General features: G+C 42.1%; 8 protein-coding genes and 2 long non-coding RNA genes across 20 annotated transcripts; 7 read left to right on the forward strand and 3 right to left on the reverse strand.

The window, feature by feature from the left end:
* The first annotated feature begins 3,991 nt into the window (after positions 1-3,991).
* hirip3 (HIRA interacting protein 3) lies at positions 3,992-27,478 on the forward strand. Of its 4 annotated transcripts, none has more exons than XM_021624319.2 (8): positions 3,992-4,637; positions 5,608-5,728; positions 8,742-8,895; positions 9,359-9,958; positions 10,125-10,309; positions 11,612-11,756; positions 12,489-12,587; positions 26,197-27,478. In XM_021624319.2, exons 1-8 carry the CDS (start codon positions 4,567-4,569, stop codon positions 26,382-26,384), a joined length of 1,563 nt encoding a protein of 520 aa, XP_021479994.2. In that variant the 5' UTR covers positions 3,992-4,566; the 3' UTR covers positions 26,385-27,478. The 4 variants fall into 4 exon arrangements, with proteins under 4 accessions (XP_021479994.2, XP_021479995.2, XP_021479992.2 ...); XM_021624320.2 differs by having other exon boundaries at positions 4,376-4,637; positions 9,368-9,958; XM_021624317.2 differs by having other exon boundaries at positions 4,399-4,637; positions 5,608-5,740.
* Positions 27,479-28,116: 638 nt separating this feature from the next.
* antkmt (adenine nucleotide translocase lysine methyltransferase) lies at positions 28,117-44,685 on the forward strand. Of its 2 annotated transcripts, XM_021624325.3 has the most exons (6): positions 28,117-28,210; positions 31,580-31,742; positions 34,547-34,651; positions 39,646-39,786; positions 40,349-40,399; positions 40,658-44,685. In XM_021624325.3, the coding sequence occupies exons 2-6, from the start codon at positions 31,581-31,583 to the stop codon at positions 40,862-40,864; spliced, it is 666 nt and encodes a 221-aa protein (XP_021480000.3). In that variant the 5' UTR covers positions 28,117-28,210; position 31,580; the 3' UTR covers positions 40,865-44,685. The 2 variants fall into 2 exon arrangements, with proteins under 2 accessions (XP_021480000.3, XP_036793804.2); XM_036937909.2 differs by lacking the exon at positions 34,547-34,651.
* Positions 44,686-45,347: 662 nt separating this feature from the next.
* On the forward strand, positions 45,348-108,281 carry xpo6 (exportin 6). Its single transcript, XM_021624327.3, has 24 exons — positions 45,348-46,038; positions 48,963-49,053; positions 49,915-50,027; positions 54,119-54,316; positions 60,728-60,887; positions 68,828-68,905; positions 69,194-69,707; positions 75,574-75,700; positions 75,969-76,078; positions 76,507-76,615; positions 76,813-76,905; positions 77,193-77,262; positions 87,344-87,503; positions 87,929-88,021; positions 91,115-91,259; positions 91,507-91,653; positions 91,945-92,134; positions 97,731-97,886; positions 99,191-99,305; positions 99,573-99,744; positions 99,903-100,064; positions 102,728-102,826; positions 106,796-107,026; positions 107,582-108,281. The coding sequence occupies exons 1-24, from the start codon at positions 46,036-46,038 to the stop codon at positions 107,681-107,683; spliced, it is 3,438 nt and encodes a 1,145-aa protein (XP_021480002.1). The 5' UTR covers positions 45,348-46,035; the 3' UTR covers positions 107,684-108,281.
* A 5,772-nt stretch (positions 108,282-114,053) lies between these two features.
* Positions 114,054-140,736, forward strand: nme4 (NME/NM23 nucleoside diphosphate kinase 4). 4 transcript variants are annotated; one of them, XM_021622421.3, is made up of 7 exons: positions 114,054-114,321; positions 117,019-117,108; positions 126,857-126,987; positions 128,242-128,343; positions 139,418-139,530; positions 139,754-139,916; positions 140,521-140,736. In XM_021622421.3, the coding sequence occupies exons 1-6, from the start codon at positions 114,165-114,167 to the stop codon at positions 139,872-139,874; spliced, it is 714 nt and encodes a 237-aa protein (XP_021478096.1). In that variant the 5' UTR covers positions 114,054-114,164; the 3' UTR covers positions 139,875-139,916; positions 140,521-140,736. The 4 variants fall into 4 exon arrangements, with proteins under 4 accessions (XP_021478096.1, XP_036792588.1, XP_021478097.1 ...); XM_036936693.2 differs by having other exon boundaries at positions 140,553-140,736; XM_021622422.3 differs by lacking the exon at positions 117,019-117,108 and having other exon boundaries at positions 114,063-114,321; positions 140,553-140,736.
* Positions 140,737-147,864: 7,128 nt separating this feature from the next.
* ccdc137 (coiled-coil domain containing 137) lies at positions 147,865-161,735 on the forward strand. 2 transcript variants are annotated; one of them, XM_036937913.2, is made up of 7 exons: positions 147,875-148,040; positions 151,787-151,920; positions 152,124-152,367; positions 153,253-153,335; positions 155,012-155,091; positions 158,758-159,000; positions 159,880-161,735. In XM_036937913.2, the coding sequence occupies exons 1-6, from the start codon at positions 147,970-147,972 to the stop codon at positions 158,956-158,958; spliced, it is 813 nt and encodes a 270-aa protein (XP_036793808.1). In that variant the 5' UTR covers positions 147,875-147,969; the 3' UTR covers positions 158,959-159,000; positions 159,880-161,735. The 2 variants fall into 2 exon arrangements, with proteins under 2 accessions (XP_090049034.1, XP_036793808.1); XM_090192908.1 differs by having other exon boundaries at positions 147,865-148,040; positions 158,758-161,735.
* An 8,427-nt stretch (positions 161,736-170,162) lies between these two features.
* Positions 170,163-176,403, reverse strand: LOC110537880 (G protein-coupled receptor family C group 5 member C). Its single transcript, XM_090191387.1, has 5 exons — positions 175,377-176,403; positions 171,033-171,133; positions 170,781-170,903; positions 170,358-170,415; positions 170,163-170,251 (listed from the first exon to the last, which is right to left on the reverse strand). The coding sequence occupies exons 1-5, from the start codon at positions 176,401-176,403 to the stop codon at positions 170,163-170,165; spliced, it is 1,398 nt and encodes a 465-aa protein (XP_090047513.1).
* Positions 176,404-188,279: 11,876 nt separating this feature from the next.
* On the reverse strand, positions 188,280-198,360 carry amdhd2 (amidohydrolase domain containing 2). 3 transcript variants are annotated; one of them, XM_090192910.1, is made up of 12 exons: positions 198,207-198,360; positions 195,733-195,884; positions 195,435-195,571; positions 195,093-195,232; positions 193,983-194,037; positions 193,522-193,734; positions 192,996-193,084; positions 190,855-190,999; positions 190,520-190,627; positions 190,380-190,448; positions 189,792-189,893; positions 188,280-189,379 (listed from the first exon to the last, which is right to left on the reverse strand). In XM_090192910.1, exons 2-12 carry the CDS (start codon positions 195,813-195,815, stop codon positions 189,306-189,308), a joined length of 1,215 nt encoding a protein of 404 aa, XP_090049036.1. In that variant the 5' UTR covers positions 195,816-195,884; positions 198,207-198,360; the 3' UTR covers positions 188,280-189,305. The 3 variants fall into 3 exon arrangements, with proteins under 3 accessions (XP_090049036.1, XP_021480005.1, XP_090049035.1); XM_021624330.3 differs by lacking the exon at positions 198,207-198,360 and adding an exon at positions 197,842-198,156; XM_090192909.1 differs by lacking the exon at positions 198,207-198,360 and adding an exon at positions 195,977-197,935.
* A 1,193-nt stretch (positions 198,361-199,553) lies between these two features.
* On the forward strand, positions 199,554-204,165 carry LOC110537890 (uncharacterized). The gene is made up of 3 exons (XR_016485170.1): positions 199,554-202,041; positions 202,295-202,372; positions 204,055-204,165. It is a non-coding gene; the product is annotated as an uncharacterized LOC110537890 (long non-coding RNA).
* Positions 204,166-238,093: 33,928 nt separating this feature from the next.
* LOC149979238 (uncharacterized) lies at positions 238,094-248,811 on the reverse strand. The gene is made up of 2 exons (XR_016485171.1): positions 248,496-248,811; positions 238,094-242,563 (listed from the first exon to the last, which is right to left on the reverse strand). It is a non-coding gene; the product is annotated as an uncharacterized LOC149979238 (long non-coding RNA).
* Positions 248,812-269,250: 20,439 nt separating this feature from the next.
* On the forward strand, positions 269,251-271,008 carry LOC110537886 (noggin-2-like). Its single transcript, XM_021624340.3, has one exon. It carries the CDS (start codon positions 269,968-269,970, stop codon positions 270,586-270,588), a length of 621 nt encoding a protein of 206 aa, XP_021480015.2. The 5' UTR covers positions 269,251-269,967; the 3' UTR covers positions 270,589-271,008.
* Positions 271,009-277,080: the final 6,072 nt, after the last annotated feature.

The raw sequence follows: 277,080 nt of genomic DNA on the forward strand, positions 1-277,080 counted from the left end.
GAATAATTTTGCACGCCCAATTTTTCAGTTTTTGATTTGTTAAAAAAGTTTGAAATATCCAATAAATGTCGTTCCACTTCATGATTGTGTCCCACTTGTTGTTGATTCTTCACAAAAAAATTAAATTGTATATCTTTATGTTTAAAGCCTGAAATGTGGCAAAAGGTCGCAAAGTTCAAGGGGGCCGTATACTTTCGCAAGGCACTGTATATCCTTCCTGCCCTGCCTATCTCAGGTCTTCGAAAGCCAAGTCAACAAACAGATCACTGACCATCTCAAATCCCACCGTACCTTCTCCGCTGTGCAAACTGGTTTCCGAGTCGGTCACGGGTGCACCTCAGCCACGCTCAAGGTACTAAACGATATCATAACTGCCATCGATAAAAGACAGTACTGTGCAGCCGTCTTCATCGACCTGGCCAAGGCTTTCGACTCTTGTCAATCACCATATTCTTATCGGCAGACTCAGTAGCCTCGGTTTTTCTAATGACCGCCTTGCCTGGTTCACCAACTACTTTGCAGACAGAGTTCAGTGTGTCAAATCGAAGGGCATGTTGTCCGGTCCTCTGGCTCCATGGGGGTGCCACAGGGTTCAATTCTCGGGTCGACTCTATTCTCTGTATATATCAATGATGTTGCTCTTGTTGCGGGCAATTCCCTGATCCACCTCTACGCAGACGACACCATTCTGTATACTTCTGGCCCTTCCTTGGACACTGTGCTATCTAACCTCCAAACGAGCTTCAATGCCATACAACACTCGTTCCGTGGCCTCCAACTGCTCTTAAACGCTAGTAAAACAAAATGCATGCTTTCAACCGTTCGCTGCCTGCACCCGCACGCCCGACTAGCATCACCACCCTGGATGGTTCCGACCTAGAATATGTGGACATCTATAAGTACCTAGGTGTCTGGCTAGACTGTAAACTCTCCTTCCAGACTCATATCAAACATCTCCAATCTAAAATCAAATCTAGAGTCGGCTTTCTATTCCGCAACAAAGCCTCCTTCACTCACGCCGCCAAACTTACCCTAGTAAAACTGACTATCCTACTGATCCTCGACTTTGGCGATGTCATCTACAAAATAGCTTCCAATATTCTACTCAGCAAACTGGATGCAGTTTATCACAGTGCCATCCGTTTTGTTACTAAAGCACCTTATACCACCCACCACTGCGACCTGCATGCTCTAGTCGGCTGGCCCTCGCTACATATTCGCCGCCAGACCCACTGGCTCCAGGTCATCGACAAGTCCATGCTAGGTAAAGCTCCGACATATCTCAGTTCACTGGTCACGATGGCAACACCCACCCGTAGCACGCTCTCCAGCAGGTGTATCTCATTGATCATCCCTAAAGTCAACACCCCATTGGTCGCCTTTCCTTCCAGTTCTCTGCTGCCTGTGACTGGAACGAATTGCAAAAATCGCTGAAGTTGGAGACTTATCTCCCTCACCAACTTTAAACATCTGCTATCTGAGCAGCTAACCGATCGCTGCAGCTGTACATAGTCCATCGGTAAATAGCCCACCCAATTTACCTACCTCATCCCCATACTGTTTTTATTTATTTACTTTTCTGCTCTTTTGCACACCAGTATCTCTACCTGCACATGACAATCTGATCATTTATCACTCCAGTGTTAATCTGCTAAATTGTCATTATTCGCCTACCTCCTCATGCCTTTTGCACACAATGTATATAGATTTTTTTTTTCCTACTGTGTTATTGACTTGTTTATTGTTTACTCCATGTGTAACTCTGTTGTCTGTTCACACTGCTATGCTTTATCTTGGCCAGGTCGCAGTTGTAAATGAGAACTTGTTCTCAGCTAGCCTACCTAGTTAAATAAAGGTGAAATCAAATAAATAAAAAAAGCATTGGAAACGGTGTTTAAACCGAAGATCTGTGAAGTTATCTTTGAAAGACAGGGTCCTGAAAAAGGGACATTTCTTTTTTTGCTGAGTTTATTATCACACTAGTGACACCTCACACTAGTAAGGTGGCTAGCAATTAGCCAACACCCCTGTCCCTTACCAACCATGGCACTGTTTTACTCAAGGAGCTTGCAAGAGCTGCCAAAGATAACAGTAACGGATGTATATCGTCTGGCTAAGACCAGTAGCAAAGCACCGACCTCCAAGTTGGAAAAAGGATTCAAACTTTGTCTCCAGTTACCTTTTCAACTATGGTAAGGTAAGTTTTGCCAATTTGCCTATCAGACCAGACAAGGACGTTTACTAAAAGCTGTAACGTAGTTTAAGACATGCATTTTATAGTAGCTAGCTAACATTTCTCATTATTTTTATTCCAAACTGTTTTGGAACAGGGACAAAGTGACGAGAGGTCAGCATAGGGGCTTGCTGCTACAGGTCCATGAGGAAAAATTAGAAACCACAGTTTGAGTGTAGGGTGAAAAGTCAGCTGTTTGTGACAGACTACATGCCAGTTACACAGTCAGAGATGAAGCCTAGTCTTAGACTAAGAAGTAACGGTCAATGGAGATCTGCATTAAGAGGCATTGCTTAGTCTAGGACTAGGCTTAACCCATATCTATGAAACCGTTCTTGGTGTAGTAATTGTTCAGTTGTCTTCCTTGCTGTTTATGTAAGCTCTTATGTTGGACGCATTAGATTCAATTTAAACAAGGGCATATACCCTTAATAGAAAAGTTTAAACCCGTATTGCTGTCATGAATTTAGTGGCTGTTGCATCTTTCGCCAGTCACTTCTTCTGTCTGCTGGTCGTGACACATGAGTGATTTTTATAGTCGAATAATTACATTTTTACATCATAGGTTGTACTTAAGCCCTAAGAACCCGTAACAATGCCACATCACTGTTCATGTGTTGCTGGCACTGCATTATGCAACCACTCAGTTGCATTACTATTCCAGTCGGCACACAATTCCCAGATGGGAACACCAGTCGTCCCACCTGTGCACAGCTGCACAGAGGCCTAGCAGCAGTGGCATAAGCCAAGAACTATGGCATGTTTTAATAGCTATACCACATAACATCATATGGTTATAATAATGTCATAATGCTAATAAATTATTTAATGAAAACATAAATTGTCTCATGATTAGATTTAGAATAGTGCCCCTATACTGTCTTTTTACAGGGTCTGCAACCTGGGCCCATAGGAAAAATGACCATCACCAAGCCCACCAAAAAGCACATGGCAGGAGGAGGGATTAGGTGAGTATTATCTAGTCATATTCTATTACACTTTGACTATATAAAATTATTTAATTTCAGGTGGTTTCAAGTACATTGTTTAGATTTGCTAACCACAGCGGCTGCTGTACACTACAGCACCCTTCTTGGAACACTCCCCGACCTCTCAGTTTCCCAGATAGAAGAGACATACAAGAGCTTTGACCCTCTATCCAAGCCATTGATCTGCAGCATAGGGATATCTGCTGAAAAGCAGATATCCCACTTTGGAAAGGTACAGGTGGGGAGCCTCCTGTCTTACCGGGAGCCTCCTGTCTTACCAGCAGCCTCCAATCACAACGTGACACAGTTCACCATAAGGAGACACCAGCATTCCCGTCACTACCCCTAGATGGCAACTTTCAAGGCTGCACATTTGTGCTCAGTGAAGACCAGCTTCACATAGTCTCTTCAGGTGAGAGAATACAGAGATCCAGTGGTGTTCACTAATTAGAAGGGTGACTGGTACTAATGTGTACATGCAAAAGTTCTTAGGCAGGAAAAACTAAATAAACAAGGGAGAAGCTCCTTTATCTTTCAATTAATGAAAGAGAAACAAAACCAATCTCTGAAATTAATTAATTAAAAAGAATTCAGTTAATAATGTTTCTGTCCTCTTGTCTGTGTAAAAAACTCTTTATAACATTTTGTTCAGAGTATAAGCAGAGGTGTTAATTAACAAATGGACGGTCACAGCAAAAAAAAAGTTAAGATGCATTGCAGTAATAGCTCATTGCTCCTTGGCCCATGCCTTCACAAGAGGCCCAAAACTGGGAGTTTTGTGAAAAGCCAAGCCACAGCCCAGATGCAGTTAATGCTTCCCATCGGTGACATGAGGATCTTTTGGACATCGTAGTTATTCCACATCGAATGTACTGCTCCCTTCAGACGGCGAAGCCCACCATAAGGTTCAATGAAATCTTCATTTCCTAAATTTCAATAAAGATGCCGGAACAAATAACGTTAACGTCATTAGCACTAACGTTAGCTAGGTACTGGTAGCTAACATTGCTAGCTAAAGAGACAATCGAATTACAAAAAACACTAACTGAACGGATAAACAGAATTTAAAACACGAATGATTTAAAAAAGCTATAGAAATATGATTATAATATACTGTGGAAATGATAAAACGAGCGATTTCGGGGCGACAGGAAGCTATGTATAGGGTAGGAAGTTGGACGGAAGTGGGCGTTGCTACGTTGTGCAAAAGTTATATTGTCTTGAAATCCACATGACCACACAAACAGCAAGTAAAACGTAGCTAGTTGCGTCATTACGGTTACGCAATGTTGTGGCAAATCTGGAGGGAAAAAATCAAGCAGCAAAGTTTTATCTGGCTAATAAATGGTGTCAGCGGAGGAAACACAGATTCGGAGGTTCGTTTCAGGACAACTCCGTGATTGTCCTGACCTAAGGTAAACTCCCTTTTGCAGTTCCTTTAGACGAAGTCAAATCATGCATTGAAATTCCTGCTAGCTTGTGGCAAAGGTTTAACATACCATAACCGCTCTTGCGTGGTTGGCTTGCATGTTCCCCTGTTTGCCGTGTCTGTTCTCTAACGCCCAGGGCCCGGTTTAGTTATTAGAACCATAGTTAAATCTCGAGCTGATTCCCTAAACCATCTAAAGTTGCACTTAAACGCTCATTAATTACCGATTGCCTCAGACCACTCGAATGCCTCGTTCACAATACCCATAAGCACTATTCGTTATTTTTGAACGACTCTTTTTACTCACTGGAAAGTTGTTATTTTTTTCTGAATGACTCGTTCATAAAAGGCGAGTCTATATATACGTCTGTATTGAGGCCCCCGAAGGGCGCAGTGGTCTAAGCACCTCATCTCAGTGCCAGATGTGGCACTACAGTCCCTGGTTCGAATCCAAGCTGTATCACATCCGGCCGGGATTGGGAGTCCCATAGGGCTGCGCACAATTGGCCCAGCGTTGTCTTGGTTTGGCGGGGGTAGGCCCTCATTGTAAATAAGAATGTGTTCTTAACTGACTTGCCTAGTTACATTTTTTTAATTCACTCTGCAGAAGTCAGAGCATTTATACTTTGTGGAGCAGAGCTCTTGTGAAGAAAGTTGTCTTTCTGTGGATTTTATATGGTGGTTGGCAACCAACTTTAAGGTTAAGGTGCCTTATTTATTTTTTATTTAACTAGGTAAGTCAGTTTAGAACAAATTCTTATTTACAATGACGGCCTACCCCGGTCTAAACCCTACCCAATAATCTTGTCTCTCTAAGGAAATGAAATATATAATGAAATACTACATCCCCTGAAGATTTCCCCAGCACTACGTCATATTCGTCATAATGTCAGTTTCCATTCTCTGTTTCATTGAAAATGTATCTATTTCATTCTCTTTTTTTCCCCCCCTCCTAGCACATTGACTCTTGGCATCTTAAGAGGGCGGTATTTGGCATGTGTTGGCCGGGACTCACTAAACCAGGAGGACAGACAGTTGATGAAGAGAGTGGTAGAGGAGGAACTGCTGAGGATGCAGGTAAAGATGTTTGTGAGTAGATACGATTTTGTCAATCAATATATCTCCCTCAGACCTGGATCAAATAGGTAAGTACTTGAATTAAACTCAATTTAGTTTGCCCAGTACCATGGAACAGTCTCAAAAGTGCAAACCTTCAGCCTAAATCAAGCAGATTGCAGGTACTTTCACATATAGCCTATGTCTGTAAGTATTTGTAAGTAAAGTTTGACATGTATTTGACCCAGAGCTGCTGTCCTGTCTTTCAGTTTGATGCCCCATAACTTTTGATAAAATATTTTCTTTCTCCATCGAGTACACACAGATCTGAAGTGATTGGGTGACCGCTACAGGTCTTGGGTGGTCAGAAGTGTGGAAGGAATCATTTTGAAGTACATTTTGTTCTTAAATACACTGAACAAAAATATAAACGCAACATGTCAAGTGTTGGTCCCATGTTTCATGAGCTGATTTTCCAGATGCACAAAAAGCGTGTACAACAGCTTTCCCGCCAATATCCAGCAACAGCCAATGACAGCCAATGAAGATGAGTGGGACGACATTCCACAGGCCACAATCGACAGCCTGATTAACTCTGTCGCACTGCATGAGGCAAATGGTGATCACATCAGATACTGACTGGTTTTCTGATCCATGCACCTGACTATTTGTATTTTTTAAATTTGTATTAGTAATTTGTAAAAAAAAATGTAGGGTGTCTGTGATCAACAGATCTGTATTCCCAGCCATGTGAAATCCATAGATTAGGGCCTAATGAATTTACAGTGCATTCTGAAAGTATTCCCCTTGACTTGTTCCACAATTTGTTACGTTACAGCCTTATTCTAAAATTGATTGCATTTCCCCCCTCAATCTACACACAGTACCCCATATTGACAAAGCAAAAACAGGTTTTTAGAAATATTTGCACATTTTATCAAATAAAAAAAACTCACATTTACTTTAGCATTCAAACCCTTTACTCAGTACTTTGAATCGCCTTTAGCAGCAATTACAGCGTCAAGTATTCTTGGGTATGACAGTACAAGCTTGACACATTTGTATATGTGGAGTTTCTTCCCTTCTCTGCAGATCCTCTCAAGCCCTGTCAGGTTGGATGGGGAGCATCGCTGCACAGCTATTTTCAGGTCTCTCCCAATATGTTCAAGTCCGGGCTCTGGCTGGGCCACTCATGGCCATTCAGAGACTTGTCTCGGCTGTGTGCTTAGGGTCATTGTCCTGTTGGAAGGTGAACCTTCGCCCCAGTCTTGTCCTGAGCGTTTCATCAAGGATCTCTGTACTTTGCGCCATTCATCTTTCCCTTGATCCTGACTAGTCTCGCTGCCACTGATAAAAAATCCCCACAGCATGATACTGCCACCACATGGTTCACCGTAGGCATGGTGCCAGGTTTCCTCCAGATGTGACACTTGGCATTCAGGCCTAAGCGTTCCATCTTGGTTTCATCAGACCAGAGAACCTTGTTTCTCATGGTCTGAGAGTCTTTGGTGCCTTTTAGCAAACTCCAAGCGGGCTGTCATGGGCGTTTTACTGAGGAGTGGCTTCCGTCTGGCCACTCTACCATAAAGGCCTGACTGGTGGAGTTTTTCAGAGATGGTTGTCCTTCTGGAAGGTACTCCCATCTCCACAGAGGAACTCTGGAGCTCTGTCAGTGACCATCGGGTTCTTGGTCACTTCCCTGCCCAAGGCCCTTCTCCACCGATTGCTCAGTTTGGCTGGGTGGCCAGCTCTAGGAAGAGTCTTGCCGGTTCCAAACTTCTTCAATTTAAGAATGATGGAGGCCACTGTGTTCTTGGAGACCTTAAATGCAGCAGACATTTTTTTTGTACCCTTCCCCAGATCTGTTCCTCAACACAATGCTGTCTCGGAGCTCTACGGACAATTCCTTCGACCTCAAAGCTTGGTTTATGCACTGTCAACTATGGGACCTTTATATAGATGGGTGTGTGCCTTTCCAAATCATGTCCAATGAATTTACCACAGGTGGACTCAATCAAGTTGTAGAAACATCAAGGATAATCAATGAAAACATCAATGAAAACCGCATCTGAGCTCAATTTCTAGTCTCATAGCAAAGGGTCTGAATACTTATAAGCTATTTCTGTTTTTTTAATTTTTTTATAAATGTGCAAAAATAATGTCTTAACCTGTTTTTGCCTTTTCATTATGGGGTATTGTGTGTAGATTGAGGGAACATTTTTTTGGCTTTTTTTGTGTGAATTTTACCCCGTTTTCTCCCCAATTTCGTGGTATCCAATTGTTTAGTAGCTACTATCTTGTCTCATCGCTACAACTCCCGTACGGGCTCGGGAGAGACTAAGGTTGAAAATCATGTGTCCTCCGATACCCAACCAAGCCGCACTGCTTCTTAACACAGCGCGCATCCAACCCGGAAGCCAGCCGCACCAATGTGACGGAGGAAACACCGTGCACCTGGCAACCTTGGTTAGCGCACACTGCGCCCGGCCCGCCACAGGAGTCGCTGGTGCGCGATGAGACTGAGGATCTGAGAAGGATATCCCTACCGGCCAACCCCTCCCTATCCCGGGCGACGCTAGGCCAATTGTGCGTTGCCCCACGGACCTCCCGGTCGTGGCCTGGCCGCGAACCCAGAGTCTCTGGTGGTACAGCTGGCACTGCAGTACAGCGCCCTTAACCACTGCGTCACCCGGGAGGCCGAGGGAACATTTTTTAAAATCCATTTTTGAATAAGGCTGTAACGTAACAATGTGAAAAGTCAAGCGGTCTGACTTTCCGAATGCTCTGCATTTCAATTGACTGATTTCCTTATGAATTGTAACCCAGTTAAATCTTTGATTGTTGCGTTTTTATATTTTTGTTTAGTTTATTTCGGATGAGAAGTCACTACAGTTTTCCAGTCCCAATTACATTACATTCATGTTATTGCTCCTGGTAGGTGCATGCTGTCATGACAGTCCCGAGCTGTTGCATTTATCTCGGTTCGAGCTGGTTTCGATTATAATCTGACCTGGGACCTCTGCCCCTCTCTCAGGACAGTGACAGCAGTGACAATGAAGCCATTATCAACGTTACCCCGATGCCTCTCCACAACAAACGGAAGAGGGGTGAGGAGGAGGAGAAAGGAGGCAGGACCAAAGCAGATGGATCCAAGGCAAAGAGATCTCGGCTTCAGTCGGCCCAATCAGGTCATTTCCAATAGTAGTGGCCCTTGGGTGAAATTCTCCTCACTTAAAACGGCACAGAACTGTTAAAAAAAATGTCTCCGTACTATTTATTTATATTAAGCTTTTTTTATAAATGTCTGAAAATGTATATTATCCAATAACTTGAGTTAGTGTGTTGCAACTTGTCCACAGCTCAACTGTGGTGCAGTCCCATCTATTTCAGTTTTTAATTATAGCGGTGCAATGAAAATGCTGCCCTTTGTCATAGTGAAAGCCCACAGTGTGTGCTGCGGTTCATATTGCTGGTCAAATATTAACTTGAGACACATTTATTCAGATTTGTGTGAACCATGCCTATTATGAAGTTGAGACTCATCCCATGATTTGTTTTAAAGAATTAAGACTTATCTGTGATAGCCACGGTATTTTAAGCAATATTTTCTTAATCTAATTTGGACATTTTATTTCCTTTAACTATTTTAAGATTCCCCAGATTCTGGACTCGAGAGAGTGGGAAATGGAGAAAGGCAGATGGCGGAAGAAGAGGAGGGGAAGGACATGGGAAGTGTTGAGCAAGTTTCCCAAATCGGCACCAAGAAAAACAAAGGGGGACACACAGGAGTACACAATAGTGGGAAGACTGAAACTAGCTCAGAAAGTGATGTTGAGATCAAAACGGTGAATCTGAGGAAGAGAGAACATGACTCTGAAGTCGAGGAAGAAGATTTTGAGGAGAACAAAAAGAGGAAACGAGATGAAACCCACAAACAGGAAAAGGACCAAGTCAATTCAGAAAGTGACTCTGAAGAGGATAAAAAAAGAACGGGAGGAAAAGAAAATGTGGATGTGAAAGTGCAGAGCAAGTGTTTGAAAAGGAGGGAGAGTGGAAATGGGTTAAAGGAAAAACCATTGCAGAGAAGAGAAAGAGTGCAGGTTGTTGGGAGTGACTCGGAGCACATTGGAGAGGCTGAAGTAATGGCGCAGAAAGGGGTAAAAATACAAAAAAATGACAACGACTCCAGGTCAGAGAGTGAGGGAGAAAAGAATGACGGTGCATCTTCAGAGGAAGCCAGCGGGGGAGAGGGTGAGTTATCAAGTGGTTGTGTTCATGAGCATGCATAATGTGTCCTAGTAAAGGCCCAAACATAGTGAAAAATCCAGGGATAGGATACCATTATGTAGCCCCAATGACAAGCGTTCAAGTAATGTACTATTTCCCCCTCCCTAAAGTAATTTTTCTTCTTTCTCAGATGAAACCGAAGAAGTGATGGCTAAGACGAAGGATGAGCCAGCCCAAGACTCTGGCTCATCCCTCCCATCATTGGAGGACGAACAGGAAAGTGAGGTCAGGCCAGAACAGGTGAAAAAGAGGAAGTCTGTGGCGAAGCGGCCAATAAAGGGTGAGAGCAGTGAGAGTGGATCCAAAGGTGGAAAGGTGAGGCCAGCGGCTTCTATGCCAACTCAAGCACACAGTAGGCACAGGTAGTTGCCAACACACTTTCACATTCGCAATGTACTTGGTTCAGACATGGTTCAAATACTGAAGTAGTTCTGAAGGTATTGGATCAATATAATATGCTGTATGATGAAATTACAAGGCAAGGTATATAGTTACTGCTATATTGCCCATGCGTCCCCAAATCCCTTCTGATCTATACAAAGTGTTGCCTGGAAACCCAACGTTGAATTGCATAGAATTCTTGGTTTTGGCCGAAGTTAGCGTTTTGAATCAGGAAAGTTTCCCATCTTGACCTCTACAAGCTAGAATGTTTAATAAATACAATTTTAACATTGATGTAATTATACTTTCCTGTGGATATATTGTCTCGCATTCCCTACCACCGAAAGGACCAACTGAATGAACAACCGGTAAAGTGTGTTAAAATATAATTTTATTCAACATTCTGGTTTGTAGGGGTTGTAAGAGGAAACTTGCCTGACTCAAACGCTAATTTCTGCCTGACGAAGAATTCTATACAATTTTATGTCTGGTTTCAAGGCAATATAAAGTGTAGAGGCAAGGGGCTCTTTCTGGAGTCGGCCTTAGATGGAACCCAAACTGGCTGCGCGCGTGTGCCATCGTGCATAAATGTATTTTGTCCCCATACACCAAACGCGGTCATGACACGCAGGTTAAAATATCAAAACAATTACTTTAATTTGGGGACAGGTCAAAAAGCATTAAACATGTATGGCAATTTAGCTTGCACTTGCTAGCTAATTTGTCCTATTTAGCTAGCTTGCTGTTGCTAGTTAATTTGTCCTGGGATATAAACATTGAGTTATTTTTCCTGAAATGCACAAGGTCCTCTACTCTGACAGTTAATCCACACACAAAACGGTCAACCGAATCGTTTCTTGTCATCTCTCCTCCTAGGCTTTTTAAATTTTTGAACTTATATGGTGATTGGCATCTACACTTTCATAGTATTACCACGACAACTGGCAAAACTGTGTCTTTCAATCACCCACGTGGGTAAAACCAATGAGGAGATGGCACGTGGGTACCTGCTTCTATAAACCAGTGAGGAGTTGGGAGAGTGATCTGCATCAGAAATAGAAATTACTTCTATTTTAGCCCTTGGCAACGCAGATGCTCGTTGGCGCGCCCGAGCACTGTGGGTGCACAAATTTAGTAACATATTTTCCTACATTTATTTTGCAACGCGAGTGGTGTAGTCAGGGTATTAGCCTAGGCTAATCCTGGAAAAATGTGCTCCATCCATGTAACATGAAGGACAACACGGCGGTAGCCAGGCTGAAGCGTTACATCGCCCTCTGTGGTGTGAGACGGAATTACAAGAAGCTCCTGGATGGCTGCTGCTCCATCAAGTCAAAGGTGGCTGTGCTGAAGAGGGAGCTTGAAGAACTGGGTGTCAAAGGTAATTGGGGGGCTTTGGCAATGAATTTGAATTCTCTTATTTGGTCCGTATGCCCTCGCTCACTCCACCAAATTGAAAATGTAAATTGACTGAATAGGTTGTACGCAATAGCTCCATGTAGCCTTTCAATTGGTTAAAGGGCTAATCCACTGTATTGTTCACACCTATGTGATGCTTTTAAAGTCCTGTTTATACCTAGCGCTAATATGTGTCCTTTGTCCTGATCTTGTCAACATTCTGATTGTGCACACATTTTGACATACACATGGTATAAAAATGTCTCTGTCCACTGTGCCGCATTGTTACCAGATTTCCAGGACCCTGCCTGTATGCATAATTGTTTTAATAATATATGTATTTAAAGACTCTTATTGATGTTTTAAGTCAATGGTGCCACCTGTCAATGATTTGAGGGTGAGATGACGATGATTTAAATGGCTTCACTGTCCAGATGCGTCTACACTTGTAAGTATATCCAGACACGATGCGTGCCTGACTACTTCTGAATGTGATCAGATCTTCCTAATCACCATCGAATCACAATGCGTCTTTTAATCTACACCTATATAAAAAAATTGGGGACAATCAGAATGTGGACAAGATTAGTACGAAGGACACATTAGCACCAGGTATAAACGGGGCTGATATCCGTGAGGTGGAGTGAGCCATGGTGGCATTGCTGGACAGTGGAAACTTGCTGGGGACTAATGGCTTCTGTCTCTCCCCCCTCAGGCCAGCCTTCTATAGAGAAGTGTAAGAAAGCCAGACTTAAGAGAGAGGAGGCTCAGGAGTTGGCAGACCTAGATGTCTGCAACATCATAACTACACAAGGTGACATTTTCGCCCACTCCTTAATCAACTGCTTGCTTCTAGATCTTAGCTGATTGCATACCCTGACATTGCACTCTGATTGGCTAGGTGGATATTTTTCTGTTCTATTGCTTTAATAGTCTTATCCAATCTTCTCCATCTTTGTTTCAACTTTAGGTACAGGGAATACTTGTTGAAGCACAAACTGTAGATCTGAAATCAAAATGTAGATCAAATGAACAATAAAGTAAATAAAGTTAGACTGGTTGTAAAAAATTAAACAAAGTAGCAATAAACAGGGTGTCTGAGGGTCCTTAGTCTTAAATTCATTTCAGATTTTTAAAGGCTTTAAGTCTTAATGTCATCAATTTAGTTTTCAAAGGTCTTAACATGTGATGGAGATGACTACATTGTTTCTTACATTGTGCTGCTGCTTAATTGTTGCCACCATGCCCATTTTATTTGTTTAATTCAAATAATACTCGAGGTGCACTTTCAAGATGGAGAGCCCTCCACATGTGCACTTCTGTGTGTGCGAGTCTGGCCATTGCCAGAGGGGGGAAAGAGAAGAGATCAAGGTAGCCTATACAATTTGATAGACCACAACATTAACTAGAGTTGTCCTCTTACCAAATACATTTTGCTTACGTCGGTGATAAGGCTACACAATGTTCCTGCAGATTTTTTGGTGTTCTTAAACCATTATTTTTTCAAACAGTAAGGTGCATTAACCTGCTTCCTGTAATGAAAGCATATGCCCCTATTTCGCTTCTCTCGCACTCCTTCTCCCCCTTTGCACACAGAGTAAAAGGAGAGTTGCAACTCTAGTTAATGTTGTAAATACTACCACCATTACTGTTAACGTACCAGCATTTACACCCGGTGCACATGACCGTAAGAGAGACTGACTAATGGGCCCCAATTGTGTGTTGTCTTTGTGACCGGTATAGTGTTTCATCAGTGATCATTTTTGTTTGCATGATTTTGAGTTGGGTTATGGCCTATTTAGTGTCACCATGTAAGTCTGTGAGTGTTCAGACTTATTCTTTGACAGGTGTTGCTCGCATTTTGTGAAAGGAGAACAATACATTGAACTAAGTCCTGCGCGTAAGCTATACATGAATATAGTGACACGATAGGAAAGATGGTTCAGAAACTTGGGAACCAAGCTCGAGTTATCAGTGTGGCCCTGTCACCGGGACATGTTGAAATAATGTATCGTCACACGTAGAATAGAAACCTTCAGGCTTCTGTCATAACTGTCCATTTATTGGAAAGAAATTGACAATTTACAAGGAGCAGTTTGGAAAACTAATCCCGTCCGATTTGTCCTCTGGAATAACTAATCCTGTGCAAATAAGTCTTTGGTCACGTGTATGCGATGCATACATGTGTGACGTAAAGAGAACAGGTTGAGGGAATAAGGAATGTTTTTCCTAAACAAATTAGGGATTTTGTTCACAGGACTTTTAAGTCAAATGGCTTTATGTTGCAGCTTCAGCAACACGGACAGAGCGATTAACACTTTGTTCTGTTGTGGTGAGACTGTTGTCTTTAAAAAATAATGTATATTTTTTTTAACAAAGCGCAGCAAGTCAGCCCGGCACAATCAAATCGATTGCTGGTTGGACTCACTCGTCATTTGTATGACTTAATTATTTAATCAAACCATGTGCTGAATGCATCAGACAAGCTCAGTGAATATAGTTGATTAGAACGCATAGGATGTGTCAGTATATGAGGAAAATACACATGGAAAAATGTAGACCAATCGATTGGTTGAAATATTGTTTGCGGTGGGGGAAAGCCCTAATTTGAGAAGATGCGGAGCGCGACATTTGCTGTGTATACAGCAAGTAGCCTATATAGGCATACCAATGGAAAGTTTTTGTAGGACATTACATTTACTGTTCGATCAATTGCATGGCTATCTTGCAACAATATCATATTTTAAAGTAAATACACACCTGTATTTGGGGAGTTTCTCCCATTCTTCTCTGCAGGTCCTCTCAAGCTATGTCCGGTTGGATGGGGAGCGTCGCTGCACAGCTATTTTCAGGTGTCTCCAGAGATCGGGTCCAAGCTCTGGCTGGGCCACTCAGAGGCTTGTCCCAAAGCCACTCCTGCATTGTCTTGGCTGTGTGCTTAGGGTCGTTGTCCTGTTGGAAGGTGAACCTTTGCCCCAGTCTGAGGTCCTGAGTGCTCTGGAGCAGGTTTTCATCAAGGATCTCTCTGTACTTTGCTCCGTTCATCTTTGCCTCGATACTGACTAGTCTCCCTGCCGTTGAAAAACATCTCCACGGCATGATGCTGCCACCATGCTGCACCGTAGAGATGGTGCCATGTTTCCTTCAGACGTGACGCTTGGCATTCAGGCCAAAGTGTTCCATCTTGGTTTCATCAGACCAGAGAATCTTGTTTCTCATGGTCTGAGATTATTTTGGTGCCTTTTGTTAAACTCCAAGCGGGCTGTCATGTGCATTTTACTGAGGAGTGGCTTCTGTCTGGCCACTCTACCATAAAGGTTTGATTGGTGGAGTGCTGCAGAGAGAGCTCTCCCATCTCCACAGAGGAACTCTGCAGCTCTGTCAGAGTGACCATCGGGTTCTTGGTCAACTCCCTGACCAAGGCCCTTCTCCCCAGATTGCTCAATTTGGCCAGGCGGCCAGCTCTAGGAAGAGTCTTGGCGGTTCCAAACTTCTTCCATTTAAGAATGGAGGACACTGTTCTTGGGGACCTTCAATGCTGCATAAAATTTTTTAGTACCCTTCCCCAGATCTGTGCCTCGACACAATCCTGTCTCGGAGCTCTACGGACAATTCCTTCGACCTCATGGATTTGTTTTTCCTCTGACATGCACTGTCAAGTATGGGACCTTTTATATAGACAGGTGTGCCTTTCCAAATCATGTCCAATTATTTGAATTTACCACAGGTAATGTACTGTACTTAGTTACATATGTGAAAATCAGTCAATTGAAGTAAATAAACGAGGCCCTAATCTATGGATTTCACATGACAGGGAATGCAGATATGCATCTGTTGGTCAAACACCTTATACAAAATTGGGCCTCATAACGGGCTTCAGGTTCTGGTCACGGTATTTTTGTGCATTCAAATTGCCATTGATAAAATGCAATAATGTTCGTTTGTAGCTTATCCGTCACCATGGGGAACTCTGTTCACAACATTGACATACACAAACTTCTCGCTCACATGATGCTATACACATGGTCTGCGGTTTTGTGTCCGGTTGGACATACTGCCGAATTCTCTAAAATGACATTGGAGGCGGATTATGGTAGAAAAATGTACATTCAATTTTCTGACAACTTTGGTGGACATCTCTGCTGTCAGCATGCCAATTGCGTTCTCCCTAAATTTGAGACATCTGTGGCATTGTGTCTCAGCTGCATATTTTAGTGGCCTTAGTGTCCCCAGCACGAGGTGCACCTGTGTAATTATCATGTCAATTTTGTCACATGCGCTAAATACAACTGTGAAATGCTTACTTACAAGTCCTTAACCAACAATGCAGTTCATGAAATAGAGTTCAGAAAATATTTACTAAATTAACTGAAATAAAAAGTAACACCGTAACAAGGCTATATACATGGGTACAGGTTAGTTGAGGCAATTTGTACATGTAGGTAGGTGTAAAGTGACTATGCATAGATAATAAACGGCGAGTAGCAGCAGTGTAAAAACAAAGGGGTGGGGGGTGTCGTCAATGTAAATAGTCTGGTTGGCCATTTGATTAATTGTTCAGCAGTCTCATGGCTTAGGAGTAGGAGCTTTTTGGAACTGGACTTGGCGCCCCGGTACCGCTTGCTGTGTGGAAGCAGAGAGAACCGTGTATGACTGGGTGGCTGAAGTCTTCAACAATTTTTTGGGGCCTCTCTCATACTCAGCCTAGTATATAGGTACTGGATGGCAGGAAGCTTGGCCCCAGTGATGTACTGGGCCATATGCACTACCCTCTTTATTGCCTTGCAGTCAGATGCTGAGCAGTTGCCATACCAGGCGGTGATGCAACCGGTCAGGGCTCCCGAGTGACACAGCAGTCTAAAGGCAATGCATCTCAGTGTAGGTGGTGTCACTACAGTCCCTTGTTTGATTCCTGTATCACATACGGCTGTGATTGGGACACGAGGTCCCATAGGGTGGCGTACAATTGGCCCAGCGTCGTCTGGGTTTCATAGGCTGTCATTGTAAATAAGAATTTGTTCTTAACTGACTTGCCTAGTTAAAGGTTGAATTTTTTAAATTTTAAATGCTCTCAATGGTGCAGCTGTACAACTTTTTGAGCATCTGGGGACCCATGCCCCATCTTCTGTTTCCTGAGGGGGAAAGGTGTTGTCATGCCCTCTTCATGACTGTCTTGGTGTGTTTGGACCATAGTTTGTTGATGTAGACGCCAAGGAATTTAAATCTCTCGACCCGTTCCATTACAGACCCTCTGTGAATGGGGGTGTGTTCATCCCTCCTTTTCCTGTAGTTCACGATCAGCTTCTTTGTCTTGCTCACGTTGAGGGAGAGGTTGTTGTCCTGGCATCACACCCATCAGGGCTACCACCGTTGTGTCGTCAGTAAACTTAATGATGATGGTGTTGTAGTAATGCTTGGCCACGCAGTTGTGAGTGAACAGGGAGTACAGGAGGGGACTAAGCACACAGCCCTGAGGGGCCCCTGTGTTGAGGATCGGCGTGGCAGATGATGTTGCCTACCCTTAACACCTGGAGGCGTCCTTTCAGGAAGTCAAGGATCCAGTTGCAGAGGCAGTTGTTTAGTCCCAGGGTCCGTAGCTTAGTGATGAGCTTTGTGGGCACTATGGTGTTGAATGCTGAGCTGTACAGCATTCTCAGCATTCTCACGTACGTGTTCCTTTTGTCCAGGTGGGAAAGGGCAGTGTGGAGTGCGATTGAGATTGCGTCATCTGTGGATCTGTTGGGAATTGGAGTTGGTCTAGGCTGTCCGGAAGGATGGTGTTGATGTGAGCCATGACCAGCCTTTCAAAACACTTCATAGCTACTGGCTGGAGTCATTTAGGCAGGTTATTCGCTGCCTTGGGCACTGGGACTATGGGGGTCTGCTTAAAATATTTACCTTAGGTATTACAGACTTGGTCAGGGAGAGGTTGAAAATGTCAGTGAAGACACTTGCCAATTGGTCCACGCATGCTTGGAGTTCACGTCCTGGTTATCCGTATGGCCCCGCGGCCTTGTGAATGTTGACCTGTTTAAAGGTCTTGCTCACATTGGCTACGAAAGGCGTGATCACAGGGATGTAAACAAATTTGTGCACAAATTGAGAGAAGTGTTTTGTGCGTAATGAAACACGGGACCAACACCTTTACATGTTGCGTTTTTATATTTTTGTTCAGTGTAGATGACCAGCAGGGTCAAATAATAATCACATTGGTTGTAGAGGGTGCAAATTATTTTTTTTTTAACTAGCCAAGTCAGTTTAAGAACAAATTCTTATTTACAATGACGGCCTACCCGGATGACACTGGGACACACCCAATCATGGCTGGGTGTGATATAGCCTGGATTCGAACCAGGGTCTGTAGTGACGCCTCTAGCAATGAGGTGCAGCGCCTTAGACCGTTGCGCCACTCGGGAGCCCCTACATGTCAGCACCTCAGGAGTACATATCAGTTGGCTTTTCATAGCCGAGCATTCAGAGGTGGAGACAGCAGGTGCGGAAGGGAGAGGTCCTGTGAACAGGTCGAGGTCAGGGAGCAGTTTGTTTTATTGACAATCCTCCGCTAGTCCTCACAGATTGGGCAACAGATATATTGCTAAGCTTTTATTGTTGATCTCTGGTAATGTGCGACCAAACTCTGGGCCGTGAGATACCATGAAATCTCTACCGAGTCACCTTTGATTTTTAATACAGAGCAGTTTTTTTTGACAACTTGTTACTATATAAATGCAGTCAAAGAGAACCTAAACAACCCTGCCAAGTTCTGGAAGATTATCAAAATCAGTGTAGGGTTCTAATGTAATCAATTCCATACCCAGCATTTGGAAATCAGCTTATGTCCTCCCACTGCTATTAGGGTGGAGATCCCTCAGATGATAATAATAATCGTCCTATCTCTAAACACCCTATCCTGGCCAAAGTCTATGAATCCCTAGTGAACTTGGTTAAACTTCTTAATTGAAAAGAACATACTGAGCGGGGTTCAGTCTGGCTTTAGATCGGGGCACAGCACCACAACTGCAGCTATGGCAGTGGCAAAAGACATAATTAATGCACTTGATAAAAAGCAACATTGTGCTGCGCTGTTTGGATTTATCAAAGGCCTTTGATTCAGTTGACCATGAATTGTTGCTAGCTAGACTCGGAAACGTTGGTCTCAGTGAAGGGGCAGTAAGTTCCTAAACCAATTATCTTTCTGATGTGTGTGTATATACTGACAATCACAAGTCTAGCTTTCTTGATTAATAGAGGTGTGCCCCAGGGTTCCATTTTAGCTCCTGTGTTATCGATTTTTATTTTTGTATTAATGATTTGGGAAATGGGATGCAACCAGCAAAGTTACATCTACAGTGCCTTGCGAAAGTATTCGGCCCCCTTGAACTTTGCGACCTTTTGCCACATTTCAGGCTTCAAACATAAAAAAATAATAAATGTTATATCTTTGTGAAGAATCAACAACAAGTGGGACACAATCATGAAGTGGAACGACATTTATTGGATATTTCAAACTTTTTTAACAAATCAAAAACTGAAAAATTGTCCGTGCAAAATTATTCAGCCCCTTTACTTTCAGTGCAGCAAACTCTCTCCAGAAGTTCAGTGAGGATCTCTGAATGATCCAATGTTGACCTAAATGACTAATGATGATAAATACAATCCACCTGTATGTAATCAAGTCTCCGTATAAATGCACCTGCACTGTGATAGTCTCAGAGGTCCGTTAAAAGCGCAGAGAGCATCATGAAGAACAAGGAACACACCAGGCAGGTCCGAGATACTGTTGTGAAGAAGTTTAAAGCCGAATTTGGATACAAAAAGATTTCCCAAGCTTTAAACATCCCAAGGAGCACTGTGCAAGCGATAATATTGAAATGGAAGGAGTATCAGACCACTGCAAATCTACCCAGACCTGGCCGTCCCTCTAAACTTTCAGCTCATACAAGGAGAAGACTGATCAGAGATGCAGCCAAGAGGCCCATGATCACTCTGGATGAACTGCAGAGATCTACAGCTGAGGTGGGAGACTCTGTCCATAGGACAACAATCAGTCGTATATTGCACAAATCTGGCCTTTATGGAAGAGTGGCAAGAAGAAAGCCATTTCTTAAAGATATCCATAAAAAGTGTTGTTTAAAGTTTTCCACAAGCCACCTGGGAGACACACCAAACATGTGGAAGAAGGTGCTCTGGTCAGATGAAACCAAAATTGAACTTTTTGGCAACAATGCAAAACGTTATGTTTGGCGTAAAAGCAACACACCATCCCCACTGTCAAACATGGTGGTGGCAGCATCATGGTTTGGGCCTGCTTTTCTTCAGCAGGGACAGGGAAGATGGTTAAAATTGATGGGAAGATGGATGGAGCCAAATACAGGACCATTCTGGAAGAAAACCTGATGGAGTCTGCAAAAGACCTGAGACTGGGACGGAGATTTGTCTTCCAACAAGACAATGATCCAAAACATAAAGCAAAATCTACAATGGAATGGTTCAAAAATAAACATATCCAGGTGTTAGAATGGCCAAGTCAAAGTCCAGACCTGAATCCAATCGAGAATCTGTGGAAAGAACTGAAAACTGCTGTTCACAAATGCTCTCCATCCAACCTCACTGAGCTCGAGCTGTTTTGCAAGGAGGAATGGGAAAAAATGTCAGTCTCTCGATGTGCAAAACTGATAGAGACATACCCCAAGCGACTTACAGCTGTAATCGCAGCAAAAGGTGGCGCTACAAAGTATTAACTTAAGGGGGCTGAATAATTTCGCAAGGCACTGTATATACAGTCATACACTGCTCAAAAAAATAAAGGGAACACTTAAACAACACAATGTAACTCCAAGTCAATCACACTTCTGTGAAATCAAACTGTCCACTTAGGAAGCAACACTGATTGACAATACATTTCACATGCTGTTGTGCAAATGGAATAGACAACAGGTGGAAATTATAGGTAATTATCAAGACACCCCCAATAAAGGAGCGGTTCTGCAGGTGGTGACCACAGAACACTTCTCAGTTCCTATGCTTCCTGGCTGATGTTTTGGTCACTTTTGAATGCTGGCGGTGCTTTCACTCTAGTGGTAGCATGAGACGGAGTCTACAACCCACACAAGTGGCTCAGGTAGTGCAGCTCATCCAGGATGGAACATCAATGCGAGCTGTGGCAAGAAGGTTTGCTGTGTCTGTCAGCGTAATGTCCAGAGCATGGAGGCGCTACCAGGAGACAGGCCAGTACATCAGGAGACGTGGAGGAGGCCGTAGGAGGGCAACAACCCAGCAGCAGGACCGCTACCTCCGCCTTTGTGCAAGGAGGAGCACTGCCAGAGCCCTGCAAAATGACCTCCAGCAGGCCACAAATGTGCATGTGTCTGCTCAAACGGTCAGAAACAGACTCCATGAGGGCCCGACGTCCACAGGTGGGGGTTGTGCTTACAGCCCAACACCGTGCAGGACGTTTGGCATTTGCCAGAGAACACCAAGATTGGCAAATTCGCCACTGGCGCCCTGTGCTCTTCACAGATGAAAGCAGGTTCACACTGAGCACATGTGACAGAGTCTCTGGAGACGCCGTGGAGAACTTTCTGCTGCCTGCAACATCCTCCAGCATGACCGGTTTGGTGGTGGGTCAGTCATGGTGTGGGGTGGCATTTCTTTGGGGGGGCCGCACAGCCCTCCATGTGCTCGCCAGAGGTAGCCTGACTGCCATTAGGTACCGAGATGAGATCCTCAGACCCCTTGTGAGACCATATGCTGGTGCGGTTGGCCCTGGGTTCCTCCTAATGCAAGACGATGCTAGACCTCATGTGGCTGGAGTGTGTCAGCAGTTCCTGCAAGAGGAAGGCATTGATGCTATGGACTGGCCCGCCCGTTCCCCAGACCTGAATCCAATTGAGCACATCTGCGACATGTCTCGCTCCATCCACAAACTTGCACCACAGACTGTCCAGGAGTTGGCGGATGCTTTAGTCCAGGTCTGGGAGGAGATCCCTCAGGAGACCATCCGCCACCTCATCAGGAGCATGCCCAGGCGTTGTAGGGAGGTCATACAGGCACGGGGAGGCCACACACACTACTGAGCCTCATTTTGACTCGTTTTAAGGACATTGCATCAAAGTTGGATCAGTGTGGTTTTCCACTTTTAATTTTGAGTGTGACTCCAAATCCAGACCTCCATGGGTTGATAAATTTGATCTCCAGTGATAATTTTTGTGATTTTGTTGTCAGCACATTCAACTATGTAAAGAAAAAAGTATTTAATAAGAATATTTCATTCATTCAGATCTAGGATGTGTTATTTTAGTGTTCCCTGTATTTTTTTGAGCAGTGTATATTCATGTGCTCCTTCTCTGGTTCAGGCTGTTGACAAGCTCCAGACTGCTTTTCAGTCACTGCAGGCCTCCCTTTATGTACTTTTACCAGAGCTAGAACTCTGCCAGAGAACGTTAGCATTGTCACATCTGGTGATTTGAAAAAGTGGCATCCTACAAATACCTAGGCATTTGGTTGGATGACAAGTTGTCCGTCAAAGTTCATGTGGATAGTCTTGTGACAGAGCTTGAATGGAAATTGGGTTTCTATTTTCGTTATGAGGCTTGCTTCCTACTTATGGCTAGAAAGAGGCTTGTCCAGGACACTTTTCTTTCTGTAATTGATTATGGTGGCACAGCGGAGAAGTTACGGTGGGATTCGAGATGGTCAGTGATCTGTTTGTTGACTAGGCTTTCGAAGACCTTAGATAGGCAGGGCAGGATGGATATAGGTCTGTAGCAGTTTGGGTCCAGGGTGTCTCCCCCTTTGAAGAGGGGGATGACTGCGGCAGCTTTCCAATCCTTGAGGATCTCAGACGATATGAAAGAGCGGTTGAACACGCTGGTAATAGGGGTTACGACAATGGCGGCGGATAGTTTCAGAAATAGAGGGTCCAGATTGTCAAGACCAGCTGATTTGTACGGGTCCAGGTTTTGCAGCTCTTTCAGAACATCTGCTATCTGGATTTGGGTAAAGGAGAAGCTGGGATGCTTGGGCGAATAGCTGCGCGGGGGGGGGGGGGCTGTTGGCCGAGGTAGGAGTAGCCAGGAGGAAGGCATGGCCAGCCGTTGAGAAATGCTTGTTGAAGTTATCGATTATCATGGCTTTTTCAGTGGTGACCGTGTTACCTAGCCTCAGTGCAGTGGGCAGCTGGGAGGAGGTGCTCTTGTTCTCCATGGACTTTAGTGTCCCAGAACTTTTTGGAGTTAGAGCTACAGGATGCAAATTTCTGCTTGAAAAAGCTGGCCTTTGCTTTCCTGACTGACTGCGTGTATTGGTTCCTGATTTCCCTGAACAGTTGCATATCGCGGGAACTATTTGATGCTAATTGCAGTCCGCCACAGGATGCTTTTATGGTGGTCGAGGGCAGTCAGGTCTGGAGTGAACCAAGGGCTATATCTGTTCTTAGTTCTGCATTTTTTGAACGGAGCATGCTTATCTAAGATGGTGAGGAAGTTACTTTTAAAGAATGACCAGGCATCCTCAACTGACGGGATGAGGTCAATATCCTTCCAGCATACCCGGGTCAGGTCGATTAGAAAGGCCTGCTCGCAGAAGTGTTTTAGGGAGCGTTTGACAGTGATGAGGGGTGGTCGTTTGACTGCGGATCTGTAGCGGATGCAGGCAATGAGGCAGTAATCGCTGAGATCCTGATTGAAGACAGCGGAGGTGTATTTGGAGGGCCAGTTGGTCAGGATAACGTCTATGAGGGTGTCATTGTTTACAGATTTAGGGTTGTACCTGGTGGGTTCCTTGATGATTTGTGTGAGATTGAGGGCATCTAGCTTAGATTGTAGGACTGCCGGGGTGTTAAGCAAATCCCAGTTTACCTAACAGAACAAACTCTGAAGCTAGGAGGGGGGGCGATCAATTCACAAATGGTGTCCAGGGCACAGCTGGGAGCTGAGGGGGGTCGGTAAGCAGGCGGCAACAGTGAGAGACTTATTTCTGGAGAGAGTCATTTTTAAAATTAGTAGTTCGAACTGTTTGGGTATGGACCTGGAAAGTATGATATTACTTTGCAGGCTATCTCTGCAGTAGACTGCAACTCCGCCCCCTTCGGCAGTTCTATCTTGACAGAAAATGTTATAGTTGGGTATGGAAATCTCAGAATTTTTGGTGGCCCTCCTAAGCCAGGATTCAGACACGGCAAGGACATCAGGGTTGGCAGAGTGTGCTAAAGCAGTGAGTAAAACAAACTTAGGGAGGAGGCTTCTGATGTTGAGATGCATGAAACCAAGGCTTTTTCGATCACAGAAGTCAACAAATGAGGGTGCCTGGGGACATGCGGGGCCTGGGTTTACCTCCACATCACCCGCGGAACAAAGGAGGAGTAGTATGAGGGTGCGGCTAAAGGCTATTAAAACTGGTCGCCTAGAGCGTTGGGGACAAAGAATAAAAGGAGCAGATTCCTGGGCATGGTAGAATATATTTAGGGCAGACGGGTATGGTGGGGTGCGGGTACAGCGGAGGTAAGCCCAGGCACTGGGTGATGATAAGAGAGGTTGTATCTCTGGACATGCTGGTTGTAATGGGTGAGGTCACCACATGTGTGGGAGGTGGGACAAAGGAGGTATCAGAGGTATGAAGAGTGGATCTAGGGGGTCCATTGTAAACTAAAACAATGATAACTAACCTGAACAACAGTATACAAGGCATATTGACATTTGAGAGAGACATACAACGAAGCATAAAGTAATCGCAGGTGTTGATTGGGAGAGCTAGCTAAAACAACATCTAACACAACAGCAGGTAAAATGGCGATGACTAGGCAGAGAGGGTCAGATTAACTACACACAGAGCCTGAGTTCGCGGCTGGGGCCGACAGATAAAAAAAATAAAAAGAATGGAGTACCGTGATTAATACAGTCCAGCAGGCATCAGCTATGTGGCCAAGTGATCATAGTGTCCAGAGGGCAGCAGTAGATGGAACAGGGGAGCCGCCACTACGCTAGCACTCGGGCGACACGGCGTTTAAAGTTAGTAGTGTCTGCTCCGACGGCGGTCGGGTGAAGGCACAGCGGATGGAGTATTCGTCGGCAGACCAGTCGTGGTGGTGCGGCGGGGCGCCGTGTCGACAGAGAAGCCAGATGGCAAAAGAGGTATTGTAGAATTTAGTTTGCTAGCCGGGAGATGCGCCTGGCTAACTGGTGCTAGCTTCGTGGCAGTGGCGTTAGCCACTATAGCCAATCGGTAGCAGCGGTGAACCGGTGCCAAGGTCCAGAGTTTACAGCAAGGATCCGGTGGAGTATTGGGCCCTAGCCGTGTATGAGTGGGGTTCGGGTGAACAGCTGAGTAGGCCGGGAGGTGGGATAGCTTCGATGCCACGGTGAGTGCAAACTAGCTGTGAGCTAGCTAGCTGCAAGCTGTGCGCTAGCTAGCTGCAAGCTAGCCGTGAAGATCAGACACGGAAGGAATCCGGCGTTGTTGTGGAGAGGCAGTCCGATACTGGTAGACTGCCGAGTATCTGTGCAGAAGGTAAAAGCTAACAATGACTAATAAATAGCTTGCAGCTAATTAGCTGGTTAGCTTCTGGAGGTTCTAGAATGTGTTCTAAAGTTATTTTTTTTTTTTAAATAATAGCGATACCGTATCACATTGGGTGAGGCAGGTTACCGGAAGGTATAATAAAAGTAAAAATCGAAAGGAGATTGAAAATAAAGTTTAAATATAAATACGAAAAATACACGAGACACGAACAAAACACGTCTTCACTGCTACGCCATCAAGTGCTGTATATTTTACTTTAAGTTCTTGTTTTCAGTGGTATCGTTATGGTATTGAGTATCATTATAGCTGGTATTGGTATCGAAGCCAAAATTCTTATTTTATGATCTAGCTAATGATTTAGCCAATTGGAGTAGCCTAAGCAAAATGCAGATGGGCAACCTCATACTTCAGCCATCTATAGCCTAGCCACTATGCTATTACATCCGTTAGGCTACAGGAGAATGCTCATTGCTAAAATAGCACACCTGCCTGAGGCTATAGCCTTTGACGCAAGAGCCATCCCTAAACATATGGGAATATTAGCAGGTGTGTGGCACGCAGACCTCAATTTTTATTAAATTGTATTCAAAATGGCATTCAAGATCTTAAGTCCCTTAAATTCTACTTCATGGAACCTGCAGATACCCTGAATAAAATCAGATGCTATAGGCCATGCAAAAATGGGTCTCTAAACAGGATTTAAAAACCTCAGTGGTATCTGCCTCTCTTACCGGACAGGGTAAATTACCTCTGATATAATGACACTGCTGCTAACTACTAACTCAACAAATCAATGTGTCACTTTGTCTATTAATGAAGACAAAGTAGTAGGGTAAAACCAAAAATGGTCACATTGATGGACGTACTAATTGATAAATTAACTACTAATGTTCTCCCTCTCTCAGGTCGTCCAAAGCGGAGAGGGGTGTCCATATGGCAGCAACAGTCCTCCCCTCCATCCTCTGCTTATAAGCGTGTAGTCAACTCAAGCTCAGACAGTGAAGAGGACAGTCACGCAGGCAGGGGGCGCAAGAGAGCCACAGACTGGAGTAATCTGCAGGGGATCATCAGTGATGATGCAGACAGCAACTGACAGGCTTTGCTCTTCTGGTCAGGAGGATCAAGTTGCCTCCAGAAGAAGTCTAGAAGTCTTCACAGGTCCAAAAAGTTGGACCGGTACCGAAATGGACCTTGGGCTTTCCCACCCGGACCCGATATGCATAAAACATTCTAGACCCGTTCCTGGTCGGCTCCACACCCGATCCGAATGAGAAAAGCAACAGAAAAGTATTATTTTTTTAAGCTACTTTATTCTGGAAACGAACCCGACCGAGTATTTGGGTACAGATGGGTCCGTGAAGACCTTCACTTTTGCATTTTCCTCTACACTATGGAAGCTTAGTTGCTGGTTGTTTTACTGCCCATTTTAGCTTAATGTTGTCTGTATGGTTCTCAGATACACATGATTAAGGCCTAGATTCAATCAGACCAGCAATGGCAAACACTTGCATAGCAGATGTTTTGGTGGTGTCAGAGATGGAACTGTGTTTGTGCTGTCAAATCTGTGAGCAGCTGCTGTTGCAGTCATTGTCACAAAGCCACTGGTATTAAAGTTCACAATGAGGCTATATAGAAATAATTACACTCAAATTGAAAATCATTAACGAAATAATGAGGATTTCTATCATCCTAATCGAGGTGTAGATTACATCTCACATTCCAGTGTTCGAACTTGTAAACAAGGCTGAATGGGATTTCTGTTATGAGCGACTCCGTGCAGCCAATGGCAATGTCCACATTAGGTGTAAATGCTTGGAGCCACTTGTGGATTTGACAACTTTAAAACAGTTCGACCTCTGACACCACTTGCTTTCTAAAGCGGATCTGATTGAATAGAGCCCTAAATCAGTTTCTTCCCTCATTAAAACACTTAGTTGTAGGCTAAACAAACCTTTGCAATATAAGCTTTTGTCTTAATTACTTCAGTGTTGCCATGTACAAAGAAAAAAGGTATATTCTTGTATATAGGTACGCAAATATGACTTTTCCTTCTATTGCCGTACAGTTTGAGACAGTTTGAGACACGTTAGGTTAGCTGTTGAGTCAAGTGTGTGATTTAAATTACTATTAGTGCTGTGTTCTGTTCCATTTAAGTCATGATTCAATAAAGCTTTAGATTTGTATAAATGGTAAGTGTGTTGTCCTTTTCATTGATCAAATAAGGTTGACACTGGTTGCATTTCAATTTGAACATTCTCAGATTTTAGGACACTAGCACCACCCTGCCCTTAAATTCCCATATTCAAATCCCCTAATCAAATCAGTGACTTCGCTTCACAATCCATTTGAGATACTTTTGGATTATTATTTGGACATGATGTGCGAATAATGCTAATATCGTTATGACTTGAATGGGATTCTTGCCACAAATGCTAAAACATTAGCATTTGGAAACGGTGCCAGGGAAATGAAACCAAAGCATCGATTGCTGTCCAACCTTGCCCATAGCCAGGGGTGTTTACAGTCCACTGATTCTGTTTGGATTTATTTATGTCCCACCACATTCCGTTTGCTTTTGTCCAAGAAACGTTTTGCAACAGACTTGGCGGAATGACAATACCCGTGTTTACAGGGTAAAGAAATCAAAATGTATTTTTATTTGGGTGGCCTAACCCTTTAATCTAAGCCTAAAAGTTGAGTGTGTCAGACTAAGAGATCCAAATAACTCATTTTTAAGAGGCTTAACATCGAGGCTAACTGTATATGTTTAGTTAATATTTAAACAAAATACACAAACCACCTTGAGTACAGTGGAACGCAGATCAACAATAGATTATGTACTGGTACAACGCATTAGCATACGGACTCATTCGTCCGGTCCGTCAAGGGTAAGATCCGTCCAAGGTTGCAGCTTGCCAGGTCTGTAATTGCTTCTCGGTTATTTTATTTTCTCTTAACTACATGTTATCACGTATTAGGATAAATTAATACATAACTTATGTCCTCGTAAATCCTCAAGCGATTTGTCACATTGCTTGTTCGTTATAACAAGTAACAAAAGGTTAGCTCAGAAATGCATCATCTCATCAAAACAATGGATCAGCCCAGTCGGTCATCTCGTGGAGATGAAACCGCGAGAATATTATGGGTCATGGTTAGAAGGGATCCCGATTTAGTCAAATTAACGCGCATTTTAGCTAAACCTTTAATTAACCTGAACACAATTCTCCTTATCTGCTACAAGAAGTCAAATCTGACGTTAATTTGACAAAAACTGGATCCCTTCTAGCGGTGACCAGAATGTGATTATGAGCAGCAGTAGTTCCTGGTTTAAGGTTTTTGTTATTGATTATTTGGAAAAAGATTGGGCGAAGGCTTGATTTTGATCTGCCCGTATGCAGATGATAAACGGTTTCAACTAGATTCCATAACCACAAAGTCACAATTGACTATATCATAACAAACATTTTTGTTATGATATAGTAACGCGTCGAACACACCGACAGTGTGTTTCGCAAAATAGGACGCAGCATCATCTAGATATGTATGCAACAAAAGTTCAACATTCACCTTCTGCTACCATTTCTGTCAAGCCGTCCACGCATACAGTGGATTTACCAAACGTATGCGTCAATACGTTTGGTAAATCCAACATATGCACTACACCGAACGCTCTGCAACAATGCTGCAAGGCAAACGCAGTGTTTCATTGGACATTAATGTAATTCTGGTGTACAAAAATGCAATAATGCTGTCGGTGTGTTCGAAGCGTTTCAGATTCTAGTTTTGGAAACCGAAAACTGTATGGAGATGGGGGCTTCCGATAACGCAATTTAGGAAATGTCTGCCTGAGTTTTCTTATTGCATATAGGTAGTGTATTTCCCCCCTAAATTCAATGATTTACTCTGAGCATTATGGCTGCATTTCAAACTCATAATAGACACACCCTTGTCCACTTACCATCATCGAATTATGCACTTGGGGGGAATCCTTGCAGCCATATTTGTCTTCGGTCCAAATGATTAGCCAAGCATGGGAAGTTTGCAACGTAAGCCCCTCAGCCCTCATGATTTGGAAAGGCACACACCTGTCTATATAAGTTCAGACAGTTGACGGTGCATCTCAGAGCAAAAACCATGAGGTCAACAGAATTGCCGTAGAGCTCTGAGACAGGATTGTTTCAAGACACAGATCTGAGGAAGGGTACCAAAACATTTCTGCAGCATTGAAGGTCCCAAAAAACACAGTGGTCTCCATAATTCTTAATTGAAAGAAGTTTGAAACCACCAAGACTCTTCTTAGAGCTGGCCGCCCGGCCGAACTGAGCAATCGGGAGAAGGGCCTTGGTCGGGGAGGTGACCAAAGCTTGGTCACTCTGACAGAGCTCCGGAGTTTTTCTATGGAGACAGGAGAACCTTCCAGAAGGACAACCCCTGCAGCACTCCACCAATCAGGCTTTTATGGTAGAGTGGCCAGATGGGAGCCACTCCTTGGTAAACGACACATGACAACCCGCATCTAAAGGACGCTGACCATTTGAAACAAGATTCTCTTTTCTAATGAAACCAAGAATTAACTCTTTGGCCTGAATGCCAAGTGTCACGTCTGGAGGAAACCAGGCACCGCTCATCACCTGGCCAATTCCATCCCTACGGTGAAGCATGATGGTGGCAGCATCATGCTGTGGGGATGTGTTTCAGTAAGGGACTGGGAGACTAGTCAGGATCAATGGGAAAGATGAACGGAGCAAAGTACAGAGAGATTCTTGATGAAAACCTGCTCCAGAGTGCTCAGGTTCACCTTCCAACAGGACAATGACCCTAAGCACACAGCCAAGTGTCACACCCTGGTCGAAGTATTTTGTGTTTATCTTCATGTATTGGGTCAGGCCAGGGTGTGGCATGGGGTTTTTGTATTGTGGTGTGTTTTGTCTTGGGGTTTTGGTGTGTATGTATTGGGATTGTAGCTAGTGGGGTGATCTAGCAAAGTCTATGGCTGTCTGGAGTGGTTCTCAATCAGAGGCAGGTGTTTATCGTTGTCTCTGATTGGGAACCATATTTAGGCAGCCATATTCTTTGAGTTTGTCGTGGGTGATTGTCCTTTGTGTCCTCTGTGTCAGTTTGCACCAGTTTAGGCTGTTTCGGTTTTCACATTACGTTTATTGTTTTTGTATTGATTCGTGTTTACGTTGTTAAATAAACATGGATCGCAATAGCCACGCTGCATTTTGGTCCGATCGTTGTTCCACCTCTTCGTCAGAGGAGGAGATAGAAGAAAGCCGTTACACCAAGACACCGCAGGAGTGGCTTCGGGACATCACTCTGAATGTCCAAGAGTGGCCCAGCCAGGGTCCGGACTTGAACCCGATCAAATATTTCTGGAGACCTGAAAATAGCTGTGAAGCAACGCTCCCCAACCAACCTGACAGAGGTTGAGAAGAATGGGAGAAACATCCCAAATACAGGTGTGCCAAGATTGTAGCGTCAAGGCTGTAATCACTGCCAAAGGTGCTTGAACAAAGTATTGAGTAAAGAGTCTGAATACTAATGTAAATGTCATATTTCTTCTTTTTTATATATAAGTTAGCTAAAATTTCTAAACCTGTTTTTGCTTTGTCATTATGGGGTATTGTGTGTAGATTGATGAGGGAATATATATTTTTTAATCCATTTCAGAATAAGGCGGTAACGTAACAAAATGTGGAAAAAGTCAAGGGTCTGAATACTTTCCGAATGCACTGTATGTTGAAAGTTTATGAATGTAATTTGTAATAAACTAGCCTATAAAAAACTGCCTGTAAAAGTCATACAAAGATATAACACCATTCAATTATATGTTTTTCCAGAACAAAAATGTGTTGTTAGCTAGCATCTTTCAATATTCCAGGTTTATTGATAGCCCTGATAAAAGACTCATTAGATTATGTGCTGCAACAGGACTAGACACTACTAGGCTATACTAACTGCATATTATAAACTGGGTAGTTTGGCTCCGGGATGCTGAAAGCCGTGGCATATCAGACTCTATACCACGGGTATGACAAACCAATGTGTTTTTCTGTTCAAAACCAGTAACCAGTTTATAATAGCATTAAGTTACCTCGGGGGTTTGTGGTATATGGCCAATATACTACGGCTAAGGGCTGTGTCCAGGCACAACGCGCTGCTTCGTGCTTATGAACAGCCCTTAGCCGTTGTATTTTGTTCATATACCACACCCCCCGGTTCTTATTGCTTAAATATAACACATTTCTTTATTGCTAAAATATATATTTTTTGTATTTCAAGTATGGAAGAGGACAGTCCGGAAGAGTTTCTTGCAGAGTTCAAGGAGAAACATCTAGGTGCTTGGGGAATTGTCCAGATAACTGCTGGCACAGGGCTAGCTGTCTATGCCATGTGGGCAGGGGTTCTCATGCCGGGATTTCGAAAAGTCCCTCTGAGGTTACAGGTAAGACCTGGGTCGTTTTCACTGGGGTGCAATTCAATTACAGAATCATCAGATATAAATATACTGAACAAAAATATAAATGTAACATAAAACAATTTCAAAGATTTTACCGAGTTACTATTCATATAAGGAAATCGGTCACGTTAAATAAATTCATTAGGCCCTAATCTATGGATTTAACATGACTGGTGACAGATACCTTAAAAAGAAATGCAGGGGCATGGATCAGAAAACCAGTCCGTATCTGGTATGACCACCATTTGCCTCATACTTCATCTCTTTTGCGTAGAGTTGATCAGGCGGTTGATTGTGGAATGTTGTCCCACTAATCTTCAATAGCTGTGCGAAGTTGCTGGATATCCAGAGCATCCCAAACTTGCCCAATCAATCAAATGTATTTATAAAGCCCTTCTTACATCAGCTGATGTCACAAAGTGATGTACAGAAACCCAGCCTAAAACCCCAAAACAGCATGCAATGCAGGTGTAGAAGCACGGTGGCTAGGGAAAACTCCCTAGAAAGGCTGGAAACTAGGAAGAAACCTAGAGAGAAACCAGGCTATGATGGGTGGCCAGGTCTCTTCTGGTTGTGCTGGGTGGAGATTATAACAGAACATGGCCAAGATGTTCAAATGTTCATAGATGCAATAATCATAATCACAGTGGTTGTAGAGGGTGCAACAGGTCAGCACCTCAGGAGTAAATGTCAGTTGGCTTTACATAGCAGATCATTCAGAGTATCTCTCCGCTCCTGCTGTCTCTAGAGAGTTAAAGACAGCAGGTCTGGGACAAGGTAGCACGTCCGGTGAACAGGTCAGTGTTCCATAGCCGCAGGCAGAACAGTTGAAACTTGAGCAACAGCACGACCAGGTGGACTGCTCAATGGGTGACATGTCTCGTGAGTATGAAGGTCATGGAAGAACTGGGACATTTTAGCTTCCAGGAATTGTGTACAGATCCTTGCGACATGAGACCGCGCATTATCATGTCTACATGTGATGGCAGCAGATGAATGGCACGACAATGGGCCTCAGGATCTCATCACGGTATCTCTGTGTATTCAAATTGTCATTTGATAAAAGCAATTGTGTTCGTTGTCTGTAGCTTATGCCTGCCCATACCATAACCCCACAGCCACCATGTGGCACTGTTCACAACATTGATCAGCAAACCGCTCGCACACACAATGGCACACATGTGGTCAGCGGTTGAGGCTGGTTGGACATACTGCCAAATTCTCTAAAATGATGCTATGGGTGGCTTATGATAGATAAATTAATTTTAATGTTATCTGGCAACAGCTCTGGTGGATATTCCTGCAGTCAGCATGCTAATTGCATGCTCTCTCAACTTGAGACATCTGTGGCATTGTGTTGTGTGACAAAACTGCACATTTTCGTGGCCTTTTATTGTCCCCAGCACAAGGTGTGCCTCTGTAAGGATCATGCTGTTTTAATCAGCTTCTTGATATGCCACACCTGTCAAGTGGATGGATTATCTTCTCAAAGGAGAGCTGCTCACTAGCAGGGATGTAAACAAATTTGTGCACAATTTGAGAGAAATTAGCTTTTTGTGCATATGGAACATTTCTGCTATCTTTTATTTCAGCTCATGAAACATGGGACCAACACATTACATGTTGCGTTTTATACGTTTGTTCAGTGTATATTATGTAGATCCGACTTGTCTTTCTGTCATGAGGATTGGGGAATTGTGTCAGCTCTATAGTTTACGCTTCACTTTAAAGCATCCAGGTATAATGCTTTATAATATGAGCCTTTATAATGTCTTATAATAGGGCTTATAATATGCTATTCCTGTCTTTATATCACATTTTTAAATGGGCAAGCTCCGTTCAATAACAAAGAGGGCTACCCGCCACTGTTTTGGTTAACAGCTGTGGGATGGGGCTGGAGAAATTAGTAACCACTCTCAAATTCATAGGCAGAGCTATGGATGCAAGGACTAACCATCCATGATAACAAAATTATAGTTTTAACCATGACGCTATACAGTGTTTGTTTACAATAACATTGTTTACAAACAATGAAGTAAAATAAGCTTATATTTTGGATTCTGCTGGGGTACGCACGACAGTTGAACTGAGCTCATGAGGCTTTAAGTCATTCTTTGAGAATCTGTGGGTTTATCATTAAATGTAAAAGTCACAAAATGGATGTACTCTTCACAATTGCTATTTTTTTTAATTAAATCAGAATCATTATGAGATGATTATAAGACGGGGATGAGCAACTCCAGTCCTTGGGGGGCCGGAGTGGTGTCAAACTGATTGCATTCTAAACTGTAGATCATCATTAGTTGATTATTGGAGTCAGGTGTGTTCGCTGGGGAAAAGATGTGAGACCAATTAGGCCCCAAGGACTGGAGTAATTTAGCAGACACTCTTATCCAGAGGAATTCACAGTAATGAGGGCATACATTTTCGTGCTTGTCTCCCGTGGGAATCAAACCCACAACTCTGGTGTTGGAAACGCCATGCTCTACCAACTGAGCCACACAGTACCATTGCTGCTTTTTTCTTGTTTTTCAAGTGAAGGTATTTTAAGGGAGTATGCGAGCACCTTCGTTCGGTTCGACTAGCTGAGGTCAGCTAGGCGCCAGCCGAACTGAAGCATGCTGACGCCTTTATAAGACATAAGGGCGTTATACATGCTCATGACAACTCTTACAATTCATTATAACCTCATCGTAGTACATTGCATCTGTAGGCTTTTAAGTAAAGTATTACAGACATTTCTGTCTCCTAGTTCTGATAACCGATGTGGGTTGCGATATTTTCTGCAGGTGCCCTATCTCCCCGCCAGCAAGAAACAAGTGCGGAATGTGATGGCACTGCTGAGTGGTCGACATGGTAACCTTGTGGACTTGGGCTCCGGTGATGGCAGGATTGTAAGTAGGGCTGAGCGATGTGGCTTAAAAATCATATACAGTGCCTTGCGAAAGTATTCGGCCCCCTTGAACTTTGCGACCTTTTGCCACATTTCAGGCTTCAAACATAAAGATATAAAACTGTATTTTTTTTGTGACGAATCAACAACAAGTGGGACACAATCATGAAGTGGAACGACATTTATTGGATATTTCAAACTTTTTTTAACAAATCAAAAACTGAAAAATTGGGCGTGCAAAATTATTCAGCCCCTTTACTTTCAGTGCAGCAAACTCTCTCCAGAAGTTCAGTGAGGATCTCTGAATGATCCAATGTTGACCTAAATGACTAATGAGGATAAATACAATCCACCTGTGTGTAATCTAGTCTCCGTATAAATGCACCTGCACTGTGATAGTCTCAGAGGTCCGTTAAAAGCGCAGAGAGCATCATGAAGAACAAGGAACACACCAGGCAGGTCCGAGATACTGTTGTGAATAAGTTTAAAGCCGGATTTGGATACAAAACATTTCCCAAGCTTTAAACATCCCAAGGAGCACTGTGCAAGCGATAATATTGAAATTGAAGGAGTATCAGACCACTGCAAATCTACCAAGACCTGGCCGTCCCTCTAAACTTTCAGCTCATACAAGGAGAAGACTGATCAGAGAGGCCCATGATCACTCTGGATGAACTGCAGAGATCTACAGCTGAGGTGGGAGACTCTGTCCATAGGACAACAATCAGTCGTATATTGCACAAATCTGGCCTTTATGGAAGAGTGGCAAGAAGAAAGCCATTTCTTAAAGATATCCATAAAAAGTTTAAAGTTTGCCACAAGCCACCTGGGAGACACACCAAACAAGTGGAAGAAGGTGCTCTGGTCAGATGAAACCAAAATTGAACTTTTTGGCAACAATGCAAAACGTTATGTTTGGCGTAAAAGCAACACAGCTGAACACACCATCCCCACTGTCAAACATGGTGGTGGCAGCATCATGGTTTGGGCCTGCTTTTCTTCAGCAGGGACAGGGAAGATGGTTAAAATTGATGGGAAGATGGATGGAGCCAAATACAGGACCATTCTGGAAGAGAACCTGATGGAGTCTGCAAAAGACCTGAGACTGGGACGGAGATTTGTCTTCCAACAAGACAATGATCCAAAACATAAAGCAAAATCTACAATGGAATGGTTCAAAAATAAACATATCCAGGTGTTAGAATGGCCAAGTCAAAGTCCAGACCTGAATCCAATCGAGAATCTGTGGAAAGAACTGAAAACTGCTGTTCACAAATGCTCTCCATCCAACCTCACTGAGCTCGAGCTGTTTTGCAAGGAGGAATGGGAAAAAATGTCAGTCTCTCGATGTGCAAAACTGATAGAGACATACCCCAAGCGACTTACAGCTGTAATCGCAGCAAAAGGTGGCGCTACAAAGTATTAACTTAAGGGGGCTGAATAATTTTGCACGCCCAATTTTTCAGTTTTTGATTTGTTAAAAAAGTTTGAAATATCCAATAAATGTCGTTCCACTTCATGCTTGTGTCCCACTTGTTGTTGATTCTCCCCCAAAAAACAGTTTTATATCTTTATGTTTGAAGCCTGAAATGTGGCAAAAGGTCGCAAAGTTCAAGGGGGCCGAATACTTTCGCAAGGCACTGTATATATTTTTTTTCAAACTTATGGCCAATTCACAATATATCAACTCTAAATAAGATTTGTTGTATAATTAAAGGGAAGTTAGAAACCAATATACACAAGCAGTTAGAAAAGCCAAGGCTGGCTTTTTCAACCAGAAATTTGCTTCCTGCAACACAAACTCAAAAAAGTTCTGGGATATTGTAAAGTCCATGGAGAAGAAGAGCACCTCCTCCCAGCTGCCCACTGCACTGAGGATAGGAAACTCTGTCACCACGATAAATCCACTATAATTGAGAATTTCAATAAGCATTTTCTACGGCTGGCCATGCTTTCCACTTGGCCACCCCTACCCGGTCAACAGCACTGCACCTCCCACAGCAACTCGCCCAAGCCTTCCCCATTTCTCCTTCTCCCAAATCCAGTCAACTGATGTTCTGAAAGAGCTGCAAAATCTGGACCCCCACAAATCAGCCGGGCTAGACAATCTGGACCCTTTCTTTCTAAAAAATATCTGCCGAAATTGTTGCAACCCCTATTACTAGCCTGTTCAACCTCTCTTTCGTGTCGTCTGAGATTCCCAAAGATTGGAAAGCAGCTGCAGTCATCCCCCTCTTCAAATGGGGGACACTCTTGACCCAAACTGATAAAGACCTATATCTATCCTACCCTGCCTTTCTAAGGTCTTCAAAAGCCAAGTTAACAAACAGATCACCGACCATTTCGAATCCCACTGTACCTTCTCCACTATGCAATCTGGTTTCAGAGCTGGTCATGGGTGCACCTCAACCACGCTCAAGGTTCTAAACAATATCTTAACCGCCATCGCTAAGAAATAACACTGTACAGCTGTATTCATTGACCTGGCCAAGGCTTTCGACTCTGTCAATCACCACATCCTCATCGGCAGACTCAACAGCCTTGGTTTCTCAAATGATTGCCTCGCCTGGTTCACCAACTACTTCTCCGACAGAGTTCAGTGTGTCAAATCTGAGGGCCTGTTGTCCGGGCCTCTGGCAGTCTCTATGGGGGTGCCACAGGGTTCAATTCTTGGGCTGACTCTCTTCTCTGTATATATCAATGATGTCGCTTTTGCTGCTGGTGAGTCTCTGATCCACCTCTACGCAGATGACACCATTCTGTATACTTCAGGCCCTTCTTTGGACACTGTGTTAACAACCCTCCAGATGAGCGTCAATGCCATACAACTCTCCTTCCGTGGCCTCCAACTGCTCTTAAATACAAGTAAAACTAAATGTATGCTCTTCAACCGATCGCTGCCTGCACCTGACTGCCCGTCCAGTATCACTACTCTGGACGGTTCTGACTTAGAATATGGGGACAACTACAAATACCTAGGTGTCTGGTTAGACTAAAATCTCCTTCCAGACTCACATAAAACATCTCCAATCCAAAGTTAAATCTAGAATTGGCTTCCTATTTCACAACAAAGCATCCTTCACTCATGCTGCCTAACATACCCTCATAAAACTGACCATCTTACGGATCCTCGACTTTGGCGATGTAATTTACAAAATAGCCTCCAACACCCTACTCAACAAATTGGATGCAGTCTATCACAGTGCCATCCGTTTTGTCACCAAAGCCCCATATACTACCCACCACAGCGACCTGTACGTTCTCGTTGGCTGGCCCTCGCTTCATACTCGTCGCCAAACCCACTGGCTCCAGGTCCTGCTAGGTAAGACCCTGCTAGGTAAAGACCTGCCTTATCTCTGATCACTGGTCACCATAGATGCACCCACCCGTAGCATGCGTTCCAGCAGGTATATCTCACTTGTCACCCCCAAAGCCAATTCCTCCTTTGGTCGCCTCTCCTTCCAGTTCTCTGCTGCCAATGACGGGAACGAACTACAAAAATCTCTGAAACTGGAAACACTTATCTCCCTCAATTGCTTTAAGCACCAGCTGTCAGAGCAGCTCACAGATCACTGCAACTGTAAATAGACCATCTATATATAGCCCAAACAACTACCTCTTCCCCTACTGTATTTATTTATTTATTTTGCTCCTTTGCACCCTCATCTACTGTCAAATCTACCATTCCAGTGTTTTAATTGCTATATTGTATTTACTTCGCCACCATGGCCTATTTATTGCCTTTACCTCCCTTATCTCACCTCATTGGCTCACATTGTATATATACTTATTTTTCTACTGTATTATTGACTGTATGTTTGTTTTACTCCATGTGTAACTCTGTGTTGTTATATGTGTCAAACTGCTTTGCTTTACCTTGGCCAGGTCGCAATTGTAAATGAGAACTTGTTCTCAACTTGCCTACCTGTCACTCCCGGGCCATAGAGAGGCTTTTAATCTCTATTTTGGTTAGGCCAGGGTGTGACTAGGGTGGGCATTCTAGTTTCTTTATTTCTATGTTTTCTATTTCTTTGTTTTTGGCCGAGTGTGGTTCTCAATCAGAGACAGCTGTCTCTGATTGGGAATCATACTTAGGCAGCCCTTTCCCACCTGTGTTTTGTGGGTAGTTATTTTCTGTAAAGTTTATTTGCCTTACAGAACTGTTTGTTTTTCACTTTGTTATTTTGTTCGGGTGTTTTGATCATTAAATATCATGAACACTTCCCAAGCTGCGCTTTGGTCCATGCCTTCCGACGAGACACGTAACACTACCTGGTTAAATAAAGGTTAAATAAATCAAATAAAAAGGTAAAATACACTTAATTTCAAACAGTAAAATTATAAGTACGCTAAATATAAGCCTTCCACAACCGTAAGACCCGCTAATAATTTAATTATTTCATTAAAATAGTTTAATAAAAAACATGAGCTGGCACACACCCAGAAAAATATGTTTGTGTGAAGGTGCTGACTATAAACTATCAAAATAAAGCGAGTCGCACACTCCACATATAAACTCCCAGTAATTTGGGTATTTACAATTTAAAGGCAATGCTACCAAATACTAATTGAGTGTATGTCAACTTCTGACCTACTGGGAATGTGATGAAATAAATAAAAGCTGAAATAAATCATTCTCTCTACTATTATTCTGACATTTCACATTCTTAAAATAAAGTGGTGGTCCTAACTGAATTTTTACTTGGATTAAATGTCAGGAATTGTGAAAAACGGAGTTTAAATGTATTTGGCTGAGGTGTATGTAAACTTCCGACTTCAACTGTACATTCAAATTTATCTAATTAATTTAACATATCGCCCAGCTCTAATTTTAAGTTTGGGTGTGCCCCTGCAGATATGGAATGGGTATCTGTGTATGCTGAATCTGTAAGCTGCAACAGGGCTTTGGTGTCCACAAGGTGTGTGTGTGCATGTGTGAAAGAGAGAGAAACGGTACCTTTGTTGAGAACCAAGTTCATGTTTTTATCTTTTCAGGTGCTGGAAGCACACAAACACGGCTTTGGTCCCACAGTAGGATACGAACTCAACCCCTGGTTAGTTCGTCTAGCTAACTTCCACGCATGGAGAGCAGGCCATTATGGGAAGGTGTCGTATCGGCAGGAAGACCTCTGGAAGGTGTGAAACAGGCAGATGTTATGTGTCTTTTTCCCAACCCCAAACCAACTGCTAGCTTCTTCAATTCAGATCTAAGAGGATTAGATAGGTAAACTATATGGCCAATAGCTTAATCTTGCACTCTGATAGGCTTGTTGGAATTTTCAGCATATTGCTTACACCAATCCAATTATTTAAAAACTACATACATGTCCAGGGGGCAGGGGCTAGGGGTTGATTAAGTTTTGAGTTCACATGTTTGGTTGTTGGTAAAACTCATCCACATATTTTATACCTTTTTCACTATTACTAGTTCCACAAAGAGTTACTACTAGTTGTTTTACCAAGCTTTATTGTTAGGGCCCAGAGTTTTTCCAGATTAGGTCAGGAAAAACACAGGACCCTACTTACTGTAGTTTCTTGGTTACTCTTATTTGTTTTTGGTCACTGTTTGTGTTGCTTTGTTCAGTTACATTCAAAGAGGACATGTTTACACTGTAAAAAATAAAATGGTGATAAAAATAAATAAAATGTGGCTAATAGGTTGATTTTTGGATGATGATATTTGCATTTCTCATTCCAGGTGGACCTTACTGAGTGTAAGAATGTTACTGTGTTTTTGGCCCCCAGTGTGGTAAGTCTTTTTGCATTGACACACATTATTAATTAATGTGTGCAGACGATACAGATACTCAGCCATAGCGGTCAAACCATTTGCTCAGTAAATTGGAGCATGGCGCCACTGGTGACGAGGTTGAGGGGTCAATTCCTATATCATCTGGCTGCCGGAACAAAAACACCTGTTAGCTAGCTATAAATGAATAGACAGCTGCTAGCCAACTGATTTGAAAAACAGACAGCTGGATGAATATGTGTGTATGTGTTTGCCTAGCTCTCTTTATTGCAGGAGAAGATGGAGGCTGAGCTTCCAGATGACGCCCTGGTCGTAGCCGGTAGGTTTCCCTTCACTGAGTGGACTCCATGCAGGATTGAAGGAGATGGTGTCGACAGAGCTTGGGCCTATACCATGCAGGCCCAAAGACTGCCAGCAGGGAGTGCTGTGCTACCTGTACCTAAAGAGTTGAAATCACCAGTTTGAACTGAAAGTGAGAGAACCAAGTAACTGTCTGGACCAGGAAGACATGAGACATAAGCATGAGCGTTTGTATGATGGAAGAAACAATTGGTTGTCTGAGGAGGAGGGACAAAACATTTTCATCTACATGGGTTGACACAAGTTGCTGACTGAGACCCACTCCTCACAGTGTTGAATTGGTAGTTAGGGACCTTTTCTCAATTGGATTTCCTCAATTCCTTGCCTCCGTCCTCTCCTTGCCTTTTGAAAACAACAGCTGTTTCAAAGGGGGTGTGGTTGATTTCAAAACTCTTCGTGATAGGAATTGAGAAAAGACCAGGGAGTGAGATGCCGTCTGAGTATATGAACCTGTCAACAGATAAACTACCAAGCACATGGTACAATCCAGACATCTTTAAAAACCATACCTCTTCCACATTTTGTTACGTTACAGCCTTATTCTAAAATGGATTAAATAAAAACATGTCCTCTTCAATCTACACACAATACCCCATAAAGACAAAGCAAAAACAGGTTTTAGAAATTTTAGCAAATTTATTCAAAATAAAAACCAGATACCTTATAAACATAAGTATTCAGTCCCTTTGCTAGGAAACATGAAATTGAGCAAAGGTGCATCTTGTGTCCATTGATCATCCCTGAGATGTTTCTACATCTTGATTGGAGTCGACCTGTGGTAAATTCAATTGATTGGACATGATTTGGAAAGGTACACACCCGTCAAAGAAACATCCTCTCACGGTCAACTGCATTTATTTTTAGCAAATTTAACATGTGTATGTGTAAACATTTGTATGAACATAACAATATTCAACAACTGAGACAAACTGAACAAGTTCCAAAGACATGTGACTAACATAAATGGAATAATGTGTCCCTGAACAAAAGGAGGGTCAAAATCAAAAGTAACAGTCAGTATCTGGTGTGGCCACCAGCTGCATTAAGTACTGCAATGCATCTCCTCAAGGACTGTACCAGATTTGCTGTGAGATGTTACCCCACTCTTCCACTAAGGCACCTGCAAGTTCCCGGACATTTCTGGGGGGGAATGGCCCAAGCCCTCACTCTCCGTTCCAACAGAGCCCAAACGTGCTCAATGGGATTGAGATCCGGGCTCTTCGCTGGCCATGGCAGAACACTGACATTCCTGTCTTGCAGGAAATCACACACAAAATGAGCAGTATGGCTGGTGGCATTGTCATGCTGGAGGGTCATGTCAGGATGAGCCTGCAGGAAGGGTACCACATGAGGGAGGAGGATGTCTTCCCTGTAACACACAGCGTGAAGTTTTCCTGCACTGACAACAAGCTCAATCCGACGATGCTGTGACACACCGCCCCAGACCATGACGGACCCTCCACCACCAAATCGATCCCGCTCCAGAGTATAGGCCTCGGTGTAACGCTCATTCCTTCGACGTTAAACCCGAATCCGACCATCACCCCCGGTGAGACAAAACCATGACTCGTCAGTGAAGAGGGCAGCAGGTAGCCTAGTGGTTAGATCATTGGACTAGTAACCGAAAGGTTGCAAGATCGAATCCCTGGGCTGACAAGGTAAAAACCTGTTGTTCTGCCCCTGAACAAGGCAGTTAACCCACTGTTCTTAGGTCGTCATTGAAAATAAGAATTTGTTCTTAACTGACTTGCATAGTAAACATTTTCAAAATAACACTTTTTGCCAGTCCTGTCTGGTCCAGCGGCAGTGGGTTTGTGCCCATAGGCGACGTTGTTGCCAGTGATGTTTGGTGAGGACCTGCCTTACAACACGCCTTCAAGTCCTCAGTCCAGTCTCTCTCAGCATATTGCAGACAGTCTGAGCACTGATGGAGGGATTGTGCGTTCCTGGTGTAACTCGGGCAGTTTTTGTTGCCATTCCTGTACCAGCCCACAGGTGTGATGTTCGGGTGTACCAATCCTGTGCAGGTGTTGTTACACGTGGTCTGCAATTTATTGCCCTGGCCACATCTGCAGTCCTCATGCCTCTTTGCAGCATGCCTAAGGCACAATCACGCAGATGAGAAGGGACCCTGGGTATCTTTCTTTTGGTGTTTTTCAGATCAGGAGAAAGGCTTCTTTAGTGTCCTAAGTTTTTGTAACTGTGACCTTAATTGCCTACCGTCTGTAAGCTGTTAATGTCTTAGTGACCGTTCCACAGGTGCATGTTCATTAATTGATTATGGTTCATTGAACAAGCATGGGAAACAGTGATTAAACCTTTTACAATGGAGATCTGTGAGGTTATTTGGATTTTTACTAATTATCTTTGAAAGACAGGGTCCTGAGAAAGGGACATTTCTTTTTTTGCTGAGTTTATAAGGTCCCACAGTTGACAGTGCATGTTAAAGAAAAAAACCAAGCCATGAGGTCAAAATAATTATCCGTAGTGCTCTGAGACAGGATTGTGTCGAGGTACAGATCTCGGGAAGGGTACCAAAACATTTCTACAGCATTGAAGGTCCCAAAGAACACAGTGGCCGCCATCATTCTTAAATAGAATAAGTTTGGAACCCCCAAGACTCTTCCTAGAACTGAGCCATCGGGGAGAAGGGCCTTGGTCAGGGAGGTGACCAAAAACCCAATGGTCACTCTGACAGAACTCCAGAGTTCGTCTGTGGAGATGGGAGAACCTTCCAGAAGGACAACCCCTGCAGCACTCCACCAATCAGGCCTTTATGGTAGAGTGGTCAGATAGGAGCCACTCCTCATTAAAAGGCACATGACAGCCTGCTTGGAGTTTACTAAAAGGCATCTAAAGACTCTCAGACCATGAGAAACAAGATTATCTGGTCTGATGAAACCAAGATTTAACTCTTTGACCTGAATGCCAAGCGTCACATCTGGAGGAAACCTGGCACCATCCCTACGGTGAAACATGATGATGGCAGAATCATGCTGTGGGGATGTTTTTCAGCGACTGTGAAACTAGTCTGGACCAAGGGGAAAGATGAACGGAGCAAAGTACAGAAATCCTTGATGAAAATCTGCTCCAGAGCGCTCAGGACCTCAGACTGGGGCGAAGATTCACCTTCCAAAAGGACAACAACCAGCCAAGACAATGCAGGAGTAGCTTTGGGAGAAGTCTCTGAATGTCCATGAGTGGCCCATCCGGAGCCCGGACTTGAACCTGATCGAACATTTCTGGGGAGACCTGAAAATAGCTGTGCAGCGATGCTCCCCATCCAACCTGACAGAGCTTGAGAGGATCTGCAGAGAAGAATGGGATAAACTCCCCAAATACAGGTGTGCCAAGCTTGTAGCGTGATATCCAAGACGACTCAAGGCTGTAATCTCTGCCAAAGGTGCTTCAACAAAGTACTGAGTAAAGGGTCTGAATACTTATGTAAATGTCATATTTCAATTTTTATTTTTAATACATTTACAAAACATTCTAAACCTGTTTTTGCTTTGTAGGGTATTGTGTGTAGGGTATTGTTTGTAGATTGAGGAGAAAAAATACATTTTATACATTTTATAATAAGGCTGTAATGTAACAAAAAATGTAAAACGTCTAGGGGTCTGAATACTTTCCGAATGCACTGTATATCATGGTCATAAAGGCGTATGAAGTAACAAGTTATGGAGCAAACACATAGGTTGTAATATGTATGCACACAGGCGCTATCACAAACGCTCTACACACATGCACATTGTAATATTGTTGTATGGTGGTATTATACATATGTACTGGTGTACTAATGTTATGATGGACTGTTTTATATTTTGTTTCATGTGTATTGAAATTTCCTGTTTGGACCTCAGAAAGAGTAGCTGCTGCCTTGGCAATAGCTAATGGGATCGCTAATAAATACAAATACTAATGTGTTTTTTTATGGCTTCCACTGTGATTTAACCCACGCATCGCTACCAATCAAACCAAGCCCTCAGTTAAGAGCTAGATTGTAGCTTCAATGGTTTTAAGACTAATAAGATTGAGTTTTCACCATATCATCAAAAGTCAACCTTTTTTTGGCGTTGTATGTGACATACAAAAATATATAGATCTGGAGTGAGTTTGTTTAGCACTAGGCAAAGGACATAGGATGATTTGGGGGGAAACACACCTGATCAGGCATAAATGATTATGGTGAGGCCATCATTCCCCAGGGGCTCCTTGTGTGCCTGATTCTGATTTAAGATTGGTGTGTGTTTATTTAGCCCTCTGCAGACAGAAACAGCGTCTAACTGAAAAGATTAATGTGGGTTTATAAAGCCCACTCGGGCCACTCCAGACAAGGGCAGTCAGAGCCAGATGGTGGCTGAGATTCAGACTAGTGTCTCAGATCTCATTTTTGGTACACCGGTGTCACTGCTCTGATGCATCACTCAGACATTTCTGGGGGTAATGGGCATTTAACAAACCTTAAATTGCTGAGTATCTTCAAAGAAAGAAAAAAGTGCATGGGGCCAAGGTTCTGATGGGGTGGAGGGAAGCATGTGGGGTTGATCCTGATGTGTGTGTGCTGTAAATTGATAACAGAATTCCTATTCTAAATGTGCCACCCTTAGTGGGACGTTTGCAAATAGAGATAGTCTTGTGAAAATATTTAATGTAATACACTATATTTTGTTTGTGGCCGGCGGACTCATCCGGCTCAAGATTAAAATGTTACTTCCGGTGGGGAGGGGCTGATTCACCGGGAGGAAGTTGCGACTTCAAGGCCTCAGGCTCAGTACAGCAGCTCAAAAGCAACCAGTTAGCTTAGCCAAAGCTAACACTGGGTCTGGGCAGAGCCGCGTCAGGAGAATAACACAGAAAACAGGAACAAGCACGATGCTGTAAATTCAGTTTGTATTAGATTTTCCGGAGCACTTACGACGTAAACCCCTCAAATAGACAATCTTTAATGCGTGCTTTATTTTTAACCGGGATTCCCACTGCAACAGCTAGGCAGACTTAGCTACATGTCTGGTTCACCTCCACTAAACCCCGTGTAGCAACATTATCAACAATAGCAAGGGTCGTCTCTTAAAAAGCCATACATTGTATCGACATCTAGATTAATAAATGACTTTTCCTGCATTTTTTATGATGCAATGTCGCGGTGTCTTGTAGTCGCGAGTGGGCCCATTGCCACAACATGAGCCTCTGCCGGTGTAGCCAACACCTCAAGTAGCCTGCTTGCTACAAATATTTATTGGACGTCTGGAGAGCCATCAAAATTAACTCCGAACATGGTGAGTATGGGTTTTAGTTTGCCACATTATTACAGTTAACTAGCTAATTCACTAACATATCAGGAAATGGATACTATTAAAAATCCAATACATAGCGGACAATGTAGAATAGATGTTGTAGACTTCAGCAAAGCGATAACTAAACAGAAATTGTCTCCTTTACTGAGTAACGTTTATAATATTTTTATGAAAATGTGAAACCATTAGTATTGAGTCATATCCATATCATATTATTTGCATGTGTTAGTTACCGGTATAGTCAAATGTGGCGTATCATATCTTTAAAGCTTTCTAATTTATCTATTCAACGATATTTTCCCAGTATATAATTCCATAATTCTGGAAGGAGATATATTTTAAAGAACCCTGTCGCACAAGATAACGGTTCTTGTTTGTGCTCCACACATGAGTAGGCTACCTGGTTTCCGGGATGTGTGTCGAATTCGTCTGTCTGCGACACAAGACGCCCATCTTGCAAGACCAAATATTTGCATTGAGTAATCCTTGCATGTTGCGGCCCATTTGAAGAATTCGGGCCTTTTGATCTGCAAGATGCTTCAGATATGCAGAGGAATCACTATATTCCTTTTTTGCTATACTGTCCTTCCTTACTCAAATGCTAATAATTGAACAATTCTCTCTTAAATAGTGAATTGACATTTTAGTTGTCATCACAGACCCCCTTTGCTGCTAGTTTAGTGCATACCATTATACTATGATTATGAATGGCAATTGAGTGGAAATTACCAATGCGATGAGGAAGTTAGTGAGTATAACGATCGTCATTCCTGTCGTCGTCGTCCCGTCCCCCAACGTAGTGGTGCGCAGACTAAACAATGTCACACAAGATTTTTCACTTGGTCGTGAGGATTCTCGGCTGTCTTGCGGAAATAATTATGTGATTTCATTTTAACGTAGTTAGAATGAGCTGTGGCTCAAATGCAGCCTTGTAAATGTTTTCAGCCAGACATTCACACCTGCCATACAGAGATGAAATACACTATATATACAGAAGTATGTGGACAGCCCTTCAAATTAGTGGATTCTACTATTTCAGCCACACCTGTTGCTGACAGGTGTATAAAATCGAGCACACAGCCATGCAATCTCCTTCAACCAACATTGGGAGTAGAATGGTCTTACTGAAGAGTTCAGTGACTTTCAACATGGCACTGTCATAGGATGCCACCTTTCCAACAAGTCAGTTCATCCCGCCTAGTTAAATTAAGGTTAAATAGAGCTGCCCTGGTCAACTGTAAGTGCAGTTATTGTGAAGTGGAAACGTCTAGGAGCACCAACGGCTCAGCCGCGAAGTGGTAGGCCACACAAGCTCACAGAATGGGACCACCGAGTTCTGAAGTGAGTAAAAACCGTCCGTCCTCGGTTGCAACACTCACTACTGAGTTTCAAACTGCCTCTGGAAGCAGCTTCATGAAATGGGTTTCCATGGCCGAGCAGCCCAAGATCACCATGTTCAATGCCAAGCTGCGCCTGGAGTGGTGTAACGCTTGCTGCTATTGGACTCCGGAGAGATGGAAACACCTTCTCTGGAGTGTTGAATCACGCTTCACAATCTGGCATTCCGACAGACAAATCTGGGATTGGAGGGTGCCAGGAGAACGCTACCTGCCCCAATGCATAGTGCCAGCTGTAAAGTTTAATGGAGGAAGGATAATGGTCTGAGGTTGTTTATCATGGTTCGAGCTAGGCCCCTTGGTTCCAGTGAAGGGAAATCTTAATGCTACAGCATACAATGACATTCTACAATTTTGTGCTTCCAACTAGGAAAGGGGAAGGCCCTTTCCTATTTCAGCATGACAATGCCCACGTGCACAAAGCAAGGTCCATACAGAAATGGTTTGTCGAGATCAGTGTGGAAGAACTTGAATGGCCTGCACAGAGCTCTGACCTCAACCCTATCAAACACCTTTGGGATGACTGCGAGCCAGGCCTTAATCACCCAACATCCGTGCCCAACCTCACTAATGCTCGTGTGGCTGAATGGAAACAAGTCCCTACAGCAATGTTTGATCATCTACTGGAAAGTCTTCCCAGAAGAGTGGAGCAGCTAAGGGGTGACCAACTCCATATTAATGACCCTGATTTTGGAATGAGATGTTTGATGAGCAGGTGTCCACATACTTTTGGTCATGTAGTGTGTGTAGCCTATACATTTTGAATTCAATAACATTGCTTGTGAACTTCAGAGCTGTAACAATTTGATGCTTTGGTTAAAGGCTACAAACGCATACTAGTAGTAGTCGTCATCACCCATGCTCGAGAGTCTACACATTCTGGGTGATGTGATACAACATTATCATCACATTGGCGAGCTCTCATTGGCTCTTCCTGATCGCTGTTCAAAATCTTTCATTGCATATCTCACACTACAACAGCATTGCAGATTTTGTGCCGATAAAATCAAACATGTTTGAAAATATCCGTACTGCTCAAAGACTGGATCGGTAGCCCCTAGATTGTCTCTCTGACCCACTCACATTCAATGAGCGTCGGTGAGAGCCGCACGCCCCGAGTAGGCAACAACATCGGGATTTATTCTCTGATCTCAAACTAAATCGTGGCCAAAATCGTGTAGTGCATTCCCGGCTTAATGAAACTGTCGTCAGTGTGCAGCTAACAGGGTAGTTTCCTCCACTGTCCCTGTCCCCATACCAACTAGTGATCCTCTGATCGCAAACACTCGAACCCCCTTGACAACGTACCAACCAATTGAGCTTAAGAAAACGATCCAATTCGCTAGCTCCATTGGCACAATTGTAAGCTAGCTGTGGAGTGAGTTTAGGTCACATTCTTAACTCTGATAAACTAACAATTTTTTCTTAAAGCTCTCTACCTATCGCTCATATTTTCCTATTCCCCGCCTTTCTATCACTCCTCGCTCCCTTCCTCCTTTGATCCGGCAGGCATCAGAGGAGAGCTCACTGCGCGCTCTGGAGAGTCTCATGACAGAGTTCTTCCACAGCTGTACAACCAACGAGCGCAAGAGAGAGATTGGTGAGTGTGGCACTGGTGGTAGTACCGTGCCAAATTTGATATGGGTGCAGAAACTTGAATATTCAAAAGTATTGTTGTGCAACCATCAGAGCAAGTCTGGCCACCCTTTAAATTTAGCATTATAGTAGGATGGACCAGAGCCATGTACTGTGGTGCACTTGATATGTGATTTTAAAATTGTAATGGGTGCTGCTATGTTGGTTCAAAGTTCCATGATAATTGCATTCATTCAACTCTATTGTCATGGAACATTTGGTGGCGAAATAGTGGCCAGTTTGCAGAACTTTTTATATTTATTTGCTATGGATTTGCTATAGAGTGCGGATGCATTTTTAATTACAGATATATCCTCATATTTGTAAAGTAAAATAATTCAGTGCTGAGGCAAAAGGCTTGTAGTGAGGACGAAGGGCTACTACTCTGAACTGTGTTTGGTGAGCTTTCTGGCGCCCAGAGCTGCTGAGGCATCATCCAAGTGGGTGCTGCACATTGTGAAGGAGGAGAGGTCCAGTAGCTACACAACAGACTGGTTCCCAGAGTAGTCCTGCACTAGACTCATCAACTGTCGCCTTGACCATCTTCCTCTGATCATGTCATGAACTGTTTCTCTCCATCATTAGAGCATGCATGCACTCAGGTCAACCAATAGAGGCCAAGTCTAACTAGCTAAGCTTCTCATGATGATGTATTGCTTGTTTGTTTTTTGCATTTTAAGCTCTTTGACATTCTTATGAAAAGCACTATAGAAATGTTATTATATTTGTGAAAAGTTGTCATAATTACCTTTTTTATGTAAGCAATGACTTGAAATGACTCAAAATGTTTTATCATGTGCTTCCTTTATTTCTGCCCTTTCTGCAGAAGAGTTGCTGAATAACTTTGCTCAGCAGATGGGAGCTTGGCGCCACTGCTTGTACTTCCTCTCCAACACTCGCAACGAGTATGTGATGATGTACAGTCTCACAGTATTTGAGGTAAGTTAATTTGGTGAATGTTATGAATAGTCGAAATCAAATCAAATGTTATTGGTCACATACACATGGTTAGTAGATGTTAATGCAGGTGTAGCGAATTGCTTATGCTTCTAGTTCCGACAGTGCAGTAATATCTACCAAGTAATATCGAGCAATTTCACAACTAGCTAATACACTGAAATGTAAAGGGTTGTAATAAGAATATGTACATATAAATATATGGATGAGTGAAGGCCGAGCGCCATAGGCAAGATGCAATAGATGGTATAAAATACAGTATAAACATATGAGATGAGTAATGTAAGGTATGTAGACATTATTAAAGGGGATTTTTTTTTAAATGACTAGTGATCCATTTATTAAAGTGGCCAATGATTTCGAGTCTGTATGTAGGCAGCAGCCTCTCTGTTAGTGATGGCAGTTTAATAGTCTGATGGCCTTGAGATAGAAGCTGTTTTTTCAATCGGTCCCAGCTTTGATGCACCTGTACTGACCTCGCCTTTTGGATGCTAATGGGGTGAACAGGCAGTGGCTCGGGTGGTTGTTGTCCTTGATGATCTTTTTGGCCTTCCTGTGACATCAGGTGCTGTAGGTGTCCTGTAGTTTTCCCCCGTGATGCGTTGTGCAGACCTCACAACGCATCACCGTGTCCAAGAGGAATAAGAGCACAACATTACATAGCAATGGTGATTTTAATGGGGCTGCTTTCTGTTGATAAATAAACTCAAGAAATGTTCAGTACTTAATGCAGATGTCACACATTGACATTTTCAGAACATGAGATCTCGTGTTAAAGAAATCTCTTTGCTCGGAGATACAGGACTTTAAACTATAGTGTATTTGATACTAAACTAACATTGGCTAACCTGTTGATAGTTCAATTGGTAAAGCTGTATTTAAGGCTAAGCTTGTTGTGACATGGTAGTGGTGTGAAGCTTGATTAGATCAGTGGAAGGGTGACATGCTTTGTTTCTATGGGTTTTTGCAGCTATGGGCTACACTTTTTCAGAGTAGTAGTTTCCTGGGTGATGATTGTAGCGTCATAATTGGAATTTTGTATGTTGGTTTTGAATTTGTATTCTGTTTATTGGAACTTGTACTGTGTATGTTTTCAACATCACTTTGCTTGATGATCATAAGGGTCTCATGTTTCCATGGAAATGGGTCTCTCCAAGAGGTTCTTGGATTCATGTCCTTTGTGTAGGCTCATTGGTGTTTGATGACTGTTGTTGAATACATTAACGTTGTAGTCATTATGCAGATATATTTTTGGAACCTCCAAACAAGAAGTTCCCTCGTGGAAAATAAACTTACTCTAGTCTGTATTTTTATATGTGCATCAGTGCATGGCTGATTTCCTAACGTCGTTGAGTCAACTTACCTGGTAAAACAAGGCATGTCACAAATGAAACAATTTTCTTAGTTTAAACAATTTACATATCTATATTTTTCCGTTTAAACGATAAGAAAATTCATAAATGTGAATTCACAATGCAGCTGCCAGCAACGGTTTGGGTCTTCTTCAACATCACTTTGCTTGATGATCATAAGGGTCTCATGTTTCCATGGAAATGGGTCTCTCCAAAAGGTTATTGGATTCATGTCCTTTGTGTAGGCTCATTGGTGTTTGTTCCTTTCAGATGGTTAAGCATTGCACCTGCACTAACATTACCTCAATTCCACCTCGCAAAGTTTGCATTTCCTTCTCGTTTAACTTCTTATAGTATTGCCTTACAGGACTTTGCTGCTGTCGCCTTTTTTCCAACTTAACAACAATGACTTAGTGGTGGTGAGTCGACTTCAAAATAATTGATTTCTCCCAGTGTCGACTCCCATTTCTAAGTGTCAAGATTCAATTCCACTATGAATAGACTCCCAAGATTCTGTATTTTTGGACAGAGGAGACTGATTAGTTGCCGTGCTTTCGAGAACACAAACATTCACATCTTTCCTAGCGAGCTAGCAAGGGATGGAGAGAGATGGGCACAGTATAGGCAGGTTGTCTGCATAGTGGCCGGTCTGAATCGTGCACTAGTTCTATCGACAATCAAAAGCTGTATCTCGCAATTCACGCAATGTTTTTAACTTCAGTAAAGCAGAGCCCATTAATGAATAGGCTAGGATATTGAGATGAGCGAGATGCAACGCTGCTCTCACAGTCACACAAAGTATCTGCACATGTGCATGGGTTCACTTCAAGCTCACTTCACGCTCTTCACAGTATCATTAAATTGATCACTAACAGTTTGAAGCTGAGCCATTTGCTCGTTCTCTGCTGCGCAGTACAGTCATATCGGACTAAGATAATAACATGGTGTCAGAAGTGCTTCAACCTTGTCAAATGTAAGACTGAAGAGATTATTTCAAGGAGTATTTCAAGGAATAATGTTCCTTGAGTTTAGACTGACGAAAAGTAGCCAACCTCTCTCTCGTCATTGAGTTGAGCACCCCAATCGGAGCCATTGTAGGGCTTAAAATGCGTGCCTGTGCAGGGCTCTACGTGGTATCCAAGGCACAAAAACAGCGGCGAAGTGCAGCCTCTTACTTTCTGCATGTACGTGATATCGCAGAGTATAACTTTAGATGACACAGCTTTCCCCAGGCCTTTTATATCCTATCGTCTAGTTAGGCTGTAACACAGAAAATAATGTTTAGTGTTAACTGCACTGTGATTTTAAATGTTGTTAATGTTAAGGATCCCAATTTAGTTTTAACATTCAAACATTCACACCTCTTGTAAAAATGGTATATTTAAAAAAAATAATAATATTATAGGGTCTAGGCTCGAGAAACAGACTGCCGGATCATTTTCTTATTAGATGAAACAAAAATTGAAGACAATTTGAAGACAATTTCCATCACTAATGCTTCATGAACTTTGGTGATAGCTTTTTAATGAAGAACTCTTTTGGGGATTAGGATGAGTCTGCATCTTGTGGTCAGCCCTGGGGCCTGTGGCAATATATCTTGATAAAAAGCTGTTGCTTTTGTTCATGATTTTCGAAAGTGTGCCGCCGTCGATATTAAACATGCCATAACACAGGATTTTCTCTTAACATTATTATGACCTGTTCAGTGTTTTCTGAAACTGTGTTATGGGTACCTCTTTGGGTTCTAGGAGAGAGTGTCTGCAATGTAAGGTTATGTAGGCCTTTGCAATTGTTTCTGTAGCCTACAGTATATTATTAAAGGGATACTTTTGGATTTTGGCCATGAGGCCCTTTATCTACTTCCCCAGAGTCTGATGAACTCATTGATACCATTTTTTTTTAAAGAAAGTTAGATGTAGTTTCATGAGCCAATGCTGACTCTGGGGAAGTAGATAAAGGGCCTCATTGCCAAAATCCAAAAGTATCCCTTTAATATTTTTTCTCTCACTGTGATTTATAATTATGAACGTCACTAAAAGCCCAAAGATATAAGCTGTCCTCTATAACGGTTCATAAGTGTTATTAAGCGTCATAGCATGTGTCATAACTTGCCAAATATATATTATGACAATATAATTTCTTGTGTATGTGACTTTGGGTGTCTTGAAAAGCACTTAAAATGAAATGTATTATTATAATGCAATAAGTGCATATATTCATGCATTGTGACATATTGCGGTATTCTGATTTATAACGGCTGCATAATAATGTCAAGAGTACTTCCATGGCACATGTAAAAACTGTCAGAAAACATGTTGGACAGATCATAATGTTGCAACATTTTAGGATTTTATGATCGTGTTACGATGCAGAACAGTAATTAATGGCTAACCCCACCCCAGGCTTCTCACAATGTACACCTTTTCCAAAAAGTTTTAAAATTATCTGTTAAAATGAGAATTTCCCTCATCCCATAGTCATTTTATAACCCTGGTTATTGTTAACACATTGATATTAGACATGTACCCAACCTAGTGGTGTGTTGCTGATGACTGGAATTAATATGCAATGGCAAGAGAAGACACCCTACACTTTGAGTCTCAGCTATCACATTATAGGCCTAATTATGGTTATAAGTTATAAGTGTTTGGCTAGTTCAAATAAAGTTATGCAAAGTGGTTGTCATAACACCTGAAAATCTACCCATTGTTGCCTTTTCAGAACCTGGTCAATAAGATGTGGCTGGGAGTAGCCTCGCAGGACAAAATGGAGATCCGTAGCTGCCTGCCCAAGCTGTTGCTGGCCCAGCACAAAGCTCTGCCCTTCTTCATACGCAACAAACTCTGTAAAGTCATAGTGGATATTGGTCGCCAGGACTGGCCCATGTTCTACCATGATTTCTTCACCAACACCCTTCAGGTGAGCCCTAAACCTAACTCAAGTTGTTGCATATCAGGAAGGAATAGGCGGCCCCACAGGTTTTCTGAGCCAAAAAATACATTCATAGTTGAGTGGATAAACATTAAGAACAACTCCCTAATATTGAGCTGCAAACCCCCCCTCCTTTCACAAACCGCCTCAATTTCAGGGGATGCACTCTACAAGGTGTCAAGCGTTACATTGGGATGCTGGCTCATGTTGACTCCAATGCTTTCCACAAGTTGGCTGGATGTTCTTTGGGTGGTGGACTATTCTTGATAAACTGTTGAGTGTGAAAAACCCAGCAGCATCGCAGTTCTTCACACAAACTGGTGCGCCTTGCACCTACCTACTACCATACCCTGTTTAAAGGCACTTAACCTTTGTCTTGACCATTCACCCTCTGAATGGCACACAACCTGTCAACCTGTCTCCTCCCCTTCACCTACACTGATTTGAAGTAGATTTAACAAGTGACATCAATAAGGGATCATAGCTTTCACCTGGATTCACCTGGTCAGTCTATGTCAAGGAAAGAGCAGGTGTTCTTAAAGTTTTGTACTCTGTGTATCCGTTTGGGCCTCATGCGGTCAATTTGCAGTGTACAAATGTTTTATGTTCCGACCATCCGCTCAAGGAAAGAAACGCCCCAATGGCTGAATGTAATTGTGACCACTGGAATAGGGGGAACTCTTGGTCACAATTAACAACTTCATACTTTATTTATCTAAATATTAAAATCACGATGTTTAGGCTGTCAATGGCCTTCATCAGAATGTTGCATATCAACACGTATACTCAGGCTGACTGGCTCTTGTTCAGGTAAATGAGAAATAAGTGCACTCAGGCTATCCGGAAGGCCAAAGTTAGTTACTTTAAGGAGCGGTTCTCTTTCTGTGGGTCTAACCCCAAGAAGTTCTGGAAAACGGTTAAAGACCTGGAGAATAAACCCTCCTCCTCACAGCTGCCCATGTCCCTTAACGTTGATGATGTGGTTGTTACTGACAAGAAGCACATGGCTGAGCTCTTTAATCATCACTTCATTAAGTCAGGATTCCTATTTGACTCAGCCATGCCTCCTTGCCTGTCCAACATTTCCTCATCTCCCACCCCTTCTAATGCGACAAGCCCCGATGCTCCTCCCTCTTTTTCCCCCGCTACAAAGTTTCTCCTTGCAGGCGGTCACTGAATCTGAGGTGCTAAAGGAGTTCCTTAAACTTGACCCAAATAAAACATCTGGGTCAGATGGTTTAGTCCCTTTAAGTTTGCTGCCTTGATCATCGCCAAGCCTATCCCTGACCTTTTTTAACCTGCCGCTCAATTCTGGGGTTCCCATTGCTTGGAAGGCAGCCACGGTTCATCCTTTATTTAAAGGGGGAGATCAAGCTGATCCTAACTGTTATAGGCCTATTTCTATTTTGCTCTGTTTATCAAAAGTGTTGAATAACTTGTCAATAATCAACTAACTGGCTTTCTGGATGTCTATAGTTTTCACTTATTTCGCTGCAGCTAGCGACTGGAACGAGCTGCAACAAACACTTACACTGGACAGTTTTATCTCAACGTGATGTATTGTGATCTACCTTCTTGTCCTTTGTGCTGCTGTCTGTACCCAACAATGTTTGTACCTTGTTTTGTACTGCTTCCATGTTGGTCTGCTGCCATGTGTTGCTACCATGCTGTGTTGTTGTCTTTAGGTCTCTCTTTATGTAGTGTTGTCTCGTCGTGATGTGTGCTTTGCCTTTTGGTAGACCGTCATTATAAATAAGAATTTGACATCTCTCAACTGTTTTAGCATCTGCAAATTGTGCATGGAGAGCACTTGGCTGCAATCCACGATTTCATTCATTTGCTTGACAGGCTAAAAATTAATTTCTGGTAAACAATTAATTACCTTATTGCAATAGTTTTTGAATAAAATGGTCTAAAAATAAATCAATTTCTCAAGCAAGAATTTTGCTAGGACTGTCTGGGCGTGGTCTGAGTGAGCAGGGGAAAACTGAAAACTAGCTCTTATTGGCAGAGAAGTTCAGAATAGGGCTGTTGCAGTGACCGTATTACCGCCACACCAGCAATCACAAGTTATAAAGGCAGTCAAATTCCACATGAACACTTAGTCACGGTAATTAGGCTTCTCCAAGCTCTGATGCTGATGGTCATTAGCAGCCTACCAAACTTGCTAACTGCCTGATACTCAGCACTCTATTGTCCATTTAATCACTGCAAATGCAATTGAAAATCTAATCAAACACTTCATGAGAGCTCATGTTGCACAACATTTCTATAAGCTATGCAATTGTGGGATGGAGTGATGGCCTCTATTAAAAATAGGAGGACCCCATCAGCTTTCTATAGAGGCTAGGCCTACTATATTTATTTATTCATCAACTTTCCTAATATTAAACACTCTGCTTGTCTTTACTACAGGAGTATAGCCCACCTGCCTGGCATGAAAATGAACCACGGGAAAAGTGTTCTCCATTCGCTATTTAAGTGCATACACAACATGTATTTTTTCCCTGCTGCCCCTGTTTCGAGACAGGTGCATGATAATGGTCCATTCTAAATCCCCAAAATATTCTCACAAATGTTATTTTGTATATTTAAAGACCAGATTAAATCAAGAATAGTCTAATGGGTGACAATATTAGCACTTGTGAATGATGCCCAGTATAAGGTAAGAAACAATGTTTTTTTTTTTTTGGTGCTTTTTTGAATCATAGTCACACACCTCATTTAGCCTAGCCCATAGGCCTATATGTTTTGATAAGGTTTGTATCACAACTAAAGTGGACAAATTAAGCACATGAATCTGCTTTACAAGTTGTGTAGAGCCTAACTGACATACATAAGCAGTGCATGAGTTTTAAGTTTGGGGAAGATAAGTTTCACCATAAAAATGCACCTTTTATAAAAATGTTCCTTTATAATAAAAGCATTACATGCATAGTCACATTTGCAGTCACTTTTGATAATGGTGTTTTCCCGCTAATGGAACATTTGCGCTTATAGCCTACTGCCATGTGTGCATTGCTGTTCTTATAATGTGAAGAAATAGCCTAATCGTTTAGCAATGTTTTAAGCTAAAAGCTACATTTTTCTTAATATCATGCTTCTTTAGACCTGTCTAAAATAATGGATTTATTGTGAAAGTGTTGGCTATATTACATGGATTTATTAGACTTTTAAAAATGTTGACGTTCCAAAAGTCTGCATCGGGGGCTTGTAGGCTGTGTGGAAGCCAGGCGATGCAAAATGTTCATGAACGGTCAATTAACTTGAGACCAACAGTTATTTGCTTGACAATCACCGGCTGACGGAATTCCATGACCACCACAGCCCTAGTTCAGAACGCTTTTTGTTATTGGTCTATTAACTAATTCAGGTGACGTCACCAGGCAAGCCGACACTCCACCCATGCAAAGCCTGCTGATTTAGAAGGTCCTGTGAAGATTGTATTTTCAACCAGCAACTGTCAGGAAATAATAATTCTATTTTTCACACTTTTACAGTGTTAGTTTCATCAACTGTTGTACAATATCTAAAACACAGGGAAAAACTGAATTTTGACTGCTCCGGGCCTTAAACATTTGCATTGGCCATTGGAAGCCTTTATTACGGGTTATCATCCCCATGTCATCATCCAGTCCTATACAAACACTATGTACAGTTGCAGTACAGTGCTGAGAAAGTTTGTGAACCCTTTAGCATTTTCTGTATTTCTGCAGACTGGAATATGTTCCGGGATTCTTCCTATGCCATTGAGGAGTACTCCACATCAGTCATTGGCTATATCAATAAGTGCATTGATGACGTCGTGTCCACAGTGACCAAACGTACATACCCCAACCAGAAACCATGAATTACAGGCAACATCCGCACTGAGCTAAATGCTAGAGCTGCCGCTTTCAAGGAGCGGGACTCTAACCCGGAAGCTTATAAGAAATCCCGCTATGCCCTCCTGCAAACCATTAAACAGGCAAAGTGCCATTACCGGACTACAATCGAATTGTACTGCACCGGCGCTCGTCGGATGTGGCAGGGCTTGCAAACCGTTAGACTACAAAGGGAAGCACAGCCGAGAGCTGCCCAGTGACACGAGCCTACCAAACAAGCTAAACTACTTCTATGCTCGCTTCAAGGCAAATAACACTGAAACATGCATGAGCACACTAGCTGTTCTGGAAGACTCTGTGGTTACGCTCCACAGCCAATGTAAGACCTTAAACAGGTCAACATTCACAAGGCCGCTGGGCCAGACTGATTACCAGGACGTGTATTGCGAGCATGCGCTGACCAATTGGCAAGTGTCTTCAATGACATTTTCAATCTCTCCCTGTCCGATTCTGTAATACCAACATGTTTTAAGCAGATCACCATAGTCCCTGTGTCCAAAAACACTAAAGTAACCTGCATCACCCGTAGCACTCACATCTGTAGCCATGAAGTGCTTTGAAAGGCTGGTCATGGCTCACATCAACACCATTATCCCAGAAACCCTAGACCCACTCCAATTTGCATACCGCTCTAACAGATCCACAGATGATGCAATCTCTATTGCACTCCACACTGCCCTTTCCCACCTGGACAAAAGGAACATCTTTGTGAGAATGCTATTCATTGACTACAGCTCAGCGTTCAACACCATAGTGCCCTCAAAGCTCATCACTAAGATAAGTACCTGGGGACTAAACACCTCCCTCTGTAACTGGATCTTGGACTTCCTGGCTGCCTTCAGGTGGTAAGGGTAGTTATCTACACATCCGCCACGTGGATTCTCAACACGGGGTCCCTCAGGGGTGCGTGCTCAGTCCCCTCCTGTACTCCCTGTTCACTCATGACTGCACGGCTCCAATACCATCATTAGGTTTGCAGATGACACAACAGAAGTAGGCCTGTTCACCGACAACAACGAGACAGCCTATAGGGAGGTCAGAGACCTGGCCGTGTGGTGCCAGGACAACAACCTCTCACTCAACATGATCGAGACAAAGGAGATGATTGTGGACTACAGGAAAAAGAGGACAGAGCACAACCCATTCTCATTGATAGAGCTGCAGTGGAACAGGTTGAGAGCTTCAAGTTCCTTGGTGTCCACATCACCAACAAACTGACATGGTCTAAGCACACCAAGAAAGTTGTGAAGAGGGCACGACAAAACCTATTCCCCTCAAGAGACTGAAAAGATTTGTCATGGGTCCTCAGATCCTCAAACACTTCTACAGCAGCACCGTCGAGAGCATCTGGTTGCATCACTGCCTGGTGAGGCAACTGCTCAGCCTCCAACCACAAGGCACTACAGAGGGTAGTGTGTACGGGCCAGTACATCACCAGGGCCAAGCTTCCTGCCATCCAGGACCTCTATACCAGGCGGTGTCAGAGGAAGGCCCTACAAATTGTCAGACTCCAGCCACCCTAGTCATAGATTGTTCTCTCGGCAAGCGGTACCGGAGCGCCAAGTCTAGCTCCAAGAGGTTTCTAAACAGCTTATACCCACAAGCCATAAGACTCCTGAACATCTATTCATCCACAGGTACATCTCCTATTGACTCAAATAATGTCAATTAGCCTATCAGGAGCTTCTAAAGCCATGACATCGTTTTCTGGAATTTTTAAAGCTGTTTAAAGGCGCAGTCAACTAAGTGTATGCAAACTTCTGACCCACTGGAATTGTGATACAGTGAAAATTATAAGTGAAATAATCTGTCCGTAAACAATTGTTGGAAAAATTACTTGTCATGCCTAAAGTAGATGTCTAAACTGACTTGTGTATAGTATATTGCTTTTCAATAAGTATATTTATTGGGTGTTTTAGCAAATGCATGCTGACATAAGTACAATTTAGACATACTAACAGTAACAATAAATGAACATACACAAGGTACAGTATTGAGGTATGCCATTTAAAGAATTTAAGATTTTCCAAGTGACAGTCACAATCAGATTGATGTACATTTAATGTACATTTAGTTGCTTATATTTTTTGTTCATAAGTGAGGCCACCCATTCCTTGTCTCTGGACAGGTGCACTGATTGGTTTGATTCAAATAATGTTGGTGTGTGTGTGCGCGTTTTGTTTTTGCTGTGATCGTGTGTATAATTCGTAGTTCTACTACTTTAGGATTATTTTTAATTTTTTAACCTTTTTATTAACTGACTTGCCTAGTTAAATATTCTTATTTACAATGACGGCCTACCCCGGCCAAACCCTAATGACGCTGGGCCAATTGTGCTCAGGCCTATGGGACTCCAAATCACAAACGATTGTGGTACAGCCTGGAAGCAAATCACGGTCTGTAGTGACCCCTCTAGCACTGAGACGCTGTGCCACTCGGGAGCCCAAATAAAAAGGCTACAGAATGCACTTTTGCTGTGATGTTATCACAAATTGATGTGTGTGTGTTACTGCAGCTGATCCAGTCTCCTACCATGGCCTCTCTGGGACTAGTTTTGCTCAAGACCACATCCGAGGAGATGGCGTGCCCACGGGAGGATTTGAGCGTGGCACGGAAAGACGAACTGCGCAAACTGTTACTGGAGCAGGTCCCCACAGTGCTGGGATTACTGACAGGTGAGCAACTTCGCCCATTCATTACATTGGGAAGTTGGGAGGTGAAACGCTGGCCCGTTACCCAAGCGGAGCGGTTCGCAGTGTTCATGCACGTTGGCACTGCTTAGATGGCAAAAGTTGAGAAATTAAACTAAGCTGCACTTAAGTTATTCAGCCAAAATTGAGTAGGAGGTGCCATGGCTAAAGCAGTCTGGCTTGCTCTGTAAAACTTGCGCAGCACATAGATTTTTTTGGGGGGGTGCATTATGGCCACAAAGGGGATCCCGCCATGAAATAATGAAGTGCTTGTCAAATTGTGAATGAGAGACTTTTGGAGTGTGTATTGCCTGCGCAAAAAACAGCGGAGCTCGTGCCTTTCAAGCGACTTAAAAAAAAAGTCTCGTCATGCAGCCTTACAATGTATTAAAAATCTAAACATATAGCCCAACATTTGTACAACTAAAGTTACATTAATAACTCAAAATTAAGCATATAGGAATACCTATTTCTTTGTTAACTGCTCTACACAGAATAGCCGCATGTGGGCACTCCCTCAAATCGTTGGGAGAAAAGATTTATATTTTATTCAGCTTTGTTCAGTTGTATTTTTCATACTATAAAATAATTTAACATAATGCCATGGAATTATAAGGAAATGTTGTCTGCTAAATAAACAAATGTAGCCCACAGCCATTTGGCATAGCCACATCAGCACCTAACATAAGGACAACTGAGTATGCTATTAATTTATTCTGAAAAAGATTACATTTTCTTCATATCATGCTTCTTTTGACCGGTCTAAAATAAATAATGGATTTATTGGGAATGTATGGGATATATTACATGGATTTATTAGACTTTTTAAAATGTTGATGTTCCAAAAGTCTGCATCAGGTGCTTGTAGACTATTTGTGGAAGCCATGAGATACTCAATGATTGTTAATTAATGGTCAATTACCATGAGACCGACAGTTATTTGCTTGACAATCACCGGCAGTCAAAATTTCGTGACCGCTACAGCCCTAGTGCTGCCTGAACACATTTGTCCAAGAGGAAGATGAGTTCTTGCTGGCTATCATTAACAAGTGTTGACACCTCAGTCAGTTCCCATGGCGTTTAGAACTTCTTCTTTTTTTTCTTCACAGTGCAGTGCATTTTAAATGCTCCTTGCTTGATGTGATGCGTGCCAGTACAGAATCCTTTGGTTCTATCAATAGCATGCTTCCAGTTACAGTGCCTTCAGAAACTATTCACATACCTTTACCTTTTCCACATTTTGTTACAGCCTGAATTTAAAATAGATTAAATGTAGATTTTTTAAAAAATTGTCACTGGCACAATAGCCCATTACGATTTTTTTTTTGTAAACACAATACCCGATCATGTCAGTGGGATTATGTTTTTCTTCTTTTTTTTTACATTCATTAAAAATGAAAAGCTTAAATGTCTTCAGTCTAATTATTCAACACCTTTTATTATGGCAAGCCTAAATAAGTTCAGGAGTAAAAATATTTAACAAGTCACATATGCGTTTGTGTTCTAACAAGTCACATAATAAGTTAAACAGATTCAACCACAAAGGCCAGGGAGGTTTTCCAATGCCTCGCAAAGTAGGGCACCTACAGTGCCTTGCGAAAGTATTCGGCCCCCTTGAACTTTGCGACCTTTTGCCACATTTCAGGCTTCAAACATAAAGATATAAAACTGTATTTTTTGTGTGAAGAATCAACAACAAGTGGGACACAATCATGAAGTGGAATGACATTTATTGGATATTTCAAACTTTTTTAACAAATCAAAAACTGAAAAATTGGGCGTGCAAAATTATTCAGCCCCCTTAAGTTAATACTTTGTAGCGCCACCTTTTGCTGCGATTACAGCTGTAAGTCGCTTGGGGTATGTCTCTATCAGTTTTGCACATCGAGAGACTGACATTTTTTCCCATTCCTCCTTGCAAAACAGCTCGAGCTCAGTGAGGTTGGATGGAGAGCATTTGTGAACAGCAGTTTTCAGTTCTTTCCACAGATTCTCGATTGGATTCAGGTCTGGACTTTGACTTGGCCATTCTAACACCTGGATATGTTTATTTTTGAACCATTCCATTGTAGATTTTGCTTTATGTTTTGGATCATTGTCTTGTTGGAAGACAAATCTCCGTCCCAGTCTCAGGTCTTTTGCAGACTCCATCAGGTTTTCTTCCAGAATGGTCCTGTATTTGGCTCCATCCATCTTCCCATCAATTTTAACCATCTTCCCTGTCCCCGCTGAAGAAAAGCAGGCCCAAACCATGATGCTGCCACCACCATGTTTGACAGTGGGGATGGTGTGTTCAGGGTGATGAGCTGTGTTGCTTTTACGCCAAACATAACGTTTTGCATTGTTGCCAAAAAGTTCAATTTTGGTTTCATCTGACCAGAGCACCTTCTTCCACATGTTTGGTGTGTCTCCCAGGTGGCTTGTGGCAAACTTTAAACAACACTTTTTATGGATATCTTTAAGAAATGGCTTTCTTCTTGCCACTCTTCCATAAAGGCCAGATTTGTGCAATATACAACTGATTGTTGTCCTATGGACAGAGTCTCCCACCTCAGCTGTAGATCTCTGCAGTTCATCCAGAGTGATCATGGGCCTCTTGGCTGCATCTCTGATCAGTCTTCTCCTTGTATGAGCTGAAAGTTTAGAGGGACGGCCAGGTCTTGGTAGATTTGCAGTGGTCTGATACTCCTTCCATTTCAATAGTATCGCTTGCACAGTGCTCCTTGGGATGTTTAAAGCTTGGGAAATCTTTTTGTATCCAAATCCGTCTTTAAACTTCTTCACAACAGTATATCGCACCTGCCTGGTGTGTTCCTTGTTCTTCATGATGCTCTCTGCGCTTTTAACGGACCTCTGAGACTATCACAGTGCAGGTGCATTTATACGGAGACTTGATTACACACAGGTGGATTGTATTTATCATCATTAGTCATTTAGGTCAACATTGGATCATTCAGAGATCCTCACTGAACTTCTGGAGAGAGTTTGCTGCACTGAAAGTAAAGGGGCTGAATAATTTTGCACGCCCAATTTTTCAGTTTTTGATTTGTTAAAAAAGTTTGAAATATCCAATAAATGTCGTTCCACTTCATGATTGTGTCCCACTTGTTGATTCTTCACAAAAAAATACAGTTTTATATCTTTATGTTTGAAGCCTGAAATATGGCAAAAGGTCGCAAAGTTCAAGGGGGCCGAATACTTTCGCAAGGCACTGTATTGGTAGATGGGTAAAAAAAAAAAAAAGCAGACATTGAATATCCCTTTGAGCATGGTGAAGTTATTTATTATACTTTGGATGGTGTATAAATACAACCAGTCACTACAAAGATGCATAACTCAGTTGCTGGAGAGGAAGGAAACCACTAATGGATTTCACCATAAGAGTAATGGTGACTTTAAAACAGAGTTTAAAGGCTGTAATGGGAGAACTGAGAATGGATCAACAACATTAGTTACTTCACAAAATAAACCTAATTGACAGAGTGAAAGAAGGAAGCCTGTCTAGAATAAAAATATTCCAAAACATGCATCCTGTTCGCAACAGTAACACTGCAAAAAATGTGGAAAAGTCATTTACTTTTCGTCCTGAATACATTTTATGTTTGTGGAAAATCTAATACAACACATTAGAGTATGACTACATAATTTCCATGCATAGTGGTGGCTGCATCATGTTATGCAGAGTTTTTCAGAACACAAAAGAAACGGGATGGAGCTAAGCACAGACTAAATCTTAGTAGAAAACCTGGTTGTCTGCTTTCCACCAGACACTGGGAGATGAATTCACCTTTCATCAGGATAATAACCTAAAACACAAGGCCAAATCTACACTGGTGTTGCTTACCAAAAAGACTGTGAAAGTTCCTGAGTGGCCGAGTTACAGTTTTGAATTAAATCTGCTTGAACATCTATGGCAAGACCTGAAAATTGTTGTCCAGCAATGATCAACAACCAATTTAACAGAGCTTGAAGAATTTTAAAAAGAATAATGGGCAAATGTTGCACAATCCAGGTGTGGTGATTCTAACATTGACCCAGGAAGTTGAATATTTATCTACTCAAGATATATTAGTGTTATTTTTTTCTCACAAATGTATTTTGTGGAGATTGTTGACATTAAATGGTATGGCATAGTGGGTTGTGGGGAAGTTGAAGCTCATCTACTGCATTTCTACACAATAAAACAAAAACCTCTAATGCTATTTGGAGAACAGCAAAAACAAACAAATGACCCCAGACATTTGTTATCAGCACAATATAAAATGTAAAGGTCTGTGGAAAGGCATATACAACGTCAACCAGTACTAAAACTGATCATAAATTGACTCCTTTACCTGTGGAACGGTAAAACATCAAATGCTGACAATTTTTTTCACCATAAAATTGCGCCTTTATAATAAAGATTACATGCATCTAAAATCGCATTTGCAGACTAATGTAATATAGGCTACGATTCCTAATTTGAGTATATTGCATAGCCATAATTTAGGCTAATAATTTAAGTCACTGCAAGACACAGTTCTGAACAATGCCTTCCTTAGGGCGTAGGGACAGAGTAGGCCTAATCAAAGACCTTTCTTTTCCTTTCATAGCACGGGAAAAATGTGGCATTTTATAAACCCGAACCGATCGCTCCTACAGAGTGAGTTACATGGCTATGGCTTGCTATATAAGACAGGCATCGAGGCATTGTTACTGTTTGATTGAACATTCAAATGGGCAAAACGGGGGACCTAAGTGACTTTATTAAATGCAACCATCTAGGGCTGCGAAAAGGGGGAGACGCACATTTTACAATGCATCCATCTTACCTGGAGGAGGAAATTATTGTCCGAAATTAATATCCCAATCTACGATTGTATTTAGAAATACTGTGTAGTCCTATTTAACTGCTTTTCACTTGCCCAAATTGCGAGCTTAAAACAATCCACAGCTATTTTTTTTAATGTGGCCAGGTCATGCTCTCTGGGTAAGTATTTAGAATGATTTATTAATGTATAGGCACGACATATTTAAAGCAATCCGTGCACTGCCTAAACGGCTGACTGGCAAAGCAAACTCTGGAATGGTCTCTGCTCTCCTTTTTAAGCATTCTAGTACAGTTAAATAGTTAACACACACATGGACGCAGCTATCTAAGGCACTGCATCTCAATGCAAGAGGCGTCTCTACAGTCCCTGGTTCGAGTTCAGGCTGTATCACATACGGCCGTGATTTGGAGTCCCATAGGGCGGCCTACAAATTGGCCCAGCCTCCCCGGGTTTGGCCAGGTTAGGCCGTCATTGCAAATAAGAATTAGTTCTTAACTGACTTGCCTGGTTAAATAAAGGTTACACACACACTACACTGACCAAAAAGTAATTTTGTTGGCATTTACATGTGTCCCCATTACCAGTAAAACATAATCAAAACCCATTTCTTTCACTTACTTGCTGTGCTGTTTCATTGTTCATATGTTCAGTCGTTTCATTCTCTATCAGGATTTCTATGGAACGCCGTTTGGGTCTTTGCGTGTCAAAAAAGATGCACGTCTAATAACACTATTTGACGTATCAAATAAACTTGTTGACCAATCAGGACCTGAAATGACTGCACGTCACATAATAAATTAATGCGTTCATAAAAATTGTACGTAGTAATTACACTGTCACTCATATTTCATATGTCACAACGATTCATCGATACGTATGCTATAATGCTGGTAAAGGTGTCTGGCGCACCTACAGTGCTGGTCATAAAAAAAGCTAGCTAGCTCATGGATGCAAACAATGTTCTTCCCCAAAAACATAGCAAATAATAATCTGTTTCAGTAGCTGTTGTTAGCTAGCTAACTATATAGCTAGGTGTCATCTAAAATAACCCTGATTTATAAGACCGTTCTATTTTGATTAATGGTGGTCGGACTCATCTATGTGAAGCTAGCCACAGTAAGAAGTAGGCACAATAGTGGACTTTGCGGTTAGCCTTCAAAATAAAAGTATGTCATTGACGGTAATGCAAATTAATACAAATAGTAGAATTATGCCGTAATTGAATATATCCTGCTAAACAAGGTTGGCATGTTATATAAAATCAACAAAATACTAATTTGTTAATTAGTTGCATTTGAGGCATGTTACCCCATTTCATTGATCCCCAATCCTTAGGTAAAGCTGCACAGTTCAATATTAATGTCAATAGGCTGACTGGGGAGGTGATGTCACAGTCCCCCGATAAGAGCTACAACGCTAATATTTGCATCAACTCTTCACAGTTGTGTCCTGTGGGTGTTACCGAGTAGACTGAAACCCCATTTCATTGCTTCATATTCCAACCTTGTTTAAAATGATCAAGACTTAATATGGCATGATTCCACCAATTGTAACCTTCTGCATCACTTTCAAAGAGGTACTTTTATTTTGAAGGTGAACTGCAAATTCCACTATTGTGGCTAATCCTTATTGTGGCGAGCTTCACAACACATCACCCGGTCAGGAATTTTTTGCTAATATCGTCCGATTCCGATATGTTCACTGATATATCGTGCATCCCTAATATAAACTCATTAAAAAAAGAAACATCCCTTTTTCAGGCCCCTGTCTTTCAAAGATAATTAGTCGAATTTCAAATAATAACTTAACTTAACTTCATTGTAAAGGGTTTAAACACTTTCCCATGCTTGTTCAATGAACCATAAACAATTAATGAACATGCACCTGTGGAATGGTCATTAAGACGCTTGCAGACGGTAGGCAATTAAGGTCACAGTTATGAAAACTTAGTAGAAAGGCCTCTTCAGTGTCCTGACTCTGAAAAACACCAAAAGAAAGATGCCCAGTGTCCCTGCTCATCTGCGTGAACGTGCCTTAGACATGCTGCAAGGAGGCATAAGGACTGCAGACGTGGCCAGGGCAATAAATTGCGTTGTCCGTACTGTGAGACGCCTAAGACAGCGCTACAGGGAGACAAGACAGACAGCTGATTGTCTTCGCAGTGGCAGACCACGTGTAACAATACCTGCACAGGATCAGTACATCCGAACATCACACCTGACAGGTACAGGATGGCAACAACAACTGCCCGAGTTACACCAGGAACGCACAATCCCTCCATCAGTGCTCCGACTGTCCGCAATAGGCTGAGAGAGGCTGGGCTGAGGACTTGTAGGCTTGTTGTGCCTATGGGCACGAACCCACCGTCGCTGGACCAGACAGGACTGGCAAAAAGTGCTCACCGGGGGTGATGGTCGGATTTGCATTTATCGTCGAAGGAATGAGCGTTACACCGAGGGCTGTACTCTGGAGCGGGATCAATTTGGAGGTGGAGGATCCGTCATGGTCTGGGGCGGTGTGTCGCTGCATCATTGGACTGAGCTTGTTGTCATTGCAGGCGATCTCAACGCTATGCGTTACAGGGAAGACATCCTCCTCCCTAATGTGGTATACCCTTCCTGCAGGCTCATCCTGACAAGACCCTCCAGCAAGACCCTCCAGCACCCCCCCCCCCCCCCAGAAATGTCCGGGAACATGCAGGTGCCTTGGTGGAAGAGTGGGGTAACATCTCACAGCAAGAAGTGGCAAATCTGGTGCAGTCCATGAGGAGGAGATTGACCATGCAGCACCCAGATGCACAATGCACTTCTCTCTCCAGAATGCACTCTCTCCTGCCAATTTATGCACATTCATTGTTTCTTAACTGCATTGTGTGAATTGTTTGCGTTTGTTAGTCTATATCAATTCCCTATTACATACTGTATTTGACATCATTCCACTAATTCCGCTCTAGTCATTACTATGAGCCCATTCTCCCAAATTAGGTTGCCACCAACCTGTGAACTTTACTACCCCCCTCTCTTTCTCCCCACATCGCTCTCTCTGTTCTGTGGATTCTAGTGGTGTGATATGTGCACATCCATAATATCACTTCTCTACATTTCTACCCTGCAGGTATCCTGGAGACGATTTGGGATAAGCACAGTGTTACGGCTGCCACCCCCCCTCCCTCTCCCACCTCAGGAGAAAGCGGTGAGAATGTGGGCTATAAATCAGGGGGCACATTTCATTCCAGAAAGTTGTTCACACCCTTTACGGATCTGATTAGATTGTATAGGTTATGCTACTGCTTTCACCCACCCAGTCATCTTAGATCTACAAGGGGGAGTGAACAATGGGGGAGGAGAGGAGACAACTGTGCTAAGTGTGTTTGTGAAGGTTGTATGACAATGTGTGTCTATTTGAGAGGGGGAGCGGGACTGGGAGAAATTATGTTAACCCGGCCTCTCATTTGTCCTCGTCCCCCCTCCCTTTAAGCAGAGTTGCTGGGCAGTCTATTGCAGGGCACCCATTACTCCAAGCTGCTATCCCAGCCCATCCCAGCACTGGATGATGACAGTCAACAGTTGTGCTCCCTAGCTCTGGAGTGTTTGGCCCATCTATTCAGCTGGATCCCCCTTTCTACCAGCATCACCCCTTCCCTCCTCGCCTCTATCTTCCACTTTGCCCGTTTTGGCTGTGACCTGCGGGTCAAGCCCAAGACTCCCCCTTCCATCTACTCGTCGTGCTCGTCCAATGGCGAGCATGCTCCCCCTGCCAATGGCGGAGGTCGGCCCGGGCATCAGATGGGCGGCAGCGGGCAGGTGGACAGGTCGCGGCTGGGAGTGCTGGCCATGACGTGCATCAACGAGCTGGTGTCCAAGAACTGTGTGCCCCTGGACTTTGAGGAGTACCTACTGAGGATGTTTCAGCAGACCTTCTTCCTGCTACAGAGGCTGACGAGGGAGAACAACGCGCACACCGTCAAGAGCCGGCTGCAGGAGCTGGACGAGAGGTAGGCCCACACATGGAATTAAATAGAACACATACAGTACACAATGCCTTCAGAAAGTATTCACACCTTTCTACTTTTTCCACATTTTGTTGTTACAAGGTAGGATTAAAATGGATTTTTTTTTCAATGATCAACACTAAATACACTGTCAAAGTGGAAGAAAAATTTGAACATTTGGATTTAAAAAATATATATATATTTGAGAAATGTATGTATGTGTGTGTATATGTATGTATACAGTGTATGTATTTTTTAAAAGTATTTAACCCCCTGAGTCAATACATGTTAGAATCACATTTGGCAGTGATTACAGTTGAGTCTTTCTGGGTAAGTCTCTAAGAGCTTTCCACACCTGAATTGTGCAACATTTCCCCATTTATTATTTTCAACATTCTTCAAGCTCTGTCAAATTGGTTGTTAATCATTGCTGGACAACCATTTTCTGTTCTTGCCAAAGATTTTCAAGCAGATTAAAAGTCAAAACTGTAACTTGGCCACTCGGGAACATTCACTTTCTTCTTGGTAAACAACTCCAGTGTAGATTTGGCCTTGTGTTTTAGGTTATTCTGAAAGGTGAATTAATCTTCCAGTGTCTGGTGGAAAGCAGACAAACAGGGTTTCCTCTCGTGTGCTTAGCTCCATTCCATTTCATTTTATCCTGAAAAACTCCCCAGTCCTTAACAATTACAAGCATACCCATAACATGATGCAGCCACCACTATGCTTGAAAATATGGAGAGTGGTAGGTACTCAGGACAAAATGTTAATTGCTTTGCCACATTTTTTTTAGTGTTACTTAAGAGGTTAAGTGCCTTGTGGCAAACAGGATGCCTGTTTTGAAATATTTGTATTCTATACAGGCTTCCTTAATTTCACTCTGTCAATTAGGTTAGTATTGCGGAGTAATGTAGCTCCAATGTTGTTGATCCATCCTCAGCTTTCTATCACAGTCATTAAACTCTAACTGTTTTAAACTCGCCATTGGCCTCATGGTGAAACCCCTGAACAATTTCCTTCCTTTCTGGCAACTGAGTTAAGAAGGACTCCGTTATCTTTTGTAGTGACTGGGTGTATTGATTAGGGCAGACCCCATTTTTAGTCAACTGGTCGATTGTTTGTTCGATATGCTTTTGGTCGACAGAGATTACTTTAGTCGAGCAGAACGCAATGTTTTTTTCTTTCTTTCATGGTGAACAGGACACCTGTCTGATTCGTTGTGGAGGCCACGGGGATGGCATCTAAGACACGTGATATTGAAATTGTATATGGTTGCCTCATGTAACCGCAATATGTTAGATAAAGCAATTTCACAGATTTGGCTATTTTTAATCTATGCTATGCTGTAATAAAAGCTTTAGCGGTTTTTTTCCGTTAGAACAAACTGGTATTACTTATTTATTTAGCGTTTACACTGTTCCAAATAGGCAGAAAAATTATAGTGTAATCTAACAGCACCTGTTTGTCACACATAATATGCACGCAGCTCTCACTCCTGTACCTTAATTTTTCTTGCTCTCCTTGTTGTTATTATTACAATTATTATTATGATCGTCATTATAATAATAAGTAATGTCGTTATCATTAGCAGGCTACTCTTTAGCCTTGTATAACCACAATCGAGCTGTTGGCCTAAGAGGGAGTCCTGTTTAGTCTTAATACCGTAACTTACTTAGGCCAATATTTCAATATATATGTTACTGTATCAATCAATTCATTCGTTCATGCCATCACACAGAATACGGGACATTCATGTTTTGAAAAGCAATCAAGCATTTTAGTTTTAAAATTAAATAACTAAGGGAGCTTTCAATAAATGGCCAAAACAATAAATAAACCACAATTCATGAATGCATGTTACTCTTTTTGTCTGCTGTATCAAAGGCTTTATATATTTTTTTTTGTTGGCACAGACTCTCTGGTACACTTATTTAGTGTTTGCAATGTTCCAAATGGTCCGAATTTAAAAAAATATTGTAATCTAACAGCAACTGTTTGGCACACATTAATACTCACGCAACACTTGCTCCTATGCCCTCCTTTTTCTTGATCTTCAGTAGGTTCCACAACTAAGTCATGTCTTCCACAGATCAATCAAATGTATTTTATATAGCCCTTCGTACATCAGCTGATATCTCAAAGTGCTGTACAGAAACCCAGCCTAAAACCCCAAACAGCAAGCAATGCAGGTGAAGAAGCACGATCTGACTTCCCCTTTCCCCCCTGAGCAACCAGTAAACATTTGCCCGTTTCAATTGTATTTTTCACGTCCTCCGCATCCAATTTGCTGTCGACATTACTGTGTATGGAGTTAGTTATTTATTGATGTAATTTATCGCATGCGATGCACGTAAAGAGAGCGAGGGTTACGGGAATCAGGAATGTTTTTCCTAAACAAGAGTTTTCAGTAACAGAACTTTTCAGTCAGAAATAAGAAACTTTGTTGCAACTTCAGTACGGACAGTGCAATAAACACTTGCTGTATTTGGGGAGTTTTTCCCATTCTTCTCTGCAGATCCTCTCAAGCTCTGTCAGGTTGGATGGGGAGCATTACTGCACAGCTTTTTTCAGGTCTCCAGAGATATTATATTGTTTTCAAGTCTGCGCTCTGGCTGGGCCACTCAAGGACATTCAGAGACTTGTCCCGAAGCCACTCCTGCGTTGTCTTGGCTGTGTGCTTAGGGTCATTGTCCTGTTGGAAGATGAACCTTTGCCCCAGTCTGAGCTCTTGAGCAGGTTTTCATCAAGGATCTCTGTACTTTGCTCTGTTCATCTTTCCTTCGATCCTGACTAGTCTCCCAGTCCCTGCCGCTGAAAAACATCCCCACAGAATGATGCTGCACCACCATGCTTCACCGTAGGGATGTTGCTAGATGTCTTCCAGATGTGACGCTTGGCATTCAGGCCACATAGTTCAACCTTGGTTTCATCATACCAGAGAATCTTGTTTCTCATGGTCTGAAAGTTCTCTAGGTGCCTGTTGACAGCCCACTTGGAGTTTGCCATGTGCCATTTACTGAGGAGTGGCTTCTGTCTGACCACTCTTACCATAAAGGCCTGATTGGTGGAGTGCTGCAGCGATTGTTGTCCTTCTGGAAGGTTCTCCCATCTCCACAGAGGAACTCTGGAGCGCTGTCAGAGTGACCATCGGGTTCAAAACCACTGTGTTCGTGGAGACCTTGAATGCTGCAGCCGTTTTTTGGTACCCTTCCCCAGATTTTTGCCTCGACACAGTCCTGTCTCGGAGCTCTACACAGACAATTCTTTTGACCTCATGACTTGGTTTTTGCTCTGACATGCACTGTCAACTGTGGGACCTTTTATATAGACAGGTGCACCGTTACAAATCATGTCCAATCAATTGAATTTACCAATCAAGTTGTAGAAACATCTCAAGGATGATCAATGGAAACAGGATGCACCAGCTCAATTTCGAGTGTCATAGCAACAGGTCTGAATACTTATGTAAAAAAAAAAGTTTTTTCTGTTATTTTATAAATTAGCTAAATGTTCTTAACCTTGTTTTCGCGTTGTCATTATGGGGTGTGTAGATTTGACGAGGAAATAAAATAATTTAATCAATTTTACAATAAGGCTGTAAATTAACTAAATGTGGGAAAAGTCAGGTGGTCTGAATACTTTGACGATGGCCAAATTGCAATATTCAATCAATTTTTTACATATTAAATAGCAGCCTACACCAAATGGCATTGCTTTTAGGGGTGGAGTCGATTATTCTGATTTGGAGAAGTACTTTAATTACATCATACTTACACTTAAAAAAAAATCTAAAAATAGAAATATAAACACACCATGTAAAGTATTAGTCACATTTTTCATGAGCTGAAATAAAAGATCTCAGAAATGTTCCATACTCACAAAAAGCTTATTTCTCTCAAATTTTGTGCACAAATTTGTTTAAATCCATGTTAATGGGCATTTTAGCCTTTTTTCAAGATAATCTATCAAAAATGGCAGTACATCCAACCGGCCTCACAAACGCGGACCACGTGTAACCACGCCAGCCCAGGACCTCCACATCAAGCTTTTTCACCTGCGGGATCATCGGAGTAATAAAGCCCTTTTGTGGGGAAAAACCCATTCTAATTTGCTAGGCTTGGCTCCCCATTTGGTGGGCCTGGCTCCCAAGTGGGTACGCCTATGGCCTCCCAGGCCCACCCATGGCTTTGCCCCTGCCCAGTCATGTGAAATCCATAGATTAGGGCCTAATAAATGTATTTCAATTGAATTATTTTCTTTATAAGAACTGTAACTCAGCATAATCTTTCAAATTGATTCATGTTGTGTTTTATACTTTGTTTCAGTATAATAACATAACTCACTGCTTAAATATAACATCAGTGTCGTTTTCACAAAATATTCTGTTTCTCTGTTGGCATAGTGTTTTGACGGCGACATCAGGTGTGTATCATGGAGACAGAAAAAAAAAATGTGATGCTTTTTCCACGTGTCTCTATAGTCTTTTAAATAGTTTGTTAGACAAAAGTTAATATTTTGAGGAAATAAGTGTAATCTATATTGAAGTGAGCCTTTTTGTGCTGCTAACACATCTTCTGGTGCATCAAATACTTTGTCAGATACTTCCTTGATGCCATTAAGTGCATTGGATTGCCTGGATTGTCAGCACAGGTAGACTTTTTAGAAGGGGCTGGGGAAGGCTTTGACAGAGGCTTTGAGAGGAGTGGTCAGTGCTTGACTTGGATATAAAGAGTACCGGCACCTATTTCAGTCCACTTCAAGTCTGCTATTTCTGTTCAGTGCAGAATTTGAATACCTCAGCCCCTAGAATCAAATCAAGTAGCTGGCCAATGCATTCACGATTTGGTTATTGGTTCAGAAATTTAGCCAGAGACCTCAATATAAAGTAGAGCCTGACCAATATGGGGCCAGGTAGCCTAGTTAAGAGGGTTGGGCCAGTAACCGAAATGTTGCTGGTTCGAATCCTCGAGGCAACTATGTGAACAATCTCTGGCCTTGAGCCGGCCATTAAGTCACTCTGCAAAAGAGCGTCTGCTAAATGAGTAAAATGTTTTTTTTTTTAAATACACAAATTCCGATATGTCTGCCGACAAGTCTTCCAGCCATGGATCAGTTTTCTGCACATATTGTGGTCCTGAGGAAATACAGCCCCACAAAGATGGAATCGGCATTCAAATTCTATCATTTGAAAAATAAACTTGATTAAACTAAAGCGGCTAGACGGGATCTTGGAAACTACATTGGTAAAAAAAAAAATAATGTAAACCTTACGTTTTGAACTTGATGTGTCAGTGTATGGCTCATTCCATGCATAATATACTATCTGCAGTCCTTTCCAATTCCCAGGGGAGAAAGTCACAGAATCCTTACAAGATCTGCACACTCGTTCCGGTCATGTAGGCCTAGTAAACGCATGCTCTGAAGCAAGAGGGTTAAGAATGCAACAGAGATAAAGGATACACTTTCTTTACCTTAATTTATGGATATTTAAATATGTTAATGTAAATATCTCTAAAGTACCTGTTTTTAGATTTAGTACATGTTAAGTGTTAAACAATATACTCTACAAGTACATTTTTTTTTTATGAACATTTTGAGCATGTTTTATTTAGAGCAGGTGATCCAATCCAAAGTGTTTTAGAAAAATGTACACATGTCTGAGGGACAAAAAGGCATTCTAGTCATGGAATGACCCACATCTGACGTTGTACACAAAACTACTATCTGAAATTATACAAAACCTTTTTCTCCATCCATTGTAAAGGCAGGTATCATCTGTAAAAGCCCAAAACAGGCCAATATCAGTCAACCAATATATCAGTTTGACTAATGCAAAGATATATGTGGCACTCTCTCCCTCTGTCTGCAGTTATGTAGAGAAGTTCACTGACTTTCTGCGCCTGTTCGTCAGCGTGCACCTTCGGCGGATCGAGTCCAACGCTCAGTTTCCTGTGGTGGAGTTTTTAGCCCTACTTTTCAAGTACACTTTCAATCAGGTAGCACATCCTTTCAGCCATTTTGTTTACTTTCTACATTTGCCTTTACGCTGCTCACAGGGGCTGCTGACACTAAAATATCCTATGGAAGTATGCGCGTACTACAGTATCGTATGCCGCAGTTGGGGAAAGATTAGAGAAAAAGAACTCTGCAGCAGGCCAAGATGGCTTCCATAATAATATTACCTAGAGTTTGACTGTTGAGGAATCAGAAACCTCTGTCATGTACTGTAGAGAAAATAACTGTTCTTCTGCTCTATCGTTCTAGCCCACCCACGAAGGCTATTTTGCCTGTTTGGACATCTGGAGTATCTTCTTGGATTATTTAACCACTAAAATCAAAAGTAGGCTGGCTGACCGAGACGGTGTGCTGAACAGGTACAACTGAATGGATGTAATGTCACTTTCAGTGTTGCTCTGGTTCTACTTGTATATAAAGCAAAGGAATTTGAATGTACTATCAATAATGCCTTCTGATGCGTGAAACATTTATGGATCAGTGTCTGTAATGCAAGGTTCTTCAACTTTGATCTTGGAGAGCTACTGGTTGTGCAGACTTCTCCCAGCACGTCACTTGATCAACACACCTGATTCAAGTAATCAACTAACCATAGCATCCAGTCTGGGATATTATTAGCGGAGTCTGTCTTACTGAAGGGCTTAAACGAAAGCCTGCACACCCAGTAACCCTTGAGGGCCAGAGTTGCTTTAATGTTTTAATATGGTTCTGTCTTTAGTTACTAGCCTCTTGTATGATGCTGCTTCTTCTATTGGCTGCTAATCTGGCCTCTTGTGCGGTCCTACAGGTATAAGGACGCTTTAGTGCTGCTATTAAGAGAGGTTCTCAACCGAATCCAGTTCCGATATAACCAAGCCCAGTTAGAGGAGCTGGATGATGAGACCCTGGATGATGATGTAAGACGCTTTACTTCTCGCACTGTTTTCGTCAGTTGTGCTGAGAATTAAATTTGTCTGCGCCTTTATTGCCTAGTGTGTTAAAGGAACATTTGGATGTCCCCATTATCACATATATTACAACCGTGTATACACATACAGACTGCTTGTTTTTCCTCAACCTGTATCAATAGTTAAACTCTTTGTGCTTACCATAGCAACAGACTGAATGGCAACGGTACTTGCGGCAGAGTCTGGAGGTTGTTGTCAAGGTGATGGAGCTGCTGCCGTCCCATGCCTTCGCCACGTTGGTGAGTGTTCTCCTTGTTTGTTTTTTATTCCTGGAAAATCCCACAAAAGGTCAACACACTGAAATGCGCCTAATTTAATAAAATGTGGATGATTTTAAAGGTGGTATTATGCACATATAATGTGCAGGCCTTTTTTGTCTGGTTCATGTATCACCTTTCACCCTGCAATAGTTTAATGTGATGTGCTTATGACAACATGATGTTGTCTTCAAGACAAAACGCCTGACAAACATTGATTTTGGAGTTAACTATTTCTTAGACTCCTGAACCATTTCTCTCTCTCTCAGTTCCCTGTCCTTCAAGAGGACTTGGATGTGTACCTGGGTTTGCAACAGTTCATCGTCACTTCAGGAACAAGTGAGTGAACATTTTCGCATGAGACAACATTTTATTCATCATATGCACAGAATACAGAGAGGTGTTAACGGTCCAATGAAATGCTTACTTGTGAGCTCTCGGCAGTAAAGTGAAAAAAAATACATATACAGTTGAAGTCTGAAGTTTACATACTTAGGTTGGCGTCATTAACTCGTTTTTCAACCACTCCACAAATTTCTTGTTAACAAACTATAGTTTTTGCAAGTCGGTTAGGACATCTAACTTGTGCAAGTAATTTTTCCAAAAATTGTTTACAGACAGATTATTTCACTTATAATTCACTCTATCACAATTCCAGTGGGTCAGAAGTTTACATGCACTAAGTTGACTGTGCCTTTAAACAGCTTGGAAAATTCCAGAAATTGATGTCATAGCTTTAGAAGCTTCTGATAGGCTAATTGACATCATTTGAGTCAATTGGAGGTGTACCTGTGGATGTATTTCAAGGCCTACCCTCAAACTCAGTGCCTCTTTGCTTGACATCATGGGAAAAATCAAAAGAAATTAGCCAAGACGTCAGAATAAAATTGTAGTCCTCCACAAGTCTGGTTCATCCTTGGGAGCAATTTCCAAATGCCTGAAGGTACCACGTTCATCTGTACAAACAATAGTACCCAAGTATAAACACCATGGAACCACGCAGCTGTCATACCGCTCAGGAAGGAGACGCGTTCTGTCTCCTGGAGATGAACGTACTGAGAAAAGTGTAAATCAATCCCAGAACAACAGCAAAAGACCTTGTGAAGATGCTGGAGGAAACGGGTACAAAGGTATCTATACTTTAAAAGGAGTCCTCGACATAACCTGAAAGGCCGCTCAGCAAGGAAGGAGCCACTGCTCCAATCCGCCATAAAAAGACAGACTACGGTTTGGAACTGCACATGGGGACAAAGATTGTACTTTTTAGAGAAATGTCCTCTGGTCTGATGAAACAAAAATAGAACTGTTAGGCCATAATGACCATCATTGGTGGAAAAGGGGGGAGGCTTGCAAGCCGAAGAAAACCATCCCAACTGTGAAGCACGGGGGTGGTAGCATCATATTGTGGGTGTGCTTTGCTGCAGGAGGGGCTGGTGCACTTCACAAAATAGATGGCATCATGAGGATGGAAAATTGTGAAAATATTGAAGCAACATCTCCAGACATCAGTGAGGAAGTTAAAGCTTGGTCGCAAATGGGTCTTCCCAATGGACATTGACCCCAACCATACTTCAAAAGTTGTGGCAAAATGGCTTAAGGACAACAAAGTCAAGGTAGTGGAGTGGCCATCACAAAGCCCTGAGCCCAATCCAATAGAACATTTGTGGGCAAAACTGAAAAAGCACGTGTGAGCAAGGAGGCCTACAAACCTGACTCAGTTACACCAGCTCTGTCAGGAGGAATGGGCCAAAATTCACCCAACTTATTGTGGGAAGCTTGTTGAAGGCTACCTGAAACGTTTGACCCAAGGTAAACCATTTTAAAGCAATGCTACCAAATACAAATTCCGTGTATGTAAACTTCTGACCCACTGGAAATGTGATGAAAGAAATAAAAGCCAAAATAAATAATTCACTCTACTATTATTCTGACATTTCACATTCTTATAATAGTGGTGATCTTAACTGACCTAAGACGGAACTTTTACTAGGATTACATGTCAGGAATTGTGAAAAACTTAGTTTAAATGTATTTGGCTAATGTGTTTGTAAACTTCCGACTTCAACTGTGTGTGTGTGTGTGTATATATGTGTGTGTGTGTGTGTGTGTGGTATTTTTATTTTTTAGGCCTTTTAGCCCAGAGATGTTTTACTTTTTTTGTCACTCAAATATCACATTAATACACATTAGAAATGGCAAAGTGTATAGAATTGCAGAAAATAAGCTTTAAAGGTGCAAAATTCTCTCCACTAACAAGAGGGGTGTGAACAGTTTGTGTCATGAACAGTGCTTGTACCCATAAAAATAGGCGTGTGTGTGCAGGGGGGAGCACAGGATGTAACCCAATGCTGGCAGGGCATTTTTAGCCCACTACATTCGTTTTTACTATACAGTCCTCTCTAAATCGTATGTAGTACATTTAGTAGTAATACACAGTATGTTAGATCCATCGAGGAACTTTAAACTGCAGACCGTCTCCTCTGCAGCCCCGTCGATGTGGGTGGAGGTGTCTGGTACAGTGCGTAGTGAAAGTCTACACGCCCCTTTCAGTCTTCATGTTGCTGCCTTAATAATTAAATACACATGATCTACACAACCAACTCCACATTTGAAAAGTGAGAGTACATTACAGAAATGTTACTAATTAATAATATAATAAAAAACAAAGAGTTAAATGAGAAGTTTGCTTTTTTTTACAACCAAATCATTTTTTTAATGTAATTGGTATATTATAGAAGGGTGCAGACTTTTTTGAGATTTCCCTTGTTTTTGAGAAACTTCCCCAACCAGTGAATCAATTCCTCATCCAGTGCAGTATGGGGGGCTCAAAGGCTTTTTCCCCCCTCTGCATTGTTGGGAAGGGCCTGTAAGCATTTCACTGTTTCACCTGTTTACGAGCATGCAATGTTTGTTTTTTTTTTTACATTTGAATTGACTTCCTCATCCTCGTATACAACACGGATGAGGAAGTGATTCGCTGGTTGGAGAATGTTTCTCAAAAAGAAGTGTCTAGACCCAGGTGTTCCAAAAAAACATACAAAATGCTCTAAAAACACCCAACTACATCCTTTTATAAATGGAAACGTTCTGAGTATATACTGTGCAGGTCTTTAGATGTTGTACACATGATATTGTTTCATTCTGAACTTGACTCGGACTGTTTTCCCAATCCAGCTGTTCCATTTCTCTGCTGCTAAAATGGACGGAGAGGTGTCACAACTAAATGCAATATAACGTTGCGGATAAAGTTTGGAATGCAACAATTTCATGTATACAACATGTAAAGTCCTGCTTAACTATACTGAGGGCTTTTTTAGTTTCTAAAATGACATATTTGGGTGTTTTTGGAGCCTTTGAGCTCCAAACTGCACAATGAGGATGAAGTGGTTCACTGGTTGCTCAAAAAGAAGTGAAATTGCAACAAAGTTTCTGGACCATTCTATAACATGCCATTTACATGACAAATTTAGATTTGGTTATAAAAAAATGCTAAATGATCCTTTAATACTTGGTGGAAGTACCTTTGGCAGCCATTAAAGCTGTGAATAATTTTGAATAAGATTCTACCAACTTTGTACAACATACTGTATATCCATTGTTTTTGTCAAAATTGATTAAGCACAGTAAATTTGGTTGGTAATCATTGATAGACAGCAATATTTTAAAGCAGATTTAGTTGCGGGTGGAGACTTGACTAATCAGGAACATTCAACACCTCCTGGAAAGTCATGCTGATGTGACTGTGTTATTGCCCTGCTGAAAAATACAACTTTATCCCAGGGTTAGGTTTTCAGTAGCCTAGTTGCGAACCAGGCTTCTCTAAAACGGGAAGCCGGAGGAAATTCCATGACAAAAAATATTCTAAAGAGGGGTCGGAACCCAATGTAAATCAGTGACGCTTCGCAACACGTCAAACCAATCAAATTCCTTGCTTGGGCGGAGATCCAAAGGTGCTGAACAGACTTGTGCCATAGGAGCAACAGTTCGTGAGGAACAAAAATGTCAACAAAACCAGCACTGGTGACAAAACATTTTAGAAGGTTTGCAGCATGCTGGTTTTCACAGGATTTCTGTTATTTCAAGATTGCAAGAAGGGAGAAATGGTCTAATATGCTGGTCAATATTTAAAATTTTAGGGTGAAGGCTCTTCATAACCAAGTTTTTGCTCACCTGCTGTACATTGGTGGTCAGCTTGAAACATGTTGTGATTACAGATTTCATTAACAACAGGGGAGGGAGGGGGGGGGGGTTGCATAGGGGGTGTATCTATTCAGCAGCCTGATGGTCTGAGGGTAGAAACTATTGGCCAGTCTTCCAGTTTTTGCCATGATGCTCCTGCACTGCCCACGTCTGAGTGATTGAAGTGTTGAGAACAGGGCATGGTTGGAGTCCCTGATGATCTTCTTGGCCTTCCTGCGACACCTGGTGTCCTTTAGGGCAGGCAGTGTGCATCATCCACAATGATGATGCATCAATGCTGCAGACATTTTTGGTACCCTTCGCCAGTGTGCTTCGACACAATCCTGTCTCAGAGCTCCACGGACAATTGCTTCGACCTCATGGATTGTTTTTGCTCTGACATGCACTGCCCCCGTCTGAGTTATTTGAAGTGTTGTACACTTATATACACAGGTGGCTATTTTTTACCTTTTTATTTAACTAGGCAAGTCAGTTAAGAACAAATTCTTATTTTCGACGATGGCCTACCGGGAACAGTGGCCTTGTACAGGGGCAGAACAACAGATTTTTTTTTTTTTACCTTGTCAGCTCGGGGTTTTGATCCAGCAATCTTTTGGTTACTGGCCCAATGCTCTAACCACTAGGGTACCTGCCGCCCCGTTTACCTTTCCAAATAATGTCCAATCAATTGAATTTACCACAAGTTGTAGAAATATCTCAAGGATGATCAATGAAAACAGGATGCATCTGAGCTCAATTTCGAGTCTCATCGCAGTGTCTGAATACTTTATGTAAATAGATTATTATTTTTTTTATTTTTTTTATTTGCCCAAAAAAATCTACGAACCTGTTGTCACTTTTTCATTATGGGGTATTGTGCGTAGGCTGATGAGGGAACTGCACTTGAAGAAACTTTCAAAGTTCTTGATGTGTCCCGTATTGACTGACCTTCATGTCTTAAAGTAATGATGGACTGTTGTTTCTCTTTGCTTATTTGTGTTGTTCTTGCCATAATATGTACTTGTTCTTTTACCAAATAGGGCTATCTCCGCTACACCTCACCTACCTTGTCACAACACAACTGATTGGCTCAAACGCATTTAGAAGGAAAGAAATTCTACTATTGAACTTTTAACAAGGCACACCTGTTAATTGAAATGCATTCCAGGTGACTACCCCATTAAGCTGGTTGAGAGAATGCCAAGCGTGTGCAAAGCTGTCAAGGCAAAAGGGTGGTTACTTTGGAGAATCTAATTTTTGTATTTGTTTCTACAATGAAGAAAATAGTAAAAAGAAAAACCCTTGAATGAGTAGGTGTCCATACTTTTGACTTGTACTGTATCTCATATACTGAGAGTGGGAAAAAAACGGATTATTGATCTTACAAATAAACAAAAAGGAAATGTTCATTTGAGAATACAACACACATTAAAACCAAACCCATTCCCCTCTTCATTGCAGAATTGTGATTAATCAACATTGACACTAGTTTATTTTGTTATTAATAGTTTAACAATTAACATTTTTAAATACTTCAAAGAATCAAAACACTTAATCACTGCAAGATGTACAAATAAGCTAACTCCTATGTAAAGATTAGAGATCTTAAGTCTTAACAACAGTAGATAATTGAGTTGTAACAAGTGGGCTATTATTACTAAATCATTATTTCAAGTAAACAAAATTAACTCGATACCAGTGGTGGCCAACCTTGCCCCACTGATCCCTGATCTACTGGGTGAGCACACCCACTATTCCAGTACAGCAATAGCACACTTGAGGTTTAAGTTGAATCAGGTTTTAATTGCTGGGCTGAAACAGAACCTTCCACACCCAGCAGACCTCCATCCAGCAGGGTTGGCCTGCTGGTTAGGTTTACATTGTGTGATGTTTAACTGTGTTTTTGTGTACCTTTGCTAAAGTATGTAGGCCAATAGATACAGTGCCTTCCGAGAATATTCACACCCCTTGACTTTTTCCACATTTTGTTTCACATCCTGAATTTAAAATGGATTAAATTGAGATTTTGTGTCACTGGCCCACACACACAATACCCCATAATGTCAAAGTGGAATTGTTTTTAGAAAATGTTATAAATTGATTACAAATTAAAAGCTGAAATGTCTTGAGTCTCAGTATTCAACCTCTTTATTATGACAAGCCCAAATACACTGTGTACAAAACATTAGGAACACCTACTCTTTTCAATAACAGAATGCCCAAGTGAAAACGAGGATGCCTTATTGATGTCACCTGTTAAATCCACTGCAATCAGTGTAAATGAAGGTGAGGAGATCGATTTTAAAGGAGGATTTTTAAGCCTTGAAACTGAGACATGGCTTGTGAATGTGTGCCATTCAGAAGGTGAATGGGAAAGACTAGATTTAAGTGCCTTTGAACGGGGTATGGTACTTGGTACCAGGCGCATCGGTTTGTGTGTGTCAAGAACTCTGCTGCTGCTGGGTTTTTCATGCTCAACAGTTTCCCATGCGTCTCAAGAATGGTCCACCACCAAAGGATATCCAGCCAACTTGACAACTGTGGGAAGCATTGGAGTCAATATAGGCCAGCATCCCTGTGGAACACTTTCGACTTCTCGTCCATGCTCTGATGAATTGAGGCTTGAATGGGATGCAATTAATATTGGGGAGGTGTAAGTTCAGGAGTAAAAATTAGCTGAACATATATAATACTTTTTGGGGTTGTTAATTTTTGTCCTGCACATACAAGTTTTGCATATTCCAACTTCCGCTGCGATACCTGTAGGTGCCCTTGAGCTAGGCACTTAACCCTAATTTACTCCAGGGGCGCTGTACAATGGTGGCACTGGCCGTTATCCCATTAAGTTGCATTGACTCACTCTGTACAATAATAGTGTTTAACGTGACTTTTTCAATGACTACCTAATGTCTGTACACATACAATTATCTGTAAGGTTCCTTGGTGAATTTCAACCACAGATTAAACTACAAAGACAAGGAAGCTTTTCCAGTGCCTCGGAAAGGACACCTATTGGTAAATGGGTAAAAATAAAATAAGCAGACATTTTAAATATCCGTTTGAGCATGGTGAAGTTATTAATTACATTTTGGATGGTATATCAATACACCCAATCACTACAAATACACAATCGTCCTCCCTAACGTAGTTGCCGGTGAGGAAGGAAACAGCGCAGGGTTTTCAACATGAGGCCAATCGTGACTTTTAAACAATTTAATGATTGTAATAGGAGAGAACTGAGGATGGATGAACAACGTTATATTTACTCCACAATACAGTGAAAAGAAGGAAGGCACTAAAGTAAAACTGCAAAAAAAAAATGTTTTATGTCCTGAATTCAAAATGTTACATTTGGGACAAATTCAACACATCACTGAGTACCACTTCATATTTTCAAGCATGGTGGTGACTGCCTCGTGTTATGGATATGCTTGTCATCGGCAAGGACCAGGGATGTTTTTTGTGATAACAATAAATCTACTTGAAAATCTATGGCAAGACTTGATCATGTCTGTTTAGGAATGATCATCAACCAACTTGACAGAGCTTGGAGAATTTTGTTCAAATATTGTACAAATCAAGTGTCCAAAGCTCTTAGACTTACCCAGAAAGACTCACAGCTGTAATCACTGCCAAAGGTCATTCTAACGTGTTGCCTCGGGTGTTCAAATATACCCTTATGTAAATTATATGTATTTATTTCTATAAACTTGCAAATATTTCTAAAAACATGTTTTCACTTTGTTATTATGGGTTTTTGTGTGTAGATGGGTGAGAGGATAAAACAGATATTTAAACCATTTTGAATTTGGGCTGTAACGCAACGAAATGTGGAATAAGTCAATGGGTATGAATACTCACTGAAGGCACTATGTAACCCATGATATCTAAGATATACCCTTAGTCTCTTGCGACATTCATTAGGAGTGCTGTCTTCATTTGCAAGCAGGCTTTGGTTTCCATATCTGAAGACAGAAAACAACACAAGACAGTCTTTATTATACTCAAATTAGTTGGCACTGTATATTGTGTTATCTCTTTGTCCACAAAGTTTTACTCTCTAGGGACTGGAGAATCTTTTCATGTCCTCCCACAAAATTACCTGCCCTGTGCAGTAGCCTACGCTCTCCTTTTACTGACAGCTGGAGCTGCAATTTCACCCCTTTTCATGACTGTTATTTACAAATGCATTTGGAGACTGTTTTTAATTTACAGTGAATTACATCAAGAAGGCTAGCTAATAGGAAGTTAGCTAGCTGATACATTTAATTTACTTAGCTAGCAGCTTAGTTGAGTTAGCCTACTGTAGCCAGCTAGCTAGCTAGGTAATAATATTTTTTTTTTACATTTGAAAAATGTATTTACTTACTTGAATATGTTCTCCCACTGCCTCAGTTTTTTTGGATCTTACAAAAATAAAATCATGGGGAATCTTTATTATTATAATTATTATGTAAAAATAAATTCCTGGTAGAAAAGTATAACGTTAGCCAGCAGCCTAACGAATGGAGATACGCCAAAAAGTGTTTCAAGGGAGGCGTGACAACGATGTGATTTTGGAGATAAGGAAACGTGATACTAGGTTTTCAGACTGATTGCCAAAGACACACCAGAATCATTTGCTAGAAGAGCTTTTCAAGTGGTATTAAGTGGTCCATTCTCATTCCTGACTAAAATGTTCTTCATAATCAAAGACCAGGTTTGAATATTGCCCTCCATCAATGATTCCCAATTAAATGGACTGAGCAATTTTACAAAAACAATGGATATACACTCATTGGCCTTTGAGTGATGGGTCGGACCCCCTTTGGCCCCCAGAAGAGCCTGAATTCTTCGGGGCATGGATTCTACAAGGTGTTGCGTTCAAACGTTGCTCAATTGGTATGAAGGGACCTAACGTGTGCCGGGGAAGCATTCCCCACACATTATTGTGTTTTGCTTTATGGTCTCAGGGGACTATTGAAAATGAGACCCTGATCTCAATTGGGCTCCCCTGATTAAATCAAAGTTAATAAAACATTAACACCACCGCCGCCAGCCTGTACCGTTGACACCAGGCAGGGTGGGGCCATGGACTCATGTTGCTTACGCTAAATCCTGACTGCCATCAGGAACCAGGATTCGTCAGACCAAGCAATGTTTTTCCACTCCTCAATTGGCCAGTGTTGGTGATCGTGTGCCTACTGGAGCTGCTTCTTCTTGTTTTTAACTGATAGGATTGTAACCCGGTGTGGACGTCTGCTACAATAGCCCATCTGTGATGAGGACCGACAAGTTTGCGTTCTAAGATGCCAATCTGCACAGCACTGTTGTACTGTGCGTTATTTGCCTGTTTGTGGCCTGCCTCTTAGCTTGATATGATTCTTGCCATTTTTCTTCGACCTCTCATCAATAAGCTGTTTTTGCCCAGAGAACTACCACTGACTGTTTTTTGTTTGTCGCACCATTCTCAGTAAACCCTAGACACTCGTGCGTGAAAAGCCTAGGAGGCCGGCCATTTCTGAGATACTGGAACTTGTGCGCCTGGCACAGACGATCATACCACGCTCCAAGTCGCCTAGGTCACTAGTTTTGCCCATTTTAATGTTAAATCCAACAGTAACTAAATACCTCGATGCCTGTCTGCCTGCTTTATATAGCAAGCCACGTGACTCACTGTCTGTAGGAGCGAACCATTTTCATGAACGGGTAAGGTACCTAATAAACTGCCGACTGAGTGTGTATTGCCCTAAGAGTTGTGCAGTTGGTAGAATCGTATTCAAAATTATTCACAGCTGACTGACTACAATAGATGCTTCTGCCAAGTATTAGCTCTGGGGTGTGAAGATGCACACAATCAAGACATTTTGTTTTTTTAGACATCTGCAGGGAAAAAATCCCAATCGTGGTATCCAGAAATAACTTTCAGTGCCTATCTCATTGTTACAGGTGTAGATTTTAAGGAATAGGATAGGTCTAAGTGGTATGGTAGTATCTCTCATAGGCTGGGCCATTTTTCTAACACCTAATTAGTTCTCTCAGGTGGCAGGGGCTAGGGGTTGTTTGCCTTTCATTTTACCAAAAGTGCTGTAAAAAAGCACTAAGTCATTTTCAGTACTGTAAGAGTCTTCTGAAAAGCATGCAATGCATGTAATGGACTGTAAAAAAAAAAAATTTTAAAAACTAAAGTTGCTCATTTGAAAGGTTATTTCATGAAATTGAGCATGCGCTTATCCTCATCTCTGCTCTTTATTTGTGGCAGGTCGGAGACTGAACATTACAGCAGAGAATGATTGTCGGAGGCTGCACTGCGCTCTCAGGGACCTCAGCTCCCTACTTCAGGCTGTTGGGAGGCTGGCTGGGTATTTCATTGGGGACGTTTTCGCTGCACGCTTCAACGATGCGCTAGCGGTGGTAGAGCGGTTAGTGTGCCACACTGCTTCCTTCAGTCACATCCATTGATATTTCAGTTTACTTCCTGAATTGGCTAAATGAATTTGACCCACTTGCTCTGCTGTCAAACATCAGTGTCTAACTTCGTTTTGGTTCCTAGTGTCTATTCCTTTGGTGGCCTCCAATATGTGAAAGAGAAAGGGAGAAAATAGCTTTTGGCCAAAATGAAATTATGCATTTTCCTGACTGAGTACCTACACTTGATTGAATTATTCCAAGTTAATTTTTGAAGTGGCAAGACGATTTTATGCCTTGATTTGGAATTGACAATGCAGTATTTCCTGAATTGAAATCAAATTGACCCCAATCCTGTCTTGTATTACAGGGGAGAATTTTGATAAGGAAATAATTCAGATTGCATCATTGTTTAGTGTGTCTGCACTTGTGTTTCTAGGTTGGTGGAGGTCACATGCTATGGCTCTCAGATCAGCCTGTATGACTTGGAGACTGCTGTGCCATCTGTGCTCAAGCCGGACCTCATCGACGTGTGAGTGTCAACCGTTTACTGCCACTGTCTACAGTGCCTTCAGAAAGTATTCACATCCCTTGACTTTAACCACATTTTGTTGTTACAGCCTGAATTTTAAATTGATACAATTTAGATTTTGTGTCACTTGCCTACATACAATACCCCATAATGTCAAAGTGGAATTATGTTTTTAGAAATGTTGTCAAGTATTCAAGTTACTTAGTTATGGCAAGCCTAAATAAGATCAGGAGTAAACATTTCCTTAACAAGTCACATAATAAGTTGCATGGACTCACTCTATTAGTGTTTAATATGATTTTTGAATGACTACCTCTTGTCTCTACCCCACACACACACACAATTATCTGTAAGGTCCCTTAGTCGAGCGGTGAATTTCAAACACAGATTCAACCATAAAGACTAGGGAGGTTCTAATGCATCGCAAAGAAGGGCATGTATTGGTAGATGGGTAAAAATAAAAGGCAGACATTGAATATCCCTTTGAGCATGGATAAGTAATTCATTACGCTTTGGATACATCCAGACACTACAAAGATTAAATCAAATAAAATTGTATGTGTCACATACACATGGTTAGCAGATGTTAATACGAGTGTAGCGAAATGCTTGTGCTTCTAGTTCTGACAGTTCAGTAATATCTAACAAGTAATCTAACAATTCCCGAAAAACTACTTAATACACACAGAACTCGAAGTGATGCGACCATCTCTGTCGGCGCCATCATATAAAGATAAGATACAGGCGTCCTTCCTAACTCAGTTGCCGGAGAGGAAGGAAGCCACTCGGGGATTTCACCTTGAGGCCAATGGAGACTTTAAAACAGTTAGAGTTTAATGACTGTGATAGGATAAAACTGAGGATGATTCAACAACATTGTAGTTACTCCACAATAGAGTGGAGATTACAGTGCTGTCTTTGATATTATTGAGCATAACCTGTTGAAAGGTTTGTGCTGTGGCTTTTCAACCTCAGCTCTGAATCCACGATGGCAATCTATCTAATATAACTCGAAGGGTTTTCTTTAATGGAAGCTTCTCTAATGTCAAACATGTAAAGTGTGCTATACCGCAGGGCAGCTCTCTAGGCCCTCTAATCTTTTCTATTTTTACCAATGACCTGCCACTGGCATTAAACAAAGCATGTGTGTCCATGCATGCTGACGATTCGATCATGTACTCCTCATCAACCACAGCTGATGAAGTCACTGAAACCCTTAACAAAAACAAAGAGTTGCAGTCTGTTTTCGAATGGGTGGCCAGTAATAAACTGTAAGTAATAAACTGGTCCTGAACATCTCTAAAACTAAGAGCGTTGTATTTGATACAAATCATTTCCTAAGTTATAGACCTCAGCTGAATATGTTAATGAATGGTGTGGCTTTTGAACAAGTTGAGGAGATTAAATTACTTGCCGTTAACTTAGATTGTAAACTATCATGGTCAAAGCATATAGATTCAATGGTTGTAAAGATGGGGAGAGGTCTTTCCGTAATAAAGAGATGCTCTGCTTTTTTGACTCCACTTTCAAAAAAGGAAGTTCTGCAGGCTCTAGTTTTGTCTAATCTTGATTATTGTCCAGTCATGTGGTCCAGTGCTGCAAGGAAAGATCTAGTTAAGCTGCAGTTGGCCCAGAATAGAGCAGCACGTTTTGCTTGTCATTGTAATCAGAGGGCTGATATAAATACTATGCATGCCAGTGTCTCTTGGCTAAGAGTTGAGGAGAGACTGACTGCATCACTTCTTCTTTTTACAAGAACACAAACACAATATTGTGTTGGAAATCCCTTATTGTTTGCATAGTCAACTTACACACAGCTCTGACACACACACTTACCCAAGCAGACATGCCACCAGGGTTCTTTTCACTGTCCCTAAATCCAGAACAAATTCAAGAAAGCGTACAGTATTATATAGAGCCCTTATTGTATGGAACTTCCTTCCATCTCATATTGCGCAAATAAACCGCAAACCTGGTTTCAAAAAACAGATAAAGCAAGACCTCACGGCATAACGCCACTCCCCTATTTGACCTAGATAGTTTGTGTGTATGCATTGATATGTAGCCTACGTGTGCCTTTAAAAAAAAATGTATGTAGTTCTGTACTAGAGCTGTTCTTGTCTATTGATGTTTTCTGTGGACCCCAGGAAGAGTAGCTGCTGCTTTTGCAACAGCTAATGGGGATCCTAATAAAATACCGAAAATGAGGAAGCCTGTACAGAATAAAAATATTCCAAAACATGCATCTGGTTTGCAATAAGGCACTAAAGTAAAACAGCAAAAAATGTGGCAAAGAAATGAACTTTGTGTCCTGAGTACAAAGTGTTATGTTTGGGGCAAATAAATGTAATAGAGGAAAACCTGGTTGTTTGCTTTTCAACAGACACTGGGAGACAAATTCACCTTTCAGCAGGACAATAACCTAAAACACAAGGCCAAATATACACTGGAGTTGCTTACCAAGGCAACGTTGAATGTTCCTGACTGGCCCTAGCTACAGTTTTGACATAAATCTGCTTGAAAATCTATTGTATGACTTGAAAATGGCTGTCTTATCAACAACCAACTTGACAGAACTTGAAGAATTTTTAAAAGAATAATGTGCAAATATTGTACAATCCAGGTGTGCAAAGCTTACCCAGAAAGAACCAGAATGACTCACAGCTGTAATCGTTTCCAAAGGTGATTCTAACATGTATTCACTCAGGGGTGTGAACTTGTGTAAATTAGATATTTCTGTATTTCATTTTCAATAAATTTGCCAACATTTTGAGACAACATGTTTTCAATTTGTCATTATGGTGTATTGTGTGTAGATGAATGAGAAAATAAATCTATTTCATCTATTTTGAATTCAGGCTGTAGCAAAATGTGGAATATGTCAAGGAGTATTAATACTTTCTGAAGGCACTGTAGATATAAAGTGGATTCGTTACAAACTGCTGTCTTTTACCCTTGTCTGTAGACGTAACTTAAGAATTCACCCCTTTTATTAAACCAAAAATGTGTGATAAGAAAATAGTCAGAGAGCGTTTGATTTTCTTGACAGATATAACTGTATTGTCACAGTTGTTAATGTGTGTTTGTTTCCAGCCATGCCCAGTCCTTGGCGGCGTTGCAGGCCTACTCCCACTGGCTGGCTCAATTCTACAGTGAGGTCCAGAGGCAGAATCAGAGCCGCTTCATCAGCCTTGTCACCTCCACCATGGATGCCACCGCACCACTCATCACTGCTAAGGTAACCATACACACACACAGTATGTGTTAGTAACACTATGTCTTTGTTAAATCTTACCTGGTTGCTGATGTTGTGCAATTGGTATCATGACACACAGTGGTTCCATTTTTATGCTGACCAACTGAGCTTGCATATTTGTGTTCTCATTGGCCAAAAACTGGTTATCAGATCATTTCAGCAAGTCAACTAAGAGTCTTTGTCAATTCCTTGTTACCTATTTCATTGTCAAACTGTATTTCTATTCTAGGTACCTGAAAAGTTGCTGCTGTCGGCATGCCATCTCATGGTGTCCATGGCCACCACCGTGCGTCCTGTTTTCCTAGTCACGTTGCCTGCCGTGCAGAACATCTTCAACCTCATCACAGAGAGCCAGACTCGCAGGCTCCCCCAAGAGGTCAGAGTGCACCGTTATGGCTTCAGTGTTATTTTGAGGCTGAGGGCTGAAATTCAATCCACCCATGGGTTGTTATCAATGCCCGGCCTTAATTTTATTTCCTGATTCGAAGTGGACCACTAATAATAAATAAAAAAATCTGTCTTGATTCTGGGGTGTAGCACTTTAGGGTGTGTGTGTGCGTGTATGCATAATGTGTCTCATGGAATGTCTATACACCCCACCTATATGAGTATGGTTATGCGTGGAGGGATCTGTCTAATGTGTGTGTGTGTGTCTCCACTCCTCCAGGCCCACATGCTCGTGTGCAGGGCTCTGTCCAACATGCTGCTGCTGCCTTGGTCTAACCTGCCAGAGAGCGAGCAGCAATGGCAAACCCGCTCCAGTAGCCACGCCAGCCTGCTGGCTGCCCTTACCCGCCACTACCGCCTACTGAGGGGCACTGCCAACCAGCCCCCACACCGCCTTGGCCTGGAAGACAGTCAGTTGGGCATCATGCCATTTATCAACCTTTATCAGTCTCTTATAGTTTTGTTAACGCTTCCTTCTATAGTCCTGTTTCGGCTGGTATTTACTAAGAAATAATGTGGTGAAAGATGTGATGACAATGGGTACTTTTAAGTATTTATTTCTAGGTTTGGGTGGTATACTGAGGTATTTTGAAGTACCAACGGTATGATTTTCAATACCGCCAAATGCTTCTTTTTTATAAAGACCACATGGCGCAAACATGACGTGACGATCCACTGTTGAGCATCACAAGAGAGGTGATTAAGTATCACTTTAAATTAATTTGCCAGCTACATATCTTATAACTAGAAGTTAAGATGTGCCAAATACATTTGCTCCAGCTCAGGGCTCCAGCTATGCATTTGGTTTGATAACTTGCCAGCTGTAAGTGGCTAGCTTTCAAGATTTAAGCTTATTGGTTACCGCAGAGACAATCAATTCCCTCCTGGATCAAGTGTGAGAGGAGCCATTTTGAGATAAATATGACTTTATTAGCTGGGTTGTCTGGCCTTGCATTTAGTTTATGTTCGCTTGCTCTTATTAGCATTTAGCTAGCGTCCCCTATGAGAATTTGCTAGTACTTTGTTAGCAAAAATAAACAATGTTTGGAAAGAAATTGCGCCCCTTGTGGGCACTGACGGTAATACTGCATACCCCAATATGGTACATGAATGGTGTGACGGTACAGTGGTTACTCCACTATAAGTTTTGTGTTTATGCTGCAGCCCTTAGAGGTAATTTGTGGTTTAGAACAGTACCTAGCGTCACCATTTCATTACTCCAGACCAGCGCAAGGGGGAGTTTGAGCACTGATTATGCTTTTGGGTCCTACTGTGTCTCTAACTGTCAATGAATGGGTGACATAAACCTAAATAGGAACTGATAATTGTGCACGACTTCAGTATTACTTTCTAAAACAGTTGTTACACTAAGATTTTTATTTTATTTTGTTAGGATTATTTTTCTCTTACTGTAGTAGTGTAGGCCACTCCCGACCGGTCATGTTGTACATCGCCTGAGTGGCGCAACGGTCCAAGACACTGCATAGCAGTGCAAGTGGTGTTGCTACAGATGCTGGTTCAATACCCGTGCTGCTCTTGACTGGAAGACCCATGAGATGATTGTAGGTTTTTGGTTTCTCTTCCTCTAAAAACGGAGATAAATAATTCTAAATAACAAACTGGCTTTATTTACAAATTCAAACAATGTCTCACCCAATGTTCAAGAATGGCCTTTTTCTCGCTCATTTTACATTATTTGAAAACAAAAGATTGAAAACAAAATGTTTATATATATATATATATATTATTATTATTAATTTAGAATTATATAAAAGCCTGTTGGATATTCTCACAGATATATTATTAACCCTGTTATTAGCAGGACAATATATATTGATCATGGCTCCCGAGTGGTGCACAATGGGATTGCCTTGCAGTTCTCTAGCTGTATCCACTGAAAGTGTGCGAGGTTCAAGCTACGAGGGCGGTGGGCACAGGATGGGCCGCAGAGCCGCGCACAGAAGACCGACCTAGCCCATGGGGAAGGGAGGAGAAGGAAGGGGGGTGGATACCCACCCCGCCACACTGGCAACACTTTAAGGGACATTGCACTAATAATGGCGCTGACTAGGGAAACATTCCTGCTGTTCTTAGTTTGAACGTGCAGACGTTAGCACTAAAACAATGTAACTAATAATGGCATCTTTATGAGAATGACGTATAGAGGGCGAGGAACAAGATGGCGTCACAATCCATGCCAGGCACACCTGTGAGCTCTGGAACTCCACCTCGAACAGGCAGAGTTAACATACCCGGCGAGGTCGTCGGTTCACCCTGACATTACCATTCCTCTTCTGGCAACAGAACTTGACCAACTGCTCACCAGGCACAGCAAGGGCCGTCCAGACCGCTATGCTGTTCTGCTATTCCAAGGATGTATAACCGAAGAGACATACCACAAGTGGGCACAGAATGGTGCCCCCAAACATAGACTCTGTACCGGTACCCCCCTGTATATAGTTTTGCTATTGTTATTTTACTGCTACTCTTTAATTACTTGTTACTTTTATTGCTTATTCTTATCCATTTTTTTTAACTGCATTGTTGGTTAGGGGCTTGTAAGTAAGCATTTTCACTGTAAGGTCTACCACCTGTTGTATTTGGCACATGTGACTTATACAATTTGATTTGAATACAAACAGTGAGGCAAATGTGGCTTACTGGTGAACCTCTGGGTCATTAATACTGTGTCTCAAAAGTTTCTGTCCATGACTGATGCAACCCAAAAACTCATTAGACAGAGTTAATGAGTACTTGAGGTGACCGAGAAAGTCTGGGCATGACCTGCTCTCCTTATGTAAGGAATTAGGCACTTTCCCATGTTTACTACAGTATGTACCGTAGGCTATATTTAATTGTCAGACTGCACAGTAGCCTAATAAACAAATGCAGCTGGCTTATATCTTCAAAATGCTTTAAATGCTTTATTTTCCAAATGTAAAAACATATACTGTACAGTACTGTATTTATTCTTCAGCATCTTTGCTTTCGTTAATAAAATAATTATACAAATGCTCTTTCAAACACACACGGTCATGTTGTACAGTGCCATTATGGCTATTAGCAGAGCTATATTTTGGCCTTTATGGGCGGCGCACAATTCGCCCAGCGTTTCTCTCCCTCTAAAAACAGAAATAAAAGTTTTGGCCGTTACAAATATTATTTTGGCCTTTATTCAGATTACAGTCGCTCTCTTTAGTTTTTTTGAAACGAAATAACTTCAAAAATATCGTTATATATTATTAAGTTGATTACACAGTCATATAGCCCTGCACCTACATAAAGCTGAGTGACTCACTCATTCATGGCTTTGGATCAAATTAAATATGTACCAACATTCTTTCTGATAGTCTTCAATAAAGAAATGTTTTGTTATCCTGACCTGGATACCATGGACAGCATTATAATAGCCCATTATGGGCTATTAACAGGACAATATACCTTTTACCAACACCTCTCTGTAGTTTGATACTTTGTGGATGGGGGCTCCGGAGTGGATGGGATCTCTCGCAGTGCCAAATGCGTTGCTACAGATACAGGTTCGATATCCGTGTCGGCCGCCACAGGGAGACCAATGAGGTGGCTTTTGGTTTCGAATCCTCCAATCCTTTATGTAATTATTGGTCACATTTTTCAATATACTGTAGGTCTACCGTAGGCGGCACGAGTCTCACCAACACAATCTCCAGACCTGAACCCAATTGAAAATCTCTGGAATGTGATCAAGAGGAAGGTGGATGGTCATAAGCTGTCAAACAAAGCCGAGCTGCTTGAGTTTTTGCGCCAAGAGTGGCATAAAGAAAGTCACCCAACATCTATGTGAAAGACTGGTGGAGAGCATGCCAAGACGCAGGGTTATTCTTCCAAATATTAATTTCTGAAGTATTCCTACATTAAATGAATGAGCTTCTTTTCTTTTGCATTATTCGAGGTCTGACAACACTGCGTCTTTTTTGTTATTTTGACCAGTTGTCATTTTCTGCAAATAAATAGTCTAAATGACAATATTTGTACTTGTAATTTGGGATAAATGTTGTCAGTAGTTTATAGAATAAAACAAAAACTTTTTTTTTACCCGAACAAATACCTATAAATAGTAAAACGAAAGAAACGGATCATTTTGCCGAGGTCTCTTAATTTTTTCCCAGATCTTTTAATATATATATATATACTTGGAAATACCTGGATTTCTGTGTAAATTGGTTATACAATTTTATCTGCTCTTCATCTAGGTCACAACAATAGACAAACACACAAACAATTATATGTTTTCATGTCTTTATTGAATACACCGTGTAAACATTCACAGTGCACGGTGGAAAAAGTATGTGAACCCTTGGATTTAGTAACTGGTTGACCCTCCTTTGGCAGCAATAACCTCAACCAAACTTTTTCTGTAGTTACGGACCAGACCTGCACAACGGTCAGGAGGAATTTTGGACCATTCCTCTTTACAAAACTGTTTCAGTTCAGCACTGTTCTTGGGATGTCTGGTGCAAAGTGCTCTCTTGAGGTCATGCCACGGCATCTCAATCGGATTGAGGTCAGGACGCCTTCTGGACTGGGCCACTCCAGAAGGCGTATTTTCTTCTGTGTTTTGGGCATTGTCCTGTTGCATCACCCAACTTCTGTTGAGCTTCAATTGGCAGACAGATAGCCTCCTTGCAAAATGTCTTGACAAACTTGAATTCATTTTTCTGTCTGATGGCAAGCTTGTCCAGGCCCTGAGGCAGCAAAGCAGCCCCAAACCATGGTGCTCCCTCCACCATACTTTACAGTTAGGATGAGGTGTTTGATGTTGGTGTGCTGTGCCTTTTTTTCTCCCCACATAGTGTTGTGTGTTCCTTCCAAACAACTCAACTGAAGTTTCATCTGTCCACAGAATATTTCTCCAGTAGCGCTGTGGAATATCCAGGTGCACTTTTGCAAACTTCAGACGTTCAGCAATGGATTTTTTTTGGACAGCAGTGGCTTCTTCCATGGTGTCCTCCCATGAATTGTTTAGTGTTTTACGTATCGTTGACTCGTCAACAGAGATGTTAGCATGTTCCTGAGATGTCTGTAAGTCTTTAGCTGACACTTTAGGATTCCTCTTAACCTCATTGAGCATTCTGCACTGTGCTCTTGCAGTCATCTTTGCAGGATGACCACTCCTAGGGAGAGTAGCAAGAGTGCTGAACTTTCTCCATTTATAGACAATTTGTCTTACCGTGGACTGATGAACATCAAGGCTTTTAGATACTTTTGTAACCCTTTCCAACTTTATGCAATTCATCCATTTTTAATCTTCGGTCTTCTGAGATCTCTTTTGTTTGAGGCATGGTTCAATGTCAATGCTTCTTGTGAATAGCAAACTCAAATTTTGTGAGTTTTTTATTGGGCAAGGCAGCTCTAACCGACATCTCCAATCGCGTCTCATTGATTGGACTCCAGGTTAGCGAACTCCTGACTCCCAATTTGCTTTTGGAGATGTCATTAGCCTAGGGGTTCACATACTTTTTCCAACCTACACTGTGAATGTTTAAATGATGTATTCAATATAGACAAGAAAAATACAATAATTTGTTTATTATTAGTTTAAGCACACTGTCTGTTGTGACTTAGATTAAGATCAGATAATTTGATGACCGATTTATGCAGAAATCCAGGTAATTCCCAAGGGTTCACCTACTTTTTATTGCCACTGTATGTATATAATTCAATGCATAAATACAAAGTTTGATTAAATGTAAGGATAATAATTGAGGGAATAATTATGTAATTATAATACCACTATAATTCCATGTAATTCCTATGAAAAAAAACTACCAAGTAAAATTCCGACTGAGTAAAGCCCTTTTTTGACTGGGACAATGTACAATAATCAACACAGAGTAATGTAGTCGTCTTACCTGTGAAGTTTAATGCACTGATTGTAAGGAAGGAACACTAGAGACATTATTCTTTTGGCTTTATAGCATAAACCCTAACATCTTTCTTACCCCCACGCCTCTTTTTCTTTCTTAGCGAAAGCAGTGTTGCACCAGACATTGCCTGTGCTAAGAGACATAGTGGACAGCATCTCCGGGGAATCCACCAAATCCCGACAGATCTGCTACCAGAGTCTCCAGGAGTCCGTGCAAGTTTCCTTGGGCCTCTTTCCTGTCTTCATCCAGCAGCCAGGTTAGAAGAAAAAACACAATGTTACAACACAACAGTTTCAGTCATAATAGAGAGCTGACGTGTTGTAAGTTTACTACCCATTCACTGATTTTATCTCCCTTAAATTCAAATCTAAAATCCATCACCACAGTACATTTCAAGTAATTTTACAATGTAACGTTATACGTGTGATATGCCTGAGCAAGGTCAATGTATGTGACAAAAACGTTGCACTTAACAAAATGTTTATTAACAAGTACACACAGTGTGCAACTGTACTTTCAGCCATTCTAACAATTTCACAAGAAATGTTGCTAGTGCCCTTTTCCCATTTTCAATGACATTCACCTTCTTATGAATGATATTTCAAGTTTACTACAAGCTCTACGCATACGCAAGATTCGGAGTGTTGCAATGTCGTTTTTCGTCTACTAAAGTGTCGGCTCCTTGTAATACACTCTGGCGTTCTACATAACTTTCAGGTAGTAAAAAAGTGAGACGTGGTATCATTCCTTCTGCTGCCATGGGGGCAGTGTTGTCGCTTGTTTCCATCATCTGATAAATAGGCTACTCATCAAAGTAGCCTATTTTGCATTGATAACCAAATATAATCTCAACAGCTGTTCAAACAGTAAACCAAACAACAAGAATCGACCCAAAAGGTTGGTTATTTCGAAATGGTAGAACCTGCTGTAGCCAACTAGCTAGCCATGTGCTTTTTTACTCTGTGACCAAAACATGACGTTCTATGTTTAGCTGATATGGGAGTTAATATGCAAGCAGCATATCAAAGTGGGATAATGTTTTAGGTTACACCGGCAAGTAAAATATTTGGCAGGGCATATTTTTTTCATTATGATTATTTCACATGGAGATGTGGGAAGCTAAAAAAGCTAGCTTGCTATGTTTTTATCCAGGCTAACGTCAGCTAGCTAGGCTGCCAGCTAGCTACTACTAGTAAGGGAAGGTAACTCTTTCTTGCTTTCACAAAATTAAAAGACCAAAAAATTTAAACAAAAATAAATGTAAAAAAACTATCGCCCCCTTGTGAATGGGGGTGAGACGGCGAGGATGTCATGTTACGAAAAGGTGTCCGCTACTCCAAAATCCCATTCCACCCACATGTACGTACGCACATACAGTAGATCAATGGAGTGAAGCTTGTAGTCACCTTAAAAGGGACCGTTTGCAGATTTCATTTTCTTTATCACTTCAAATTTCATTTTCATTCAAAACATTCTGGTCTTTGATTTGATATAATGCCAACGCTGAGTTATTCTTTCTGACATTCTGTCTTTCCCGTTGTCACGCCCTCTATCCTCAAGATGTGACGGATGAGATGCTGAGCTTCTTCCTCACACTGTTTCAAGGTCTGCGTGTTCAGATGGGCGTGCCCTTCACCGGACAAATTATACACACCTTCCTCAGCATGTTCACCAGGTAGGTCACACACACACATGCTTAGACACAAATATTGTGACCATTTTAAAGCTACAATCTGGGATTCTGAAAACAACAAAACAGCAGTCCCGCCACATGTTTTGATATACAGTTGAGGGATGAGGCTAGAGAAATGTAACCCCTCTCAAATTAATAGACAGCGCTGTAGATGCAAGGACTGGCCATCCTCAACAACCCCATGATGGTTTTACATGTTTAGAAGCTATACATTGTTTGTTTACGTTCTTGTATGTCCGTCCGTCCCAGGGAGCAGCTGGCAGCCAGTATCTTGCAGGAGGGCAGCGCAGGCTGCCGAGTGGTGGAGAAGTTCCTAAAGATTCTCCAGGTGGTGGTTCAGGAGCCCGGCCAGGCCTTCAAACCCTTCCTACCCAGCATAATAGCTCTCTGCATGGAGCAGGTCTATCCTATTGTGGCTGAGGTGAGAGCGCGCACTCTCATTCACACTGACATAACAAAAAAATGTATACATGCACTGTGTGTGTGTGGTTTGGGCACTGGGTCAGCAAAAAAGGATATGAATTTTTGATCAACAATGGATAATAAAGGTCTATTGTGATTTCTTTGTCTGTTCCACAGCGTTCCTCTCCAGATGTCAAAGCAGAGATGTTTGAGCTGCTATACCAGGTGCTTCACCATAACTGGAGGTACTTCTTCAAGACCTCTGTCCTAGCCAGTGTGCAGAGGGGATCGGCCGAGGAGGCCATGGAGAATGAGGCCCAGTTTAGTGCTGCCATGCAGGTGTGTGTTTGGGGGGAGATGCTCACACCATGTTTAGCTAGCTCGTCTGTGCTTGTTGATGTTAGATAGTACTACTGCAGTTGTCAGACATGACACGAATTACCACCATAGCTGGGTCCTTCATTCATTTTTGCACTACACAATAAACTTTTATGAGAACGGTCAGCCCTCAAATGCTAGCTACCTAACATTAGCTAGCAAATCAGTTTAATTTTAGCTGGCCAGGTCATAGAGAACGTTAGCACGCTAAATACAGTGCCTTGCGAAAGTATTCGGCCCCCTTGAACTTTGCGACCTTTTGCCACATTTCAGGCTTCAAACATAAAGATATAAAACTGTATTTTTTTGTGAAGAATCAACAACAAGTGGGACACAATCATGAAGTGGAAACGACATTTATTGGATATTTCAAACTTTTTTAACAAATCAAAAACTGAAAAATTGGGCGTGCAAAATTATTCAGCCCCTTTACTTTCAGTGCAGCAAACTCTCTCCAGAAGTTCAGTGAGGATCTCTGAATGATCCAATGTTGACCTAAATGACTAATGATGATAAATACAATCCACCTGTGTGTAATCAAGTCTCCGTGTAAATGCACCTGCACTGTGATAGTCTCAGAGGTCCGTCAAAAGCGCAGAGAGCATCATGAAGAACAAGGAACACACCAGGCAGGTCCGAGATACTGTTGTGAAGAAGTTTAAAGCCGGATTTGGATACAAAAAGATTTCCCAAGCTTTAAACATCCCAAGGAGCACTGTGCAAGCGATAATATTGAAATGGAAGGAGTATCAGACCACTGCAAATCTACCAAGACCTGGCCGTCCCTCTAAACTTTCAGCTCATACAAGGAGAAGACTGATCAGAGATGCAGCCAAGAGGCCCATGATCACTCTGGATGAACTGCAGAGATCTACAGCTGAGGTGGGAGACTCTGTCCATAGGACAACAATCAGTCGTATATTGCACAAATCTGGCCTTTATGGAAGAGTAGCAAGAAGAAAGCCATTTCTTAAAGATATCCATAAAAAGTGTTGTTTAAAGTTTGCCACAAGCCACCTGGGAGACACAACAAACATGTGGAAGAAGGTGCTCTGGTCAGATGAAACCAAAATTGAACTTTCTGGCAACAATGCAAAACATTATGTTTGGCATAAAAGCAACACAGCTGAACACACCATCCCCACTGTCAAACATGGTGGTGGCAGCATCATGGTTTGGGCCTGCTTTTCTTCAGCAGGGACAGGGAAGATGGTTAAAATTGATGGGAAGATGGATGGAGCCAAATACAGGACCATTCTGGAAGAAAACCTGATGGAGTCTGCAAAAGACCTGAGACTGGGACGGAGATTTGTCTTCCAACAAGACAATGATCCAAAACATAAAGCAAAATCTACAATGGAATGGTTCAAAAATAAACATATCCAGGTGTTAGAATGGCCAAGTCAAAGTCCAGACCTGAATCCAATCGAGAATCTGTGGAAAGAACTGAAAACTGCTGTTCACAAATGCTCTCCATCCAACCTCACTGAGCTCGAGCTGTTTTGCAAGGAGGAATGGGAAAAAATGTCAGTCTCTCGATGTGCAAAACTGATAGAGACATACCCCAAGCGACTTACAGCTGTAATCGCAGCAAAAGGTGGCGCTACAAAGTATTAACTTAAGGGGGCTGAATAATTTTGCACGCCCAATTTTTCAGTTTTTGATTTGTTAAAAAAGTTTGAAATATCCAATAAATGTCGTTCCACTTCATGATTGTGTCCCACTTGTTGTTGATTCTTCACAAAAAAATACAGTTTTATATCTTTGTTTGAAGCCTGAAATGTGGCAAAAGGTCGCAAAGTTCAAGGGGGCCGAATACTTTCGCAAGGCACTGTATATGAGTCTGGCTGGCGCTGGCATGAGTATGTGGTAATGTTAGTTACAGCATGGTGAGGGTGAATTCAATTCTTCATTAGCGAAGCCAGCTGCACGTCACATATTGGCTACCTAACAACATGACATTATTTATTTTTTGAGGCAGTGGAAACGCAATTCAAACAAGTCCACCAAGGCCAGCCCAACCCGGATTGACTTCAAAGTGCTAATAGAAACGGCGCTTTAGTGAATTTGTCAATACATTTCCAAAAATGTCTAAACGAAACTGCAACGCCAAGTTAATAATAGCCTTTTTTTATATTTACTTCATGTACATGATATAATTGGTTTATAGCACCCTTCTAATCATTAAGCAATGTGCAGAAAATTCCACCTCCTAGCCTTTCCATTGTAGAGCTATGATAAGCTTTTTGCCTATTTTCAAATGTAAGTTGTACTCACAATCCAGCATGTTGCTGCCATTTGTAAGATGTTCTGTTGAAAAAATTGTTATATATATATATATATAACGATACCATGTTGCTTATAGAGGATTGTGGTCAATTCAAATTGAATTCAGTCAATTCAGGAATTAAGCTTGATTTCAATGACTTCTCAATAACCTGAAAAGTAGAAGCTATTAATTTCACATGTTTTTCCTCTTTCTGAATGAACTGCCTTCAATTCGAATTGACCAACCCTGGATTATAACTATCCAGTTATTTCAGTATCTAGGGTGAATGGGTTATGGGTTGTTTTTGGACAGGACTGTAGAATTCCCTGACATGGGCTCAAATCTGTTTCTCCAGGCTTTTGGGCAGTCTTTCCTGCAGCCAGACATCCACATCTTCAAGCAGAACCTCTCTTACTTGGAGTCCCTCAACAGCAAGCACAAGCTCTACCACAGAGTGAGTTCAGCTCTTATATGCCATACCATTAGCTCCTAAAGTGCATTTATTGTTGCTCCAAAATTACCCTTTGTCTCTGCTTTGTGACACTTTATTTGTATGGTCCAACTTAATAACCTCATCTAATATTGTTGTCATCATGAAAATATGATTACTTTTCTATTGCTATCTAATTCTAAACTATATATACAAAAGTATGTGGACACACCTTCAAATGAGTGGATTTGGCTTTTTTCACACTCATTGCTGACAGGTGTATAAAATCGAGCACACATCTATGCAATCTCAATAGACAAACATTGGCAGTAGAATGGCATTACTGAAGAGCTCAGTGACTTGCAACGTCGCACTGTCATAAAATACCACCTTTCCATCAAGTCAGTTCATAAAATTTCTGCCCTGCTAGAGCTGCCCCGGTCAACTGTAAATGCTGTTATTGTGAAGTGGAAACGTCTATGAGCGGCTCAGCCGCGAAGTGGTAGGCCACGCCTAAGATCACGTCGGTTGGCGTGGTGTAAAGCTCACCGCCATTGTACTCTGGAGCAGTGGAAATTTGTTCTCTGGAGTGATGAATGCCGCTCTACCATCTGACAGTCCGACGGACAAATCTGGGTTTGGTGGATGCCAGGAGAACGCTACCTGCCCCAATGCATAGTGCCAACTGTAAGGTTTGGTGCAGTAGGAATAATGGTCTGAGGCTGTTTTTCATGGTTTGGGCTAAGCCCCTTAGGGAAATCGTAACGCTACAGCATACAATGACATTCTAGACAATTCTGTGCTTCCAACTTTGTGGCAACGGCTTGGGGAAGTCCCTTTCCTGTTTCAGCGTCACATTGACAATCCACTAACAGAAGTTTGTCAAAATCAGTGTGGAAGAACTTCACTGGCCTGCACAGAGCCCTGACCTCAAACCCATTGATAAACTTTGGGATGAATTGGAACCAACTGCAAGCCAGGCCTAATTGCCCAACATCAGTGCTCGACCTCACTAATGCTCTTGTGGCTGAATGGAAGCAAGTCCCCGCAGCAATGTTCCACCATCTAGTTCAAAGCCTTCCCAGAAGAGTGGAGGCTGTTATAGTAGCAAAGAGGGGACCAACTCCATATTAATGCCAATGATTTTAGAATGAGATGTTCGACAAGCAGGCGTCCACATACTTTTGGTCATGTAGTGTATTTCTATGATTGCCATAATATAAAACAACATAAATACAACGTTGACATTACACGTCATGATGGTGTATGCTATTATTATCACACAGTCTATCAGTCATGATAGCAGCACTAAATGCTGAGAGAACTATGAACTATGAAGTAGAACTATGAAGTAGTAAATATTGTGATCGATTTGTGGTCAACAACTAGCCAAGTATATCCTGTTTTTAAATCATTTCCTAGACTACTCTTATCATCTTACCGTTTGTTTCATGCATTTACAGTGCCTTCGGAAAGTAGTCAGACCCCTTGACTTTTCCCACATTTTGTTACGTTACAGCCTTATTCTAAAATTCATTATATAAAAACAATTCCTCAGCAATCTACACACCCCATAATGACAAAGCGAAAACATTTTTTTTTTGTACATTTTTGCAAGTGTATTAAATAAAAAAACGGATACCTTATTTACATAAGTATTCAGCCCCTTTGCTATGACACTCGAAATTGAGCTCAGGTGCATCCTGTTTCAACTACTTGATCGGAGTCCACCTGTGTTAAGTTGTATTGATTGGACATGATTTGGAAAGGCACACACCTTTCTATATAAGGTCCCACAGTTGACAGTTCGTGTCAGAGCAAAAACCAAGCCATAAGGTTGAAGGAATTGTCGGTATACCTCCAAAACAGGATTGTGTCAAGGCACCAATCTTGGGAAGGGTACCAAAAAATGGCTGCAGCATTAAAGGTCCCCAAGAACACATTGGCGGCCATCATTCTAAAATGGAAGATATTTGGAACCAGCAAGACTCTTCCTAGAGCTGGACGTCCGGCCAAACTGAGCAATCGGGGGAGAACGGCCTTGGTCAGGGAGGTGACCAAGAACCTGATGGTCACTCTGATAGAGCTCCAGAGTTCCTCTGTGGAGATGGGAGTGCCTTCCAGAAGGATAACCATCTCTGCAGAACTCCACCAGTCAGGCAGGCCTTTATGGTAGAGTGGCCAGACGGAAGCCACTCCTCAGTAAAAGGCCCATGACAGCCCGCTTGGAGTTTGCCAAAATGCTCCTAAAGGACACAGACCATAAGAAACAAGATTGTCTGGTCTGATGAAACCAAGCTTGAACGTTTTGCCCTGAATGCTAACCATCACGTCTGGATGAAACCTGGCACCATCTTTACGGCGAAGCATGGTGGTGGCAGCATCATGCTGTGTTGATGTTTTTCAGCGGCAGAGACTGGAAGACTAGTCAGGATTGACTGAAAGATGAACAAAACAAAGTACAAAGAGATCCTTGATGAATACCTGCTCCAGACCGCTCAGGACCTCAGACTGGGGCGAAGGTTCACCTTCCATCAGGACAACGACCCTAAGACAACGCAGGAGTGGCTTCGGGCCAAGTTTCTGAATATACTTGAGTGGCTCAGCCAAAGCCTGTACTTGAACCCGATGCAACATCTCTGGAGAGACCTGAAAATAGCTGTGTAGCAGCGCTCCCGATCCAACCTGACAGAGCATGAGAGGATCTGCAGAGAAGAATGGGAGAACCTCCCCAAATACAGGTCTTCCAAGCTTGTAGCGTCATACCCAAGACTCGATGCTGTAATCGCTGCCGAAGTTGCTTCAACAAAGTACTGAGTAAAGGGTCTGAATACTTACGTAAATGTGATATTTCTGTTTTTAATTATAAATTTAACGAACATTTATAAAAACCTGTTTTTGCTTTGTCATTATGGGGTATTGTGTGTAGATTGAGGGGGGCAATTTAATCAATTTTAGAGTAAGGGTGTAACGTACCAAAATGTGGAAAAAGTAAAGTGGTCTGAAAACTTTCCAAAGGACTGGATGCTGTTTGCACATGATCTGTAAACAAATGTCTAATGTCCATTTTATTAGGATCCACTTTTTTTATTTAGTTAACCTTTATTTAACTAGGCAAGTCAGTAAAGAACAAATTCTTATTTACAATGACGGCCTAGGAACAGTGGGTTAACTACCTTGTTCAGAGGCAGAAGGACAGATTTTTACTTTGGAGATTCAATCTAGTAACCTTTCGGTTACTGGCCCAACCCTCTAACCACTAGACTACCTGCTGCCCCAAAATTACATCAGCTAATTTTCCTGTGGTCCAACACAGAACTAAAAAGACCTTACAACTACATTTTACATTGATGACATAATCAACATTTAAATAATGGACAGACAGTTACAGTACCTGACAGAATAATATAAGCATTCTCTGGGATTAGTATCTGTCCAGTTTATATGGTCGATTTGCCTGGCTACCCAGCTCCTTACTCCGGCCAAATGCTGCTTGCCCCACGGACGTTAGTTTCTTCTCCACAATTGGTCTGGATCCATTCTAGACCGTCTGATTGCTTGCAGAAGCCAATGGGTTGGGCCAGAACACGTGGGTAAATTCATCATTGGCTTTGATACTCTGATTGGTTAGATGATCCAATCGCTGATGACTTTGTTTTGTACTACACCCCTCATTTTGATGTCACAACAAACGACTTCAATGATGGCAGTCTCAGACTGATGTATAACGATAGAGCAGCGGAATAATTTAGTTTGCGTCATCAGGAAAATGGCATTAGAGGTTATTTTATTACTTTCTTGAAGGTGAACTAACTTTTTGCCTGAAGTGTGAGTTGGTCAAGAGTTACATTCAGTGATCGCCATTGTGGACAATAACGATGCGTGGAATTTAAATAATTCATTTGGGGACAATGAAAATGCATGGAATTAAATTGAATGATTCTAACTTGGTGTTTGGCCACACTGTTCTTTCTGTCTGTGTGTGTATTCCAGAAGCTGTTCCGGACCTCCATGCTGTTTCATTTCATCAACGTGCTCCTACAGGTGCTCCTCCACAAAAGTCACGACCTGCTCCAAGAGGAGATCGCCCTGGCAGTGTACAACATGGCCTCCGTGGACTTCGATGCGTTCTACTCTGCCTTCATGCCCGAGTTCCTCAACGGCTGCCAGGGTGTGGACGCCAACCAGCGGGCGGTGCTCGGCCGCAATTTTAAACTGGAGCGGGTAAGACTTAATGGGAATTGGTTTATAGAGTGGGTTATGGCCGCGGCGGTGGGAGTCTAGGGTAGGGTATACTGTGTTTCATAGTAAAAGAGGTGATGGTGGTGGGGTATTAGCCAAATATGATATGGTTATGTGCTCTTGGAATTATCAGAGACTCTGGACTGAGAAATATGAGTGGAAAACCGGTAGCATTGTTGTATCTCAGATTTTCCTATTTGAACTGAATGCTTAGAGTATGACAGGATGCAATTGTTTAATTACCATAAAATCTGTTATGCATGTGACTTTGCATATGTGCAACAAAATGTCTAAATTTCCCATGGCCCATATTCGGGACTGGAGGAGGGCCAGGGGGCACAGTATGTGTGCTTATAAACAAAAACTCCCATATGCAACATACAATTTACATTGTCTCTTTTCCAATATATACACTAGCACACACTGGTGGGATAGTTCCAATGGGTGTTCTTGTACATTGGATGTTTAAATTTCAAATTTTTGTGAAAGTGCCTCTCTTTGTAACCAGTGCCTCTCTTTCGTTCTCTCTCGTTTTAGGACTTGCCCTCCTTCACTCAGAGTGTGCACAGACTGGTAAATGACCTACGTTATTACAGATTGTGTAACAGCAGCCTTCCCACTGGCACTGTCAAGCTATAGCACATCGCCCACTCCAAACAGCTCAGATTTTCAACATTGGGGTCTATCCAAACCAGTGCTGCCCGCTCCCCTCCTATTTACCCCCTCTAATTCTGAGCCACCACCTCTATTGAGCCTCCCAGGGGGATAGGAACTCCACATGGGCTGGCCTGTCTTTTGGGTTGAAGATTCTCAGAGAAAAGTACGGACTGGCGGTTGTGCTCTAGGAGCTTCATTTCTGCTGTAGAGGGTTTTATTATTTTATTTTTTTTAGCAACGCCCTCCTTCACTTGTCTGTTGCCATTGATGATGACGAGGCCAAATTGATGGGCGGCAAGATAGGCAGATCTGGTCTTGTCTAGACCCAATTTAAACCCAGACTGAAGCGGTCTGAGCCAGGCCTTCCGTCCCAGGCCTCTGCGACAAGGCCAGGCTGGGACTCAGCACTTTCCAACTCGATTTTGAGTTTTTAAAACAAACTTGTACGCTTTTATTGATCTTGCCTTCAGTTTTTCATCTCCAAAGGAGACAGACTTTCAACTTAATGTCTTTCATATCATTCCATTCTGAAACAGAAGAAACTATGCTTAATTAATAAAGTTTATAAAAAATAAAAAAATGTTTTGTTTTTGTTCATTTGTTTTTGTGCTATGACGTGACACTGAATCTTGCGATTACATTTGAAAGAATTGCAACAACAATGACAAGTAGACTTTAAAAGAAAGCAATGTACAATGATCACAATTTATTATAAGGTTGGAATAAAAAACCTGCATTCACAAGGGGTTCTCCAGAACTGACAATACCACCCTGGGTTCCGGTTTCCTGGATTCTAAATAAAAAATGTTTTTTAGTCCAGGACTAGGCCTAATCTGTAAATAAGAATTTGTTCTTAACTGAATTTAAAAAAATATATATAATCTGTATCTGGGATACCCGGCCCTGTGTGTGCTCCAATAATTCTGAATTAGTTCATTTGACTAAGCAACAACAAAGGAGTTGGCTAAGAGCACATAGACAGGCTAAAACTCAAAAATATATTTTATTAAGCTATGGATATTTTCACTGTTCAACCTAGCGCAGTGCATTTTCTTGTACGTTAAGCAAATACATCAGACAATAAATACATATTGAATGTATAGGTCTAACCCCACAAGGCATATTTTTTTTAACATTGAAATGGACCATTTCGACCTTAACTGCGATAGGGTGAGAGATATGACATAGGCCAGACATGACATCAAACACAGAAATGAATGAAAAACAAAATTGACAGTTTAAGGACTCTTAATGAAATTCGGATTTCCACTAGCGTCACCCTCATGTGGGTGCTAGCAAACTATCAAGCATGCTCGGTATCAACAGCCAATCCAGTAGGGTCTGGAAGCTATAATGAGCATTGATTGGTCGATAGTGCTGTGATTCTGCAAAATATTTGCATAAAGTTAAGCTTTCCCTAAATGTGGTCCCGCCCTGTCCATGTTCCCTCGCCCATGCTCCCCCCGCCCACTTCTCTTCCCTCCATTGAAAATGAATGGGCCTCCGTTGTTTTATCGCCCCAACTTTCTCTGTGGATCTCGGTCGTTACCCTTCCCTTCCCCATAACATAACTGTGCCCCCCCCCCCCCCTGTTCTCAATATCAGCTTGTTGACGTGTGGATTAATTAACCATATGCCGTAAATGTGCAATGATTTGGTTGCAAGGTTTTTATACTGCTGTGAAAGTTCAATGTTGTGTGACAATATTTCATTGACTTGGCTATATGTGGAAATAGTGCAGTGATTGGCAAGATCAACGCAGGTCGCCCGCTGAGCAGCGCCTGATGCTTCCTGGTCACTGTGTTGTGTATATTATTTATTAACTATCGATGATTATATTGGAGATAAATATATACAAAATCTAACATTTGCTGTTGGCTTGCTAGCAACCACATGGCGTCCCTATGTATGTACTTGTGTGTGTATGTATGTATTTATACATGTGTGTGCATGTATGTATGTATATATATGTGTGTGTGTGTGTGTGTATATATGTATATACATATATGTGTGTGTATGTACATATATGTATTTATAGACATAAGTGTGTGTGTGTGTATATATACATATATGTATGCGTGTGTTTGTTAAATATATATGTGTGTGTGTGTAGTATGTATGTATGTGTGTGTGTATATATGTGTGTGTATATATATGTATGTATGTATAATATATATTATATATATATGTGTGTGTGTGTATATGTATGTATGTATGTATGTGTGTATATATATATATATATATATATACACTGATCAAAAAAATAAAGGGAACACTTAAACAACACAATGTAACTCCAAGTCAATCACAATTCTGTTAAATCAAACTGTCCACTTAGGAAGCAACACTGATTGACAATAAATGTCACATGCTGTTGTGCAAATGGAATAGACAACAGGTGGAAATTACAGGCAATTAGCAAGACACCCCCAATAAAGGTGGGGACCACAGACCACTTCTCAGTTCCTATGCTTCCTGGCTGATGTTTTGGTCACTTTCGCCTTTGTGCAAGGAGGAGCAGGAGGAGCACTGCCAGAGCCCTGCAAAATGACCTCCAGCAGGCCACAAATGTGCATGTGTCTGCTCAAACGGTCAGAAACAGACTCCATGAGGGTGGTATGAGGGCCCGACGTCCACAGGGGGGGGTTGTGCTTACAGCCCAACACCGTGCAGGACGTTTGGCATTTGCCAGAGAACACCAAGATTGGAAAATTCGCCACTGGCACCCTGTGCTCTTCACAGATGAAAGCAGGTTCACACTGAGCACATGTGACAGTCTGGAGACGCCGTGGAGAACGTTCTGCTGCCTGTGCTGCCGCACAGCCCCCCAAAGATGTGCTCGCCAGAGGTAGCCTGACTGCCATTAGGTACCGAGATGAGATCCTCAGACCCCTTGTGAGACCATATGCTGGTGCGGTTGGCCCTGGGTTCCTCCTAATGCAAGACAATGCTAGACCTCATGTGGCTGGAGTGTGTCAGCAGTTCTGATGCTATGGACTGGCCCGCCCGTTCCCCAGACCTGAATCCAATTGAGCACATCTGGGATGTCTCGCTCCATCCAACAACGCCACGTTGCACCACAGACTGTCCAGGAGTTGGCGGATGCTTTAGTCCAGGTCTGGGAGGAGATCCCTCAGGAGACCATCCCCCACCTCATCAGGAGCATGCCCAGGCGTTGTAGGGAGGTCATACAGGCACGTGGAGGCCACACACACTACTGAGCCTCATTTTGACTTGTTTTAAGGACATTACATCAAAGTTGGATCAGCCTGTAGTGTGGTTTCCACTTTAATTTTGAGTGTGACTCCAAATCCAGACCTCCATGGGTTGATAAATTTGATTTCCATTGATAATTTGTGTGTGATTTTGTTGTCAGCACATTCAACTATGTAAAGAAAAAAGTATTTAATAAGAATATTTCATTCATTCAGATCTAGGATGTGTTATTTTAGTGTTCCCTTTATTTTTTTGAGCAGTGTTTTTTTTTTTTTTTTTGTATGCATGTATGTATATGTATGTGTGTTTTTGTATGTATGCCTGTATGTGTGTGTGTGTGTGTATATATATATATATATGTGTGTATATATGTGTGTGTATTTGTATATATGCCTGTGTGTGTGTGTGTATATATGTATATATATATAATATGTGTGTTTTTTTTGTATGTATGATGCAGACAATTACATTGGAAGCTACAATCTATCAGCAATATTAAATCTGATCTACCCCCTAACAAAAAAAAAAGGTATTGATATTTACTGTGGATAAATTGTTTCCTGTAGGTGTGTTTGTACCTGTGTGTTTCTCTCATATGACATGCCTTGCTTGTTCTTCGTCACCAGAAATGAAGAAAGTTCAGTTTGGTTAGGATTCATTGCAATGGAAATGCTTAGCCTTAGCTCTACAAACACTGTACTTGGAGAAGGGAATATGGATTGTTCTGGGTTATTCTTTTTAATCCAGTGTGACCGTGACCCTAGACTTTGTCTTTTTACTTGCTCCAATTTTGTCTTCTCTTTCAGGTAAATGACCCACTCTTTGTTTGTTAACATGATGTTACGTGTTTGTTTAGCTTCCAAAGGGGTGGATGGGACTCAAGGGCAATTTTAATCATTTAACCATGGGAGTTCTGCTCCCTGCACTTGCCAACAGTTTGGAACTTTTAGCCTACAAGTCTAGGTGAAGCCCTAATTCTGTTGTAGTTCATTTCGTTTAAAAAAAGATGACTTTCTTAAATCTATTTTTTTATAGCTATTATTTTAACGATGATGATAATGAAACGAAACTAGTATTATACGCCTAATATTGGTTTGTCTTCTTTTAGAACAAAATTGCCCTTTAATCTTAATCTAGAGTCTGACTCCAACACTTAATTGTTATTAAAAATAAGGGCCGAAACCAGGCATTAATGTATTTTAGTTTTTTATTCAACCAAATAAGTGTCAGAAAAAAAAATCTGGCAACAGTTGAGGATGTAGGCCAATGACATGCATCTTCAATGGGTATCTTTTTAAATAGGTACAGTGCATTCAGAAAGTATTCAGAACCCTCTACTTTTTCCAAATGTTACGTTACAGCCTTATTCTAAAATTGATTAAATAATTTTTCCCCCTCATCAATCTACACACAATACCCCATAATGACAAAGCAAAAACATTTTTTTTTGTAATTTTAGCAAATGTATCGAAATAAATACAAAAATATATTTACGTAAGTATTCAGTACTTTGTTGAAGCAACTTATGCAGCAATTACAGGCTTGAGTCTTCTTGGGTATGACCCTACACCTGTATTTGGGGAGTTTCTCCTATTCTTCTCTGCAGATCCTCTCAAGCCCTGTCAGGTTGGATGGAGAGCGCCGCTGCACAGCTATTATCATGTCTCTCCAGTGATGTTCGATCGGGCTCAAGTCCGGGCTCTGGCTGGGCCACTCAAGGACATTCAGAGACTTGTCCCGAAGCCACTCCTGGCGCTGTCTTGGCTGTGTGCTTAGGCTCGTTGTCCTGTTGAAAGGTGAAACTTTGCCCCAGTCTGAGGTCCTGAGCACTCTGGAGCAGGTTTTCATCAAGGATTTCGCTGTACCTTGCTCCATTCATCTTTGCTTCGATACTGACTAGTCTCCCAGTCCCTTCTGCTGAAAAACATCAACACAGCCTGATTCTGAAAACACCATGCTTCACCGTAATAATGGTGCCGGGTTTTTTCGAGACGTGACACTTGGCATTTGGGCCAAATAGTTCAATCTTGGTTTCATCAGACCATAGAATCTTGTTTCTCATGGTCTGAGAGTCCTTTAGGTGTCTTTTGGAAAACTCCAAGCGGGCTGTCATGTGTCTTTTACTGAGGAGTGGCTTCTACCTGAGGAGTGGCACCCTACCATAAAGGCCTAATTGGTGTAGTGCTGCAGGGGTTGTCATTCTGGAAGGTTATCCCATCTCCACAGAGGAACTCTGGAGTTCTGTCAGAGTGACCATCGGGTTCTTGGTCACTTCCCTGAACAAGGCCCTTCTCCCCTGATTGCTCAGTTTGGCCTGCCAGCCAGCTCTAGGAAGAATCTTGGTGGTTCCACTATGTTCTTGGGGACTTTCAATGCTGCAGACAATTTTTGGATGCACCTGAGCTCAATTTCGGGTCTCATAGCAAAGCGTCTAAATAGGTTAATTCTGTTTTATAATAAGGCTGTAACGTGGCAAAATGTGGAATAAGTCAAGGGGTCTGAATACTTTCCGAATGTACTGTATGTGGGCCTTACCAGGGGCCAGGCACACTGAAAACCAACATAGTTCTCTGCTGCCTGTGACTGGAACGAATTGCAAAAATCGCTGAAGTTGGAGACTTTTATCTCCCTCCCCAACTTCAAACATCTGCTATCTGAGCAGCTAACCGATCGCTGCAGCTGTACATAGTCTATCGGTAAATAGCCCACCCATTTTTACCTACCTCATCCCCATACTGTTTTTATTTATTTACTTTTCTGCTCTTTTGCACACCAATATCTCTACCTGTACATGACCATCTGATCATTTATCACTCCAGTGTTAATCTGCAAAAGTGTAATTATTCGCCTACCTCCTCATGCCTTTTGCACACAATGTATATAGACTCTCCTTTTTTTCTACTGTGTTATTGACTTGTTAATTGTTTACTCCATGTGTAACTCTGTGTTGTCTGTTCACACTGCTATGCTTTATCTTGGCCAGGTCGCAGTTGCAAATGAGAACGTGTTCTCAACTAGCCTACCTGGTTAAATAAAGGTGAAATTAAAAAAATAAATATATGTTGGTCGTGCCACTGTAGACCTAAAACCAGCATATTTGGGGTTAAACATGTACCTTATGCTACCTTTCTAAAATTACGGGGGTGGGACTCGTGATTTCTTTTAAAGGAGCATTACTGACTTCAACAGGTTGTTGAATATGTTGAAGAATATCACAAGTCGATTATAACTTTGGTTTGTTGAAATAATGGTTATATTTCAAAGGTGTGCGCTGAAAAACCTTATCCTGCCGAGTCCTTACTGTCGGGGTTGGGGAGTTCTACCAGCGAGTAAAAGTTATATCACTGAGTTCGCATTTTTTCTCCTCCTTGGGCATCGATGCACTGGATACAGTACCATATCAGGTTAGTAGCCTATGTAGGCTATACCATTGTAAGTACTATAGGCTATCATACTATAGTAGTGTACAAGTAGGCTATTCATATGTTTTTGTTAAGCTTGCACAGAGAAGTGATTTAACACTACTAGAAAGCTCATAATGGTAATTCTGACCGTTGATCTTTCAATTGTACAAATATGCCATATTAAATAAATAGATTGATCCCGCAGTGCATAGACTGTAAATTCTAAAATTACTATAGTGTATTTTCTGACTGTAGGACAATAGTTGCCTGCCCAGCTAGTTGCCCATCCAAACTACACCTAAACTATATTGAAACTAATTTAACACTTATAATAGATGTGGTCTAAAGACAAAAATATACAATAGTCTGATGGGTGACAATATTATCAATTGTCAAATTGAGAATGAAGAGACTGATGACCAGCTCAGTGTGCATTGACAAAAAAGGGAACCGAGTTTACCAAAGGGCACTTTTCAAATAATCCTCCAGAGGTCCATGCAGGCCAGAAGTTGTGATTGCTATACCCTAAGAGTAGATTCAGATGTTTCTAATGAACCTAGTCGTGTCAAAATTATCAAAAAATTGTGCGTGTGGGCTCATTTTCAAAAGACTTGACAATCAGCTATAGCCATTTGTGAAAAATATCCTTTATTTTATTCTGTTTCTTCCATTATATTCCTACTGTAAAATATATATACTGTATGTGTTGACTGTGGCAGAGCAGGGGAATATAAGCATGTAATGTCTGCTAAAGCTGATTTCCTGATGCAGCCATATAGCCTCAGCTACTAAGCACAGATGGATTAAACAATAAAACTCAAAACATGCTTTTCTGTTCTTTTGAAATAAATTGTCTAGGTATCATGTTTTTATGACCTTCCTAAACAGAATCTTAATGGATTTCTTTGTGATTGTGTATAGTAAATGGATTTATTAGACTGGTTGCTGTTGGTACTGGTTGTCCTGGCTATTCTACTGTTTCAATATACGTATGGTCATTTTGACGCTTTGAGGTAAAACTTATCAATGTATTTGTATTATATTTGATTACATTTATCCCAAAATTCTGGTAGAGTGTAAAATACACACATTTAGGAAAAGTCAGGGACAGGTGGGTTGTGCACATGCCTTCAAATGCTCTTAATTCGATATGTTTAGTGAATCTTTAGGTCATTAGCTCGGTCTACTTTCTACAAATTAAAAGTGTATCACTCATTGGTAAGGGCAGGCAATAGCTAAAATAGTAACCCTGTTTTGGATCAAATAATATTTGATCAGATAGATTGGACACTTGTTGTGTAGGGTCATTTTGTTTCACAGTGGTCACATTTGGATAGGTGATCGTGACCTAGTACTTTTTTAAACCACGAGGACAGACCTGTTTAAGAAGTAGGCTACTGTAAATAGGGCAGTGGGTCATACATTTCAACTGAATTATAGGCTACTTGATAGGGTGAGGTTTACAAACAGAAGCACAATTCTACCTTGCCTCTCTCGCTCGCACACACGGAAAATATACACACGGCACTCTGTCTTTTATTTGGTTGTCACTATGCACATAGATTAACTATACACTTTTATTCCTTGCCAAAATACAGATTAGAAGTTTTTAGCATTTCACATATTAATTAATTCAGGCTATTTAAAAATAATAATTCCAATCTCATACACTGTCAATCTTTGCATCCATAGCTGTGCCTATGAATTTGAGTGATTACTTCCCAAGCCCCATCTTAGCCTACCAAACAAAGTGGCTGGGTCTGGTTATTGGAATGGCAGATAGCCTATATTGGAGACATGATCATCTGTAAAATAGTTAGGCTACACAGGCCTAAACTAGGTGGCACTTCTTCGCACACCTATGCAGTTGTCTTAAAGTGGTGTGAATGAAGGTTTGTGGCGAGGGAGACACTTTTGGAATGAAATGCTGCCTGTCATAGGTGGGATCTGAACACTAAATCCTGTATTCACCAGTTTATACCTGGTGCTAAACATGGGTCCTTTGTCCTGATTAGGGTTGCAAAATTCCTAATTTCAGTTGAATGATTCCTGAAATCAACACGGTAAAATTGCAAGAATTAATTAAAATCCTATGGAGTGAAATGTAACACTATTTGGGGGTTTTTATGTTCCCACCCCCATTTTGTGATATAACTACTCTGGTCATGGTGTTGATAATTTGGGAGTTAAAATGACACTAAATAAAATAAATGTCCAACTCTGTTACAAAATCCCCCTGCTGAGGGCGCAACAGGCGCCGACAGAGATGGCCGCCTCGCTTCGCGTTCCTAGGAAACTATGCAGTTTTTTGTTTTTTTACGTGTTATTTCTTACATTAGTACCCCAGGTCATCTTAGGTTTCATTACATACAGTCGAGAAGAACTACTGAATATAAGATCAGCGTCAACTCACCATCAGTACGACCAAGAATATGTTTTTCGCGACGCGGATCCTGTGTTCTGCCTTACAAACAGGACAACGGAGCGGATCCCATGCAGCGACCCAAAAAAAACGACTCAGAAAAAGAGGGAAACGAGGCGGTCTTCTGGTCAGACTCCGGAGACGGGCACACCGTGCACCACTCCCTAGCATTCTTCTTGCCAATGTCCAGTCTCTTGACAACAAGGTTGATTAAATCCGAGCAAGGGTAGCATTCCAGAGGGACATCAGAGACTGTAACGTTCTTTGCTTCACAGAAACGTGGCTCACTGGAGAGACGCTATCCGAGGCGGTGCAGCCAACGGGTTTCTCCACGCATCGCGCAGACAGAAACAAACATCTTTCTGGTAAGAAGAGGGGCGGGGGCGTATGCCTTATGGCTAACGTGACATGGTGTGATGAAAGAAACATACAGGAACTCAAATCCTTCTGTTCACCTGATTTAGAATTCCTCACAATCAAATGTAGACCGCATTATCTACCAAGAGAATTCTCTTCGATTATAATCACAGCCGTATTTATCCCCGCCCAAGCAGACACATCGATGGCTCTGAATGAACTTTATTTGACTCTTTGCAAACTGGAAACCATTTATCCAGAGGCTGCATTCATTGTAGCTGGGGATTTTAACAAGGCTAATCTGAAAACAAGACTCCCTAAATTTTATCAGCATATCGATTGCGCAACCAGGGGTGGAAAGACCTTGGATCATTGTTACTCTAACTTCCGCGACGCATATAAGGCCCTGCCCCGCCCCCCTTTCGGAAAAGCTGACCACGACTCCATTTTGTTGATCCCTGCCTACAGACAGAAACTAAAACAAGAGGCTCCCACGCTGAGGTCTGTCCAACGCTGGTCCGACCAAGCTGACTCCACACTCCAAGACTGCTTCCATTACGTGGACTGGGACATGTTTCGTATTGCGTCAGACAACAACATTGACGAATACGCTGATTCGGTGTGCGAGTTCATTAGAACGTGCGTTGAAGATGTCGTTCCCATAGCAACGATTAAAACATTCCCTAACCAGAAACCGTGGATTGATGGCAGCATTCGTGTGAAACTGAAAGCGCGAACCACTGCTTTTAATCAGGGCAAGGTGTCTGGTAACATGACCGAATACAAACAGTCCAGCTATTTCCTCCGCAAGGCTATCAAACAAGCTAAGCGTCAGTACAGAGACAAAGTAGAATCTCAATTCAACGGCTCAGACACAAGAGGCATGTGGCAGGGTCTACAGTCAATCACGGACTACAGGAAGAAATCCAGCCCAGTCACTGACCAGGATGTCCTGCTCCCAGGCAGACTAAATAACTTTTTTGCCCGCTTTGAGGACAATACAGTGCCACTGACACGGCCTGCAACGAAAACATGCGGTCTCTCCTTCACTGCAGCCTAGGTAAGACATTTAAACGTGTTAACCCTCGCAAGGCTGCAGGCCCAGACGGCATCCCCAGCAGCCGCGCCCTCAGAGCATGCGCAGACCAGCTGGCCGGTGTGTTTACGGACATATTCAATCAATCCCTATACCAGTCTGCTGTTCCCACATGCTTCAAGGGGGCCACCATTGTTCCTGTTCCCAAGAAAGCTAAGGTAACTGAGCTAAACGACTACCGCCCCGTAGCACTCACTTCCGTCATCATGAAGTGCTTTGAGAGACTAGTCAAGGACCATATTACCTCCACCCTACCTGACACCCTAGACCCACTCCAATTTGCTTACCGCCCAAATAGGTCCACAGACGATGCAATCTCAACCACACTGCACACTGCCCTAACCCATCTGGACAAGAGGAATACCTATGTGAGAATGCTGTTAATCGACTACAGCTCGGCATTCAACACCATAGTACCCTCCAAGCTCGTCATCAAGCTCGAGACCCTGGGTCTCGACCCCGCCCTGTGCAACTGGGTACTGGACTTCCTGACGGGCCGCCCCCAGGTGGTGAGGGTAGGCAACAACATCTCCTCCCCGCTGATCCTCAACACTGGGGCCCTACAAGGGTGCGTTCTGAGCCCTCTCCTGTACTCCCTGTTCACCCACGACTGCGTGGCCACGCACGCCTCCAACTCAATCATCAAGTTTGCGGACGACACAACAGTGGTAGGCTTGATTACCAACAACGACGAGACGGCCTACAGGGAGGAGGTGAGGGCCCTCGGAGTGTGGTGTCAGGAAAATAACCTCACACTCAACGTCAACAAAACTAAGGAGATGATTGTGGACTTCAGGAAACAGCAGAGGGAACACCCCCCTATCCACATCGATGGAACAGTAGTGGAGAGGGTAGCAAGTTTTAAGTTCCTCGGCATACACATCACAGACAAACTGAATTGGTCCACTCACACAGACAGCATTGTGAAGAAGGCGCAGCAGCGCCTCTTCAACCTCAGGAGGCTGAAGAAATTCAGCTTGTCACCAAAAGCACTCACAAACTTCTACAGATGCACAATCGAGAGCATCCTGGCGGGCTGTATCACCGCCTGGTACGGCAACTGCTCCGCCCTCAACCGTAAGGCTCTCCAGAGGGTAGTGAGGTCTGCACACAACGCATCACCGAGGGCAAACTACCTGCCCTCCAGGACACCTATACCACCCGATGTCACAGGAAGGTCATAAAGATCATCAAGGACATCAACCACCCGAGCCACTGCCTGTTCACCCCGCTATCATCCAAAAGGCGAGGTCAGTACAGGTGCATCAAAGCTGGGACCGAGAGACTGAAAAACAGCTTCTATCTCAAGGCCATCAGACTGTTAAACAGCCACCACTAACATTGAGTGGCTGCTGCCAACACACTGACACTGACTCAACTCCAGCCACTTTAATAATGGGAATTGATGGGAAATTATGTAAATATATCACTAGCCACTTTAAACAATGCTACCTTATATAATGTTACTTACCCTACATTATTCATCTCATATGCATACGTATATACTGTACTCTATATCATCGACTGTATCCTTATGTAAGACATGTATCACTAGCCACTAACTATGCCACTTTGTTTACATACTCATCTCATATGTATATACTGTACTCGATACCATCTACTGTATCTTGCCTATGCTGCTCTGTACCATCACTCATTCATATATCCTTATGTACATATTCTTTATCCCCTTACACTGTGTACAAGACAGTAGTTTTGGAATTGTTAGTTAGATTACTTGTTATTACTGCATTGTCGGAACTAGAAGCACAAGCATTTCGCTACACTCGCATTAACATCTGCTAACCATGTGTATGTGACAAATAAAATTGGATTTGATTTGATTACTGTGTGACGCTCACCGTTTGTGTGAGCATTTGTTTATTTGCTTTCTGGAGCCGTGCAGTCTGACTCTAACCCATCCTCTTCCTTTCTCCCCCTCACATGACAAATTAATATCTCCTCCACCTCATGGCTTCAGCCAATCGGACAATAGCCGTGTGTCTCAACCCATTGCACACACTAGCCCTGATTGGCTAGCCAGCCTGACCCATGCTCTCCAAGGGAGTAAATATTGCCTGTAGCTGAACAGTATTATTCCAGTCTGTGAGTGTGGGTAGACATTTGTGCATGGGTTGCGTAACTACAAAGTAAGCTGTTGATATCATTGCAGTTTATAGAGTAGCCATATTCTATGAAGTTCTCATTCCTGTTATGTTACTGATATTGTCTGCAGTGATGAGTCTTTGCTCTTGTATGTTTCTGTGCAATAGCCTACTATTTGTATAATATACAGTCCTTGACATTATTCTTGTTGTTATATCCCATATCAGACTCTATATAAAATATCTATTCAGGCCAGTGTATTTATCTCCTCTGTTTCTGTCCATTAAAGAACCATACCAATGTACATTAAAAAAATATATATAAATGCAACATGCAACAATTTCAATGATTTTATTGAATTACAGTTCATATAAGGAAATCAGTCAATTGAAATGCATTCATTAGGCCCTAGGCTATGGATTTCACATGACTGGAAATACAGATATGCATCTGTTGGTCACAGTTACCTTTAAAAAAAGTAGGGGTGTGGATCAGAAAACCAGTCAGTATCTGGTGTGACCACCATTTGCCTCATGCAGCGACAGGTCTTTTTCGCATAGGGTTGATCAGGCTATTGATTGTGCCCTGTGAAATGTTGTCCCACTCTTCTTCAATGGCTGTGCAAAGTTGCTAGATATTTGGGAGAACTGGAACAAGCTGTCGTACGGTCGTACGTGCCAATCCAGACCATCCCACATATGCTCAATGGGAGACATGTCTGGTGAGTATGTAGGCCACTGAACTGGGACATTTTCAGCTTCCAGGAATTGTGTACAGATCCTTGCAACATGGGGAAGTGCATTGTCATGCTGAAACATGAGGTGATGGCAGTGGATGAATGGCACAACAATGGGCCTCAGGATCTCTCCGCGGTATCTCTGTGCATTCAAATTGCCATCGATAAAATGCAATTGTGTTTGTTGGCCGTAGCTTATGTCTGCCCAGACCATAACCCCACCATGGGGCACTCTGTTCACAACATTGATATCAGTAAACCGCTCGCCCACAATGCCTGGTACAGTTGAAACCGGGGTTCATCCATGAAGAGCACACTTCTCCAGCGTACCAGTGGCCTTCGAAGGTGAGCATTTGCCCACTGAATTTGGTTACGACGCCGAACTGCAGTCAGGTCAAGACCCTGGTGAGGACGATGAGCTTCCTTGAGATGGTTTCTGACAGATTGTGCAGAAATTCTTCGATTGTGCAAACCCACAGTTTCATCGGCCTTCCAGGTGGATGGTCTCAGATGATCCCGCAGGTGAAGAAGCCGGATGTGGAGGTCCTGGGATGGCATGGTTACAGTGGTCTGTGAGGCCGGTTGGGTGTACTGCCAAATTCCCTAATACGACATTGGAGGTTTCTTATGGTAAAGAAATTAACATTACATTTTCAGCTCTGGTGCACAACTTTTTAGAGTGACCTTTTATTGTCCCCAGCACAAGGTTCACCTGTGTAATGATCATGCTGTTTAATCAGCTTCTTGATATGCCACACATGTCAGTTGGATGGACTATCTTGGCAAATGAGAAATGCTCACTAACAGGGATGTAAACACATTTGTGCATAAAATTTGAGAGAAATAAGCTTTATGTGCGTATGGGGAAATCTCTGGGATCTTTTATTTCAGTTCATGAAACATGGGACTAACACTTTACATGTTTATATTTTTGTTACATGTTTACCCTCATGTTCATCTTCTGTGTGTGATTAAAGTTCCTGTGTGTGTTAACTCTTGGGCTGCTTTATTCCCTTCTAACTGGGGCTGGTGTCAGTGAGTCACATACCAGTAACATATGTAAGGCCGGGTCACTCTCTTTCACTCAGTTGCTTAAATTTAACTCCATTGCTTGCATGTAGAATGCCTGTCAGAGTATGGAAGAAAATCAAGTACACGAAGAGACTTCTTGTTTTGCACGCTTGGTACAAAATAATAAAATGCAGTATGACAGGATAATATGCAGTATGACAGGTTATTTTTAAATGTAGCTCTTTATTAGCTAGCTATAACTGGCATGTTTGTGTCTCAACCGAAGATGAGCTCACCACCTGGGTGGTTATCCAATCAGCGCAGTGAAATGCATCCAATTACAATTCAGTATGTTTACACATTAATATTTCAACTACCTACACCATGTGAACTGGAACGACGATCTCACTAACAGTTAGTTATTAATCCAACCACTTACAGATTGGATTAGTTTAGAAAAATGTGTTTCTTATATTTGTGTAGCATAAGATGAAAAACAATCAATGTACATGTGAAAACACAGATATTGAAACAAACAATAAAAAAAATGGTAAGATATCCAGACCAGTGGAGGCTCCTCAGAGGAGGAAGGGGAGGACCATCCTTGGTGAATTCCATAAAAATAGTGTAATATAAAAGTTTTCCTTTTTATATAAAACTATACTAAATATATTCACGTCACCAAATTGATTAAAACTCATTGCTTTGCTATGAAGGTCTACAGTAGCCTCAACTCCACTCACTGGGGTAGCACCATGGTGTAGTCGGAGGACAGCTAGTTTCCATCACCCTCTGGGTACATTGACTTCAATGCAAAACCTAGGAGGCTCATGGTTCTCACCCCCTTCCAAAGACTTACACAGAAATTATGACAACTTCCTGAAGACGTCCTCAGAGCTCTTGCAGCATGAACTGACGTGTTGTCCATCCAATCAGAGAATGAATCTAGTACGGAATGCATAAGCTACAGCTAGCCAGCGCTGCAGTGCATAACGTGGTGAGTGTTTGTATTTATTATGTATCCCCATTGGTTCCTGGGGTCCAGCAACATAAGACAGTTACATACAGTTTAAAATACTACATTACATATTTCATAACACATTGTGTGTTCATTCTAACACCACATATTTACAGTGCAACATCCATGTGTACATGTGTGTAGAGTGTGTGTCTTTTGTGTATGTGTGTCTGTCCCTGTGTGGGTCTCTTCACAGTCCCTGCTGTTCCATTAGGTGTAGTTACTTTTTGTGGAATAGAGTTCCATGTAGCCATGGGGTCTATGTAGTACTGTGCACCTCCCATAGTCTGTTCTGGACTTGGAGACTGTGAAGAGACTTGTGGGGTCATGTCCAAGCTGTGTGCTAGTAGTTTAAACAGACACCACGGTGCAATCAGCATGTCAACACTTCTTACAAAAACAGGTAATGATGTCAATCTCTCCTCCACTTTGAGCCATGAGAGATTTACATGCATATTATTAATGTTAGCTCTCCATGTACATTTAAGGGCCAGCCGTGCTACCCTGTTCTGAGCCAATTGTAATTTCCTAAAGTCCCTCTTTGTGGCACCTGACCACACGACTGAACAGTACGACATAACTAGAGTCTGTAGGACCTGCCTTGTTGATAGCGCTGTTAAGAAGGTAGTGCGGCGCTTTATTGTGGACCGACTTCTCCCCATTTTAGCTACTGTTGTATCAACATGTTTTGACCATGACAGTTTATAATCATGGGTTACTCCAAGCAGTTAGTAGTCACCTCAACTTGCTCAATTTCCACATTTATTTAGTACAAGATTTAGTTGAGGTTTATGGTTTAGTGATTGATTTGTCCCAAATACAATGCTTTTAGTTTAAAAATATATATATTTAGGACTAACTTATTCTTTGCCACCCATTCTGAAACTAACTGCAGCTCTTTGTTATTAAGTGTTGCAGTGATTTCACTTGCTGTAGTAGCTGACGTGTATAGTGTTGAGTCATCTGCATACATAGCCACACTGGCTTTACTCAAGGCCAGTGGCATGTCTTCAGTAAAGATTGAAAAATTTAAGGGGCCTAGACAGCTGCCCTGGGGAATTCCTGATTCTACCTGGATTATGTTGGAGAGGCTTCCATTAAAGAACACCCTCTGTGTTCTGTTAGACAGGGTAACTCTTTATCCACAATATAGCAGGGGGTGTAAAGCCATAACACGTACGTTTTTACAATAGCAGGCTATGATCGATAATGTCAAAAGCCACACTGAAGTCTAACAAAACAGCCCCCACAATCTTATTATCATCAATCTCTCTCAGCCAATCATCAGTCATTTGTGTAACTGCGGTGCTTGTTGAATGTCCTTCCCTATAAGCGTAATGAAAGTCTGCTGTCAATTTGTTTACTGTAAAATATATATATATATTTCCAAATGTTTACTACTAACAGGCTGATTAGTAGGCTATTTGAGCTAGTAAAGGGGGCTTTACTGTTCTTGAGTAGCGGAATTACTTTTGCTTCCCTCCAGGCCTGTGGGCACACACTTTCTAGTAGGCTTGTAATCAAGGTAACAGTGACACATTCAGTACTGACGTAGTGTAATCATTAGTCCAAATAGTTGCAAACGAGAGTTTCTATTGTTCAAATTCTGGTATGTTTATCCCAGTTTTGTTCCTTTTAACAAACGTTTTAACAGAATTGGTGGAATGAATACACAACCTGCAAACACAGTTCCCTTTCATAGCAGCCACTGCAAACTGCATGTAGTGCATAATTCCTTCTCACATCTATGCGCTTTCCTCCTCACACCTTTTCCCTTCTCTTGTGCCCAGTGACACGAGCCTACCAGATGAGCTAAATGCCTTTTATGCTTGCTTCTAGGCAAGCAACACTGAGGACTGCATGAGAGCATCAGCTGTTCCGGACGACTGTGTGATCACACTCTCCGTAGCCGATGAGAGCAAGACCTTTAAACAGGTCAACCTTCTCACCTCGAAGCGAGCATAAAAGGCATTTAGCTCGTCTGTTAGGCTCGTGTCACTGGACAGCTAGCGGCTGGGTTTCCTTTTGTAGTCAGTAATAGTTTGCAAGCCTTGCCACATCCGACGAGCATCAGAGCCGGTGTAGTAGGATTCAATCTTAGTTTGCCTGTTTGATGGTTCGTTCTAAGGCATAGTGGGATTTTTTTATAAGCGTCCAGATTAGTGCCCCGCTCCTTGGAAGCGGCAGCTCTAGCGTTTAGCTCGGCGCGGATGTTGCCTGTCATTCATGGCTTCTGGTTGGGATATGTACGTACGGTCACTGTGGGGATGACGTCGTCAATGCACTTATTGATGAAGTTGCTGACTGAGGTGGTATACTCCTCAATGCCGTTGGATGAATCACAGAACATATTTGAGTCTGTGCTAGCAAAACAGTCCTGTAGCGTAGCATCCGCGTCATCGGACCACTTCCATATTGAGCGAGTCACTGGTACTTCCTGCTTTAGTTTTTGCTTGTAAGCAGGAATCAGGAGGATATTTTTTATGGTCAGATTTGCCAAATGGAAGGCAAGGGAGAGCTTTGTATGCATCTCTGGAGTAAAGGTGTTTTTTTCCTCTGGTTGCACGTGACATGCTCGTAGAAATTAGGTCAAACGGATTTAAGTTTGCCTGCATTAAAGTCCAAGGCCACTTAACATGAGCATTTTCTTGTGGCCATATACAGCTCGTTGAGTGGGGTCTTAGTGCCAGCATTGGTTTGTTCTGGTAAATAGATGGATACGAATAATATAGATGAGAACTGTCTTGGTAGATAGTGTCATCTACATCTTATCATGAGGTACTCTACCTCAGGCGAGCAATACCTCGAGACTTCTTTAATATTAGACATCACGCAAAAGGAGTTATTGACAAATAGACACACCCCGCCCCTCGTATTATCATACGTAGCTTCTCTGTCCTGCCGATACACGGGAAACCCAGCCAGCTCTATATTATCCGTGTCGTTGTTCAGCCACGACTCTGTGAAACATAAGATATTACAGTTTTTAATGTCCTGTTGGTAGGATAGTCTCAACCGTAGATCATCAAGTTTGTTTTCCACTGATTGCACGTTGGCCTATAGAACCGATGGTAATGGCGATTTACCGACTTACCTATGAATCCTAACAGGGACCCCGACATTCTCCCTTGGTATCTCCGCCGTTTCTTCACATGAATGACAGGGATTTGGGTCTGTTCTCCGGAAAGCATTATGTCCTTAGCGTCGGACTCATTAAAGAAAAAATCTTTGTTCAGTTTAAGGTGAGTAATCGCTGTTCTGATTTCCAGAAGCTCTTTTCGGTCATAAGAGACAGTAGCAGCAACTTTATGTACAAAATAAGTTACAAACAATGCAAAAAAACTAACAAAATGGCACAGTTGGTTAGGAGCTCGTAAAACGACAGCCATCCCCTCCGGTGCCATTATTATTAAAATGATAGGTCATTAAAATGATAGGTCATTGCAAACGTTCCCGCAGTCGTAACGTTAACGGGGGGAAAGGAATTGCACAAGCAAGAGTAGGAAAGAGTTGAAAGGGTGAAATGAAAGCCATCAATCCAGTGTGATTTAAGTAATAAGTGGATTTTGCACCCCTCAAACACAGGAAATTGATGTCTGAAATTAAACATCCACAGTTGGCATGCCTGTTGCTAAAAGTTTAAGGGGCGGTGTCCCAGAGACTGAAAAGCCAGTTAAATTGAGAATATCCATTGAAAGTGTTTTTTAGTCTAGGATTAGGCATAATCTGTGTCTGGGACTGCCCTTCAGAGCATATGTGTAAGAGAGTTTTTCTTCTATCCGTGTATAGGGATCCCTGGTGTGAGAGAACGTACTCTTATTGCAGTGAAACCAGATGGGGTCCAGCGCCGCCTTGTGGGACAGATAATGCAACGCTTTGAGCAGAGAGGCTTCAAACTGGTGGGCATGAAGATGCTGCAGGTGAGAGATGGCCAATTCCAAATGAACCCCAAAGCCCCTACCTCCTAGGTATTTGTGTAGATCTGGATAGGTATAAGTAGTGTGAAAATAAGCAATATGATAGTAGCTTCAACTTGCGCTCTGATCCGACAATTGGAACTTGGACTGTGCTTGTTCATTCAGTATTCATACACCTTGACTTTATCTATATTTTGTCATTACAGCCTGAATATAAAATACCCCAAATTGTCAAACTGGAATTATGTTTTTAGAAATTTTCACAAATTAAAGGACTCAAATCAAGTTTTCAACCCCTTTGTTATGGCAACCCTAAGTTCAGGAGTAAAAATTTGCTTAACAAGTCACATAAATTGCATGGACACAGATTCAACCACAAAGACCAGGGATGTTTTCCAGTGCCTCACAAAGAAGGGCACCTATTGTTAGATAGGTAAAACAAAAAAATAAGCAGATATTGAATATCCATTTGAGCATGGTGTATCAATATACCCAGTGACTACAAAGATACCGGTGTCTTTTCTAACTCAGTTGCCCGACAGGAAGGAAACAGCTCAGGGATTTCACCATGAGGCCAATGGGGACTTTAAAACCGTTAAAGAATGTAATGACTGTGATCAGAGAAAACTAAGGATGGATCAACAACATTGTAGTTACTCCACAATACTAACCTAATTGACAGAGTGAAAAGAAGGAAGCCTGTACACAATAAACATATTCCAAAACATGCATCCTGTTTGCAACAAGGCACTAAAGTAATACTGCAAAAAATGTGGCAAAGCAATTCACTTTTTGTCTTGAATGCAAAGCATTATGTTTGGGGCAAACAACACATCACTGAGTACCACTCTTCATATTTGGTGGTAGGTATGGGTATGCTTGTCATCAGCAAGGACTAGGGAGTTTTTTGGAGGGATGAAAATAAACGGACTGGAGCTAAGCACAGGCAAAATCCTGTGAGGAAAACTTGATTCAGTCTGCTTTCCAACAGACACTGGGATATGAATTCCCCTTTCAGCAGGACAATAACCTAAAACACAAGGCTAAATATACACTGGAGTTGCTTACCAAGCAGACAGTGAATGTTCACTGTTTTGACTTAAATCTACTTGTAAATCTGTGTAGATTTTAAACGTTGAATGCAGGCTCTAACACAACAAAATGTTGAATAAATCAAGGGTATGAATACTTAGTGAAGTCACTGTAAATACCAGACTAAAATAAAGGTTAAAATAATGTTGGCTTTCTTTCCTTCAGGCATCAGAGGAGCTGCTCTCTCAGCACTACCAGGAGTTAAGGAGGAAGCCCTTTTACCCCAGTCTCCTGTACTACATGACCTCTGGTCCCATAGTTGTTATGGTGAGAGTTCCTGCCTTTGTATAGCCTGGTAATCCAAACTTGAATTGCTCAGTTTCATTGTTTTCTCACTTCACTGATCAGTCTGGGCATCCTCTAAGAGTTGGACACCTGGAAGGTCTAGAAAATAACCGCTAGAAGAAGCTGTTAACGCCCTTGCTCATGTACCTTGATCAACGGTAGTGGGTGGACCATTTCAGACTGTCAGTGATGTGTATGATCTGAGACCATTAGTCCTCCATTTGCCAGTTCAGTTAACTTTTTCGCTGCCTAGCCCAAGACTTGAACCACCTCTCTATCATCTCCTTTGGGCTACCTACTGTACCATTATTCAATTAGGGGGGAATTCAGGCCCAGATTACATGAGCGTAAAATTAACTTTAATCCTTTTTTATGCACTTTTCTTTCTATGTTCTGACCTTAAAATGAGGCACGAGGTAACGCATGTGCCAGCTGCCTATTTGTTTAGGGTAGAGATGAGCGAAATGAAGGTGTGGCAGAGGTGTGTCTACAGATACATCATATTCTGGCCTTGACGTAATTCCCTCATAATTCCAACACCTTTACGCACAAGGAAACCTGTCGGATCCAGTGGTGGAATAACATTTTTCCCTGATAGAAATAACACCATTCTCTATGCACTGTAATTTACAAATTGATAAACCATTGATGAGCTAGGTAAATGGGTAATCTGTTTGGATGAAAGGGATTGTAAATATAAATAACAATTGTTTTACATAGAGTACCAGTCAAAAGATTGGACACACCTAGTAATTCCAGGGTTCTCTTTATTTTTACTATTTTCTACATTGAAGAATAATAGTGAAGACATCAAAAATATGAAATAACACATATGGAATCATGTAGTAACCAAAAAAAGTGTTAAACAAATCAAAATACATTTAATATTTTAGATTCTTCAAAGTAGCTAACCTTTGCCTTGATGACAGCTTTGCACACTTTTGGTATTCTCTCAACCAGCTTCACCTGCTTTCCAAAACCCTTGAAGGAGTTTTACAGTGACAGTGTTTGTAATACAAATATGCTGAGCACTTGTTGGCTGCTTTTCCTTCACTCTGTGGTCCTACTCATCCCAAACCATCTCATTTGGGTTGAGGTCGGGTGATTGTGGAGGCTAGGTCATCTGATGCAACACTCCATCACTCTCCTTCTAGGTCAGAATATTAGTCTGTCCCTGATGTTTTTCCTGGAGAGAAGTGGCTTCTTTGCTGCCCTTCTTTACACCAGGCCATCCTCCAAAAGTCTTCGCCTCATTGTGCGTGCAGATGCACTCACACCTGCCTGCTGACATTCCTGAGCAAGCTCTGTACTGGTGGTGCCCCGATCACGCAGCTGAATCAACCTTAGGAGATGGTCCTGGCACTTGCTGGACTTTCTTGGGCACCCTGAAGCCTTCTTCACAACAATTGAACCGCTTTCCTTGAAGTTCTTGATGATCCGATAAATGGTTGATTTAGGTGAAATCTTACTGGCAGTAATATCCTTGCCTGTTGTGCCGTAATCATTGCTTTGCACAAAAAGGGCTTGTGTTTCCTTGCAGGTAACCATGGTTGACAGACGAAGAACAATGATTCCAAGCACCAACCTCCTTTTGAAGCTTCCAGTCTGTTATTCGAACTCAATCAGCATCACAGAGTGATCTCCAGCCTTGTCCTCGTCAACACTCACACCTGTGTTAACGAGAGAATCACTGACATGTCAGCTGGTCCTTTTGTGGCAGGGCTGAAATGCAGTGGAAATGTTTTTGGGGGATTCAGTTAATTTGCATGGCAAATACAAACTGAGGCAGCAGACTTTGAAAATTAATATTTGTGTCATTCTCAAAACTTTTGGCCATGACTGTACACAGCGTTCTACGAGATCTTCAGTTTCTTGGCAATTTCTCGCAAGGAATAGCCAAAATTTCTCAGAACAAGAATAGACTGATGAATTTCAGAAGAAAGATATTTGTTTCTGGTCATTTTGAGCCTGTAACCAAACCCACAAATGTTGAGTCTAAGGAAGGACCGTTTTATTGCTTCTTTAATCAGTACAACAGTTTTCAGCTGTGCTAACATAATTGCCAAAGGGTTTTCTTATGATCAATTAGCCTTTTAAAATTATAAACTTGGATTAGCTAACGCAACGTGCCATTGGAACACAGGAATGATGGTTGCTGATAATGGGCCTCGGTTCGCCTATACAGATAGTCCATTAAAAAATCTGCCGTTTCCAGCTACAAAGGTAATTTACAACATTAACAATGTCTACACTGTATTTCTGATCAATTTGAATTTATTTTAATGGACCATTTTTATTTTATTTTTTAAACAAGGACATTTCTAAGTGATCCCAAACTTTTGAATGGTAGTGTACATAGGATAGAATACTATATGTACAGCAATAGTTGAATATAATGGCCTTGACTAGAATACAGTATATACATCTGAAATGCGTTGAACAGTATATAAACATTATTAAAGTGACCAATATTCCATTATTAAAGTGGCCAGTGTTCCATGTCTATGTGCATAGGGCAGCAGCCTGTAAGATGCAAGATTGCATAGCCGGGTGGAAGCCAGCTAGTGATGGTTATTTAACAGTCTGATGCCTTAAAATAGAAACTGTTTTTCAGTCTCTCGGTCCCAGCTTTTATGCACCTGTACTGACCCTGCCTTCTGGATGATAGCGGGTGAACAGGTCGTGGCTCAGGTGGCTGAGGTCCTTGATGATCTCCTTGGCCTTCCTGTGACACCGGGGGCTGTAGATGTCCTGGAGGGCAGTCAGTGTGGCCCCGGTGATGCGTTGGGCAGACCGCACCACCCTTTGGATAGCCCTGCGGTTGCAGACGGTGCAGTTGTCGTACCAGGCAGTGATACAGCCTGACAGGATGCTCTCAATGGTGCACCTGTAAAAGTTTGTGCAGGTCTTAGGTGCCAAGCCAAATTTCTTTAGCCTCCTGAGGTTGAAGAGGCGCTGTTGCACCTTCTTCACAACACTGTCTGTGTGGGTGGACCATTTCAGATTGTCAGGGATGTGTATGCCGAGGAACTTCAAGCTTTTCTGCTGCCCCGGCGATGTGGATGGGGGCGTAGTCCCTCTGCTGTCTCCTGAAGTCCACGATCAGCTCCTTGATATTGTTGACATTGAAGGAGTGGTTATTTTCCTGGCACCAGTCCACCAGTACCCTCACCTCCTCCCTGTAGGCTGTCTCGTCGATGTTGGTACTCAGACCTACCACTGTTGTGTTGTCTGCTAACTTGATGGTTGAATTGGAGGCGTGCGTGTGAACAGGGAGTACAGGAGGGGCCTGAGCACGCACCCTTGTGGGACCCCTGTGTTGATGATCAGTGTAGTGTAGGTGTTGTTGCCTATCTTCACCACCTGGGGGAGGCCCGTCAGGAAGTCCAGGACCCAGTTGCACAGGGCGGGGTTTTGATCCAGGACCCTGAGCTTAATGATGAGCTTGGAGGGTACTATGGTGTTGAAGGCTTAGCTGTAGTCAATGAACAGCATTCTTACATAGGTATTCCTCTTGTCCAGATGAGATTTTGCAGTGCGATGGCGATTGCATCATCCGTGGATCTATTGGGGCGGTATGCAAATTGCAGTTGGTCTAGGGTGTAGGTGATATGATCCTTTACTAGTAAAGCACTTCATGAAGACAGGAGTGCTACGGGGCGATAGTCATTTAGTTCAGTTATCTTTGCTTTCTTGGGTACAGGAACAAGCAAGTGGGGGCAGTAGACTGGGGTAGGGGGAGATTGAATATATCCGTAAACCAGGGGTGTAGGTAGAATTTATTTTTGGGATGCCCTAGAAAAATTTGGATAGGCATTTTTTCTACTTGTTTATAACATTTATTTTGCAATGTGCACTACATATTATTTCGTAATACAATCGTTTTATACTAGTGCATAGTACTTGGAGCAACCTCGTTACATATACAAATCATGACCTATCCCAGCATATTCAAATAAGACAGTAACTTTAGACCAGTTGCCAACAACATAAAACTCATCTTCAGGCACACTTTAAACTTGATGGGAAAACAAGCCTATATTTGATATTACCATTTATACCACGGTGGGCCGTAGTACTATAAAAAGGTACCTTACCTTTAGTAGACGTATCATAAGGCGTGACCTACATCACGAGGCGCAGATGGCGAGACTTTGAGTTGAATATGGTGAGGATCTCATCATAATCCAATGTATCTGTCAGTTCACGCTCAAAAGACAGCAAACTGAAGTGGTTCAGCCGGGCGCTTGTCATTGATGTGTGAAGACGATTTTTTATCCTTGTTGTTGAGAAAAGTCTCTCCACACTGCATGATGTCATTGGAAGTGTGACAATGGTCCTTAATTAACAGAGAGTTTAAATTAGGGAAAATATCATCGGGGCAGCTGTCATGTACACTCATTTTGCGACTCAACTGCTGAGTAAAAACAGTGAATTCAGCATCCTCAATTTATATTGCATAATGATCGCATGTGTTCTCCAGCTGCTCTTTAAGGCCGCAGGTTTGGGATTCTTTGGAAAAGGAGGCTGCCGCTTGTATGATCCCATATGTGTCTTCTTGAAATCTTGAGTTTAACTCAGTAATCTGTCTAGAATATTGTTCCAAAGTTGCCTCAGGGCACTGGCGCTGGATGTTTTCCCTAATGAAGCTGTGACTACACTGTCTGCCAATTTTACAGTCAGTTTTCACTGCTATGATGCTCTCACATCCCAATTACTAATATCATGCTTAATCATCATCTCTTCAGTTAGCTTGAGAACTTTATCAAAGTCTCCCCCTGAGTTATCTCTGGACATAGAAAAGCTGCTTTTGAGGATTTCAATTAAACCAATACAGTCCATCACAGATAATGTAGAGCTTTGTAATCCCTTCATAGCAAAATCACTGGTGTCAAACAATTTACTAAACGTGACTAACAAGAATTAAAACGTCTTGTTCTGGATTTGTTTTAAGAGGGCATTGGCTTCTAATTTGGTTTGTCCACTAGCCTCTGAAAAATCTGCAAGAACCTCTAAAATGACATCTAGCAGTGACAGCACTTTACTCACTGACACTGATTTTGAACTCCAAAGTACATCCGTGGATCTTTCTAGCTCGATACATGGTCTATCGGGATGCAACTCTTTCTGTACTATGAATTGAGCATGTCTGTGGAATCCATTCATATGTAACAGTATAGCTTCTGTCCCTCTCCTCGCCCCAACCTGGGCTCGAACCAGGGACCCTCTGCACACATCAACAACAGTCACCCACGAAGCATCGTTACCCATCGCTCCACAAAAGCCACGGCCTTTGCAGAGCAAGGGGAACCACTACTTCAAGGTCAGAGCGAGTGACGTCACCGATCAAAACACTATTAGTGCGCACCACCGCTAGTAAGCTAGCGTGGTAGAGCTTGCTAGCTTACACACTACAAAGTTTATCCACGTGACGTTGTTCAGGTAAACCACCGTATGATTTTATTTTAAATGGAACCAATAGTCGGAAGCCAACTTGATTGTCGCGGACTATTTCTTTGTTACAATCTATTAAAATAACCCATAAAAAATCAATCTCACATGCGTTTCTTTTAAAAATGTAATAAAATAAATAAAAAATGTATATTGAATAATAATAACTTTTTGGGGGTAGGCCTGAGATCAAACTGGGTAGGCCGTGGCTACACCGCTGCGGTAAACACTCCAACCAGCTGGTCTGCGCATGCCCTGAGGATGCCGCTAGGGATGCCGTCTCGGCCACGGAGCTCACTGTCCTGGGAGCGGCCCACATCGGTAGCACTGTGTTATCCTTAAAGCGGGCAAAGAAAGTGTTTAGCTTTTCTGGGAGCAAGATTTTGATATCCGCGACCTGGCTGGTTTTCCCTTTGTAATACGTACATGTCTGGAGTCCCTGCCACATACGGAGTCTGAGACGTTGAATTGAGACTCCACTTTGTCTCTGAACTGATGTTTTGCCTGTTTGATTGCCTTGCGGAGGCCATAACTGGATTGTTTGCATTCGGCCATTTTTCCAGTCACCTTCCTGTGGTTAAATGCGGTGGTTTGTGCTTTCTGTATTGCTCAAATTGCCTTGTAACTGATTGCTTCTAGAAAGAGAGAAGGAACAGCACATAATCAATATGAACTACAACTACTAGTTTAAAGCAATGAAAGATCTAATTGCTACAAAGATTGAATGCATGTATGGGCTACATTTATGAGAATACATGCATTCGCTTACCTTATCAAACTTGAAGACAATACACTAATTTATCACAAAAAAAGTGTTCAGTGAGTGCACCACAAACATCAAACATGTTGATGAATCCTCATCCCAATACAGCCTCTTCCAACACCTCGGGCAGGGTAAGGGTATCTATTTTTTACCTCAGATTGATGATGTTAGTGTAGTGTAAAACATGATGACACAATATCAATTGGTTAACTCTAGAACCGCTAAAGCAGTAATTTTGACTGGTCATGAATTTTAAAATAAATATTACTCTGCCATTTTTTAAGTCATGCCCCCCTCCGTCCTTGATTTTTCCTAAATAAGTCTATATAACACACTGTCATTGTTAATCCAAGCAGTCATATCACTCAACTCTGGCCTACATGGAGTAGGCTACACACTGAGAGCGTGTGTAATTGTACATGCTTTCAATATCTAGGAATATGCACATCGGGCAGCAGGTGCGCAAGATTCGGAAACCGTGGAGACCCATCATTCAGGGTAGGTGTGGCAAAGCCCCACCTGTTTTGAGCACCACACTTAGGTAAAAAAAATCTCTATATATAAATACAGCTCTGGAAAAAATGAAGAGACCACTGCAAAATTAATAGTTTCTCTGGTTTGACTATTTCTAGGTATGTGGTTGAGTAAAAAAAATGTGTTTGTTTTATTCTATAAACTACAGATAACATTTATCCAAAATTACACAGTGGGTGGGAGACCTGGAGAGGCCTACAAGCCACAAGTCTCGCACCCACTGTGAAATTTTGTGGAGGATCGGTGATGATCTGGGGGTGCTTTCAGCAAGGCTGGAATCGGGCAGATTTGTCTTTGTGAAGAACACATGAATCAAACCACGTACAAGGTTGTCCTGGAAGAAAACTCGCTTCCTTCTGCTCTGACACTGTTCCCAAACTCTGAGGATTGGTCTTTCTAGCAGAACAATGTTCCATGCCACACAGTCAGTTCAATCAAGGTGTGGATGGAGGACCACCAGATTAAGACCCTGTCATGGCCAACACAATCTCCAGACCTGAACCCAATTGAAAACCTCTGGAATGTGATCAAGAGGAAGATGGGTGGTCATAAGCTGTCAAACAAAGCCGAGCTGCTTGCGTTTTTGCGTCAGTAGTGGCATAAAGTCAGCCAAAATTAATGTGAAAGACTGGTGGAGAGCATGCCAAGATGCATGAAAGCTGTGATTGAAAATCAGGGTTATTCCACCAAATATTGATTTCTGAACCCTTCCTAAGTTAAAACATTAGTATTGTGTTGTTTAAAAATGAATATAAACTTATTTTTTGCATTATTCGAGTCTGACAACACTGCATTTATTTTTTTTTTGACCAGTTGTCATTTTCTGCAAATAAATGCTTTTTTCAATGACAATATTTTTATTTGGAATTTCGGAGAAATGTTGTCAGTAATTTATAGAATAAAACTACATTTAAATTTGACCCCAAAACACATACCCATAAATAGTAAAACCAGAGAAACTGATCATTTTACACTGGTCTCTTCATTTTTTTTTTAAGAGTCACATATCAGTTTGTGACATATCAGTTTTTAAACAATGTGAAAAGAAAAAATGTATATAAATATATATATTTATTTCTCCCTCTTTAAATGTAAAAATACAAAGGAAAGTATTAGAGCAAATTAGTGGACTACTTAAAAAACTAAAATATAAAATAAATATGACAAATTTACAAGTAATGGCTGTCCCTCAATTTCATGTCACTGGTGTTAAAATGTAGAAAAACCACCACTTTGAAAAAATGCAACATCCTTGCCAAATTCTTCCTGGGTCAAAGGTTCATTGGAGACAGGACTGTTTTGTAAAGCACATGGTGCTTCATGTGTCACCAATTTGATGATTCATTTCATGCGAGGACTTAAGATGTCACTGGTGTTATATCGTTTACAGTAAGTTGGATTAAAATTATTGATAAAATTGCATGATTAAGTGATTGATTTACAATTTAAAAAGTGTAATTTGAGTTACAGTGGCCGCCATCTTAGATATGCCATTGTGTCTGCAGATGTGTTACTGTTCTTGCTGGTAACACCAGTGACAGTCAATTACACCATAAACCTTTTTCTCAACGTAAAATTTTATAAAACCTTCAACAATTATATTTAAAAAATACTTATTTGCAGTTTATTACTGTTTCAATATTGTAATCACGTAATATGGCTTTCCTTTTGATAGTGTGGTAAACCATTGGGTGGAGCGTGCAGAGATTGACACAGAGGCTTTAGTCCACAAAACAACTTTACTAAGACAGAAAACAAATATATCAAAGAAATAACTTAGGTTTTGCTCTGTCTTCCTTCTATTTCTTAACTGGTGGCCCTCTCACCCTTCTCTTCTGCGGTGTGCCATCGTGCTTCTTTTATTTAGCCTCCACGGCTGGTTGGCACCTTCCTCTAATTACCTTCACTTAGCTGTCCGTGTCGGGGTGCCCAGCTCCGGTATTCCCAGCAGAGGGAGCCAACGTGGCCTCACGTACCCTCCCCTCTATTACCATCCCCCGGGGTAGACCTCCTGGGATACCACAATAGATATGGCGAAATTAGGTGCTGCTGAAAAGCAAAGAATCTACAGACAGCGCAGTGATGCTGACCCACACCGCAGAGCAGCCTCCCTTAAACAAAAACACCAGACTTATTTAAGGGATTTAGAGGATTTAAACCATTTCTTAGAAAAGGTTCATGACAATACTGTCTTTGATTATATATACAAATTAAAGACTGAAATGACATTCTAGAAAGCCCAAATGGTTATCTAAAATATAGGTAACACCAGTGACAAAAAGGCAGCACAAGCATTTTTTTTAATGTATATAGTAAAAATAAAAAATGTTAAACTGTCATTTGTTGATTTATAATGTTAAGCGCTTAACTATTATCTGGTTAACCTCTCTGGGATAGGGGGACGCAAATGCCCCACTTGGCCAATTGCCAGGGAAAATGCAGAGCGCCAGATTCAAATAAAATACTATAAAATTCAAACTTTCATTAAATCACACATGTAAGATACTCAATTAAAGCTACACTCGTTGTGAATCCAGCCAACATGTCAGATTTCAAAAAGGCTTTTCGGTGAAAGCATAAGAAGCTATTATCTGATGATAGCACAGCAGTAAACAAAGAAAGTAGCATATTTCAACCCTGCAGGTGCGACACGAAACGCAGAAACAAAATATAAAACATGCCTTACTTTTGACGAGCTTCTTTTGTTGGCACTCCAATATGTCCCATAAACATCACAAATGGTCCTTTTGTTCGATTAATTCCGTCCATATATAACCAAAATCTCGATTTATTTGGCGTGTTTGATCCAGAAAAAAAAACAGCTTCCAATTTGCGCAAAGTCACTACAAAATATTTCAAAAGTTACCTGTAAACATTGCCAAAACATTTCTAAATACTTTTGTAATACAACTTTAGGTATTTTTAAACGTTAATAATCGATCAAATAGAAGACGGGTCTATCTGTTTTCAATAGAGGACGAGAGGAAACTAACGCTACTTTTCAAGTCTTGGCCAACTCTCAACAGCCTTACTCTTTTCCAGGATGGCCGTACTTCTTCATTGCACAAAGGAATAACCTCAACCAAATTCCAAAGACTGGTGACATCCAGTGGAAGCGGTAGGAACTGAAAACAAGTGCCTTAGGAATATCGTTTCCCAATGAGAACTCACTGAACAGACAGACCTAAAAAACAAAAATCTGAACGGTTAGTCCTCAGGGTTTTGCCTGCTACATAAGTTCTGTTATACTCACAGACATGATTCAAACAGTTTTAGAAACGTCAGTGTTTTCCCTCCAAATCTACTAATAATATGCATATCTTATATTCTTGGCATGAGTAGCAGGAAGTTGAAATTGGGCATGCTATTTATCGAAAAGTGAAAATGCTGCCTCCTATACCTTAAAAAGTTAAGTTTTTGATCTAACTTTTTTTTTAAAGTTGGCTGTTCAAAAAGCCACCATTTTCATAGAATGACCCATAAGTATTCACACCCCTGAGTCAATACTTTGTAGAAGCACCTTTGGTAGCGATTACAGCTGTGAGTCTTTCTGAGTAAGTCTCTAAATGGGTCAAATAATGGATTTTGTCTGAAAAACCTGAAACTCCCCAGTCCTTAACGAATACAAGCATACCCATAACATGATGCACCCACCACTATGCTTGAAAATATGGAGAGTGTTGCAGTGTTGCATGTGTCACGCCCTGACTATAGAGAGCTTTTATTCTCTGTTGGTTAGGTCGGGGTGTGATTTAAGGGTGGGTTATCTAGGTGAATTATATGTCTATGTTGGCCTAGTATGGTTCCCAATCAGAGGCAGCGGTTTATCGTTGTCTCTGATTGGGGATCATATTTTGGTAGCCATTTTCCCATTGTGCTTTGTGGGATCTTGTCTAGATATAGTTGCCAGTGAGCATTATTATTAGCTTCACGTTTCGTTTGTTCGTTTTGTTCTTTGAAGTTTTCATTTTCAAAATAAAGGATGGAAACACCACGCTGCATCTTGGTCCAATCATTATGATGAGCGTGACAGCATGTTTTGAAATATTTTTATTAGTATTGTGGAGCAACTACAATGTTGTTGATCCATCCTCAGTTTCTCCTATATTCATGCTGTAACATAACAAAACGTGGAAAAAGTCAAGGGGTGTGCATACTTTCTGAAGGCACTGTATCTGTTAAATTCCAAAACACCTAACCACTTGTGTATATCTGATTGATTCACTTTCAATTCATTTGCTGAATTGACTGATTTAAGATTGGATTTCCCTAATCCTGGTAAGCACTACATCCATTCTTGTTGTCCAGGTGTGGGAGGGTCATAATGTGGTCCGGACATCCCGGATCATGGTAGGAGACACCAACCCATCTGAGGCCCAAGCAGGCACTGTCCGGGGGGATTTCAGCATTCACATCAGCAGGTGAACCTTTTCAATAAAGACTCAAATGAAAAGATCTTTCACTTTACAATAATTTGCACAATACCCTTTTAAACAAATATTTAAAGAATTGAGGGATAAAAACAAAATAATATATAAACATGAAATTTATCATTTTTGAAAGTGTTTTGAAAGTGGGTGCATAATTTCAATGCAAAATACAAAACTGGACTTTAATGAATGTAGGTTTGTATTTATTTTCCAGAAATGTGGTCCATGCCAGTGATTCAGTAGAGGGGGCTCAGAGGGAGATCCAGCTGTGGTTTCATCGAAAGGAACTGATGGATTGGGACTGCTATGACCACAATAGCACCTACCAGCTTTGAGAACGAGATGGAAGGCAGAGATTGAAAGAGAGTGTGAACAAGGTAGAATGACCATCAGGAACAGTGGCCCCATACCTAACTCTGTCCTGCTTGCAATACTCAGCCTTCTCCATCGTGGCAGGCTCCAATAACCAAGAGCCCCTCGCCTACTCTTATACAGTAATGTATCGTCATCACCATTCGTTTTTGGATTTAAGATCAAATGATCCATATGACACATCATTAGTTTATTTGAGGCTGATTTAATGAATATCCATTTGACCATTTAGACATAGTGCTTTTATGTATTTAGTCCCTCCATTTGAAGAAATCATAAGTATTTGGTGCCATATCGCTTGGACCTAATGACTTCAAGTTTGCAACTCTACAAATTCATTGGCTGCATTTGCAATTCATTTTATGGGATGTGATCTAATAGTAACTAAATGGTGTCTGGAATCTTTTTCTTTCTAAATGAGCGGAGATGTTTCTGAACCCATCCAAATTGTCACACCCTGATCTGTTTCACCTGTCTTTGTGCTTGTCTCCACCCCCCAAGTGTCTCCCCTCATTATCCCCTGTGTATTTATACCTGTGTTCTGTTGCCAGTTCGTTTTGTTCGTCAAGCCTAACAGCGTTTTCACCCTTGCTCCTGTCTTTTCTAAAGTTCCTGTTTTCTGGACCATTCTGCCTGCCCAGACCCGGAGCCTGCCCGCTGTCCTGTACCTTGTCCCACCACACTAGATTATTGACCTCTGCCTGCCCTGAGACTACATGCCGTTCTGTACCTTTTGAATTCTGATCTGGATTACTGACCTCTGTCTGCCCTTGACCTGTCATTTTGCCTGCCCTCTGTTCTAGAAATAAACTTTTGTCACTTCGACACTGTCTGCATCTGGGTCTTTCCTAAAACGTGATACTAATGCTGCCATGATTCAGAAAATTCATAATTATGAGTAGGAAAGTCACTTAGGGGCCGATTCAGAAGTAGGAAATGTACGCCTTTCTTATGCACTTCTCAGTGGTTGGTGTTCAGACTAACCTTATGCAGTTGGGTAACGTGCTCTGCAGGTGTGGCTACCTTGCAAAAAATTGTCTGATCTTGTTACGGTGCGTGAATGAGGACCCAAAAGCGAATTAACGTAAACAGAGCTTCTTTAATAAGAAAACAAACGTAGGCTCAGATGGACCGGCAGGTTCCGACAGGACAGGACAAGGTTGCAGCAAACATGACGATAGTCTGGTTCAGGCATGAACAACACAAACAAGAATCCGACAAAGACAGGAGCAGAAACAGAGAGAGATATAGAGGACTAATCAGAGGGAAAAAGGGAACAGGTGGGAAAAGGGGTGACGAGGTAGTTAGGAGGAGACAAGGAACAGCTGGGGGAAAGAGGGGGAGAAAAGGTAACCTAACACGACCAGCAGAGGGAGACAGGGTGAAGAGAAAGGACAGAAACAAGACACAACATGACAGTACATGACAGATCTTGCAGATTATTTAAGGTTAATAATGTAAAAGAATCATAAAACAAACAGGGTAACATTACTGTAGGTGTCCACCTCTACGAAGACGACACCATTCTGTATAACTCTGGCCCTTCTTTGGACACTTAACTAACCTCCAGACGAGCTTCAATGCCATACAACTCTCCTTCCATGGCTTCCAACTGCTCTTAAATGCAAGTAAAACTAAATGCATGCTCTTCAACCGATCACTGCCCGCACCTGCCCGCCCGTCCAGCATCACTACTCTGGACGGTTCTGACTTAGAATATGTGGACAACTACAAATACCTAGGTGTCTGGTTAAACTGTAAACTCTCCTTCCAGACTCACATTAAGCATCTCCAATCCAAAATGACATCTAGAATCAGCTTCCTATTTCGCAACAAAGCATCCTTCACTCATGCTGCCAAACATACCGTAGTAAAATTGACCATCCTACCGATCCTCGATGATGTCATTTACAAAATAGCCTCCAACACTCTACTCAACAAATTGGATGCAGTCTATCACAGTGACATCTGTTTTGTCACCAAGGCCCCATATACTACCCACCGCAGCGACCTGTATGCTCTCGTTGGCTGGCCCTAGCTTCATACTCGTCGCCAAACCCACTGGCTCCAGGTCATCTACAAGTCTCTGCCAAGTAAAGCCCCGCCCTCTCAGCTCACTGGTCACCATAGCAGCACCCACCCGTAGCACGCGCATCTCACTGGTCACCCTCTTAGCCAATTCTTCCTTTGGCCGCCTTTCCTTCCAGTTCTCTGCTGCCAATGACTGGAATGAACTGCAAAAATCACTGAAGCTGAAGACTCATATCTCCCTCACTAGCTTTAAGCACCAGTTGTCAGAGCAGCTCACAGATCACTGCACCTGTAAAAAGCCCATCAAACTACCTCATCCCCATACTGTATTTATCTTGCTCCTTTGCACCCCAGTATCTCTACTTGCACATTCATCTTCTGCACATCTACCATTCCAGTGTTTAATTGCAATTACTTCGCCACCATAGCCCATTTATTGCCTTTACCTCCCTTGTCCTACCTCATTTGCACATACTGTATATAGAATTTTTCTACAGAATGTTTGTTTATTCCATGTGTAACTGTTGTTGTATGTGTCGAACTGCTTTGCATTATCTTGGCCAGGTTGCAGTTGCAAATGAGAACTTGTTCTCAACTAGCCTACCTGGTTAAATAAAGGTGAACAAAAAAATATATATCAGCTATAGAACACAACATTTGCCATAAGGACTGTTCATCCTGTTGTCATGCTCTATCAACTGCTATTACAGTCTGCATGAGAACTTATGTCATATGCTTCATAAGTGTACCATAAATGTACCAGGTGATATGGCGTTTTATCATTTATTAAACTCTTGTCACTTAACGTTGAATGGAATGATGCACTACATAACCATGTCATATGCCGTTATAGAGTGTGTACAGACACCTTAAGTAAAGTGACATTAATTTGTTAGAAAACAGTTATGAATGCGCTTAATACCACAGGATGAGTTGAGTATCACAAAACCATTTAGGATCTCCAAGAAACATGGGCAAACGAGAGGGGGTGTATCATCTTTGTGACTCCAACTTTCTCACTCGTCATTAGTCATTCATGATAGTTTTTTTCTGATCATGACAGCATCCAAATTGATTAAGATCTTTTCAACCCCAAAAATATTCTCACTTACTGTAAGAAAAAGTGATTCAAAAATGACACGACATTCACCATTCAGTTACTATTGGGCAGATATGACCCAAATCAAACTGTAAATACATCAAGTTCGTAGCCACAAGCTTGATGTGGTCATTACATGTGGGGGACAAGATGCCTAAAGTGCTTTAGTCTAAATGGTAAAATAGACAATATTGTCAAATAAAAAGGTGACATTCTGTACTGTCGCCTCATATGAATAATTTGATTTCAAATCCAAACTGCTGGAGTACAGAGCCAAAATAAAAAATGTTTTGGGCTTTCCCCTGACACGCCTAGTATATAGGTCCTGGATGTGTTGGGGTTCTTTCCTTGTCAATCATTGGCTCATTGGTGAAATTAGCATTCAGACGATATCTTGAATTAAATCATCAGAAGTTGACAACAGGAACATAGCAGTGCTGCAGAGATGGTTGTCCTTCTGGAAGGTTCTCCCATCTCCACAGAGGAGCTCTATCTATCCCTGACCAAGGCCCTTCTCCCCCGATTGCTCAGTTTTGCCAGGCGGCTAGCTCTAGGAAGAGTCTGGAACCACCAAAAGGTCTTCCATTGAAGAATGATGGAGGCCACTGTGTTCTTGGAAACCTTCAATGCTGCAGACATTTTTTGGTATGCTTCCCCAGATCTGTGCCGCGACGCAATCCTGTCTCGGAACACTACGGACAATTCCTTCGACCTTTGCTCCGACGTGCACTGTCAACTGTGGGCCTTTCCAAATCATGTCCAATCAATTGAATTTACCACAAGTGGACTCCAATCAAGTTGTAGAAACATCTCAAGGATGATCAATGGAAACAGGATGTACCTGGTCTCAATTTCGAGTCTCATAAAAGGGTCTGAATACGTAAAATATAAGATCTTACATTTGCAAAACTTTCAAATAACTTGTTTTCGCTCTGTCATTATGCTGTATTGTGTGTAGATTGCTGAATATTTGTATTTATTTAATCCATTTTAGAATAAAGTTGTAACGTGACAAAATGTGGATCAAGTCAAGGGGTCTGAATACTTTAAGGCACTGTATTGCCCCAGATACTCCAGGGGTGCAGTGGTGTCAGACTCATTCCATGCAGGGCATAGTGTCTGCTGGTTTTTGTTATATTCTTTCAATTTGTGTTCAATTAAGTCAGACTAGGTGATACGGTCCAATGGCCTCTTCATGAACACAATTTACACATTCCTGTGCCCCCTTTTTTTTTTGTCTAAACATACTGCAACTCATTAGATAAGGATTTATTTTTTATTTTTGAATAAATGTTTGAATAAACTGTCAAATAACTAAGTTTTCACCTGTGTTTTAATGCACTTATTTATGAGCGATTGTATGAAAAGTTCTTAATATTTTCTAGTTCAGCAATCTGCAACATGATAATTTACCTACTTACCCTGAAACGTAGTTTGACTATGGGGCCACGTTTCAGATTAGTTTAAATATCCACTGCTGCAAACTTTAGCCATTTACCACAAAATTGCAAGACCAAATCATCTCAAGTGCTTTGGCCGGAATTTAATCCAAGGAACGCTGTGGAGAAGCGCATTGGACTGTCGACAATGCGTCTATTAAGGCAATGTTCCCGATGTTCCACCTTGTTTGGCACCCAGACTAACAGTACTTAACAAACAGACAAAAAGTAAAGTCAACACCAGTTTATTTGTATGATTGTTATATTAATAACTTCAGGACAGTACAATTTAAATACATAAGTGCGTATAAATATACAACAAAAAAGTATTGATCACAGACTTCCCTCAGACTTTGACATGCCAATCGAGAGCATCCTGTCGGGCTGTATCACCACCTGGTACGGCAACAGCTCCACCCACAACTGTAAGGCTCTCCAGAGGGTAGTGAGGTCTGTACAACGCATCACCGAGGGCAAACTACCTGCCCTCCAGGACACCTACACCACCCGATGTCATCCAGAAGGTGAGGTCAGTACAGGTACATCACAGCTGGGACCGAGAGACTGAAAAACAGCTTCTAAAGGCCATCAGACTGTTAAACAGCCATCACTAACATTGAGTGGCTGCTGCCAACATACTGACTCAAATCTCTAGCCACTTTAAAAATAAAAAAATTGTATGTATTAAATATGTCACTAGTCACTTTAAACAATGCCACTTTATATAATGTTTACATAGCCTACATTACTCATGTAATGTGCAGTGGGGCAAAAAAGTATTTAGTCAGCCACCAGTTGTGCAAGTTCTCCCACTTAAAAAGATGAGGCCAGTAATTTTCATCATAGGTACACTTCAACTATGACAGACAATATGAGAAAAAAAATCCAGAAAATCACATTGTAGGATTTTTTATGAATGTATTTGCAAATGGTGGAAAAATAGGTATTTGTTCAATAACAAAAGTTTCTCAATACTTTGTTATATACCCTTTGTTGGCAATGACAGAGGTCAAACGTTTTCTGTAAGTCTTCACAAGGTTTTCAAACTGTTGCTGGTATTTTGGCCCATTCTTCCATGCAGATCTCCTCTAGAGCAGTGATGTTTTGGGGCTGTTGCTGGGCAACAGACTTTCAACTCCCTCCAAAGATTTTCTATGGGGTTGAGATCTGGAGACTGGCTAGGCCACTCCAGGACCTTGAAATGCTTCTTACGAAGCCACTCCTTCGTTGCCCGGGCGGTGTGTTTGGGATCATTGTCATGCTGAAAGACCCAGCCACATTTCATCTTCAATGCCCTTGCTGATGGAAGGAGGTTTTCACTCAAAATCTCACGATACATGGCCCCATTCATTCTTTCCTTTACACGGATCAGTCGTCCTGGTCCCTTTGCAGAAAAACAGCCCCAAAGCATGATGTTTCCACCCCCATGCTTCACAGTAGGTATGGTGTTCTTTGGATGCAACTCAGCATTCTTTGTCCTCCAAACACAACGAGTTGAGTTTTTACCAAAAAGTTCTGACCATATGACATTCTCCCAATCTTCTTCTGGATCATCCAAATGCTCTCTAGCAAACTTCAGACGGGCCTGGACATGCACTGGTTTAAGCAGGGGGACATGTCTGGCACTGCAGGATTTGAGTCCCTGGCGGCGTAGTGTGTTACTGATGGTAGGCTTTGTTACTTTGGTCCCAGCTCTCTGCAGGTCATTCACTAGGTCCCCCCGTGTGGTTCTGGGATTTTTGCTCACCGTTCTTGTGATTATTTTGACCCCACCGGGTGAGATCTTGCGTGGAGCCCCAGATCGAGGGAGATTATCAGGGGTCTTGTATGTCTTCCATTTCCTAATAATTGCTCCCACAGTTGATTTCTTCAAACCAAGCTGCTTACCTATTGCAGATTCAGTCTTCCCAGCCTGGTGCAGGTCTACAATTTTGTTTCTGGTGTCCTTTGACAGCTCTTTGGTCTTGGCCATAGTGGAGTTTGGAGTGTGACTGTTTGAGGTTGTGGACAGGTGTCTTTTATACTGATAACAAGTTCAAACAGGTGCCATTAATACAGGTAACGAGTGGAGGACAGAGGAGCCTCTCAAAGAAGAAGTTACAGGTCTGTGAGAGCCAGAAATCTTGCTTGTTTGTAGGTGACCAAATACTTATTTTCCACCATAATTTGCAAATAAATTCATAAAAAATCCTACAATGTGATTTTCTGGATTTTTTCTTCTCATTTTGTCTGTCATAGTTGAAGTGTATCTATGATGAAAATTACAGGTCTCTCATCTTTTTAAGTGGGAGAACTTGCACAACTGGGGGCTGACTAAATACTTTTTTGCCCCACTGTATATGCTTCAGTAATGTTGGATTCTTAGAGTTCATAGCAATGGTTATCAACTGTACCGCAGAAATGTAAATCACAGAAAATAGATTTAATAGTCTTGATTCCTGTGACTAATCCATTTGTGGCTATTTAACCTTTGAATATCAGCTAACCAACTTTATCAGGAGTTATTGCGAGCCTATTTGCAATGTGTTTAGACAGTGGGAAATGCAGAAGTATTTTATTTTTCGCTATGAACAGCTTGTCAAAAATTGATGGATACAAACTTGAAACCACTGATCATGACAATGGGGTGAAACAGTTGTGACTGTCCATTCCATATTGTCCATTTTACTTTGACCTGTCCTGTTTTTAGGATATGTTGTTTGTTAACATGGCAGCTCATTAGTCAGGTTAGGCTATTTGATCAGAGAAACCTGCATGATGTAAAAAGTGTCCATCTCATTACATTGTCATACATTTTACCTCCAGGCTGTAGGCTACAGAAAAGGCCACATACCATTTTTTTTTACCATATCCTATATGTTCTACATTTTTGTTAGAGAATTTTCTGGATAGAACATTGGTGGAGCGCTTCAAAGATGCATCTCACCAACAGCACCCTGGAGAGGCGTGCTGGGAATGGACAAGCAAAATATTTTGCGCCCCTGCCTTTGACAATTTGGGCACTGCTTATCAAAGGGCGGCATCAGCGCTCACCTAAAACCCCATATGCTGGTTGAGAGAAATTGTCATTGTTTTGGGCAGAATTGTGTGTTGTTGGAAGTGCGTCAGTTTAGCTCAGAAAAGGCTATCTGCCGCCACAGGCGGGCCGGCAGTGGGTATATGAGATTTGACTTCAGAAGAGTTAGAGGGTGTGTTGAGTATCTCATCCTTCCAGGCCGTTGGCATGGTGCATGAGCAATATGGTCAAAGTATTGGAATGGGGTAGTGGATTTTTAACGAGTGTAGGGTTAGTTGGAAGGTTTTTCTTTTTCCCCTTTTGTATCACATGTACAATGGATTTATATCATAGTCCAGTTGGGGGCGGTAATGCAACATATTTGATGCCAACTGCAGTTTAACTCCAAAGAAGAAGAATTTCTCAACGTTAGCCCACGTGGGTTGTTGTTTCGAAGGAATCCGCGCTAGTTAAGCACCAATAACAAGAACATCATGGGGAAAAATAAACAGACGAAACCCGCAGAGGCATTTAAACAAGGTGCTACGACAGGGCAATATCCAAGGTAACGCTGACCAGCTGGTTCGCTCTTTTTTGTCCTACAGGCTTGCTAGCTATCTAAGTTAGCATGCTAGCTATCTTGAGAGTTAGTTACCCAGTTAGCAATGAGCACTCAGGAGGCCGGGGTCCCTCCAGTCCAGAATGGTCGCACCCCAAGCGACTGCTTTCTTGCCAATCGCCTCATTCACTGGGCCGTTTTCACTAGTGCCGTTTTCCTCATCCGGCGACACTACAGCTGCCAGTCGGAGGCAAGCCCCATTTTCAGCATCTAGTCAGCAGCATGCCTACTCCGTCACCACTTTTTATATATATATATATATATCACTCACACACACAGGGTTGGGTAGGTTACTTTATAAATGTAATCCGTTAGTTGCTAGTTACCTGTCAAATTGTAATCAATGTAACTTTTGGATTACCCAAACTCAGTAACGTAATCTGATTACATTCAGTTACTTTTAGATTACTTTCCCCTTAAGAGGCATTAGAAGAAGACAAAACTGTATGTTACCAATTGAACCACATCTATTGCAGGATAAATCAATGTTAAAGTTTATATAGCTGGCCATATATGGATGTTACATTTTACTTTATGTGTTGGTTATGTAGGCTTCTTCTAACCCATTGCTTTCTACATATAAAGTACGATTAAATTAGACTTGGTTTTTAATGTAAAGATGTATCAGAATTCCGATCAATTTTATACTGCCTTGATCTTCAAGAATAGAACTTGGAAATGTGGAAGTATAGAATAGCTGAATTGTTTTACCTGCGCATAACCCCAAAGCAGCCCTACTCTGTTTATGATTTTGTCATGGAGGGCTGATTGGGTTTATTGATTCCTGTTGAAAAATAAATGCTGCGCTCATGGAATGGCATGCTATGTTTCTGGAAAACTACTGGAAAAGGCCATATGCTGCATTTGCTATAGGCCTAATGTTAAACGTTTTGTTGGTGACACTTTAATGTCTTGATAATCCACAGATGAAACAATAACAACGGTCGCCCCGTCTCTGTTTTGGTAAAAAGCTGAGTGATGGGCCTGGAGAAATGTAACCACTCTCAGATTAATAGACAGAGCTACAGTCAAAAGTTTGGACACACCTACTCATTCCAGGGTTTTTCTTTTCTTTTTACTCTTTTCTACATTGTAAGACATCAAAACCCTGAAATCACACACATGGAATCATGTTGTAACCAAAAAAGGGTTAAACAAATCAAAATATATTTGAGATTCTTCAAAGTAGCCACCCTTTGGTTTGATGACATCGTTGCACACTTTTGGCATTATCTCAACCAGCTTCATGGGGTGGTCACCTGGAATGCATTTCAATGTGCCTTGTTCATTTGTGGAATTTCTTTCCTTAATGCGTTTGAGCCAATCAGTTGTGTTGTGACAAGGTAGGGGTGGTATACAGAAGATAGTCCTATTTGGTAAAAGACAAAGTCCATATTATGGAAAGAACAGCTAAAATAAGCAAAGAGAAACAACAGTCCATCATTACTTTAAGACATGAAGGTCAGTCAATCAGGAAAATGTCAAGAACTTTGACATTTTCTTCAAGTGCAGTTGCAAAAACCATCAAGCGCTATGATTAAACTGGCTCTCATGAGGACCGCCACAGGAAAGGAAGACCCAGAGTTACTTCTGCTGCAGAGGATAAGTTCATTAGAGTTAACTGCATCTCAGATTGCAGCCCAAATAAATGCTACATGTTTCAAGTAACAGAAACAGCTCAACATCAACTGTTCAGAGGAGACTGCGTGAATCAGGCGCAGAGTAGGTGAACGGATCTTTGCATGTGTGGTTCCCACCATGAAGCATGGAGGAGGTGGTGTGGAGGTGCTTTGCTTGTGACACTGTCTGTGATTTTATTTAGAATTCAAGGCACACTTAACCAGCATTCTGCAGCGATTCGCCATCCTATCTGTTTTGCACTTAGTGGGACTATCACTGTTTTTCAACAGGACAATGACCCAACACCTCCAGGCTGTGTAAGGGCTATTTGACCAAGAAGGAGAGTGATGGAGTGCTGCACCTGGCCTCCACAAACATCTGACCTCAACACAATTAAAATGGTTTGGGATGAGTTGGACCGCAGAGTGAAGAGGAAATCGGCCAACAAGTGCTCAGCATATGAGGGAACTCCTTCAAGACTGTTGGAAAAGCATTCCACGTGGAGCTGGTTGAGAGAATGCCAAGAGAGTATAAAGCTGTCATCAAGACAAAGGGTGGCTACTTTGAAGAATCTTTTAAGAATATATAAAATATATTTTAATTTGTTTAAAAACAATTGGGTTACTACATGATGTGTGTTATTTCTACAATGTAGAAAATAGTAAAAAGAGAAACCCTTGAATGAGTAGGTGTGTCCAAACCTTTGACTGTTACTGTATACCTCCTTTTTTTTAAATATTTTTTTTTAAATAAACACTGGTACTGGAGACCTTCAGATGAGTCTTGTAAGCAAAACAGAACACCATTGTGTCCGTGAGAGTCAAATTTCAATAGAGTGGTGTTAATAGTTTGTAGGCCAAACTGTTCAGATGCTTCATACGATTTTGTGAGAAGACCAATTTTCAGATTTGTCTCATGGTCTGACAAACACCACTCTAGCTCTGCCACCTTTCACTGCAGATGTGGAAGCACAAGCATTTCGCTACACTCGCATTAACATCTGCTATCCATGTGTATGTGACAAATAAAATTTGATTTGGAAGGGCGATATCGGCGGATGCAGTGGATTGAGACGCAGCCCTTGCAAAAACACAGTTGTCTCTAGCTTAAACAGACAGATTTCTTTTGGGGGGTACTTTTTACCCCTTTTTTTTCTCCCCAATTTTGTGATATCAATTGGTAGTTAGTCTTGTCCCATCTCTGCAACTCCCGTACGGACTCAGGAGAGGCAAAGATCGAGAGCCATGCGTCCTCTGAAACATGACCCTGCCAAGCTGCGCTGCTCGCTTTACCCGAAAGCCAGTCGCACCAATGTGTCCGAGGAAACACTTTACAACTGGCGACCGAAGTCAGCGTGCATGTGCCTGGCCTGCAACAAGTCGCTAGAGCACGATAGGACAAGGTCATCTCGGTTTTCATTTGAAGCATCATTTTATCCTTTGCTTGTTTGTAACAATTGCAAAGACATTGGCAACTTTGTATTTGTAGTCAACTTCGTTTTGAAGTTATCAGAGGTCACAGAGAGAATGAAGTTGCTTATCTATATGTTCAGCTGAGATCTTCTGTGTATAAAGTGACCATAGATGCTTTTTTGCCCTTCTAACGACGCACTAACAGTAGCTGTTCTACAAGTGGTCTGAGGCAGCCGTTAAATAATGTGCAGTTTTAGTAATGATGGATTTGGGAGATTTAATGATGCTCCTACTAAGTTTCTAAAGTTTAATTTAGCTTTGAGATGCTTTTGGCAAACCGGGCCCAGGGCCACCATGTGACGGCTAAAGTTAAAATACTTTCATAACTCGCCAAAGTGAAGATGTTGCTAGAGTGCTGACAAACTTTTCTCTGTATGCTCAAGCTTCTATTTCTCAAAAATATATCAAATATTTTGAGCACTTTGTTAAACGCCAAACCAGTTATGGTCCATGCACATGCGTCTGATGCACATGCCGCTCGTAGTGCACATTCAATGCATGACCATGTGACCAAATATTGTGATGACTTCTTGTTTACACATGATTTTACTTAGAGTAAATAAATGTCTTTCTTTTTCCATAAATTAATTGCCCCTCTAGCAAGAAGCCTAAACGAGATGGCAAGCCCAGACAGAAGGATCATCTTGAGCAGATTCCCTTCCGCCTTCGAGAGATTATGAAAAGCAAGGAGAGGATGAAGATGGGGCCCAGCAAGGCCAAGAAGATGAGGAAAGGTCAGTCATCATGGAATTCTAACCTTTTAATAATGTTCTAAGTCCTTGATTAGGCCTATACATGAATGCCTGTAGTATTAGCGAAGGTATTTGATACTTGTAAAAACTGACTTGCCTTTCTTAAAAGTTTAATTGAAGCTCTGTCTTCCAGTACTCCTCATTTTCTGTCCTGTTCTTTATATTCTTTACTTGGATCCCATTAGCTGACGCCATCGCCCTTGCTCCCAAACCCAAGCCAGGTGATGCTACAATCGTAGATATCCCTGTTCCACACTTCCGTAGAAAGAAGAAGGAGAGTGAGAAGACGTACCTGCGGAGGATGGGCAATGAGGCGCAGCACGTCCTCTTCCTCACCAAGAACCAGATAGAGAGACGGCCGGAGAGGGAGCTAGAGGAGCAGGAGAAACCTGCTGGCACCGGGAAATGCAAGTCTGACAAGAAGAAAGAGTGAGTGGAGCCAGACAAACATTCTGTCCCTCAATTCCAACCCAACCCCTAGCCCCGCCTTTCACATAGGCCTACACGTTTGTTTAAACCTTTTTGGACTTTGTTGTTTATTGGTATAAAGCAGCGTTTCCCAAACTAGGGGTCGCAAGAGAAACACTGAAATAGAAGGGGGGGAAATGCTTTGGTTCATAGAACCGGGGTTACGTCAGTAGCAGCTAGATGCAGTTGTAATAAACAGCAGCTTCTTTTTTCTTCGGACACGTGGCTCTATCTATTGAACGGTTTAAGCTACATCACTGAAAGTTAAGACTCTAAGGAACATGTATGTGTCTTCTGTTTCCCACTACCATGCCCACAATCTGGGCAGGACTCATTAGAACAGAGTAAACAAGACCAGGCACTACATCAGACTGGAGAAAAAAAATAACATCTGTTCTTTTTCTGCACAGAAGATCATACAAAATTATTGCCTGATCTTTTGAACTTCCCAATGCCTTTCTAATGCATTTGTCACTTCAAACCATAACTTTCTTTCAGATTGAAATACTGTCAAGGGTACTATCGGACTGATTTACAATAGACTGTCAAAGCCCCCCTGGGATCTCAAAAAAATAAATATCAATGGAATCATTAGTTTAACGCATCAAACATAGACTACGTTTAAGGTTGAGTTTGATGTTACCTGCTTTCTACAGCGTGATGACCATGTTAATTTGCCCCCATGTGATAATAAAGTTGACAAACTGTCCAACCCCTTCAGATCTACAGTAGTGTCTAGGGAGGAGGGGTTAGGGGTGATTTGAAATTAAGCCTTTGTATTTAGTCTAAAATGTAGTGGTCTCAAATTACATCCTTAATCGTTTGTCCTCTCCTGTGTGACTGCAGATATGATAAAAGCCGGCTGGACAGGCTACATAAAAAGAAACTGGACAGGCGAGAAGAGAAGGCAGAAAACGACATGTTCATAGGTATGTATGGATTTTCAGCAGAGCATGCTGTATATCAGGTAATTAGAGATGTATACAGTGCCTTGCGAAAGTATTCGGCCCCCTTGAACTTTGCGACCTTTTGCCACATTTCAGGCTTCAAACATAAAGATATAAAACTATTTTTTTTGTGAAGAATCAACAACAAGTGGGACACAATCATGAAGTGGAACGACATTTCAAACTTTTTTAACAAATCAAAAACTGAAAAATTGGGCGTGCAAAATTATTCAGCCCCCTTAAGTTAATACTTTGTAGCGCCACCTTTTGCTGCGATTACAGCTGTAAGTCGCTTGGGGTATGTCTCTATCAGTTTTGCACATCGAGAGACTGAAATGTTTTCCCATTCCTCCTTGCAAAACAGCTCGAGCTCAGTGAGGTTGGATGGAGAGCATTTGTGAACAGCAGTTTTCAGTTCTTTCCACAGATTCTCGATTGGATTCAGGTCTGGACTTGGCCATTCTAACACCTGGATATGTTTATTTTTGAACCATTCCATTGTAGATTTTGCTTTATGTTTTGGATCATTGTCTTGTTGGAAGACAAATCTCCGTCCCAGTCTCAGGTCTTTTGCAGGTTTTCTTCCAGAATGGTCCTGTATTTGGCTCCATCCATCTTCCCATCAATTTTAACCATCTTCCCTGTCCCTGCTGAAGAAAAGCAGGCCCAAACCATGATGCTGCCACCACCATGTTTGACAGTGGGGATGGTGTGTTCAGCTGTGTTGCTTTTATGCCAAACATAACGTTTTGCATTGTTGCCAAAAAGTTCAATTTTGGTTTCATCTGACCAGAGCACCTTCTTCCACATGTTTGGTGTGTCTCCCAGGTGGCTTGTGGCAAACTTTAAACGACACTTTTTATGGATATCTTTAAGAAATGGCTTTCTTCTTGCCACTCTTCCATAAAGGCCAGATTTGTGCAATATACGACTGATTGTTGTCCTATGGACAGAGTCTCCCACCTCAGCTGTAGATCTCTGCAGTTCATCCAGAGTGATCATGGGCCTCTTGGCTGCATCTCTGATCAGTCTTCTCCTTGTATGAGCTGAAAGTTTAGAGGGACGGCCAGGTCTTGGTAGATTTGCAGTGGTCTGATACTCCTTCCATTTCAATATTATCGCTTGCACAGTGCTCCTTGGGATGTTTAAAGCTTGGGAAATCTTTTTGTATCCAAATCCGGCTTTAAACTTCTTCACAACAGTATCTCGCACCTGCCTGGTGTGTTCCTTGTTCTTCATGATGCTCTCTGCGCTTTTAACGGACGTCTGAGACTATCACAGTGCAGGTGCATTTATACGGAGACTTGATTACACACAGGTGGATTGTATTTATCATCATTAGTCATTTAGGTCAACATTGGATCATTCAGAGATCCTCACTGAACTTCTGGAGTTTGCTGCACTGAAAGTAAAGAGGCTGAATAATTTTGCATGCCCAATTTTTCAGTTTTTGATTTGTTAAAAAAGTTTGAAATATCCAATAAATGTCGTTCCACTTCATGATTGTGTCCCACTTGTTGTTGATTCTTCACAAAAAAATACAGTTTTATATCTTTATGTTTGAAGCCTGAAATGTGGCAAAGTTCAAGGGTGCCGAATACTTTCGCAAGGCACTGTACATGCTGCCACCATCTTATTCTCTATCCCTTAACTTTTAGATGAAGTTGCCTTTGGAGAAGTTGCCATGGCACCGCCGACTCTGAGTATCAAGCCCAGGAAGGCACTGATCAAGCCCCAGGTAAGTGTGTGTACATGTGAGTACGTAAAAAGAGCTATCCTCATTTTAATGATATCACTCCCCAGAGGGGTATACTACGATGCAAGCTAGATTACTCAGGATTTGCTGAAGCTATCCTGCATTGGTTAGCTAAACATTCCAGCTCAGGCTTTATCCATGTTATGAAGGTGGATATTGATCGTGCACCTGTCGCCTGCTCAAGCCGAGCTTGTTACTGTGTGCCGCACAAGGCTAAGTCAAACAAAAGTCATACAAAAGTTTTACTTTGCGTGAAGTTTCAAGTGCATCTTGTCATTACTAAATGTATAATGTGATACGTATTTTAATGACCTTTTTTTAAATTAATAAAATGTTTAATTAGTCCTCTCCTCAAATGAAGAGGATGATGACGAGAGGGAGAGAAACAGATTTTAATTGTTCCTCAACTCACAGCTCAGGTACTGGGCACCCCAGTGGCGCAGCGGTCTAATGCACTGCATCTCGGTGCTGGAGGCGTCGCTACATCCGGCCGTAATTGGGAGTCCCATAGGGTGGCCCACAATTGGCCCAGCGGTGCCCAGGGTTGGCTGATATAGGCTGTGATTGTAAATAAGACTGTGTTCTTAACTGACTTGCCTTGTTAAATTAATTTAAAAAAGTTTAAATAATTCAACAACAACAAAAAAATTCAGGGTAAGTGGAGTTAGCCCTGACTTAGACTGCCTCGGAGACGGTTAATTCTGACAGATTCGTTGCCTGGTTAAAAGGTGAGCCACTTTAGTGTCACCGGTTATCCCGAGTTGAACTCTGAGTTGACCAGTGTTAGCTCGCTAACTCCTCTATCTCACGTCATAGTACACCACTCTGGCATCTTAGAGTAGTGCTGATCTAGGATCAGTTTTGCCTTTTTAGATCCTAATGAATAAGATGTAAAAAAATATATTTCACCTTTTATTTTGACCGAGAAGTCGTACTGAGACAGTACGTACTCTTTTACAGATGAACCCTGCATAAATATTGTACATAAAATTACAAATCTATTAAGAAATGGACACATTTATCAACATTGAGGTCTCCGATCATTACTCTGAATGGACCAGAACATCTCATTTCAGTGAGTCCTGTAAGTTATTCCACATAAAGGGCGCAAAAAAAATAAATGCAGCTTTACCCAAATTTGTGGAGACCGACGGGGCCAAATCCAGTCTCGTGCTTGGTTTATCTACAAAGCCCTCATGGAGAAATTTTGTATCGATCATCGTTAATTCAATTTAGACTTACAAATGACCAAACCCAGTCTTAGGCTTACTCTCCTTACATACAAAGAGGCCCAACCCACTTTTTGATACAAAAGACAATGGTGAGCTCTATAACCATCACCAGTAATAAACATAAGGGCACAATGGAAAACAGCATCTAGTAGTTTAAGTGTAGATTATGCTGCATGCATATAGATAATATCCCCAGAAACTATAATAGACATAAAAGTGGCCTGAACAACTTCCTTCCTATTAACAGAAGTCAGACATGCTTTGTTTCTGTAAGAGAACACAACCTTGAACATGAACTTTATCAGCTCATTGACATGTTTTTTTAAATGACAGTTTTGTCATCAAGCCAGATACCAAAATATTTGTAGGAAGGAACTTGCTCAATTTGTGTACTGTTCAAACTAGTCATTTACACATGTTATTTAAATGTGGGTTATGGGACCTAGAAAAAAGCATGTTTTGCATTTAGCATTAAGTTTAGATCCAATAATAACCTCTGCAATGCTTGGCAGTCAGACTTCAAATGTGAAAAGGCTTGGCCAACTGATGGAACAATGGAATAAAACACAAATGAAATATATATATTTTACAGCATTACCTATTTATTGAAATGAATTAATTAGGCCCTAATCTATGGATTTCACGACTGGGCAGGGGCGCAGCCATGGTGGGCCTTAGAGAGCATATGCCCACCAATCAGAATTCGTTTTATCACACAAAAGGAATTTATTATAGACCAAAATATTCATCAGGTGTCCAGGTGGCTGGTCTCAGACGATCTGGCAGATAAAGAAGCCAGATGTGGAGGTCCTGGGCTGGCATGGTTACACCATGGCTGCGGTTGTAAGGCCGATTGGATGTACTGCCAAATTCTCTAAAATGGCGGAGATGGCTTATCGTAGAGAAATTAATATTAAATTCTCTGGCAACAGCTCTGGTGGACATTCCTGCAGTCAGCATGCCAGTTGCACACTCCCTCAACTTGAGACATCTGTGGCATTGTGTGACAATGGCCTTTTATTGTCCCCAGCACAAGGTGCACCTGTGTAATGATCATTCTGTTTAATCAGCTTCTTGATATGCCGCACCTGTCAGGTGGATGGATTACCTTGGCAAAGGAGAAACGCACACAAACAGGGATGTAAACAAATGTGTGGACACAATATGAGAGAAATAAGCTTTTTGTGTGTAACATTTTATTTCAGCTCATGAATCATGGGACCAACACTTTACATGTTGCAGTTATATTTTTGTTCAGTATAGATTGTAAACAGTAATGGGCTGAGTATCGAACCTTGGGCCACCTCTTTATGTTGGCTTCAGAGTGGCGCAGTGGTCTAAGGCACTGTATCTCAGTGCAAGAGGCGTCACTGCAATCCCTGGTTCGAATCCATGCTGCATCATGATTGGGAGTCCCATAATTGGCCCAGCATTGTCCGGGTTTGGCTGGGGTAGGCCGTCATTGTAAATAAGAATTTGTTCTTAACTGACTTGCCTAGTTAAATAAAAAATTATAATAATCAGTATGTAACTCAAAGCTCTCAGGTATGACCCCATCTACTTTGATGGCCTGAGTTCTGACATTGAGATAATTATGAAACCATTGACAGCATCTAGTAGTTTAAGTGTAGATTATGCTGCATGCATATAGATAATATCCCCAGAAACTATAATAGACATAAAAGTGGCTATGCTATGGATGCTATGGAGGACAGCTTATTCAACAGAATAACATGGTCTACAGTATCAAGCTTTAGTCTACAAACATGGCAGCACAATTCTTTCTAACTAAATAATTTGTAATATAATTTACAACGAGCATGGTAGGCGAAGTGGTGCTATGTTTGGGTCTGAATCCGGATTGAATAACAGAAAATAACTTGGTTTGTTGACCAATGATTGTAGTAATTTCGCAAGACAAGGGAGCCTGGAAATGGGTCAATAATTATCGAGATCACCACTATCCCCGCCCTTATGGAGTGTTATCACAAAAGCTGCTTTCGACACTTCCTGATATTTCCTGATAGTGTGCTATTGTGCCAGCAATGAGGGGCAATGCATACTTACGCAAACACGGGTCAGCCCCTAATGATTTCTTGGCTAATAAGGCAGCAATAATTTATTTCTTTGATTTGCCAAAAAGAAAAACACTGACTACCATTTCCCAAGTCACGTGAGATTGACTGACCAATGGTTCTAATATTTTCGCAAGACAAGGGAGCCTGGAAATGGGTAGATCATTCTCAAGATCACTACTATCCCCGTCCTTATGGAGTAGCACAAAAGCTGCATACCACACTTTTGCAATAATTCCATGGATGATCAGCACTCCTACCTTGAGACGCTTTGTGAATACAGGCTCAGATGAATGGCTCTAGACTATTAAATAATGTTAGTCCTTCTCTCTCTCTTCCAGGGTGTATGTAAGGGTCTCCTGCTGAACTCTCTGCTGGGCCAGACCCAGTTCTCCACAGCCAAGCCATCCATGGCCAGGCAGAGGATGATGGAGGAGGAGAGGCAGCGGGTGGTGCAAGCCTACCGCCACCTGAAGAAACAGAAGCAGCATCAGCAAGAGGCCAAAGCAACTGGGATAGAGAAGCTGAAGAACCTCCAGTGAGACTCCAGTGGTCCCATTCTCTGCCTTGCTCCCTCCCCCAAGGTGTGCACTTCTCACTTACACTGTCCAAATACTATTTTTGTATGTGGCTCTATACTCCAGCTATTTTTATTTGAGAGCAGGTGACAGTATTCCAATATTCCTTGTACACTATGACTACATCAAGCTTGTGACTCTACAAACTTGTTGGATGCATTTACAGCCTGTTCTGGTGTTTTCAGATTACATGTTGTCCAATAGGAAGTGATTGGTGAATAATGTATTTTGTTTGACTCACTTTTATTGCAAGAATAGATTACGTTTGTGAACACTTCTACATTCATGTGGATTCTACCATGATTATACCATGATTAGGAATGAATGATGAGGGTCAAAGATCATACCCCCCAAAAATGTTTGTCACCCATTATTGGGAATGGTGAGAGTTTGACATGCTTTGTTTTAGCCTCTAACTTTCTCACTCATCATTATTCATGATTGTTGTTTTTTCTTAATCGTGGCATTATCAGGATTGATTTAGAAGTGTTCAGAAACATCTTATCTACTCACTTAGTTATTTTCTATTTTCAGTAAATCAGATAAATATGAAAGTACCCTCAAATTAGAGGTGACGTTCTGTACTTTCACCTGATACGAACATTTTCTCAAATCCAAAATGCTGGAGTATAGAGACAAATTTTAAATTGTGTGGACTGGTGTAAGACATATGGTGGAAAGTCTGTAAACCCCTGTAGCCTGTGCTTAAATCAAATGTTTTTTAATTCAATTGAGGAGAGTGAGCAAGTGCACATTTCAGGGTGAATGATGGGGAATTTGGCTGCATTGAAGATGAAGCACCAAATCTAAGTGGAACCACATGGAGGGGACAAGGATTAGCTCATCTGATCACCAAGCAGTTCATATTCCTTTCCCAATCTGCAGGGAGTTTTTGTGGACACTGGGATGGATTCTGACTGGTATTGAAAGGACCAGACCACCTCTGCACATATGGACTGTTTCTCCTTGAATAAGTAGCTTTCCTTCCTACCTACCTGCAGGCCTTGCCATTTCTGTCAGGTACTTCTGACTGGCAATGCCACTGTTTTCTGTATTAACTATCTTCTCTTGTGGCAATGCATGACTGCTTTGACATGGACTAAATTATGACTCTTTGGGGACTTTAAAACCTCAAACTTTTCCATGCAGTTTGGATGGAATGAACTACATACAGTGCCTTCAGAAAGTATTCAGACCCCTTGACTTTTTCCATATTTTCTTACGTTAGAGTTTTTCTAAAATTGATTAAATTGTTTTTTCTCTCATCAATCTACGCATAATACCCCATAATGACAAAGCAAAAACAGGTTTCCATTTTTTTGTTAACTTATTCTAAATATCACATTTACATAGGTATTCAGACCCTTTTACTCAGTACTTTGTTGAAGCACCTGGCAGCAATTACAGCATCAAATCTTCTTAGGTATGACGCTACAAGCTTGGCACACCTATATATGGAGAGTTTCTCCCATTATTCTCTGCGGATCCTGTCAAGCTCTGTCAGGTTGGATGGGGAGCGTTGCTGCACAGCTATTTTCAGGTCTCTCCAGAGATGTTCGATCGGGTTCAAGTCCGGGCTCTGGCTAGGCCACTCAATGACATTGAGACTTGTCCCGAAGCCCCTCCTGCTTTGTCTTGGCTGTGTGCTTAGTGTCGTTGTCCTGTTGGAAGGTTAACCTTTGCCCCAGTCTGAGGTCCTGTGCACTCTGGAGCACGTTTTCATCAAGGATTTCTCTGTACTTTGCTCCGTTCATTTTTGCCCCAATCCTGACGAGTCTCCCTGCCTCTGAAAAACATCCCCACAGCATGATTCCGCCACCACCATGCTTGACCGTAGGGATGGTGCCAGGTTTCCTCCAGATGTGACTCTTGGCATTCAGGCCAAATATTTCAGATGGTTGTCCTTCTGGAAGGTTCTCCCATCTCCACAGAGGAGCTCTATCTATCCTTGACCAAGGCCCATCTCCCCTGATTGCTCAGTTTTGCCAGGCGTTCAGCTCTAGCATGAGTCTTGGTGGTTCCAAACGTCTACCATTTAAGAATGATGGAGGCCACTGTGTTCTTGGGGACCTTCAATGCTGCAGAAATGTTTTGGTACACTTCCCCAGATCTGTGCTTCAACACAATCCTGTTTCGGTGCGCTGCGGACAATTCCTTAGACCTCATGGCTTGGTTTTTGCTCTGACATGCACTGGCAACTGTGGGACCTTATATTGACAGGTGTTTGCCTTTCCAAATCATGTCCAATCATTTGAATTGACCACAGGTGGACTCCAATCAAGTTGTAGAAACATCTCAAGGATGATCAATGGAAACAGGATGCTCCTGAAGCTTAATTTTGTGTCTGATAGCAAGGAGTCTGAATACTTATGTAAATAAGGTATTTCTTTTTTTTATATTTAATAACTTTGCAAAAATGTAACTTGTTTTTGTTTTGTCATTATGGGGTATTGTGTGTAGATTACTGAGGATTCTTCTTCTTTTTTAAATCCATTTTAGAATACGGTTGTAACATAACAAAGTGGAAAAGGTCAAGGGGTCTGAATACTTTCCAAAGGCACTGTATTATTTACGGCCCTGCTGTACCGAGCAAGAAACGTTTGCACCTGCCATTCCCACTAGGTGGTAGTCAGGACAGAAACATAATTGGGGTGCTTCTTGTTATGTTATTAGTAATAATAATGATTGTTTCTGGAGCGAATGTGGTATTGTTTTGAATAAAATGTAACATCGTAACTGCATACGGTTCCCATACATTTCTGCAGGTGCTGTTTGTTATATTTATTGCTCAAATAATGTATTTCAATTGCGTTTGTCAATATTTGTACAGAGATAGTTGTTTCACCACTCTTTAGTTCTAAAATCACATCAGACAGGTGTGGTTTTGTTTCAATGCAAAGGAGCTAATAATTGTATAGCCAATAGTTAATCTATAGGGGAGCTATTTGTAGAGGTTGGGCAGTAGGTAAGGTAGTGGTTTTCTTTTGTTAGACCTACGTAACAGACTCCCTCCACATATCTTAATGATGTCCCCAAGCCTAAATAAATCAGCCCGGCACCCTCTGTTTTACATCTGTAATCCCAAAAAAGGTTGATTTACAAGACATGAAAGGACCCGTTGTCTGAGGATCTTTGGCCTGGGGAACAACTAATGCAGCCGGCTGGATCTAGATATTTCTAGCTGGTTTGTTTAGAGCTTCTCCTGTGTAAGAATCTACAAACATCTCAGGTTACATGGACTTGTTGATATACTTTCATAAACCGCAAATACATTTTTACAAACCTTTTAAAAATCTGTCTTTGTCCACTTTTTTATTTTTTTTATTCTCTCCCCTGCTTTGTCATCCCTATGACAAAGTGACTGTGTACAGCTATACAGAAATAATAGATTATATAATAACAACTTCTACTGACTATGGATGGATGAACTCTGCTGTTTAATCAGCTTGAACATGCCTGATGTTGTGTAGGTCTGTCGAGTGTGTTGTCATGGTGACAGTAAATCCCTGTTGCCCAGTGAGAGACTGGACAGGTGGTTGTGATTTCTAGTGAAGGCTGGCTGACTGGACCGTATCCGCTAAGTTCAATGACCAATATTTTCATTGCTCATAGTTTCAGGGGGGTACTGTACCATAGAATTACATGGGAATAATCTCTATGTACTCAAGCCTTCATGTACCTTTTCAATCCTTCATGTACCTAAGTCATTCAAGGGTAACTTTGAACACTAGTAGTGATTCACAGGAAGTTTGTTCTGTAGATCAAGACCTTTTATTTTCAGTTGAAGTTAAGCAGGGACGTGTTTGCTCAGGAAGAAGTAAACAGTAACATATGAAATGTTGCAGATGCAGTAGAAATGTAATGAATAGAGCTGACATGATTCCTTGTACTCTGTCAGAAATGCATGTCTGTTCTATTTCTATCTGAACGGACTGCTGTGCGTGAACCAGGAATTCCCCATTGCTCCTTGTCTGTTTGGAATCTGTCTCCATGGAAACAACTCATCAGTTATCCATTATGGGTTAGGGCCGCAATCTATGACCCACATCATATTTGTGTGGTCAGGAGGTTCAACCACACTGTTTAATTTTTTTAAATCAGAAAACAAGAGGCAATGTGTGTCCCAAATGGCACCCTATTCCCTGTATAGTGCACTATTTTTGACATGGGCCCTGGTCAAAAGTACTGCACTATAAAAGGAATACGAGCCATTTGGGACGTAACTGCAGTCTTTCTAGAGGTAATCTATAGTCACTTTTTGGTCTTTATCTATGACGTGTATATACTCTGTGTTCTTGAAGTGTTGACCTAGCTGTAACAATGAGATGCATGGGGACTCGCTAGGTAATGATTTGCAGGTGGTCTGTCCTATTCCTAACCATGTCTTATTTGTGTAAATGTAATTATGTATACATTCAAACAGGGCACACACGTCTTCACTGGGGTTCTAGTCCACAGAAACCTGCTGTTTATCACTGAGTTATGTAACTAAGAAGCTATTGTGAAGGTTTTTATTTTTGATCTTTATATTTTTCCTATACTCTGACCAGTAATCTAAAACTCTGCATCCAAAAACAGTCATGCTATTGAAATGACAGATGGGGCCTTTAAAGCGTTCAACATAATGCTGACTCATGTCTGCATGCATCTGACCAGTTTGTTTGTTTGCTATTAATGACCCCTAGAGTCTTCTCCATTCTGCAGCCTGCTTATCTCCTCTGTGTTAACGAACCCAGGACTGCTGACTGACTGAACAACACAGCCCAGCACAGGTAACAAGGAGAGGAGTGGGTGGGTGAGGAAGAGGTTTCTCAGCCTGCTGCTGCTAGGCAGCCATAGCTCAATGAGAGTAATTGTGTGTGTGTGTACGCCTGCTGTGTGTGCAGTGACAAATTACACATGAATAAATATCTTATAGCTACTTCTCCCAGTGGGAAGGGAGAACTCATTTTAATGAAGCGAACAAGAGGGCAGCTGCCTCAACCCAGACTGGGCCATGTTTAGTGAAAAAATCGAATAATACTGTGTGAATAGAATATGGCTCTGAACTTGTATTTTTTACACAGCTGCTACTCTTCATACAGCTGTTACCATTACCCATACACTTTTATATCCTGTGTAATATAGAAAATATAACAAATATTCTTGTGTAGGTTGGTTGCGAGAGGGCTCTACTCGCAGCCCACTCAACTCCTTTTATATAACATGTACGCCTGCCTTCTGGCCCTGGATACCTCTGGATGGAAGACTGTTCTTGATGAATGCACTGACATGACTCAACGGTTTCATAACCACAAGGACTTATCGCATCTTGAATCTATGTTTTCATCTCAAATGGCACCCTATTCCCTTTATAGTGTACAACTTTTGACCAGAGCCCATAGGGGATATGCTGCCATTTGGGATGGACACTATCTACTGCATTAAGGTACTGCATCATTCCACTGCCCGACGAAACTCGTATTATGAACCCTGTTCTCATATTCTTCTGGCTTGATTGAGGGGATACACATATTCAGATTCTTAGTTTCAGCTACTTCATTCAAGGAGAGTCTGATCTCTCTCAAAAGCAGTGTGGTTGGATAGTATACACGAGTGGACATGCAGTGTGTAGCTGTGCACTATTTATTTCATTTATGTTTTACCTTTATTTTAACAGGGAAGACATTGAGACCTAGGTCTCTTTTACAAATGCACCCTGTATATACAACAAATATACACATTGTAACCAACATGTATAATACAAAAACACAGTCACAGGCTGTGTAGTATACAGTGTAGAGCTCTGCTATCCGAGCCCGATGGTCCCCGAGATTATACTTCGGGTTAGGTTTGTTTTTTTAAATCAATTACTAGGTTTACAGGTAGGGCTCGGGTATCACAAAATTTATCATTAACATTTGAAGCTGAGCCATTTGCTGGTGCTCTGCTGCGCAGTACACATCATGGTGTCAGAAGCGCTTCAACCTCGTCAAATATAATACCAGAACATTGTCCACAGGAGAGATTATGTTCTAAGTGAATACTTTTTATTTAATTTATTTTATTTTATCATGTTTGGTAATTAGTATTTTGTGTTTTTTATTTATGTGTGTTTTATATTGTGCAGGGCTCATTTAAAAAAGTAACTTGGTCAGCCATGCTTCCCCAAAAAAATTTAACAAGAAAAAAATAAAATAATAATCTATGTTTCATAAATTTCCATCTGTTTGCTAGGGGCTGAATGTATCTCACCGGAGAAAGCATCCGAGCGAACGAAACAGCGCCCCTCTGTCTCAGTATGTGTAGTATATTTAGCTGATGCTGTCTGGTCAGAAAGAGTATGACATTGTTGCTGCCCGTAGCATTGAATTCAAGGGAAGCCAGAGAGCATTTGGCCTCTAAAAATAAAATAATGGCCAATCAAAGTTGACCTAAACAGTGAGCTCAACTGTGAATGGTCTTGGCGCACCAAAAAAAAAACGTGTCAAGGGGAGCCAGTTTGGATATGGCTTCAGACCAATCACATCACAGGCCAAATGTCATTATTGACAGAAAACAACTTGAATTGTTGCATCTCGTTGTGTCGTGCTCCGCTGGCTAACTAGTTAGCTAAAATCGTCCCTTTCCTAAATTAACCATTGATGGAGATAGGGATTTGGACTTGTGGTTTAACTTAATTCTCCTTACTCGCCAATGATTTATAGCGGCGATTCTGATCCAACCATAAATTCATACATTGTGCCCCTGGCCTGAGGATGGAGGTTCAACATGTAGCTAGATGTAGTATGCTAATGTTAATCGGGGTGGCAGGGTAGCCTAGTGGTTAGAGCGTTGGACTAGTAACCGACTGGTTGCAAGTTCGAATCCCTGATCTGTTGTTCTGCCCCTGAACAGGCAGTTAACCCACTGTTCCTAGGCCATCATTGAAAATAAGAATTTGTTCTTAACTGACTTGCCTAGTTAAATAAAGGTAAAATAAATCAATAAAAAAAATTAGCTGGCCTGGTGTATCGTTGCCCATGAAAGGAAGTTAGGCTTGCGAGCAAGTATTTTAGCCAGGTAGCCTAGGACAACAAAAATTACAGGTGTGTACTGTGACAGTGTCATAGACAGTTTAGGCAACATGAAAGAGGATAGTACTGGCGTTTCTCTACAAGTAGGGTGAGTCCACATGTTTTTTTTCTACTTGCACGCAAGAAATCAGTACCATGGACAGCCACATATTTAGCTTACGTTGATTGGACAGTAGTTTTTGGTATCTTTTAGTTGTCACTATATTAGACTAGGCATAGGTGATTAGATGGTGCTGGAATAGTGGAGGCAGATCCTGTTTTCTTTGACTTGCGATAACCCTGTGGTTCTAAATCAATAGTTTAGTAGTCCGAAAATGTCTGAAACATTGTCTTATATATCACGGTATATGAACTAACAGGTTATAGAGCAAACAACGCAATTATCACAACACATCGGTTGTAATATGGCTATTTTTTTCCTGGATTGGCTTCCCCAGGGATTTTACTCACGTACCTCTACTGATTACACCCTAGATCAGCTAGATGCAGGCAAAAGTGTTTCTCTCGACCTGTGCACCTACGTTGTAAACATTCATAGGCTAGCTTGTAGCAACCTCATGATGGGTATAGAGAGAATTTGAGTATCATGTAGTAACTTAAACCTACCGATGTTACATTGAACTGGGTGAATGGAATATGAATGACTCATCCAATATGCTGTTATAGAAATAAGGCCATGTTAATTTAAAAAACAAAATCATCATCCCTCATCTTAAATGGCACAGACCGCCACTGGTGTATTGTGTGTGTGTGTATAGTATGCAGTGTGTCTGTGTTGGTGTGTAGTATGCATGTGCTTGTGTGTGAATCAGGAACACTGATGCCCATGCACACACACACATCCATGTCGGGGGCCCCAGCAGGCAACGAAGCTTATCAGAGCTGTGTATGTAAATAACTCCTCAGAGGTGTATTTTCATTCTCAGGACACTTCCTCTTGCGATGTTCCCTACTACACTATCTACAGTATCTGCCTCTTTTCCAGGTACTGTATTGGAGCTATTTCCACCTTGACCGTTTTATCCAAGGGATGATATCAAACAAGACGTGTAGTGTGATTTAATTATTTATTTAATGTTTAATGTTTCTATTGACAGAAAATGACAAGTTAGAAATATTTTATATTATGGCTGATATGGTTAATCATTTTAACAGATTTAGTTATTACACTTCTGAACAGTAAAGTGTAAACACAGAAGCACCCAAACAAGTTCCCATTGAGGGAGGAATTCATAACCAATAAAATAACAATTTACAGTAGATACATGTGACAAATCAAACTAGAGGGAGAATATATACCGTCCTGTATACACATTTAAAGTTCTCAAGGTGAAAATACAATAAATGATAATAATTTCCAAAATATGTAAAGACTTATATGAAGTGTATACATCAGTGCCTTGGTGTTTTAAAAAACATAGAAATACAGTGTAAGACCAGTTTCTTAAACAATATCACTGTGTTTAGACATCCACCCCAATTATATTTTTTTCACTAATTGGTATTTTGACCAAACCGTGCTGCTGTGAAAAGATCTGATTTGATTGGTCCCCCCAAAACATGGCGGAAATGCAGCTTAAAAGCCCTGGTTTGTTGATAAACTTGTTTGAAACCCTTACCTCCATTCCCTGTCCAATATAACAGAACTAAAAGGAGACTCATTGCCCTCCTGTGAAAGTCTGTCGACTATAACAGGACAGCAGTGATCCCAGAGAGAACAGAAACGAAACACACTAGGCTTAGGGGTCAGGGGTGAAGGTGGATGCTGATAAAACAGGTAAGCGTAAGATAAGAACAGACAACGTGAAAGAATCTATCCTGTCTCTGTCCATGTCTCGCCTTCCCTTTCTCTTCATTATAATGTGATTCTCATAGTCACATTAATTTAACCCCCTAAATGTAATTTTTGCACCCCAAAGGAAATCAAATTAGAATAAAAAAATCCCAATAAAAATCTGTCCGTTTTTAAGCTAGAGATATCTTGCATTGGATGCGTCTCAATCCCCCACATCAGCCGATGTCGCACTTGCGGTGAAAGGCGACAGAGTGATGTTTGTCAGACCATGAGATATCCCGAAACACAACATTGTCTGTAGCATCCAAACGGTTTGGCCTACAAACTATTATAAAGGTTGAGACTCTCATGAACACGATGGTGGTCTCCGTTTTGCTCTACGACCCCCACAAGCGTCATGGGACTTATCTGAAGTAGTTATAGCCGATCTGCCAATTTCTGTCTATAGCGTCCAAAAGGTTTGAGCTACACACTAATAACCCCTCTGTGGAAAGGTGAGTCTCTCACGAACACGTACATGTCAGTCGCACAGTGCCTTGCAAAAGTATTCATCCTCCTTGGCGTTTTTCCTATTTTGTTGCATTACAACCTGTAATTTATTTGGATTTCATGTAATGGACATACACAAAATAGTCCAATTGGTGAAGTGAAATTTAAAAAATTACTTGTTTCAAAAAATTCTTAAAAATAAAAAATGGAAAAGTGGTGCATGCATATGTATTCACCCCCTTTGCTATGAGTATATACACCTGTTCTGAAAGGCCCCAGAGTCTGCAACACCACTAAACAAGGGGCACCACCAAGACCAAGGAGCTCTCCAAACAGGTCAGGGACAAAGTTGTGGAGAAGTACAGATCAGGGTTGGGTTATAGAAAAAATATCCGAAACTTTGAACATCCCACTGAGCACCATTAAATCCATTATTAAAAAATTGAAAGAATATGGCACAACAACAAACCTGCCAAGAGAGGGCCGCCCACCAAAACTCACAGACCAGGCAAGGAGGGCATTAATCAGAGAGGCAACAAAGATACCAAAGATACCCCAATCTCCACTGTGGCGCTTTGCATCTCCTTCAGGGTTATCTGTCCATAGGATCACTTTAAGCCGTACGCTCCACAGAGCTGGGCTTTATAGAAGAGTGGCCAGAAAAAAAGCCATTGATTAAAGAAGAAAAATAAGCAAACACGTTTGGTGTTCGCCAAAAGGCATGTGGGAGACTCCCCAAACATATGGAATAAGTTACTCTGATCAGATGAGACCTAAAATTTAGCTTTTTGTCCATCAAGGAAAACGCTATGTCTGGCACAAACCCAACACCTCTCGTCACCCCAAGAACACCATCCCCACAGTGAAGCATGGTGGTGGCAGCATCATGCTATGAGGATGTTTTTCCATCAGCAGGGACTGGGAAACTGGTCAGAATTGAAGGAATGATGGATGGCGCTAAATACAGGGAAATTCTTGAGGGAAACCTGTTTCAGTCTTCCAGAGATTTGAGACAGGGACAGTGGTTCACCTTCCAGCAGGACAATGACCCTAAGCATACTGCTAAAGCAACACTCAAGTGTTTTAAGGGGAAACATTTAAATGTCTTGGAATGGCCAAGTCAAAGCCCAGACCTCCATCCAATTGAGAATCTGTGGTATAACTTAAAAATTGCTGTACACCAGCGGAACCCATCCAACTTGAAGGATCTGGAGCAGTTTTGCATTGAAGAATTAGCAAAAATCCCAGTGCCTAGATGTGCCAAGCTTATAAAGACGTACCCCAAGAGACTTGCAGCTGTAATTGTTGCAAAAGGTGGTTCTACAAAGTATTGACTTTTGAACAGTGAATAGTTATGCACGCTCAAGTTCAGTTTTTTTTGTCTTATTTCTTGTTTGTTTCACAATATAAATGAATTTACATCTTCAAATGTTGTTGTGTAAATCAGATGAAACAAACCCCCGAAAAATCTATTTTAATTCCAGGTTGTAAGGCAATAAAATAGGAAAAATCGTGAATACTTCGCAAGCCACTGTACATTTGCTCTAGGATGCCCAGAGGCTTTCACAGGACTCGTCTGAAGGTCCCCCAGTACCAAATGAATGGAAGTATATATGGAGTTTAGTTCCAAAAAATAAGTGGTCATGTAAAAAACTGTTTTTGAAGTATTTCTTATATATAGGACAGACACTTCAGAACAAACTTCCTTTAGATTTTTTACAGGGCTTAGACTGAAAGGTTTTTATGGCTGTGCAACAAATTCCTTTTGCCTTGTTGTCCATTCACTCTGGCCACACTGCTGTGTGTTGCTGTGTTGGTTGGATCTCCCATCAGTGCATGGGGTTGTGGCCCGGGGGTGGGGAGTGCTGGCTTGGGAGATGGGTAGGTGGAGGGTGGCTAGTACTGCCACTGGGACAGTCTGGATGAGACACAGGGAGATGAGAGACACACTTGTTCTGGGTGCACAGCACCAAGACTGTGGCCTCTCCTCTGACACTGGCTCCCTCCAGCCCTACTGTATGTACAGAACAGCCTGGCCTCTACAGTGGTCAAAGGCTCTGGGTTTTGGGGCTGCAGGGAAAACTAGGGCACAGAGTAGAATAGGGGGAGAGTGAAGAACAGGAACCAGGTTGTAGTAGCGTAGCATAGATTCACCACAGAGGCTTCTTATACACACCATTTCCCTGAGAAAGACAAGGCAGAAGAATTAGATGTGAAATCCTCCACCTTCCACTTATATACTTTTCACACTGTCGTGCCAACCCAAACTGTCCTGTGCAGGCTCAGATATGTTCTTTTCACATTGACTTTTCCAGAAACTGTTGGATGCATAACCAGGCCAGCATAGTACAGCTCAGCTCGGCTCAGTAGTTTTAAAAAGGGAAAGAAGACAGCAAAAACACCATGGATGCGTATACTGTTGTGTATGATGGCAGTGAAGTGCTTACACTGACTGCCGGGGACAGTCCTGTGGTGGGTAGGGGCACTAGAGAGTGAGGCAGGGAGCTGCTGCTCTGGTTTAGAGGGGGGGCCGTGGCCCTGGGGAGGCCCGTCTCATGGGACTGGTCCCTCTGTAGAGAGGACACGCACACATAGAGAATTAAAAAACGGTTGGTTTCGGTATGTATTTCTTGGAGAATAACACTAGTGTGATAATGATATGAGTGTTTAAGTCAGTGTATTGGGTAAAACCCACTCACATTTGCCAGGCTCTTGGTGATTAGAGCTAGTTCTGTGGGCTGGTACACACAGCTGCGGAGCTGACCACTATAACCACCGTATGGAGATACAGGCTTGTTGGCTGCTAGGGAGAAGAGGGAGAGAAGAATGCAAGAAAGAAAGAAATTAAAATTAATTAAAACTTCAAAACTCAGCTGCAAGTGCTTCAATTGCTTTGGATCGCTGAGGGCTGAATGATCAAATACACACTGGGATTTTATAATAATGGGATTACATTTCTGGCCAGCTCCCTTAAAGTTACAAACTACCAGTTCATTATAAATAATTATAGTTTCAACTCTATCACTTGTGGTAAGTACATGTCACAGACAAAGATAATATAATATTCCATTTGGATATGTCACATACATCACTATCGGATACATCTGACATTATTTTAAGAGAATGCGTGAGCCACCGTCTCTATGGCAACATCATGGTGCGAAATACTGGGGAGCCGGGGGGCTCAGCTCCCCCTAAATAATGCTAATTGAACCATGAACCTATTTGTTTAAAATGCAATGGTAAATATTAAAATAAAAGCTTCCAATGAAATGAACACCCCCACCTCTCTGACATGGTTTAAACCATTTATTTCTATGTGGTGGTGCTGTCCACTTAGTAGTGCTGAATTTCGGCTTCAGCTGAGCTCCTTTTATACATAGATTTTCCTTTGTACTTCCTCATTTTCGCCTTTGTTTGCCATGTGTCCTTGATAAAAAATAGCATATGCCTTTATTCCAATGCATTCAATTTATCCGTTGATTTATCATTGTTTGCTTTTGTCAGTCAGCTGTTTAGAGTGCTAATTGTTTTTTTTTTCAGGTACACACGGTTACTGGTGTTCTCCATGCCATCTGTGGCCAGAAGTAGTAGACCACTGATTTAGCTTTATTATTTTCTATAAATATTTGTTTTCTTTGCTGGTAGCCTAGTGCCTAGAGCGTTTTTCTAGTAACCGAAAGGTTGCAAGATCGAATCCCCGAGCTGACAAGGTAAAAATCTGTCGTTCTGCCTCTGAACAAGGCAGTTGTTATTCCCAGCACATTATGCCACATTAAAAGGTAATACATTTTTACAATTTAAATGACGTCTTTATTATTAGGCCCGTAAAATAAAATGCAAGAGCATGCCCTCAATACAGAGATGGCATGGGTTAATTTGCACTCTGGGCAACAGAAACATAAAAATGTGTGTTTAATTATAGCCGAACAGGACAGTCGATCAGCTCATTGTAACCCATTTACAGTCCACATCAAGCTGGGTATTTCCTTATAATATACTGTAATTTACAGTATTCACACAATCATTACTTCTGTGTTTCAAACTTACACAATCACCACAACATTTTCATCCTGTTTAATACCGTAACCAAAGAGGTAGGTGTGTGTGTGTGGTGGTGGTGGGAGGGGAGGATTAGGATAGAAACAGACAATTACTGGGGTCAAAGTTCACAACCCAGCCCGCACATCCCCTCGTCCTGTCAAATGGAACCCCCAGAGCCCCGGTCAAAACTATTACACTATACAGGAAATAAGGTGCCATTTGTTAGGCAGCCAGTCTCTTAAATAACAGGTTATTATGCTATTAGGTACTGTAAAGCTCTACAAACAGAACAAGTAAACCTGACCATAGAATAGGTCAAACTGACCCTAGATGGAGAATAGCTTTTCTGTGTGTTCCATTACCATGTGAATAGTAAAACTGCATCCCAAATGGCACCCTATTTCCTACATAGCATACTACTTTTGACCTGGGCACATAGAGGAGAATAGGGTGCCATTTGAGTCACAGCCTAGATCTCCTATTTGTTCCATATGAATTTCAAGAGTATAACTGATACTGTACAGCTCAGATCACAAAAGGACTCTCTCCCTCTCTAGCCCAGGTTGGCAAATATACAGTATGAGATCACCCAGGCCAGGCTGTGTAGAGGGGAAAGGTCAAAGGTGATATAAATGTTATTAAAAGCTTTCATGTCTACATACATTAGTAAACAAAGCCAATTATGCTGTTTTCATGCGGTTATAGGTATTCCCTCCTACTGGCCAGAGAGACACCTGTATGTAGTAGGTAGACATGTACAAAAATGGATCCAACCAGTAGAAAATATGGAGAATTCTAGTCCCTACACATTGTTACTTAGAATTCTAGAGCAAATACGCTGAAATCCAACCAACACTAACCCCATTTTCCCAGCAAAGACCAAAATAAATAATGGGAAGAGAAAAAAAGGATACATTGTATGTTTCCCAAATGCCCCCATATTCCCTACATAGGCTGTGTTTTTCAACCAGCCAAATTCTGATATGTTTTTCACTTTTGACCAATTCCATCAAATGTTTTCTCATCAGTTGATCTGATTGGTCAAAAGAACAATTTGTGAAAAAAATATCAGAATTGGGCTGCCTGTTTAAACGCAGCCCTAGTGTACTTCTTTTGATCAGGGCCCAGGTCAAAAGTACTGCACTATGTATGGAATAGGGTGCAATTTGGGGAACACACCTATGTTGTCTGACGACTGAGATCAGTGGAAAGGCACATGCTCTCCTGTGTGTTTTAGTGGGCAGGTGAACAGGAAACAGAACAGAGTGTTACATCAGAAACCAGAGGCGGTTTAACGTGTCAGTCAGGAGATGGCATCCTCAAACAGGTTAAGCTGGCGTGGGACGACAGAGGGCCACACTTTTCTTACTCCATATCTACTACTGATATACACTGAGTATACCAAACATTAGGAACATTGGTGTGTATTGTTAGATACTATTGCACTGTTGGAGCTAGGAACACACGCATTTCGTTGCACCCACAATAACATCTGCTAAATATGTGTATGTGACCAATACAATTTGATTAGACATACACAATCCATGTCTCAAGGCTTAAAAAATCGTTCTTTAACCCGTCTCCTCACATTCATCTACACTGATTAAAGAGGATTTAACAAGTGACATCAGGGATCATATCTTTCACCTGGATTCACCTGTACAGTCTGTCATGGAAAGAGCAGGTGTTCTTAATGTTTTATATACACTCAGTGTCCAGTCTATTAGGTACACCACCCGATTCACGAAAATGGTTCACTCCGAACATTGCGGTCGCTTGCTATATAAAGCAGGCAGACAAGCATCGAGTCGTTTAGTTACTGTTCGATTGAACGTTAGAATAGGCAAAACGAGTGACTGAAGCAACTTTGAGCGTGGTATTATTGTCTGTGCCAGGCACTCCGTTTCCAGTATTTTAGAGACGGGTGGCCTCTTGGGCTTTTCACGCACGACCCGGTACTGGATGGGTGTACTTAAACTGAAGCTGCAAAGACTGCAATTTAGCTGTGTTTCGTTTCACCTTTTTTCAACTGACATTTTTTTGTATATATCCAATTATGCCAGCTGATTCATAATATCGACTGGCTGAGAAACACTGCCTGCATGTCTGTCTCGTCCCAGCTCCTGACACGTTCATTACAATGGGACAGCAGGAAATTTAATTTGAATATTGAAACAATGTTGCAAATGTTGGAGAGACAGACAGCAAGGTTTATACAAATCCCTGCTGTTAAAAAAGAAATGTTTGTCTAAAAGAAATGTGAGATATTGTCTAGATGCTTTTTATAGTGGATATCAAGTGTATAACTTGCCTGTCTGGGTTGATGAGACAGTGGATTACGCAGTCAGATGGAACCGAGTAAATAGGCATTTTAAATCATAGATTTAGCCGTGGCAATTTGTGGAATAGACACTGGCTGGAATGGGGTTTTAACCAATCAGCATTCAGGATTAGACCCACCCGTTGTATAACATAATTTACATTACTGTAGGGTGAGAATGGGCGAATAATTGCTAGGACCAGAACAGATCAAACCTAGAAGAGCGCAAAACTATTTAACCAAGATTCATTGCTTGTCCGCTTTGAGTTGATCTCTGTCCAATCTATACATAATAACAGTGTTACTGCGTAGACCCGTTATGTAACGAAAGTTGAAATACGGGGAAATCAGTAAGATAAGAGCGTGAGAGACTGATACTATTATGGTATTATTAGATAATGATTAAGCCCTGTGATAAATAAACATGGATACCGATGTAACAGAAAATATTCCAGGAAATCAGATGGAACAGATTCAAATGATTAAACCTACATTAAATATATTTCTAGTGGATGGAAAAAATGTATTCATGATGCTATGATGGCACTGGCGTTACTCGCTCTCTTTTTTAAAAGTTTGTATATTTTGTTGTTTTTATCCAAACTGCACTACAAATTTCCCAAATGGGACAACACAGATATTGATTGATTGAATGGTTGGCTGGGCCTTCCTACTGTACCTGTGTTGGGTTCGTCCATGGAGAAGGCCTTGTTCTCCATGTACATGTTCTGATGGGCTGCTGCTGCTGCAGTGTTCTGCTCCTTCAGAATGTTATCATAGACCAAACTCCTGACTGGGTAGATAATGTGTTCCCCATCGCTGGGCTGCTCATCCCCCTCCTCCTGCTCCTTGGTGAGGGAGCATATTTCTGGGATGGTGTATAGGACCAAGAACACCCAGGCATTGCTGACCAGGGCAATGGCCAGGGTGGGGTCGTCCCAGCTGGGGTCCCCGGCCACCTGGTTCCCATGGATGTACATGACGATCCAGGCCACCCAGACGGCCATGGAGCAGACCCCGGTGGCCAGGATGAAGGCTCCGTCTCGCCGCCAGGCCTTGTGTTTGTGTGTGAGCGAGGGCACGGCCATCAGCACCACGCCCAGCAGCAGGGCCATGACATAGATCAAAGCCATCACAAAGTCCTGGTTGGTGATACTGCAGGAGATGTCAGGGCTGCCACTGGCTGTCATTGGCCTCCTCTCCACCGTGATGATCAGCCACTCTGTATTGATGATGATCTCAACCAGCCAGAAGGCCAGGGCCCCCAGACACAGCATCCAGCCCCGGGGGCCCTGGCCCTGCCGGTTCAGGAGCACCAGCCACAGCCCATGCATCAGGAGGCAGGCAAGACCACCCGCAAACAGTACACCAAACAGGAAGCGACGCGCGGTGCAGCTTGTGAAGTCCCGGCCCATGATAAAGGCAAAAGAGAGGCCAAAGAGGCCAAGGGTGAAGACCAGAAAGCTGGCCTGCAGGGCCACCATACCTTTCCTCTTCCTGTCTGTCACGAAGGGAAGGCTGGCCATGAGGATGATGATGAGGACGAAGGCCGTCACCACGCCTAAAGCCGCCAGTGACTCCACCACGATGCCCCACACTGCAGTCAAGTCACACAGGTTGAAGTACAGGGAGCCCACGGAGGGGCCACAGCCTTTAGGAACGTTGATGATGGGGGCTGCCATGGCACTGCTGGGGGACACACACATCAGAAACACACATTCAGTACATCTAAAGCCTGAGCCCCCCTTTATCCCTTATTATGATTGAATCAGTCAAGTACTGGGGGTGGCAGGTACTCATAGTGATATTTAACCATCGCATGGTAACCACTTAGCTACATGCAGTAACCTGGTCACTGCATCCTGTAGGTTATACAGAATATTCTCAGTGATTCCAACAGGTTATATTGAATCCTAGTGCTACCTATTCAATATTACATGAAACACTGTGTGTCTTACATAAGCTGGTACATGACAGAGTGGCTGGCTGGATCAGAATGGCTTCAGTCCTTACAGTGATTACATCCCCCGCATGGCGCCAGCCAGGTAATGGAAGGTGCCACACACACACCTGTTTCCTGGATAATTCTACCACTGATCAGAGTCACCACTGACCAACAAATCCCACACAACTGAAAGTGATCACTGCTCAGCTTATCAAGGACTGTGTGTCTACAGGTCTAATCTTTGTGAGAAGAGACCCTTAAACAGAAAGCAACCTGCTGGGCACACTGATTGAATGAATAAACGTTGTTTCCATGTCATTTCAATGAAATTACATTGAACCAACGTGTAATAGAGGTTGAATTGACATCTGTGCCCAGTGGGAAGAGTGTACTGTACAGCCAAGATGGAATATATGGGCAAGTAGGGGGCTAGCTAGCCTATATTTAAAAATAACCAATGCATTGCCATAGTAACTATGTAGCAGGTAAGGAAGACAAACACACTGATACAGATAAATACTTGTGTGTCTAACATAAAGGATGGGTGACTGACAGCCAGGCCAAAGCATCTGCTAAATACATTTGTCCCGTTGAACTGCCTCCATTTGAGGCAGTTCAACTACAGAAACAACCTATTTGAATGGTATTGATTAATCAATAATGAGCCATTTGATCAACTGAATACTATTAATACTAAACTTCCATAGAACACTAGTATGCCATTTGAATAATATTATTTCCTTAACAAGTATTTAATTGTGTTCCTAATTCTAATGAGGAGTAGCATATAGCCTCGTTATTATTTGAGGGCCTACTCATTAATGAGTAATACTATTAGGAATGATAGATAAATGACTGGAAACTGAGTTGTAAAGGTTATCATTCTACTACGCCCGTGTATTACCTGCCGACAGGGATGATGATGTGAATACGCGCCGCTCCTCTTTCTCGTCAAAAGCAGACAGAATAATCCAGGTAATTTAGACTACAAACCTGTATTGATATTTAATCCAGAAAAATCGAATTCCTTTTCGCATCCGGTGTTTATTTTCTATTGATTTCAATATGTTTTGACTTGAAATAGTTTATCAAATCTACAAAGAACTATCCGTAAAGACATACTGCCAAGTTACACTCAATTTTACAGATTTTGCTCTACGTGTCCAAATGTCTTCCTTTGGTGGTCAGTGTTCGTCTCCAATAATTCGCAAAGATTTTGACGGTGTGACTTCTTGATAACAGAGCCAGTATTTTTTCTGCCCACTCCCATTCTGCTATGATCACCGGCCTACCAGGGCCGGTTTACCAAATGGGCACGCAGGGCACGTACCCTGGGGCCCAACCTGTGCGTTTGGATTGTTGTGTAGTTTAAAAGTTCTCTAGCGCTATTTTGGAAAGATGGGGAGGCTGTAGGCGGCACATCCAAAAACCCAAACAATTATGCAATAATTGTTTTACACATTTTCCCACCAATATGCCTCTCTCTCGCTCAATCTCACCAATGGAGCCCCTGTTTAACTAAAGCACCCTTACACTTGAGCAAACTCTGCTACAGGTTTTGTTCGGGTTTGAGACATAAAATAGGGAATGTTTTAGTAAACTACCAAACATACATAGAATGAAGGGATACATTCTACTGGGACAAGATACATGTGCATGTTATTAAGTACTTATTTTAATCTCCTAAAATATCTTAATTCAATTAAGAAACATGCCTTTAGCCCTCTTTTTAAAATGTCATGATATGGTATAGAACACTAGGCTAATCCATAGATTTGCAAGGTGTGAGCATTTTGCAGGGCCACCTGGTGGATGATTATGATACAGGATTAACTGAGATTTGTCACGAATCTCGCCAAAGATGGTGCCTCTTCCTGTTCGGGCGGTGCTCGGCAGGTGGTCGTCGCCGGCCTATTAGCTGCCCTTCCCTTTCCGTTTGTTTCTGTTTATTGGGTAATTGGGTACACCTGTTTTGAGTCAGTGTTTGTTTGTAGGCTATTTAAGGGCACTAGGCCTGCTGGGTATTTGTGCGGGCTTGTTTTCTGTTATCTGGTGTATGAGTGTAAAGAGTATCTTTTCCAGACAGTTTAGTCCGTTGTATTTTGGGACGGGTTGTTTCATGCGCCCTGGTGTTTTGCATGTCGTGGCTCCACAGTCTATGGAATAAAATATCCACGAACTGAATTACCTGCTCTCTGCGCTTGACTCCTCCACTCACCATTGTAGAAGTTGTAACAAGATTTTTCAATATGCCAGACATTTGATCATAACCACCTGTATTGAGCTGTCTTTAGCCTTGCTCATACCTGGGGCTATGTGTCCTTTTTCCTGATCTCATATACAGTCAGAATGTCAACTGTCTGTGACAACTTTATTACATTTTACATGTAAAACCTGAACATTTCAGGAACATTTGCAACCCTATTTCTTCTGTGTCATTCTGCCAAAGAGTAGGAAACTAATCTAACCATCATCATATATCAATTCAGAAGTAAAATTGTCACTCGATTAAAATCATACAAATCATAAGAAAATATAAAGAATACATTTGAGTATGTGACTGTTATGAGCAACACAAATGCTAATATTTGTGCCTCTCAAATGTCTTTAAGGTAGGATACATGTATTTGTACAGAAAGGATGTACACATATCCTGTCTAAGATCACTGTTGTATCCAACCTGAATGTTCAACACCCTCCTGTGGATAGAATATTTTTTTAACCACTGTGATGTTTTTATGCTTAGCACTCCTGTAATGCCAAACTTGATTTTTCCTAAACCAACACATGTGTTTGTCTCTTGGAATCACTACCATGATCACAGATTATTATAATGATGATGACGTGAAGATTGTGTCGATTTCACTTTGTTTTGGGGGGTGGTCCTACACTACCGTTCAAAAGTTAGAAATATCCTTGTTTTTGAAAGAAAGGCACATTTTTTGTCCATTAAAATAACATCAAATTGATCAGAAATACAGTGTAGACATTGTTAATGTTGTAAATTACTATTGTAGCTGGAAATGGCAGATTTTGTTAAGGACTATCTACATAGGCATACAGAGGCCCATTATCAGCAACCATCACTCCTGTGTTCCAATGTCATGTTGTGTTAGATAATCCAAGTTTATCATTTTAAAAGGCTAATTGATCATTAGAAAACTTTTATGAAATTATGTTAGCACAGCTGAAAACTGTCATCCTGATGAAATAAGCAATAAAACTGGCCTTCTTTAGACTAGTTGAGTATCTGGAGCATCAGCATTTGTGGGTTCGATTACAGGCGCAAAATGGCCAGAAACCATGCTTCTTCTGAAACTCATCAGTCTATTCTTGTTCTGAGAAATTAAGGCTATTCCATACGAGAAATTGCGAAGAAACTGAAGATCTCATACAACGCTGTGTACTACTCCCTTCATAGAACAGCACACACTGGCTCTAACCAGGATAGAAAGAGTGGGAGGCCCCGGTGCACAACTGTGATGATGGTGTATGGCAGGGCTATTCAATTCCGGACATGGAGGACCGAAACACTTAGAAGGAAAGGAAACACACTAGAAGTGTTTTGGCCGTCCATGAAAATAATTTAACAGTCCTGGTGTAGGAGGTAGAGTCCTTGGTCAAAGTGGACGAGGCCGATGGAGGCCTGCTGTGTGGTGTCCATGCCCAGCAAGGCGTGGACTGCCTTCCTGTGGGCCAGTCTGTGTGATGGAGAAACCAGCTTTGCCCTCCAACTGAGAGAACCATCAACACCTGTCTGAGATAGAGAGAAAGAGAGGTAGAACATTAATATAAATAATAATTCATTTTCTTCATAAAGCTTGTTTATCACACTTAAGGAGCTAGATAGATCTGCTAGGTTCGCTCAAACGAAATGAGTCAATGTTGAACATCCGCTCACCTGTCTGCACGGACTACGACAACTGAGGTGGGGTTGAATCCTGTGCAGACGGGAGCAGACATCCGATTGAGGTGGTAGGTAAAAATAAGCTTGAGGGTTAGAGGTTGTTGATGTGTACTGTACCTATAAAGCGGAGGGATGCTGTTGATAGTCGAGGCACCCGCGGGTCAACACCACGATGAAGCTGTCACTACAGTCATGAGACGTGGAGGTGGTACCTGGGGTGGCGATTCTCCACCACCACGAGCTCCGCCCACCCGTGGGTGAGGCAATAACACGTCATGCCTTCCCGATTTTTATAAAGTATTTTGTATGAAATGATCACATCTTATGTGTGTTTTTGCTCATGTACAATGACCTTAAACAGGAACGTTAATATGCGTGTGCATCTTAATGGCATCAACATCCAAAGGTGTCCAGGTATAACCTGGACTGAAAAATAACCTGATTTCTGTAACAGGTCTCACCTCGTGTCGCTCCACCATGGTCTCGGTCAGTAGAATAATGGCGTCTGTTATGTTGTTGGCTGAACCCGTGACCTGTTCCACCATCACCTGTTTGGAGCTGTAGATAGCCAGAATATATACATTTTAACATATATTGATATACAGTTGAAGTTGAAAGTTTAGATACACTTAGGTTGGAGTCCTTAAAATTCGTTTTTCAACCACTCTACAAATGTCTTGTTAACAAACTATAGTTTTGGCAAGTCGGTTAGGACATCTACTTTGTGCATGACTCAAGTAATTTTTCCAACAATTGTTTACAGACAGATTATTTCACTGTATCACAATTCCAGTGGGTTAGAAGTTTACATACTCTATGTTGACTGTACCTTTAAACAGTTTGGAAAATTCCAGAAAATTATGTCATGGCTTTAGAAGTTTCTGACAGGCTAATTTACATAATTTGAGTCAATTGGAGGTGTACCTGTGGATGTATTTCAAGGCCTACCTTCAAACTCATTGCCTCTGCTTGACATCATGGGAATATCAAAAGAAATTAGCCAAGACCTCAGAAGAAATGTCTGGTTCATCCTTGGTATTTCCTTGGTTTGCAACTGCACATGGGGACGAAGATCATACTTTTTGGAGAAATGTCCTCTGGTCTGATGAAACAAAAATAGAACTGTTTGGCCATAATGACCATCGTTATGTTTGGAGGAAAAGGGGGGATGCTTTCAAGCCGAAGAACACCATCCCAACCGTGAAGCACGGGGTGGCAGCATCATGTTGTGGGGGTGCTTTGCTGCAGGAGGGACTGGTGCACTTCACAAAATAGATGGCATCATGAGGATGGAAAATGGAAAATCTTGAAGCAACATCTCAAGACATCAGTCAGAAAGTTAAGGCTTGGTCGCAAATGGGTCTTTCAAATGGACAATGACCCCAAGCATACTTCCAAAGTTGAGGCAAAATGGCTTAAGGACAACAAAGTCAAGGTATTGGAGTGGCCATCACAAAGCCCTGACCTCAATCCTATAGAAAATGGGCAGAACTGAAAAAGCATGTGCGAGCAAGGAGGCCTACAAACCGGACTCAGTTACACCAACTCTGTCAGGAAGAATGGGCCAAAATTCACCCAACTTATTGTGGGAAGCTTGTGGAAGGCTACCTGAAACGTTTGACCCAAGTTAAACAATTTAAAGGCAATTCTACCAACTACTAAATGAGTGTATGTAAACTTCTGACCCACTGGGAATGTGATGAAAGAAATTAAAGCTGAAATAAATCACTCTCTATTATTACTCTGACATTTCACGTTCTTAAAATAAAGTGTTGATGATCCTAACTGACCTAAACAAAATCACACAAAAATTATCAATGGAAATCAAATTTATCAACCCATGGAGGTCTGGATTTGGAGTCACACTCACAATTAAAGTGGAAAACCACACTACAGGCTGATCCAACTTTGATGTAATGTCCTTAAAACAAGTCAAAATGAGGCTCAATAGTGTGTGTGGCCTCCACGTGCCTGTATATGACCTCCCTACAACGCCTGGGCATGCTCCTGATGAGGTGGCGGATGGTCTCCTGAGGGATCTCCTCCCAGACCTGGACTAAAGCATCCGCCAACTCCTGGACAGTCTGTGGTGCAACGTGGCGTTGGTGGATGGAGCGAGGCATGATGTCCCAGATGTGCTCTATTGGATTCAGGTCTGGGGAACCGGCAGGCCAGTCCATAGCATCAATGCCGTCCTCTTGCAGGAACTGCTGACACACTCCAGCCACATGAGGTCTAGCATTATCTTGCATTAGGAGGAACCCAGGGCCAACTGCACCAGCATATGGTCTCACAAGGGGTCTGAGGATCTCATCTCGGTACCTAATGGCAGTCAGGCTACCTCTGGCGAGCACATGGAGGGCTGTGCTGCCCCCCAAAGAAATGCCACCCCACACCATGACTGACCCACCACCAAACCGGTCATGCTGGAGGATGTTGCAGGCAGCAGAACGTTCTCCACGGCGTCTCTAGACTCTGTCACGTCTGTCACGTGCTCAGTGTGAACCTGCTTTCATATAAAGAGCACATGGCGCCAGTGGCGAATTTGCCAATCTTGGTGTTCTCTGGCAAATGCCAAATGTCCTGCAAGCTGTTAGCACAACCCCCACCTGTGGACGTCGGGCCCTCGTACCACCCTTATGGAGTCTGTTTCTGACCGTTTGAGCAGACACATGCACCTTTGTGGCCTGCTGGAAGTCATTTTGCAGGGCTCTGGCAGTGCTCCTCCTGTTCCTCCTTGCACAAAGGTGGAGGTAGCGGTCCTGCTGCTGGGTTGTTGCCCTCCTACTGCCTCCTCCACGTCTCCTGATGTACTGGCCTGTCTCCTGGTAGCACCTCCATGCTCTGGACACTAAGCTGACAGACACAGCAAACCTTCTTGCCACAGCTCGCATTGATGTGCCATCCTGGATGAGCTGCACTACCTGAGCCACTTGTGTGGGTTGTAGACTCCATCTCATGCTACCACTCGAGTGAAAGCACCGCCATCATTCAAAAGTGACCAAAACATCAGCCAGGAAGCATAGGAACTGAGAAGTGGTCTGTGGTTACCACCTGCAGAACCACTCCTTTATTGGGGGTGTCTTGCTAATAGCCTATAATTTCCACCTGTTGTCTATTCCATTTGCACAACAGCATGTGAAATTTATTGTCAATCAGTGTTGCTTCCTAAGTGGACAGTTTGATTTCACAGAAGTGTGATTGACTTGGAGTTACATTGTGTTGTTTAAGTGTTCCCTTTATTTTTTTGAGCAGAGTATATTGTTTTGGCTTTATGAGGCACAACCTAATTCCTCATTCATCTAGATGTGGGTGTGGCATGGCCAGAAGCATTAACACAAGTGAAATTCCTGAGAACCCACTTCCAAAATGAGCACCTTCACCACAACGCATACACACACGTACACATGGATTTTGTATAATATATACAGTGCCTTGCGAAAGTATTCGGCCCCCTTGAACTTTGCGACCTTTTGCTACATTTCAGGCTTCAAACATAAAGATGTAAAACTGTATTTTTTTGTGAAGAATCAACAACAAGTGGGACACAATCATGAAGTGGAACGACATTTATTGGATATTTCAAACTTTTTTAACAAATCAAAAACTGAAAAATTGGGCGTGCAAAATTATTCAGCCCCTTTACTTTCAGTGCAGCAAACTCTCTCCAGAAGTTCAGTGAGGATCTCTGAATGATCCAATGGTGACCTAAATGACTAATGATGATAAATACAATCCACCTGTGTGTAATCAAGTCTCCGTATAAATGCACCTGCACTGTGATAGTCTCAGACGTCCGTTAAAAGCGCAGAGAGCATCATGAAGAACAAGGAACACACCAGGCAGGTCCGAGATGCTGTTGTGAAGAAGTTTAAAGACGGATTTGGATACAAAAAGATTTCCCAAGCTTTAAACATCCCAAGGAGCACTGTGCAAGCGATAATATTGAAATGGAAGGAGTATCAGACCACTGCAAATCTACCAAGACCTGGCCGTCCCTCTAAACTTTCAGCTCATACAAGGAGAAGACTGATCAGAGATGCAGCCAAGAGGCCCATGATCACTCTGGATGAACTGCAGAGATCTACAGCTGAGGTGGGAGACTCTGTCCATAGGACAACAATCAGTCGTATATTGCACAAATCTGGCCTTTATGGAAGAGTGGCGAGAAGAAAGCTAGAAGAAAGCTAGAAAGAAGATATCCATAAAAAGTGTTGTTTAAAGTTTGCCACAAGCCACCTGGGAGACACACCAAACATGTGGAAGAAGGTGCTCTGGTCAGATGAAACCAAAATTGAACTTTTTGGCAACAATGCAAAACGTTATGTTTGGCGTAAAAGCAACACAGCTGAACACACCGTCCCCACTGTCAAACATGGTGGTGGCAGCATCATGGTTTGGGCCTGCTTTTCTTCAGCAGGGACAGGGAAGATGGTTAAAATTGATGGGAAGATGGATGGAGCCAAATACAGGACCATTCTGGAAGAAAACCTGATGGAGTCTGCAAAAGACCTGAGACTGGGATGGAGATTTGTCTTCCAACAAGACAATGATCCAAAACATAAAGCAAAATCTACAATGGAATGGTTCAAAAATAAACATATCCAGGTGTTAGAATGGCCAAGTCAAAGTCCAGACCTGAATCCAATCGAGAATCTGTGGAAAGAACTGAAAACTGCTGTTCACAAATGCTCTCCATCCAACCTCACTGAGCTCGAGCTGTTTTGCAAGGAGGAATGGGAAAAAAATTCAGTCTCTCGATGTGCAAAACTGATAGAGACATACCCCAAGCGACTTACATCTGTAATCGCAGCAAAAGGTGGCGCTACAAAGTATTAACTTAAGGGGGCTGAATAATTTTGCACGCCCAATTTTTCAGTTTTTGATTTGTTAAAAAAGTTTGAAATATCCAATAAATGTCGTTCCACTTCATGATTGTGTCCCACTTGTTGTTGATTCTTCACAAAAAAAATAGTTTTATATCTTTATGTTTGAAGCCTGAAATGTGGCAAAAGGTCGCAAAGTTCAAGGGGGCCGAATACTTTCGCAAGGCACTGTATGTAGTAGTAGAGTTGTGGCCTGAGGGCACACACTTAATGTGTTGTGAAAAGTGGCTTAATGTTTTTGTACCCCAGGAAGAGTAGCTGCCTAGGCAGCAGCTAATGGGGCTCCTTAATAAATACAATTAAAACAACATCTAATGTATTTGGCACACAGGAAAACACATCATCAACATCAAACCAGCTTCCACAAGGATGTTTATGGATTTGTGCTGTTGGTGAGACTGTAGAGTTAAAGAGGTACTCACACTCAAAACCATGAAAAGGAATAACCCAGAGGCTGAAATGCAAAAATAATATAATTAATTTAATCCATGCTCAAAAGATTGCAAAAATTGCAATCCTTGTATAAACAGCAACCATTCACAACATGGGCAACAGACTCCATTACATTTGACTCATGTAGAATACAAAATGGGTCCATGGTTTGCAGTGTGGTGATGAAGGCACAACTGCGCCTCTTCAACCTCAGGAGGCTGAAGAAATTTGGCTTGGCCCCTATAACCCTCTCAAACTTTTACAGATGCACAATTGAGAGCATCCTGTCGGGCTGTATCACCGCCTGGTACGGCAACTGCACGGCTCTCCAGACGGTGGTACGGTCTTCCCAACGCATCACTGACACCTATAGCACCCAATGTCACAGGAAGGCCAAAAATATAATCAAGGGCATTAACCACCCGAGCCACAGCCTGCATAATTGCGCACCCAGCTCACGCAGGTGCTTCCCTATATCACATTTGACATGGTCCGTAAGCTTGAGTTCATTTGCACACAAACAAATCATACAATGATGGAAAGACCTGTGTGTTGTCCTTGTTAATGTAGACAGAAAAGAGCTCCAACTTCTTAATCATAGCCTCAATTTTGTCCCGCACATTGAATATAGTTGCGGAGAGTCCCTGTAATCCTAGATTCAGATCATTCAGGTGAGAAAAAACATCACCCAGAAAGGCCAGTCGTGTGAAAAACTCATCATCATGCAAGTGGTCAGACAAGTGAAAATTATGGTCAGTAAAAAAACTTTATGCTCTTCTTTCAATAAAAAAAAAAACATGTCAATACTTTGCCCCTTGATAACCAGCGCAATTCTGTATGTTGTAAAAGCATTACATGGTCACTACCGAAATCATTGCATAATGCAGAAAATACACAAGAGCTCAGGGGATTTGCTTTAACAAAGTTAACCATTTTCACTGTAGTGTCCAAAACATCTTTCAAGCTGTCAGGCATTCCCTTGGCAGCAAGAGCCTCTCGATGGATGCTGCAGTGTACCCAAGTGGCGTCGGGAGCAACTGCTTGCATACACGTTACCACTCCACTATGTCACCCTGTCATGGCTTTTGCGCCATCAGTACAGATACCAACACATTTTGACTATGCAAATTCCATTGGATGTCACAAAGCTGTCCAGTACTATAAAAAAAAAAATCCTCTTATGTTGTCCTGGTTTTCAGAAGAGGATGTCTTCCTTAATGGACCCCCCATAAACATAACAGACAGATACCAGCAGCTGTGCCAGGCCCGACACGTCTATTGATTCATCCAGCTGTAATGCATATAATTCACTGGCTTGTATGCAAAGCAGTAATTGTTTCAAAACATCTCCTGCTATGTCAATGATGCGTTGTGAAACAGTGTTGTTTGATGAAGACATTGTCTGTATAGTTTTTTGGCCTTTTCCCCAGCCATATCCACGGCAGCAGGAAGAATTAAGTCCTCCACAATAGTATGGGGCCTGCTTGTCCTAGCGACTCGGTAGCTCACCATATAACATGCTTCTAGCCCCTTCTTATTAATGGTATCTTTTGCTTTTACACATGCCTTTATTCTCGCTCAAAAAACTTCTGTGGCTTATTTTTCAAATTGTCATGTATCGTTTCTAAATGTCTGTGCAAGAGTGAAAGTTTCCCGCGAGAGAGTAACAGTTAATGTGATTGGATGTTAATTATTTGACTAGGCTACCTGTAATCGATATTGTGTTGTTATTCTGCTGAACACTAGATGGTTTAATTTATTTTTGGCAGTGAAACGAGGCTACTCGGGCGAGAAAAAAAAACTCACTCAAAAGTGAGAGGAAAATATAAATGTACTGTTTGAAAATATGAAGAAACTCATTTTTATTTGGCGTGCCCCCCGACACCATTGCGCGTACTCTAGTTTGTGAATACCTGATCTAGAGAATACAAAATGTGAGACAAGTTTTTGAGTGGACTATTGCATCACTTTTAGTCACTCTTAGGCCCAGAGCATAGCGGAGCAGAGTAGCAAAATCAGGGATCAGGGATTTTCACCAACCAATTGGTGAAAAGAAAACAGTTACAGTTGTGTGATAAGAGTCTATTATAGTATTATATTAGATACAGCAGATATTTAATTAATTCTATAAAGGAAGTAAAATCATGCTTAAACGTTGTACCTTGTTTAGGGTTTGGGAACGTGGGGCATATAACCCTGTGTTTGTACTTGAGCGATGGTCAGACTTGAATAAAGCATAAACAATTCCAGTGTCTAACAAGCAATTGTGAGCTCACAGCCAAAAAGGCATCTAATTATATAGCTATGTCACGTTCCTACACAATTTCCTGATTTTCACAGGCCGACCACAGAGACGTTAAATCATGGAAAATTTGAATTTTACCTACTAATAGAACATAGGCTTTCACCAAATTGACAGGAGTTTTATGATTTTATTTATTGGGGTGGATTATCCCTTTAATAGACTAGTTTTATGCATAACAACTTTCTATCCAAGCTGGGAGAGATCGAGAACAGCTCATGTCATGCAGGTTCCGGTAGCCTATACTGGACAGTTTTACAATATATTTTTAAAAATCAATTGGTAGCTGATTAGTATGCTGTTGCATCGCAAATACATTTTACACTCTGCAATCTGAATTTACAACTTGAATTACTTAACAAGTAATTACATTATTGCCATCAGCCAGCAGTAAAAAATGTCAGCATTGCAACACCGTGTATAGCTTTGTGAAATGTTAGGCTAAACATGAGAAAATGATGACCAAATAGGCCTAGCAATAAACATTGATCCATTAGCTAAAGCAAAGCTTTTACATGCCCTGGCACCACAGAAATCCTATCATCGATTCGATATGCATGCAGCTGCATAGATATGTCACAATTTCAGCACCATGGACAATGATCGGTAGTCTATACTTTATGAGTGGCTGTCTGGCTGACACTTAAGATTTTGTTTTATTTTCGGGAGGGATCTAACCCTGCGGGGGTCCAGAGAAACTGCGTTACCCCAGTGCTATGTTCCCATGTATCAAACAGATTATTAAAATAATTTCAATGCAGTATATGTTGTGTTAAGTGTCTTAATGCAAAATGTCAATAAAAATATAGCACAAAACTATTGAATTCTATACTGTAGCATTTTACAAGTGGCTCCATTTTACCAGGGTGCAGCTCAAATAGCACCCTACATAGAGTACTTCTTTGTGCTACATCCAAAATTCTTCTTATAGAGTGGTGCCATCTATGGTCTGAGATAAGTGTCCAGCACAATGCAGCCAGGCATTGATGTGTCCCAAATGGCACCCTATTCCCTTTATGATGCTCTGTTCTGGTCAAAAGTAGTGCACCATTTAGGAAATAGGATGCCATTTGGGACATGCCCATTTGGTCCACGTGGGCGGGTGGGGCAGCGGTGGGGGACTGATTATTATGATGTCATTTCCTCCACACTTCCTGGCCTGCGATGTAGGTGGCTCTGACGTTGATAGCATCATCGAGCAGAACGAGATCTAACGGGGGAGAGAGGGGGACATGTTTTACTATTTAGTGCTTCTTCCTACACCACACACAAGACCTAGACCAGTTGTTTTCAAAAATCTCTTCGGGACCACCAGACATTTTTTTCTCACATTTATGGAATAGTTAAAAAACATAGAATAGCTGGGGGTCCCCGAAGAGAGGTTTGAAAACCCCTGACCTACACAACCAGTTGAGGAGACGAATCAATGACCGTAATCAAGGGGGGGGGAGAGAAAACCTGTAGACATTCAGCCCTCCAGGAATTGAGTTTGACACCCCTGGAGTAGACAGAGCAAGACCGCCCTCTGCTGTTTACTTTCTCACCTGCATCTGCCCCTAGTCCAGGGGGCCTTTACAATCGCTTACTTTAGGTGAGTGTGTGTGTGTGTGTGTGTGTATCACCTGCGTCTGCCCCATAGTCCAGGGTGCCTTTACAACGGGTGATGCCCAGGAGCTGTGCCGGGTGGAGTGACGCTGCCTCCAGGGCTTGCTCCACACTGCAGCCTGTCAACACAAACACACACAGGGCCGGATTACCGAATGGGAATGCAGGGCACGTGCTCCGTGGCCCCCAACCTTCAGGGAGCCCCCAACCAAATGTTTTTCATTTTATCTTTGGGGGCCCCCTGGAGGTCAAGGGCCCTGGAGGTCGGGGGCCCTGGAGCACATGCCCTGCATACATGGCAAAATTCTCTCAGCATCAAGGTAAAATGTTTAGAACAGCAGGACATTAGCTTAAAACTGCTACAATAGCATTATAAAAGTGCAACAAAAAATGTTGTGTGTTAAAATGCAGTAAGTTAGCCATTTTCCTAAAAGGGGATGGGGGCCCCCCTGGAGGTCGATGACCTAGGGACCCAAACGTGGTAGTCCGGCCCTGCATGCACACACACACACACACACGTGTGCACACATGTAGTAAGTAACCACATATTTAGAAGGACTGAATAACTTTTGTAAGACAGCCCTTTTACTAACACACACACTCACCTGAAGCCTGTTTGAAGTGCCTGACACACATGTCCATTGTGGCTATACTGCCACTGAGCGTCTTGGTGCCTATGAGTAAAGACCGTTTTAGAGACAGCTTCGGGAAAAAGTTGTTTACACCTTACAAAAGAGATTCTGACCTGCTACATAAGCATGGAGCCCCTGGATCTCAATGACTTGCTGACCCAAGGTGTGGCGGCCCGGAGGTAGACCCATCGCTGTGATGGCATCAGTCACCAACACTAGACCTGTAGGACAAACACATTAAGCCAACACAAGCATTGCCATAGATTTCTTGAAATTAGTATGCATATTATACCTGACATTGCTTGAACAACTTCTGGTTTCAAGACTGAAACTCACAGCATTACAACAGAAGACTCCAATAAACACTCCAACACAACCCCACACACACAGAGAGACACATCAGAGCACACACACACACAGAAGCTGTGCGTGTAGTTCTTACACAGACCTGTAGGGTGTGCTCGGTGGGCGATACGCAGGGCGGCAGAGTTGGTGTGGATGCCATCAGCAATCATTCCGTAGAAGACCGTCCGGTCCTGGGGAACCTGGTCGCTGGTGAGGAGACCCACAATGCCCGGGTCTCGATGGTGAAACTAACCCATCACGGTCACCATGGCAACAGAGAGAAACGGCCATCATCTTCCATTACATTATTACAGTACAATTGTGAAACTGTAGTTGAATAGACTTGGCAAGGCATCTGAAGCATGTGTCCAACAGTATAGTGTAGACCGTATGTCTGTGATTTGGCTGACCACACCCAGAGGTGGACAGGTTACTCATTAACCACATTTACTCTTCTCTCCTATTATTACTGTATGGTTTGAGAAACAGAAACACTATCAGTGTAGTGATGCAGGTCTTCAGATGTTGTACACATGAAATTGTGTCATTCCAAATGTTATAAGCAACGTTATATTACATTTTGTACGTCTCCAGCCGTTTCCCCTATCCAGCTGTTCCATCTAGCCTGCTGCTAGAATGGACGGAGATGTATCGTTCAAGTTGCAAATGGATTATAACGTTGCAGATAAAGTTGAAAGTGTAATGTGTCTTTGGTGGTAAAAAAGCAAGATTCTCCTATAAGGGTTATCCAGTAAAACGTCAGACAGCGATGTTACTGGAAGGAGAAACAGAGGATTGTACTACACTCACATACGAAAACTAACATACAGTACATACTAAAAATGTACAGTTGAAGTCGGATGTTTACATACACTTAGGTTGGAGTCATTAAAACTCGTTTTTCAACCACTCCACAAATTTCTTGTTAACAAACTATAGTTTTGGCAAGTCGTTTAGGACACCTACTTTGTGCATGACGTAAGTAATTTTTCCAACAATTGTTTACAGACAGATTATTTCACTGTATCACAATTCCAGTGGGTCGGAAGTTTACATACACTAAGTTGACTGTGCCTTTAAACAGCTTGGAAAATTTCTGAAAATTATGTCATGGCTTTAGAAGCTTCACATCATTTGAGTCAATTGGAGGCCTACCTTCAAACTCAGTGCCTCGTTGCTTGACATCATGGGAAAAGCAAAAGCAAAGCCAAGACCTCAGAAAAACAATTGTAGACCTCCACAAGTCTGGTTCATCCTTGGGAGCAATTTCCAAACACCTCAACACCACGTTCATCTGTACAAACAATAGTATGAAGTATAAACACCATGGGACCACGCTGCCGCGTTCTATCTCCAAGTGATGAACGTACTTTGGTGCGAAAAGTGCAAATCAATCCCAGAACAACAGCGAAGGACCTTGTGAAGATGCTGGAGGAAACAGGTACAAAAGTATCTATATCCACAGTAAAATGAGCCCCATATCGACATAACCTGAAAGGCCACTCAGCAAGGAAGAAGCCACTGCTCCAAAACCGCCATAAAAAAAGCCAGACTACGGTTTGCAACTGCACATGGGGACAAAGATCGTACATTTTGCAGAAATGTTCTCTGGTCTGATGAAACAAAAATAGAACTGTTTGGTCATAATGACCATCGTTATGTTTGGAGGAAAAGGGGAGGCTTGCAAGCCAAAGAACACCATCCCAACCATGAAGCACGGGGTGGCAGCATCATGTTGTGGGGGTGCTTTACTGCAGGAGGGACTGGTGCACTTCACAAAATAGATGGCATCATGAGGATGGAAAATTATGTGGCTATATTGAAGCAACATCTCAAGACATCAGTCAGGAAGTTAAAGCTTGGTCGCAAATGAGTCTTCCAAATGGACACATGACCCCAAGCATACTTCCAAAGTTGTGGCAAAATGGCTTAAGGACAACAAAGTCAAAGTATTGGAGTGGCCATCAAAAAGCCATGACCTCAAACCTATAGACAATTTGTGGGCAGAACTGAAAAAGTGTGAAATTAATCATTCACTCTACTATTATTCTGACATTTCACATTCTTCAAATGAAGTGGTGATCCTAACTGACCTAAGACAGGGAATTTTTACTAGGATTAAATGTCAGGGATTGTAAAAACAACTGAGTTTAAATGTATTTGGCTAAGGTGCATGTAAATTTCCGACTTCACTGTGCTAAATGGAAAACATAATACAATATGATGCTGTGTTATATTACTCACAGGCAGCATAGCATTGAAGAGATGTGTGATGAATGAAGCTCCGTTCTGCACAGCCTCCTCAGCTTGGGACAGGTTGGCTACAGAGTGTCCTACACGTGGAATCGGTCGACAGGTACACTTAGTGGTATCACATCATCCTACACAGTGTGGCAACCTCCTGCTTACAGACAGGAGATGTCTATTGGATTGAATAAACAGCCTGGTTTTCTGTTGTTTAAAATAAGTCTTCATAAACCCTTTATAAGGCCTATATATATGCTTAATAAAACATTTAGGAGCAGATGTAATACATACAGTATAAAGGCTATGTCATTCCCAGCATGCACACAAAGAGGAGTATCTAAGTCATACATATAAATTAGATTTTATTCCCATTCCCAGAATACTACACCTACCTAGAGACACAGTGATGCACAGTGATGATTCATAAAACATGCATAAGGCCTACATAGATGCTTCACAATTAAATCATGCATAAGCAGACGTCATAGGCCTACATATCCTATTCCCAGTTTAATTCACCTACCTAGAGAAACAGTGATTCCCCTCTGAGCCAGCTCTCTAACCACCTTCTCACTGTTGGGTAGCTCGGGGGCCAACGTCACCATGGCAACGTTATCAAGGGTCCCGTAGGTCTCAATCAGGTCCAACATGCCGCCCGACTGGAAGGAGCGCAGGTACTGCTCCGGGTGGGCTCCCTTCTTCTCTAAACTGATGAATGGACCTTCTAGATGACAGCCTTGAGAGAGAGCGAGGGGGTGGGGGTAGAGACGGCGAAATGGACAAAAAAGGGCAGAAATATGAAATATTGACAGAATGTGTAATGGGGTAAAAGAGACAACATATTTCAGCATATCACACTGTTTTATAACATTTCCTCTATCACCATACAGTTATATGGAATACAGTATTGGATATCATGTCTAGATATAAGGACCAATCGGACATATGAAGATGTGTCTACATCCTTCCTGACTGCTTCTTTACCCAGAACTCCAGCTCCCTCCACTCCTCCACTGTGAACTTTAACCTCAGACAAGACCTAGAAAACAGGTATTTTACTTGAAAGGTACGTGCATCAGGATTTCATAACACATGCATAAATATTGCATTCATAAGCAATACATAAGAATTTGATCGAGCCTGCCTGGAGTGCCAGGCCAGGTGGGTGTGGTTTGCATATTTGAAACTATTTGGATCCAAATCAAATCACATTTTATTGGTCACATACACATATTAAGCAGATGTTATTGTGGGTGTAGCGAAATGCTTGTGTTCCTAGCTCCAACAGTGTAGTAGTATCTAACAATTCACATTGCGCCAGACAAGATCAATCCACCACAGCTCAAGTATTTGAAAGAAAACCAACACTATTTGAAACACATTTGAATGGGAGTCACTAATGACATACACTATATATACAAAAGTATGTGGACACCCCTTCATATTAGTGGATTAGGCTACTTCAGCCACATCGGTTGCTGACAGGCGTATAAAATCAAGCACACAGCCATGCAATCTCTATAGACAAACATTAGCAGTAGAATGGCCTTACTAAAGAGCTCAGTGACTTTCAACATGGCACCGTCATAGGATGCTATCTTTCCAACAAGTCAGTTCGTCAAATTTCTGCCCTGCTAGAGCTGCCCTGGTCAACTCTTTCCTGTTTCAGCATGACAATGCCACCGTGCATAACGCAAGGGCCATACAGAAATGGTTTGTTGAGATCGGTGTGGAAGAACTTGACTGGCCTGCACAGAGCCCTGACCTCAACCCCATCGAACACCTTTGGGATGAATTGGAATGCCAACTGCAAGCCAGGCCTAATCGCCCAACATCAGTGCCCCGCCTCACTAATGCTCTTGTGACTGAATGGAAGCAAGTCCCTGCAGCCATGTTCCAACATCTATTGGAAAGCCTTCCCAGAATAGTGGAGGCTGTTATATCAGCAAAGGGGGGACCAACTCCATACGCCAATGATTTTGGAATGATATGTTCGACGAGCAGGTGTCCACATACTTTTGGTCATAAAGTGTATGTGAGACAATGGTGAGAAACGGGACATGTTGAGAGGACAGGTGTAGAGGTGGTGCCTACCTTGTGGTAGATGTTTGGAGGGGAGGTGACTAGGGTGGGTAAAAAAGAGGTGACACCATGCTCCAAGATTTTCTTGGCTACTAGGGCCACACCTCCTCTGACATTACTGGTTGCTTGCGAGAAGTCAATGCCATATCCTCCTGTGGGTGTAAAACAATGGATCATTGATTGAGTTTGGAAAATCCTGTATCCAATGGCTTCCTTGTTCTGGTGAGAGAAACAGCTCGCAGGCTGTGTTAGTTTTCGCAAGGAACACTCCTCCAATAAAGTCCATACCTGCAATTGAATTGGGGACAGTCCCTGGAGTGAATTGACCCCCCCCCCCCCAAAGAAAAGACTAACCATTGATCTGAACGTCAATGAACCCAGGAGCGATGATGAGGCCTTCACAGTCAACACGTTGATCTGCGTAGCCTTCCTCATCAAAGAACAACTTCTCTGGGTCTAGGATCCGCCCTTCCCGCACCCACAGATCCTCTCTGGAGGAAAGACAGGAACAATACACACATTATTAAACAAACCCTGTCACACACACAGTAACACACATCGTAACAACGCTTGTTTTACATGTAATGGTATTTATTTTACATGTGTGTGTGTATGTTCATATCCACGTGCTTGTCTGTTCATTTGTGTGTACCGCTGCAGCTTGTGATCTCTTAGTATCCTGCAGTTGACGAACTGGGTGATCGGCGCCTTCGACACAGACTTATTGGTAGGCATCTTCCACAAGACGCTATGTCACCTCTATGACACCTCTCCTGAAGTGTAGTCACTTCAGAAAGACTCGCTCTATAAATAACAGTCAAAGAACAGTACAGACAAGTTATCAAAGAAAGCCTTTGAAGAGTTACACTATTACAGTACACTATTACAGTACCAACCTGTAAAACCTTGAATAGCCAACTGTTCCGTCTTTATTCTTCAGGTTACATATCACATCTGGGATAATCAGTACACCAACCCACCACCATAAACAGACACACCAATGTAAGAACCTTCCTATAACAACATTGTACAATGCTGAAGGTGCAACATTTGACTTTGACCCCCATGTTGTCATTGCATTTTATTTCACCCTAGAACAGATCTGATAAGAAGCTAACACTAAAACCATTTGAATACAGTGTTGTTAGTCTATTAATGAATAACAACAGTGTGTAGGAAGGCAAAGACACCATAAATTACATGATAACAGGAAATATATGTATTTCCATGACAGAATAAAAGCAATGTTGGACTTACCTTGCAGAGAGCATAGTTTCAAACTACATGCAACTTAAAAGTTACATATCACAAAATGTGTATTTGAAATCTTTTGGACCTCAGATCAACCTAAGGGAATCTTATTTGAGTCAGAAATGTATGTTCATATGATAGAGAAGATATATAACAACCTTGCTGAGAATATTTCCAACTGACAATCTCTTAGGAAAAAAATATAAACTATTGGAACCAAGACTTAATAAAAAGAACTGATGTTGGCACAAGGTGGAGGGAAAGCTGGAGCATAACCAACTAAATTAAAGTTAAAGAAAATGTACTCTTAATCCAGTATGAACGAATGTATAGAATTTATAATACAAAAGACAAAATTCAGAAATCCAACTGTACAAAGGCAGTCATATCTTAAAAGTGCAAACTATACTGACCAAAAATATAAATGCAACATGTAAAGTGTCGGTCCCATATTTAATGAGCTGAAGGAAAAGATCCCTGAAATGTTCAATACGCACAAAAAACTTCTCTCAAATGTTGTGCTATTCTTTGGGGCATCAGTTAGTAAGCATTTCTCCTTTGCCAAGACAATCCTGACAGGTGTGGCATATCAAGAAGCTGATTAAACAGCAGGATCATTACACAGGTACACCTTGTGCTGTGGACAATAAAAGGCCACTCTAAAATGTGCAGTTTTGTCACACAACACAATGCCACAGATGTCTCAAGTTGAGGGAGTGTGCAATTGGAATGCTGACTGCAGGAATGTCAACCAGAGCTGTTGAATGTTCAATTATCTACCATAAACTGCTTCCAAAGTCGTTTTAGAGAATTTGGCATTACATCCAACTGGACTAAAAACCACAGACCATGATTAACCACACCAGCACAGGACCTCCACATCCGGTTTCTTCACCTGCGGGATCATCAGTGACCAGCTACCCAGACAGCTGATGAAACAAGTATTTGTCTGTAATAAAGCCCTTTTTGTGGGGAAAACAAATTCTGATTGGCTGGGCCTGGCTCCCCAGTGGCCGGGCCTGGCTCCCAAATCATGTAAAATCCATGGATTAGGGCCTAATGAATTTATTTCAATTGACTGATTTCCCTATATGTACTGTAACGCAGTAAAATATTGAAACTGTTGCATTAATATTTATATGATGCATACTTTCAGTTTTTCCGAGCACACATCACTCGCGCATAAGAGGGAGTCTTGCGCTGCTCGTGGTAGCACATGCGCAGAATAAATATACCGCTGGAACGCGGTTTAAGCGGTTTACATGTCCGAATAATTCGAAAGATTTCGGCGTACGTTTATTTCAATTTTTACCTTACACCGATTAAGGTTTTTACATGACCGAGTAAGGTTTTTACATGACCATTTCCATAGTCGGTGTAAGCAGTTTAATATAGGATTATTCATATGCATGTAAACGTACATCAATGTATTACATGAAAACGTTGGTCTGATCTCAGCTGTAAACGAATAAGATAGCTCATCTTTCTTTTGAATAAATCGAATACTTGCCCCATAGAAGACAGTCAAATCGCAGTCAGTGAGAATTCCAACAACGGTAGACGGATGGAATCATGTGAGAATGCTGCAGTCAGCTGATCAAAACAACGAACGGACTCGCGGAAGAGAGAACAATGACGTTTTAGCGGATGTATAAATCTGAAGCATCCGGTTAGCGTTTCCACTCGGAGCAAAGCTCTCGTAGAAACTTGCGGATAGGAGGGTCTGAGGACTGGCAGAGAGCGTTAGCTCCAGAGGCTGAGGAGGGTGGTGGATGGAAGAGCGCCACGGCAGTTCTTGATAAAGAAGGACTTCAGGCTGCGTTTCAAAGTCAACATACGGTCAAAACACTTAAAAGACACACCCTCGCCACTTACCCTTAGGGGAATCCTCCTCGCCATTTTTGGTGGGTGGTCCAAATGATTAGCCAAGGGACGTTTGCAACGTAAGCCCCTCAGCCCTCGTTTTTTGTCGGCTTTGCGAGTGTACAATTATGTTCACTCCGGGGCCTGAAACTCCCCATAATTCAATTCGCGACGATTGTACAAGTGGCGTCACTACAGTCCCTGGTTCAAATCCAGGCTGTATCACACCCAGCCGTGATTGGGAGTCCCATAGGGCGGCGCACAATTGGCCCAGCGTCGTCTGGGTTTGGCCGGGGTAGGCCGTCATTGTAAATAAGAATTTGTTCTTGACTGACTAGCCTAATTAGATCAAGGTTAAATACAATTTTTTTAAATTCCGGGAAAACTTAAAAACAACATCAATGGAGAAGTCAACATACAAGTATAAGTATAAGCGAATGCAAATAAGTTATACATTGTGGTACTAATGCAAAAAGTAAACACTTTTGTTTGGTTATCATTTTCCTTCAGAAGTTCCAGCTAGGCATTAGCTAATTAATTTGCTAGCTATCATACAGTGCAGTAGGTGAATAGTAATAATGATATATTTAGTAAGTAAACCTGCACTCATAATTGACTGCAGGGCATAAAAGCACCCACAAGCTACCGGTGCCTGAAAACACAATCATTGCGGGATGAACGAGTGACGAATTACCAAGGTAAAGTTGGTTTTATAGTCACACATTCAGACGATTCGGATGTTTAGAGATGGATTTTGGCTGACATTCTGCACATTTTCTCATCAATAAAACATTTGACCTCAATAGTTTTATGTTCCCAAACTAAAATATGTTACAGAGTGGACTATGTTTGTGGACTTAACCCTTTGCCAAAGTTATATTTTTTTAGTTGATTAGGATTTAAAGGGTGAATTGAGTTATTGCATACATGCAATTCACAGAGTAGGCGTTCCCTAACGGAAATATGCAATACATGCTCGATCTCAATTGATGCCAGGCACAACACAACTGGGAACCCTGGAAATCTTTGACTTCTGACTTCAGTGTGTTGAAGACAACTGGGAACTGGGACAGCAACGACCACCCACTGGCAAAAATAATTTTGAACGGTCATCCAACTCAGGCCTCTTTCTAGAGCTCTGAGCTTCTGACCTAAAGATCACTGACATCATGATTTGACCTCATATTTTTCAGAATTTCCAGTTGTCTTGAAAGCACCATGAGTACCACAGTATGAGTCATAATACCCATAAACCCTAGCTGTAAAACCAATAAATGATTACATTTTTTTTGTTGCCACATTTCTGTGTCTAGGATTTTAGAACTACTTCATATAAGGTCTGTGTTTCATGTAGGCTTACCCTGGCGTGACATTTTAATAACTCTCTCAGACAAGGTAACATAGTAGGATTTTAGATGCGCAGATAGACCTAAGCCCAGACTATTTTACCGATACTATAGTAAAGTCTGTGGGTTATGGGAATATATAGACGTTAGCATTTTAGTAATCAACCTAGCTAGTAACTTTTTTTTTGGTCTTTCAGATTGGCGGACCGGAAACCCAGTGACAACACTCGGGTCTGCAGCTGACATTTTCCGTTGGGAAAGAGAAATGGCCCTGTATTTGCCAGAAAATGTTGCTCATCCATCATCGCAGAAGAGGAAGAGTCATATACTTCCACAATGGCAGAAGAGGTAGATCCAGACACATTCAACATGGCAGACGAAGTTCCAGGCGCCTCGGCCACTGAAGAATGTAGGAGGCTGCTGTCTACACCGTTGCGGAATGTTCTCACTGAGGTGCATCTTATTAAGGAAACAGTGCAGTTGAAGGTTCTACAGGAGAATCAGCTGTATACCTGCAACGGGTATTCAGCATCGTGGCTGTCTGATAAAGTACTTAGGAAAAAAACAGGACTTCCAGACAAAGACATGTTCAACATCGTTGTTGAATACTTGGAATGTTAAAAGGACTGCGTTGTCTACTTTGCCAAGTGTAGGGTGAAGATGTTGTCATTTGAGGATCAAGTGTTTATGGCTCTTATGAAGTTGCATCACAACTACACCAACTTGCACCTGGCTCAACTATTCTGTTGTGGTGCAATCACTGTCCGCAATGTTACCATCACTTTCATTCACGTGATCCACAAGCTTTTTTTCATTAGCATTATGAAGACTTCCAAGTTGGGAACCAAACGTGCTTGTGTCTTTTCATGGGTCCAGCAGAAACTGCAGGATGGTCATTGACTGTACTGCCATGGAAGTTGCTACTCCAAGTCAGATGGATCTGCAGAAGCAAACCTAATCTGTGTACCATTCAATGACCTTCTAGCTACTCCTGGGTGTTGTACCTAATGCATTTTAGATGTGCAGATAGACCTAAGCCCAGACTATTTTAGTAGTCTGTGGGTTATGGGAATATATAGACGTTAGCATTTTAGTAATCAACCTAGCTAGTCATTTTTTTTTTTGGTCTTTCAGATTGGCGGACCGTGGTGCTTTCAATGTGATCTGTATCGGACAAAGCAATTGTCCAGGCTCTGTCGCAGCTGGCTGCGAATGGGATGTCCATGGGGCGACGCACAATTGAGAAGATTTTCATGTCTTCATGTCTGGAGACATGATTTTTGTCAGACAAAGGCTTCTTTTTTTTTAACCCCTTTTTTCTCCCCAATTTCGTGGTATTCCAACTGGTAGTAGTTACAGTCTTGTCTCATCGGTGCAACTCCCGCACGGATTCGGGAGAGGTCGAGAGCCAAAAGTCCTCCGAAACCCAACCCAACCAAGCCGCACTGCTTCTTGACACAACGCACATCCAACCCGGAAGCCAGCCGCACCAAAGTGTCAGAGGAAACACTGTACACCTGGCGACCTGGTCTGCGTGCACTGAGCCCGGCCCGCCACAGGAGTCGCTAGTGCGCAATGAGACGAAGATATCCCTGCCGGCCAAACCCGGACGACGCTTGGCCAACTGTGCGTCGCCCCATGGACCTCCCGGTCGCGGCCGGCTGCGACAGAGCCTGGGCTCGAACCCAGAATCTCTGGTGGCACAGCTAGCACTGCGCCACCCAGGAGGCCCAGACAAAGGCTTCTTGATCCAGAGCTTGACGCATGCAGGAATTACTGTGAACATTCCTCCATTCCTGAACCACAAAGGTTCATAGAGCGTGAGATGCATCTCACAAAAGACATAGCGAGAAATGGGATCCATGTTGATAGGGCAAATGCTTGACTATAAGATGTAAAAATCCTGAAATTCATCCCACCTTGTCTGCGTTATAGTAATGTGCTGGTGCAGACTTGCTGTGCACTTGTTAACCTCCAAGGCACACTCATCAGAGAAGTAGCTGTTGGTTGGGAAACGAGAACAACGAGGCATGAGGGTTTGGTGTTAAGGGACGAGTTGTCACATTGTCGAAGGTGGGGTTGTGTTAGGATAAACAATGCATTGTCTGTACAGATAAAGTTGATACAGCATTGAAAAATACCCACTATTGACCAAATGTCTCTTTGTTTTCCATTCCAACAGGAGTGCCTCCCTCAGACCATCCTGTGCATGGACATCCTGTGCCAGTGTGATGTGGTTGTGGAGACTACAGCACATCAAGCCTGTGGACGAACAATTCAGTAACTCATCAAATATGATACAATATTGTGTAAAACATTGAATTTGTAGATGTCTCAGTTTTGCCTGTCCCCTTTTCCACATGTTTTATACATGAGACGTGACATGCGGAACATAAGGCTCACCCCACGAGAAGTATGATCAATGCCACCCTCAGCAAGGAGAAGTGATGTCTCTCCCATCCTGCATTTAGCAGAAACTGAAGCTCCACAAAACAAAGGGGGTAAGAAATAATTTAAACTTCACAGATATAAATTCCCACTGTGCCCATGATAAAAATGCAATGTGAATTGTGTTGTACTACTGAATGAAACTGTGAGGAGATGCACTCAGACCAGCCCTTGTGATTGAACTTATGTTAACTACCTTACTTTAGTTGGCTGCTTTGCGGAAAACTTGAATGTAATATAACCTATTATGGGAGCCAAGTGTGTGTGTGAACTATGTGTAATATTTTTGGACCATTTGCTTCCCAGAAAACAGCTACTGACAGGTGGTGCGAAGAAGACGCTGATCCAGTGCCCCCCCAAAAAACATTGGAATAAAACTTCAAGGTAAGAAAAACTAATATGTGCAAAAAGTATTTACAAGATATTTACAGATGTTCACTGTTGCGGTGCCAACTTTGGAAGAATGTGGTCCTTAAAAAACTCCTCCAGTCCAGTAATATGAGTCTGCCAGAGGTTGTCACACTGGATGGGGATGGTAATGGAGGCTTTGGTGGTCCACACAAAGAAGAAGCAATTGTCCCTTCCAGTGATGTGGCGCTGCCCTTGGACCTGGTGCTGGTAAGGATGGTCTTCACGAAGGCTGTAAGACCCTCTCTCCTCCTGGATATAGAAATCCTTTGACATCACTGCCTCTTCAATGGAAAGGTCCCTGGACTTCTTGATGCCCCCAGGTGGTAAGTTTATGTAAAAACACATCTGCCACGCTGATCCTCAACATGGGGGCCCCTCAGGGGTGCATGCTAAGTCCCCTTCTGTACTTCCTGTTCACTCATGACTGCATGGCCAGGCACGACTCCCAACACCAAGTTTGCTGATGACACAAGTGGTAGGCCTGATCACGACAACAATATGACAGCCTATAGGGAGGAGGTCAGAGACCTGGCCGTGTGGTGCCAGGACAACAACCTCTCCCTCAATGTGATCAAGACAAAGGACATGAATGTGGACTACAGGAAAAGGAGGACCGAGCATGCCCCCATTGACAGGGCTGTAGTGGAGTAGGTTGAGAGCTTCAAGTTCCTTGGTGTCCACATCACCAACAAACTGACATGGTCCGAGGGCACGACAAACCCTATTCCCCCTCAAGAGACTGAAAAGATTTGTGTTCCTCAGATCCTCAAAAGGTTAAACAGCTGCACCATCAAGAGCACTGGTTGCATCACTGCCTGGTATGGCAACTGCTCGGCCTCTGACCGCAAGGCACTACATACGTACGGCCCAGTACATCACTGGGGCCAAGTTTCCTGCCATCCAGGACCTCTATACCAGGCAGTGTCAGAGGAAAGCCCTAAAGACTCCAGCCACAGTCTATATTTATAGTCATTGACTGATCTCTCTGCTACCTCATGGCAAGCGGTACCGGAGTGCCAAGTCTAGATACAAAATGCTTCTCAACAGCTTCTACCAGCAAGCCATACGACTCCTGAACGGCTATTCTCTGTTTATTATCTATGCACTCCACTGAACCTGCCCCGGAGAGGGTTCCTTAGACTCTGAAGATCCTTCTCTGTGGGCTCTCGGGACAGAGGGTTGTTGTCTTAAGCCAGGTACAGATCCTCCACTGACTCCAGCTGGTTGGGCACGGCTGGCTCCCTCCACTTGCATTCCACATCCTCACAGCCGATATTGTGAACTGCAAAAATAGCCAATTGTGCCGCCTGGCTACACTTATAAGCTCTATGGGGACATTCACATGTGGTAGAGAGAATCCCCTGGTCACCTGTAGAGATCTGCCAAGAGGAAAGATGTTAAGTGACATATGCCTTTCAAAGCATGACTTTGAACAGCTTGAAATGCATTTGTTTTCAGAAATGTGCTATATAAATAAAATTTGATTTGATTGATGACATTACAGCTGTAGAATTTTTAATAAACTGTCATTTTCACAAGGACAAGTGCAGTTTTTCCATTACATTTTTATTGAACATTTGAGATTTTATCACTTGATATCAATTTGTAGATGCATTGAAATGTTGACTTTATGTCCCCTTTTCCCCACATTTTAGAAATGAGGTGTTGCTTGCGGAACATCCTGCTCATCCCATGAGAAGCAGAGCATGATCAATGCCACTTGCAGCAAGGAGATCTTCTGGAATGGATGTACTCTCACTCTGGGGGTAAGATAATTTAAACATCCCAGATCTATAATCCTACTGTGCCCATGATAAAATGCAATATGATTTGTGTTGTACTACTGAATGAAACTGAAGAGATGCACTCAGACCAGCCTTTGTGATTGAACTTACTAGTTAATGACTTAAACTCTTCGAAATTTGACTTTTGAGAAACATGGATGAACGTCTACTTCTAACTTGAGACTGCGAGAGCTTGTTGGCTTTTTTTTTGCATGTGACTACTCATGTTTGTTAATAACAAATAAACATAAATAAATGTGCACAATGAGCACTTGTTGTCTTTCAAATACGTCATTAGAGTTGTTGGTTAGCTAGTTAGTGAATTTGACATGGAGAAAATTGGGCTACTGAAATGAAAATGGATGGCCCTCCCCTTCAGCAAAATATATTTGACCTAAACCTCCCTGAACCTCCCTGAACACTTGAAGAAGAAAAAATAATAATTAAAACAGGATGCAAAATACCAAAATTGTATTCTAATTGTATTCTAATTTTCCCGATCAATTTCTTCTAAAATTGTGTGTACATCTGTATATCTAGACTTAGATTTAGCTTTCCCTGACTTAGTCACCATACTAATTGATATATAAACAGCTGAAGATGCGCTTTACCAAAACAACGCTATGCGTAACATGCATTGCTCCTTCCGGTATGAAACTTCAATGGCGAATGACCCTCTTTACGCCGGAGTTTACTACATGGATTGGTCTTCCAACACATAAACATTACATATTCCCGTTTACCTCAGCTCATTGGCTATCTACCCAGCTAGATTTCAAGACGATCAGTGGTCATTGGGTTAAAATACAGTCAATCAACGAAACAGCGGTCATATCATTGGTGCACAAATGATGTCATTACGTGTTTCAGGGATCGTTTGACAGTGAGTGGAGGGCATTTGACCGCTGACCCATTACGGATGTAGGAAATCAGGCAGTGATCGCTGAGATCTTGGTTGAAAACAGCAGAGGTGTATTTAGAGGGCAAGTTGGTTAGGATGATATCTATGATGGTGCCCGTGTTTACGGCTTTGGGGTGGTACTTGGTAGGTTCATTGATAATTTGTGTGAGATTGAGGGCATCAAGCTTAGATTGTAGGATGGCTGGGGTGTTAAACATGTCCCAGTTTAGGTCACCTAGCAGCACGAGCTCTGAAGATAGATGGGGGGGCAATCAGTTCACATATGGTGTCCAGAGCACAGCAGGGGGCAGAGGGTGGTCTATAGCAGGCGGCAACGGTGAGAGACTTGTTTTTAGAGAGGTGGATTTTTAAAAGTAGAAGTTAAAATTGTTTGGGTACAGACCTGGATAGTAGGACACAGCTCTGCAGGCTATCTCTGCAGTAGATTGCGACACCGCCCCCTTTGGCCGTTGTCTGAAAATGTTGTAGTTAGGGATGGAGATTTCAGAGTTTTTGGTGGTCTTCCTAAGCCAGGATTCAGACACGGCTAGGACATCCATGTTGGCAGCGTGTGCTAAAGCAGTGAATAAAACAAACTTAGGGAGGAGGCTTCTAATGTTAACGTGCATGAAACCAATGCTATTATGGTTACAGAAGTTATCAAAAGAGAGCGCCTGGGGAATAGGAGTGGAGCTAGCCAATGAGCTGAGGCAAATAAATTCATTAAAAATCCTACAATGTGATTTTCTGGATTTTTTTTCTCATTTTGTCTGTCATAGTTGAAGTGTACCTATGATGCAAATTACAGGCCTCTCATCTTTTTAAGTGGGAGAACTTACACAATTGGTGGCTGACTAAATACTTTTTTTGCCCCACTATGTGCCCTCTGTTCCCCATTGTCCTTTTTGATTATTGTTCCATGTCCGTTGGTCTTGTGAGTACCTGTGCTCTGTTGTATCGGCTTGCGTGTTATCCGTTGTCGTGTCTTTACTATCATTAACTGAAGACTTTTAGTTTTTATCAAATATTCTCTGTAATTAGCATTTCGTGATTAACTAATCAGGCAAATGTACAGTGCCTTGCGAAAGTATTCGGCCCCCTTGAACTTTGCGACCTTTTGCCACATTTCAGGCTTCAAACATAAAGATATAAAACTGTATTTTTTTGTGAAGAATCAACAACAAGTGGGACACAATCATGAAGTGGAACGACATTTATTGGATATTTCAAACTTTTTTAACAAATCAAAAACTGAAAAATTGGGCGTGCAAAATTATTCAGCCCCTTTACTTTCAGTGCAGCAAACTCTCTCCAGAAGTTCAGTGAGGATCTCTGAATGATCCAATGTTGACCTAAATGACTAATGATGACAAATACAATCCACCTGTGTGTAATCAAGTCTCCGTATAAATGCACCTGCACTGTGATAGTCTCAGAGGTCCGTTAAATGGAACACACCAGGCAGGTCCGAGATACTGTTGTGAAGAAGTTTAAAGCCGGATTTGGATACAAAAAGATTTCCCAAGCTTTAAACATCCCAAGGAGCACTGTGCAAGCGATAATATTGAAATGGAAGGAGTATCAGACCACTGCAAATCTACCAAGACCTGGCCGTCCCTCTAAACTTTCAGCTCATACAAGGAGAAAACTGATCAGAGATGCAGCCAAGAGGCCCATGATCACTCTGGATGAACTGCAGAGATCTACAGCTGAGGTGGGAGACTCTGTCCATAGGACAACAATCAGTCGTATATTGCACAAATCTGGCCTTTATGGAAGAGTGGCAAGAAGAAAGCCATTTCTTAAAGATATCCATAAAAAGTGTTGGTTAAAGTTTGCCCCAAGCCACCTGGGAGACACACCAAACGTGGAAGAAGGTGCTCTGGTCAGATGAAACCAAAATGGAACTTTTTGGCAACAATGCAAAACGTTATGTTTGGCGTAAAAGCATCACACCATCCCCACTGTCAAACATGGTGGTGGCAGCATCATGGTTTGGGCCTGCTTTTCTTCAGCAGGGACAGGGAAGATGGTTAAAATTGATGGGAAGATGGATGGAGCCAATACAGGACCATTCTGGAAGAAAACCTGATGGAGTCTGCAAAAGACCTAAGACTGGGATGGAGATTTGTCTTCCAACAAGACAATGATCCAAAACATAAAGCAAAATCTACAATGGAATGGTTCAAAAATAAACATATCCAGGTGTTAGAATGGCCAAGTCAAAGTCCAGACCTGAATCCAATCGAGAATCTGTGGAAAGAACTGAAAACTGCTGTTCACAAATGCTCTCCATCCAACCTCACTGAGCTCGAGCTGTTTTGCAAGGAGGAATGGGAAAAAAATTCAGTCTCTCGATGTGCAAAACTGATAGAGACATACCCCAAGCGACTTACAGCTGTAATCGCAGCAAAAGGTGGCGCTACAAAGTATTAACTTAAGGGGGCTGAATAATTTTGCACGCCCAATTTTTCAGTTTTTGATTTGTTAAAAAAGTTTGAAATATCCAATAAATGTCGTTCCACTTCATGATTGTGTCCCACTTGTTGTTGATTCTTCTTCAGTTTTATATCTTTATGTTTGAAGCCTAAAATGTGGCAAAAGCTCACGAAGTTCAAGGGGGCCGAATACTTTCGCAAGGCACTGTAATTAACTAGGAAGTCGGGGCACCAAGGAAAATATTCAGATTACAAAGTTAAAATTTTCATAATACAACTTTTCAAATATTTTAATATCTGATCACTTAGACTTCGAATTAATGAATTAATTATCATGTTAGGAAATGATAACAGTGTTTTCCTAGTGGGATAAACCGGCGTCGCCGATTTGGTGTACAAAAGGGGAGTGGGGGTCGACTGAGATAAGACAACACACACTTAATTAATTAACAATTGAAATGCTAATCCTTTGCACATGAACGCTCACTCATTTGGGAATAATTGCAATCAATATATACATTTACGCTCAGTGTGTCTTCGGGATCTCTGTTGAAAAGTTTGTTTCTGTTGGAGAGTCTGTTCGCCCTCGCTCTCTCTGCCGTGGTTAGAATGGATAGTTCAGAGTGACATTCATTCATGTCGTTATAGAATAGCTGTTTCGAAGGTTGTCGGTCTTCGCGTTCAATGATACCGAATTCCTAGCTGCAGACTAGTAATTCATATCAAAGACTTGTTCTTATTCTGTCGGTATCGATAGTCTAAGAGTTTAACCACGTGGTATGGTTAAAAGATTCCGTCATCTACTCAAACCTTGGTCCTCTCGTTATCAAGGTAAGCTGGTCTGCAACCTTTGTCCTTTCGTAATTGAGAGAAACATGGTCTGTTGAGAAATTCTCAAGGTTTTATTCGGAAGAGCAGAAATAGGCTGTCTCATGACGCCAGGTCCTAACTGTGTTCATGGGGGCGTGCCAGAGACTTAAGTGAAACTTTGCACAGAAATACATTTCTCTCAAATTACATCATTACATAGCATCCCATAATTTCACAAATAGTTTTGTCTTTCGTCATTCATCCTGTATAGCAATTAGATGCAAGCCTCATAACTGAGGCTATTATATGAACAGCGTTATGGTAATGTGGCCGTATTGTCTCCCACGAGTTTCACAAAATGGTACCAAACGGACCAGTTCGTAGCTGGATTCTTCACCGATCTTTTATACCTTCTCTATAACATAAATGTCATTCGGTTCTCCCCTGCTCCCACCCTGGGAGGATGCAAGATCTCCTCTCCTTTTCTGTCAACTCAACCAGTGTGTTTTCCCAATAAATTCTCTGATTATCCTAGCCCCTCACTCCCGTTAGCTCTGATTGATTCTGGAGCTGCATTACGCATTCCTTTTGTTCCCCTACAGTCATCCGTTCCGATTCGTGCCCTAGATGATTGTCCAATAGGGACAGGGCTCGTACATCACATCACTGTTCCCATTTCTCTGCTGACCCATGACACTCATTTAGAACAGATTACCTTCTTGATTATAGACACCTCCACGCACCCTGTTGTTTTAGGTTGTTTTGATCCATCTGTGCCCAGTTTAAGACACCCAGACACCTCCCTTATGGAAAGCTTCTTCCCCTGCCAGTTCCACAACGACCCTGGTCTCACCTCTCGATGGACTTTGTCACTGACCTTCCCCCCAGCCAGGGGAACACCACTGTTCTCGTCGTTGTGGACCGGTTTTCCAAAGCTTGTCCCTTCCTTCCTCTGCCTGGGCTTCCGTCGGCCATACAAACTGCGGAGAATCTTTTAACGCACGTCTTCCCGGCACTATGGGATCCCGGAGGATATTGTGTCAGACTGTGGCCCTCAGTTCACCTCGCAAATGGAAGGCGTTCATGGAACGCCTGGGGGTCACGGTCAGTCTCACCTTCGGGTACCATCATCAAGCAAATGGGCAGGTGGAGAGGGTCAATCAGGAAGTAGGCAGGTTCCTGATGTGTTGCAGTCAGGTCCGGCCGGGGGAGTGAGCGGATTTTCTACCTAGGGCTTGAGTACAGTCAGGTCCGGCCGGGGGAGTGCTATTTTAAAATTGTATTCCTGCGGCTGTCTCCTATACAACGTGACAAATACAGATTAAAAAAGGGCTTATATGAAAACCACACCACAAAAATCTGATGAATTATAAACGTATAAATTAATTGATCAGTAATCATTTTTATTGTTTAAATGTGTGTGCGTGCATGTGAGTGTGGAGAAGATTACTGAGTAGTTTGGGTCATCAGGCTGACCCCCAGTCTTAGCTTGACGTTATTGAGGGATGATGTTTTGGCGATGTGAAGATAAGAATTCCAGGTACCTCTATATCTGATAGAGAATTGACTGTGAGATGTGGCAGTTGGGAGGGTGAATGTTATCGCAGAATTAACCTGGAAGAATCCATTAACGGATTTCGGTAAGTTGTCTGGGAGGTATGAGTATTTGTAGATGAATGTGCGTAATTGGTGTACATGTCGTAAATAGACAAGATATTGAGTTTCTTAAACAATGTTTCAGATGGAGCCAGGTAATTGGAGGGGGCTAGTCTTGCAAATTTATTTTGTATGATGAGTCATTTGTGAAGGTAGGAGGCATATGTACTGGCACTGACAGTCCTTGCCAATGACAAGCATACACATAACATGATGCAGCCACCACCATGCTTGAAAATATGAACGAGTGGTACTCAGTGTTGTGTTTTGTTAGATTTGGCCCAAACATAATGCTTTGTATTCAGGACATAAAGTTAATTTCTTTGCAACATTTTTTTCAGTTTTACTTTAGTGCCTTATTGCAATCAGGAAGCATGTTTTGGAATATTTTTATTCTGTACTATCTTCCTTATTTTCATTCTGTCATTTATGTTAGTATTTTGGAGTAACTATACTGAACAAAAATATAAAAGCAACATGTAAAGTGTTGGTCCCATGTTTCATGAGCTGAATTAATAGCTTAAGTGGGCAAACCTTCGATGGCCACTGGTACACTGTGCTCTGCATTGATGAATCCCGGTTTCAACTGTACCGGGCAGATAGTGTCTTGTTGGTGAGCGGTTTGCTGATGTTAGTGTTGTGAACAGAGTGCCCCATGGTGGGGGTGGGGTTATGGTATGGGCAGGCATAAGCTACTGACAACGAACACAATTGCATTTTATCGATGGCAATTTGAATGCACAGAGATACCCTGACGAGATCCTGAGGCCCACTGTTGTGCCATTCATCTGCTGCCATCACCTCATGTTTCAGCATGATAATACATGGCCCCTTGTCACAAGGATCTGTACACAGTTCCTGGAAGCTGAAAATGTCCTAGTTCCTCCATGGTCCTGCATAGTCAACAGACATGTCACCCATTGAGCATGTTTGGAATGCTCTGGATCGACAGCGTGTTCCAGTTCCCGGCAATATCCAGCAACATCGCACACCCATTGAACTGTATTTATTTATTTTACCTTTATTTTACCAGGTAAGTTGACTGAAAACACATTCTCATTTACAGCAACGACTTGGGGAATAGTTACAGGGGAGAGGAAGGGGGATGAATGAGCCAATTGGAAGCTGGGGATGATTAGGTGGCCATGATGGTATGAGGGCCAGATTGGGAATTTAGCCAAGACACTGCAGTTAACACCCCTACTCTTATGATAAGTGCCATGGGATCTTCAGGACACCAGTTTAACATCCCATCCTAAAGACGGCACCCTTACACAAGGCGATGTTCCCCAATCATTGCCCTGGGGCATTGAGATATTTTATTTTAGACCAGAGGAAAGAGTTCCTCCTTAAGACTTCCTCTTAAAGACTTCTTCCTAAAAAGTTCCTCCTACTCCTCTCCCATCCAGGGACCAACCAGGAACAACCCTAATTAGCTTCAGTGGCAAGCCAGCAGTGGGATGCAGGGTGGTATGCTGCTGGCCCATTGAAGAGGAGTGGGACAACATTCCACAGGCCACAATCAACAGCCTGATCAACTCTGTGCGAAGATGTCGAGCTGCATGCTGCAAATGGTGGTATCACCAGATACTGACTGGTTTTCTTATCCACACCCCTACTTTTTTTAAAGTATATGTGACCAACAGATCCATATCTATATTCCCAGTCATGTGAAATCTATAAATTAGGGCCTAATGAATGTATTTAAATGGACTGATTTCCTTATATGAACTGTAACTCAGTAAAAGCATGAATTGTGTTTATGTTGCACTTATATTTACAATTGGCTCATTCATCCCCCCTCCTCTCCCCTGTAACTATTCCCCAGCTCGTTGCTGCAAATGAGAACGTGTTCTCAGTCAACTTACCTGGTAAAATAACGGATAAATAAATTTAAAAAATTCTGTCCAGTGTCGTAGAATTACAACATTATGTTAATCACATTACTTTTATATTAGAATGTATCCCTATATTAGTACATTCCCACTGTCATATCTAATAGGCAACATAATAGTGTTCTTAGAACTGTGTCTGTGAATTGAGAGGAGCCGCTGAGATTTTAACACTGACAGTAGATTTACGATGGCTTGGTGTCTGTGTACCTGTTTGTCTGTGCCAGGGACATCAAATCTCCTTTTCCTCTCCCATATGGCAGATGAATGCTGAACTTAATCGTTTGAGGGAATGACCTGCTGTCTATGTTACATTAGTACTTCTGTATAAACAAGCAGTAAATGACCAAGAGACAGAAACTTGTTGCTATGTAATCTTGATGTCTGTTGCATGAGAGCACAATGTACCTTTGTATAAATTCTCTCATCTGTGATGGACTTTACTATAAAATGTGTTGCATTAGTCCCGCTGGTTGAGTTCTCAGTCATCACCTCCAGGGTGGTTATCAAACCCCCTTTTCTTTTCTTTTCTTACAGTGGGATGCCGGAGGGTAGTGCGTTGAACTTGTGAAGGGGGTGGGCACAGTCAAACTGGATGGATGTCTTTGTCTCTGTGTCTCGCTTCATCAATTAAAACAGTCACCAATCAATTTCATTAATTCGGGGAGAGTGGGGTAAGTTGAGCCATGTTTTACATTCAACATTACTTCATCAAGGGAAATATAATATTCTTTCTAACAAATAGATCTACAGTGCCTTGAGAAGGTTTTCACTCCTCTTGACTTTTTACACATTTTGTTGTGTTACAGCCTGCATTTAAAATGTGTTACATTGAGATTTTTGGGGGGCACTCGCCTACACAGATAAGGTCAGTGGAATTATGTTTTTCAAAATGTTTACAAATGTAAACAAATATTCAACCCCTTTTATGGTAAGACAAAATAAGTTCAGGAGTAAAAATGTGAGTAACAAGTCACATAAGTTGCATGAACTCACTCTGTGTGCAATAATAGTGTTTAACATGATTTTTGAATGACTACCTCATCTCTGTACCCCACTCATACAATTATCTGTAATGTCTCAGTCGAGCAGTGAATTTCAAACACAGATTCAACCTCAAAGACCAGGGAAGTTTTTCAATGACTCAAAAAGAAGGGCATCTATTGGTAGATGGGTAAAAATAAAAAAGTAGACATTTATTCGCCAATGTCAAATGTGACATGTCCATTATGTTGTGCTGAAGGATGGCACATGCTCTAAAGTAAAGCTCCCGAGTGGCACTGCATCTCAGTGAAAGAGGCATCACTACTGTCCCTGGTTCGAATCCAGGCTGTATCACATCCGGTCATGATTGGGAGTCCCATTGGACAGCACATATTTGTCCGGGGTAGGCCATCATTGTAAATAAGAATTTGTTCTTAACTGACTTGCCTAGATAAATAAAGGTTAAATAAAAAAATATATTTAAAAAAGTCATCTTAATTTAACATTTCATCTTCAATTGATGTCCCAAGGACCAACGCATCAAACGTGGCCTTCGTTAACCAATACAGAGTGCCGAGAATCTCCCGGCACATTGCTCATTGGCTTAATCTACAAACCAATCATCTCCCACAACACCTTCCCCCATATGTCTTGTGCACCTCTTTCGTATTGGCAATAAAGATATTGTGTTTGTAACTCTGACACACATCGACCACAGTTTCGAAGGGTGTAGTCTTTCTTCTTCTCGGTGGAGCCATTAACTAGCTAGCTCTGTCCCCTGCTAATTAGCTAGCTGGAAGGTAGGACCTGTTTTTTTTTTTATAACTAAATAACACAGACACAAAGTCAAAATTGACTATATCGTACAAATTCATGAAAACTAAAATGTGCTTTTTGGTTTTAATTTAATATGAAGAACCAAACCTGTCATTCTAATTATTTAATTAGAATTAAATAAATGCACACATACAGTGCCTTTGAAAAATATTCAGACCCCTTGACTTCTTCCACATTTTGCTATGTTACAGCCTTATTCTAAAATGGATTACATAAATAATTTCCTCAGCAATCTACACACAATACCCCATAATGACAATGTGAAAACAGGTTTTTAGAACTTGTGACAAATTTATATAAAAAACAGAAATGCACCGAAAATCACTATAAATAGATACATAAATAAATCGAGACATAATTCAATAAATGAGAAAGGAAATAAGTGTCACTGAATAGGCTGATTCACAATTCCATTGATCCACAATTCATAGGTGAAGTTCTGCAGTGAAATATACACTGAGTATACAAAACATAACATGGGCTGACCAGGTGAATCCTATGAAAGCTATGGTCCCTTATTGATGTCACTTGTTAAATCCACTTCAATCAGTGTAGATGAAGGGGAGGAGGAAGGTTAAAGAAGGATTTTTAAGACTTGAGACATAGATTGTGTATGTGTGCCATTCAGAGGGTGAATGGGAAAGACAAAAGATTTAAGTGCCTTTGAATGGGGTATGGTAGTAGGTGCCGGTGCACCGGTTTGTGTCAAGAACTGCAATGCTGCTGGGCTATTTCACAGTCAACAGTATACCGTGTGTATTAAGAATGGTCCAGCACCCAAAGGAAATTCAGCCAACTTGACACAACTGTGGGAAGCATTGGAGTCAACAAGGGCCAGCATCACTGTGGAACGCTTTCAACACCTGGTAAAGTCCATGCCCCGATGAATTGAGGCTGTTCTGAGTGCAAAAGGGGGGTGCAACTCAATATTAAAGTGTTCCTCGTGTTTGGTATACTCAGTGTAAGTTTGCCCCAATTCAATTATGAAGACTAATACATCCACAGTGCGATTTTAAATTATTTTTCCTTTTTGTCAAATTCTTTCATTACTGTCTGTTGTTGAATTTATATAAAAACATTCCAAACTTGTTAAGTATTATCTAGCACAAATTTGGAACTGATTCCACTATTTGTATCCGTTTCAATCAGGGACTTTTATTTTAAAGGTGGACTGCAAATTCCACTATTGTGGCTGATCTTTATTGTGAATAGCTTCACATACAAGTGCTGTGCTGGCCACTGCTGAAAACGGAGGTTATGTACGTAACCATGGCTATGTGAGCTATTGGATCACTCCAATATGGTATCCTTCTGCACGGCAGGATGCATTCCGAGTAAGAATTTCAAATTTGTCCCGTGTACTGGGTAGTGCTGCGGCTGACCCCCTTAAAGAGCTGCTGCCGCACTACTTCCACCTCGTGTTCTTTTCGAGGCACTGTAGATCACTGACAAAGAGGATTGGAGTGATCCAATAGCTCACATAACCGTGGTTACATACGTAACCTTCATTATGTAGCACTATATTGGATCACTCCAATATGGTATCACAATACCAGATTAATCGGTGTCTGTGATCAGGCTCACCCCCTTTAGCGGGAAGGAGCGGGATAGCCACTTTGATGGGGTCCTCAAACATGCACTAATCACCAACAGTTGAAGGTGTTGTTTTGGGTGCTGGCCGTGGGAGTGGCCTGATTGAGAATGCCCAGCGGAACCAACAGTGAAGTCACCGTCAGTAAGCCAACTAACTGTTGGCACTCTAACACCATCTGCTCGTCCGAGCCGAAATCGGTTGAGGTAGGTTAAGATTTTGCCACTCTCACCTGAGGGAGACGTGCACTCATGAGAGCCAAGTCTATGGACACCCTGAGGTAGATCACGTTCTGTGAGGAGGTCAGGTGACTCTTCTACTCGTTTAGGGTGAGAACCATAACTCGAATGTGATTCAAGAGGGTCCTCGTGTCCATTGTGGCCTGTTCCCTGGATGGGGCAGATTATCCAATTGTCCAGGTCAGGTCGTTTGTAACGATGTGCTTTGAGAGTCGCAGGTGCGCGTAATGATGGTGACAGGTGTGCGCCATAATGAGCAGCCTGATGACCTAGAGGCCGGAGAAGGAGCACACATGACAGTACCCCCTCCCCGACGCGCGGCCCCAGGACGCTGACCAAAATGACGATCCCAGGGATCAGGAGCGGACAGGACACCTCTGCAGAGCCGCGGGAAACCTGTCAATCTGGCTAAGACGCAGGAGCATGGCGACCTAGAGCGCCGGAGAGAGAGCATACCTGACGGTACCCCCTCCCCGGCGTGTTCGGCTCCAGCCGCAAGATGCCAACCCAAGGAACGTTCCCAAGGATCCGGAGCGGATCGGTCACCCCTGCTGATGCGTGGGAACCTGTCGCCGGCTGAGACGCGGGGACATTACAGATTGGCTGAGGCAGGGGAGTATCTTCTGTTTCCAGAAGGTGTCAAAGTTATCAATAAATGTGACTCCAGCAGAGCTACAGTAGTCTTTTAGCCAGATGTGTAATGCCAGCAGTCTGCTGAATCTTTCGCACACAACGATGGTACCTGGACCTGAAATTATTGGCCATTTTTTGGAGTCTTTTAATGCTGAAATCAGTTATTTAAATCAATTTTCAAATTGAGGTGACATCATTAACGTTTTCTGTGGTTGTATTGACTAGGTCCTGAGCTCAGTAAGGGGAATTTCAAATGCTGTCGGATAACTTAAAATATTATGCTGATATTTTATATATTTTGTGATATATTGAGTCTTTTGGGGTGTCTTATGCCTAGAATTAGCCAAAGAGATTGCATGGTTCATTTGGTTCCTACTCTGAAAGTTTGATAAATTGTGCACAATAACATGTATATTTAATTGTGCAACAAATGTATTTAGGGTGTCAGACTCATATACTGTATTTCAATGCACCGAGCTGTCTGTCTAAACTACTGGCACACAGCTCGGACACCCATGCATACCCCACAAGACATGCCACAAGAGGTCTCTTCACAGTCTCCAAGTCCAGAACAGACTATGGGAGGCACACAGTACTACATAGAGCCATGATTACATGGAACCCTATTCCACATCAAATAACTGACGCAAGCAGTAAAATTAGATTGAAAAAAAAACTTTTCGGACTTTTCGGACACGTTATGGAACAGCGGGGACTGTGAAGCAACACAAACATTGGCACAGACACATGCATACACACACAATAACATATGCACTATACATGCAGATGGATTTAGTACTGTAGATATGTGGTAGTGGTGGAGTATGGGCCTGAGGGCACACAGTGTGTTGGGAAATCTGTGAATGTATTGTAATGTTTTTAAAATTGTATAAATTTTGCTGGACCCCAGGAAGAGTAGCTGCTGCTTTCACAGCAGCTACTCAGCAGCTACTCTAAGTTGTCGTCATTTTGCTGTAGGCTACACACATTATCATGGTGAAACTGTGTGAAATTATATCCAATGTTATGTAAGCTAGTTGGACAGAAAACTGAATATTGTCGCCCTATGTGTAATAGCATACCAGGCAACATAGGCTAACAAACATAAGTGTTATACTAGCCAATTTCATTACATGCATAATATTATACACATAAAGAGATGACATAGCTGCATACCTTTATTTTTTGCGCGTTTCTCCTCTTCTTCTTTCCTCTTTTTGCTAAACTGGGCACCTGATGGCTTAGACCTTTTCTTATCCATTTGTTTTGATTTGGCACCCGAGCATCAATACATTACCCATCCCCCAACACTGTCAACCAAGAGTCAAGACTAAACCAGTTCACCTTAGTGGTGTGCAGACCGGTTTTATATTATTCTTAACGATTTCGCACAAACCAGAACAGAAATGCAACAATATGTCTGTGAAACTATATATTCACAGTATTATGAATTAATTGTGGTTTATTTGGCAGCATTTCTTAGTGTGACTGATTTTACTAATTGTTTGATAGATTCCTCCGCTCCCCCTACCTCGGGCTTCCAGTGGGGAGACCTGAGGTCAACCAACCCCCACCGCCCTCCCCATCTCGTACTTCTGAGTGGGAGAGCTTCCCTGGCAGTAGCCTGCCTAGCTCACAAACTAGAATCAGGGCGCCCACTCCGACAAGGTTAATTGACCCACAGTCCCACACAGTGACATGATATCATTGACGTGATGTGCAAATGAGCGATAGAAACCCTAACGCGCAAATGTCACCATTCAAAAAAAAATTGTGCGGGCACCCCGTGCCGCCTCCGGCAAGATGCCGCCCTGGGCAGCTGCCCATGTTGCCCATACCTAAATCCGTCGCTGCCGGTGGGGGAAAAGGTGTTGTGCCCTCTTCACAACTGTCTTGGTATGTTTAGAACATGATACTTTGTTGGTGATGTGGACACCAAGGAACTTGAAACTCTCGTCTCGCTCCACTACAGCCCTTTCGATGTGAATGGAGGCATGTTCGGCCCTCCTTTTCCTGTAGTACACAATTAGCTCCTTTGTCTTGCACACATTGAGGGAGAGGTTGTTGTCCTGGCACCACACTGCCAGGTCTCTGACCTCCTCCCTATAGCCTGTCTCATCGTTGTCGGTGATCAGACCTACCACTATTGTGTTGTCAGCAAACTTAATGATGCTTTTGGAGTTGTGGGTGAACAGGGAGTACAGGAGGGGACTGAGCACACCCCTGAGGGGCCCCAGTGTTGAGGATCAGCGTGGCAGATGTGTTGCCTACCCTTACCACCTGGGGGCGACCCTTCAGGAAGTCCAGGATCCAGTTGCAGAGGGAGGTGTTAAGTCCCAGGTTCCTTAGCTTAGTGATGAGCTTCGTGGGCATTATGGTGTTGAACGCTGAGCTGTAGTCAATGAACACAATTCTCACATACGTGTTCCTTTTTTCCAGGTTGGAAAGGGCAGTGTGGAGTGTGATTGAGTCATCTGAGGATCTGTTGGGGCGGTATGCGAATTGGAGTGCGTCTAGGGTTTCTGGGATGATGGTGAGCCATAACCAGCCTTTCAAAACACTTCATGGCGACCAACGTGAGTGCTACGGGTCTGTAGTCATTTAGGCAGGTTACCTTCGCTTTCTTGGTCACAGGGACCTATGACACATGCATGCAAACACAAAATAGCATATGCACTATACACACATACACATGGATTTTGTGTTGTAGATTAGGGGCCTGAGAGCACACAATTAATATGTGGTGAAATCTGTTGTAAATATATTGTAATGATTTTTTTTAAATTATAACTGCCTTCACTTTGCTGGACCCCAGGAAGAGTAGCAAAATGGGGATCCATAATAAATACAAATACAAGCATAGTAAGTACACTTTTCCTCAATAAAGTAGTTACATGGCATACAAGTGAATTCATAGCTGGCTAATATAATTATATTTTGGCCCCACGTCTTACCTCACTAACAATTGCTAATGCGAACAGCAAATTCCACTATTGTGGCTAATCGATATTGTGGCTAGCTTCACATAGAGGATTTATTCCATCATGACAACATGCTCCTACTTATTTGACTGTAGTTAGATAGTTGCTAGCTCATTAATTAAGTAAATCTATTGCTTAATAAGTGAAATAGTTAACGTGAGCTAGCCAGCATGCATTGCTTCTGACATGCCACGATCCTGCTTGCTTTACAACTGACAGATATTTAGCTATCGTAGCTAGCTAGATAATAATGGTTTATGGTAACTGTAATTTAGGTAATTAACTGGCTGTAAAATGCAGCAAGTTGCCAACTCGACTTTATCAGTTGTAGCCAAGCTAGCTAGCGTGATACTCAGTAACGTTAGCTTACCATGCTTTTCTGGCTAAACGGACATTCCTGTCGCTCATCGCGATCGACTCCTTCTTCCCTACTCCCCTCTCTTGGTCTTCTTCTAGGTTCAATAATAGTCCGGTGCCTTATTGTCAAAAGCAACCCATTCCACACAGCCACCTGGTGCAGGCCGTCCATGGCTCAGTGTTCCAAAACTGTTAATATGTTTATATGCAAGCAAGGACAATGTTACATTTGTTTTTTGTGTGTGTTTTTATGGTGCACGTGTGGCACAGCAGCATACAATTTCCCCCGAAAAAGTGACTTCATATTGATACATAGCTATATGCGCTACACGTTATTGTTTGGGGGTTGCTAATGTGAAACATGGCCTTTAAACTTTGAACACGTTCTGTCATACTGAATGCAGCCCAGGCAAATGCAATTGATCAACGTGCCATGGCACTGACCTCATTATCAGGAAGTAATACAGAAATAACTAAATTAATAAAATGAAAGAAAGTGTGATGAATTATTTAAATAGTTATTTATTTATGTGTACAATAATTCGTCCATTTATTTATTTATCTATTTATGTGTGCATTTGTTTATTTATCTATTTATAGGTGCATTTATTTATTAATGTATTAATCTATTTAAGTGTTCTTTAGTTTATTTATTTGTTCATTTCATTTAATTCTAATTAAGGCAGGTTTGGTCCTCCATAATTTAACCTTAGAGTTAGGCATAAGGTTATCCATGTGGTTAAAGTGAGGGTTAAGCTTCGGGTTAGGTTTAAAATAATGTTTTAAGAAGGTAATTGTGTAAATGGGTGGGATTTAACCGTAATTATGACTTTGTGTGTTAACAAGTGACAACCAGGGGGAATGTTTTTGCTAGGTCACTCACATAGAATTCTATGGTCACTCCCACTAAGGCTGACTTTGAATGGCTGATATCCAAGGCTTATGTACTGTGTATGCAATAGCCTGGGGACAAAGCCCCCTTCATAAGGAAATGTAAAGTGATTTTCTTCTGAAACCAAGTTAGATGTTCCTCAGAACACAAATATGCATGAACAATATAATGAGCCATACCGTGTGGTGCTTATTTAAATGTGCAACAGAAAGAGGCGTGAAGACCTTTGCAATCAGTACTTCTTTGTTTCGTTTTTCATTCATTAAAAAAATCTATAATTTGTCTTGGACCAAAATATTGGAGTCGGTTGTTTAGATCAAGTAGGTTGTTTAGATCCCAATTGACTCCCTTTTTAGAGGCAGCGGAGACTGTGCAAGGGTGTATAGACTTAACAGTACACCAGTAACACTATTAGGTCATATTATGTTAAACTACACCTTTCATAATGAGGGTTAATCTAGCATCTTTCTTAGCCTTTTGGGTTAATTATATGTACAGTAGTATCATCAATGTACTATTAGGAGAGGAGCACTTTAAAATAATCATAAAAGAGAACATCCCTAGCTCTTGCCCTGACAACACTATTACCAAAGTCATACTGATACAATATAAAAACCTGTAGAACTATAAAATGTAGCCATATAGTTATTCTGGTTATTTGTCTGTATATTTTGTTTATTGTCAAATTCCTGGTACATGTAAATGTCTTTAGTGAATAAAGATTATTCTGATTCTGATTTTCAGAGTTCTATTTCATTCTGTGGAAATTACTCCTGAGTGGCGCAGTGGTCTAAAGCACTGCATCTCAATGCAAGAAGCGTCACTGCAGTCCCTGGTTCAAATCCGTATCATATCTGGCTGTGATTGGAGTCCTGGGTGGTGCACAATTGGCCCAGCATCGGCGGGGTAGGCCATCATTGTAAATAATAATTTGTTCTTAACTGACTTGCCTAGTTAAATAAAGGTTAAATAAAATGTGTAAAAAAAAATTATGGACAGGTCCTGTCCTCTGCCCTCTGGACAGACGTGGTGAGTGACTGTGTGGCGCGAAGATGACTCAGCCACAACTGCGTCACTGGGGCCCTGAACAACCCTGCAGCCCACCATAGGCCATCACCGAGCTCGCCTCAGCAGCCAGAGTGGCAGACTAAGCGCGGGGGTGTTAAAGGTGAGTGGTGCCACTCAGATCAGCAGCTTCACACACTCCTCAGGGGCTGACACACACATTAGTACCAAGCCATGTGTGAAATTTGATTAGACTATACAGGAGGGGTCCTCTGTCCCAAATGGTACTACTTTGACCAGTGCCCATAGGGAGCTTCCTTTCCGTGGATGCGTCCTAAATGGCACCCTATTCTTCTCATTCTTTATTCAAACAGGGAGTCACCATTGAGACCAGGGTCTCTTTCACAAGGGAGTCCTGCACACACAATTCATCAGACAAAATTAAATAAAAATCAGATACAACGTAAAACAAACTAAAATACAGCACAAGAAAAACAATTACATTCATCAGTAAGAAGGTCCCCAATCAAAAAAAGAGGATTCTGAAAGTAGACAACGCAAGGCTGAAATTTAAAAATCATATTGAAATCTTTCAACAAAATGTAAATCATGGCTATTTGTATTTTTGTATTTGTATTTATTAAGGATCCCCATTAGCTGCTACTCTTCCTGGGGTCAAGCAACATTAAGGCAGTTATAAACAATTTAAAATATCACATAACATTACATTTCATAACAATACATTTAATGTGTTCCCTCAGGCCACTACTCCACAATCACATATTTACAATACAACATCCATGTGTACGAGTGTAGAATGCGTGTCTTATCATGTGTATGTGTGTCTGTGCCTGTGTGTGTCTCAAATCAAATCAAATTGTATTTGTCACATACACATGGTTAGCAGATGTTAATGCGAGTGTAGCGAAATGCTTGTGCTTCTAGTTTCGACCATGCGGTAATATCTAACAAGTAATCTAACCTAACAATTTCACAACAACTACCTTATACACACAAGTGTAAAGGAATTAATAAGAATATGTACATAAAAATATATGAATGAGTGATGGCCGAACGGCATAGGCAAGATGCAGTAGATGGTATAAGAGTACAGAATATATACATATGAGATGAGTAATGTAGGGTTTGTAAACATTATATAAAGTGGCATTGTTTAAAGTGGCTAGTGATACATTTAATCACATCAAGATGGTTAGATGCAGTAGATGGTATAGCGTACAGAATATATACATATGAGATGAGTAATGTAGGGTTTGTAAACATTATATAAAGTGGCATTGTTTAAAGTGGCTAGTGATACATTTATTACATACATTTTTCCATTATTAAAGTGGCTAGAGTTGAGTCAGTATGTTGGCAGCAGCCACTCAATGTTAGTGATGGCTGTTTAACAGTCTTATGGCCTTGAGATAGAAGCTGTTTTTCAGTCTCTCGGTCCCCGCTTTGAATGATCCTGTACTGACTTCGCCTTCTGGATGATAGCGGGGAGAACAGGCAGTGTCTCGGGGGGGTTGTTGTCCTTGATGATCTTTTTGGCCTTCCTGTGACATCGGGTGGTGTAGGTGTCCTGGAGGGCAGGTAGTTGCGCCCGGTGATGCGTTGTGCAGACCTCACTACCCTCTGGAGAGCCTTACAGTTATGGGCGGAGCAGCTGCTGTACCAGGCGGTGATACAGCCCGACAGGATGCTCTCGATTGTGCATCTGTAGAAGTTTGTGAGTGTTTTTGGTAACAAGCCGAATTTCTTCAGCCTCCTGAGGTTGAAGAGGCGATGCGGCGCCTTCTTCACCACGCTGTCTGTGTGGGTGGCCCATTTCAGTTTGTCCGTGATGTGTACTCCGAGGAACTTAAAACTCTCCACTACTGTCCCGTCAATGTAGATAGGGGGCTGCTCCCTCTGCTGTTTCCTGCTGTTACATATAAGGTTTTGATTCTACTGCTTGCATCATTAACCTGATGTGGAATACAGTTCCATGTAGCCATGGCTCTATGTAGTACTGTGCACCTCCCATAGTCTGTACTTGACTTGGGGATTGTGAAGAGACCTTTGGTGGCATGTCTTGTTGGGTATGCATGTGTGTTCGAGCTGTGTGCTAGTAGTTTAAACAGACACCTCAGTGCATTCAGACTTACATGCATAGTATTAATGTTAGCTCTCTGTGTACATTTAATGGCCTGCTGTGCTGCCCTGTTCTGAGCCAATTCTAATTTTCAGAGGTCCCTCTTTGTGGAACCTTTCCACACGACTGAACAGCAGTCCAGGTGCGACAAAACTAGGGTCTGTAGGACCTGCCTTGTTGATAGTGTTGTCAAAAAGGCAGAGTAACACTTTAATATGAACAGACTTCTCCCCATCTTCGCTACTGCTGTATAAACATGTTTTGAACATGACAGTTTACAATCCAAGGTTACTCCAAGCAGTTGTAACCTCAACTTGCTCAATTTCCACATTCTTTATTATAAGATTCAGTTGGGGTTAAGTGTTTAGTCAATGATTTGTCACAAATAAAATTGTTTTTTAAATTTGTTTTTCCTTTTTTTTTTTTATTGAATATTAAAACATACAATCTACTTGCAGTGAAGCCGCTCAACATTTACATTACATTCAGTCATCTAACAGACTCCCATCCAGAGCGACCCACAGAAGCAACCAGGGTCAACGCCCTGCTCAAGGGCATGTTGACGGATTTCCCACAAGGTCAAAAACAGGGACCTGAACTAGCGACCTATCAGCCACCGGCACAATCTCCCAAACGCCAGACCACCAGCATTCCAAGATCAGCCCCCTGCCCCCACACAGTTCCCCCGAGAGCTGCCCCTCAACCATCCGAGACCTTCCCCCCCCCCACCCCTCAAGCCACCATCCACCACTGCACCAATAACCAACAAAATGAACAAAATAGAAAAAAGAGAAAAACAAAAGGAAACAACAATACAAAAATAAAGGACATGGACAACAACAATCATAACAGCAAGGCTAACTGAATACATTTGAGTGCATGTATGGCATCATTTACATGTGTGTATGTGTGTGTGTGCATTTGAATGCAAGTGTGTGTATATGCATGTGTACACGCGTTGAAACACCTGCGCGGCATCAGCCTCAGGCAAACAGGTATCAGATGTAACAACGTCGCCCCTCAGTGTCATTCAAACTTACTTTTACTTTTTACTTTTTTTACTTTTATCTTTGACCGTCATACAATCCCCCAGCCAGCAACTACACATCCCAAACCTCAGCTTCATTCAGCCCATCCCATCTATCTCTGCTGAACACCCTCTTCCAATTACTATGTGCCATACAGTGCATTCAGGAAGTATTCAGACCCCTTAACTTTTCCACAATTCGTTACATTACAGCCTTATTCGAAAATCTATTCAATAAAAAATAAAAACATCAATCTACACACAATACCCCATAATGACAAAGCAAAAACAGGTTATAATGTTTTGCTAATTTATTACGAATAAAAAACAGAAATACATACAGTTTACATACAGTTACAAGAAAAAGTATGTGGACCCTTTGGAATTACCTGAATTTCTGTATAAATTGGTCAAAAAAATTTATCTGATCTTCCTCTAAGTCACAACAATAGACAAACACAGTGTGCTTAAACTAAAACACACAAATTGTTGAATTCTTCTTGTCTATATTGAATTAATAATTTAAACATTCATAGTGTAGGTTGGAAAAAGTATGTGAACCCCAAGGCTAATGACTTCTCCAAAAGCTAATCAGAGTCAGGACTCAGCTAAACTGGAGTCCAATCAATGAGACGAGATTGGAGATGTTGATTAGAGCTGCCCTGCAATATAAAAAACACTCACAAAATGTGTTTGGCACGCACATGAAGCATTGCCTGATGTGAACCATGCCTCAAACAAAAGAGATCTCAGAAGACCTAAGATTAAGAATTGTTGACTTACATAAAGCTGGAAAGGGTTACAAAATAATCTCTAAAAGCCTTGATGTTTATCAGTCCACAGTAAGAAAAATTGTCAATAAATGGAGAAAGATCAGCACTGTTGCTACTCTCCTTGGTAGTAGCCGTCCTGTTGACGAGTCTACAATATGTAAAACACTAAAACAAGAATGGTGTTCAAGGGAAGAATTCACTGCTGTCCACTAAAAACATTGCTGCACGTCTGAAGTTTGCAAAAGTGCACCTGGAAAAATATTCTGTGGACAGATTAAACTACAGTTGAGTTGTTTGGAAGGAACACACAACACTATGTGTGGAGAAAAAATGCACAGCACACAATCATCAAAACCACATCCCAACTGTAAAATATGGTAGAGGGAACATCATGGTTTGGTGCTACTTTGCTGCCTCAGGGCCTGGACAACTTGCTATCGACAAAAAAATGTATTCCCATGTTTATCAAAACATTTTGCATCTGTCCGCCAATTGAAGCTCAACAGAAGTTGGCGATGCAACAGGACAAAGACCCAAAACACAGAAGTAAATCAACAACAGAATGGCTTCAACTGAAGAAAATATGCCTCTGGAGTGGACCAGTCAGAGTCCTGACCTCAAACTGATTGAGATGCTGTGTCACGACCTCGAGAGCGGTTTACACCAGACATCCTAAGAATATTGCTGAACTGAAACAGTTTTGTAAAGAGGAATGGTCCAAGATTCCTCCTGACCGTTGTGCAGGTCTGATACTAAACTACAGAAAAAGTTTGGTTGAGGTTATTGCTGCCAAAGGAGGGTCAACCAGTTATTAAATCCAAGGGTTCACATACTTTTCCCACCTGTCACGTTCTGACCTTTATTTCCTTTGTTTTGTATTTATTTAGTATGGTCAGGGCGTGAGTTGGGTGGGCAGTCTATGTTTGTTTTTCTATGATTTGGGTATTTCTATGTTTCGGCCTAGTATGGTTCTCAATCAGAGGCAGGTGTCATTAGTTGTCTCTGATTAAGAATCATACTTAGGTAGCCTGGGTTTCACTGTGTGTTTGTGGGTGATTGTTCCTGTCTCTGTGTTTGCACCAGATAGGACTGTTTAGGTTTTCACTTTTCTTGTTTTGTTTAGTATGTTTTTGTAGTCAGTTGTTCAGGTGTACCTTTACGTATTAAAAGAACCATGGACACTTACCACTCCGCATATTGGTCCTCTGATCCTTTTCGCCTCTCCTCTTCGGAAGAAGAGGACGAAATCCCTTACACCACCCTGCATTGTGAATGTTTACATGGTGTGTTCAATAAAGACATGAAAACCTATAATTGTTTGTGTGTTATTAGTTTAAGCAGACTTTGTTTGTGTATTGTTGTGACTTAGATGAAGATCAAATCAAATTGTATGACCAATTTATGCAGAACTCCAGGTAATTCATATGGATTCACATACTTTTTCTTGCCACTAAGTATTCAGACCATTTGATATGAGACTCGAAATTAAGCTTCAGGTGCATCCTGTTTCGATTGATCATCCTTGAGATGCTTCTACAACTTGACTGGAGTCACCTGTGCTAAATGAAATGGATTGGACATGATTTGGCAAGGCACATACCTGTCTATATAAGGTCCCACAGTTGACAGTGCATGTCAAAGCAAAAATCAAGCCATGAGGTCAAAGGAATTGTCCGTAGAGCTCCGAGACAGGATTGTGTCAAGGCACAGATCTGTGTAAGGGTACCAAAAAAATTCTGCAACATTGAAGGTCTCCAAGAACACAGCTGCCTCCATCATTCTTAATAGAAAAAGTTTGGAACCACCAAGACTCTTCCTAGAGCTGGCTGTCCGGCCAAACTGAGAAAACAGGGTAGAGGGCCTTGGTCAGGGAGGTGTCTTTATTAGGTATTGTGTGTCGATTGATAAGGATTATTATGAGTTTTATCCGTTTTAGAATACGGCTGTAATGTAACAAAATGTGGAAAAGGTCAAAGGGTCTGAATAGTTTCCGAATGCACTGTAAATAAGGTTACTTACATTGTGTCTTCCAACGCGCCACTGGGAAAATATACATTTTCTGATTCAGTATGACAACTAAGTGACACAATGGTAGGGTTTAACTGAGCTGGGCTTGTGTCATTGATATGGAATTTTCTCAATGCAGCCTTATAATGCCGTGGAAGGATCCAGGAACACAAATTATTTGGTTGGATCCCATCCTCCTTATAAAACAAGCGTTGTTTCCAGAAGGTATCAAAATTGGCAATGAATGTTACAACCACAGAGCAGCAATCGTCCCGTAGCCAGTTATGGAGGGCTAAATGTCTGCTGGAACATTCAAGGCCACGATTTCGGGAGGGCACAGGTCCACATTTTATTGGCCGTTTGTTGGTGTCAAGTAAAGGCCCAATCGGTTTTCAGCTGTTCTGAGCTGCCCTTCATAATGTCATTGAATCCCACATGAACTATGATAGACTCGATTTCCTTTTGCTGGTTTAAAATGTTTGGGAGCAGCTTGTTGATGTCCTGTACTTGTGCTCCTGGACAGCACAACATTTTTGATCCAGGGACTGTGACATTTCTCACCATTGAACTGCCCAATACAATGGCCGGAGAATTCCTGATTCTACCTGTATTCTGTTGGAGAGGTTTCCATTAAAGAGCACCATCTGTGTTTTGTTAGAAAGGCAACTCCTTATCCACAATTATAGCAGGTGGTGTAAAGTCATAACACATACTGTAAGCTTTTCCATCAGCAGACTAGGATCAATAATGTTCAAAGCCGCACTGAAGTCTAACAAAACAGATCCCACAATCGTTTTATAATCAATTTCTCTCAGCCAATCATCAGTCATTTGTGTAAGTGTCGTGATAGTTGAACGTCCTTCCTTATAAGTGTGCTGAAAGTCTGTTGTCAATTTGTTTACAGAAAAATAGCATTGGTCAAACACTATTTTTTCCAAAAGTTTACTAAAGGTTGGTAATAGGCTGATTGGTAGGCTATTTGAGCCAGTAAAGGGGGCTTTACTATTCTTTGGTAGCGGAATGACTTTAGCTTCCCTCCAGGCCTGAGGGCACACATGTTCTAGTAGGCTTAGATTGAATATATGGCAAAAAGAAGTGGCAATATTGTTCGCTCTAATTCTCAGTAATTTTCCATCCAAGTTGTCAGACCCCGGTGGCATGTCACTATTGATAGACAACAATCATTTTTTGACCTCTTCCACACTCACTTTATGGAATTCAAAATTACAATGCTTGTCTTTTTTAATTAACTATACTTTGATGTGTAGTGTCAACGTTGGTTGATGGCATGTCATGCCTAAAGTTGCTAATCTTGCCAATTAATAAATAATTAAAGTAATTGGCAATATCAGTGGGTTTTGTGATGAACGAGCCATCTGGCCCATCGTTGGAGGTTCCGGACTGTGGCCCGTCATTGGAGGTTCCAGTCTGTGAACTGTCGTTGGACGTTATGAACTGGGCACCGTCGCCGGACGCTCTGGACTGGGCACCATCGCCGGACACTCTGGACTGGGTACTGTCACCAGACGCTCTGGACTGGGCACCATCGCCGGACACTCTGGACTGGGTACTGTCACCGGACGCTCTGGACTGGGCACTGTCGCCGGACGCTCTGACTGGGTACTGTCGCCGGACGCTCTGGACTGGGCACTGTCGCCGGACGCTCTGGACTGGGTACTGTTGCCGGACGCTCTGGACTGGGTACTGTCGCCGGACGCTCTGGACTGGGCACTGTCGCCGGACGCTCTGGACTGGGTACTGTCGCCGGACGCTCTGGACTGGGCACTGTCGCCGGACGCTCTGGACTGGGCACTGTCGCCGGACACTCTGGACTGGGCACTGTCGCCGGACGCTCTGGACTGGGTACTGTCGCCACACGCTCTGGACTGGGTACTGTCGCCAGACGCTCTGGACTGGGTACTGTTGCCGGATACTCTGGACTGGGCACTGTCGCCGGACGCTCTGGACTGGGCACTGTTGCCAGACGCTCTGGACTGGGCACTGTCGCCGGACGCTCCGGACTGGGTACTGTTGCCGGACGCTCTGGACTGGGCACTGTCGCCGGACGCTCTGGACTGGGCACTGTCGCCGGACGCTCTGGACTGGGCACTGTCGCCGGACGCTCCGGACTGGGTACTGTTGCCGGATACTCTGGACTGGGCACTGTCGCCGGACGCTCTGGACTGGGTACTGTCGCCGGACGCTCTGGACTGGGTACTGTCGCCGGACGCTCCGGACTGGGTACTGTTGCCGGATACTCTGGACTGGGCACTGTAGCACCTCAAGGTGAATGCGGGGAGAAGGAACAGGGCGTACTGGACCCTGGAGGCGCACTGGAATTCTGGTGCGTGGTGCCGGCACTGGTGGTACTGGGCTGCTGACACACACCTCAGGGTGAGTGCGGGGAGGAGGAACAGGGCGTACTGGACCCTGGAGGCGTACTGGAGGTCTGGAGTGTAGAGCTGACTCAACCCGTCGTGGCTGGATGTTTATTTTCGCCCTGAAAATGCAGGGCGCTGGCACAGGACGTACTGGGCTGTGTAGACTCACCGGAGACACAGTACGCAAAGCTGGCGCAGGATATCCTGGTCCAATGAGGTACACTGGAGACCAGGAGTGCTGAGGCGGCACCCTCCTTCCTGGCTGGATGCCCATTCCAGCCCGGCCAATGCGAGGAACTGGAATAGAGCGCACCGGGCTAGAGTAGAGCACTGGAGACACCTTGCGCTGCACCGCATAACACGCTCTCCACAGTAAGCACGAGGAGTTGGCTCAGGTCTCCGACCTGACTCATGCAATCTCCTCGTGTGCCCCACCCCAAAACAATCTTGGGGCTGCCTCTCGGGCTTCCGTGCCAGCCGTGTACCCTCATATCGACGCCGTTCCTCCTGTGCTATCTCCATCTGCTTCCATGGCAGGGTCTTGTCCCCTGCCATTACCTCCTCCCAGGTCCAAGATGTCCACTCCTTTTTAGCACGCTGCTTGGTCCTATTTTGGTGGGTTGTTCTGTCACGGTCGTCATAAATGGGAGACCAAGGCGCAGCGTTGTAAGCGAACATACTTATTTAATAGAAGAACAAACACTGAACAAAACTAACAAAACAACAAAACGAACCGTGACGCAATATGGCTAGTGTAACAGGTAACTAAACATAGAATAACATAGAATAACAACCCACAAAATAACCAAGGTATATGGCTACCTAAATATGGTTCCCAATCAGAGACAACGATAAATAGCTGCCTCTGATTGAGAACCTATCTAGGCAACCATAGACATGTAAACACCTAGACTAGAAAAATCCCTAGACATACAAAAAACCCTAGACAATACAAAAACTAAACAAACCACCCATGTCACAAAACAAAGATCACGCCCTGATAAGGTCAGGGCGTGACAATTCCTTTTGCCCCATCCCTCTCAACCGTACAATTTTTCAATTCCTCATCAATCCACTGGGATTTAACATGTTTTACAGTCATTTTATTAACGGGCGCATGCTTATTAGTAACTGGAATAAGCAGAGTCTGGTTGCTCCTCATTACACACCACAGACCAACCAATATTCTTTACATCAACATAGGAATCATGACAAAACTTATTGCTTGACCTCTTATACACTATATTAGGCCCAGCCTTTGGAACTTTGGTTTTCTTAGATATGAATATTATATTGTCATAATTACATCCGATGGGTTTGGATACTGATTTAAAGCAAATTTCTGCAGAATTAGTAAAGATGTGATCAATACATATTGATGATTTCATTCCTGTTCTTTTTGTAACTACCCTGGTAGGTTGACTGATAACCTGAACCAGGTTGCAGGCACTTGAGTGGGCAGCTTGATGAAAGCCAGTCAATATTTAAATCACCCAGAAAATATACCTCCCTGTTGATATCACCTACATTATCAAGCATTTCACACGTTATCCAGATACTGACTGTTAGCACTTGGTGTTCTATAGCAGTTTCCTAAAAGTTTGCTCTTTAGGTGAGGCAGATTAACCTATAGCCATATCACAGTAACCTACACTTTTAGTAATCTTGCATGATACCTAAAGACTCACTTTAGCATCTGAGCGCATGCCTATCCCTCTTAGAGAGCTAACACAGTCATGTGGCGCGTAGGGCACTGGACCCAGGTAATGTCCCAAATAAGCCACTCTGGTCAAAAATAGTGCATTGGGAATAGGGTGTCATTCGGGACTCAGCCCCAGGTTTCGATCCCATTGGTTCGCAGCCCCAGGTTTCGAACCCATTCACACTGGTCACTATTGCTGTGAGATAGGTCTATTCTGGGATGCTCAAGGCTGTCTGGAGTTGCCAATGCCCTCTGGAGCGTCCGGGAGCTTCACTAAGCTGCAGCCAGAGCCCTATAAACTGAAATTAGTGCAGGGGTGCTAACATAAAGAGCGATGATCAAACAACTTCTATCTTTTGTACCCAACTTTGAGGCTAACTTTAGCATTAAGCATCAGGGTATTACTGCTAATATTCACACACTCGCTAGGAAATAAGTGGAAAATATGCTCAGTGTTTGATGTTTTTTGGTGTGTGTTCCAGTGAATATCCATTGAGGATTTTGGGTGGATTATTGGATTATTATCCTTCTGTTTTCTTCTGTGTGTGTGTGTGTGTGTGTGTGTGTGTGTGTGTGTGTTCTCCTTTGTGGTGCGTCTGTTTCAGGGAGTGGGGGAGGGGGGCTGGAGATGAAAGAATCAGAGATCAAGGGTGTTTGGGGTGGTGGGTCACAGGGGTGGGGGGGGCTTAACCCCTTTATCCTGTATGGGGGACTTCAGCTGTCCCCTGCCCTGACTGTCCCCTTCAATATCTGTCTGTCATGCTACCCCCATCATCATCCAATTTTATGTATGTCTCTGTCCCCTCTCATCTCTTTCTCTCCCTTTTCTATCCCCTGTCTCTGTCCCCTCATTCATTCCTTTTTCTCTCCCATTTAGACGTGTCAGTGTGGGACGGGTTGGCCTTCCTAGTATATCCTGGTATATCTATTCTTCACTGCCACAGCCAAACCACCATCGTCCATCTACATCTACGTATCATAAAAGTTATATTAAGATCCACCACTTCCTCTTCAGCACCTTTTTACACACGGGCCACGCAGACGCGGCCAAGCAGAAACCTGAGACCACCACCCACTCAGACCTTGAATGTCACAGGAAAACTGGGTATCCGTGCTGTTTTTAGTGACACGTCTTCACCGTGGCGTTATGCACCGGTGTTTATTGGAGCTGAACAGCTAACAATTCTAGGATGAGAGAACGTTTTGTAATGTTAGACGTAATGTTCCCCTAATGTTTGAGTATCCAGCTTTGCTTTAGTTAGGGGAAGAAAAACCTGCAAACATTTTTATTATGTTGTGATGTTAAAATTAGAACATTCCCTTAATGTCAAGCTGAACTTATCTAGAACGTGGTTACAATGTTCTCAGAATATGCAATACTAATGTTCTAGACACGTTTTATGGGACGTTGCAAGAACAGACAGCTAAAAAGTTTGGACACACTTACTCATTCCAGGATTTTTCTTTATTTTTTACTATTTTATACATTGTAGATTAATAGTGAAGACATCAAAACTATGAAATAACACATATGGAATCAAATAAAATACATTTTAAATAAAAAATAATTAGTCACACGCCGAATACAACAGGTAGACCTTACTTACTTACAAACCCCTAACCAACAATGCAGTTTAAAAAATAAGAATAAGAAATAAAAGGAACAAGTAAATGTGTACATGTAGGTAGAGTTATTAAAGTGACTATGCATAGATAATAACAGAGAGTAGCAGCGGTGTAAAAGAGGGGAGGGGGGTGGGGGGGCGATGCAAATAGTCTGGGTAGCCATTTGATTAGATGTTCAGGAGTCTTATGGTTTCGGGGTAGAAGCTCTTTAGAAGCCGATTAGACCTAGACTTGTCGCTCTGGTACCGCTTGCCGTAGCAGAGAGAACAGTCTATGACTAGGGTGGCTGGAGTCTTTGACAATTTTTAAGGCCTTTCTCTGACACAGGCTGGTATAGAGGTCCTGGATGGCAGGAAGCTTGGCTCCAGTGATGTACTGAGCTGTATGCACTACCTTCTGTAATGCCTTGCGGTCGGAGGCTGAGCAGTTGCCATACCAGGCAGTTATGCAACCAGGATGCTCTCGATGGTGCAGCTGTAGAACCTTTTGAGGATCTGAGGACCCATGCCAAATCTTTTCAGTCTCCTGAGGGGGAATAGGTTTTGTCGTGCCATCTTTACGACTGTCTTGGTGTGCTTGGACCATGTTAGTTTGTTGGTGATGTGGACACCAAGGAACTTGAAGCTCTCAACTTGCTCCACTACAGCCCTGTCGTTGAGAATGGGGCCATGCTCGGTCCTCCTTTTCTAGTAGTCCACAATCATCTCCTTTGCCTTGAATCATGTAGTAACCAAAAAGGTGTTAAACAAATCAAAATATATTTGAGATTTGAGATTTTTCAAAGTAGCCACCCTTTGCCTTAATGACAGCTTTGCACACTCTTGGCATTCCCTCAACCAGCTTTATGAGGCAGTCACCTGGAATGCATTTCAATTAACAGGTGTGCCTTGTTAAAAGTTAATTTGGGGAATTTCTTTCCTTTTTAATGCGTTTGATCCAATCAGTTGTGTTGTGAACAGGTAGGTGTGGTATACAGAAGATAGTCCTATTTGGTAAAAGACCAAGTCCATATTATGTCAAGAAAAGTTCAAATAAGCAAAGAGAAATGACAGTCCACCATTACTTTAAAACATGAAGTCAATACAGAACATTTCAAGAAAGTTTCTTCAAGTTCAGTCGCAAAAACCACCAAGCAGGAAACATGCTTTCACGAGGACCGCCACAGGAAAGGAAGACTCAGAGTTACCTCTGCTGCAGAAGATAAATTCATCGTAGTTACCAGCCTCAGAAATTGCAGCCCAAATAAATGCTTCACAGAGTTCAAGTAACAGACAAAAATCTCAACATCCACTGTTCAGAGGAGACTGCATGAATCAGGCCTTCATGGTCGAATTTCTGCAAAGAAACCACTACTAAAGGACACCAATACGAAGAAGAGACTTGCTTGGTCCAAGAAATATTAGCAATGGACATTAGACAGGTGGAAATCTGTCCTTTGGTCTGATGAGTCCAAATTTGAGATTTTTGGTTCCAACCACCGTGGCTTTGTGAGACGCAGAGTAAGTGACTGTCATTTATTTAGAATTCAAGGCACACTTAACCAGCATGGCTACCACAGCATTCTGCAGCAATACAACATCCCATCTGGTTTGCGTTTAGTGGGACTATCATTTGATTTTCAACAGAACAATAATCCAACACATCACCAGGCAGTGTAAGGACTATTTGACCACAATCACCTGAACTCAACCCAATTGAGATGGTTTGGGATGAGCTGGATCGCAAAGTGAAGGAAAAGTGCTCAGCATATGTGGGAACTCGTGGTTGAGAGAATACCAAGAGTGTGCAAAGCTGTCATCAAGGCAAAGGGTGGCTACTTCGAGGAATCTACATTCTACAATGTAGAAAATAGTAATGTCACATCAAATCCCGCTCCTCCCCTCCAGCGTTCGACGTCACCGGTTTACTAACCACCCGTCCTGGCTTTCATCATTACGTGAACCTGTGCTTCATCAATAGGCACACCTGGACTCCATCACTTCACTGATTACCTCCCCCATATCTTTCACTCCCTTAGTTCCATTCCCCAGGCAGTATTGACGATGTGTTTCATGTCTGTACGCTACTTGTGTATCTTGCACTGTTGTGTTGCATGTTTATTATTAAACTCACCACTTGCACTTGCTTCCCGACTCCCAGTGTCCACATTACAAGTAAAAATAAAGAAAAACCCTTGAATGAGTCATACTTTTGACTGGTACTGTACAGTTTTCTGAGGGTTAGGAGAATATCCCATCAACATCCCACCAAACACACACAGTTATTAATGTTCTCAGAAAATAATTATTAATGTTCTAGACACATTTTATGGGAACGTTGCAAGAACATTTCTGTGTATCAGTTGTCTCCTGATGGAACCAAAGAAATGTTCTCCACCAAAAAATTATAATTGACATTACTCCTTGTTTCTGTTGCCGAACCAGTCAAGGCCTTGAGTGGTGAACCACTGACCCATTCACAGCTCTTCGTCTGTTGGCAAGGTTAGGGATACTCACACACAATGCTTTTAACAGTGTTTTCAGCTTACATTTGGAAAGTATTCAGAATCCTTGACTTTTTCACGTTTGTTACATTACAGCCTTATTCTAAAATTGATTAAATGATTTTTTTCCCCTCATCAATCTACACACAATACCCAATGACAAAGTGAAAACAGTTTTTTTTGCAAATGTATAAAAAAATATCACAATTACATAAGTATTCAGACCCTTTACTCAGTAAATTGTTGAAGCACCTTTGGCAGCGATTACAGCCTTGAATCTTCTTAGGTATAATGCTACAAACTTGGCACACCTGTATTTGGGGAGTTTATCTGCAGATCCTCTCAAGCTCTGTCAGGGTGGATGGGTAGCGTAACTGCACAGCTACAGAGATGTTTGATCGGGTTCAAGTCTAGGCTCTAGCTGGGCCATGTAAGGACATTCAGAGACTTGTCCCGAAGCCACTCCTTCATTGTCTTGGCTGTGTGCTTAGGGTCATTGTCCTGTTGGAAGATTAACCTTCTCCCCCAGTCTGAGGTCCAGAGCGCATCAAGGATCTCTCTGTATGTTGGTATTTTGCTCTGTTCATCTTTTCCTTGATCCTGCCTAGTCTCCCAGTCCCTGCTCCTGAAATACATCACCACAGCATGATTCTGCCACCACCGTAGGGATGGTGCCAAGTTTCCTCCAGAAGTGACTCTAGGCATTCAGGCCAAAGAGTTCATTCTTGGTTTCATCAGACCAAAGAATCTTGTTTCTCATGGCATGAGAGTCTTTAGGTGCCTTTTGGCAAACTCCAAGCGGGCTGTTATGTGCCTTTTACTGAAGAGGGGCTTCTGTCTGGCCACTCTACCATAAAGGCTTAATTGGTGGAGTGCTGCAGAGACGATTGTCCTTCTGGAAGGTTCTCCCACAGAGGAACTCTGATGGTCACTCTACCATCAGAGTGACCATCGGGTTTTTGGTCACCTCCCTGACCAAGGCCCTTCTCCCCCGATTGCTCAGTTTGGCCATCCGGCCAGCTCTAGGAAGAGTCTTGGTGGTTCCAAACTTGTACCATTTAAGAATAATGTAGGCCACTGTGTTCTTGGGGACCTTCAATTCCGCAGAAATGTTTTGTTACCATAACCCAGATCTGTGCCTCGACACAATCCTGTCTCTGAGCTCTACGGACAATTCCTTCAACCTCATGGCTTGGTTTTTGCTCTGACATGCACTGTCAACTGTGGGACCTTATATAGACAGGTGTGTGCCTTTCCTAATCATGTCCAATCAATTGAATTTACCACAATTTACCACAATTTTTATGAAGGACAGCATCCCAGAGTCGACTCTTCACTGTTGACGTTGAGACTGGTGTATTGTGGGTACTATTTAATGAAGCTGCCAGTTGAGGACTTGCGAAGCGTCTGTTTCTCAAACTAGACATTGTAATGTACTTGTCCTCTTGCTCAGTTGAGCACTGGGGCCTCCCACTCCTCTTTCTATTCTAGTTAGAGACAGTTTGCTCTGTTCTGTGAAGGGAGTAGTTCACAGCATTGTACGAGATCTTCAGTTTCTTGGCAATTTCTCCCATGGAATAGCCTTCAGTTCTCAGTACAAGAATAGACTGATGAGTTTCAGAAGAAAGTTCTTTATTTCTGGCCATTTCGAACCCACAAATGCTGATGCTCCAGATACTCAACTAGTCTAAAGAAGGACAATTTTATTGCTTTTTTAATCAGAACAACAGTTTTCAGCTGTGCTAACATAATTGCGAAAGGGTTTTATTTTTTATTTAATTAGGTCAGTTAAGAACAAATTCTTATTTTCAATGATGGCCTAGGAACAGTGGGTTTAACTGCCTTGGTCAGAGGCAGAATTACAGATTTTGACCTTGTCAGCTCGGGGATTCGATCTTGCAACCTTTCGGTTACTAGTCCAACGCTCTAAATACTAGGCTACCTTCCGCCCCCTTTTAAAATGATAAACTTGGATTAGCTAACACAACACACCATTGGTACACAGGAGTGATGGTTGCTGATAATGGGCCTCTGTACGCCTATGCAGATATTCCATAAAAAATCAGCTGTTTCCAGCTACAATACTAATTTACAACATTAACAATGTCTACACTGTATTTCTGATCAATTTGATGTTAATATAATGGACCAAAAAATGTATTTTCTTTCCAAAACCAGGACATTTCTAAGTGATCCCAAACTTTTGAACAGTATACTACTCTACTGTATTTTAGTCAGTGCCACTCCGACATTGCTCGTCCTAAAATTTATATATTTCTTAATTCCATTCTTTTACTTTTAGATTTGTGTATTGTTGTGAATTGTTAAATACTACTGCACTGTTGGAGCTAGGAACACAAGCATTTCACTACGCCCGCAATAACATCTGCTAAATATGTGTATGTGACCAATACAATATGATTTGATTTGATTTGATTGGCTAGGCAACAGAGGTGAAGGCATTATTGTTGTCTATCAACAATGACAAGCCACCGGGGCCTGGTAACTTGGATGGAAAATTACTGAGGATAATAACAGACGATATTGCCACTCCTATTTGTCATATATTCAATTTATTAAGCCTACTACAAAGTTTGTGCCCTCAGTCCTGGAGGGAGGCACAAGTCATTCTGCTACCTAAGAACAGTAAAGCCCCCCCTTTTCTAATTGTATTATTACCTTTAAGAAGTCACATTGAGATTAAAAATCTATTTTACAAATGAGCCCCACAGAATAATAAAACAACATACACATGTGTATAAAACAATATAATTCAGCACACAATAACAAAATAACCAATTTTTATAAAAGCAGTCACATTAAACTACATAGAGGTCCTCAATCAATAATGTCAAGTGCCTGAGTGGCACCAGCACATCTAACTGCAGTGAACTCTGCAGATTGTTCCACAAACTAGGGGCAAAAAAACAAAACGCATATTTTCCCAAATCTGTGGAGACTGAAATAATCTCTAGTGTTATCCATTCCTGAGAACAGATTTGGTAACTTATGGCCTTAATTAATGAAGTTGCATATGAGGGACGTTTTTGTAAGATGTTTTGTAAATAAACAAAAGAGACAGGAAGGTCCATCACACATTTTTATACAGACTACAATGAGTCCTAAAATTGTCCCCTGGTCGGCTCAAATAGCCGACCAATCAACCTGTTACCAACCCTTTTTAAACTTTCGGGAAGAAATTGTGTTGGACAAGATGCAAAACAATTTTACAGTAAAAAAATGAACAAAATACTTTCAGCACACTTCAACAAGCACAGCACTTAACACAAATTACTGATGATTGGCTGAGAGAAATTGATGATAAAAAGATTGTGGGCGCTGTTTTATTAGACTTCAGTGCGGCTTTTGACATTATCGATCATAGTCTGCTGCTGGAAAAACATATGTGTTATGGCTTTATACCCCCTGCTATATTGTGGAAAAAGAGTTGCCTGTCTAACAGAACAGAGAGGGTGTTATTTAATGGATGCCTCTCTAACATAATCCGGGTAGAATCAGGAATTCTCAAGGCCCCTTACTTTTTTCAATCTTTACTAACGATATACCACTGGCTTTGAGTAAGGCCAGTGCGTCTATGCATGGGGGTGACTCAACACTACAAGCATCAGCTACTACAACGACTGAAATGACTGCAACACTTAACAAAGAGCTGCAGTTAGTTTCAGAATGGGTGGCAAGGAATACGTTTTCTAATTATTACAAAATCTAAAAGCGTTGTATTTGGGACAAATCATTCACTAAATCCTAAACCCCAACTAAATGATGTTATGAATAATGTGGAAATTGAGCAAGTTGAGGAGACTAAACTGCTTGGAGAAACCCTGGATTGTAAAATGTCATGGTCAAAACATGTTGATGCAGTAGTAGCTAAGATGGGGAGAAGTCTGTCCATAATAAAGCACTGCTCTGCGTTTTTAACAACACTATCAACAAGGCAGGTCCAACAGGCCCTAGTTTTGTCACACCTGGACTACTGTTCAGTCGTGTGGTCAGGTGCCACAAAAAGGGATGTAGGAAAATTACAATTGGCTTGGAACAGGGCAGGACAGCTGGCACTTAAATGTACACAGGGAGATAACATTAATGATATGTATGTCAATCTCTTATGGCTCAAAGTGGAGGAGAGATTGACTTCATCACAACGTGTTTTGTAAGAAGTGTTGACAAGGTGAATGCACTGAGCTGTCTGTTTAAACTACTAGCACATAACTCGGACACCCATGCATACCCCACAAAACATGCCACCAAAGGTCTCTTCACTATCCCGAAGTCCAGAACAGACTATGGGAGGCGCACAGTACTACATAGAGCATGACTACATGGAACTCTATTCCACATCAGGTAACTAGCACTCTACACACACATACATTGAAATTACATTGTATGATGGTATTATACATTCGTTATTGTAGATATGTAGTGGTGTAATAATGTCATATGATGTACTGTTTTATCTTTTGTTTTATGGGTAATGTAAGTGCCTTAATGTTTTTGGACCCCAGGAAGAGTACCCACTGCAATGGAAGCAGCTAATGGGGATCCCTATTAAATACAAAATACAAACAGTAACAAGGTGTGATGTGTAATTGTTTTTTTGTGTGAAAGAATGTTTCTTTGGGAACATCAGGCAATTTCGTGACAACTGATACACAGAAATGTCCCTGCAACGTTCTCATGATCCAATTGATTATTATAACTTGTTGTAATAACCTGTGGTAAAGTATTTTTTATGTTGTTGTTGCTGTATCGATGTAATTTGTGTCCTAAGGGCACAATTGTAAATGATAGGGTAAGTCTCAACACCCTGACTCAATTGACTTACCCCCCAAAAATGTTTATAACATTTGACCGACCGTCTCAAATCGGTCTTATGTATCAAAATTTGTAATGTTGTTTTTTATATTGGATAAAAGTAGAGACTCAGCGCTATAAACTGGTATATCATACATTGCATTTTTGAGGAACAATCGGAAAGTAATTCTGCTTTAAAAGTTGATAAACTTGTAAACTCACTTTTGAGAAAATGGCCTTTGAATGTTTTGGTACCTACTGGAGAGCTCTCCTTTGTCTACACCCATTCAGCATTGTTCACACCCTCTTCAGCCAGCCCCACCCATCTCTTTAAGGATTCACATGTGAGGTCATGTCCTAAACAGTGAGTAGTGTAGTAACGATTTAGACTAAAAGTGGTAAAAGTATTAGCCTACAATAAGGAAAAAGTCCATGTAAACAGAAAGTGTGCAGATAAAAATATTTTTAAAATATTAGATGACGCTTACCCTGACACACTTGTCTAAATTGATGGGCCATGTGAAATAAATGCTATAACCCCCAGTCACATCCAGTGGTGGAAAAAGTACTAAATTGTCATACTTGAGTAAAAGTAAAGAAAAATTAAAGAAAATTACTCAACTAAAAGTAAAAGTCACCCAGTAAAATACTACTTCAGTAAAATACTAAAAGCATTTGGTTTTAAAAATATCAAAAGTAAATGGAATTGCTCAAATGTAGTTAAGTGGCAAAAGTAAAATTATAAATAATTTAAAATTCCTTAAATTAAACCTGACGGCACAATTTTCTTTTCTATTTTTTATTGACGGATAGCCAGGGGCACACTCCAACCCTGAGACATAATTTACAAACTAAGCATTTGTGTTTAATGAGTCTTCCAGATCAGATAAAGTAGGGAAGACCAGGGAATTGGACAATTTTCCAGTCAAAATGTAACGAGTACCTTTGGGTGTCAAGGAAAATTAATCGAGTGAAAAGTACATTATTTTCTTTCGGAATGTAGTAAAGTAAAAATTGCCCAAAATATAAATAGTAAAGAAAGTACAGATACCCCCAAAAAATACTTTTGTACTTTAAAGTATTTTTACTTAGGTACTTTACACAACAGGCCACATCTTGCTAAGAAGATGGGTCTCTACAGAAGGTGTAAACGGTACAGCCAAATGGCTACTTGCATAGTAGCAATATCAGAAATAGATAGTGTCAATATCTGTGTCATGAGAGAGTCATTTGAATAGAGGCACTGCAGATTGTGCTGGTGACTGGTCTGTCCGAAACACACATGAACAAAGAAATCTATGTTCGGTGAGCCTGTTTCTGTCCTGCTCTTGACTTTGGTGCAGGGCATGTGATGTCCATAGCCTCTTCGTCGCAAAACTCCCTGATATTCTCAAAAATACACATTTCTGTAGCTGTGTCCAGGCCAGGTGGTGCTTGTACAGGCAGACCATATATGGGAGGAAGGGTCCCGACAGTCCCAACGCTCCTTGGCGACAACAACACCAGGCTCCAGAGCATTGAAGTTGTAAAATAGGAAATAACAAAAAGAAATGTGAAGACATTACAACCTTGCACAACATCAATTCACCTCCCAAGTTTAGATAAGAAAAATAACCTCATACAATGCTATGAAAATTATATTCACCTGAAGTGCTGGTACTGCTTGATCTGTGGCAGCAGCCTGAAGTACGGAGTCAGGTGTTGTTGCCAGCCATAGCTTTCCACCAGCACTGTAACATCCTCCAGTTCAACCAGCTGTGGGATGTTGACCCCTATCACAGTGCTGTCCTTCACAACACCAGCAATCTCAGACAAAGTGTTCACTCTGGTCTTTCTAAAGTGCTGCTGGATGAGGCCGAAGCACCAGTCGGGGGCAAACTTGGTGTGGCCTGTGATCACAAAGTGAAGGGCGAGACTCTGGTGGAGCTTGTGCATGCTCTGCCAGGCATAATACCAGAGCACAAACTTGTTTTTGTTTTGGCCACTGCGGTTATCACAATTCAGGGCCACACGTGTTTCCCAACTCCGTAGTTGGTGAAGAAATGGTGCATGTAGTTAATGACATGCTGGATCAATGCTGGATGACATGCCTTTATCAATCAAGTAGTTGACTTGTTGTGGAATTCCTTCACAGCAGACACCAAACAAGCCACACTTGCAAGGAGTTAAAAAGTAGATGGGACCTGGCTGCATAGAGTCAGAAGGATAGTGGACCTGCAAACAACAAAAGAACATTAATTAAGATAAATTACAATCAATTGTCTCGTCCCTGTCAGTCTGTCTTTACACAGCTCAGTGAAAAGGATTTGCCTGCCTCCCATATATATAGATATATATATATATATACACTGCTCAAAAAAATAAAGGGAACACTTAAACAACACAATGTAACTCCAAGTCAATCACACTTCTGTGAAATCAAACTGTCCACTTAGGAAGCAACACTAATTTACAATAAATTTCACATGCTGTTGTGCAAATGGAATAGACAACAGGTGGAAATTATAGGCAATTAGCAAGACACCCCCAGTAAAGGAGTGGTTCTGCAGGTGGGGACCACAGACCACTTCTCAGTTCCTATGCTTCCTGGCTGATGTTTTGGTCACTTTTGAATGCTGGCGGTGCTTTCACTCTAGTGGTAGCATGAGACGGAGTCTGCAACCCACACAAGTGCCTCAGGTAGTGCAGCTCATCCAGGATGGCACATCAATGCGAGCTGTGGCAAGATGGTTTGCTGTGTCTGTCAGCTTAGTGTCCAGAGCATGGAGGCGCTACCAGGAGACAGGCCAGTACATCAGGAGACGTGGAGGAGGGAACAACCCAGCAGCAGGACCGCTACCTCCGCCTTTGTGCAAGGAGGAGCACTGCCAGAGCCCTGCAAAATGACCTCCAGCAGGCCACAAAGGTGCATGTGTCTGCTCAAACGGTCAGAAACAGACTCCATGAGGGTGGAAAGGGGGCCCGATGTCCACAGGTGGGGGTTGTGCTCACAGCCCAACACCGTGCAGGACGTTTGGCATTTGCCAGAGAACACCAAGATTGGCAAATTCGCCACTGGCGCCCTTTGCTCTTCACAGATGAAAGCAGGTTTACACTGAGTATATGTGACAGACGTGACAGAGTCTGGAGACGACGTGGAGAACGTTCTGCTGCCTGCAACATCCTCCAGCATGACCGGTTTGGCGGTGGATCAGTCATGGTGTGGGGTGGCATTTCTTTGGGGCTCGCCAGAGTGTGCTCGCCAGAGGTAGCCTGACTGCCATTAGGTACCGAGATGAGATCCTCAGACCCCTTGTGAGACCATATGCTGGTGCGGTTGACCCTGGGTTCCTCCTAATGCAAGACAATGCTAGACCTCATGTGGCTGGAGTGTGTCAGCAGTTCCTGCAAGAGGAAGGCATTGATGCTATGGACTGGCCCGACCGTTCCCCAGACCTGAATCCAATTGAGCACATCTGGGACATCATGTCTCGCTCCATCCACCAACACCAAGGTGCACCACAGACTGTCCAGGAGTTGGCGGATGCTTTAGTCCAGGTCTGGGAGGAGATCCCTCAGGAGACCATCCGCCACCTCATCAGGAGCATGCCCAGGCGTTGTAGGGAGGTCATACAGGCACGTGGAGGCCACACACACTACTGAGCCTCATTTTGACTTGTTTTAAGGACATTACATCAAAGTTGGACCAGCCTGTAGTGTGGTTTTCCACTTAAATTTTGAGTGTGACTCCAAATCCAGACCTCCATGGGTTGATAAATTTGATTTCCATTGATAATTTTTGTGTGATTTTGTTGTCAGCACATTCAACTATGTAAAGAAAAAGTATTTAATAAGAATATTTCATTCATTCAGATCTAGGATGTGTTATTTTAGTGTTCCCTTTATTTTTTTGAGCAGTGTATATATCCAAATTGGGCCCAATTAGCAATTTTCCCGTTAGTGACTCGTTAGTGTTACAAGGTCTCAGGTGTGAATGGGGAGCAGGTGTGTTACATTTGGTGTCATCGCTCTCACACTCCCTCATACTGACTGGTCACTGGAAGTTCAACATGGCACCTCATGGCAAAGAACTCTCTGAGGATCTGAAAAAAAGAATTGTTGCTCTACATAAAGATGGCCTGGGCTATAAGAAGATTGCCAAGACCCTGAAACTGAGCTGCAGCACGGTTGCCAAGACCATACAGCGGTTTAACTGGACAGGTTCCACTCAGAACAAGCCTCGCCATGGTCGACCAAAGAAGTTGAGTGTACGTGCTCAGAGTCATATCCAGAGATTGTCTTTGGGAAATAGACGTATGAGTGTTGCCAGCATTGCTGCAGAGGTTGAAGGGGTGGGGTGTCAGCCTGTCAGTGCTCAGACCATATGCCGTACACTGCATCAAATTGGTCTGCATGGCTGTCGTCCCAGAAGGAAGGCTCTTCTAAAGATGATGCACAAGAAAGCCCGCAACCAGTTTGCTGAATACAAGCAGACTAAAGACATGGATAACTGGAACCATGTCCTGTGGTCTGATGAGACCAAGATGAACTTATTTGGTTCAGATGGTGTCAAGCGTGTGTGGCGGCAACCAGGTGAGGAGTACAAAGACAAGTGTGTCTTGCCTACAGTCAAGCATGGTGGTGGGAGTGTCATGGTCTGGGGCTGCATGAGTGTTGCCGGCACTGGGGAGCTACAGTTCATTGAGGGAACCATGAATGCCAACATGTACTGTGACATACTGAAGCAGAGCATGATCCCCTCCCTTCGGAGACTGGGCCGCAGGGCAGTATTCCAACAAGTAGTCGTCATGGAGGAGTGGAAGAGGACTCCAGTGGCAACCTGTGAAGCTCTGGTGAACTCCATGCCCAAGAGGGTTAAGGCAGTGCTGGAAAATGATGGTGGCCACACAAAATATTGACACTTTGGGCCCAATTTGGACATTTTCACCTAGGGGTGTACTCACTTTTGTTGCCAGCGGTTTAGACATTAATGGCTGTGTGTTGAGTTGTTTTGAGGGGACAGCACATTTACACTGTTATACAAGCTGTACACTCACTACTTTACATTGTAGCAAAGCGTAATTTCTTCAGTGTTGTCACATGAAAACATATACTCAAATATTTACAAAAATGTGAGGGGTGTACTCACTTTTGTGATATACTGTATATATACAGTGCCTTGCGAAAGTATTCGGCCCCCTTGAACTTTGCGACCTTTTGCCACATTTCAGGCTTCAAACATAAAGATATAAAACTGTATTTTTTTGTGAAGAATCAACAACAAGTGGGACACAATCATGAAGTGGAACGACATTTATTGGATATTTCAAACTTTTTTAACAAATCAAAAACTGAAAAATTGGGCGTGCAAAATTATTCAGCCCCTTTACTTTCAGTGCAGCAAACTCTCTCCAGAAGTTCAGTGAGGATCTCTGAATGATCCAATGTTGACCTAAATGACTAATGATGATAAATACAATCCACCTGTGTGTAATCAAGTCTCCGTATAAATGCACCTGCACTGTGATAGTCTCAGAGGTCCGTTAAAAGCGCAGAGAGCATCATGAAGAACAAGGAACACACCAGGCAGGTCCGAGATACTGTTGTGAAGAAGTTTAAAGCCGGATTTGGATACAAAAAGATTTCCCAAGCTTTAAACATCCCAAGGAGCACTGTGCAAGCGATAATATTGAAATAGAAGGAGTATCAGATCACTGCAAATCTACCAAGACCTGGCCGTCCCTCTAAACCTTCAGCTCATACAAGGAGAAGACTGATCAGAGATGCAGCCAAGAGGCCCATGATCACTCTGGATGAACTGCAGAGATCTACAGCTGAGGTGGGAGACTCTGTCCATAGGACAACAATCAGTCGTATATTGCACAAATCTGGCCTTTATGGAAGAGTGGCAAGAAGAAAGCCATTTCTTAAAGATATCCATAAAAAGTGTTGTTTAAAGTTTGCCACAAGCCACCTGGGAGACACACCAAACATGTGGAAGAAGGTGCTCTGGTCAGATGAAACCAAAATTGAACTTTTTGGCAACAATGCAAAACTTTATGTTTGGCGTAAAAGCAACACAGCTGAACACACCATCCCCACTGTCAAACATGGTGGTGGCAGCATCATGGTTTGGGCCTGCTTTTCAGCAGGGACAGGGAAGATGGTTAAAATTGATGGGAAGATGGATGGAGTCAAATACAGGACCATTCTGGAAGAAAACCTGATGGAGTCTGCAAAAGACCTGAGACTGGGATGGAGATTTGTCTTCCAACAAGACAATGATCCAAAACATAAAGCAAAATCTACAATGGAATGGTTCAAAAATAAACATATCCAGGTGTTAGAATGGCCAAGTCAAAGTCCAGACCTGAATCCAATCGAGAATCTGTGGAAAGAACTGAAAACTGCTGTTCACAAATGCTCTTTTGCAAGGAGGAATGGGAAAAAATGTCAGTCTCTCGATGTGCAAAACTGATAGAGACATACCCCAAGCGACTAACAGCTGTAATCGCAGCAAAAGGTGGCGCTACAAAGTATTAACTTAAGGGGGCTGAATAATATTGCATGCCCAATTTTTCAGTTTTTGATTTGTTAAAAAAGTTTGAAATATCCAATAAATGTCGTTCCACTTCATGATTGTGTCCCACTTGTTGTTGATTCTTCACAAAAAAATACAGTTTTATATCTTTATGTTTGAAGCCTGAAATGTGGCAAAAGGTCGCAAAGTTCAAGGGGGCCGAATACTTTCGCAAGGCACTGTATATACAGTTGAAGTCAGAAGATTACATACACTTCGTTTGAGTTATTAAAACTTGTTTTTCAACAACTTCACAAATTTCTTGTTAACAAACTATCGTTTTGGCAAGTCGGTTAGGACATCTACTGTGTGCATGACACAAATTATTTTTCCAACAATTGTTTAAAGACAGATTATTTCACTTATAGTTAGTTCACTGTATCACAATTCCAGTGGGTCAGAAGTTTACATACACTAAGTTGACTGTGCCTTTAATTAGACAGCTTGGAAAATTCCAGAAAATGATGTCATGGCTTTAGAAGCTTCTGATAGGCTAATTGACATCATTTGAGTCAATTGGAGGAAGAAGCCACTGCTCAAAAACCGCCATAAAAAAAGAGAGACTACGGGTTGCAACTGCACATGGGGACAAAGATCGTACTTTTTGGAGAAATGTCCTCTGGTCTGATGAAACAAAAATAGAACTGTTTGGTCATAATGACCATTGTTATTTTTGGAGGAAAAAGGGGGAGGCTTGCAAGCCAAAGAACACCATCCCCACCTTGAAGCACAGGGGTGGCAGCATCATGTTGTGGGGGTGCTTTGCTGCAGGTGGGACTGGTGCACTTCACAAAATAGATGGCATCATGAGGGAGGAAAATTATGTGGATATATTGAAGCAACATCTCAAGACATCAGTCAGGAAGTTAAAGCTTGGTCGCAAATGGGTCTTCCAAACGGACAATGACCTCAAGTATACTTTCAAAGTTGTGACAAAATGGCTTAAGGACAACAAAGTCACGGTATTGGAGTGGCCATCACAAAGCCATGACCTCAATCCTATAGAAATGTTGTGACCATTTAGACCATTCTCCTTGTATGACTGGTGGAGGAGAGTCAGGAGTGTTCTACTGATGCTGAAAGACAAATTCCAGATACAAATATTTTAGCATTATTATACAATAGATGCGAAATGGCATTCTGAGACAACATCACCACACACAGTTCATACACGTAATGTTACCTAGCTATAACTAGCAATGCGAAATGGCATTCTAAGAAAACATCACAAACGTTACACACAGTTCATACACATAAATTAGTGTTAGCTGAGGTTAGATGGCTGTCTTGCTAGCTAACATTAAATAGCTAACAGCAAGCTTTAACTTGGGTATTTTGTTTAGACATATAACGTTAACGTTAGCTAGCTAGCTAAACAATGAACTATAATCCCAATCCATAGAGTACTAGCAAAACAAACTGATTGTCATAGCTAGCTAAAGTTAACCAAATAGGTTCGATGTTAGCTAGCAAGCCAGCCATCGAACTTCAGCTGGCTAGTTTACAGCATGCTTTAACATGCAATGAAAACAAATTTCGGACAAATTTAGAAACGTATAATATCTGAAACTGTTGCTAGACTCTTACCAGTATACATGGATGAAAGCTTCACGACAGATTGCAACCCCTTTCATTAAATAACACGACCTGTGTCGTTTCCATTTAGTTTGCACAGCTCAGAGAAAGTCAGCATGGCACGATCGTCCTCCAGAAAGTAGTCCATCATAACATTTTCCCACTGACCTGTCTATAACACCTGATAAATTCAGGGCAGCAATGTTATTGAGAGCAGTAGCAACATATTTGCAGCTCTCCATTGCTAACATTATATCTTTCGAACAAACTGCAGTAGAAAGGATTATCTATGCATAACGAGCAGCTCACAGATCAATCTGAAACTCATCTCTCAGCATGTCCAGCCCACTCATTATCTCAGCCAATCATGGCTAGCGGGAAGGTTCCTGTCTTTTTCTTTGGCTAAACCAACTGGGCTCATAATTTAGCAACTTTTTTCATATTTAAAGATGGCATAAAACTTTGTTATTAAGTCACATGAAAGTTCACATGTTCGAGAAGGCATTTCTGCCAAAAAGCGCATTTTGCAAAAAAATATTTTTTACGTTCAAACGGCTCTCCTGTGAAGTCGTGACTTGCGACAATATGCCTAGATTCCTGAAACGGGTCACAAATTAAAAATGTAATTAAAATTTAAATGTGTCTAGAACATTAATATCTTATATTCTGAGAACATGGCAACCATGTTCTGTGTATGTTTGGAGGGACGTTCATGGAATATTCTCCTAACCCTCAGAAAACTGGACACATGAATGCTCTTGCAATATTCCCATCAAAAGTGTCTAGAGCATTAATATCTTATGTTCTGAGAACATAGCAACCATGTTCTGTGTATGTTTGGGGGGAATTTGATGGATTATTCTCCTACCCCTCCGAAATTCTTATCTTCAAAGATGGCCTTGGAACAGTGGGTTAACTGCCTTGTTCAGGGGCAGAACAACAGATTTTTACCTTGTCAGCATCTTGGATTCGATCTTGCAACCTTCCTAGTCCAACGCTCTAACCACTATTCTATTTGACATTAAGGGAATGGTCTCTTGGAAACATTCCTTGCACATTACGGGAACATTCCTATGAAAACTTTAGTTAATGACCTAATGAGACTCTACAGGGAACATTCTCTAAAGTTGTGGGAACATTAGTAGTTGAGGTCCTGAGTGAGTGTCTGAGAACCCTGGCTTGTGAAATCTAGGGTTGGGGTCAATTCCATTTCTATTCAGTCAATTCAGGAATTACACTTAAATTGAATTGATCTCAAGCATCCCTGGCGTGATCTTTATCTTAAACTCAGGTAGGACTCAACTGCCCTGGTCCCATATCTGTTATGTTTTTGTCAAGACAGCACGAACTGACCTGGGACCAGACTTCGACTCACCAGCTTTGGTGCTTCACATGTCTTATCTGTAGCTATGTTAACAGTGAGGTGTGTTTTTTATGATACAATGATATGATACAATATATCATATCTATCAAGATATCATATCTTGATAGTTTGATTCAACCACAAAGACCAGGGAGGTTTTCAAATTCCTCGCAAAGAAGGGCACCTGTTGGTAGATGAGTAAAAAAAGCATGTACTGTATTGACTCAGGTGTGAATACTTCTCCATTTCATGTTCAATACATTTGCAAACATTTCTAAAAACATATTTTCACTTTGTCATTATGGGGTATTGTGTGTAGATGGTTGAGATTTTTAAAAATATCTCGTCTTCATGTTTTTCCTCATACTCCTGGACTATCGGACCACCATTTTAAGCTGCTGTTTAGCTGCATACTGGACCCTATTCCAACTAAACTACTGAAAGAGCTGCTTCCTGTGCTTGGCCCTCCTATGTTGAACATAATAAACAGCTCTCTATGAACCGGATGTGTACCAAACTCACTAAAAGTGGCAGTAATAAAGCCTCTCTTGAAAAAGCCAAACCTTGAACCAGAAAATATAAAAAAACTATTGACCTATATCGAATCTCCCATTCTTCTCAGAAATGTTAGAAAAAGCTGTTACGCAGCAACTCACTGCCTTCCTGAAGACAAGCAATGTATGAGAAACGCTTCAGTCTGGTTTTAGACCCAATCATAGCACTGAGTCTGCACTTGTGAAGGTGGTAAATTACCTTTTAATGGCGTCAGACCTAGGCTCTGCATCTGTCCTCGTGCTCCTAGACCTTAGTGCTGCTTTTGATACCATCAATCACCACATTCTTTTGGAGAGATTGGAGACCTAAATTAGTCTACAAGGACAAGTTCTGACCTGGTTTAGATATTATCTGTTGGAAAGATATCAGTTTGTCTCTGTACATTTTGGTGTTCCTCAAGGCTCCGTTTTAGGACCACTATTGTTTTCACTATATATTTTACCTCTCGGTGATGATTAACATAATGTTAACTTTCACTGCTATGCGGATGACACACAGCTGTACATTTCGATGAAACATGGTGAAGCCCCAAAATTGCTCTCCCTGGAAGCATGTGTTTCAGACATAAGGAAGTGGATGGCGTCAAATGTTCTACTTTAAAACTCAGACTAAACAGAGATGCTTGTTCTAGGTCTCAAGAAACAAAGAGATCTTCTGTTGAATCTGACAAATAATCTTGATGGTTGTACAGTCGTCTCAAATAAAACTGTAAAGGACCTCTGTGTTACTCTGGACCCTGATTTCTCTTTTGATGAACATATCAAGACTGTTTCAAGGACAGCTTTGTTTCCATCTATGTACCATTGCAAAAATCAAAAACTTTCTGTCCAAAAATGAAGCAGAAAAACGAATCCATGCTTTTGTCACTTCTTGGTTAGACTACTGCAATGCTCTACTTTCTGGCTACCCGGATAAAGCACTAAACAAGCTTCAGTTAGTGCTAAACACGGCTGCTAGAATCTTGACTAGAACCCCAAAAAATTATCATATTACTCCTGTGCTAGCCTCTCTACACTGGCTTCCTGTTAAGGCAAGGGCTGATTTCAAGGTTTTACTGCTAACCTACAAGGCATTACATGGGCTTGCTCCTACCTATCTTTCCGATTCAGTCCTGCCGTACATACCTACACGTACGCTACGGTCACAAGACACAGGCCTCCTTACTGTCCCTAGAATTTCTAAGCAAACAGCTGGAGGCAGGGATTTCTCCTGTAGAGCTCAATTTTTATGGAATGGTTTGCCTATCCATGTGAGAGACGAGGACTCGGTCTCGAGTGTGAAGATGAACGGAAAGGCACTGGAGCAACGAAACGCCCTTGCTGTCTCTGCCTGACCGCTTCCCCTCTCTACACTGGGATTCTCTGCCGTCCCTAGGAGGGGTGCATCACTTGAGTGGGTTGAGTCATTGACATGATCTTCCTGTCCAGGTTGGTGCCCCCCCCCTTGGGTTGTGCCGTGGCGGAAATCTTTGTGGGCTATACTCGGCCTTGTCTCAGGACGGTAAGTTGGTGGTTGAAGATATTCCTCTAGTGGTGTGGGGGCTGTGCTTTGGCAAAGTGTGTGGGGTTATACCTTGCCTGTTTGGCCCTGTCCGGGGGTATCGTCGAACGGGGCCACAGTGTCTCCCGACCCCTTCTGTCTCAGCCTCCAGTATTTATGCTGCAGTAGTTTATGTGTCGGGGGGCTAAGGTCAGTCTGTTATATCTGGAGTATTTCTCCTGTCTTTTCCGGTGTCCTGTGTGAATTTAAGTATGCTCGCTCTAATTCTCTCTCTCTTTCTCTCTAATTCTCTCTCTCTCTTTCTCCCTTTTTCTCTCTTTCTTTCTCTCTATCTCGGAGGACCTGAGCCCTAGGACCATGCCTTAGGACTACCTGGCCTGATGACTCCTTGCTGTTCCCAGTCCACCTGGCCGTGCTGCTGCTCCAGTTTCAACTGTTCTGCCTGCGGCTATGGAACCCTAACCTGTTCACCGGATGTGCTACCTGTCCCAGACCTGCTGTTTTCAACTCTCTAGAGACAGCAGGAGTGGTAGAGATCGGCTATGAAAAGCCAACTCACATTTACTCCTGTGGTGCTGACCTGTTGCTCCCTCGACAACCACTGTGATTATTATTATTTGACCCTGCTGGTCATCTATGAACATTTGAACATCTTGACCGTGTTCTGTTATAATCTCCACCTGGCATAGCCAGAAGAGGACTGGCCACCCCTCATAGCCGGGTTCCTCTCTAGGTTTCTTCCTAGGTTCTGGCCTTTCTAGGGAGTTATTCCTAGCCACGGTGCTTCTACACCTGCATTGCTTGCTGTTTGGGATTTTAGGCTGGGTTTCTGTACAGCACTTTGTGACATCAGCTGATGTAAGAAGGGCCTTATAAATAAATTTGATTGATTTGATTAATCCATTTTTAATTCAGGCTGTAACACAAAAAAAATGGGATAAGTCAAGGGATATGAATACTTTCTGAAGGCACTGTAAATGGTTAGAATAATTTTACAGGTCAGAGGTTGTCCTGTGACCTAATTTATTAATTTAAGCTGATGAGTAGCATCATTACTCTAGTTCCCTTTTAAAATAATGTGGCACAGAGGCAGAAGAATAGAGTTGTAGAATATGAACTAAATGAGAAGTTTACACCCTGCTCATTCATTCCATTGTCATCAGCCTTACTGTAAAAGACAACAGGCTGCTGTACTGACATCAATAGCCTTCAGGTGCCTCAGCGTATTTACATTTATTAAGGATCCCCATTAGTTTCTGCCAAGGCAGCAGCTACTCTTTCTGGGGTCCAGCAACAAATATTACAAGACCTTACATTTCACAACACTTTAGCCAATATATTTAGTGTGTTCCCTCAGGCTACTTCTCCACTATCACATATTACAATACAACATCCATGTGTTTGTGTGTGTAGAGTGTCTTAACATCAAATCACATGCGCCAAATACGTACAACAAAAGCCCTTAACCAACAATTCTTTAAGAAGTGTTGTGAAAAAAAAGTGTTAAGTAAAAAATAGAAAATAAAAGTAACAAATAATTCAACAGCAGCAGTAAAATAACAATAGCGAGGCTATATACAGGGGGTTCCAGTTTGGAGTTAATGTGCAGGGGCACTGGTTAGTTGAGGTAATTGAGGTAATATGTACATGTAGTACAGTTAAAGTGTTAAAGTGACTATGCATAGATAATAAACAGAGAGTAGCAGCAACGTAAGAGAGGGGTCTGGGCAGCCCTTTCATTAGCTGTTATGGGGTTTTATGGCTTGGGGGTAAAAGCTGTTAAGAAGCCTTTTGGACCTAGACTTGGTACAATTTTCAGGGCCTTCCTCTGACAGCCTGGTATAGAGGTCCTGGATGGCAGGAAGCTTGGCCCTAGTGATGTACTGGGCCGTATACACTACCCTCTTTAGTGCCTTGCAGTCGGAGGCCGTGCAGTTGCCATACCAGGCAGTGATGCAACCAGTCAAGATGCTCTCGATGGTGCAGCTGTAGAACCTTTTGAGGATCTGAGGACCCAAGCCAAATCTTTTCAATCTCCTGAGGGGGAATAGGCTTTGTCGTGCCCTCTTCATGACGTTCCTAGTGTGTTTGGACCATGAGAGTTTGTTGGTGATGTGGACACCAAGGAACATGAAGCTCTCAACCTGTTCCACTGCAGCCCCGTCGATGAAAATGGAGGTGTGCTTGGTCCACCTTTTCCTCTAGTCCACAATCATCTCCATTGTCTTGATCACGTTGAGGGAGAGGTTGTTGTCCTGGCACCACATGGCCAGGTCTCTGACCTCCTCCCTATAGGCTGTCTCATCGTTGTTGGTGATCCGGCCTACCACTGTTGTGTCATCTGCAATTTGATGATGGTGTTGGAGTCGTGCCTGGCCATGCAGCCATGAGTGAACAGCGAGTATAGGAAGGGACTGAGCACGCACCCTTGAGGGGCCCCAGTGTTGAGGATCAGCGTGGCGGATGTGCTGTTACCTACCCTTACCATCTGGGGCGGCCTGTCATGAAGTCCAGGATCCAGTTGCAGAGTGAGGTGTTTACTCCCAGGGTCCTTAGCTTAGTGATGAGCTTTGAGGGCACTATGGTGTTGAACACTGAGCTGTAGTCAATGAAAATAATTCTCACATGCATGTTACTTATGGCAAGGTGGGAAAGGGCAGTGTTGAGTGCAATAGAGATTGCATCATCTGAGGATCTGTTGGGGCAGCATGCAAATTGGAGTGGGTCTAGGGTTTCTGAGATAATGGTGTTGATGTGAGCCATGAACAGCCTTTCAAAGCACTTCATGGCTACAGACGTGATTGCTACGGGTCGGTAGTCATTTAGGCATGTTACCTTAGTAACAGGGCACAGGGACTATGGTGGTCTGCTTGAAACATGTTGGTATTACAGACTCAGTCAGGGACAGGTTGAAAATGTCAGTGAAGACACTTGCCAGTTGACCAGCGCATGCTCAGAATACACATCCTGGTAATCCGTCTGGCCCTGCGGGCCTTGTGAATGTTGACCTATTTAAAGGTCTTACTCACATCGGTTACGGAGAGCGTGATCACACAGTCGCCCGAAACAGCTGATTCTCTCACGCATGCTTCAGGCTTACTTGCCTCGAAGCGAGCAAAGAAGTAATTTAGCTCATCTGGCAGGCTCTTGTCACTAGGCAGCTCAAGGCTGTGCTTCCCTATGTAGTCTGTAATAGTTTGCAAGCCTTGCCACATCCGACGAGCGTCGGAGCCAGTGTAGTACAATTCAATCTTAGTCCTGTACTGAAGCTTTGCTTGTTTGATGGTTCCTCAGAAGGCATAGCGGGATTTCTTATAAACTTCCGGGTTGGAGACCCGTTCCTTGAAAGCTTCAGCTCTAAATTAAATAAAATGTTATTGGTCACATACACATGGTTAGCAGATGCTATTGTTAGTGTAGCAAAATGCTTACCCTTTAGCTCAGTGTGGATGTTGCCTGTAATCCATGGCTTCTGGTTGGGGTATGTATGTACAGTCATTGTGGGGATGACGTCATCAATGTACTTATTGATGAAGCCAGTGACTGATGTGGTGTACTCCTCAATGCCATCGGAAGAATCCCAGAACATATTCCATTCTGTGCTAGCAAAACAGTCCTGTAGCTTAGCATTTACTTCATCTGACGACTTTCTTATTCACGAGTCACTGGTGCTTCCTGCTTTCGTTTTTGCTTGTAAGCAGGAGGCAGGAGGATAGAATTATGACCAGATTTGCCAAATGGAGGGCGAGATACTCTACCTCAGGTGAGCAAAACCTCGACACTTCCTTAGATTTCGTGCACCAGCTGTTGTTTACAAATATACATAGACCGCCACCCCTTGTCTTACCAGAGGCCGCTGTTCTATCCTGCCGAAAAAGCTTAAAACCTGCCAGTTGTATGTTATTCATGTCATCGTTTAGCCACGACTTGGGGAAACATAAGATATTACAGTTTTTAATATCCCGTTGGTAGGAAATATTTGATCGTAGTTTGTCTATTTGATTATCGATTGATCGTACGTTGGCTAACAAATAACGGGGGAAAAACATACACATTAGCGCAATTGGTTACGGGATCGTAAAACGGCAGCTATCTCGTTCTTCGCAATTCTTCACATGTATGTGTATGTGTGCCTGTGTGTGTGTCTCTTCACAGTCCCCGCTGTTCCATAATGTGTATTGTTTATCATTTTAAAAATCTGATTCTATTGCTTGCATCAGTTACCTTATGTGGAAAAGAGTTCCATGCAGCCATGGATCTATGTAGTACTGTGCGACTCCCATAGTCTGATCTTGACTTGAGGATTGTGAAGAGACCTTTCATGGCATGTATAGTGGGGTATGCATCGGTGTATGCGCTGTGTGCTAGTAGTATAAACAGACCCCTCGGTGCATTCAGCATGTCAACACTTCTTACAAAAACAAGTAGTGCTGAAGTCAATCTCTCCTCAACCTTGAGCCATAAGAGATGTACATGCATATTATTAATGTTAGCTCTAAGTGTACTTTCAATGGCCAGTCATGATGTCCTGTTCTGAGCCAATTGAAATTTTCAGAGGTTCTTCTTTTTGGCACCTGACCACACGACTGAACAGTAGACCAGGTATGACAAAACTAGAGCCTGTGGGACCTGCCTTGTTGATAGAGTTGTTAAAAAGGCAGAGTAACGCTTTATTATGGACAGACTTCTCCCATCTCAGCTATTGTTGCATCAACATGTTTTGACCATGACCGTTTACAATCCAGGGTTACTCCAAGCCGTTTAGTCACCTCAACTTGCTCAATTTCCACATGATTTATTACAAGATTTTGTTGTGGCTTAGGGTTTAGTGAACTTATTCATGGCCATTCTTTCTGAAACTAACTGCAGCTCTTTGTTAAGTGTTGCAGTGATTTCACTCGCTGTAGTAGCTGACGTGTATAGTGTTGAGTCACCCGCATACATAGACACACTGGCTTTACTCAAAGGCAGTGACATGTCATTAGTAAAGCTTGAAAAAAGTAAAGGGCCTAGACAACTTCCCTGGGGAATTCCTGATTCTACCTGGATTATGTTGGAGAGGCTTCCATGAAATAACATCCTCTGTGTTCTGTTAGACAGGTAACTCTTTATCCGCAATATAGCAGGGGGTGTAAAGCCATAGCACATACATTTTTCCATCAGAAGATTATGATCTATAATGTCAAAAGCCTCGCTGAAGTTTAACAAAACATATCCTACAATACATTTTATAATCCGTTTCTCTCAGCCAATCATTAGTCATTTATGTAAGTGTTGTGCTTATTGAATGTCCTTCCCTATAAGCGTGCTGAAAGTCTGTTGTCAATTTGTTTACAGTAAAATAGCATTGTATCTAGTCAAACACAATTTTTTCCAAAAGTTTAGGTTGGTAACAAGCTGATTCGTTGGCTAATTGTGGGCTTTACTATTCTTTGGTAGCAAAATTACTTTTGCTTCCCTCCAGGCCTGAGGGCACACACTTTCTAGTAGGCTTTGATTGAAGATATGTCAAATAGGAGTGGCAACAATGTCCACTTTTATCCTCAGTAATTTTCCATCCAAGTTGTCTGGCTTGTCTGGCTTGTCATTGTTGTTGTCATTGTTGTTATTTTTGATAGACAACAATCATTTTTTTGCCTCTTCCACACTCACTTTACGGAATTCAAAATGACAATGCTTGTCCTTCATTATTTGATCAGTTATACTTCCATGTATAGTGTCAGCGTTTGTTGCTGGCACGTCATGCCTAAGTTTGCTTATCTTGCCAATGAACAAAATTATTAAAGTAATTGGCAATATCAGTGGATTTTGTGATGAATAAGCCATCTGATATAATGAATGTAATTTAAGGTTCTCCAAACCTTTTTACTATTATTCTTTATGTCATTTATATTTGTTTCATAGTGTAGTTTAATGTAGTTTCATAGTGTAGTTTCAATCCACTGGGATTTAACCTTTTTTACAGTCAATTTCTTAATGGGTGCATGGTTATTAGTAACTGGAATAACCAATTTATGGTTGCTCCTCATTATACACCACAGACCAACAAATATTCAACAAATTAGGAATCACTACATCAGCACATGTCCTCGTATACACTATATTAGGCCCAGCCTTTGGAACTTTGGTTTTCATAGAAATTGCTACTATATTGTGATTACTACAGTGCCTTGCGAAAGTATTCGGCCCCCTTGAACTTTGCGACCTTTTGCCATATTTCAGGCTTCAAACATAAAGATATAAAACTGTATTTTTTTTGTGAAGAATCAACAACAAGTGGGACACAATCATGAAGTGGAACGACATTTATTGGATATTTCAAACTTTTTCAAACAAATCAAAAACTGAAAAATTGGGCGTGCAAAATTATTCAGCCCCCTTAAGTTAATACTTTGTAGCGCCACCTTTTGCTGCGATTACAGCTGTAAGTCGCTTGGGGTATGTCTCTATCAGTTTTGCACATCGAGAGACTGAAATTTTTTCCATTCCTCCTTGCAAAACAGCTCGAGCTCAGTGAGGTTGGATGGAGAGCATTTGTGAACAGCAGTTTTCAGTTCTTTCCACAGATTCTCGATTGGATTCAGGTCTGGACTTTGACTTGGCCATTCTAACACCTGGATATGTTTATTTTTGAACCATTCCATTGTAGATTTTGCTTTATGTTTTGGATCATTGTCTTGTTGGAAGACAAATCTCCATCAGGTTTTCTTCCAGAACGGTCCTGTATTTGGCTCCATCCATCTTCCCATCAATTTTAACCATCTTCCCTGTCCCTGCTGAAGAAAAGCAGGCCCAAACCATGATGCTGCCACCACCATGTTTGACAGTGGGGATGGTGTGTTCAGCTGTGTTGCTTTTACGCCAAACATAACGTTTTGCATTGTTGCCAATGTAACAGATGTGAAACGGCTAGCTTAGTTAGCGTGGGCGCTAAATAGCGTTTCAATCAGTGACGTCACTTGCTCTGAGACCTTGAAGTAGTAGTTCCCCTTGCTCTGCAAGGGCCGCGGCTTTTGTGGAGCGATGGGTAACGATGCTTCGAGGGTGACTGTTGATGTGTGCAGAAGGTCCCTAGTTCGCGCCCGGGTATGGGCGAGGGGACGGTTTAAATTTGTACTGTTACATTGATGCTGTTGACCCGGATTACTGGTTGCTGCGGGAAAAAAGGAGGAAGGTCAAAAGGGGGGTGAGTGTAACAGATGTGAAACGGCTAGCTTAGTTAGCGTGGGCGCTAAATAGCGTTTCAATCAGTGACGTCACTTGCTCTGAGACCTTGAAGTAGTAGTTCCCCTTGCTCTGCAAGGGCCGCGGCTTTTGTGGCGCGATGGGTAACGATGCTTCGAGGGTGACTGTTGATGTGTGCAGAAGGTCCCTGGTTCGCGCCCGGGTATGGGCGAGGGGACGGTCTAAATTTGTACTGTTACACCAAAAAGTTCAATTTTGGTTTCATTTGACCAGAGCACCTTCTTCCACATGTTTGGTGTGTCTCCCAGGTGGCTTATGGCAAACTTTAAACAACACTTTTTATGGATATCTTTAAGAAATGGCTTTCTTCTTGCCACTCTTCCATAAAGGCCAGATTTGTGCAATATACGACTGATCGTTGTCCTATGGACAGAGTCTCCCACCTCAGCTGTAGATCTCTGCAGTTCATCCAGAGTGATCATGGGCCTCTTGGCTGCATCTCTGATCAGTCTTCTCCTTGTATGAGCTGAAAGTTTAGAGGGACGGCCAGGTCTTGGTAGATTTGCAGTGGTCTGATACTCCTTCCATTTCAATATTATCGCTTGCACAGTGCTCCTTGGGATGTTTAAAGCTTGGGAAATCTTTTTGTATCCAAATCCGTCTTTAAACTTCTTCACAACAGCATCTCGGACCTGCCTGGTGTGTTCCTTGTTCTTCATGATGCTCTCTGCGCTTTTAACGGACCTCTGAGACTATCACAGCGCAGGTGCATTTATACGGAGACTTGATTACACACAGGTGGATTGTATTTATCATCATTAGTCATTTAGGTCAACATTGGATCATTCAGAGATCCTCACTGAACTTCTGGAGAGAGTTTGCTGCACTGAAAGGAAAGGGGCTGAATAATTTTGCACACCCAATTTTTCAGTTTTTGATTTGTTAAAAAAGTTTAAAATATCCAATAAATGTCGTTCCACTTCATGATTGTGTCCCACTTGTTGTTGATTCTTCACAAAAAAAATACAGTTTTATATCTTTATGTTTGAAGCCTGAAATGTGGCAAAAGGTCGCAAAGTTCAAGGGGGCCGAATACTTTCGCAAGGCACTGTACATCCGATGCATTTTGAAACAGCTTTAAAGGAATGTTCTGCAACATTAGAAAATATGTGATCAATACAGGTTGATGATTTCATTACTCTGCTGTTTGTAACTACCCTGGTAAGCTGATAACCTGAAGCAGGTTGCAAGCACTAGTTACAGTTTGAAGGTTTTTGTTGAGTGGGCAGCTTGATGAAAGCCAATCCATATTTAAATAACCCAGAAAATACATAGGTAGCCTAGTGGTTAGAGTGTTGGACTTGTAACCGATCAAATCCCTGAGCTGACAAGGTAAAATCCTGTTGTTCTGCCCCTGAACAAGGCAGTTAACCCACTGTTCCTAGGCTGTCATTGAAAATAAGAATTTGTTCGTAAGTGACTTGTCTAGTTAAATAAAGGTGTAAATAAAAATACATACATTATCAAGCATTTCACATGTTACCCAGATACTGACTGTTAACATGTGGTGGTGGTCTATTGCAGCTTTGCACCAGTATGGGCTTTAGGTGTGGCAGATGAACCTGTAGCCATATTACTTCAACAATATGTAACTCTATATATGTATATGTAGGACTGTGGTTCTGAATGTGGCAACACCTCCTTCTGCATTTCTGTCTTTTCTGTAGATGTTATAACAATGTATTGCTACCACTGTATCATCAATTGGAAGACACATTGTGTCTTCCAATGCCCCTGGGATAATGTACATTTGCTGAAGCATTATGACAACTCAGCAACACAATGGTAGGGATTAACTGAGCTGGGCTTGGGTCATTGATAAGTCATTGTCTCAATGCAGGCTTGAAAGGATCCAGGAGCCCAAATTATTTGGGTGGATCTCATCCTCTTTATAAAACAATCTTTGTTTTCAGAATGTATCAAACTTGTCAATAAGTGTTACACCCATAGAGCTGCAATCATCTCGTAGTCAATTATGGAGGTCTAAACGTCTGCTGAAACATTCACTACCATGATTTAGGGAGGGCACAGGGCCAATCAGTTATTTAAAATCCATCTTCAGCTGTTCTGAGCTGCCCTTCATAATGTCATTGAATCCCACATGAACTATGATAGACTCAATTTTGATGCTGGTTTAAAATGTTTGGAAGCAGCTTATTGATCTGTACTCGTGCTCCTGGATAGCACAATGTTTTTGCTCCAGGGACTGAGACATGGGATGGGGAAATCCACCCATTCCTACGTCTCCCACAATTCGTTTAACTATGGCCCACGAGAAGCAGGTTAGCCTACGTTCGCTAATCCAGGCGATAGGTCCAGACCTCCCACAGCAGACAGGGCCTCGGCAGATCCAGGGAGAGGGAAAGGAGCCGAACTCTATGACTGCTGCTGGAGTCAGCATAGTTGTAGTCAGCAAAGCCGTCGGTTGGCATACAGTGACTTGTGAAAGTATTCAGCCCCCTTGGCATTTTTCCTATTTTGTTGCCTTACAACCTGGAATTAAAAATAATTAGGGGTTCGTATCATTTGATTTACACAACATGCCTACCACTTTGAAGATGCAACATATTTTTCACTGTGAAACAGACAAGAAATAATACAAGAAAAACTGAAAACTTGAGCGTGCATAACTATCCCCCCCCCCCCCCCCCCCCCCCAAAGTCAAGGGTTCCTTTTGTAGAGGCACCCTTCGCAGCAATTACAGCTGCAAGTCTCTTGGGGTATATCTCTATAAGCTTGGCACATCTAGCCACTGGGATTTTTGCCAATTCTTCAAGGCAAAACTGCTCCAGCTCCTTTAAGTTGGATGGGTTCCGCTGGTGTACAGTCGTGGCCAAAAGTTTTGAGAATGACACAAATATGAATTTTCAAAAAGTCTGCTGCCTCAGTTTGTATGATGGCAATTTGCATATACTCCAGAATGTTATGAAGAGTGATCAGATGAATTGCAATTAATTGCAAAGTCCCTCTTTGCCATGCAAATGAACTGAATCACCCCAAAAATGTCCACTGCATTTCAGCCCTGCCACAAAAGGACCAGCTGACATCATGTCAGTGATTCTCTCGTTAACAAAGGTGTGAGTGTTGACGAGGACAAGGCTGGAGATCACTCTGTCATGCTGATTGAGTTCAAATAACAAACTGGAAGCTTAAAAAGGAGGGTGGTGCTTGGAATCATTGCTCTTCCTCTGTCAACATTGGTTACCTGCAAGGAAATACATGCCGTCCTCATTTATTTGCACAAAAAGGGCTTCACAGGCAAGGATATTGATGCCAGTAAGATTTCACCTAAATCAACCATTTATCGTATCATCAAGAACTTCAAGGAGAGCGGTTCAATTGTTGTGAAGAAGGCTTCAGGGCGCCCAAGAAGGTCCAGCAAGCGCCAGGACCGTCTCCTAAAGTTGATTCAGCTACGGGATCGGTGCACCACCAGTACAGAGCTTGAACAGGAATGGCAGCAGGCAGGTGTGAGTGCATCTGCATGCACAGTGAGGCAAAGACTTTTGGAGGATGGCCTGGTGTCAAGAAGGGCAGCAAATAATCCACTTCTCTCCAGGAAAAACATCAGGGACAGACTGATATTCTGCAAAAGGTACAAGGATTGGACAGCTGAGGACTGGGGTAAAGTCATTGTCTCTGATGAATCCCCTTTCCGATTGAATAGGGGCATCCGGAAAAAAGCTTGTCCGGAGAAGACAAGGTGAGCGCTACCATTTGTCCTGTGTCATGCCAACAGTAAAGCATCATGAGACCATTCATGTGTGGGGTTGCTTCTCAGCCAAGGGAGTGGGCTCACTCACAATTTTGCCTAAGAACACAGCCATGAATAAAGAATGGTACCAACACATCCTCCGAGAACAACTTCTCCCAACCATCCAGGAATAGTTTAGTGACGAACAATGTCTTTTCCAGCATGATGGAGCACCTTGCCATAAGGCAAAAGGTGATAACTAAGTGGCTTGGGGAACAAAACATCAATACTTTGGGTCCTTGGCCAGGAAACTCCCCAGACCTTAATCCCATTGAGAATTCATGGTCAATCCTCAAGAGGTGGGTGGAGAAACAAAAACCCACAAATTCTGACAAACTCCAAGCATTGATTATGCAAGAATGGTCTGCCATCAGTCAGGATGTGGCCCAGAAGTTAATTGACAGCATGCCAGGGAGGATTGCAGAGGTCTTGAAAAAATAAGGGTCAACACTGCAAATATTGACTCTTATGAAATGCTTGTAATTATACTTCAGTATTCCATAGTAACATCTGACAAAAATATCTAAAGACACTGAAGCAGCAAACTTTGTGAAAATTAATATTTGTGTCATTCTCAAAAATTTTGGCCACGACTGTACAGCAATCTTTAAGTCATCACACAGATTCTCATTGGATTGAGGTCTGGGCTTTGACTGGGTCATTCCAAGGCATTTAAATGTTCCCCTTAAACCATTTAAGTGTTGCTTTAGCAGTATGGTTAGGGTCATTGTCCCGTTGGAAGGTGAATCTCTGTCCCAGTCTCAAATCTCTGGACGACTGAAACAGGTTTCCCTCAAGAATTTCCCTGTATTTAGCTTCTTCCTTCATTCCTTCAATTCTGACCAGTTTCCCAGTCCCTGCCGATGAAAAACACCCCCACAGCATGATGCTGCCACCACCATGCTTCACTGTGGGGATTGTGTTCTCTGGGTGATGAAAGGTGTTGGGTTTGTGCTTAGACAGCATTTTTCTTGATGGAGAGTACCTTCTTCCATATGTTTGGGAAGTCTCCCACATGCATTTTTCTGGCCACTCTTCCGTAAAGCCCAGATCTGTGGAGTGTACGGTTTAAAGTGGTCGTATGGACAGGGACTCCAATCTCTGCCCTGGAGCTTTGCAGCTCCTTCAGGGTTATCTTTGGTCTCTTTGTTGCCTCTCTGACTAATGCCCTCCTTGCCTGGTCCGTGAGTTTTAGTGGGCAGCCCTCTCTTGGCAGGTTTGTTGTGGTGTCATATTCTTTCCATTTTTTAATAATGGATTTAATGGTGCTCCGTGGGATGTTCAAAGTTTCAAATAGTTTTTTATAAACCATCCCTGATCTGTACTTCTCCACAACTTTGTCCCTGACCTGTTTGGAGAGCTCCTTGGTCTTCATGATGCCGCTTGCTTGGTGGTGCCCCTTGTTTAGTGGTGTTGCTGAATCTGGGGCCTTTCAGAACAGGTGTATATATACTGAGATCATGTATCAGATCATGTGACACTTAAATAAAGTACACCTGTGTGCAATCTAACTAATTATGTGACTTCTGAAGGTAATTGGTTGCACCAGATCTTATTTAGGGGCATCATAGCAAACAGGGTGAATACATATGCACGCACCACTTTTCCATTTTTTTTCATTTCACTTCACCAATTTGGACGATTTTGTGTATGTCCATTACATGAAATCCAAACCCATTTAAATTACAGGTTGTAATGCAACAAAATAGGAAAAAATGCCAAGTTGTGTGAATACTTTTGCAAGGCACTGTATACACTACATGACCAAAAGTATGTGGACACCTGCTCGTCGAACATCTCATTCCAAAATCATGTGCATTAATATGGATTTGGTCTCCCCTTTGCTGCTATAACAGGCACTCCTCTGTGAATGCTTTCCACTAGATGTTGGAACATTGCTGAGGTGACTTGCTTCCATTCAGCCACAAGAGCATTAGTGAGGTCAGGCACTGATGATGGGTGATTAGGCCTGGCTCATAGTCGGTGTTCCAATTCATCCCAAAAGTGTTCAATTGGGTTGAGGTCAGGGCTCTGTGCAAGCCAGTCAAGTTCTTCCACACCTATCTCGACAAACCATTTCTGTATGAACCTCGCTTTGTGCACTGGGGCATTGTCATGCTGAAACAGGAAAGTGCCATCCCAATATTGTTGCCACAAAGTTGGAAGCACAGAATCATCTAAAATGTAATTGTATGCATTAAGATTTCCCTCATTGGAACTAAGGGGCCTAGTCCGAACCATGAAAAATCCCCATCCTCCTCCACCAAACTTTACAGTTGGCATTATGCATTGGGGCAAGTAGCTTTCTCCTGGCATCCGCCAAAGCCAGATTTGTCAGTCGAACTGCCAGATGGTGAAGTGTGATTCATCACTCCAGAGAATGCGTTTACACTGCTCCAGCATCCAATGGCGGCGTGCTTTACACCACTCCAGCCAATGCTTGGGATTGCACGTGGTGATCTCAGGCTTGTGTGCGGCTGCTCGGCCATGGAAACCCATTTCATGAAGCTCCCGACGGACAGTTATTGTACTGACGTTGCTTCAAGAGGCAGTTTGGAACTCGGTAGTGAGTGTTGCGACCGAGCTACACGCTTCAGCACTCGGCGGTCATGTTCTGTGAGCTTGAGTGGCCTACAACTTCGCTGCTGACCAATTGTTGCTCCTAGAAGTTTCCACTTCACAACAACAGCACTTACAGTTGACCGAGGAAGGTCTAGCAGGGCAGACATTTTACGAACTGACTTGTTGGAAAGGTGGCATCCTATAACGGTGCCATGTTGAAAGGCCATTCTACTGCCAATGTGTGTCTATGGAGAGTGCATAGCTGTGTGTTCAATTTTATATACCTGTCAAGAACGGGTGTGGCTGAAAGAGCAGAATCCACTAATTTGAAGGGCTGTCCACATACTTTTGTATATACACTGTATAGTGTAGGTACGTGGAATGCCCCAATGCAATTATAGTCATGATAAACACAACCTTGATGGCAATACAGTATCCTCAGTGTGGTAAAGAGAGCTACCTTGGTGGCTAGAGTGGTCCTCCTCAGTGAGGTAAAGAGAGCTACTTTGGTGACTAGAGTGTGCCTCCTTGTTGATGGAAAAAAGACCTGCCTAGGTGGTAAAGTGGGCATCCTTAATGGGTCTTCTTGGTGGCTTGTGTGGTCCTCCTAGGTACGCAGGGGCCCCTAATGCAGGGGTACTCAAGGCACAATACTGAGGAGAAACTTTTGAGAAACGAAAGAAAGCCTCTATCATTTTGAGAGTAGTAAAGCAACTGAAATGGCACCCTATTCCCTATATAGTGCACTAATTTTGACCAGAGCCCTAAAAGTAGTGCAATAGGATGTTATTTCAGACCCAGCTAGAGACAGGCGTGACCTTTTCTCTAGAATGGGACTAATTGGGTCTCCAGCATCATAAGCAAACAACATGAGCTCAGAGACTATGTGTGTGTTCCCCTCAGGGTGTGTGTGTGTGTGTGTGTGTGTGTGTGTGTGTGTGTGTGTGTGTGTGTGTGTGTGTGTGTGTGTGTGTGTGTGTGCGTGTGCGTGTGCGTGTGCGTGCGTGCGTGCGTGCGTGCGTGCGTGCGTGTGTGTCTGCCTCCAGTCTGTCTGGTGCCAAGTATCAGATTTCACTTTCCCTCTAACCGCCACATTTAGAGCAAGACACAATATCTGTTTCCCCTCACCCTCTCGTTGCTCTCTCTCTCTCTCATTTAACCGCCTCAGCAGCAGCAGCAGCATCTCCTTTATCTTTTTACTCTCCTTTTAACTTTACCTCACTGTTACCTACTGACTTTTCCTTCATCCACCCCCTTCCGCCCTCTCTGCTTCTCTCCTGCTACAACTTTGCGTCCAACTTTTTAACTTTGCTACAAAGTTAATTTCTTGCTACAATTTAACATGCTACATAGCAGCCATTGCTTTAGCGTATTGTTAGTGTTCCATCATTGTAGGTTCTTCTGTTAAGTTTAACCTATGAAATAAATCTTCAAGTAGCCAGGAATAGCTCTACTAGCTGTCTAACCTGGGTGTCAGTCTGTTTTGGCTTTGTCATGCCAAATAGACTGGACTCGCTGCTATCTCAATGCGTACCTGTTCTTGTATTTCTGAGCTCGAAGAGAAGAAAGAGTACAGCAGGTCCTTATCTTGATGAAATAATTCCTAGTTTGCCATATTAAGAACAAAAGAGCGGTACATTGGCAATCATCATCTAAATGAAATCTTCCTCATCAAGTACCCCAGTGGATGTCAGGGAAAGACGTCATATGTTGGTTGTTATTTGGTCAGATAACAGGTCACAATTTATACCACACAAAACGATACGGGATCAGTACATTTATTGGGTGGGTTGTGTCCAAATTGTGACACCTTCTAATTTAGAAATTAGTAGTCTAGTCCAGGAAGAGGCATAATGCTAATTCCAGTTCCTGGCACCCTCCAATACATCTCTGGGAAACATTCCAGAAAACTCCACAAATAGCCCTGAAAGATTAATCTGGCCTGGTCAGAAGTACAGAGAGATCTGATTCCATAGAAATAAAATAATTAATCAAAAAGTGTATTATTTGCGTACAGAGATTTGCAGATGTTATCACAGGTGAAGTGAAATGCTTATGTTTCCAGCTACAACAGTGCAGTAATTCTGAGCAATACTAAACAATATACAATGCACACATAATCCAAAAAGTACAAAATAAGAAATTAAGAAATATCAGAACGAGTCCGGAATATACTTTAACCAGTTAAAAGTTTGGACACACCTACTCATTCCATTTATTTATTTATTTTTACCATTTTCTACATTTTAAAATAACAGTGAAGACATCATAACTATGAAATAACACATATGTTATCATGTAGTAACCAAAAAAGTGGTAAACAAATCCAAATATATTTTATATTTGTGATTCTTCAAAGTAGCCACCCTTTGCCTTGATGACAGCTTTGCACACTCTTGACATTCTCTCAACTAGCTTCATGAGGTAGTCACCTGGAATGCATTTAAATTAACAGGTGTGCCTTGTTAAAAGTTAATTTATGGAATTTTGTTCCTTCTTAATGCATTTGAGCCAATCAATTGTGTTGTGAAAAGGTTGGGGTGGTATACAGAAGATAGCCTTATTTGGTAAAATACCAAGTCCATATTATGGTAAGAACAGCTCAAATAAGCAAAGAGAAATGACAGACCATCATAACTTTAAGACATGAAGGTTAGTCAAAACAGAACATTTCAAGAACTTCGAAAGTTTCTTCAAGTGCAGTCGCAAAAACCATCAAGTGCTGTGATGAAACTGGTTCTCATCACTACAGGAAAGGAAGACCCAGAGTTACCTTTGCTGTAGAGGATAAGTTTATTAGAGTTACCATCCTCAGAAATCAGAAATTGCAGCCCAAATAAATGCTTCACAGAGTTCAAGTAACAGATACATCTCAACCTCAACTGTTCAGAGGAGACTGGGTGAATCAGGCCTTCATTGTCGAATTGCTGCAAAGAAATCTCTACTAAAGGACACCAATAAGAAGAAGAGACTTGCTTGGGCCAAGAAACTCGAGCAATGGACATTAGACCGGTGTAAATCTATCCTTTGGTCTGATGAGTCCAAATTTGAGATTTTTGGTTCAAACCGCTGTGTCTTTATGAGACGAAGAGTAGGTGAACGGATGATCTCCGCATGTGTATTTCCCACCGTGAGGTATGGAGAAGGAGGTGTGTCAACCATTGCGAAAGAACAGTCCCCTCTAGTGATTCTATTTTGCGCCATAGCATCTATAATATGCAGCACAACAAACACATTGTTTTATATGGACAGGTTATCACATGCCTGTAACCATTCATAGTGTGATGTTTAAAGCCACATTGTGTAATTTTTCCATATTTTGTCATATTATAGAGAAAAATAGTAATTCCATCTTTTGGTAAGCATTAATTCCACCATGGTTCATTGGACAAAGCCTCTGTGGAAATGTAGGCTTAGGAGATCTTATAACGTTTTGTTCTGAGATAATCTTCATCAGCTAACCTTACTTTTTGTGAATTTTAAAGCATTTATGTCATGTAAAAATGTACATAAAGGCTTCATAATTCAAAAAGGATGTGTTAACTGACTGATATTATCTCAGAACAAAACGTATAAGATCTCTTACACTTGACCTTATTTTCGGTGTATATCCCAAAACCCTATAATTTCCCCATTAACTTTCACAATATATCCCAATTGTCATGAATATACAAAAATTAAACTCTGTCAATACCACCAAAACAAGGTGGTAACTATTAGCGCCATGTCAACCTCAGGACCACTCCAGAGCACGCCGTTTGTAACCCGTCTGTGTTTAGGACCATGTAGCCGTGCGCGCTGTCAATCATAGTGAAAGTGACGGTGTTGACTGCTTGACACTTCGGAATGGGATATTTAACTTGAGAGTGGGGTCCACTTTCTACAGAAGCAGTTACTCTCCCGCCTTGGAAATGGGTGAAGGTGTCTAGGAGCTTCAGCAAAATATAACTATAAAATAGAAGCAACTACCCTATAGGCTACAGCATTCACGACAAGACTCTCCATGAATGGATTACATTCAGAAACAGAGGTGTAATGCATCTTAATCTCGGGTGGCATCTCCTCCGGTGATAAGGATTCTGAGTTTTCTAAAGGCATGTTTGTTTAGGAAGTTTTGGCTTATTTATCCTCAAAGCACTGAGAGGAGGCACAGATGAGAAGAGAAAAAAAGAAAACTCTACTGAGTTTGTGTGTGGTGGAACATTGATGGAAATCCGTTATATCCATTTAATGAATTTAGGACGCTCATGCGCTCTATGGTCAAAGGGAATGGTCTGTATTGATGTATTCAGTTTAGTGATGGTTACCGTTCTCTTCCTCACTTAGTAACTTGTCAACAAACAAAAAATACATTGCCGATTTCTGCGCTGCAACTGGGACGGATATCTTATTTAAGCACACACCACCTCTCCAATCCAAATGTCAAAGTGAGACACTAATGCAGCACTTGCTCTTTTGCTGTAAGTGAAAATAATTTGCGTAAATAACAGCTCGAGCTATAGAACATGGGGATTTCTCCGGCGGCTCTGCTCTATGTCATAGCGACCATCCACCTCGGTGTCTCTCAGCATTTTTTGCGTCTGCGCCCTTCGCCCAGCGAGCATCTCCCAGTGCCCGGTCTTAAAGAGGACCCTGACCCAAAATACGACCCGATGAAACAGGACCTGGCCGAACGGACACTGAAGAGGAAACTCGGGAGAAACTTTGACCCCGTCTTCATGTCAATCAACAGCCCCCCTGTTGTGGAGAACCGGACTGCCCTTGAAGCACAGTCCAGACTGATGGGACCTATTCCCAACCAGCTGAAACAGCTGGACCTGGTGACAGTGGGCAAGAAAGCCCGTCGGAAGTTTACACAGTGGTTGTGGGCATACACGCACTGCCCCGTGGGCTATGTATGGAAGGACTTGGGCGTGAGGTTCTGGCCGCGTTACGTCAAGGAGGGACAGTGTCTGAATGAGCGCTCTTGTTCGTTCCCGGCGGGGATGTTTTGCATGCCCGACAAGTCAGTCACCAAGACATTCCTCCGCTGGTACTGCCAGGGCTTTCTCCAAAAGAAATACTGCATGTGGATACAGGTTCAATACCCCATCATATCCGAATGCAAGTGTTCCTGTGTAGAATAGGCCTATTTAACTCGGGGTAAAACTATTTCCATTCAAATTTAATTAAACCCTCATCATACAAAATCGGATTTTGTTAATTAAAAAGCTATTACATTCACATATAAACGTGTAAACATGTAGCTGCAATAGCTTACATCAAGCGTGATAGGGGCAATTTCAATTGGAATTGGAAAATGGAACATGTACATGAACACATGAACGTCTTCACAAAGTTGACTTGACAAAGTTTGGGAGTTTTTTTGTTTTTTATGTCTGGCACGGGATGGAGAGTGTATCACGGTATAGGCTACTGTTAACAGTTTTTATTTATTTAATTTATTACCACAGCCATTGTTAGTATAAAACTATGATTATGTATAGATGTTTATATGTGTTTCTCTGAAGGCTAATAAAAAGTATCAATAAAAATGGTTTCGTTAAGAGGTTAATTTTGTCTTTAATTTGCCAAGAGAGTCATATTTCCATATAGGCCTGAATTGTATGACAGCGACATCTGTTAACTTTTTAAAAGCATCCAATACAATCATTTTTTACGTGCGTTTTGGTGTGAAAATGTGACATTTTATGGGCTCAATAACTTTCTGAAGTTCTAACCCAAATGGCACCATATTCCCTATATAGTGCACTTATTTTGTTTAGAGCCCTATAAAGGGAATATGGTGCCATTTGGAATATCATCACTCTTAAGAACTAAACAACCTTGTTCCTGACACGTGGAAAAACACAGCTGATAGACAAGGCTTGGAGAGGACACAGAGAAAGAGAGAGAGAGAGAGGGAGAGGGAGAGAGCGAGCAAATAATGAATGTGAACCGCCAATGAGGCCATGCATTGTGTAGACTAGGCACACCATTCCTGAGATGTTTCCATAATAGTCAAACATGTCTCAAACATTTCAAACTATGTGTGAAAAGACCAATGGTGTGTGTGTGTGTGTGTGTGTGTGTGTGTGTGTGTGTGTGTGTGTGTGTGTGTGTGTGTGTGTGTGTGTGTGTGTGTGTGTCCCTCTCTCGGTCTGACGCAGAACATACAGTATGCATGGTACGGTTCTCGGCTGCAGAGCAAGATGCTGATAAGGCTATATCCGTGGTGTGGTTTTTATTACATAAATAGACTTCCGGATATATTATACTACGCGACGACCTGTCAGCTACAGAGATGGAGAGAATTGGGTTAGGTAGTTTCAGCAAAACACCTCTGTTACACATCCATAGCTCTGTCCCCAGCGAACCACTCAGTTTAACAAACAAAGTGTCAAGGTCAGGCTTTTGAAAATGCAGATTGTGCCTTTGGTAGCCTAACTTATATTGGCCTACTTTTATTAATGTTGATTAACTTTGGGGTTGTTAGAGATCATGATTAAATATTTTTCTCCTTAAACATTGGATTGGCCATCTGGCAATTCTTGCAAATGCCAGATGGGCTGGAACATTTTTTAGTTGGGTGGGCTGGTCGAAATTGGACAAAAGTGTGCCTTTTAAAGATTTTTGCGCAATTTCTCTGGTATACTAATCTACAATGAGCTTTTTGATAATCAGTGGCCAAGATCACAGATTGTAAAAAACTGAACATTTGCCTATAAACACAGAAAGAGCACATTCGACATGATCACTTCACTGAAAAAACTTCCTATTTTTTGGGTGGCTAAAACCATGATTTGGTCAAACAGTGAAGTGCATTATCCTCATGATTCCTGTAATGAAAGTGTCAGCCTTGCCCCTGTGCCTGTGCCCTTGCTTTTCCCAGATTAGCCTTCATTATGAAAAAAGTAACTCTGAAGTTAAACACAAGCATGAACATGGCTCAGGTAGGCAGTTTGGACTGGTTCTCTGTGTGTGTAAACACATAATAGATAAACAAAGGAAACAAGCGTGTGTGTGTGTGTGTGTGTGTGTGTGGTGGGTTTGATTAGGATATAAACAGATCAAGTAAAGTAACATGATTGTCTGTGACATTGTCCCAAATGCCAACCTATTCCCTACACAGTGAGCTACTTTTGACCAGAGCACTGGTGAAAAGTAGTGCACTATAAAGGGAATAGGGTCCCATTTTGGATATAACATGGGTGTTTTTATGGGACATAGACAGCTTAAACAGCAACTAGGCCATCTAGTGGCTAGCTAATATGCCACTGACACTGGGTCCCACAGTTGTGTCAAGTTGGCTAGATGTTGTTTAGGTGATGGACGACCTCCCTTTCATCTACACTGATTGAAGTGGATTGAACAAGTGGCATCAATAAGGGATCATAGCTTTCACCTGGATTCAACTGGTCAGTCTATGTCCTGGAAAGAGCAGGTGTTCTTAATGTTTTGTACACTCAATGTGTATGAGGCACACTCACTCAATAGACATTTGATAAGACGGATCAACAATGGAAAGTAGACAACTCAATTTCTTGAATTACCTAATATCTCGTTAAGCCCAAATGCCATTTACGTTCATGTGTGTATTGTATATAATAATACTACTTTGTTGTGACCTGAAAAATACATAAAAACATATAAAACTGTCTCTGATGTAATTTATTTAGATTTTATTTAGATTTATGTATATTTATAATGCATTTGTCTTCACAGGTTGGATAAAATGGGGCTGCTGGCAACTCTCATCTTTGGTGTCTCTCATTCGATTTCTATGAACGTCACTTCTGTGTTAGAATGCATGCACATTTGTGTTATTTATTCACTTCTAGCTGACTATTATAAACTGACTTTGAGTGTTTTGAAAAGCACTTCATAATCATAATATTTGTAATAATAATATATTTATTATTTTTGTAATTATCATTGTAATACACTCCACATTTCCGGTTTATCATCTGAAGCAGCTGATGAATGCTGCCGTGGTGGTCCTCTAACAAACGGTTTTAGTGAATACTTTTAATTATTTGATAATTATATAATTATTTATTTTTATATCTTGTATTTTATATCCAGTTTTTATCATTAATTTTGGATCCAGCGACTTGGATAGCCACAGTGCTGGGACCGTTAGCATTGTCCCTGGATCCCTTCAGTAGCCTTTTAGTAGCCTATTGGCTAGCAAGCAAAATGGCTGAATTGAGTAAAGGGTGTTCTCCTGATTCTACACAAAAAAACTCCTTTGACTCTATCGCTGATCATGAGGCCATTAAATGCATTTTGTGTGACATGTTCACAGTCATCCCAGTGAAGGGCTTTTCTGAAAACTTCACCTGTGTCAAATGCCACAAACTAAATGTTGCCAAGAAGAAGATCATTACATTGCTTGAGAAAATTAAACATCTGGATGAGCGTCTGATTCACCAGGGCTGATGTCAAAAACCCAGCAGTGTTGCAGTTCTTGACATAAACTGATGGCTAGCCAGCTGCCTAGCTAACAAGAACAGAAACAAATCACTAGAAATAAACCCTTGTCCTCGCTATCGGATTGAGTTGCTATGTCTCTTCTCATGGAGGCTTCCCGTTCAGAGGAAAAAGCAAGCGTTTCATGCACTATTTACTATACTCTTTTCCGGGACAATGTGGACTGACCGGAATTCCGATGTAACAACTGTTTACTCGCTGAGGACTATAGTGAAAAACTATAGTGAAAAAGTGACTACTCTTAGCAAACTGATTAAGAACTTGCACAATCTACTGGGGAAAGTACCCCCACCCACCTTCTCCTTCTAAAGGCTACACCACAGGCAGGACGCTGTTCCGATGTGTTGAAAGTATCACCGCTATGTCAACACTCCTTGATTGAATGGTCAAATGCCTTCCAGTGAACCCTCCCCGAAGAATACTGTCACCAACTCTGCTGCCCAGCCATGGAAGCACATCACCTGCCAAAAGCCAAATGAAGAGAAGTGGCCTGTGGGGCTTCTTTGGCTTGAGAAGCTCGGCCCAAATTCAGTTTTCGAACAGCTTCGCCTTCCTGGCTTCAGAGGTTCCCGCGCCATCGCCCTCTATCTGAACTCCTTCCCAGGGGGATTCTTCCCCCGATTCTGTCTCGGACTCAGATTTTAAAGAACTGATTGGAACTCTGAAAGGCTCCAACAAGCGTCCAATTATTTCAGGCCCAGTGCCATCACTGATTCTTGGCAGCGAAGGATTCAGTAGGTTGCTGTCACTACACGACTGTCTACCAGTCTACTATAGCTATTTTGGAGTTACTTTTGTGGATAACTTTGACACCTTTTGGAAACAGAAGATGCTCTACAGCAGTGGTCACCAACCTCTTTTGAGTCGAGATTACTTTCGGAGTTAAAATGCAAGCCAAGATGTGGCGTAAAACATTTTTTTACCTATTAAAAACTGTAGTAATGAGGTTTGTGCACTAGGCTCAATAGGCTCAAAATATCTATATTTCAACATTTGAGGTAAGCTATATGATCACATCGGTAATATATCAGTTGTTGAATTACTTTCGAGGCACAGCTAAGTGAATATACAGTGCCTTGCGAAAGTATTCGTCCCCCTTGAACTTTGCAACCTTTTGCCACATTTCAGGCTTCAAACATAAAGATATAAAACTGTATTTTTTGTGAAGAATCAACAACAAGTGGGACACAATCATGAAGTGGAACGACATTTATTGGATATTTCAAACTTTTTTAACAAATCAAAAACTGAAAAATTGGGCGTGCAAAATTATTCAGCCCCCTTAAGTTAATACTTTGTAGCGCCACCTTTTGCTGCGAATACAGCTGTAAGTCGCTTGGGGTATGTCTCTATCAGTTTTGCACATCGAGAGACTGACATTTTTTCCCATTCCTCCTTGCAAAACAGCTCGAGCTCAGTGAGGTTGGATGGAGAGCATTTGTGAACAGCAGTTTTCAGTTCTTTCCACAGATTCTCGATTGGATTCAGGTCTGGACTTTGACTTGGCCATTCTAACACCTGGATATGTTTATTTTTGAACCATTCCATTGTAGATTTTGCTTTATGTTTTGGATCATTGTCTTGTTGGAAGACAAATCTCCGTCCCAGTCTCAGGTCTTTTGCAGACTCCATCAGGTTTTCTTCCAGAATGGTCCTGTATTTGGCTCCATCCATCTTCCCATCAATTTTAACCATCTTCCCTGTCCCTGCTGAAGAAAAGCAGGCCCAAACCACGATGCTGCCACCACCATGTTTGACAGTGGGGATGGTGTGTTCAGCTGTGTTGCTTTTACGCCAAACATAACGTTTTGCATTGTTGCCAAAAAGTTCAATTTTGGTTTCATCTGACTAGAGCACCTTCTTCCACATGTTTGGTGTGTCTCCCAGGTGGCTTGTGGCAAACTTTAAACAACACTTTTTATGGATATCTTTAAGAAATGGCTTTCTTCTTGCCACTCTTCCATAAAGGCCAGATTTGTGCAATATACATATGTTGTCCTATAGACAGAGTCTCCCACCTCAGCTGTAGATCTCTGCAGTTCATCCAGAGTGATCATGGGCCTCTTGGCTGCATCTCTGATCAGTCTTCTCCTTGTATGAGCTGAAAGTTTAGAGGGACGGCCAGGTCTTGGTAGATTTGCAGTGGTCTGATACTCCTTCCATTTCAATATTATCGCTTGCACAGTGCTCCTTGGGATGTTTAAAGCTTGGGAAATCTTTTTGTATCCAAATCCGTCTTTAAACTTCTTCACAACAGTATCTCGGACCTGCCTGGTGTGTTCCTTGTTCTTCATGATGCTCTCTGCGCTTTTAACGGACCTCTGAGACTATCACAGTGCAGGTGCATTTATACGGAGACTAGATTACACACAGGTGGATTGTATTTATCCTCATTAGTCATTTAGGTCAACATTGGATCATTCAGAGATCCTCACTGAACTTCTGGAGAGAGTTTGCTGCACTGAAAGTAAAGGGGCTGAATAATTTTGCACACCCAATTTTTCAGTTTTTGATTTGTTAAAAAAGTTTGAAATATCCAATAAATGTCGTTCCACTTCATGATTGTGTCCCACTTGTTGTTGATTCTTCACAAAAAAATACAGTTTTATATCTTTATGTTTGAAGCCTGAAATGTGGCAAAAGGTCGCAAAGTTCAAGGGGGCCGAATACTTTCGCAAGGCACTGTATATATAATTAGCTCTTTTACTTGATTTTACTGGGCTGATGGAGCCTGCATCTGATGATCAGTATCAGCTTTGGGAATGGGCAGCAGACTGAGGTGTCTGTGTCTCAACGTCCCTTCTCTCTCCCTTTCCTCCGCTGACAAAAAAGGGACACCATCTTCCAGCTGAGGGTGAAACTCAAGTTGCACCGCATTCTTTCTGCCTCATGCACAAATTCATGTTGTTACTTACTCCTATGGCCAGAGAAAGTTAAATATTCCTTGATGTAAAAAAAACACCCAAGCCGTTAATAATAACAATAACACTTTCCTACTCATTCATTGCAGCTGCAGTTCTAGTTTTAGCGTGAGTGGAAGTAGGGAGAACACACATTTTATGGCTTACAAAAGTGCTGAATAGAAAGTGTTGACAGAGCTGAGTGAAAACTTGAACATTAACTCACTCATAAAAACAGCAGCTCTT

This window comes from Oncorhynchus mykiss, chromosome 12, assembly GCF_057628025.1.
Source record: "Oncorhynchus mykiss isolate SJ-2025 chromosome 12, ASM5762802v1, whole genome shotgun sequence".
NCBI lineage: Eukaryota > Metazoa > Chordata > Actinopteri > Salmoniformes > Salmonidae > Oncorhynchus > Oncorhynchus mykiss.

Coding starts and splice junctions, on each gene's coding strand:
- hirip3 (XM_021624317.2), top strand. CDS start 4,567: ATGGTGTCAGCGGAGGAAACACAGATTCGGAGGTTCGTTTCAGGACAA. Junction 11,757..12,488: donor TGAAGAACTGGGTGTCAAAG/GTAATTGGGGGG, acceptor CTCCCCCCTCAG/GCCAGCCTTCTATAGAGAAG. Junction 12,588..26,196: donor CAACATCATAACTACACAAG/GTGACATTTTCG, acceptor TCCCTCTCTCAG/GTCGTCCAAAGCGGAGAGGG.
- antkmt (XM_021624325.3), top strand. CDS start 31,581: ATGGAAGAGGACAGTCCGGAAGAGTTTCTTGCAGAGTTCAAGGAGAAA. Junction 34,652..39,645: donor GCTCCGGTGATGGCAGGATT/GTAAGTAGGGCT, acceptor TTATCTTTTCAG/GTGCTGGAAGCACACAAACA. Junction 39,787..40,348: donor GGCAGGAAGACCTCTGGAAG/GTGTGAAACAGG, acceptor TTCTCATTCCAG/GTGGACCTTACTGAGTGTAA.
- xpo6 (XM_021624327.3), top strand. Junction 77,263..87,343: donor CATCGTCACTTCAGGAACAA/GTGAGTGAACAT, acceptor TATTTGTGGCAG/GTCGGAGACTGAACATTACA. Junction 91,260..91,506: donor CACCACTCATCACTGCTAAG/GTAACCATACAC, acceptor TTTCTATTCTAG/GTACCTGAAAAGTTGCTGCT.
- nme4 (XM_021622421.3), top strand. CDS start 114,165: ATGGTTATATTTCAAAGGTGTGCGCTGAAAAACCTTATCCTGCCGAGT. Junction 126,988..128,241: donor TGGGCATGAAGATGCTGCAG/GTGAGAGATGGC, acceptor TCTTTCCTTCAG/GCATCAGAGGAGCTGCTCTC. Junction 128,344..139,417: donor CTGGTCCCATAGTTGTTATG/GTGAGAGTTCCT, acceptor CTTGTTGTCCAG/GTGTGGGAGGGTCATAATGT.
- ccdc137 (XM_090192908.1), top strand. CDS start 147,970: ATGGGGAAAAATAAACAGACGAAACCCGCAGAGGCATTTAAACAAGGT. Junction 151,921..152,123: donor GGCCAAGAAGATGAGGAAAG/GTCAGTCATCAT, acceptor GGATCCCATTAG/CTGACGCCATCGCCCTTGCT. Junction 155,092..158,757: donor AGGCACTGATCAAGCCCCAG/GTAAGTGTGTGT, acceptor TCTCTCTTCCAG/GGTGTATGTAAGGGTCTCCT.
- LOC110537880 (XM_090191387.1), bottom strand. CDS start 176,403: ATGTGTGTGTCCCCCAGCAGTGCCATGGCAGCCCCCATCATCAACGTT. Junction 170,904..171,032: donor TCACCAAGAGCCTGGCAAAT/GTGAGTGGGTTT, acceptor TCCTCTCTACAG/AGGGACCAGTCCCATGAGAC. Junction 170,416..170,780: donor GACTGTCCCCGGCAGTCAGT/GTAAGCACTTCA, acceptor TCTGTGCCCTAG/TTTTCCCTGCAGCCCCAAAA.
- amdhd2 (XM_090192910.1), bottom strand. CDS start 195,815: ATGCCTACCAATAAGTCTGTGTCGAAGGCGCCGATCACCCAGTTCGTC. Junction 195,572..195,732: donor AGAGATCACAAGCTGCAGCG/GTACACACAAAT, acceptor TCTTTCCTCCAG/AGAGGATCTGTGGGTGCGGG. Junction 189,380..189,791: donor GGACTATGGGGCAGACGCAG/GTGATACACACA, acceptor CTCCCCCGTTAG/ATCTCGTTCTGCTCGATGAT.
- LOC110537886 (XM_021624340.3), top strand. CDS start 269,968: ATGGGGATTTCTCCGGCGGCTCTGCTCTATGTCATAGCGACCATCCAC.